We start from the raw sequence: 288,358 nt of genomic DNA, 5'->3' as shown, positions 1-288,358 counted from the left end.
CACAAGACCTTGGGAATTTTATCCAAGTATCCATCCTTAGGTCCTCAGGATGCAGTAGAAGAGGTTGCGATAGGGTTTAGGGTTTAGGAATAGCCAAGAGAAAAATAGAAACTAAGATGGCTTAATAGCTCAAGACCATAAGAAACTTTTTATTATTGAAGATTCTAGGCACCTTAAGATTGGTTCATAGTGGAAAAGCTTGAAAATTTGTTCTCACTTCATGAGTTTAAGTAACTCAGATGGGTTTATAATGGAAAATCTTAGACAACTATTCTTTATTAAAGATTTTACCCACCTCACATGTGTTTATAATGAAGAGCTTAAAAAATTGTTCTTTATCCAAGATTTTAAGCACCTTTACTCAAAAAGAACATGCTATCTGATTCCTTTCAATGCCTTTCACTTGTATAGACACAAAGCACATATCCTTCAAGCTTTGTTTTCTACTTTGATAATAGAGCCATATCAAATTGCTGATAAAGGTGATTATCAAATGTTGTAATGTCTTCATTGTTTACTTAAAGCATCTCTTTTATCCAAGCTTTTCTTAGGTTACGTGATGTATATTTAAAGTAACCTGCCTTTAGTTTCATTCTTGCATAGTGAGGCCATTTTTTTATGCTAGACTTTATATTATAAATAGCTTTGTTTTACTATTTGATATATGATTATAGATTATAATATTCTATATTGAACTCTTATTCTTGTATTAGAAGAATTATTACATTAGTATGACAAGATGGAAGGTAGATGTCTAACTGATTACTTGTTTCCAAGATAAACTTGAAGGTGTTCATCTTACATTATTAAGGTCTTTCTTTAGAGTAAAATCATTCCTTACACCTGACTCAAGCAAAAGTATAGTTTTTTTCTTCTCCCTTTTCCTTTGCTCATGCTCAAATTCTTTATGTTTTTCTTTCTCGGCACAAAGTATCTTTTCGTAGATTCTTTTTCAAGACAAAATTCAGTAAAAATTCTTATAGTTAAAAGGAATCATTAAGGATAATGATTTATCTTTTAATTATTTTCCCTAATTTTGAATGTTTATGAAAAAGTTCACTTTAGGTTTAATCTCAACCAAATTAAACCTTTAAACCTCCATTTCATAGAACTCTCACTCAATTGATTGTTATTTCAAATGTATTATTTGTATCATTAACTAAGATGTTAATTTTCATTCATACTCTATACTATGATTAAAGCAATAAGTGTTATTGTCAAGTTTAGAAGGCATAATCACCTGTACAAAATTAATATGGTCAGTGTGCCAGTATTGGCTGTAGACAACAATTGGAGCAAGGTCTCCATAAAATTCCTCTACTCATCCACCAATGTTTCGACTATGATTGGTAGGGTGAGTCCAATGTACGATATATTTTCATTAACCAAAGTTGCCCATGTTTACATTTTGATCTATTGAAATCATCTACAATGATGTTTTATTTGTAGCTAAATGGGCCCTTAGTTTCATGGAATAATCAGATCAATGAAGAGACTGAATAGTTAAGAGACTTTGGGTATCGATTTGTTTACATTTGCCCCTTGGAATTCGGTCTAAACTATTCCAAAATTAATTAGATTCTTTGAATTGATGAAAGTATTTATTCTTATGATCAACATCATATAGATGCTTATGTTGGAGACTTGATTCTCTAAATTGATGAAAGTATTTCTTCTTATGATCAATGTCATATAGATGGTTACATTAGAAACTTGGTGCTTAATAGCATAATTTTACTTTGAGTTTGACATTACATTACCACTTCAACACATAATCTTTGGGATTGTCTTATCACACTGATGGTATATGAACCTTGGTTATTGTTGCAAAAAAGGAACTAGTACTCTATATCATAAGTCTTTGGACACACTCGATAGCTCCTAGTAAACATATCAATTTCAATCAACTATAGAAATAGTCCACACATGCTTAGAAGAGAAATAGTTCATTAATTAGTGTGTAGTTTATAAGTAATCAACATAGATATATGGATAGGAAAAGGCAATGAATGAGAGAAATAAGAATGTTAAATGATTACTAAAGATCATAATGATGTAGTAAACAAAATTCAATGGCCTTTCACAATTTATACACTTAGTGTATATATATATCTTTATATACAAGTAGAGACCAAAACTTGATGCTCTCATAGGACTAGGCTATGGAAAGTAGGGGTTTCCCCTACAGTAACAAAGAACAAGCTCTCTCTCTCTCTCTCTCTCTCTCTCTCTCTCTCTCTCTCTCTCTCTCTCTCTCTCTCTCTCTCTCTCTCTCTCTCTCTCTCTCTCTCTCACACACACACACACACACACAAACACACACAAAGAGAGAGAGAGAGAGAGAGAGAGAGAGTTAATTAGTTAGTTAGTTTCCAGCATCATGATGGATATATCTGGTTTCTTTCATCAAACAGTGGATGTTTAATATAGCCATCGATAATTTACAGGTACGAATTAGTATAATAAAAGTGATGAATAAATATTGGAGAATATTATGATGAATAAAAAAATTGCAGTCACCTCTCTCATCAAATAATTTTCCTTGTCTAAGTGTGCAAGCATGCACACTACACACACATGATGACACAATTTTGTGAGAGATGAATGTAGTTTGTTTTATGCATCATCATGATCTTTAATGTTCAATCAAATTTTTATTACATTCACAAATGTCTTAATGCTTTTTTATTGTTGATAACTACATTCTTATAACCAACCATTGTTTGGTAAACTACTACATTTTCAAAAACATATTTAGGCAATAGGCATAGACTTTCTTGATAGAAGACTTTGCACATTACAACGTTCTCATGTATTGATGAAAATTTCTTTCCTTAGGCACATGTTGTAGGTTACATTGGTTATTAGTTTTATGTATTATACATATTTATGGATAATTTTTGGTAGTTTATATTATATATTTAATAATCAGTTATCAATTGTTGATAGTCTACACATCTTATAAACCACTCATTATTTGAGCCATTTCTCTTGCTGAAGCATTCTAAGGAAATAATGACAGACTTTCTTGAGGCAAGACTTTGCATATTATAAAATTTTCTTTCGATCTTTTATATTTGATCCTACGGATTGATGACTTTTCTCTTCTTAGGTACATTAGATAGGTTTAATTGACTATTATGTTTATATGCACTTTTATGGTAGTTTTGTGAACTTCAGCAACATAACAGGCATCTATAAAAGAAAAGTGAGGTTTTCAAGTCACTGATAAGAGAGATTCATGACATTGGCTACAATATCAAGAAGTATTGATGGCATCATTCTTAGAGTGAAAACTAACACTAAAATAGAAAAGTGTATTTGAACCCTAATTGAATTTGAACACAAAAAAATGCAACAAAAATTATAAGAAGCCTAGGGCTACAGCAGGGTTTGGTATCATCTCTTGAATTTTTTACTGCTAATTGTGAAAGGTTTTATATTGTTGAATATTATTTCTATATTTTATCAATCAAATATATAACTTTAAATCAATCTCAAAGTAATGTGCTCATCATTGTTTCTGATGTTCATCAATTTTGTGTATGTGATGATCCACTTTTTTATCCAAATGATGGCTTGATATAATGGCCAGTCTGAAGTTTTTTATCATTGTTTCTAATATTTAATCTCATTTCTTATGTGATGTTCTTGTTAAGATCATCCTCTTTTATTGAGTCTATATGCACATGCAATCTTTATTTCTTACCAATGGTGGATTACTTCCACCCTCCTTGGTTGCTGTAAGGCTCTTGCAGTCCTCAGTATGCTACTAAAATAAGTTTTGATAACTAAGTCCAAATATTCATGTTACTTTGAGTTTCAATTTAAATTTTTCAAAAATTTCCAAGAATTAATGAAAGCTTCTAAAGCCAATTTGTTTATGGTCATTTAAACTCATTCTATTTTATTTTAATATTAGGATTAAATAGAATTTATAGAAGCAAAAAGTACAATTTGACTTTGTTTTTCTTTGTTTGTTTTGAAGTGTAACTTAAATTTCTTGGAAGTGTTCCACAACATAGATCTCCTTGAACAAAATTATCTAGGCTACGCAATTGGTAACTTCTTTTCTTTCTATGGAAAATTGTAATTTACAAAATTTAAGACCTTTATAAATACTGTAATGAAGCTTTTAATGATATGATTTCTCATTAGATAAGTGGATTATTGGAGCAAAAGGACCAAAATATTGTGCGTTTTCATTTGGATGGCTTTGAAGATTAAATGTTATTTTAAAAGTAATAACCTTATTTCTTGACAAGAGTATGTATATAACCATTAAAAATATCTAGAACTATATTTTGGATTAGAACTAAAATTAATATTCACATCTTCTTCTATTTCAAAATTTTGAATCTATAATATATGATTTTGATATCCTTCACAATCAATGAATACCATAAATTTTTCTTCAACTCAATCTAAACTATTACTATAATTTCATTCTACTTCTTTTTACATCAACTTATCGTGGAAATTATAATCAAATATTGATGGTATTCTTTTTATATAAATTGGATAAGTTGCATTGGTGGAAGTTAAATAATCAACAACTCTTTTATTTTCAAAATAGAGTTCAAGCTTCATTGCATCAAAGTCTACTTAAATAATAGGAGCTAAGAAACTGAAGATAGTACCTATGCCTTTCAAAGTCAAGTTGCACTATAAAATTTGACATATAATACCAAATTGAGCATATTGATATTTTGACTAGTAACTATAATTCTTTGTATCAAAATGTGTCACAGAGCTAGTAAGCATTCTATTTCTTTTAGAAAGTGAAATTCTCTTACCATAAGCAACAAGACATCACCTTTGAATTGATTTCTCTAATGAATGGTATTTAGAACCTTCTTGCTAAATTCAACCAAATCTAAATTAAGTTTTTTGGGTATTCTACTATCTTCATTACTTTTGAAGAACAAATATTAGTGTTATTCAAGGTTAAGTGAGCTTTATTTGTCTCCAAGTTTGTAAAATTATCATCCATGTGAAGTATGTGAAAAATACTTTATTTCTGATGGATGCTTCCCTATAATGTTTGGATTTTTAGGTTCTCTAAGCCATATCAAAGTGGTTGTTTGATGTTACAAGTGATTTTAGATCTCATATATTACTTAAAGCTCTAAATGTTCCATACAGTCCTTTGGTTCTGACTGTTCCAACCTAGTGACCTTCAAAATGACTTAAAAACCATGAGCTTACAAAGAAACTACACTCTATTTGTATCCTTATCACTCCAAATCATCAACAGAGTCATGATCAGTCTCATCTATGAAGTGTATTAAAAGCTAAGGATTTGGAGTGACTCGTATACAATTCATTTTTTGTCATTTATTATATGGTTTGAACAAGTGTGGAAAAAAATCAGATTTTTATTATGAATTTTCTATTCACCAATCTATGTTAAACTAATCAGCAAAGATTTGGTCCTCTGAGTTGCAGCAATTTTGAGAAAAAAACCTAACTTTTAATCACCATATCTTAAATGAATTTTCACGTTCAGGTGATCTGAGTTTGAACAATTATTCTCAATACAAGTTGGTGTTGAGTTTCCTTTTTATTGTTTTGTAGATCTGTTTCTATTTATCTAATGTGCAATTGTGGAGAACTTTTTAGATTATCGACTTTTGTGTTTCTGAGGTTTTCTTACAAGTAAGAAACGTTACTTGATTAACAAGTTCACAATGTCTTTTAGACTCCTATGGAGCAGATGTTAGACATCCACACCCTAGAGAAGATTCTAGTCCATCAATAGTGATAGTAGGTTTTCAATATAGATCATTGTTTGTTGTTGTACTGGTTCACACAATTCATATGAGAAATGCTTATCTTAATATTTTGGAATTTGGTGCAAATGTCAGGTGGTTGAATCCCAAGACTAGCCTAAAGTCACAAAGAATTAACTTGGGGAAAACTTTCACAACTTCACACACCATGGATTAGGGACATGTTTTGAATTACTAAATGACGATGAGGAGAAAACCCTCTAGAGCACAATTTCTACCTTGATCATTAGGAAATTTGAATGATTATTTCACTTTGATTCTTTGTAGGGAGCTATTGATTTCATTTCATAGAGCAACAAGACAAAAGCCTCTGCGAATCATATTGTATAGGTAATTTATTTCATTTTGATTGGTTTTTATGGTGAGATTTAGTTCTGCATTTCTTATGTCTCCTTACTAACAGCTTTGGTATTTATTCAGAGATGGTGTAAGTGAAGGACTGTTTTACCAAGTTCTACTTTATGAACTGGATGCTATTCGCAAGGTCAGTTTCCTAATACTCACTATAGTACTTGCTATTCAATTGAGATAGACACGACTCATTAGTTTGTTTGTATTCTCTTTGTATTTTGTTAAAGAAGACAGTTGAATGCTATATAAACTAAAAATTTTGTGGTTTCAATAGGCCTGTGCATCTCTTGAGCCAAATTACTAGCCCTAGTGATATTTGTTGTTGTTCAAAAGCGGCACCATACTAGACTATTTGCAAACAACCATGCAGATCAGCATTCTAAAAATAGACGTGGGAACATCTTGCCAAGTCTTCAGTACATAATAAAGAAACTGAATTTCATAAATTTTTTTTTTGATAGTTGATTTGTTTAAATATTTCCCATAAAAAAATTCTCATCTTTTTTCTACACAGGAGCTTACAGTTTTGAAGAATTTGATAGCAAAGAATTTGAAGAAGATATTGTAGCAAAGGTATATTTGGTGTTCTTTTTTAAGTGAAAATGTGACTGAAAATTTTTTGTATTGTCATATTTCACATGCAGAAAGGTCAAATTATAAATAGAGGTGAAACTGTATGGATTTAAGTTTCTTCTTCATTATTTATAATGCTCTCGATTCCTCCTTTGTAGTTGTAAAAATACTTGTTTATTTTCACCTTTCCAAATACCCTTTACCAGGTTCTTCAAGATTCCAAAATATCTTGGGCTGACCCCACTCCAGCATGTCCTAACTCCTACTTGGTCCACAAATCATCCTTCTTCCACCAACGAGTCATTCCATTCAAGAAAGACCATGTCTGACGATATCAATGCACAAAAAAATAGGGAGACAATTGCTAGACTGTGGTCTAACTTAAAAAGAAAAGGTGATGGAAAATGTTATTGTCCTTGCAAAATGTGTAAGGGCTTAAAGAGTCGAAGATATCTAATCACAACAGCTGAGCAACATTGTTGGCAACATGGTCACATTGAAGGGGGAAATGAATATCACCCATTGGTATGTATTTTAATAGTTTATTAATTACACAAGACATGATTTGATGATGACATCATGGTCATGGTTAATATAAGGTCATCATTTTCATATAGGTCAACATCCCTGAGTTTCATGTTATGGACCATGACAATTTGAAAAATGTGGATTTCCAAACAAGGGAACATGGAGGTGTGAATATTGAAATAGAAGGTAATGATACCATGGAAGAAGACTAGGATGATGAAGATCATGATGATCAAAATGATAAAAATGATCAAGATGATCATGATGATCAAGATGATGATGATGATGATGATGATGGTTTTGATGTAGAGCTTGATGTACCTTTACTTGAGAAGGCACACTAGTCCCTATATGAAGGCTCCAAAATAACTCTTCTTGTTGTTGTATTTTTGTTGGTGAACTTGAAGGTTATGAATGGTTTATCCAACATAGCAATGACACGTATGTTAAGGTATGCCATCTTCTTTCATTATTTTACTCATAGTTCCCTTACAATTAGCATTGGGTTTGTGTACCAATTAATATTCTTTAAATTAACAAATTATATTTTTGGTCGTAGGTTGATAGGTGAGTGTTTGTTACCACCATCAAACATTCTACCTTGCTCGTACCGAGAATTATCTGCCATCATGAAAGATATTGGAATGGAGTATCAAACAATACATGCATGTTCGAATGATCATATTATATATCATAAACAACATGAATTTGAAACACAATTCCCTACTTGTCATATCAGTAGATATCAATTAGATCAATTAACAAAAAAGGTGCCTTGCAAGGTTCTTCAGCATATTCCCATTATTCCACATCTACAACGATTATTTAGGTGCAATAGCTTGGCACAATTTATGGATTACCATGCACACAATAGAAGTCAAGATTACATTATGAAAATTCCTATAGATGGTTTGACATTTAAGGAAATAGAGGAAAAATGGCCACACTTTAAAGAAGAACCTCGTAATCTCAAGCTTTCATTGGCAGCAGACGGTGTCAATCGTTTTGGAGAGATGTGATCTACTTACTCAGTGTGGCCTATTTTTGTTATCAACAATAACATACCTCCTTGGTTTTTCATAAAGAGAGAGCACATAATGTTGACACTAATTATTCCAGGTATTTTTTGATTTAGTGGCCATCTAAATTAATTTATTATTACTAATCCATCAAATGGTCATAATAATTATGTAATGTTTTTGTTCATTCAACTAGGTAAGTACCAAGTTAAAGATATAAATTTATATATTGAACCCCTTATCGACGAGTTGGTGGTGTTATGGAATGGAGTTACTATGTATGATATCTATAGACCAATAGGACAAAGACAATTTCAATTTCATGCAATGCTTGTATAGACAATACACGATGCCCCTAAGCTAACACATTTTTCTGGTATGTTCTCTTCTTGACACCTCTTTTTTGGTATGTCAAAGTTAACACATTTAATCCAATTATACATGATCTTGTAGGTCTTTAGACAAAGGAAAAATTTTCATGTCCAATTTGTGGTCCAAAGATGAAATCTCATCATTCAAAAAATTTAAGAAAGCAAGTGTTCGATGAGAATAGACACTTTCTGCACAAAAATCATAAGTATCGAATTATCGAAAACATCTTTTCAATGGTCTAGAAGAGACCATCAAAGCCACAAAGAATGACACCTCACCTATGGAAGTTGGCATACAATAAAATAAATCATCAAGGTAATGTCATTCCATTTGATGGTTTTTGTTTCAAATTTATATTTCAATATTGTGTTTTGTTTACTGATGATGTGATTGATGCTTGTGAAGGTTGTCAAGGCATCAATGACCAACTTCCAAAAGGACTAAAATTTATCCTATGCAATTTACTAGGTTGTCGTACTATGAGCAACTCTTAATTGTGAATTTGTTTGATCCTACGCATATTGGAAAGAATGTAATAGAGACATTATGGAAAATCTTGGATGGAAGGCATGACAAAGATCAAATTGTCAAAACTTGTAGTGACATTGAAGAATCCAACCATGCAATGAAAATGGCATTCGATCAAATAAAAATGGAGACCAGATTGATACAAGTACCCTTAGTTGGTTATTGTCAGAGCAACAGAGCAATGCTATAAAAGAAGTCATAAAAAAAAAGATTTCCCACTGGATTTGCTGCGAACATAAATAATCTCATATCAAATAAAAGTGAATTTGGGCCAGGGTTGAAAACACACAATTGGCATACATTTATTAAGGTAATTCATGTTATTTTGTATTCACTATATATTTATATACTGCATGTAGTTTCAATTGCATTCTTTTATAAAATATTGACAAAGATCATTTTACAAATATTGCAGTATGTTCTACCTCTATCTCTCCCACACCACTTTGCCAACAATGTCAAACAGGTTATATATGATCTTGAAAAATACAAGAGGTGGTTTTCATCTAAAGAAATCAATAAAGAAGATATAAAATATTGAAAGAGAAAAATTCATCTTCTGATGTGTGAAATGAAATAGTTTCTACCTCCAATTTTTTTCAATGCACAAGAACACTACCTCATACATTAAGTTGAGGAGACTGAATTATGTGTACCTGTACCAACCGGGTCAATGTGGATGGTTGAGAGGCACTTGAATTTTTTGAAAGGCTTGGTTTGATAGAGAGCACATCCTGAGGGTTATATGGTGGAGGGATATATGGTATACCAGAGCATGGTGTACATTAGTGAATATCTTCCTAAGTTTGCAGCAAAGATCCATATAGATCATATTTGGGATCCCAACTCAATTAACAAATGTGAAGGGGAGTACTTGATGGGCAAAGGTAGATCAAGGAAACTAAGAGGTAAATCTAAGATGTTATTGTAGTTAATTAATTCTTATAAATCTTCAATATAAGTTATTTTTAATTGTTGTATTTTTTTGAAACAAGTGGTCGAGAGTGGGATGCAATACATTTGTATATTGCAAACAATCTTGGTTGGATGACACAGTGGATTGAATAATGTCAACAAAATGGTTGCTCATTAACATGGGAATGTGTTGCTTCATTGGTTACAGAAGCTCATCGTAATAGAGATTCCAATGTTATGCCGATGGTAGTTGATCTAGTAAAGGGTTTAAGAAGTGGAGAGGTACGTAGAAATTTATTAATGATCATAACTCAATGTATATTTCGTATCAACTCATGATGAAAATAATTTACTCACACTTCAAAAATTGTAGGTCAAGCACCACAAAGCTATGTACTATCATGGCCACAAATTTTGCATAAAAAGGTTGGATGACACAAAGAAAACTTGTGATTCTAGGATAACTGTAGTTTTCGAGGTCACCAATATATCATCTAGAAATGACATACATCCTCAAAAATCTCAAAATCAATACTATGGCATCTTGGATGATATAATTGAGTGTGAATTTAACACCTTCAAAGTAGTTCTATTCGTCGTCAAATGGTACAAGTTACGACTAAATCAAAATGATCCAGATAGAACGATTATTCAACATGATAATGGATTTACAATGATCAATACAAGGTCATTTGAGCCAGTTGGAGATGAGCCCTATGTTCTTCCAAGACAATGCGAGAAAGTGTTTTACTTAGAGGTTCCACATAAACAAACTTGGTCATTTGTTGTTAGACATGATCCAAGAGGAAGGTTGATAAATTATAATGTTATGGAAGAAGAAGATATTGAAGATGATGAAGATCAAGATGATGGTGATGACAATGATGGTGATGACGATGATGGTGATGGTGATGATGATGATGATGGTGGTGATGATGATGATGATGGAAATGGTGATGATGGTGATGATGATGGTGATGATTATGGCGATGATGATGGTGATGATGGCGATGATGATGATGATGATGGTGATGAAGAAGAAGAAGAAGAAGATAATCAATGACTACAAACATCGTCACACCTTCTATTGACAATCTTGCATTCTATATATAAGGTAAATTTGTTCATGTTTATGATGTTGTATATTGTTCATGATGTCTTCTAAGTTATTTGTAACATACACGTATCATGTAATTTTTAGCTAACTTAAGATAAATGATTAACATATGCAAGAAATTTGATTACATATTTATTGTGTTCATTTCTAATGATTACAACATATGTTATTTATAGTTACCAATGTTTATGTTGTGTCTGATTATAAATCTTTTTGCAAATAGTCAATTGACTATAGGTACATTGTCACCCCTTCTATTGATGATCTTGCATTCCATATATAAGGAAAATTTGTTCATGTTTGTGATGTTGCCTATTGTTCATGTTGTCTTCTAAGTTATTTGTAGCAAAAGTGTATCATATAATTTTTAGCTAACTTAAGGTAAATGATTAACATATTCAAGAAATTTGATTACATATTTATTGTGTTCATTTCTAATGATTACAACATATGTTATTTATAATTACCAATGTTTATATTGTGTCTAATTGTCACCCTTTTTGCAAACAATCAATTGACTACAAGTACATCATCACCCCTTCTGTTGACGATCTTGCATTCTATATATAAGGTAAATTTGTTCATGTTTACGCGTATCATGTAATTTTTAGCTAACTTAAGATAAATGATTAACATATGCAAGATATTTCTGGTGGCTATTTCTGATAATGCAAGAGAAACAGGTATGAATCTGTTGAACAATGCCCGCAATAGCATGATCGACAACTTCAGATCAATTAAATGGCTTTTCCATGAGCTTGAGGATGTCAGAGATAGGGTTTCCCAAATGGAAAAAATCAAGAGCAAGACAGGTGCTAAAAGCCAAGGCGACCAGAACAGCTGGGAGACTCTGATGGAGAGGAGAGTAAAAAATATTGAGAACTACAATCACAACCTGGCTAGTCAAATGATCTCCCTCCTCGCTTCGATCAACGACAACATCCTCTCTCTCATGGATAATCTCAAAGACAGGAACCAGATGGAGGAAGATGATAAACAGAACAGAGACAAAGATAGGCTGGATGTGGATAAAGCCAAGGACAGCACTATGGAGCAGGATTTGACGAACGCCCAAGATCATAAGGTAGAAGAGCAACAAGAGTGTGCCGAAGCTGCCCAGACCATGCTCGAGATGGAGAAGTAGTCTGCTGGGTTTGGTCTCTGTCCTTTGGTTTTTGTTTCTCCTGGCTTTGGCTTTTTGTCTGGTCTCTATTTTTCTGGTTGGTTCTCTGGCCTTTTTAGTGGGTAGCTATTTCAGGCTGGGCCTTTGGGCTTATTTTCAGCCGTAAGGATTATGATTTGGCTGGGCATTTTTTTGCTTATTTTCAGCCTTTCTTGTTGTTAAACTTATGGGTTTCAGGACCCCTTAAAACCTGTTTACCTTATCAAAAACATATGCAGGATATTTGACCCATTTGGCATGGATTGTGCATAGTGACATGGATCAACAGGTATAAGTCAATAAATAGACATAATTTTCTTATATCCTTCTTGTTTATCATTGAGCACGTATGTTATAAATAGACATATTATATAATCATATAATGTATATATAGACAAAGAAGGTTTGTATAGAAATATAATTGTATAATCACTTTCAACTTACTACATTTTATATTTGTCACTTTCACTTTCCATTTGATGGATTGCAGGACCCACCAAATAGGTACTTGTTAGATCTATCTACATCGAATGAGGGAAATGAGGAAATGGTAGATGAAAGCTCTACATGTAGTACAGCTAAAATAGGGAGATCAACTAGAGGTCAAAAGCATAGAAAAAATTTGATAAACGTATACAATTTTTCTTTGCTAATGGGGGGTCATGTTCTTATGATGATGAGACCAAAGGAGACATCAAGGTGCCCTTTCGGTACACACACATTGAGAAAGAATGGGTGCCCAATGAGCTACCTCCAATTAACACAAATTTTTGTGTTAATGAGAGGATATATCATATTACTCTATCCTCATTACATGGTTTGAGCCTATTTTCCATGGATGGGATAAATGTTAGAGTAATTAATTATTTATACTTATTAATTAAATCACTTTAATTTAATTTAATAAGTTGCATATTACTCTAGTTTTCTTAAGCTATCTTGTAGGTGCATATAATTAATATTTTATTAATTATATTGTGCAACCTAGCTTTTTTGGGCTTTAGGGCTTTCGTTCACCTTTAAGGTTGAACTCTTGTAATTCTTTTTTCAAGCATTCATTCAATCAATTTGGGAATACAATTTTTCTCTCATCTTGTTGAGTTCTTCCAAGCTCTACTTTTTCCTTCTTTTTTGGTTTCTCTTCAATAGGTTATTTGCATGCAGGTGATGTTGGCAATATGTGAAGTTGCTTTTCACAACTTCTACATGGTATTAGAGCCTCCCTACTACTTCTCTGTTGAATGATTTTTGAAGCCGCGATTCCGATTTAGAAACCTCAACTTTTTTGAGATTTTTTTCTTCAATTAGGAGGAAGAGCAATTTTCAGACCACTTTGTGCCTAAACAGATGCTTCCATTGGATTTAGAAGGCCATTTACAATCAGAATCCATATAAAATTTATCTTTTTTGGCTTCCCTAGCGTCAGGCAAAAATTTGTTGCCCCCCACGAGGCCGTACGGATGAGATTTTGCATTTACTGCAAAAAAAATTATTAAAAAAAATCAACTTTTGGGCACTCTACTAGTTCATCGCCCAGTGGCCACCATAATGCCACCACGGCCCTACCTGTGCATAGCTCGTGAGTGGCCATAGCTGGTCACGCCACTACAACAGAACCATGGCCCGACTGAACCCACCCACCGCCCTTTCTAGCAGCGCTACCGGCATTTTCCACCTCTACGACCACCGCCACTAGCATCCGCCGCCCTCCTACGACCCCGTCTCCTATTTGCCTACGTAGAAACTTTAGCAGTCTATGGTATAGTTAGCACCTGACAATGTGCAGCACATTTTGTGTGACATGTGGCTGCCACGTGGCATGGGTGCCACATTGGCATCTGCCACGTGGACCCCACCACATCACCAGCACATGTTAGCCCTTTGCCATGTGTCATCCATGTGGCATGATACGTGGCCTTCTTTTTTGCTGCAATGGCCCCTAGGCCATCAAATTTAAGCTACGGTTTTGATTACATCAGCATGACATCATCCTACATCATCAACCCTGGTGGCACTCTCCAAGTCCTTTTTGACCTACTCACAATTTTTTGGCCATATCTTGAGCATACAGAGGTCTTTTTTTGATCCGAAAGAAGCACCGAAAAGCTGGTTCTGAGACAAAGATAGTGGTGTAGGAGGTTTTTGGTTTTGATGCAATTTAGCTTCTTATTTTTTTAGTTGAAGTCCAAAGTTCTATTTTTAACTCCGACGAGCGTTTCTTGTGCATCCCATCTCCATTTTTTGAAAATGTGATATTTTTGGAAAGTTGGTTTTGTCTACTTTTTAGAAATGATATAATTTCTTTGAGATTTTGCCCCATGCTCTTTCTATCATATTTTTGGCATTTTTACTCTATGATGGATATCCTGGGTATTTCAGGTTCGGGGATCATTTTCTTGGCATGGGATCTCTTCTTTTGGGCTGTACTATCTTTTGTATCAGCTTTTTTCCTATTTTGATCATTGTTGATATTGATTGTAAGCATCTTTATGCAAATGCACTGAGATAAAGTGTCACTCTTGCATTTCGATATCTTTTTCATCATTGTGGTTTGTTGTACTCGCACTATTTTATAAAGTGCCATGGGGGGGGGGATAGTTGTTTTCCAATTTTGTGCCCTCTTCCTCTTTTTACCTCATGTAGTGTCAGTGGCATGTGCCTTTATAGGTGTCTATACCTCACTCTCAATGTGTTTGGTTCCTGTGTTGTAGGAAATTTTTGGCCCATCTTTTTAGTTGCCTATCACCTCACCCCATCTGCATTAAGGGAGGGTTATATTGTTGGTTCTAATGCTTCCTTGGTTCGATGGTTCGTTGGAGTGAGTTATGTATTCAATATTTGATTCTATATACTAGGTGATTGCAGTGGCTAGCTACCTATGCATTTCAGTGAGATGGATCACCTACCATATAGACACTCTCAATTTGTGCCTTCTATTTTCGTGGAAGATCTTCAGATCAATAGTTTCTTTCTGACAGAGTTTGTAGCTTCTTCTGCTTCAGTGGTTTTATTCATGATCTTCTCTTTGTTCCTATCTTCTGGAACATTCTTTGCTATCTCTTTTTGGAGAGGAGTTTTTCCCATTGGGTTTTCTCCTTTGTCTCTGGTTTATAGAGATTTCCTTGTTGTGATTGGGTACCTGATCAGGCCTTGTTTCCATGACCCAATTTCTCTGCTTTCTTAGTTGTGCTAGGTTAGCTTACCTCTTGAGTTTCACTTAAGGGGGGGTGTTAGAGTAATTAATTGTTTATACTTATTAATTAAATCACTTTGATTTAATTATATAAGTTGCATATTACTCTAGTTTTCTTAAGCTATCTTGTAGGTGCATATAATTAATATTTTATTAATTATATTGTGCAACCTAGCTTTTTTAGGCTTTAGAGCTTTCGTTCACCTGTAATGCCCTGCCTGGAGATCCTTGGAAACAAGGATGAAATACAAGAAAAGAATTTTTTTTTTTTTACAAGTATGAATGCACATGACAACATCATACAGGGATCACAATGATCGCAATGGAAGACTTCGCCACAATCCTTGCAACCAACAAATCTCCAAACGCCACTACCAAACTGACACACATAAACAAAGCCAACAACAACAACGCACTTGATGAGGGCACAAGAAACAACCACTCATCAACAAAACACCAAGCTAGGGTAAAATGTAGGAACTTGAAATTTGGCTAAGCCTGAAATCCTGAAGCCCTGAAAATTGGCTAAGTCTGGATTTCTGAAGCCCTGAAATTTCTTAGAATCCATAGCTTATCTCTAAGAGGTCTGAAACCTATCTCAAAAGATTTTTCGCATATATTAAAATATATCTGAAATTAAATATACATCAACTTATACTCAAACGATATATTTTAAACCCCAAGAGACAACAACAAAACACGAAAAATTGCATTGAACGAAAACCACCAGAATACAAAATGCAACAACATAGGGTCAAAGAATGCCCAAAAGGGTATCCAAAATCACTCTCAAAATGATCGGATCATGAAGAAAAGTACCCGTTGATGGCACGCGCGGGTTTTTCACAAAATTTGTGCGACACTTTTTACTAAGGGAGGGCGATACTTCTCCTTAAGGTGTGCGACACTCTTCCAGTGTCGTACGACATTTCTCAAGAAGGCATGCGACACTTTTTAGCATTGTACGACATTTCTCAAGAAGGCGTGCAACACTCTTCTAGTGTCGTATGACATTTTTCAAGAAGGCGTGCGATACTTTATAGTGTTGTACGACATAGTTTGCATGGGCGTGCGATACTTTTTAAAGTTTTGCACCATGCTGAACAAATGTCACCCATAGAAAACAAAAACACTCCCAGAAGCAAAAAGAACCAAAATGTAGCAAAGAACCTCCACACTAGGGAGTACCGGATCCATGCGAATCGAGGAATGAACACTCGAGTGCAAGAACAACACAAAAATAAGAACATCTATCCATCTCAACTATAATAGCAAAGAACACACTAAAATAAACATCGCAATGAACTGAACAACCAAACTAAGTGGACAGTTCCTCCCAACCGTTAATAGCATCATAAGACCATCGTGGGTCCTAGCCATCCCCCGCGCGTAACATCCTAAGCCACTGACCAAATCGTCAGTATTGTCGTAATAGGGACATCACTACTAAAACATGCACAATAAAAGCATAAGAAAATCTAACATGCTAGTGATAACACATAAGATAATCCTACAGTAGATAACATCACCTATCACATGCTAAACAACAGTAAGCAACAGATATACTACTAAAGCAAATCACATCATCTAATCATATGCTAAAAATCATAATAAGGGAATGTGCCAAATAAAATAACATCATCTAAACATGATATACAAGCATCCCAATGAAAGCATAAATCACAAGAAAGCATACTCCGAAACTCAAAGTACCAAGTAAAGACATCCAGCAACGGTCGCACTAGGACAAAAGATCATCTCTGTACACTAATCCCTAGCAGTGGTAAAGGTAGCTATGCCTCCCAACCATGTGGAACTTGTAGGTCCACACCCACCGTGCTGATGGAGATAATGATCCAACCAAAAACACACAAAAGAACATCTATGGCTAACACTCACGCCAGATAGTATGATGGCTGCAACCAAGAACCTAAGACAATGCAAGGAGTACAAGTCCTGGTCAAACACTCAAAAGGCTTCTAAGTAGGGGTTGACATCCTAGAGAGTCGCTTGGCATCAAAAAGCCCAAGCTCGGATCATGTATCCTCAAACTTGAACGGGTGCTCACACATTGTGTTCTCGAACTTAATCAGGTGCTCACACATTTTACGTATCTTAAGTTTTATTAACAATTACACATTTTATTTAGTTATCACTTGCTTAAAAATTCTTATCCTTTGTCAACCTCTGACACCATGAACGTCGAGCTGTGAGATAGAAGCCCCCTCCAGATGCTACCCTACCCTACCCATGCTCATCCTACAACAAGTGCCCGTGGACATGCATACTCCCATCCTAACTCCAATGATCATAACTTTCGGCAAATTCATGGAAGATCGAGCCTCGCAAGTCACCCAACAAATGTACGCACACGTACTCGTGTGTGGCACACCACCATCACGAAGATCATAACACAAGGATAGGAATGAGAACACAATGCAAAGAAAACACCCAACTCAAAGCAACATGGGAAGGATGGATTCTACACGAATCCCAAAGCCAATAAAATCATACATCATGAAATCATTGAAGCGGCCTCAATCCAAGAGTATGGATTCTACACAAATCCCAATGATGTAACAAGACCAAACATCATGAACTCACTCAACTGACCTCAATCCGAGAGTATGGATTCTACACAAATCCTAGCGTTCATGAAACAAAAGTAAAGGTCCAAAAGAAACTATAACAGGTAACAAATCACTCAACCGAACACAAAGTCGAGAGTACAGGTGCAACATGCATCCCAATGCAAAAAAAGGTGCAATAGTGGTTTGACTGATATCCAAACGGATCATCCAGGTCCACGACCCACATTGTGCCAAGAAAACTTGAGAAAATAGGATGACATGCAAAATGAGATAAAAACTCCAAAAATTAGAAAAACTTCAAAATTAAAACCTATTTTGCCTTTGGGTACAAAAATCCCAAAAATCCAAAAATAAATGGAATCGAATACCGTATGCAAAAATGGCCAGCATAATGGTGTAAAATTTTGAACCCTCATCCCAAAAAATAGGGAAATTTTTATACCCACCCAACCGGGTAGAACTAGCATACAGAAATGGAGGAGAACACTAGTTCTCAGCCTCCAAACAAACAGCTACCAAAAACATAAGCAAAAACAAAGCAGAAACAATAAAACAAGAAAGCCCTACCTCACAACCAAAAGGGCAAAACAAGAATCTGAACCATAAAATAAATATCTCGCAGAAGTAGCTAAAAATCATGGCAATCCAAGGTTTCCCCAAGCTGGATCCAACGAGCCCAACCTCACGACAATTCCACACTCGTAGCTCCCACAATGAACAAAACAATAAATCTTCATGAAGAGGATTTTAGGTTTTACTCTCCAACTTTCCAATTTCAAAGTGAGAAGTGAGGAATTAAATTCCTCTTTGGATACTTATTCACTTTTCGGGTGAATAATCGATTAGGGCATTTAACCAGCCAATCTAGTTAAACCTCGAATCGACCCAAACGAAAAAAGGCTATTCCTATAAATAGTAATTCATCTATGGAAAAGCTGCCAAAAATTAAAATAAATCAATTAAAAAGCCTGAAAACTTAAAAACACATAAATCTCCTTAATAACTTTCGCGACAATGCAAACCTCTAAATGCACAGACACGCTTACTGGTCTAATCACATAATGCAAATGAGTTCGGATTTAATAATCACCAAAAGGTTTAATTTAAACATTTTAATAAAGGATACATCGACCATATAAGGATGACATTGGTAAAATATGAATGGCTAAATCACTAACTCCATGTGCCACTGTCAGGGATATAAATCCTGCACACTAGACAACACGATCAAGTGCAATTGCATATAATAACATAGCTGAAGCAATAAATGCATTAAATCACCTAATTTAACCATTTAATTAATTATATTAAATTAATCTATTTACATCACTCACATTCGCATAAAGCATAAAAATGTAGGAATGAAGTAAATAACCATAGCATTAAATCCATCACATAACATAATCAGAGGTATGTCCAAATACCAAATAACCAGATATCATCATAAAACACACTGTCATCTCAAAATGGCATCATCATGCAATATGATTAACTGAACAACATAGTAGTCTAATATCTATGATACTAGAATCAAAGAGTAACATTTGACCCTCAGGTCATCTCAAATGTATAACATCACATAAGAACAGATAACTCTCAGATCAAAATAAAATAAGGTAAATGTTTGCATCACATAACCAAATAATCCAACAAGAACAATCCATTCTAATTACTTAAGCATTTAATAATGATTGATTACTCTGCATTAAAAAGGCATTTAAAATACATAAGAAAACACAGTCATAAACATGACTAACCACTGCTACAGGAACCTAGTCCAGTGTAGCATGGTAAAAGAACATAGTGCAATCTTTGCACACATCTCAGGGTAATCACAGAACAACCTCATGATACCACATCGATCTTGGTAACTACTGGCACAAATGTCAGTGAACCAAAAAATCACATCATAATCTCAAAGATCAGTCAAAAGCATAAACAAAGCAACTGATACAGAAACATAAACCCAAACACCTCAACGATGTAGACCACTCAGGGTCACAATCATGATCCCATCACAACAAAAGATCATCAAGGTTGCATCCATCAGGACGACTTACAAAATTCAAATGGGAGAGGCACTACATCACCTTTAAGGTTGAACTCTTGCAATTATTTTTTCAAGCATCCATTCAATCAATCTAGGAATACGGTTTTTCTCTCATCTTGTTGAGTTCTTCCAAGCTCTGCTTTTTCCTTCTTTTTCAATTTCTCTTCAATAGGTTATTTTCATGCAGGTGATCTTGGCAATCTGTGAAGTTGGTTTTCACAACTTCTATAAGTATGTTACAACAAAGTTGTCGAATTGTTTAAGTCTATCGGTCCATGTTACTATTAAAATGGTTGGATGCTGATTGTTTGATATAAAAAAAAGTATGTGTAGGTATGGGGTATCAGCTAATTATATACAACAAAAGAAAATGATCAAAGTAAAATATTTTCTATGTACATTGATGGGAGACCAAAAGTAATAGGTAATATTACATGTTTTATAAATAGTATACGACCTTCTTCAACTAGTAAGCAACCCAATTGCATATTTGAGGTGCGTGAGGGGAATGAAATTTTTATTTGTGTAATAAAATCAATAAGTGCAAGGGAAGAACTGCTAATCGATTACCATTTAAATCACATAGATACAACAAAGTTACTATCATGAGGGCTATAAGTACTATTTACCATTTTTTTAATAAGTTTTTTTTTTTTATGTCTATTGCTTTCAGTTAGGTTAATTTTTTATGTTTAATCTTTGTGACAGGATGATATGGATCCAACAGATGATAGAGGTCACTAGGATGCTACTCCCACCCCTTCTTCAGTGAGGGTAAACCTTTTTGAAATTGTACAAATTAGATAGTTGAAAAATTTTATATTATTGCGTTATTTTGTTTATGGTTTTTGAGTTTTTATGATAGTTTTAGTGATATTACTCTCACAATTTGATGTTCAGGATAAGGGTAAAGCAACAATAGTAAGTACCAAGCCACTAGCTATGCCTTCTGATGAGGCAAATATGGAATCCTAGGAGATTATGAAGAGGCTATCAGATTGAGAATGCAAGCTCATCATTATGAAGTAAGCTCCAATGAATCTTTAGTTATAAAAAAAGTTCAATAAAGATTTATATTTTATAATCTTTTATGTTGTGAAGTAAAATATGTAATATATGCAAAAATACTTTATTGATGCAATTTTTTTAAAGAGTTGTAAGAAACTTTAACTACTAAATTCTTGTTATATAGGATTTTTTTGGCAACTCATCCACAACTTGGTTGAGGACAATGCGATGAGGCCGGTAGTAGCGGAGCTCCGACTGCCATTGGTAAAATAATCTTTTAGTTGACAAGTTAGAAGGAATTTTTTTATTTAGAACATTCAAAAATTCTTAACTCTTACTTTTATTATTTTAGAATGTCTTTGCTAACAATGTATTGTTCAAGTCATCCAGTGTAGGAGACTCCTACGAGGTTGACGAACACCTATACGAGATTGCCGACTGCAATGTCAGCAACAAGGGGACGTCTAGCTAGTAAATCCTTGTTTTTCTATATTTGGTTTTGTGTTAATTATGAGTTGATAATATGTACTTTAATCTTGGGTGCATCACATAGTGTTTTTTTTTTTTTGTAGGAGATGCACCATCTGGTACGTTGCCAAATGCTGATCATAGTGCATGTATTGGTGATAATTCACCATCATTTCCTGGAGCTACCTGTGTTTCTAGCATAGGAGCTATGCAGACATCATTTTTTATTGAAAATGATGAATCAATGCCTTTGAAATGTCCTAAGATTCCAGGTACTTTAAATAATTATTTTTTATATTGTAATAAGGATTTTCTTGCAAGAAATAAACATGAGAGGAAGTGGTGAATGCAAGGGCTTTTGATGTGGAGTGATACCTCATGACCTTCTTTAGTATGTCATATTGTGCAAGTTGTTTAATTATTCTAGAATTTCTTTTTATTAGACATTTGGTAGGATCATCTGAATTATCAATGACCTTTTGTCTATACCAATAATTCTCTAGTTTAGTAATTCAGTACATTGCAATTTCATGCTTTCAGTAGAAGATACTAACCAATTTTTCTACAGAGAACCAAAAGTGGGAGTCTTCTTTCATATTCAATGTTCAGTTTTCAATGATTTCCCACATCATTTCTATTGCATGTTAGAGTTTTAGAGTGCTCACTTTCAGCTTCATTGTCTATTTTAGCAATATTTGTTTTCCATAATATCCTAGGTATGATTAGTGATAACATCAATTAAGAATGACAAAAAATGAAGGTCATGGCAAGTTATATGTATTATGAACTATATATTTTTTCAAGGTATACTGATTAATATAGTCACAGTACATTTTTTAGTTTCAGAACATCAGCAACAAAACCCTGGTAGAGTTTGATTGGTTTTAGACATTTTTTTAATTTTTTCCAAACTTCTTTTTTGGTCAATTTTGGTCAAGTTGATCCTCCAACCTTGAAATTGATCACTAAAAAGATGAAATGTATCTCATTTTATGTATTTGTTATTCACTATGACAAGTATTCTTTGCATGATTCATTTTAATGGTTCTTACTATTAATTATCCCACGACATTTTTTGCAAGAAACGATACATTTTATAGGAGGCTTTATGACCTCACACTACAAAGATTTGAGCCCACCATACATAAAAGGTGGAACATCATAACTAAACTAATTTTATCCCACTATTTTTTTTCATATCATTAATTGGTGCAACATTTTTCCTTTCATTCGGGTCTTTTCTTATACTAGCTATATCTAACAATTTTGTGTTTTTTCTTAAAAGGTGGAACTACCAAGATCAAAAATTAAAAGATGAGCTCATCAAAGATATAGAGCATGAGTTTTGTAGTAATATTTTTTATCATAAGAAATTGTTACAAAAAGCTTCCAGACATCTTGAGGTTGTGAGGGACACATATAGAAAAAGTCTCATCCTAAACCCGAAGTATGAGCATCCTCCCTTTGTTTTAGTGAGGGACTGGAATGAGTTCATTTTGTATGCAAAGGAGAAAGGAAAACGTCCAAAAGAAAGTACACCAACAAATCCAAAAAGGTATGCAATAGTATTAACTACTAGTACATTAATGAGCAAATTTAGAGTTCAACTTCAGTATCAACAATTTCAACTAGCTCAATTTAATCTATCTATTGATGAAAGGTATGTAATTCATATGCTGACACAATTGCCTTCACCCTATTATGAATGCTTTCTAAAATTTGGGCATCTAATAAACTGTGGTGGTTGATTGCATATAGAATGCATGTATACAACTATATATATCTCAATCTAGGCATAAATCCTACATAAGATATAAATAGTGCACTTATAACTTCACATATACCTATATTATGTCTTGAAAATATAGTAATGCTCAACTACATGTACCATAGTTGTATGTGTTAGCAGTATAGGTGATAAATGATATTCAGTCAGTGTACTGACAAGTACAAGTTTTTTGAAAAACTTTGCAAGAATTTTAATAATGGTCACTCTCCTAAAAGTAATAAGCATCACGTTCAATACCAAAAACACAAGTTAATGACAATTGAGCACTCTCCTAACAGTATGGTGTAGTTAAGTTATAGGATGCTAAATTGGTATTGTAGTTGTAGGTGTCTACGATGTATTTTGTTTGGCTACATTAGTACCTGATATCTACTAAGATGCATACTATCTGATTGATGGTCTACCAATCATAGAGTTATGTGCAACAAAGATAAATAATGGGTGAGAGTTAATATCAAATTTGTGAAGTTTCCACTATCCTTATGATTTCAAGATTTTTTTCCCTTTTGTATTAGACCATCTAGATTTTTTGTTGCCTATGTTTTGGATCAAATTCTATGATTCATCATCAGGGTAGATGGCAAGAGAAGAACTAACATTGTTTTTAATCCATATGGTGGCAAAAATGCTATAAGAAAATAATTGAATATGATTTTGGCATGAATGTTTTTGTTCACTTTTTGTGATCTATTAGATTCATTATCAAGATGAGAAATGATATATAGATGATAGTTGTTAATTTTCTATTTATATGTTTGTTTTGTTTAGTTTATGTTCACATAAACCATACTATAAAAACCCTTTGATGAATTTTCCTTAATTCAATCAAAATATGTTTTACTCCCCAACCTCTTAGCCCAATTATTTCCTAGACAAATGTACCACATACACATCTGCATGTGGCACTAGCATCTCGTGAAAAATCTACAACTGGGTTGAATGCTAAAAAATTCCACTTTCAAGTGTTTTGGCAGTGTAACACCTCTATCAACCCTCCCAGGCATCACAGATGAATCCAGACCCACTATATTGATGGTAAAACCTCTATTTTTCTGCTATTCAATCATTGATTGATACTCTCTGAAGCTTCTTCACAACTTCTCTATCATTTATCTACATTGTTTCTCCTCTCCCACATGCAGTAGCATATCAGAATTCTTATTGCCACATTGAGATTATTGTTGAAGTTTTGAGATTTCCCTTTCTTTCTTGCAACATTTCTATGAAGGCAACTCTATCCTTGGACACTTGGTCTTCCTCTTCTAAAGGATTAGTAATTTGCACATTTGAAGCTTTCTTAGGTGATAATAGCTTGCCTTTTATTTGGTATCTCCATCTATCTTCATTGTCCATGGAGGTGGGAAAACCAAAGTGGTAATTTGATTATGGAAAGATCCTATTCAATCATCACAATACAAATAGAAACCTCCAAGACTTCCTAAATTAAACCACAATTTTATAATTAATTGAAATCCAACGACTGTGTTTCTAAGTGTATTGTAGGATTTGAGCTCTCAAAAGATACTTGTCCTTTTTAGTGGTTCACTTCCCACAATCTATAAGTCATGCAATTGCAAGAGATTGGATTAGTTTTTGTTTATTTGTTTATTATATATTGTTCAAAAAATTATCCCCTATACATCATGAACTCCATGGATAAATAGCATGATTACACATGTCAATTAAAGGTATGATACTATAATTTCTTCCCTTTTTTCATATTTTTTGTGGAACATGCTACTTTATGCTAAAACCTTCATACCAATATATAATAATCCACTAATTAGTACTAATATTTATATCTATATCATCTAACATATTTCAAACTTTTTATAGGTTGCAGGACACATCAAAGGCAACAAAAGCGAGGCTGGAAAAGGTTGGGCGGCACAGACTTGGCTCTAGGGGATATTCAAAAATCAAAGCACGTATTGTGAGTAGCAATAAATGAATTGCAAATCAAAATTATTTATAAAGTGAAAATAATTTTTTTAATTAATAAAAAAATGCAAGGCACTGATTTTAACTTGGAGGCCACCGAAGAACACAAAAAAATTGCCTTCAAGCAAGGCTATGCAACGGTGGCTAAATGCCTACGGTAAGCTTCCATTGCCCCAACCAAACAGTCTCCTGCATCATGTGCACACATAAATATGCCAAAAAATATATTAGAAATTGAATACTTGAGCAAAAATTTATTTGATAATAATGTGCATGACATTGTAATGCAGCCTGTTAATCGTGACATAGATCATACGCAACATCATGAAGCCCCTGATGTGCATCGTACTATCGATGGAGGTGCTCATTTTTTATTTAAAACTAATTATGTAATTATTAATACAATTTAACATCTTTAATTCAACTTGGTGTAACCTTTTTGTGTTGAGGATATAAAATCATGTCGTGTTGAATGAGTGCTGGAGGATGTTTAGACTGATCAGCAGGTAGATCATGTCGCACATTCACGTAAAGAAAATCTATGTTTTTTCTTTTAAATTAATTTTTTGATTTATAGTTCTTTTACTTAAATAAAAATTCATAATTCACTAATCTAAAATGGTGCAAATTTAACTCATGAAGTAAATTTTATTGCAGCAGACCCCCTTTGGTGCAGTGACCTCATGATGTTCATGAACAGATGAGAAGGAGACATGTGTTAGAACCAGTAGAGGAGGGGGATGATGAGGACATTGATATTCCTCTTAGAAATTTTATGAAAAAAAGAAACAGCAAAAAAGAAAAAAAGATATGATTATTCATGAATGACTTACTCTTGAATATTGTTAATGAATATTGTGTTAATGAATATTGTTAATGAATATTATTCATTAATGTTGGGTGTTAATGAATATTGTGTTAATGAATTATTCATGAATGACTTACTCTTGAATGTTGTGTGTTAATGAATTTTGTGTTAATGAATTATTCATGAATGTTGTGTGTTTATGAATTTTATGTGTTAATGAATGTTATCATGTGATTATAATGATTGAATGTTATATTTCAAAAATGGATGAATTGAATGTTATTAAATGTTAATGGGGAATTTAGAGTGATGTTGGGGGGGGGGGGGGGGGGGGGAGGGTGGGGCCAAATGAGCTTCCACCTTCACGTGGTTGGCCCTATTAAGTAGAGAATATTTAACTATTCTCGAAACCAAGTGAAGCTCAAACTTTAAAGATAAGCTTATAGTTAATAGTGACAACCAATTAGCAAGTCGAAATGAAGTTCTTTGTTATAGGTACCTTTTTAGTTTTTAAAGCACGATGTCATTTTTTAATATTGTATAGTTTTTTTTCTTAAGTTAAAGTATTCTTTAACTATAACATAATTTATGACCATTTTAGTAACTATTCTAACATCGCTTTATGACAAATCATGTTTTGGAAAAGATGGCTATAAGTGGTGTTGTCTATTCCTTGGAGATTGGATTGCATAGTTCTATATCTCAACATCATTTGCATGTGGTAGAAATGCATACTTACAACCATTTCATTCTACATTTAAAAACATTGATGATAATATTGCTTGTTTTAATTTATACTTTTGTCTATAGTCATTATAAACGTTGCAACCTTAGTCAGCTTTTATAGGCTATGAAGAACATAGTTGAATACTACAATAATATTGTGGTTAGGAAATGATAGTGATTCTTCTAAGCCAAAAGATGAGACAACTATGTTTCATCTTAAGATGGCAGCGAAGCTAGTCATGTATGATTCCTTTCATTAATGTTGATTTGGATGTTTGACTAGTTCTAAATATGTTGCTATAGTGCCTATTCAACCTTGTCTGTGTATACTAATTTTTTGTAGTGTAAAGTATATAATCAACATCTTTTTGTAGCTCAAATGTTTAGACAGGTTGGGAAATACTCTATCCACGTGCATATTCCATACCAGACTACCTTTGCTTATCTTTGGTAACCTTAGTTTCTTGGGCTTTTTGCTCTAGTCATGATCCTTCAAACTGTTTGGTTATAAAAATATCTTGTGCCAAGATAAGTATTGAAAATTTGAAGGTAGTTTGACAATAACTCAAAGCCATTTTTTTTGAATGGGATTAGTTGATTTTGATTTTAACTAAATAAATAACCATCTCTAGCATTTTTGGTCTAAAGCATGCTAATGATTGTTTCTTTTCTGTCCTATATGTTCAGTTTAGAAATGCTTGTTGATTATGATGGTGAACTTCCTGATAAGCCGCATAACTTGGAACCACGTCTGATAGAGCATATTAGCAATGAGATAATGGATCAGGATCCCAATGTTCGGTGGGATGATATTGGTAAATTTAATATGGCTGAATGAATTGTTGATAATATTATTCATGTTTATTTCTATGTACCCATTAACATTAATATTTATTTTTCCAAAATTATACTGAAGCTGGACTAGAGCATGCCAAAAAGTGTGTGATGGAAATGGTCATATGGCCTCTATTGTGACCTGACATCTTTCAAGGCTATCACTCTCCAGGCAAAGGGCTCCTCTTATTTGGCCCTCCTATAAGTCAGTCTGATTTATTCTATGTTCTTTATATATTGGAAATTCACTTTTGTTTACAATAAAGTACATTTAATTTTCTCTTAGGGTATTGGTAAAATGATGATTGGATAAGCTATGGCAGGAGAAGCCAAAGCTACTTTCTTTTATATTTATGCTAGTTCATTGACGAGTAAGTGGCTCAGTTCCTAATAAAATCATGCTTTCAAGTTCTTTTATTGTTTTGATTCTTGAATGCAGAAAGCCTTGTATAATTATTTTTCTAGGGAAGCACTTGTGCTTAACGAAATTCTTACATAATAAAGATAACATCAAAAAATATAACAAATGGTTTCTGTTTGTGAGAAATTAAACACATATAAGGATTGCATGTGTAGGTGCAATTTCTAAAGCATATACCATGGCAAGAGTTAATGACCAACAAATTTCAATAACAAAAAAAACATTTTCCTATGATTGATTGTTGGAATTAAATATTGATTTAAGGGAAGAGCGCAAATTGAAAGAGGGTATTGGGCATTTTTTATCATTTACTTTTCTATTTTAGGTGACAATAAAATACTGTTAGATTAGGATATTGAGCATCTACTATCATCATATTAGAACATGGCAAATGGTGTGAAATTGCACTTTCCTTAGTCATGGTTGCATACCTACTGCACTCTTTCGTTTGAAAAAAGAATAGAAATACCATATCTAGTAGCTTCTCTATGTTGTATTCATTTATTGGTAATGATTCAATGTCATACCATTTGATGGTAGCTTCTAGATTTTCATTTAGTTGTAAGGTGCGTCTTATCTTTTCAAGTTTGTATACTCCATTTGGTAGTTTGGTATTAATTGATGATGTTTGGGATCTTCTACCTTCACTATAGTCTTCATCATCATCCAACTTGTTGTTTGGTATTTTCCATGTTATCCTCTATTTCCATGGTCTTCAGTATGGTTGTGTATTTTATCTATCTAGTTCAAAGACTCTATGCGCCTAAGGTGGAAGCCATTTAGAACTAACAGTTAGAGAGATCGTGTTTCCCCTCGTAAAACTAGAAAATGTTACAAGTTTAAGGTCAAGAAGGAAGAAGTCATAACATTTTGAGTAGCAAACTATGCTTAAAGATACATATTTAGTTGATTCTTTGTTGAAGTTTCTTATTTCAATTCAATTGATTTTGGTTGTCAACCAAATTCCTAACTCCAATGTATATTGTATTTCAGTGCTACATTTTCATAGGGATCTAAGTAAAATGATAGTTGACTATTATTTATATTTGAGAATTTGTGTTGTGCCTTACTATGATATTACTTAAAACTTATATCATTCAGATATATAATGGTTTCACAATTTATTATTATTTTATATTTTCTTGTTGTATCTATTGGCACATTATATCAACATTACTTATTGTCATAATTATTGTAATATCCAACAATAACTTCATGAAAGAAGGATTTAGCATACTAATTTTTTTTGTTAGCTAGCATTTGTTAGAGAAAATAAACATATGGTCATATACATGGATATACTATTTTCATAACTTAGGCAAGAACCTACAACACAAGGATAAAATTGTGAGCCTCTTATGATTTTGGGTTCATATCTACTAGAATTTAATAAATAATAATAATAGTAATTAATAAAAACATATAATAATAATTAAACTTAGCTTCGACCTCTTATCAATCAAAAAATAAACATCAAAATTTACTGATATCTTGTACTTACTATTTACATCTTTCACTACTATAACTAGATCAGCCATTTTTAGTTATCAGACTCTTTTATCTAGTTAAGTTGTGAGTAATCTATCTTGCAAATGATTCTAAAAACCAAAACATGCATTTCTCAACTTCAGTTACCAAATTTGTGCTCTCATTTCTCTACAAATAGCTATCAAGATATCTAGAAAGTTAATGATGCTCACGTTGATAGTGAGGGATTATGCTTCTATGCTCTTCATTAATCTACAAGCTTTCTTATAATACAAGAAACCATAAAATGGTTTTTTTTTTTTTCAGTTTTATCAATGCATGTTCTTCATCATTGGGTTAGGTAATCTATCCACATATTTCCCCTATGTGATACTATGATTACCACATGTAATTATTATTTGCTAGAAATTGTCCTGAAAAATATTATCCAGAAAAATGGATCGAGAAGATTTCATGCATTTCTCATGGAAACTTTGGTTATTATGTGTAAAATTAGCCTCATTCTTTTAACAATTATTTTCATGTTATCCATAGAAATTTTTTTATCATTTAAGTTTCTTGTTCTTGCAAGATGACCTACGAGATGCAGTGTTATTGGTGTTTGCAAATAAGTAGGATATTTCCAATGCAATGAATGTTGAGAGATCATGATAAGCTTGGGTTACATTCTCTTAGGCAGAAAAACTTGTGAGTATTACATTCTTTATAATTTTCAGTATTAAAAATTGTAGATACTAATCATCTATTATGCTACACTATTTCCACTTTGCATATATTTTATCATCACTCTAGTAAATGAGAAAAAAATTGGAATGTAAGTGTTGCTTGTGAAATATCTTGTATCATTTCCTAAGGTATGTACAAAACATCTGTGATAGTTTATTAGAAATAAATCCTTTTATTTTAGTTATTATGGCTTTTGTTTTATTTTGCAGATTTGAAAGATTACAGTGGAATAGGGTTCAAGAATTTTGTATTACAAAAATGTCTTATTTCTTTATTGATACAGATAGATTGAGGAGGTAAAAATTTAGTTTTGATGCATACTCATATGTAGGATGCAAAATTATTTTGATGTCACATTATGTGTGTTCTCTTTCACATTTTACTATCAATTTTCTATCCAATTTAATAACCCAAAACTACTGAGAAAAACTGTGAAGGTCACAATTGCTATTAAAATCTTGTACTACCTTTTTATGTTTATTGCTTACCTATCTACAACTCCACAATTGATATTGACAGTCTCTTGCCCTCACCGCGCAAGTAAACTACTTTAGTTTTATTGATGTAGCTAAACTACAAGTGCCTTTTGTGTTCTTGACAAATCGTAAGCTTTCAACTTTGTGAAGCCATTACGGATGCAAATGAACAAGTGGTGAGGTGTCAATTTTAAGGCAATTTTTTGTTTCTATAACATATAGTTCAATTGCTAGAAATATTTCATCTAGATTGTTAATTGATACATTGTTAACTTTTCATGTCATTTTCTACTTTGGTTGGGTAGTTCTCCTTGCATTCGTAGCAATCTTTAGCCTAATGAAAATTTGGTATTACATCCAGGGCGATAACATAGTTGACTTAAAACTTTTCATTAAAGAAAACATCAAGGGATAATATTTTAATTGTGGATATTTGTAAATTATGTTGGTTTTAGACATAGTTATAGTTATAGTTAGATATGTGCTCTTATGATGATGTGATTGGGACTATAGGTTTTTTTTTCATGTTTATCTGTTTGAAAAATAGATGAAATTATTGGCTTTCATTCCTGATAAATAATTCATTCCTAATTGTATTCTTCCCTATAGGAACCAAAATTTAGACACGCTGTGCTAATTATTGCAAAGGCTTTGCTCTCATAAGAGCTTTCTAAATTGCACAAAATTTGAGTTGTAAAGCATAATTGGTCGATAGAGACTCAGGATATCATGCAAATTTCTTCCTCCTCCCCATTATTTTTTATGAAATAAATCATGTGACAAATGAAACAATGGTGTGGAGGTAGAAATGTGCACGATACACTAACTCTCATGCACCAAGCAATTATTCTTTAGAATCAAGTTTTGTGCAGTTTAGAAGGCTCCTATGAGAGCAAAGCTTTTGCAATAATTGGCATAGCTCATCAAAATTTATAGATATCTTGGTCTCAATTTTGACACAAATGCATAGAAAGGTAAGGTGTTTTGGTTGCAATTTTGACACCAAACTGGTCACCTTTGATGTCACTTGTATGGCACCAGCATAGAAAAGTACGAGGTTTTGGTTGCAATTCAGATGCCAAATTGGTGAAGGTTTACATCAAAATTTTGACCAGCGGTGCCCATAAATGAGAAAATAACAATTTAGGTTGGACTAGGGAAATCGAAAAAATTCACATTGGTAAGTCCACCTTTATGAAGTCAAAATGTTGATGCAAAATATGTGGCAAAAAACTAACCAAAAAAGATCGATAGTAAGCTTGGTCACCTTATCAACCTAGTCTTGTCAAAATTTTGACCTTTTCACGTCAAAATTTAGGCCTAAATTTACTAGTGCTACATTGGATATACCATTCATAACCTTTAAGTTCACCAAAAACACTATAGCCGAGAGTAGATTTGTTTGGGAGCCTTCGTATAAGGGCTTGTGTGCCTTCTCAAGTAAAGGCATATCAAGACCATCTTCATCATCATTATTAGATTCCCTAGTACCATCATTGTGAGCCTCTTCATCACTTGCCCCAATACCATTTTCTTCAATCATGTCCTCTGGCACATTATCATCTTCTTCCATGGAAGTGTTATCCTTAGCTTGGATATTCACACCTCCATGTTCCTCTAGTAGGAAATCCACATTCAGCAATGGATGAAAATCGTGGGCCCCTTCAACATGACCATGTTTCCTGCAATGACTCTGGGCTGTTGTGATTAGAATTCTTCAATTCTTTAAGCCCTTACACTTTTTGCAAGGACAATAACATTTATCATGTTTTCTTTCGAACTGAGCCCTCGATGCAGCCATTGTCTCATTATTTTGTTCTGGGTTCATATTGTCAGGCGTGGTATTTCTTCATAGGAAAATATATCTGAAAATAAATTGGACATGTTGTAGTTAATGTTTATATCTGCACATGTGGAAATTATTGATTAATGTTTTCAAATGTAACTAAAATGATCCTATAATTTCTAGAAGGCCTGGATGTTTGCAAAATGTGGAGTTATAGACAATGTATCTTAATTATTTGCAAAATGTCTCATAGAGATGTCACAAGGTGAAAGTTACTTAGGTGTTATTGGGAGCATGCCTTGAATAATCTTGATAGCAATGACTAATGTGATTAATGCATCAACTAATGAAGATGACTAAAAGATTGAAACATATTATATAGTAATGTTTTCCTTGAGGAAATATTATTCTAAAAATCAAATAGGGAAACACTTCAAGACCTTAGAAGTGGCAATATGATGAATTTACCATGGTTGTTGAAGGGGAGCTTATAGTGAAGGATTCAAAAAGTTGTACAACCAATAAAGGGCATGTATTCAAATAGAAATTCAAAAACTAGTCCCATACAAGGATCCTCACTAAAAATACACAAGCCAAATCAAAAGAAAAGTCTTGGCATACTCCAAACAAGAACAAAGGCTAGCATCAAAATTTCAATCTAGGTAGCAATCCTATAGTAGAATTAATAAATAGACCTCTCTTCTATTCTCATGAATGACATCAAAATTAGTGCTTCTGATTTAGGTTCAATAACTCTACCAAAAGCTTCTGGGGTTGGGTTCATCCACACACAAACATTTAAAATCACAAATTTATTCAAATTTGCAGCAAATATTAAGTTCAAAATATCACATAAGAACTAATTAAAATCAAAATACCACACAACATCTTAAAATTAACTAAACTACCATAAATATTTAAAATATTGTAATGCAAATCAATTAAATGTCATGAAAAATGTCCCAATGAGCTCTACAATGTCAATTTAAAGACTCTCCAATAGTCAAAGGGAAATGTTCTAACTTCATTATTAAAATTAAAAATAATAATTTCAATAAGCACCCAAAAAGCCTCAACATCACATGTCTTCAAAAATCTCATCATCATCATCATCAATACTATGTTATGTTCTTTATTGGATTTTTCCTTCTTTCTATTGGATTTTTCCTTTTTCATCTATATCCTTGGTTAAAGCTAAACCCAAAGAATTGGTTCCTTTATAGAAAATTTTTAGTTATTTGTTTATACAATTCCTATTTGAGTCTCACCTCTTAGTCAAGTCTGACCCCCTTACTCGTGATCACCTAGTGAAGCATAACACTTCCTCTCTATCCAAAAACAATGTAGCTGCTAAAGCATAAGAGTAGAAGTATCTGCCAACATCTGATAACCATTTCATTACCTAATATAAGTGAGTGGAGAAAATTTTATTACCAAATAAAAAGGTATGAATGAATGCAGGAATCCAATCTCTAAAAAGGCTTAGTTCCATCATTATTTTATTATTTCTTTTATGGCTAAATCAAATCAAGATCAATATGAATCCTGAAATGAAGAGAATGTTAGATTAGGAGAATTAAATAGGAAAAATTATTTGGGGAATACAGAAGGAGTCGTTTCAACTTTCAAACATTGAGATATCTCAGAAAAAATCTACTACAATTTTGGAAATGTCTATTATACCCTAGGGCCTAAAATCAATTTTTCGAGCTTCATCCTTTTAGATTTACAACAAACACTAGGATTGAGGTATAAGACCAAGGTTGAGGTATAATACTTTCCAATAAAGTATAACACTTGAAGTGAAGACCTAGAGAAAGAATACTAAACTATTCTGTCTGAAATAATCTTCATGTATGAAGATAGCTACGAAGGAATTAAATCAATATAAAGAGGTATAATCCAATGGATATGGATCCCCTTGGGAAAGGTCCAAATATCCATGCTCTAGTAATTTTAAAGCCTCATATATACAAAACTAACTCTAGCTAATTAGGTTATTTGTTACTTCTGTAGATAATTGAATAACCCTGTAATCAAGCCCCAAATTTTATCTCTAGTAAAAAAATTTTAAGATCCTAATCTTTATAGAAATAACCCTAACCCCTTTTAAATCTAAATCTCTTTTCACCAACAAATTTTAGAATCCTAGTTTCAACCAAACAAACTCAGAGGTAGAGTAGATATAGATTAATAATCACAACATTTATAATAAACTCACATTCAACAAATGGGAACTTACTTGTTAAGTGCAATAAACAGATTACTGAGAACAAATGTTCCCATCACAAGAAACCATCCAATAATGACCAACCTTCCATAAATAGTAAATCTTATCAAGGTGGAAAAAAATAAAAATAAACTAAAAAACCTACTTTTCATGAAGCATATTAAAATTTTGAAGAAACCAAAATAAGGCTTACCCACATATAATATGCTTGAAGCCAAGAATAGTCAATACTGTCTATCAATCACCCTCAAAAGCATCAATATAGATATGATATATTTTACCTATAGCAGAATAGAGGAATCACTAACAAAAATAGTAGAGTCTAGAACCACTAAAGCTGGAACATTTTGTTTTAATGTTTGTAGGAGATGATGCACATAGAGAGAGAGGGGGGGGGACAGAGGTACATGCAGAAACCAAGGTGGGAGATTAAGAATTCGATAGACCAAATATTAATCTGTGCAGCCCTTATGCAAAGTGTGATGTATGTGTGTCTTCTCATTTATATGTTTGCAAAAGAAATTTGAAGGCCTTCTGAAATACCTGAAAGGGTAAGTAGTGTGTGGATTACCTGAGTAGCAAATGCATGAAGTGGTAGAGTATTGAAGCTACAAATAAATTGCCCTACAAAGTTGTTGATCAAAAAAATAGATGTAAGCTACGTCCAAAGGACCCTAAGAAAATCTTAGAAATTAGTGATAAAATAATCAATTTCATACCCCAAAATCAAACGTACATAGACAAGCATGTGATTCTTAAGATAACAAGAATTATATCCAAATTGCCACTACATTGATTAAAGACATTAAAAATAAAAAGTGATTACAAAGATATCTTAAAATAATTTTACAATAGATAATGTAGAAAACTTTCTGGTAATATATAATAAAAAACTAGGAGCTCCTATAGATATGTGTATTCTAATCCATACCCAAAACCAAAAGAATGTAGCCAGCTCAAATGCATTTTGCAAAATCACACACCAAAGAGAACATATTGTTATCCCAACCCAATTCAATTCCATAGGGACTAAGAGTAAACACAAAAGCAATCTATAGTATTTTATACCTGGAAAAGTATGAAATGGATCAAAGAAAGAAGCAACTCTGGCTTGTTAAACCAAAACAATTCATCTTGTGGCTTCATCTTTGAACCAGATAAACATCCACTTCCAGTTACATTCTCTAGTGCAAGTGTTGCAATAACATGTTGTAGCTTTGTCCCCACAACAAGAATAAGCTACAATAGACACATAATATGTGGGAAAAGAATTAATTCTGTCAAGAAGAAATATTTAAAACCTACTTCCTTGTACTTATTAAAGATATGTTGTATTTGATATGCAACAAAGTTTCTCATTTAATGGTACCATTCCAGCTATTGATATTTAGATTTAAATTTTCAATTAGTATATTCTTCATTAGAGATATAACAATCAAATTAAAACACTTTTTCAAGTTGAAATTTATTAGTGAATTTGTCCTTGTTACTTCAAAATAGTATGGATTTGAAAGAGTATGCAGTAGATCTTATTACTAACTCATTATTAATCTTCACTTTTTTGTACGCGAGGAAAGATTGGCTCAACTTGGATTTATTTATACTCAACATTATAACTCCAGTCCCACATATGTGTGTCCTCATTCTAGTAGTTCGAAAGGAGATATTTAATCCTACTAATTTAAGAACTAATAGGATGGTACATTTTCATCATTTCTATTACCCTCAACTTGTGCTAGCTATCATTTTGTTTTTAAGAACTCACCATTTTTCCAATTCTTATACATGAGCAATAAACCACTAAAACACAATGCAAGAAAGATCTGAGGATCTTCCTACTGTGAAAACTCTAGAGGATTACCACTAATAGTATATTTGAAATACACATGCAAACATAGTCGCACCCCTTTTCTTCTGAAGGAGGAAGAAAAAAGTAAATGTCCTTAAGGTCTAATCACCCAAAAGATTTTCATAATCATCTTGCACCATTTTCAGTCCAACATTTCTTGTTATTTTGGAAAACAGAAAGAAAAATGAACCAAAATTTAAAAGTTCATCACACTGAATGCTAGTTCACATTATTGAGAATCCTTAGTGGACCTTACAAATCAAAATTATAGGCCATTGGAAAGATTTAACTTTTGAGTCCTTTACTACAAATTTTGTCAATGGGTATCTGTGTTATAATACAACATTAAAACATTATCAACCAAGTTCATACCATTACAGTTTTGGAACAGAGATATAGCTAGGCCATATATTATATCAGTTATGATACTTATAAGGAACTATTATAAATACAACAGGTTCTCGAATTGATTTCACAACTTGGTGGGAAACCAAAACCTTCTTTCAAGTAATGAAAATAGTCTATTTTTATGTACTAAGAACCATTGGTTAAATTCAAGTAGAGATAGTATTTTCTTCTTGATATAGAATTAATGAAATGTTTTAAGTCTAATTCAATAGATGCATTGATCAACATTTTCTTTGCCAAGTTTGGTGACTATACCCTAGTATTTTTTCTTTTCAATTTAAAAATATAATAAAATATGAGAAATTGTTTAAGTGCATTGGAAATTATAATACAACATTAAAGCATTATCAACGAAGTCCATACCATTATAGTTTTGGAATAGAGATATAGCTAGCCATATATTACATCAGTTATGATACTTATAAGGAACTACGATAAATACAATGGATTCTCAAATTGATTTCACAACTTGGTGGGAAACCAAAACCTTCTTTCAAGTAATGAAAATAGTCTATTTTTATGTAGTAAGCACCATTGATTAAATTCAAGCAGTCATAGTATTTTCTTCTTGATATAACATTAATGAAATGTTTTAAGTCTACTTCAATAGATATATTTATCTCACATGAATTCACTTGTAGACTGCATATCATAACCAACAACATGTTTACTTAGGAATTAGATAAGGAGAGAAATCATTAGTGAAAATAAGAAATAAATTTAATCTCCTTTTATCCTCTCTTCCTTTGCTATTATGAAGATAATTTTAAGACATACGAAGATAAGTCTTTCTAGTTCCTTTCTCATCCTTACATAAAATGAATGGAGGGTGGGAGATAGAGGGGAAAAAAGGCGGGCATAGATGGATAGACAACACATTGAATTTTGGGATCCAATATAATTGAAGCAACTACAATTTATGAAATCAAAGCATTGCTATAGTTCAATAGATGGAAGAACTACACTGAACAACTAGATTAATCAAATGCATGAGCTATCCTTTTGTGAAATTTATTATTGAAGGATGAGAAAGGATTATCTTGATCCTTTCTCATTACTTAGTAATTATGATGTCTATCTTTGCCATAAGTCGATTATTTGGAGTAGGATGATTATTATTTTTAAATCTTGCTCTTTGATAGTTGGAATTGGTCATAGAAATACATGGCTTAGCTCCATTTTCCTTTGTGTTTGCTTTCCATATCAAATTTTTTCCATTATTTATGCCATGTCATTCCATTCACCATAAAGATAGAAACATTTTTATTTTCTCCATATCTTGATCCCTTCCTTGCTGTGGCATTGACATTAACTTGTCATAAATTTTCAACCTTGGATCTCCTCCAATATGTTGAACATAATTTTTTTATTAAAATTCATTACAAGTTCTAGTTCTAAGGTGGACATGTAAAGAGGTTGGCCTATTGCCAGTGCCACAATCCTCAGCTTTAACACCTATATTTATATTGGAGGTGGGAAATGGCAGTGTTGGGTCTCGCACAACTTTACACAACTCCATTTCTGACAAGGATGAAAAATAAGTAGATGGTGGAACTGAAGGGACACAAGATGGAAATATAAAAGAATCACAAAAGTAATAATGTAAGGTGTTGCATTTGAATTAGGCTAAGAGAAAATTGTTAATGTAATACAAGATTACAATCAAAGAAATAAAGGTTCAGCTACTGCAGCTTTGATTTAACTATATTGACTAAACTTCGATGTCAAGTATATATTTTTGATGTTTCCTATAGTTTTTTAACCTTAATGAACACTCTTTTTACTGATATATTTTTCCTCAAGTGAGATTTATGAAAATTCTACCATCATTGAATGCATAGTCTTGTTTATAGTTTCCTTAATCAGTGCAATCAACTTCAAGATAGTTCTTTGGTAGTTTCTCCAAAATGTGGATAGTCTCAAACCATTTTTAGTAGTAACTAACATCACAATATTTCATTTTTCAGGCCAAACATATGTTTCAAATTCTTGTAATTAAATACCAACCACAATGTAAAGGTGAAGTCAACAACCCAAGGCATAATGAGCATAACTAAAGTAATTGAAAGTTAGACTAGGTAGTCCATCATTCAAATTAGTTGAGTCCAATCTACTCTAGATGCATGTGGTCCAAGTGTTTGTATGTAGGTAAATGACATTTGAAGTAGTAATAAATCAACTGAGCTATCTTTCACAAGATAAGAAGCCAGAAGATTGGAACATAAGAATGAAAATAGAATCAATTGCTAAAAAGGAGTTGAACCCTACACTACACAGCCAACTCATAGATCATAAAGCAAGGTATAAAATTCCAGTAGTTAGCTGGATGAAAACTTTCATCTAAAAGAAATAGATATTAAAATAGTCAAACATGGACATTAGAGAAAGATCATTATTTCTCCATGTTTGAAAGAACTTCCAAACAATTTATGATGAGGCAAATCATTAATGACTTCAGGGCAACAGGGACAAAAATTTTTCTTCTTTAAAAAAATCATCTAGGAATGATCGAAAGACAATTGACCCTGTTCTATATACTTGGATCAAAACAAAGAGAAACACAAGTTTAATATGTCAATTTCAGGGCAAAATTTCCAAATAAAAATTATCTTTAAAAAATCATGATACTGGATTATTTTCATCAACACCAACACAGATCAATACTAATTCTGAATTTAGAAAACATGGATAGAAAATAATGTAAAATACAACTTCTTCTGTTTTATAAGAAGCTAAAACCAAGATTAATTATTTTTATTAGTGTATGTTGTGATTAATTATTATTATTTCTTATTAAATTCATTAGAGTCAAACCTAGACCATTTATTGTTGTATTGCCTATATAAAACACAACTTTAATATATATAGAAGATACATAATTATATTGGGACATATAATCTACAAGAAGAATTTGGTAATTTGAATAAATCATTGCTTTACTAGCTTGCACTTATCTCTCTCTCAAGTCTGTATATATTAAAAACATCATTAATCAATCAATGATAGAAATGAAACTGCATCCTTACAAGTATCCAAAAAAAAGCTTGAATTAAAGAACTGTCGATTACTAGGAAACATCTCAGTATTGACTTCAATTATTCTACAAAAAAATCAATGCCCATGGAGAATATGTTTCAAATATTTAGGATAACATCCAATTTTGTAGTCAAAGTGCGGTAGGATTGATATAAAATCAGATGAAACTATATTGATATGGATGTAAGGAAATAAATGGCTTTACAACTATAACGGTCTATTTTCTTGACTTGGTTTTCCAATCTGTACCCATTTATGAACATCTATTTACTCGATTTTCCTGACTGTCATAGTTGTTTTCAACAGGGCTATCATACACCGACATTCATATTTTTATAATAGGAAGAAACATTAAGGATTCAAGTATATTGTTTGATTGTAGAAACTCAAAAACTATGTAGGAGCTCAATCTACTTGAAGCTTGCCAAAAAATGGTAATCAGCACTAAAAGTCCATTTTTTATATATTTATATATAGGCACCTAAAAGTTCTATTTATATATAGGTACCTAAAAGTTCTAAATTACTAGTATTATGTAGTAAAATGGAATGAAGGCTAATTTTTTTTTGGTATAATTAAATATAGGCACCTAAATGTTTCGAATTACTATAGTATTATGTAGTAAAATGGAATCAAATTCATCAGATAAAGTATTTAATGTCAATATGTAATTCAGGATAGAATGGGTTGTATTATGTAGTAAAATGGAATGAAATTCATTTGTTCAAGTAGCAGAAGCTTGAGTTTGTTCAATGGAAGGATGCAATAAGATAGACTTATCATTGTAGAATTTTTGGAATGAAAAAGATAAGACTTTGTTTTATATCTTTTTCTTTATTTCATTCTAATGTTGGATCATGTAGTTTCATGTAGTTTAATTTGAAATATTGATAGTAAAAAACAATCTAATCTAAAAGCTAATTGCTATAATTGTAATGAATTGTAGAAATCTGATATCTCCAATGAAAAAGATAGCTTGAAAAATGGGGTCTTCTACTTCATAAGCTACTTTTGCTTTGTGATCATTAAAAAGAGAGGCTATTGTGTCATAGACTATTTCTGATTTTCATAATTGCTTTATTAGAGCAAGACTGAGGACTGTTGTTTTATAGACCATCTTTAAAATATTAAAAAAAATTATAGTATTTTAGAGGGCATCTTTGATGCTATAGACTATTTTTGTTCTTGTGAATGTTAATTTTCCTTCCTACTCTGTTATAACATGTCAGTGTAATCAACAAGCAAGAAAAAATAGTATTCTAATATAACATAAATAAGAAAAAGGAGAAAAATCTAGTATAACATAAGAAAGCAAAGTAGAAAAAATAATATAGTACTATAACATAAGTGAGCCAAAGTAGTATTTAGAGATATCTTGTATGCCCATATGAATTAGATGCTAATACTAAACAACATAGTTTGTTTGTCCAATGATGCTAAAAAAGAAGAAGAGGTATGTTGTTTTACATGAATTTTTTAATTCTACAAACTATGTTAACCTTGGAAATATCAAAATTCTTCTAAAACATATCAGTGTAATGAACAAATTACAAACAAGAGAATGAGGTGCTAAATTGAGTTTCAGCTCTACAGTATACTGAATTGAAAAATCAAGATACTAGATTATTTTCATCAATGCCAACACAGATCAATAGTAATTTTGAATTTAAATCAATCTTGGAGAAACACTATTCCTAGCCCATTTTCATCAACAAAAAACATAGATCCATAGAAAATCTGAATTTCTTGAACTGAGTGGCATCAAAAGACATTAGAATGAACCGAGGCATGTGTTATGATCAGAAATTTAAACTTGTAGCAAGTTTACTAGAAAGTCATAGCTATATTTCCATAAGACTACTGAACTAACTATGTACATGTAGACTGCAAACTGTAAGAGAAACAAAACACTAGTACATATCCATTGACTTAGATTGGGTGGTCATAAAATCTAATTTTACTCGTAATTCCAGTAACCTAACCTGCCATATAGTGGTTAGCTAGTATCCTAGAAATTTTGACATAAATTCATAATTAGGTGGAACAAAAACCTAAGCTTTCCTAATGCCATCAAATTCAACACATTCTATCAATATTCACAAAATTTCACATTACTTATACCATAAAAATTATTGAAAAGAAATCAGTAATACGATTGATGAAATTGAAAACAAAAGCTAGAGCGGCATAAATAAGAGCAACCAAAACTCTCAATTCAGTAAAATTAAGCAACCCATATATCTTTCTAGTCTAAAAGAAACTCAGTCGAAATAGTGGATACCTTTGTTATTTGTGAGCTTTAACATATTAGTTAGTCTGCAATGTTTTCTTCTCATCCCTCCCATGGTTCCACTAAATTCTAAAGGTATGGAAAGATGAGCTCAATTTTTATGTCCCTATCCAAGGGTTACAAGTAAGAATTGTGCTAAAAACACTACACATTATGTGTTAGGGTTACAAGTATGCAGAAGGCGTGGCACAAAAACAAAAACACAGGATATTGGCAGCTACAATAAGCACACTATATAGTCATCTTTTACTTTGCAAGCTCTACCTAAAATACTTATGAATGGTTATAACAATTTTATAAATCTAAAACCCTCAAAATAAAATAAACCCTAAAATGGGGTTAAACATGGGATGCCTAAAAATTACCAAAAGACCTTGACCCTAATCCAAACCCTTCATCAAATCTCCATTTACAAAATAGCATTTGTCCTCCTCACTAGGCATTCACCAAGCACTCATCCTAAGTATTTTCTCGTGTGTCCCTTCTAGCTCATACAAATAGCCCAAGAAATCTAAAATACCAACCATGCGCCATGAGAGCAGTCATGTTACAAGACTACCATAGAGACTATCACTCACACAAGATGAATGAAACAAGATGTGAATCCTTGTGGTGACGAGTCTTCAACCACTCTCAACACTTGACAATAGGCATCCATGAACCATGGGTCTAAGAGAAACAATCATATAATTGAGTGCACACATATTCACAATAATTAGGTCTTTATTCAACACGGGGTTGAGGACATAGTAAACCATAAGAATACATTTACTCAAATTAAGAGAGAGATCGAGTACATTAATTAGGTCGTGTAAACATTATATGGAAATTACTAGATAATATATGAAAAATCAACTCTAATATAAAGATCTTTTGTAAACATTATAAATATCAAATAAATATCTCGTATTTTTCTTTTAACAAGTTTTTATTAAATATTATTATTATTTTTGTATACTTTTGTATTTTTAACTCTTTTAAAAAAATCCTACAAACACAATAGTATATAACTTTATTATTAAATTTAAATTTAAATTCTTAAATTAGAAATACTTTTGTAATTATTTATTATTATTTAATAATTTTGTTTCTATGTATAATGATTTATGATTATTGACAATAAAAAAAAAAAATTAACAAGGCTTTTCAAAAAAAATAAAAATTATTAGGACAATATATAAATAATTGTAATTTTTCAGATAAGAATTTATCAAAATTTAATACATAAGTATTTGTACTATTTTTTAGTCATATTTAAATAATAGGAAATGATTTTCTACTTGAAGTCTATTGTATTGATATAAATTGTTTGTTAATTGCTAAGCATGATAGTACACATATATTTATTTTTATAATATTACTCATTCATGTCAGAGAGTATTAGGAGTGAAACTTTGAAATAAGGGCTCCTATAAGACTACCAATTCTAAAATTTTCACATATATCATATGGAAAAGTTAACTATAGATACATTGGTCAATCAATTTAACAAGTTTTTATTAAATATTATTAATTTATAAGTAAATAGCTAAACTTTATAAATATTTAAATTGTGAAAAATTAGTTATAGCTGATTAGTGCAAGTTTATTCTAATTATGTGCATTAGAACAACATACCAACCTAATATAGGAGTGGTAAAAATTGTAATCTAAGATCAAATACCAACCACAAAATATGTTACAAAGAAGAAGTTTTTTTTAATGACATATAACAACAAACCAATTCTAAAATTTTCAAAGATACCATTCATTTTGTCTTTTGATATGAATTTCAAAATGCATGTAAAAAATAATGTGAAAAAAAAAAATTGTAAAAAATAATGTGAAGAAAGTTAACAAGGTCAATCAATTGTAAATTATTAATATACCTATGTGCTAAGATAAACCTTCTAAGAATTATCTTCAACATAATAATGTATTAAGCCACAATGATGTGCATGTATGTCTATCTACAAAGGTCAAAAAAATGCTTTAAAATTCATATTTAAAAAATTGAAATGAGATATGCAATGAAAAATATGTTTTTTTTTTACATCTTTGCCCGTGTTGGTCAAAATTTCAACCAACACTAAGTTTTGGTCAAAATTTTGACCAACAAGGGCAAAGATGTAAAAAAATAAAAAACATATTTTTCATTGCATATTCTGACCAATTTGACCCCATTTTAATAATGGTCAAAATTTTTGGTCTAAAAATGGGGTCAAATGTGTTAGATTGTGGTGACTGATCAAGAAAGTAGTGTACATACTCCATAATTTTTTGGGAAAAAAAAAATTGGTACTATACATAGATTCGCCATTCACAGATTCACCACTAAAGTTATGGTTAATTTATGGCCTACATGTTATAACCCTAAAGTGGTTTAATACGTGTATAGAAGGGCTTAGGGTTAGGGATTGTTTTAATGTTGTGATGTGAAATTGCTTCTTGTGGCAGTATTGAGCTATAAGGGATTACGGATTGTAATCAAGTTGTAATCACTGGATTGTAATAATATTGGACTTGCATTTTGGTGGACATAGCCCAGGGATTGGGTGAACCACGTTAAATCTTGGTGCCTTGTGTTCATTTTTGTGTGATCTATTATTTTCTGTTATTGGTTATATTTGCATGTAGTTTTTATTTCTGTTCATGGTTTTATCCTAACAAGTGGTATCAGAGCCTAGTTGTTTTTCAATTATTCTTTGCAGGAAGGTCTCAAGATTAAGTGTGAGTCTCATGGTTGAGTGGGAGTGATGGCAAATAAGGGTAAGATGAGGGTTGATAGGTTTAATGGGTAGAACTTCCAATTATGGAAGATGCAAATGGAAGGTTATCTTTATCAGAAGGATTTATGGAAGCCATTAGAAGGCAAAGCCAAGAATTAGGGATCTATGTCAGATGTTGAATGGGATCTTTTGGATAGAAAGGCACTTGGAAGCATTCGGTTATGCTTGGCACCATTGATGGCATTTAATATTACAAAAGAAAAGACAACAGAAGAGTTGATGAAAACCCTAGCGACATTGTATGAAAAGCCCTCCACTTTAAACAAGGTATTTCTCATGAAGCATTTATTTAATATGAAAATGGCAGAAGGTGATCTATTGCAGATCATTTAAATGAGTTTAATACTATCACTAGTCAATTATCTTTTGTGGATATCAATTTTGATGAAGAAATTAGGGCTCTCTTGATTTTGTGTTCTTTGCTTGAAAGCTGGAATGGCTTGGTAATGGCTGTGAGTAATTTTGATCTTGGATCTAATACCCTAAAATATGATGATGTGATCAGTGTTGTTTTGAGTGAGGAAACTCATAGAAAATCCTCAGGTGGATCTACATCAGGAAGTGCTTTGAATGCACAAAGCAGGGGAAAATGATTGAGAGAGGAACTCCAGAAATTATGGGAAATCAAGAGGAAAGTCAAAGGGGAAGAGGTCTCAATCGAGATGACCAAATGACTGTTGGTACTATGGGAAACCAGGTCATAAAAAGAAAGATTGCTAGAATCGAAAGAAAAATGAAGGAGATAAATTAGATGGAGACAAGGAGGCAAATGTGGTAAGTAACAAATCCGAACAGGATGCTTTTCTTTTGTCTTTAGAAAGTGTTGATGATTCATGGGTTTTAGATTCTAGTGCTTCATTTCATGCTACAACTCATAGAGGTTATTTCATTGATTATGTCCAAGGAGATTTTGGGCTTGTTTATTTGGGGGATAATGAACCCTGTCAGATTGTTGGAAAGGGAAAAATGAAGATTAAGTTGCAGAATGGGAATCATTGGCTACTACATGAGGTAAGACATGTTCCAAGGCTGAGTAGGAATCTAATTTAAGCAGGGCAACTCGATGATGAGGGTTGTGTAGTTACTTTTAATGATAAAAATTGGAAGGTTTCAAAAGGTTCCCTTGTAGTAGAAAAAAGTCTGAAAGTAGGCACCTTATATCTTTGTATAGGTCATATTTTTCCTTCTACTTTGATTGTTTCAAAGAAAAATGAATGTTCAGGAACAATTGTTGCAGTTGAGCAGGGAGAACAAATAACTGGTGTAGATTCTGATATAGCGTTGTGGCACAAAAAACTTGGGCACATGAGTTAGCAAGGTATGAAAGTACTTCATTCAAAGAAAGTTTTACCACGTCTAAAATATGTTAATATGGATTTCTATGAAAGTTGTGTGTATGGAAAACAAAAGAGAGTGAGTTTTGTAAAGACTGGGAACAAAAAGGAGAAACTAGAGCTTGTGCATACAGATGTATGGAGACCAGCTCAGGTATCTCTCCTTGGTGGCTCTCATTATTATGTTACATTTATTGATGATGCAACTAGAAAAGTATGGATTTATTTCCTTAGACGGAAATTTGATGTATTTCAAACTTTTAAGAAATGGAAATGCTTGGTTGAAAATGAGACTGGTAAGAAATTAAAATGTCTTAGATCTGATAATGGTGGTGAGTATTGCAGTCATGAATTTGAAGATTATTGCTCTACTAATGGTATTCATAGACAAAAAATTATTCCAAGGACTCCACAAGAAAATGGAGTGGCTAAACGCATGAATAGGACTATAATGGAGCGTGCAAGGAGCATGAGGTTGCATGCTAGGTTGCCCTTACACATGTGGGTGGAGGCTATCAATACTACTATATATTTGATTAATAGAGGTCCCTCTACTCCTTTGGGCTATGGTATTCTAAAGGAGGCATGGACTAGTAAGAAGGTGAGTGATTCTTTTCTCAAGACCTTCGGTTGTGAAGCTTTTGCTCATATAGACTCTGAAAATAGAACCAAGCTAGAAGCTAAATCAAAGAAATGTATCTTTGTTGGATATGGCATTAATGAATTTGGTTATAGGCTTTTGGATTTTGAAAATCATAAAATTGTTAGAACCTGGGATGTCATATTCAATGAGAAATTTTTTTACAAAGATCTGTTGCAGCAACATGAGAAGAAAGAAGATGATTATGTAGTACTGGATGATACTCCAAAAGCTAATGTTCTAGCCATTCCTCATCATGTGCAACAACCACAACAAAAAACACCACACACACAAGTGAATGTTAGATGGTCAACAAGGCAAATTAGACCTCCACAAATATTTTCTCCCTCTTTGTATTCTATTCTTACTTACTGATGCTGGTGAACCTGAAAGTTATGATGAAGTTGTGTAGGTGGATACTAAGATATTCAGTGGGAGTCTGCAATGAAAGATGAAATGGACTCTTTGCTGAAGAATAAGACATGGGATTTATGCAAGTTGCCTGAAGGTAAAAAGGCTTTATAGAATAAGTGAGTTTACAAGTTGAAAGAAGAGGAAGGAGGTAAGAAAAGATTTAAGGCTAGGTTAGTTGTAAAAAGGATTTGCATAGAAAAAGGGAATAGATTTTGATGAGATATTTTCTCATGTTGTTAAAATGACTTCTATCCGTACTATTTTACTTCTTATGGCTACTGAAGATTTTCTTTTAGAGCAGCTAGATGTTAAAATAGCCTTCCTTCATGGTGATTTGGATGAAGAAATATATATTGCTCGACCACAGGGATTTGAGGTCAAAGGTAAGGAGAACTTAGTGTGCAAATTGAAGAAAAGTTTATATGGCTTGAAGCAAGCACCTCAAAAATGGTATTTGAAATTTGACAGGTTAATGCATGAGCATGGCTATAATAGGTGTCATTCAAATTACTGTGTTTATTTTAAGAGTTTTGATGATGATAGCTACATTATTTTATGTTTATATGTTGATGATATGCTTGTAGCTAGGTCTAACATGGATCATATTAAGGGGTTGAAATGCCACTTAACACATCCATTTGCTATGAAGGATTTGGGGGCAGAAAAACAAATCCTTGGTATGAAGATTTGTAGAGATAGGAAGAACAAAACATTGATGCTATCTCAAGCTGATTATGTTGAGAAGGTGTTGCAACATTTCCCTATGGAGAATGCTAAAGCTATCAGCACACCTTTACCTAGTCATTTGAAATTGACTAAGGAGATGTGTCCTAAGACACAAGAATAGGAGGATAAGATGTCCAAGGTACCCTATGCTTCAGTTGTAGGAAGCTTGATGTATGCTATGGTATGCACTAGGCTAGATATTTCCCATGCAGTGGGAGTCGTTAGCAAGTATATGAGTAATCCAGGATTTGAGCATTGGAATGTTGTCAAGTGAATTCTCAGATATTTGAGAGGAACATCCAATAAGTGTTTAAACTTTGGGGGCTCTACTACTGATTTATAGGGCTATGTTGACTCAGATTTGGCAAGGGATATTGATACCAGGCAGAGTACTACAGGTTATGTCTTTACTATTGGTAGGGCAGCCGTGAGCTGGGTTTCTAGGTTATAGAAGATTAATGCTCTATCCACTACAGAGGTAGAGTATGTTGCTGCTACAGAGGCAGCCAAGGAGATGATATGGCTTTAGTTCTTCTTGGAAGAATTGGGACATCCTCAGAAGGATAATTATTTGTTCACAGATAGTCAGAGTGCCATTCATCTTGCAAAGAATTTAGCTATGCATTCTAAGACCAAACACATACAGTTGCAGTACCATTTCATTTGATTAGTTTTGGAGGATGGAAAATTAAAGCTAGAGAAGATACATATAAATGACAATCCAGTAGATATGTTGACCAAGGTTGTAATAAGGGAGAAGTTGAACTCCTCTTTAGCTTTGGTTGGTCTTCTAGATTGAACATGAATAAAAGAATAGTAGAGTCCAGGGTGGTTTGATCTAGTGGGAGCCCCATGTGGTAGTGGTATATCTATAGGATCAATCTCCAAGTGGGAGATTTTTGTTTAGTATGGAGCTTGATTAGTCCCCAAGTGGGAGATTGTTAGATTGTGGTGACTAATCAGGAAAGTACTATACATACTCCATAATTTTGTGGGGTTCGAGGCATCACCCCAAAAAAAAAATTTGGTACTATTCATAGATTCACCATTCATAGATTTTCCACTAAAGTTATGGTTAATTTATGGCCGACATGTTATAACCCTAAAGTGGTTTAATACTTGTAGAAAAGGGCTTAGGGTTAGGGATTGTTTTAATGTTGTGATGTGAAATTGCTTCTTGCGACGATATTGAGCTATAAGGGATTATAGATTGTAATCAGGTTGTAATCACTAGATTGTAATAATATTGGACTTGTATTTTGGTGGACATAGCCCAGGGATCGGGTGAACCATGTTAAATCTTGGTGCCTTGTGTTCATTTCTGTGTGATCTATTATTTTCTATTATTGGTTATATTTGCATGTAGTTTTTATTTCTATCCCTGGTTTTATCCTAACAAAATGTACTAGTGTCCATATCCACTTCAAAATTGTGCTCAAGCTTCAAGTGCTCCTATTAAAAATGTTGTTCCTATCAAAGCTACTCATGAACCTATTGATGGCTTTGACTATGTTGCTAACTCTAAAGATGTTGATATCCCTTTTCACAATCCATTTGCATATCCAAAGTCTATCCTTTGTCCTTATCCATCAAAGCTAAAGCCTTCAAACCTTCCATCTATATTGGGACCTTATGTTCCTTCATCTCCTACATTTTCCACTCCTAGCTCTCCCATCATACCTCAAGATGAACAAAGACACTCATCCTTGATGACTTTTCACCCATCTATCCATCTAAACCAATCATATTAGCCTTATTCATCCACAAATCCCAAGTCCTTTGGAAGTGAGAATAAACATAAGAATCCATTGAAAAATGAATATCACTATGTCACATCTAAATGACATGTGAAGGCTAAGAAGGAAAATGCACAAAAGAGACCGCAAAGGTCCACTATTAAGGGAGCTAAATCAAAGAAAATATGGGTTCCTAAATCCATCATTGAAGAAATACACTCTCAAGCATCCAAAGAAAAAGAAATCTAAAGCTATATGGATTCCCAAGTCTCTTTTGAAATACTTGAATATTAAAAATACTTCAAAATTGACATTCAAGCTTCCAAAGGCTTCCACTCCATTTTCTTTTAAACATCTTCCTCAAAAGCTTCCAAAGGCTTCCATTCTGTCTTCTTCTCAAATTCTCCTACTACCCCATACATCTAAACCTCAAGCTATTTCATTCATGATTCCTCCATCATTCCAACACCCTTCAAGGTGTGTGTTAATGTTGATCTTGTCCAATACTTCAGCTACCCTCATGGAATCCTCTAAAGCTTACACTTACTTTCAATACATAAACTCTTATCCTCCATATAATTTTTCTACTACCATCTCTCTTTCTTCATCCTATGAACATCTTTGAGCATACCTTATCCATGGTCTTGGTTTATCATGACTTATTCTTCCTATAGGAGCACTATCTAAATTGACAAAACTTGAGCTCTGTCTAAAAATTCAAAAAGATAAAAGATAAAAATTCAAAAAAAATAAAAAAATGAAATGTGCCTTGGTGAAACCACTTCTTGTGGCACCCTGGTAGCAAAATTAAAGAGAAATAAATTATTCCTATTGCGAAAACCACTTTTTGTGGCACCTTGGATAAGTACCATGATGAAAAATTGGTAAATAGGCATAATGCATAATTCTTCCATCATCCATCTATCCCCTCTTCTCTCTTTGATCTTGACAATGTTGAGATATCTTTTCATAGTGGCTATCTTATCCACAAGATTTTCTATTGTGCTTTCTCATTCACTCATAGCCTCCATCTTGAGCTTTATTCTTATTGCTCTATCCCATCACTATCCTATCTAGTTGACCCCTTGGTCTTGATCACAATAATTAAAACATGGTACTCATCGGTCCCTTGACCTAGCTACTCTTTTAGACTACACACTTCATGCTATCTCACTTATTGGATTCCATTACTAATCCCATATGCTATCTTAGTTATTGGCTTCCATTACTTATCCTATATTTTATCTTCTTATTGCTTCCATTTCTATCCAAAACCTTATTCAGTTGGCTATCTTTCCATAGCCTGGGTACTCTTGAGGAGTCAATCCTTGAGGATCACTTTCACTCACTTCATATTCCTTGCCTATCCATCTCTATCTATCCACTAGCTTCATACTCCATATTATACACCTTGTTAGACATTGGGAGAAAACGATGTGATCTTGCTTGAGAACTAGTAATCTCTAAGTCATTCTAAAAATCTTTAAAATTAGAAAATAACCTAAAAAAATTGATCATTTTAGTGAAAACGTATCATAGGAACTTTGATGTATCACCAAAAAAATACAAAAATACAAAAATATAAAAAAAATTGAAAAAAAGTCCTGGAAAAAAAAATTGTCAAGTGGTGAAAACTTGGAAATAGGCACTGCTTGAGACTCTTGCACCTATTTCTATCAGTCTCAATCATTCACTCTGCAACACATTTTCCTAACTTAGAATTTTGCTTTGTCCTCATGTTGGGGGCACATTTGCTTAGCCTATTGAGGTTTTTATTATGCATTAGGGTTTCTTTGGCAACTCACAAAATAATGTTTCTCAACACTACTCCCCCAACTTGACATCAAGTGTTTCTCAACACTTTTTAGATATTTTACCTATGATCTCCGTTGTCGCGATATTTCTCACTACCAGACTCAAGCATTAAAGAAATGACCAAGTGACTCACACACAAGAACTTAAACACTTAAATGACTAAGCTATGTTGATCTTTATCTACTTTGTATGTTGTCTATGATAAAAAAAAAAATTCTGTATGCTCCCTCCCTAAGAGTCTTTCAATAATGTCATTGACTAGAAGACTGGGGGCACGAGGCATGTTTTCTTGATTTCTACTTGTGGGTATACTTTATTTGTCTATAGTGTTTAAAGCATTCATGCTTGTTCTACTTGACACTTTGACTTATAAATGTATCATCCTTCACTATTTTTACAAGACTACACTCAGGAGTTATCCTGGTGCTTATGCCTTGATACAAGTGTAATCTTGCTATACTAAACTTAGGAAATCTAATTGTATTATTCATCTTGACTTACATGTCTTTGATGCATAGGTTAGATTCCCATATTTCTATCCGACATAGATCATATTCATATCCTCATAGTTTTACTAGTGATGATTGTATGATCTTCCAATGTCCCTAATAAGGCTCGATGATAAAAACTAGGACCTACTTATGTAACCCTTGTAATTGCACCTTTTTCATACTAGCTTGCATTCTAGGGTTCATCCTAGCTTAGCTTTGTATTTTGCATGTTGAGAGAGCTCTCTTCTTTATCTTTCATGGACTTGTCAACTAACTGTGTTCATCCTTCTCTTGCCTCTTCTTTATCTTATCTTATCTCTTCTTTCCTATTTCTGTCTTCTTATTTTATCTTACCATCTCATCTATGCTTTTGACACATCTTTTCTAATCTTGACATTCTTGATCCATTTTTGGGATTGAAATCCTAATTCGAGTTCATCTTGCTAGTCAAGATTTCTTCCTTCTTCTATGTAGTTGGCTAACATATTGAGTCTTAATCTTTGAATCTTGTTGGGGCAATCATCATTTCTTCATTTCTTCATTATTTATACTCTCTTCCACTCTTTGCTTTCATTTATATTTCATCTCATTTCATCCTTCTTCTTTCTTTGACCTAATTATTATGCTTTATCTTTCTTGGTCAAAGTTAGTCAAATTGGGGCATATCTTCATTGCTTAGTGGTCACTCTTTGGTCTTAATCTCTTATCTATCATCATGAATTTTTCTTTGTTCTAAACTAATCAAATCTAGCTTATTTATGCATCTCCTCTATCTCATTTTGATTTTAATCCCAAGGGGGCATGAATATTCTATCATTTTTGCAAATTACTTTCTGCTAAAACTATTTATTTTCTCTTGCTCTATCTTATTTTCTTGGTGTTAGTACTCTTCTTGAGTTCTAATATCTACTCCATCCTTGTGTTCAATACTACCGCTATCAGACTATGCATTCAAGATTTTTTATCTCTCTTTGCTTTGTTCTTCATAATTAGATCTCTCTATCATCTTGGCTTCTTCATTCTTTGACGTCATGTGTTCCCAGATCGATCACACATTAGTCAAAGAGGGCCAAATGTAATCACCCAAAAATGGTCATTTGTACTATGAGTTCTCTTTCTAGCATTTAAACTTAATTTATCCATTGGTTATCTTTGATCAAATCTCCAAAAATAAATTTATTTGATTTTAACCTATGAAGAGACCACTTTATCCCAAGTTCATATTTAATTAAAAGAACATGTCCCCCTTTTTAATTAAATGAAATTCCCCATTCATCTCTTATCCTAAGTGTGCACACATAAAGCATTATTCCTATTTTAGAAATAAAAGAAAAGGCATTTTTGTCTACGCATGAATGCACAATTTTCTATGTGAGAGGAATCTTCTATTTTAAAAATAATTTTAATTATCCTCCACACATTTCAAACCCTCTTAAAAGTCAACCATTAATTATGATTGGTTGAGATGCTTGTACACCTGGATCACTCCCACTTTCAAACTCCACCATTAACTCCATTCATCTTGCCTCTTAATCTCTATCTTCTATTTTTCTTTAAAAGGGTGGGCTCTCTCCTCATTTAAAAAGTCTTAGGCTCTCATTCTATTGGTATGATGTAGGTTTTCTTGTTAATTTCAGAAACTTGGAGCATTCTGGCATTCTTACATTTTAGCTTAGCTATCATTCTTCTTACATTATGGCATACTTTTTATCTTAGTTTCATTTGTGCTTTAGCTTAGTTCTCTTTTTTATCTTGCATTTCATTTAGAATAGCTTGCATTTGCATTGCATTTTATTCTAGATTCTTGGATATTGGCACTCTTGCCTCTACTCTTTGAATCTCTTGTTCTACAGTGCACCTTGCAAGGGTTGCATAGTTTGGTTCATTTGAGAGCCACCATATCATAGCCTTTGCATGTCATAAATAGAGAGCTATAAGCCAGATCTTGATACTCCCTCTTCCATGGGTTCTCTCAAGAATAATGGTTTATAGAAGTGTGACACTTTTATGCACACACTTCTTACCTTTGTACTTTTTTTTCTTCTTTTCATCTTTGTCTTCTTGGTTTGGATACCTTGTAGCAATGTGACCAAGCTTTTCACAAGAAAAACATATTAAAGGGATTTTACCTTTATACTTTTGTTTTCCTTTGGGATACCTTCTTGCATGCAATGCTTCAATAGCTTCAAGATCATTGTCTTGCTCTTCACTTTGCTCTTCACTTTGAAATTCTTTTTAGCTTTCTTCTTGAGTGACAACTTGCTTAAAATGCTAACTCGAGATTGCTAGAACTAGGAGTATAATTATCATAGTTATCTAGCTCAAATGATGTCAATCTTCCAACTCGAGCATCCAAATTTATCTTCTTATTTGGATCACATCTCGTCTCTTGAATAGTAGACATCCTAATTGCATAGATAGGAAGAAGGGTTCTGAGTACCTTTCTTACCACTGTCACATCTTTAATTATTCCTCCAAGGCTTTGATTACACTAACATTGGCCTTAATTCTCTCAATATAATTTGCAATGTTTTCATCCTCTCTCATCTTTGTATGATCAAACTAACCTCTCAAGCTTTCTGCTTTAGCTCTTTTCACATTATCATCACCTCCATAGATATCCTTCAGTTTGGTCCACATGTCATGAGAAGTATCACATCCTTTGACCTCATCAAATTCAACATATTTAAGAGATAATGCAATGTCAATCATCATAATATTATGATTTTTCTTTTTAGCAATCTCCTGCATAGTCAATTTTCTAGTAGGAGCCTCAAAGTTATCTCTGTTCAACTTGGGAAACTCTCTTCTATAAGATATTGTGATCTTTAGCTTAGGTCATTGAAACCTTTATTGCAAGCACCAAAATCTCTAATGCCAATTTTTGGAAATATAAGAGGAGTAACTAAGAGGGGAGGGGTGAATCATTTACCACTAAAATAAATCTTAGATCCCTTAGATGTCAGCATAGAACATAAACACTATTTAAAATATTGTTGCTCGATAAACACACAGGCACTCAGTTAATATTGATAATATGTCGTAACTCGGTAACCACTAAAATAGAAAATTTAACTCAAAAAATTCTTAACATGAAAATATTAAGATATTTTTTGTGATTAAGCTTGATTATGTTAGTTGCATACACATGAAATAAATAGCATGAAAACAAGTGACACCAAGATTTAACATGGAAACCCAATTTGGGAAAAACCACCAACTACAACTAGTTACTAATTTTCAATCTTCTTAAGTGAGCCTTGTTAGGAACCAACCTTATTAAATGTTAAAAAATACACTATTAAAGGATTTAATAACCCTATTAGGAGTGGCCTTGTTAGAGGTCTTTAGACACTTCAATCTAGAAATGTCACCTTGTTAGAGGATTTACAAATAGTTGTTAAGCCAACTTTGTTAAGAGAGTTAGATCACTGCTACAATGGTTAGAGAGTAAAAATGAGATGACCTAATTTCTAATGCAACTAATTTTTTGATTATAGATCTCAATTTTGGCTCAAATACTTGATCATTTTTGATTGAATGTATCTCTGTAGCTCCTCAAGGATATTCTGCTTATCCTTCTAATTAACTTCCTCTAAGCATCTTTTATTCTTCCATGCACTTTTTTTTTCAATCCTCTACTTGAACTTATACTTATATCATACACATTGTCAAGTCATCTTGAATACAACTTAGAAAAATTTATATTCATCTCCTTAATCGGCTAGAACCAAAAAAACAAATCCATTGAACTCAATATTCCAAAACAAGAAAATCCTTCATTAGTCGACCCTACTTGGTTAGCATTGGTTCCATCCAACTTTCCTTTGTTACCCGAGTGAGCTCAATTAAGACTCAACTTCTACAAAATTTTCTTTGACACCCAAGTGAATTGATAGTCACTACCTTCTAAACTTGGTAAACATTGGAATTCTCAGCACACATAGGAAACTATCTTCATCACCTGAGTGGACTTGGCATATATTGTCAAGTAAAGATATGAAATTTTTTGTAACATCAAAGAAAATCCATAATTAACTGGTTGTTTTCAATAAGGATTTGAATCTATAAGAATTTATATCGATAGAATATCAAAAATGGTTGCAGGAATTCAGTCTCATGGTGGAACCAAGGAAGATGATGAAGTCATATGGAAGATCTTGAAAAGTTTGACACCACCATTCAATCCTATAGCTCAAATGATATAGCTAGTAATGCCCTACACTAAGGATTTCACAAAGAAAACATTGCCTAGAAGATTAGAATCAGTAGAAGTAGATCTGAGATAGTTTGGAGAACTTGCAAGAATCGAAATAGCTTTCAATGCCCTAAAAATTTGACCTAATTTGACCAGGAGTGCAAGCACACATAGAGATTTTGCTAGTAGTAGCAGAGTTGATGAAGACAATGATATTGAGGAAGGAATATCCCCTCTTGTGAGAAGAGAAAAGGATGGTAATAAAATCTTTAAATGTTGGACTTGTAATGAATTTGGTCATTATGCATCTAAATGTCCTAAAAGAGAGAAAATGTATAAAAGAAATTTTAACCATAGAAGAGATATAGATAGAAATTGTTTGTATGAAAATGAAGATGAAGAATCTAATGAGAAAGGTCAAAGTGAAAGTGATGATGAATTAGGATTTGTGGCTATTAAGGAAGATGATCTTGATAGAGAAATTAGAGAAGAAAGAGCTCTAGTTACCCAAGTGGAAAAGAAGTCTAATTAGAAAATTTAAAGTGATTGTTCACATCACATGACTAGTGACATGAATAACTTTGTTAAGTTCAAGAATCATGATTTAGGTATTATTAGAGATGGTAACAATGTAGCCTATCATATAACAGGAACTGGATCCATTACACTTGATGGTAAAATTAACACTGATGATGTCTATTTTATTGATGGATTGAAGCATAACTTATTGAGTGTTGGAGAATTGGTGGACAAGGGTTATCTATTGCAGTTCACTAAGAAAACCTGAACTATCAAAGGCAGAGATGGTAAGATGATTGGAATTGGCAATATATCTAAAGGTAATGTATTTCAATTGAACCCTATTGAGATGACATGTTTGGTAGCTAAAGTGGATAACATTTGGTTGTGGCATAGAAGATTCTATCACATAAACTTTGATAAAATTGTGCAGGTTAGTAGCACTTTTGCAGTTAGAGACTTGCCTAGGATTGTTAAGCCTATTAATGTTATTTGTAAGGGATGTATTTTGGCTAAGTAGAAGAAATTATCATTCCCTGGCAAGAAGTTCACTACCACAGAGAAGCTGGAGATCATTCACATAGATCTGAGTGGTCCTTCCAGAATAGGAGGATTCTATGGTGAAATGTATTTTATGATTTTTGTTGATGATTTCACTAGAATGATGTGGGTAGCATTTCTTAAAAAGAAATTTAAAGCTTTTGAGAAGCTTAAGATATTTAAGAATAGAGTTGAGAATGAATTTGATGTTAAGATAAAATGTTTGAGATCTAGTAGAGGAGGGGAATTCACCTCTATTGAGTTTAACATATTATGTGAAGAGAATGGAATCAAAAGGTACCTATCTGCACCTAGAACACCAGAGAAAAATGGGATTGTTGAAAGAAGGAATAAGTTTGTGGTAGAATTAGTAAGAGCAATGTTTTTTGAGAATGATGTTTCTAAGATATTCTAGAGAGAAGTAGTTAATATAGCAATAGATACTCTGAATTGAGTATAGATCAAAAAAGGTATGGACAAGACACCTTATGAACTATGTTTGGACATTCGCCATTAATTAAGTATTTCAAAAATTTTGAGAGAAAATTTTGCATTAAGCGAGATGATGGCATTGGTAAGTTTGATCCAAGAAGTGATGAAGGTATGTTTCTCTACTATTCATTAAAAAGAATGACTTATAGATGTTTCAACTATAGAACTAAGACAATAGTTGAATGCAAAAATGTAAGGATTGATGAAAATTTTGGAACCAAAGCGAAGATGGTAGATTATAATTTAGATGAAGAAGAAGATAATTCTAGAATCGTTAGACAAAATGTTGAAGTTTTCTTTAACACTAATAACGACTTATAGAATGATGTGCTAATTGTTGAGCATAGAGGAGAATAGAGTTTTGAACCTAGAGAAGAGATAAGAGTTGAGAAAATTGGAAGTAATCTGACAAAGAATCACCCTCCTGTGTAGATAATTGGAAGTAAAGATAAAGGTGTGATGACAAGGAACAGATTAAATGAGGAGATATGTTTGATATCTCAAGTTGAGTCTCAAAGAACATGTGAAGCAATTAAAGGTGATCATTGAATTCAAGCAATGAAGGAAGAATTGGATTAGATAGCGAAGAATGATACATGGGAGTTAGGAACAAAATGGGTATTCATAAATAAGATGAATGATCAAGGAGAAGTTATGAGGAGCTTATGTAGTGAACAAGAAGTTCAAGGTTTATTAGATGGATGTTAAATCAACCTTTCTGAATGGACAACTTGAAGAAGAGGTATTTATTGAGAAGCCCAAAGGTTTTCCTTTATCAAAAGAAAAAGACATGGTATTCAAATTAAAGAAAGCCCTTTCTGGTCTAAAGTGTTAGAATTCTTTAGAATAACTGAGAGGGGGGGGGGGGGGTGAATCAGTTATCCAAGGTCCAAATGCCCTAATAAAACTTTTTCACAAATTATAGTGAATCCATAAACTTTTCATCCATCGAAGCTTAAATCAATCATCCTTAGCAAATTATAGTAAATCAACATGCAGAGATAAAACATGCAAGATCAACACATGACTCAATGATTTATGTGGAAACCCAATTTGGGAAAAACCACCAGTAACATGCTACTTGATTTTCACTCTTCTAAAGTGATGCCCTGTTAAAAGCCTGCCCTATTAAAGGCTTACAACACATTGTTAAATGTGACCTTGTTAGAGGATTTCACCATATTGTTAGGAATGGGCCTAATCAAAGGACTTTAGAACATTCACTTGGAATGTCACCCTGTTAAAGGATTTACAACATGACTATTAAATCAACCTAAGTCCATAGGATTTAAACTAACTTTTACAATTGCTAGAAAGTAACAATAATGGCTTTTTGATCTGATACAACTTACAACATATCTTGCAGATTTCAAATCACACTTCAACTCAATCCTTTGCTTGGATTTTATCACTTCAACTCTGATAGCTTGTCATCTCAAGCTTCATCTCCTTGAGTCTTCTTACTCATCATACCAATGCAATCATATCTGTGGTCATCTGTTGAAGCAGAGTAACTATGCTTTCTTACTCCTTAGCACCTCATTCAGCACTTTATACTTTCATGCTTGACCTCTCCTCTCTCTTTTCTTTGTGACCTTGTTATTCCTTAAATAGAAATCTGGATTGTCTTTGTCGCTTGATTCTCCCTCTCCAACTTTAGGGTTTCAAATGGATTAGGTAGGATACAATGTATCTACCCCATATCTTTCTCTTATCTAGAAACTTTGTCTAGAGTCTAGTTGTATTCTCCAAAAATGTTCTACATGGTGTTCTTTGCCACCAGCTCATCACTCTTATCTTCTATTTAATTCACAAAATTCAAGATAACAACCTTGTCGGCTTAGATCAGATGAATCTTCAATCTTTGAAATAATGCAACAACTCGGCATCATTGGTTTACTGATGCTCGGCATCTCTGTGTTACTCAACACTTGTATTTGCTCGGCACTTTTATCTACTCGACACTTGTTTCTTCTTGGTACTTGTTTCTACTTGGCACTTGTATCTACTCGGCACTTGCTTCTACTCAGCACTTGTATTTTCTTGGCACTTGTATCTGCTCGACACTTATTTAAGTTCACTCAGCACTTACTAAAGTCAAACTTTCTCGGCTTCAACTAGGAGTCTATTCGGCACTTACTAGCTTGCTCAGCTCTCTCTCTCTAATGAACTTAGTTAGGCTTTAAAAATGACTTAGCTAAAACCTTGCATCTTTGATATGTTTCAGTGTGCCCATTTTTTGTGTCTTAGAGTATGTCATCAATACACTTTTTCATCAATGGCTTAGCTAATCTTTGTACTTCATTACAACATCATAACTTCAACCTTTCTCTAGGTGTTCTGGTTACATCTTATTGATTGACTCCTCCTTGTCAATCAACCATTTGATAGTGTTTGGATCACTAAAGCAATTGTCATTCCTGCAAGTAGCAAGTTTGACATCAATGAAAAAATAATGATTAAGAACATTCTTTACCAGTTCCATTACTTCCATTACTTTTTATATATGATCATTTCCAACAATCTCCCTCATGATCTTTTCAATCATTTCCAACAATCTCCCTCATGATCTTTTCAATAATTTCCAACAATCTCCCCCATGATCTTTTCAATCATTTCCAACAATGAAGTAGGCACTAAGAAACTTAATGTGAGGTTGGAAAATTACTTGACAAAGCTTGGATTCGCTAAAGGTATGGCAGGAAGTAACTTGTATCTGAAAGAAGTTGAAAATGTTTTATTGATTATTATATATTTGTTGATGACATCATTTTTGGAGGTAATGATGAAGCTAGTGATAAAAATTTTGAAGAGATGATAAATGAATTTGAAATGAGCATGATAGGAGAAATGAATTTTTTCCTAGGATTATAGATTGTACAGAATAATGATGGTATATTCATTTCACAAACTAAGTACCTGAAAGATTTGTTGAAAAGGTTTGGATTAGAAAGTTGTAAACCTATTGGTACACCCATGATAATTGGTCACAAGTTATCCATAAAAGATGAGACACCTACAGTTGAGCAAAAGAAGTATAGATCTATGATTGGAGATTTACATTATTTAACTCACACCAAACCAGATATAGAAAATGTAGTTGAGATCATAGCTAGATTTCAAGCTGATCCTAAGGAAAATCATTTTGTAGTAGTAAAGAAAATATTTAGATATTTGAAAGGGACATCTGATTATGGAATTTGGTATGATAGAGTGATTTCACTCTATGTACATATATTGACGTGGATTGGGCAAGCAGCATGGATGATAGAAAGAGCACTAGTGGTGGAGCATTCTTTCATGGAAGAAGATTGGTTTCTTGGCTAAGCAAGAAGCAAGATTGTATTTCATAGAGTATTGTTGAGGCAGAGTATGTTGTAGTAGCAAATAACTATAATCAAGTTATGTGGATGAAGAAAATGCTAAAGTATATCAAAATTGAGATTGAAGAACCTATTATCATTTATTGTGATAACACAAGTACAGTGAGTATGTCTAATAATCCTATATTGTATTCTAAGACTAAGCATATATCTATTAAGTATCATGTGCTAAGAGAAAAAGTAGCAAAAAACTAGATCATATTGGAGTATATAAGTACTAACAATTAGATAGTAGATATCTTTACGACACCTTTTCCTAAAGATACATTTGAGTACTTGAGAGGTATGCTTGGGGTTATGCCCCTTCCTACCTCTAATTAGATGATGTAGAGAGTGCATGAGTCCAATGGTACATGCATTATTGTTTGATTGGACTAAATGTTGATGCTTCCCATATGGGGGAGTATCTGTGATGGACTGTCATTAAGGACTCTTGGTATTTGGTATTGAACAATGTCTTTGGACACTTAAGCTGATTGAAGATTTTATGTAGCATATTACCAATTGGTATGTAACAATTGATAATATTGAGATTGAGTTCTTTGACATTGATGTCAATGGGGGAGAATATACATGAAAAACATCTCTTAAGGCATAGGGGAGAGTATGTATGTGAGGACTCCTAAGTTATGGGGACTAATATCTCTTTAGAGAGATTTAGAAAGATTCATGTAAGGAAGCAAGAATGTGAACCTGGTATATTTTGAATTTCTTAGTGTGAAGTAAACAATTGATGTCTAAGAAGAAGGAGTATGTGCCTATGTGCATCTATTGTATTTGAGATTCTTTTTAGCATGTGGACAAATAATGTTGGTCAGTAGTAGTAGTAGAGTATTACTAGGTGTTCTTGGAACTTAGATGTTTTTCATCTATGTTGCCATCAGTGCCAAAGGGGGAGATTGTTAGCATGAATGCTAATGATACTAATTTGGGGAGTATCCTGAGTATTGGAGAGCACTGATATGTTGCATCCATGACTTTTTTTTGTCATTTATGTCAACATAACTTGGTTCTTGTAAAGACTGGCTAAGTAGCATACATAGATCTTGATGGTATAGATAATGGTTTTATTGTCTATTGATGCATAGTTATGGACTTGTTTGGCACAGTGTCCTAATGACATGGTCAAGTATGCAACATCTAAGTTGAAGACATACAAAAGATGTACTTGATTTATAGAGTAGTTAAGAGATAGAGTATTGGGAAAGAAGTTTGTGATGTTTGTTGGCTATCTTACATCTGAGATGTAATAAAGAGATGTGTGGTCAGGAATTAAATGAGGAAATTCAACTAATGATGTCATCGATCATACAAGCCTCAGTATCACACATGTGAAGTTTTGTGTAGACTGTGAGCTAGCATTGCTATTGTAATTGTTAATTAATTATCTTATTTTAATTAATTGGGAGAGCCTCAAGGCTAACTCAAGGAATTATTATGAAGATATAGTATAAGGGAAAGATTTTTTCCTTGATTGTAAGAGCATGATGTGTATTGAGATCATTGTTGAAGTGTGAAGTGAGAATAGAAGCAAAGTGCTTACTGAATGTGTGTAAGCAATCCAAGGGATTCTTGGATGCAAGATTCAAGATCTAGTTACAAGATCTAAAGGAGCATAAGTTTGATTGACAAGATAGAGATAGAGGAACTAACTACATTTTAGTTCTATTATTCTACAAAAATAATATAGAGATAATTTGGAAAATAGGTTCATAGGTCTTTCCCTTCAAGCTGTTTGGTCTATGGGTACAGCTGTCTTCCACAACTCAAAATAGGGTTGGCACAACTCCTAATAGGATTGGAATCTCCTAACAGGGACTCATATGTACTAGATGTTGTAATAGACTCCTAATAGGGTCTATCCTCTAACAAGGAATATTTATATTAGTACATCATCTTGTGGGTACCATCCCCACCAGGGTTTTCCCTCTGATCAAGGGTTTTCCTAATTAACATATCTAGTATTATCATGTATGAGTATCTTGTTGTGACTTTATTTTATATTACTCATATGGTTAAGATTGCTTAAGTTTGGTAAGTATGATATTAGTTGTATAACTGATTCAACCCCCCCCCCCCCCCTCCCCCCGCCCCCCAATTATATCAATGGACTGTATATTCTAACAGGGGGCTCTTACGGATTGAGTTGCTCACACATGTGAGAAACCACTTAGGGCTAAAGAAAGGATTAAAAGGGTGATTAGGCTTAATAAAGTGAGTTTATATAGTGGTTCGGTTTAGAAGGATGAGAGTGATGGGTGGTAGGCTAGGTTTTAGGTAGGATTAAGATTAGATTTAATAAGATTCAATTTAATCATAGGATTAGATAATTTAATAAAGTGGATGGATTTAAATAAACTAAGATTTATTTGAAAGGGGATTTATGGAGCACTATGCATTAAATAAATTTAATACATTAGAGGAAAGTATTTTAATAAAATTTAGATACCTTACAGAAGTGAACCTATTTAATTAAATAAGTAGAAGAATATGAAAAATATAATTAATTAATACCTAATAAATTATAGTGTCAAGGGGAATATTAATAGATTAATATAGTGTTTTGGGATGATTTTAAGCATCTACATTTTACCCTTCTTTGATATAGTGTTGGAATGACATTACATCAAAGAAAAGAAAATATATTTTTTCCTAGAGAGGAGAGGAGTCCTCGAAGTTGTGTCATAATGATGACAAGGGAGGAGGGTGCCCCTCACAAAAAATAGGGCAAAAATATAAAGTTTGTTTGATTTTTTAGAAAAAGACCCGAGAAGATAAATGAAGGAAAAAAGGCACAAATGGACACTTTGCACAACTCGGGGGATAGACAAGGGTGGATACGGCAAAGAAATGGGGATGGGGGTGATAAAAAGGGTTAGGAAAAAAAGGGACCCTAGGATCTATATAAGCTCTCAATGGGCTCTTTGAAGGATCATTTGCACACCTAGAGAGCAAAGAACCAGAGTGAAGGATGGACCTAATTGAGATATTACAACTTGGAGAGTGTGTCCAAGTGCATTAGAGGTCAAATGATATGGGAATATTGGTATGTTAACTATCCCACCTTGTCAATTATTTTCTTTCCCTATCAAATTAGCCTTTTTTGGGGCAAGAACTAAGAAAAAATGGGGTCTAGGTGGAGATGACAATTCTTCACTCTATCATCTTTGAAAACAAAAAATCAAAGAATTTGTCTTTGCAAAGTCAACAAGAATCAACCTATCATTTTCAAAAAAGATAGGAGAGGGATAAAAATGGACCACAGATGACAATCTCTATGTCATTTTCTCTGAAGATGCCAAAATGGTTATCCTCTGCACAGATTTTAGCATCTATGAAGCCACTAGAGATGCCCTTGTCAGCATCTCAATTTTTCGGCATCTTTCTATATCCACATCTTTGTGGATTGGCATCTTTTCCAATCTATACTTATCAACAATAAACATAAGCAGCGATTATCAATTTTTGATAGGACAAGATGCCCCATACTTGGATGATAAAAGGAAATTATGGTGAGAAACTAATTATGTGTTGACTATTGTATGTCTGTGTTGTAGGAGTCAATAGTGATTTTTTTATTGTGGGAGCATTAACCAGTGACCATGATCTTAGGTGAGAGACTGATAGAGGCAAGGTGGGGATATGTGTAGCTTTGTGGGCTCAAGCATGTCCACTAGTGGCTAGACTTAAGGGTGCACTCAACATAGCTATCAACATTGGTGGAGTAGTGGCACACACTGAATTCTAGATTCCATTTTCTAATAGGAGAGGCAATGATGACATTTCTAGATTTTTTGAGGATACTGTGGGTCATTATCTAGGGGAAATACCCAAAGTATATATTGGAGGGTGAAGATCCTTATTTGTGAGAGTGCTTCAAGTGATAGAGACACCAATTGCCCATTTAGCGGGCTTGGCTTACATGAACAAAGGCAATAGACTAAGGGCTATCTTAGCTAGCCCTCTACTTGAAATCCTTGATATGGAGGATGGTATCGAACCATATTGAATAAGGTTTTCCCATTGGATGGGTGCGAGTTATGAGTACTCTATTACAGGAGGACAGAGTGGTCTTTTGTTGGGGGCATACCATCTTAGCCCACTTATACTATGACCTACACATGTGTGCCTACAAGACATGGAGGACCATAGACCTTGGACTAACATTACTGATGATATGGTCATGTGGACATATAGGATTTACATAGCCTATTACTTAGTGAGAGACGCAACAACCCAAGGAGCCCTAAATATGTCAATATAGGCCACCCATCTAGTATACCTTAACCAAGTCTATAGGTGGAGAGGATGATTAAAAGGATCAGCTCTACCTATACTATGTGTAGTTAGACTATTATATGATAAGTTGGATGGTGCACATTTGATGTGATACATGCTTTCTAAGGTGTAAACATAGTTCAGACACATCCATGATGTAGTACTAGATAATTCATGTATCTAGTGGTATTCTAGGAGGTGGGGGAACTGTATGGATAGTGTACTACCATCTGATTTGATAGAGCTTCATGGTAGGGCATGTGACTAGTACCATGGCTCTGGGTGCAAGATCGAGGAGATGTAGAGATGATGCTTGCATATACATAGTGGTAGACATCTCAGCGTATGATATTAATGGTGCTAGGGGCACTGCCATCAGAAGAGTAGGCACGATGTAGGGGGATGTGCTATAGTGGGAGATAGAGGAGGGGAGGGGCAGGTTCCATAGGTATAGGGGCCATAGGGACTAATGAATGTATAAGGGCCACAAGTGTCAGGGATGATGAATTTGTTAGCGAGGAGGTTAGGTGCCAGTAGTGCCATCACCAGTGCAAGGAGTACAACAAGGTCCACAAGTATAGAGATAGGGACCATAGACAACACCTATGCCACATGTACCACAAGGGCTAGCACTAGTGTAGTAGGTTGATGATGATATTATTAGGGATGAGTGGGATAGCCTCAAGATAGAGATTTCTCAACTGCAAGGAGTGATAGCCACGGAGAGGGCCAAGGCTACCAATGCTTAGACAAAGATTACCAGATTGAAATTTGAGCTATAGGCTAAGTGGATGAGAGAAGATAGTGTGCATGAGACCCTATAGTGATTGTAGGTGAGGATAGATGTTGGAGAGTTCAATGATGTTATTATGCATGCTAATGTGGAGGAGCTTACAAAGCTAGATGCCCTTCACTAGGAGGTAGCCGCCCTCTAAATTGGTAGAGAGACTCTATAGAAGTGAGGAGATAATTATCGTGGATAGTGAGGTATTTACATGTAGGTGACACATGATAGTGGTATGGTGATAGTTATGCAAGAGGTCATGTCTGCACACCATTGTGAGGCATAGGCTTTGTGAGAGGCAAGCTACTATCAAGCACTATACTACATTGATGTGTTGTCAAACCAATGACATCTTGACTTTTAGGAGGCATCCAACTCTTGGGCCATAGTGGGCCATTAGATATTAGAGAAGTCAATTAGACATTCGAGTCCTTCATGAGGAGGTCACACATGAGGATAAAGGACCTCATTGCCAGGAAATTGATCCCTAGAGTGATTGATTTTGACACGGTGATAGACATATATGTATGTGCAGATGCAACAATGTTTTGATGATGTATCTTGCATGATGTACACTATATGATACTTTTGCATATGGATTTTTCATGGACACTCATTTTATTGATATATATGATGACATGATTCAATGATACTACATGTGTATGTTTGATGGTGTTTTATTGATGTTTATGCATATGATGGTTACAAAGTTTATATATGATGCATAAAATGATTTTATGATGATGCTACTAACATTGTGATGCAAGATTTGTGTGATGTGATGTAGTTCTTTCTATGATGCATATAGGTTGTCTAATGTGTGTATGATGTAGGTCCTATATGATGGTGATGTATGAGATGTATGCATTTTTATGTTATATGTATGGGATGATCATATGAGTTGCTTTGATATAAATGGATGTATTGTGATATGTATTTAGAAATATAATGAATATTATTATGAAACCTAAAGAATCAATGTAATGAATGAATAAGGTAACTTAATGATTAATAATAGATGAGATGTATAATATAGGTGTAATGAATGAAACATGTAAAATGAATGTAATCTAAGTGAAAATGTCAGTAACATACCAAGTCATACTAATCATGAATGATAGAAAGAATGTAAAATGAAGGATGAAAATGTTTAAACTTGAAAATGCAATGTACCCAATGAGACCTAAAGGATGGAATTGTGTCAAATTGTAGCTCAGAGTTATGCATCAAATGTTATAGTAGCGCAAATGTCAAGTTTCCTTTGCATGGACTAAATGCTCAACATAATAGAGAATTTAGGACAATGGATGTAGTTTTAATATTCATGATGGAACAAATGATTTATACATACTAGAGAGGTCTAGAAATTCCCAAATTATTTTTAGGGATCTTGGTGGAAAGTGTGCAAACCTAATGCCCCCAGTGACTAGTACATAATCATAACTCAAAAATTAACATAAATGTACTAAAGAATCATAAATAGATCATACTTCACATGACACATGTAGTTAATTTGAGCCATTCAAGTGATACCAAGATATCGATGATGAAGGCAAACCTAGGAAGGCAACCAATAACACACAAAAATGAGATCAACAAAAAATAGACCGCATGACCAAGTAGTCATTCAGTCCATATTTCCTACCATAAACATTATTTTGATATTGAACTTTGTTATGTTGTTGTAGGAAGGAGTCATCCTTTGAGTCATTGTTTGTCTAAGTCTTTGTCATGGGGGTTCATTGGCAATGGTTGTGGAAAGAACAAGTTTCTCCAATTACTTTAGTCTCAATGGTGACTTTGTTTAGGTTCTGTTACAATCATTGTTGTGGGAAAAAGCTTAGGATAATGTGAGTAGAGAAGATTCTTATTGGGGTAAATGTGATAGGAAAGTTCCTCACAAACTAGAGGTCTTGTCAAAAATGAAAGTGGGCATATGCCTCCCAAATAAGAAGTCTTTTATTGGATGCATGAAAAGCGTAAGCTAAATAGGACTCTTGTACAAATATGTCACAAAATGGAGGAAACATGGTGAAATGGGGTGAGTCTCATAGATGGATCTAGTTGCTACACATGGCACCTGAGATAGGTTTTCACCATGGTACTTGTCCAAAATGATTGAATTACCAAGTTTTCACTATGGACAGATTATTTCTTTCTATTTATTTTTTGATATATCTCTCACTAATACATTTGGAGTGAAATTGCGATGGAAATTTGTGATGGCGGGAAAATGTTATGTGTTTTTGGTTTTTTTTTTTCAATTATAACCTGACAACATCGCAATTGCAACGCTAACGGGCGAAAATGTCATAATTGCAACGCTAACAGGATATAAGAAAAAAAAAGCGAAAAACATTGCTCATTTGAAATTTTTCATGTTCAAAATTGACACAGCTCTGCACGTGGCAAAAGGGCCAAGGTAACATTCGAAGGACTCTTGCCATTGTTATTTTTCTTTTTTAAGTTTGATCTGCTCAAGCAAATGTTATAGAAATAACTTACCTCCTTAGCATACCTTATTATGTTCTTTGTCACTTACTATTTAGGGTTGGTGTTAATCTTCCCCCTTCTTTCACTGCATGGGTACGGAGGGCATGATTGACTGTTCAAATGATAATTTGCTTAAGGTTGTGATGGTTGTACTTCCCTAGCTTCACATATCATCACCTCTGATTTCCACTTTCGCTGCACTTGGTATTACCCTCTATTTCCAACCTTTATCCAATCATCTGTTGCTTGTATGTTGGCTTGTGCTTGCACCTAACATCTTGCTAGAAACATGAAATCTTCTGCCATCAATTTGTAGACTTTGACCTCCAAGATGGTCAGTTTATCATTTTAGGAGAGAATTCTATTCATTTTATATGGCTCATTTATTAATGTTGGTCCTTCCCTATAACTCTGTTCACGTAGCTGTCTCCTCTCCCATACTATTGGCAACTTGTACTGGAAGTTATGTCAATATACAAGGGATCAACTCATATCCTATTGGCGTATATTTACATTAAGTGAAACAATATAAAATATTATGATGCATTAGAATGAACTTTTGGTGATGCTTCCTCCATTCTTTTCCATATCTTTTTGCCTTTTTCTCTACCATGTTTGCTACAATTTATAACATGTGACAATAATATGTTGCAATATCTATGACAGTAACAAACTTATATCCTCCCAAGTTAGCTTTTTGGAAGGTTTGCACTTGTCGAATAAAATGTATGTCCTCTTATGGTGTTCTAATTCTTCAATACACATTAGCATGGTAGTTTTAACCATTATCAATATTGGAATCTCTGCATTAGCGTTGAGGCAAGTCATATGATGGCTTATATTTCTTGTCATTTCTTATTTTTCTTATTGCTTATTGGCCTCACTATTAAGCAAGATCTTTGGCTTTTCTTAGAAGAGCCCATGTTTTCATCTTCTCTCTAATTCAATTCCTAGGTTACACACTAATTTTCAAAATTGTCTGAGTCTCGATAATGTCTTTTTGCACTAGACAACTAACCAATCTATTTGTCGTTATATGTGCAGTCTAGATAACTAGTACTCAAAGTAGATATCAAATTCATCAAATATTGTCAGGCTAGCCTCTAAATTATTTTTTGCTTTAGAAGTAAACCCTCTTGAGGTTTGTAAAGTGCAAGATTTATTAATAATTGTGTGGGTATAGTATAAGTTGACAGAAATATAAGCCTTTATAGTGGATACAACTTTAGAAGAGGAATCTCAAATGAGCTCAGCAGTTTCAGTATCCATTAACAAATTGGGCCGTGTATGTAGGCTGACCAAATGAGGGGGTGCAGGACTTGATCCAAGTTTTCTTCTTGCTATGATATCTGTGGCAAAACATGTTGGACATCATTTGATTACATTAGTAGACTCAAAGATTGTTGCTGCCGAAGCTCGTATGGCTGATGATCAATTATAATTTTTAATATCCTAGTGATATGTGATAGTTTTGTACTGTTATCATTAATATTTAAGAATGTTGAGTCTCCTGGTGAGATCTACAATAGCTAATTGTCCCATTGGAGGTCATACCATTCTTGTCACAGTTCTTGATTGAATCAAGTACGCAATTACCATTTCAATATTATTAGGTTTGTGAAGTCCTTTTGTGATTTTTATCAAAAGTGTGATTGTCTCATTGAAGAAGATATAATCCGTAGAGGTTATTTCTTCTATCCCAATCAATATACCCACAGGATGGAAGGATCATGCTCTGATACCATTTGTAATGAACCTTTTTGACGGTCCATCATTTTTTTTGACTTTCTTTTTATCTGATCTTCCCATCCTTAGTATGTGTAACCCAATTCCTTGTTGTTTGTTCCCTGTATGTTCTTTGTATGGTCATTCCCTATATGTTCTCTGTAACCATGCTACCACAAAAAGCCCATGGAAAAAAACATGTGGTTCAACAATACACAGTAATCAGTTATAATTATGTCAGCCCACTACAAGAAACATTCATTATATTCCACTACAAGTGTAGGAAATGCCCTTATCTAAGGTGTTGTCACTACTAACACAGACCTTGCTCTCAATATAGAAAAGGAAATGTTAGAAGAGGGTATGAACTTGATCTATTTTCTGGTGTATATTCATAATGCCATTGCCTATTTAAGACAGGGATTCCAAATATACAACTACTACCATACAGAAGTGATGTTTATATATGATACTTTTTCATTGAATGCATGGGTGAAAGATGGGTGGTGGGTTAAATTAAAATGGTACAAATGAAGCAAAAATGGACTAAGGATATCTTGAGCCATTGAACAAGTGTGTATGGACCCACTTTCGACTCCTAGGCTTCATATGTAAAGGTTGAGATCTTTGGCTATCTCTGAAACCCCCACACCAAAATAATAATAATGTAGAAGACCAAAATCAATTATATAAAATGACTGACAAAATTTTAGTTTGATCTACTCAAGAAAATGTGCCCCTCTATTAGTAATGAAAATATCATATGATGAAAACAAGAATGATAGAACTACCAACGCTCTCGACATACAAGTCAGGATCTGAAAGACTCCTCTGAAAGCCATGTGCATCCAAGTAACTGTGAGTCTTGGTGTACCATGCTTTGACAACCTACTTAAGGCCAAAAAGAGTCTTCACTAGTATGTGTAACCGGTGCTCTTTGCATAATCGGTACTCTTTGCATACAAATTTGAAATATTGAGGCTGGTTCATGAATACTTCTTCCTCCAAATCACCATTGAGCTGCAATATCATTTGATAAAGAGTGTTCTTGAGGAGGGCAAGTTGCAAGTTAATAACTGATACTAAGGTGAATCCAGCTGATGCATTGACAAAGATATTACCAAGGGAGAAGTTGAAATTTTGTAGGGTTTATCTTGGCAATGTCAAACTCTAAAAATAGGCCTTTAGTGGGGGAATATCTCCAAAGGTTTGCAGCAATGGTTATGTTTGAAGTGGTAGATTGTTGGATAATGAAACCCAAGAGTCGCCAATTTCCTCCACTTGTTAGAGACTTCACATTCTTCGTTTGAAAGTGTAATATATGTGTGTATATGTGGATAATGTTTGATTCATTTATCATTATAATGCTAAAGCTTGTTGCTTTAATTAAAGTAGAGATATTAATAAGAGATTTCCCCTTCTATAAAATTGGATGTAGCCATCTCAGTGAACCACCATAAATCTCGTGTTTCGTGTCTTGATCTTGTTTGTGCTTTTAGATCTAATTCTGGTATTTGTTTATTTGCACTTTGTTATCAATAGATATGGCATTGCTCAAAGGAAGTGGTACAGATAGATATTTCTCTGATCCTGAACATCAGTAGAGCTATTCTTCTTGGTAAGAAAGGTTTTAGAAAAAGAGCTTGCATGATTTTTTCAATAAATCGCCAACCAATTATATGTCATTTTTTTCAGATGTTAAAAATTAACCCATAAAAAATTGCCTGCATCTAGTTCTACGAAAAAACTCATTCCATTGAGGCATTTTTTTCAAACATATTTCATGCATCCTGAGTCTCACTAGAAAACTATCCAAATCTTTAGATTCCTCAATGATTCTTGAAAACTTATCGATTTGGAGCTAGTTTTTACTTTTTACTATCTCAAAAATTCTAGTAAACTTTTCCATGCTTGCAACCATTGAATTTTCAATAAACAATATTTCATCTAGGCATGCTGCCAAGCACATGGCGTGCATTTTGCGTTCTTGCTAAGAAAGATAAACATCTTTTTGATTCCTAGGATACTGATTGTTGGAAAAATATATTAAAAAATCAAAATGAATGATTTGACAAATTTTATACCTATAATCATAGAATTCCAAGAAACTACATTCTATTGAGGCATATTGTGCTAAAGCCATTACCCGAAGGTCTAAGGAATCGGAGCTATAATTAAGTTCTGATACCACTTGTTAGAGGGTTTTCATTGCACCAAAAAAACCAATCTATCAATGCCTGATAGAGCAACTCAACTTAGAGTACACAAGAGGCAATTAAGCCCTTGTAATAAATCCTAAGAGAAGTGCTGAACATTTTACTAACAATTTAGTTACAATAGTATCAAGCAAATGATTTTGTAAATGAATAGCAAACTAAGTGGTCTTGATCTTGGTAGAAGCTCTATGACTAAATACAACTCATATAAGTGACCTCTTGGAATGTTCTTGGAATATCCTAATACTTAATCCCTAAAAACATTATGATGAGTGATTTATATACAATTTAAGTTTATAAAACATCATATAATTTATACAAGCTATGAAAAGAAGTTCCTACTTCAGAAATGTGCCTTATTAACAATTTCAAATAGAAACATAGAAATGGGAATAAAAAAACTATAAGGTAATCATAAAGATCAATGATTCTAAAGAAGTTGGTTTGGCACATAAGATTCATGTTCATTGAAGATTCATGTTCATTGCATTGAAATGTCTTCATTTATGACTTGATGTTCCTTGTTGATTCATCCACGTAAAGTGTATTCAGGGATTTGTTGCTGATACTCTGATACTAACTATTGTTTCACAAGAGATTTTAAGAAACAACAGTATTCCTTCATAAATGATGGACATTCATTTAGAGCCCAAACTCTGGAATCTTAATATTTATTACAGGATCACAGGATCAATGTGTGAAAAATTTCATTTGAGAGGATTAAAGAAAATATTTTTTCTTACTTTGGAAGTATACTTTAATCTTTTAGAATTCACTCTTTAATTGATGGCATCAGTGATGCTACACAACATTTATTCTTAATTGAACAGCTTGAAAATATTTATAAAACATATTATTCATATTAAAATAGATATTTATAACCGTATTGGATGCTTAAGTTTTTAAGGTTGTTAAAGATTTGTTAACAAAATAAAAATTTGAGAGTAGCTAGCTTTTTTGCAGCTAGACTTATGAGATGCTTCAAGTTATTTTTTAGCTTGGTTGTCAAAGATGGTACTTTGATCGAATTATAGTGAACCATTTTCATATGAATATGAATTTACAAATTACAAGTTTCACATAAGGAATTAGATATTCTTGGTTCGCTTATCCTTTTTGCTTTGGTTTTGATCTTTCATATTTCTAATCTAAAATATATATTTTTGCAGTTGGAAGCTATGCCAACTTGTAGTTTGGCATAGAGATTCCTAAAACCTATCTAATCTTGAAAAATAGTCTCTATAAACAATTCCCTAAAAAACCTTTATTAGCTTACTTGAATCAAGTAGTACATGCAGACTAGACCATATTAATCATGCATGGAAAATCATCTTGTTGTGTGCCCAAGGATGAAACTATAAGGCGTCTAGAATTAGCAGTGTGTAGTTCTTTCTACCAAGATTCCCTAGCTTCCAGCTGCTCGTGTATCAAATCCTTTCATGGAAGTCTTCTCCACCCCCGAGGTTTGAATTGGAGTCTTGATAAGTAAAAGTTTGACCCCTGGGATTGACCAACTAAAAATAAAATAGGATAAATCTAGGGAATCTCCGCCAAATATAGATATTACAAAAAAAAAAAATTACTTTTTATTTTCTTTTCCCTTGCATAGGGACTAACACTATCCACAAGGACTACCTTGGGAATATTGGTAGTAAAATAGTCCCAAAATATAGAAAAGGAAAAAGTTTAGGATTTCATATTGTAGGTGTCATTTTTAATATATCCACAATTCTCAGAACTTGTAATTGGCTTTCAAAAATGTCACCACCTCTTGCCATAGCACAAAATAAATGAATGTCTCAGAATTAGTTTCCAAGTTAAGTTAATCTGAGATGGTGTAAGAACTACCATGCCCAAGTTATATTTATGTAATTGGACTACAATGCTTCTGGAATAAAATTGTATCAGAGCTTTTGTATCAAATGATAAGTAGGAGATACTTGTGTTCCAATTATCAATTGTATAAGAGCTTTTGTACAATAGATTTTGTATCAATTTATCAAAATATACTTGGTGTTCCATCAGTAATGAGGACTGTGATTGAAATGTTGATTCTGCAAGCATTCTAATTCACTATAATGCATTGTAGATATATTATCCTTCGTTAATTGGGCAAACCCCAAATGTGTGTAATGTGTGGCTTTAGTGTTAATACGTGTATCTATATAGTTGTTCAAACCAGATTCAATTTCTGTAGGAATAGTATAAATGTGCTTAACGAGCATATATATCATCAATTGCATGCCATTCATCATTTTCTATTCTTAAATATTAAAATTGATAAAGGAATAATTTAATCAGCAAAGCATTCATACTTTTTTAACTGAAAATAGTTAACATGAAGGTACTATATGTGAAGTATCAACAACGCTAGTTTTTAAAACCTTTAATTCCAATACTCGCACAAACCCTGGAGAGAGATTTTCAATGACAGGCTTTTATGAAAGATCTAATTCTAATCTAACAAATTTATTAAGTATGAACAACCCTATTTTTTAAAACCTTTTACTCCAATCCCCACTCAAACCTTGGAGGGAGTGGATTTCAATTAAGGGCTTTCATGAGAGGCCTAATTCCAATCTATCAAATTAAAAATTGCAAAATATAGTGAATTCAAAAGAAAAAGTTGTCATAGATAGTGGATTGCCTAGAGAGATTGGGCTCCCTTACTTTGTGAAAAAAACATATGAGGAAGACATCCTGAGACTCAAAAGCCTCTATTTTAATCCGTATGCAGAATAGAACAACGCGACAAGATTGGGTTGGTCAAGACCCATCAGATCAATCAATCTATAGGACCCATCACCCTCTCAAAGGTATACCGCTAAAGAATTTTACCCACTCGATGAAATAAGGATTCTCATAACAGGGAATAAGAAAGTTCAAAATATTTGTAAAAATTTTTCTAAAACAAAGAATGAAAAAGCCAATATCTAAAAGTCCAATTGATAGCACAAAAGGGAGAAAATGATATGATTCTCCAATGACTTGATTCATTGATGATCAACAATAATGAGTAATCGATACAATACATGTAGATGTGCCTAAATATAACTAGGAGTAATGCAAGTGATGAACATAAGTTATAACAACTAAGCACATGTCCACCAAAGGTGGATTATCCTCCATTGTGGGTGAAAGTATGTGCAACAATGAGAGGATAAGAACACAAAGATGGATCACACAAAGAGAGGTGTGAGACAACAAGTGCTCAAATAAAGTGCAAACTCTTAGATGTTTACAGGACAACTAGTATGAAAATGCATTATTCTAAATATACTAAAATAAAGACAAATTAGTAATATCTAATTACACTAGAACTATCCTCTATCGAGACTTAAAATTATGAAGATAGACAAAGAAAACATTTTAGGAGTGATACAACAAGTCTTACCAACAGACATAATAAAATGCAACCTGCAGCTCTAAGGAATATCGAGTACCACCAGTACAAATGCTGAAACTTTGGTGCATCAATTAGAAGTAATGGCAAACCAGAAACTACAAAATATATTATTTTGAGTCAAATAAGCCATTCTTTGGACTCCTAACCAGGATTTAGAGGCAGCTGCTCGCTACTTGCAGCAGATTGAGTTATCAAGAATGAAAACCACAATACAATGTGATTCAAAGGAAAAAATTCTATGGGAGAAAGGAAAACTAGGAGGATGCAGAGAACTGATGTATATCACAAATGTCACAAATACAGCCAATGCAACACTGCATGCAATCCAGCCTGAGCCAAAAAAAAGTGAGTGCAATCACTCCAAGAAGTGCACAGCTGATATGAGATACACAGATGTTGTACTTCTGCAAATAAAATTCAAAACCTTTTTAATTTAACATGCTCTTACAATTTTTTTTTGTAGTTTCTTAAGATGCTACAACAAAAATGGGTTTCAAGAGTTTTCAATCCTACCCGTGCAGCTGGTGTTGCTGGAGTACTAAACAAAATAGCAAAGACAGCACCAAAAGGTACAATAGTTAATTGCAGCCCTTTAAGTGCAATCATCTTGTCCACATATCCCATAATAGACATTGCCACAAATTCCCCTAAATAAAAAATAAGTGAATAAGCTAAACTGATCAAACCACAAACCACCGAGAAATATTCATATTGGTTGCAAATATATGTTGGATTACACTGATTAAATTAATACTATTTACACTGACCTGATAAGTTAGGAATCTATTAAGTGCCTAAAAAAATCTTTGAATGTGCAAGATGTTGATTGGAGCAAGGTTTTAAACAAGACATGATTATCAGATTACTACAATCCATTTCTAACATCAAATTTTGTTGTTGGATTCAATTGTATATGTTTCTTTTGGGATAAAGAACATAAACAATGGATCCAGAAACAAAATTTGATATCATGTAAAACAATAAATATAAAAAAGTTGATTCTCTTTGTAACATTTTTGGCTTTCATTTTAATTTCATCTTTTCTTCAATTGTGACAGGCAAGCTAGAGAGAAGTGTTATATTGAAGGCCATATCATGTGCAGGATTTAAAGAAACTACCGAACCTCTAATTTGTTTGACTAGAGGTAGATTCCTAATTCTTTGCCTTAGAACACTATCATCTTCAAAATCCTATATGAAATCTATATGACCATTTCATTTATTCAATATGCCCTATGGATGTCCCTATCTAACTATATATCTTTTAATTGCATATAATAACTAATTTATGCTCTTTTTCATGACTATGTTTGACTCATATAATTGTGATCTCTCTAGCACTATGATGTTGTTTAATATGTCTTGCTGAAGCTTGTAAATTTTGTTCCTTTTGCCATGTCATGTAATATGTCTTGCCTTGTAGCTTATATGTTTTAAAATTTCTGTTAGGCCTTGTAGCTTGTATAATTTGATTGATAGAGAGCTTCTACAGCTAAGCAAGAAGGCCATTTGCATGAGTTATAGCCTCGCGCTCGGGTATGAAAATTGTATATTTTTTAATTTAATGTATATTTTAACTAGAATTTTAGCTTATATGTTTTGAAATTTCTTTTAGTGGCTTAATGTTGTAAGGTCTCTTGAAGTAAGACCTTCAGGCAATTGGTCAAAGTTTTACAAATAATCTTATCCACAAATTTGCCTAGAGCAATTGACTGAATGTTATAAAAGGTGATTGGGTTAAATGTCTTAGGAATAAATTCAAAGAAAGCATTTTTGAAATATTAAAGTATTTAGCTAGGTCTAAGAAGGTTTGTGTACTTTTGACAATTTTTCTTAGTTTATGAAATTTGCAGACCAAAGTTTTCATAGCCTGATTTTTTCCTCCTACGAAGAACAATCATGTCAGATAATATAAGTGAAGAACAAAATAGGGAGACAATCGATAGATTGTGGTCTAACTTGAAAAGAAAAGGTGATGGAAAATTTTATTGTCCTTGCAAAATTTGTAAGGGCTTAAACCATAGAAGACTACTAATCAAAATAGTTAAGAGACATTGTAGGGAGAATGGTCACATTGAAGGGGGGCATGACTATCATCCACTGGTAAGTTGTTCATTATATCATTTTAACAATTTATACACATATGAAATCACTTGATGATTAGTTTATGATCATGGTTTATTTATGTTAATCAATTTTACATAGCTTAATCTCCCCAGGGAAGTACATGATATGAACCACAACAATCCAAAGAATATGGTTTTCGAAGTGGAGGAACATGGAGGTGTGAATATCCAAGGTGAAGATAATGATCCCATGGAAGATGACGATCATGCACTAGAAAACACAATTGAAGATGATGGTATAAATACATTGATCCATGACACATTTAGTCCAAGTGTATCTGATCATGATGATGATGATAGCCTCAATGTACCTCTACTTGAGAAGGCATATGAGCCCCTATACAAAGACTCCCAAACAACTCTTCTCTCTGTTGTATTGTTTTTGTTGAACTTGAAGGTTATGAATGGTTTATCCAACATAACAATGTCACGTATGTTAAGGTATGTCATATATGTCTTTATAGTTAACAAAGGGTGAATAATGTACCACTAATATTGTTTATATTAACAACTTATATTGTTTTTTGTAGATTGATAGGTGAGTTTTTGTTACCACCATCAAATATTCTACCTCACTCATATCGAGAATTATCTACTATTATGAAAGATATTAGAATGGAGTATCAAGCAATACATGCTTGTCCCAATTATCATATTATATATTATAAAGAACATGAATTTGCAACACAATTTCGTATATGTCATACGAGTAGATATCAAACGTATCGACTAACAAAAAAGGTGCCTCAAAAGGTTCTTTGTTACATCCCCATTATTCCACGGATGCGACAATTATTTAGGTGTAGTAGCTTGGCTCAATTTATGGATTATCATGCACACAATAGAAGTAGAGATGACATTGTTCGAATCCCTATGGATGGTTCGACATTTATGCACATAGAGGAAAAGTGGCAACACTTCAAAGAAGAACCTCGTAATCTCAAGCTTTCATTAGCAGCGAACAGTGTCAATCCATTTGGAGAGATGAGATCTATTTACTTGGTGTGGCCTATTTTTGTTATCAACAATAACATTCCTCTGTCGATGTCAATAAAGAGGGAGCACATTATGTTGGAAATGATTGTTCCAGGTATCTTATCATTTGATAGTTATTAATTTACATCTACTTACAAATCTTGCAGTAAAATAGTCACAATAATTATGTAATGTTACTGTTCATTCAAGTAGGTAAATATCAAGTTAAAGATATGAATGTATATATTGAGCCTCTTATCGACGAGTTGATGGAGTTATGGAATGGTGTCACTATGTATGACGTGTCTAAACCAATAAGACAAAGACAATTTCAATTCCATGCAATACTTGCATGGACAATACATGATGCCCCACGGCTAACACATTTTTGTGGTATGTTATGGTGAATTCAATTTGCGCATGATAATTCTAATTATAAAAATCAACATATTTAATAATCCAATTATATCATTATCTTGTAGGTCTTCAAACAAAGGGAAAATTTGCATGTCCAGTTTGTGGTCCAAAGATGAAATCTTGTCATTCAAAAAGTTTAGGAAAGAAAGTGTTTGATAAGTGTAGACACCTCCTCCACAGGAATCATAAGTATCGAAGTACAAAAAAAAATCTTTTCAATGGGAAAGAAGAGACTACATCAAAGCCATGAAGAATTACACCTCACCTATGGAAGTTGGAATATAATAGAATTAATCGTCAAGGTAATGTCGTTCCAGCTAATGGTTTATGTTTGTAATTTATATATTTCTATCTTGATTTTTGTTTACTAATTGTGTAATTGATGATCGTGAAGGTCGTCAAGGCAGTACTGACAACCTTCCAAAGGGACTAAAAATTTATCCCAGACAATATAGCAGGTTTCCCTACTACAAGCACTTTCAAATTGTGCATTTTTTTGATACTATGCATATTGGAAAGAATATAACAGAGACATTGTGGAAAATATTGGATGGAAGCCGTGACAAAGAAAAAATTGTCAAAATTTGTAATGACATTCATAAATCCAATCATGCATTGAAGAATTTCATTCACTCAAATAGCAACAGAGATCAGATTAATATAAGTTCCCTTCATTGGTTATTAACGGAGCAGCAAAGTGATGCCATAAAAGAAGTCATACAAAAAATTTGATTTCCCACAGGATTTGCTATGAACATAAACAATCTCATATCAAAACAAAGTGAATTTGGGCCAGGGCTCAAAATGCATGATTGGCATACTTTCATCAACGTAAGTTATGTTCTTTTGTATTTACAATAAATTCATAAACTACATGTACTATTTGTTATGTTATGTTAGAAAACAATGAAATTATTGGTTTATAATTACTGCAATACGTGCTTCCTCTATTTCTCCTAGAGCCCTTCAACAATAACATCAAACAAGTGATATACAATCTTGGAAAATACATGAGGTAAGTAGTAATATCTATTCAATTTGTTGTATATATTTATTATATTCATGATTTATTTTTCTTTCTATGTAATCTATTGTATATTATTTTGTAAAGTCTCGTATCTATTTTTTTTGTGACTTGAATCTCTTAATGTAGGTGGTTGTCATCTAAAGAAATCCATAAAGAAGATATAAACTATTGGAAGAGAATAATTCCTCATTTACTGTGTGAAATGCAAAAGTGTCTACCTCCAACTTTTTTCAATGCACAGGAACACTGCCTCATACACCTAGTTAAGGAGATTGAATTGTGTGGACCTATACACACTAGGTCAATGTGGATGGTTGAGAGGCACTTGAAATATTTGAAGGCTTTGGTTTGACAAAGAGCACATCCTGAGGCTTCTATGGTAGAGGGATATATGGTATACCAAACTATGGTGTACATTACTAAATATCTTCCTAAGTTTGCATCAAATATCCATGTAGATCGCATCTGGGATCTTGAGCCTTTTAAAAAATTAGAAGGGGAGTACTTGATGGGGAAAGGTACATTGAGGAAAGTGAGAGGTAATAAATTATAAGATGTTATTGTAATAAATTATTTCTTAATCTTCAAAATAAATTGGTTGTAAGTTGTCTATTTTTTTTTTGTACAGGTGCTCGAGAGTGGGATGCACTACATTTGTATATTGCAAACAATCTGGATTGGATGACAGTATGGATTGAATGATGTCAACATTCTGATCGGACATTAACATGGGAAGGTGTATCTTCATTGGTTAAAGAAGCTCATTGTAATGGATATTTCAATGTTGTGCAAAGGGAAATAGATTTAGCACATGGTTTAAGAGATTTCTAGGTACGTACAAATTTATTAATCACCTACATGTTTATCAACTCATGATAAAATAATTTTGACATGTTTCACATATTATTGTAGGTTAAACACCACAAGGCTATGTTCTATAATGGTTAGAAATTTTGTGTCAAAGTGTTGGATGACACGAAGAAAACTTGTGATTCAGGAATAACTGTAGTCTTTCAAGTGACTAATATTTCATCTAGAAATGACTTACATCCTCGAGAGTCTAAAAATTGATACTATGGCATTTTGGATGATATATTTGACTATGACTTTAGTTCCTTCAAATTAGTACTCTTCGTTGTCAAATAGTACAGGCTACGACTTAATCCAAATGATCCTGATAGAACAGTTATTGAACATGATAAAGGATTTACAATGGTTAATACAAGGTTGTTTGAGTCAGTTGGGGATGAGCCCTATGTTCTTCCAAGCCAATGTGAGCAGGTATTTTACTCAAAGGTTCCACATAAATCAGGTTGGTCATTTTTTGTTAGACATGAACTGAGAGGAAGGCCAATAAAGTATAATGCGATGGAAGAAGAAGATACCAAAGAAGTAGAAGATGATGTAGATGCTGCTACTAATGATGATGATGAAGGTGATGTTGATGTTGATGATGACAACGATGATGATGACAATGATGATGATGATGGCAAAGATGATGATGATGATGATGACAAGGAGGAGGAGGAGGATGATGATGATGATGATGATGACGACGAGGATGATGATGATGAAATTTAGAGGTATGCCATCAATCCTTAATCTATTTAATATTGATTTCTTAGTAGAAATATATTTGTCTTATATGGTTACATAGTTTATTCATTATCTATTTAAAAGATACAAGTTTCAACTAGAAATAGAATGCTACTAATCTAAATTAACTATTAATCTAAATTAATTAAATAAAACTATTTAAAACACCTATTAATGTGTGAATGTATTGAGCCTTATTGTCTTTCAGGTCAAAAGCATTTGTAAGTGTTTAGTTTAGAAAAGGGAATTCATTAAATATCTATAAAAGGGAGTTGTACCTAGAATAAAATTCATAGGGAAAACATAATAAAAGTGCTTAGCCCTTCGCTACGCCTACTTCCCTAGTAGGCTTATAATGTGAGCCTGATTTAAGTGTTATATTGTGTACCTTTTAATGTTTTTAATTTTTATGTGATGCTTATGATGGATGTGATTATGATTATGATGTGATTATGCTCATGATAATTGAATTACATTTGCAAGAAACTGAACCCCTTTCAGGAGCATCCCGCATAGTCTCATGGATCAACAGGTATAAATCAATACTCCTTATAGATAGTCTATTTAATACACCTATCAATAGTAAGATTGATTTCTTCTAAGATCTCTCCCATTTTCAAGTACCAGTGAATAGGTATTTGTCAAAAGTGTCTTCCTTGAGTGAGATAAATATAGGAATAGAAGAGGAAAGTGAGACATGCAGTTTATCTAGAATAGGGAGATTAACTAGAGGTCAAAGGACTAGAAGGAAATTCAATAAATGCATGAAATTTTTCCTTGCTCAAGGGGGTTCATGTTCTTATGATGATGAGATGGAAGGCAACATCGTGGTGCCCTTGAGGTACCAACATCTACAGAAACATTGGGTACCCAACGAACTTCCTCCAATAAACACTGATTTTTGTGTTAACGAGAGGATATATCACATAGCACCATCATCATTATATGGTTTGGGCCTATTTTCTATGGATGGCTTTAAGGTGTCTTACAACAAAGTTTTTGAATTGATGGAGTATGTTGGACCATGTTACGATTACAAAAGTTGGATGCATATTGTTCAATATAAAAAAAGTATGCGTAGGTATGCCCTCTCGAAAAATTATAAACAACATCTAGACAATAATCAAAGTAAAAGTGTGGCTATATACATTGATGGAAGGCCAAAAGCAATAGGGAATATTGCAGGTTTTATAAATAGTACACGACCTGGGTTAACTATAAAGCAACCCAATTGCATATTTGAGGCGTGCAAGGGAAATCGTGTATTCATCTGTGCAATAAAATCAATACATGTGGGGGAAGAGCTTCTTATTGATTACAATTTGAACCGCATAGATACAAAAGAGGCTACTATCATGAGGGTGGTACATACTATAAAACCAACTTCTAATCAATGACTCCAATAGACCATTTAGTCAATAAATTTTTGGCTAACATTTTTATACTTGATCTTTGACACAGGGGCACAATATGGAGTAACTTCCCAGAGGGGATGCTGGCAATGTTCTCGACTCATCTACACATGAGCAGGTAAAACTCATTGTCATTGTGCAAACTAGATAGAAGAAAAATGTTATTTTTTTAATGTTGTTTTCTTCATTGTTTTGGAGTAATTTTGATAATACTAATACTATTGTTGTCACAGAGGGCCAGTGGTCAGAAGGAGGGAAAGGAACCTGCAGTGCCTCAACAGCTCGCCCCTGAGGAGGACCCTTTTTATATTGATTTAGCAGAGACCGATGACCCGATCGGTTTGATTAAAAAGTTGCTAAAGAAAATTGGTAAATAAATTATACGTTTGGAAACCATTAAGCCTACTACTCAAGAAATAAAAGATAGGGCATCTAAATTTTTGCAAACCCCTGAAACCTTAAGTAAGTATCAATGAAATTTTTAATTATAACAAGAGCTCAATAATCATTTTTATGTTATGCTCTTTTATGGCATTAATTAATATATGGATGCTTTGTCTTTAAAGAGTTTTTTACGTGATTTCGAGCCCCATTACCATGATGAGGGTGCTACAGGTAGTTCAGGTAGATCACATGTTCCATTCCCCACTTGTGTTTTCCACTGAATATATATAGGAATTATCATAATCGTGGACAATACATGCTCGAACAATCCTTTTTTTTAATGCTCTAAAAATCTTGTCCATGCTAATCCCCACGTTCTATATTTATGCATGCTCTAACAATTTTATTCTTTAGCTTCAAATCCTATGACAATGCCGCCTCCATCCAGGATAACCACAAATCTCTTTTTGACTACTAAGTCGACAATATGCAGCTTACAGGCATCGACTGTTGCACCATCTACTAGTACACAAATCCCTCTTTTTCTCTCTTTTCTTATGTGTTTAAGTGTTATGTGTTTACGATGTAGATTGTAATGACCCCCCTTTGGTAGTCACTCAACGTTTAAACTTTTTCACAATTTTTTACAACTATTTATTTGATACGCCTTTGGTTTTTATAATTCATGTGAACGATTAACCAGACTCACATGTCTACTATCTTTGAACTCAAACATTACTTTTTTCATGTATTTTTAACATCTTCTTGCATCAATCATCACCTTCTTTTGACTGTTACAATTGCCGACTCATGTTTAATTGTTATTTCAATGAGTACACCAAGCCAGCACAAATTATACTTGTTCACTGTAGCCTGAATAGATTTACACTAACCACTAATGTTGTCATGTCTTTTAAAAACTTCGTTATGGCTTAATACATATCTAGTGGACATGCATGGCCTTTTCTGTAGATAGCAGTGAATGTGAATGTGCTTCCTATATGCCAATTCTTCCACACACGAGTTCCAACAAATGTTTGCTTCTACTTAACCTATGCTTGTTCTTCCATATCGATGAGGAATGGAGCTATTAGCTTGCATAAAAGGGTATGGGCACACATTCTTGTGTAGTATTCTCAATGCTGACACATAGATGTATAGCCTCATATCCTTGTGATGCCTCAGGAAGCTCATGCGTTTCATCAGATTGTAGCAACTATAAATTTTCCTATATGTTCCTTCCTTTAGATGTCTTAACATTGATCACTATCTCCATTGGAAGCCACATGATGAATTGTTATATTTTGCTTCTTCATGTCTATTCATTTGACTATCTTTTGCTAATCTCTTGTATTTTGTTATGTTTTGAGGTCCAATTCCTTTCTACTTAAGCCTATATCCCTTATGTCATGACCTGGGATACCTTTTGTGACTATAGAGTGGTCAATTCTTTCATAATTAAAATAGTGTGCATACTAAGCTGCAACATCTTCGCTACAATTAATCGATAAATACATGCATTATGGCTCCTATTTGATAAAGTATTGCCTAGTCCTGTCATGTTGAAAATGGAGTATATTCTCGAGGTACAACATTGTATAAATGCAACAGATCGACCAGCTTGGACGATGAAGCCATTATTTGAGTTGTATTGCTATAAATATCTCTGTCCATGTTCTTACCATGTTTATGTTTACAAATTTTTCAAAAAATTTGGCCTCAAATTCCCCATGATCTTAATATGATTAGTTGTCCTTTACACTCTCCAGTTGAACTCTATTTAACACCTAGATGACCAAGCCATGTTTTTGTTTGTGATATTTCATAAGACCATCTGCCATATATATCTACATGGCAAGCCCTTAATTTGGAGAAATGATGATCAAAAGTATGCCATTGCAAGGTGTAAAACATTTATGGTATAACAATTCTACAACTAGCATTAAAAAGCACTTTCTTGAGCTAGTTTTTCCACATTGTCAGAGAATTCCTTTTCAAGAATCCATAGTGACATTTTAGATTTGGTTCTATTCCTTATTTTGTCTATAGGGAACATTACACTAATGCACCTGGGACTATACAGAATTATAGCTAGTTGGAGAGAAAATAAATGTTAAAATTCAGGATCATTGATTAGATGTTCAACCATATCCACTGAAATTTGATTTCTAAGCAATTCTCTTCTCAGTTGAAGCTTTTCCAATTATCTTGCAGCAAAAGCTTGATATGCTTCCATAACGGAAACTTCAACTTTCCCCTTCTACTTGAAGGCAAGCGACCTGATAGATGAGTCACGAGATTGCATACATCCTTGAGTAGTATCTTATTGCCTAGATAACAAAAATGTATCATGACTAGCCTTTAAACCATCTTCACATTAAAAACATTTTTTTCCATACGGCTCAGTTGAAGGCTGAAATGATACTTCAGCATGACAATTAGATTCCACAAGATGGCTCTCAATTTTTTGTATATGAGGCTCCTGTTGTTCTTGTTCAAGCAAAGAATGTGATTGTTGGACTTTGAAACTGAAGGCTTTCTCTTCCTAGATAAACCTCACTTAGACAGCATGCACTTGATGTTTTTTTTTTAAATCTCTTTTAACATTTTAGAATATAGTTTGTATGCATTCTCCCCAACTTTAACTTCTTTTGGCATTATGCCAAACAACTAATGCCTGAGTTGATGCTGCAATTCAACTTGTGATATTCAAATCCATTGAAAATCAATGTTCTCTATGTAAAATTTATGAGAATCCTCATCAAAACTAACGGATGATTTTCTGCAAGGCTACTTTATGACATTCTTGGAGTAGACCACAACTAGAACAGCATAATAGCTAGAGGTTAAAGATAATTCTTGCAATTTTATGCGCTATCAAAGTTCAAAAAAAAATTTTTTTTACAACTTTTTAACATCAATTATCATTTGTTCTTTTATACTTCATGACAAAGACTTATGAAACTTATGAAACTTTTTGCAATAGGAGCTACAGCATTATTTTCTGGATGTTCCTATGTTCCTAGTACAGGAACGATGAAGGATGCCATATTGATCGTCAGCAACGATGAAGGCATTCCATTAAAAGTAGCCAAAGTTCCAAGTACTTTAAAGTTATTATTCTATAGTGATATTATAGTAATTTAGTTTTTTATCACTCTTCATCGACTAATGATCCCATGATTGTTTTGTAGGGAATGATGTTTTTTGGAGAAAACTTGGTGATGAGTGTTTACGAATATTCGAGCCCAACCTACATACCTGGTGGAACATCATATCCTAACTAAAATCCCAAACTACTATTTTGATTTCATATCATTTCTAGAATAGTTTTCCTTTTCATCCATTTCTTGAACTATATTAAAGGTAGCTTCACTTCATTTATGAGTCTAACATATTTTTTTTTACTTAAAAGGTGGAATAACCAAGACAAACCGTTGAAGGATGATCTTATAGAGAGCATGACCCAACTCTTTGGACCTCATGCATTTGAGAGAAACAAGCTCCTTGAAAAAGCTGGTTTATGTTTGAAGTATATTAGGGACCAGTATAGAAAAAAATTACGGGATAACCCCAGGTACGAGCATCCACCCAATGTTCCTGAGGTTGAGTGGCAAGCTCTGATTTTGGATGGAAAGTATAAAGCTGACAAGAAAACTAATATTACACCAGTAGAGAGTACAGCAAGGTATGTGATACTATTGAGAATTTAATTATGTACTAATTAACTTCTATATTTATATTATCTAACATATTTCAAACTTTTCATAGATTTCCTGACACATCAAAGGCAACAAAGGCGAGACTGGAAAAGCACGGGACACACAAGCTCAGCTCTGGAGGTTTTTTGAAACTTCAAACATGAGTTGTAAGTATTAGTAAATGAAAAATTGTATCAAATTTTTTATATATTGTGATGGGAAATGCTAGGATAGACTAGCTTGTCTATGCTCCTGATCCTCAACTTTTGAAACTTTTGTATTTCCTTTTGATATTTTAACTACCCTCCATTGGTTGATGAAACAATGCAACTAAAATTCACCATACCACCCAAAAATGCAGGGCTTAGAGTTCAAGAGATGCCTCACAGAAGAGGATAAGAGAATTGGCTTCCAACAAGGCTATAGAGCCATGGTTGAACGGCTACGAGCTGAAATCAGTGTGGAAGGTTCTAATAATGATGCATCTAAGCCACAAGTAAATAAGCTAAATGAAATTTATTTCAAATTGAGTACTTTACCAATTATTCTATTTGATGTTAAGTTCCAATATAAAGTGAGTATATCTGTTTTAAGCAAGCAATGATAACAATGTGTAGGATGTTGGAATGTAGCCTGACAATCCTTCTACACAATATGTGAATGCTGAAGGTTCGCATGATGTGCATCCCAGTGGTGGAGGTATACATTTTCTATTAAAAAATTTATATGTAATTGCAACTAGTGTTTGGATTAACGTAACATTTTGTATAGCAGCTATAGAGAATCGAGGGGTCGATGTTCATGAGCATGTTGACGTTGAGTCTAGACAAAATGATGTGGTTAGATCAAGTAAAGAGCGCCACAGTTATGTTATTTAAAATAATTAAATACTTGTCACAATTATAATAAATTGTTTTTAATTTAACTCTTTTATTTGATATTGTAGAGGACCCCACTTTGCAACAGCATAGGAATTTGAGATCATCAAGAATAGAGAAAATAACAACTGATGAGGGGGGAATTGATGATGAAACTGATGCTCCTCTTAGAGCTTACATAGAAAAAAGAAATAGAAAGAAAAAAAAAAGAAATAATTGTCATCTACATACCTTAATTGATAATGACTGAATTTTATGTCTCAATGAATTTAATTATGTGCTAATGAATGTTCATGAATTATGTGTTAATGCAAAATATTGATGAATGTTGCATGTTTACAAATCTAATGTGTTAATGAATGTTATCATGTGATATTGATTGAATGTTACATTTTATTAATGGTTGAAAGAATGAATGAATGTTAGATGTTAACGGGGAATGTAGAGTGATGTTAGGGGGAGGGGGGTGGGGCCAAATGAGCTTCCACCTTTACGTGGTTGGCCCTGTTTAGTAGAGAATATTACACTATTCTCAAAACAAAGTGAAGCTCAATAAAATACTAAATATTTCTCTATTTTGTCCTATGTTTAGCCTATTGTCCTATGCATCTAAGGCTTCATGCTTTGAACTGTCATGAAGTTCTAAAGTTGTAGCTTTTTTATTGCATCATTGGATCTCAGCACTGTCTTGGGACTGTGTTATCACCAATGATATGATTATCATAATTAACTAGGGAATAATGTATTATCGATGCCAAATGTATTAGTGAATGGGAAAAGTTGACTAATGAATTGCTGAATAATATAAACTTCTGATTAGGCCATGAAAAAATCATAGCCAAATTCATTCAAGCAAAGCTTAAAGATCTCCAAACATTAGAACCATGTCAAGTGAATTAAGCATATCTAAAAGGTGATCTAGTAAATGTATCTGGGCAAAATCTGCTAAATTTATGCTCACGTTGGCTACATTACCCTCTTCTTTAGGCAGGTCTTTTCTCTTGCACCTCAGCATGAAAAGGACCATTCTTGTTATTTGTTTATTTAACTATTGTTTTTTCATCAACTAGGATGTGGTAGGCTTGCAGGTACTGGGTTCACAATGAAAGCATGGAAAATTTCATGAACTTTCTATGTCTATTAAATCACTGTTAATATTAGTAATTTTGTCAATGTAGAATACACATTTTGTCTATTGTTATGTTCAGTCTAGATGATATGCATATGATATAGAGCAGATCTTAATGTTTTGATTTGCAACTAAACGAGAGTGTTGGTTGGAAGGAAAAGAATATGGAGATTAAGAAGAATGTTCTAATTTTGTTTGTAGTATTGTGCAGCTTTTGCATTTGTGGTTCCACAAAATGAGGTCATCATTTTCTTGTATTATTCTTCATTGAATTGTTGATCAGTCATGATTTTCTTCTATTAGTCTTGGTTAAATTGTTAATTAGTATCAGTGAGTGCCAAAGTAATTTGGATAATGAATTGCACAACATAGACTTAATGCTTGGAAGTTATAATTGTGTTTTATATATGAACAATGCTTGCATTAAATTTCTTTTGAGATAATCAATGTTCAAATTTTATAAGAGATTTTAGGAAGTTCATGTCTGAAGATCAAATACCATATATTATTAAGGATATGAGTTCTCTACAGTCCGTTATAATTGAAAGCAATCTTGTAGGTTAAACTGATTTAATGGATCTCAATGACCTATTGTAGGTTAAACTAATTTTATGGGCGTTTCTAATCACACTCAATAATGTATTACAAAAAGAAAAAGGATCCAAAAGTTTAATCAAAAAATTTGTTTTCAATGTGTGTGCATAGTTTTCTTCTGATTTCCTCTTACTAGTGTTATATGATGTTCTAAAATTTCCTAAAGAGGAACATCTCTATCTAACTTGGTTATTCTTGTTGTGGGTGTGATCTCAATGTGGACATCCAAGTTTTTCTAGAGTTACGTGCATACTAAGAATCCTTAATGTGGAAGGATTTGAACTGATATTACCTATAAATAGAATTATTTTCAGTGGTACGTAAGGGAACAGTCTCTTCATGATCTACCAGTCTAAAAATTGATTTCTTTTTTCTTAAGGCAATGTTGGTGTGCTCAATACCATCTCTTGATGCTTTGATGTTTTTATATTCATTTTATTAGTTTTAACTGCCTAATGTTAAAAACCACTACTTCAAACCTACTCATCAACTTGGCTCTAAGTGCATGATCAACCTACTTTCTTCCATCTTTCGTTGGTGAGAAATGTTTTCTATTACTCCACCTAGTGTTTCATGTTGCTTCTATACTGTCCTTGATAACCAACTTACACCACAGCTTATGGGAGCATTTCTCACAATCTTCATTCTAGATTAAAAACTATCACATATATTCAATGATTTATTTCTTCCTAGTTAACAAATTAATGGGTATTATATCTTTTTATACACACCCATTAGCCCTAAGCACTGATTTGTGTATGTAATATAACCAATGACAATGCCACACCATGGTAGATTCATAAGGGAGGCAACAAAATCTCCCACAATAGCGACATATGACTACATAATTGTGGGAGGAGGAATAGCAGGATGTCCACTAGCATCAACACTTTCATAGAACTTCACAGTATTGCTTTTGGAAAGAGGAGGGAGCCTATATGGGAATAACAACATTACGAGACTAGAGAATTTCTCAAAAATTTGGTGGGAAATTCCCCAACATCGCCCTCCCAACAATTCATGTCAGAGGACGGTGTATACAATCACAGAGCATGTGTGTTAGGAGGAGGAATTCATTAGTCAACTTTGCCCATTCACTAATACATTTTATTTCATCCTTGGATCTCAGCACTGTCTTGGGACTGTGTTATCACCAATGATACAATTATCATAATTATCATAAGGTGCTAAAGAAAATTGGCAGAGAAATTATACATACTCAGTGTCTCACCTCATTGTAACTGAGCCTAAATTGGAGAGTTCAATCTTCAGAAAAAATCGCAAACCTTACTTTGATTTCCACTTTTTTGTATCATGGATTGTTTAAGCAATATACAAATCTAGTCCTAATGTCATCATTGTTTTTTCTTGTGAAGGTATATGGGCAGGTATGAAAACTATGCGCTATTTTGATGGGAAAACTTATGAATGGGTGGGAATAAGCCGACAGCGTAGTATTATGGGTAAGGTAAGTATTATCTTCATGCTCAATTTTCCTTATCCAAATAGAAAACTATACTATTTTTTAAAATTTCCAATCTAATTATATAGCTCTGGAAATAATGTATTCATAAGGCAGAATGTTTACGTATCTCATCTTTTAGAATTGTCAATTGTATCTCTCAAATCTTAGGAGATTAGTTTTATGTGATGATAAAAATCTTAATTGAATTGAATCCAGAAACCAATCACTATGATTATAATAAATAGTAGAAATTTAATATCTGATTCTCTATGATCATAACTAAGAAGGATATATATGATATAGATTTCATATATATTTTCTTTACAATGCTGTTTAGATGAAATTGGGAGGGTCAGGAGAAGACATCATATGTAGTGGTTAAAGTTGAATCATTATAGCTGTTTTGGATTGGATGACTTAAACATCACACATTAAGGCTTGATTTTTAGGCTTAAAATATTAAATAATCAAAGTCTACTTATTTTTTAAGCTTTTTTTTTCTCTTGATGTCTGATGTTTAAGAATGGTCGTTCTAAATTATATAAAATTTTATAAGAAAGAATAGCATGACGCAATTTTGATTTGGTTGATGGCAGTCTTATGTGATTTCCATGGGAGAACATTATAAAGGAAGTGTGAGGGCTCATCTGGCTGTAGAGTCTCATTATGAAGTCATGTCATCTGTTTTGGGAAGGTAATAGATATAAACTTCAGAGCCCTATTAGTCAGATATATTTTGTATAAAACTAAAAATAATCCTTTGGACCCATCGCTTTACAAGAGTCCATTAGATTCTAGATGGATCAAGGGGAATATGTGAATTTCTAATATTCTTCTTCTTGATTATATAATAGATCAAATTATGCACTGTAATTTGAGTCCTTTATAAAAAAACAATTCTATGCTTATGTAATACTAACAGTTCATTTTTCAGATTCATTTACATAAATCAGATGTTACATTTTTTTAAAGATTATTTTACCCATCATTTAGATAATCCTCAGAATTTATATTGTTTGATTCAATTCTAAAATCTCAATTTTTTATTTAGTGATTATAAACTTAAACAATAATATTTATAAAATACAATCATAAACATATTTTTTCTTGATAAATTTTTGAAATACTTTTTTTTTCTTGTTCATATTATAACGGTCTATTGATATGTAGATTTTTGTTCCTGAATTTGATTGTATATTTTTTTTTTGGATCAGCATTCTGTCATCTTGATGATAGATTGCAATCAAATCAAAAGACAAAATCTACCATTCAAACTAATCAATCGTTTCTTTCATTTTTTTATCCTTCCAACCATCCATTGTTGAGTTCAATCCCTCTTTATTGTAACTTAATTGAGAATGTGAAATTTTTAGAAACCTTCCCAAATCCATACTTTAGCCTTATCAAGGAAAAATGATATTTTTTCTATTCCTCTATTTCTATGGATGGCAGTTATTCATTTTTTTCTCATAAATTCTCCATTTTTTCAACCGTTTTGTCTAATTTTTTCAGCAAGGATGCAACCAAGGATTCAATCTTCTATTCATACTCTAAAACTATTAATGGGTTTGCTACTAAACTCCAGGAAGATCATGCTCTTGCCATTTCAAGTAAATTCTTACACATATGATTTTTGCTTCTCATTATGTATTGGCAAACCATATGTTTAAGATCCCTAACATAATGGTTCTGCTTCAGAGCTCCCAGGAGTAATATCTGTGGTTCCTAACAATCTGTGAAAGTTGTAGACTACTTATTCGTGGGCTTTCTTGGGCCTAGAAAATGCCAATCAACAAATCCTTCCACAATCACTCTGGAACAAAACAAAATTTAGACAAGATGTCATTATTGCTAACTTGAATTCAGGTAGAAGCTCATCAGAAGCCCTATCGTTAGACTATATATATAGGGGATTATGTCATATATAATGCAATATAGCTAATCTTGTTTTTTTCCTCATGTCAGGTGTGTGGCCTGAATCTGCAAGCTTCAGCGACAAGGTTTATGGCCCCATTCCTTCACGGTGGAGAGGAATCTACCAAAATAACATCAGATTCACTTGCAATAGGTATACTCTTATACCCATCACAAAATCCAATCCGGTATTCTAAGTTTTCAAAACATTTTTGAGCAATCCAGATGTCAATTTAGAGTAATCAGTTAGAAGATGCTTTATATTTATTTTCAAAGTTTTCGACAGATAAGTGTGTGCGGGATGTTCTAATTGTTAAGAAGAACTAGGGATCTTTAGTAATTAGATAGAGTGAATAAGGATCTGAGCTTTCAAATAATCATTGGGTTATTGCGCTTGTATATACCCTCGATATAACTAATCCCTAAAAGAGATTTCCAAGTATTAGAGGAAGAATGTCCCTTTTTAATGGATTTTTTGATGAATTTCCCTTCTTAATATCTTCCTATTCATTCTGATGATGGATCACGAAGTGTGATCTGAAATGTTGATACTAAAAATAAATATAATCAAATTCAAAAATCTATGATAACAATTATGATTAGATTGTGGAAATTTGATATCTCTGGTGGATTTGTAGAATCAAAAACCTATGTCTTACAATTATTTTTTCTCCACCAAGAAGTTGATTGGAGCAAGGTACTTTCACAAGGGATTTGAGGCTGAAACTGGGCCTCTTGAAGGAGGGGAAGAACTTTTGGCTCGAGACATGAATGGACATGGATCGCATACCTTGTCCATAGCTGGTGGGAATTTTGTTGAAAAATAAAATGTTTTTGGATATGCCAAGGGTGTTGCAAAGGGAGGGGCTCCTACTGCCAGAGTTGCAGCCTACAAGGTTTGTTGGAAGTCTAACAGTAGCAACACAGAAGTTGGATGCTATGATGCAAATATTCTTGCAGCATTTGATCAAGGGATATATGATGGAGTAGACATATTCTCTATTTCTCTTGGAGGTGTTTAGGGTGCATTACTACACCTTTTTGATGCAGTTTCCATTGGAGCACTCTATCCTGTCCAAAAGGGAAGGGTTGTGGTTTGTTCTGTAGGAAACAATGGCCCAAGTCTAGGCAGTGTGTCAAATGTTGCTCCTTGGATTTTAACCATTAGAGAAAGTACTATTGATAGACAATTCATCTCATTTGCTTTCTTGGGAAACCAAAAGCATTATAAGGTGATCACTGAAAAACTATTTTATAAACATATCATTTTCATGAGCTTTTTTGTTTTGAAATTCCTTTAGGGTATCATATTTAAATCTATCTTTTAAGATGGTTATAAATTGAAGGGCATTTTGTTGCAGAAGAAGAGAGATGATCTATAGAGAGCACTAACGTTTAGTCCAAAGGGAAAGGTTAATATTAAGTTATTTGCATCACACAAACATGCAAGCACACTCTAATTAGTAGCCATTCCTGGCCTAGAAAAAAACCAGAATCTAATTACCAAAATTGTAAAGGTCATCTAAAAGAAGCCAACAAATTTATTTATTTTTTAATTACTTTGTATCCATCACAATTATGATGTCAACCACAACCATTGCAATGGGCTTGTTGTAGTGGTGACACTCACTACCGTCGCAATTGCAAGGGTTTCTATCATAATTGCGATGCTAGCCACTAGCATTATGACAGGCTTGTTGTAGCAGTGACGCCCAATAGCCGTCGCAATTTCCAGGACATGCATCACAATTGCAACACTAGCCACAAGCATTATGATGGGGTTGGAGTCACAATAAAGGGGTTTCATAGTGATGGATATGCTTCATAATTGTGATGTCATATGCTAGATGTCGTAATCTACGATAAAAAATAATGACGTCTATTACTGTCGCAGTGGTGACACATGGCTATTGTAATTGTGACACCTAGCCATCGCAAATTGATGCGAAATGTATTAGTTTCTTTTGATTAATTTTTAGAGGACTGAGGTGCCTATTTACCAAGTTTTTAATACAACAATGATTCTTTTAGGAACTTTTTTCTATTTTTAGTCTTTTCTTTGGGAACATTTTGTAAATGTTTTTGGATTTTCTAATTTTCTAACTTTTTAGGATTTTTTGCATAACTTAGCGACACTATATAGGAACTGTGGAACTCAAGCATAGAACCACTTAAGGTGCTAAATAGTTATAAGCTTGAGGAGTGGATCTCCCTTTCAAGTGGCAATCTGATATGCCCCATAACCATACTTGGTTATGATGATAAATGTACCTATCCAATTGGATTTGAAATTTCCTTTCTTTTCTTAGTTCTAGAGATTTCACATATTATGCTACAACACTAGATCACCAACCTCAAATTCCTAAGGTTTGACCTTTTGTGAAACTAGAGTTGCAAGAATTTTTTATACATGTGGAGGTGGTTTAAAGTAGTGAGGCATCTCTTATCAAGGAGTTGCAGCTCTTGCAAGTGAGAAACTTGGTATTCTTTTTTGGACATCAAATTCTTGAGAGATATTCTAGGGGAAGGGAGCTCAATTTCAATGGGTAATATAGCATTAGGTGCATAAACAAGGGAGAATGGAGTAGCTCCTATGGGAGTATGGATGGAGGTGTGATAGGCCCAAAGGGAAAGATTAATTTGCAAGTGCTAGTCATGGCCAGCAACATCAATGGTTTTCTTGAGGATTTTCATAATAGTTTTATTAGTTTCCTCAAGTTGACCATTTGCTTTGGGGGTATTATTTGGTGGAGAAATATTGGGTGATCCCAAATTTCCTACATAATGTCACAATCTCCTAATTTTTGAAAGTAGACTCATTGTCAGTCATGGTGTCTTGGGGAATGCTGGAGTGACAGAGGATGAAGTTCAAGATGAACTTCAAAACCTATTTTTTGGTAGTGTAGGTTAAAGGGATAGCCTTGACCCAGTTTTTGAAGTATTTAATGGCAAAAATAATATATTTGTGGCCATTTGTAGAATTTGGATATATTTGACCGATAAGATTGAAACCCGAGTGGGAAAAGGGTCATGGTGTGATGGTGCATTGAAGGTCTTGGGTAGGAGCATGGATCAAATCTCCATGTTGTTGACAAGGAACATATCATTTTACAAAATGATAGGCATCAACTTCCAGAGTAGGCCAATAATAACATGTTCTGAGTAGCTTCTTTGCTAATGTAGGTCCATTGGAATGGGCCCCACAAATTCCTTGGTGAAACTCTTCTAACATCGTTCTAGATTCTTCTAAATTGAGACATCAAAGGAGGGTGCCTTCAAAGTGTTTTCAGAAAAGTGGATAATCTATGATATTGTAGCAAGAAGTATGATAAATTAAGGTTTTACTTTGGTTTGTGGAAAGGGCTATGGGGATTATTTTGTGATGAAGGTAGGAAAAAAATTTAGAGTAACATGGAGACTCGTGATCGATAATCTCACACACCAACTCTGATTCAAATTTCTCGTAAGCAGGAAGGAAAAGATTCTTAACAAGAAATTCACACTTGGGACTGTATTTGGGCATGGTGATCATGGAGGCTATGGAAGCCTTGGCATCTTTTGCTTTTTTATTTGACCTCAGTATCTATTGGAAGACTATCTCAATGAAAGATTGTTTAATACCTTCTACTATTCAGCGATATGGTAGAAACTTTTTTCTTTTTTATTTGACGTCAGTATCTGTTGGAAGACTATCTTAGTGAAACATTGTTTAATACCTTCTACTATTCAATGATATGGTAGCAAATTTTCATCCTTTGTTTGATATTCATCTATAACTTGTCTAATGACCAATTGGGAGTCCCCAAGGACAAGTAGAATCTTGATATTCTAGTAGATAGCTTTACATAGTCCTTGATATTTGGCTATGTTGTTTGTGCAAGGGAATGAAATTTCTTAATAATTGGGGATGAGGTCTCCTTGCAATGTAACAAAAAAGATACCTACCCCCAATCCTTTATGTGTGAAAGAGCCATTGAAATAGAGCTTCCAGCACATACTAAGGGTGATAGTCATAATCATGTCATCTAGAAAATCTACTATGATGGGATGGTCTCCTTGAAGAGGAGCATCCAGAAGTTGGTCAGAAATGGATTGTCCTTTTATAGCCTTGTAGTCTACATAGACAATGTTGAACTCACTCAAAATCAAGACCCATTTTGTAGCCTAGCTAGTGAGGGAAGCTTTTGATAGAAAATATATGAGAGGATCTATCTTACCAATGAATTGTGTAGTATGATTAAGCATGTAATGGCATAGTTTTTGTGTGCAAAAAACTACAACCAAGCTTGCTCTCTCAATATCAGTGTAGTTCAACTCATAACCAACTAGTTCTCGATTGAGATAGCAAATAGCTTGCTCATTTCTATTGTCATATAGTTGTGTTAAAAGAGCACCCAATGAAATTATAGTAACAAAGATTTAAAAATGATAATGGTCAACTTGCAATTGGAGGAGTTAGCATTGGTGGATTAGCCAGGTATACATTGACTTGTTCAAATACTTTCTAACATAGGGAATCCCATTGAAACTTGGTGTCTTTTCTAAGAAACTATTGTAGTGGATGGACTTAATCTACTGACTATGACATGAACCATTTGATGAACTTTAACAAACCTTGAAAGCTATGGATTTGTTTCAATGTAGTAGGTGGAGGCATTTCCATTATTGCTTTTACTTTTGCAGGGTCTACTTCAATGCCTCTTCTTAATACTATGTAACCTAACAACTTTCTTGATTAACCACCAAAATAACACTTCTTAGGGTTAAGCAAACTTTTTATTTCTCCAACCTTTCAAATATTGTGGTAAGAACAACAATGTGTGAATCATGTGTCTCAAATTTTCCTAGGATGTCATCAACATAGTCCTCCATTATCATATGTAGAAGATTGTGGTCATTGTGCGTTGATAGGTGGTGCCTATATGCCTAAAATGTAAGCACACTTCTATGAGTCATTATATCCAAGATTTCTCAAAAATGAGGTCTCAAATGGTAGCTCATAGCTCTCTATTCATGGAGTGCAAGGGTTTGTAATGGAGGCCCTCAATTTGACCTAGTTTATGCCCATGCAATTACACCATGAAACTAGAGATTCAAGGATCAAAATATGCATGCAAATGAAAATGCAAACTAATCTAAATGATAACAATGCAAGAAAGGAAATCTAATCTATGAAAGGAAATAATAATGCAATATTAATCTATGAAAATAAATATGACTCTAAGATAATATGAAAATGCAAGGATGAAACCTCATGATGGAAGCCATGGATGCAAGAGAGAATAAGACAAGAAGATAGAAGTTCTCCATAAAAAGCTTTAGTATTCAACCTCCTTCAAAAATTGCTCTCCAAACCTGTAACATAACAATAGCATAATAATGGATGTCTAATTGTGAATCAATCGTGGATATCCATAATGAGGAGAGGGCTCTCCCTTATAAAGGAAAATATGGAGGTGAGAGGTTTCACACAACCAATATGTGATAATAGAGTTTGACCCATGTGAGACAAAATTCAACCAATGAGAAAAGAGGAGTGTTTGAGAAGAAAGTGGAAAGAGGAAAAAAAAGAATCACACTTAGAGATATGTGCATTTAAGTGTAGAGAATAATTTTTAAAATTATTTTTTATTTATTTTATTTCCTTTTTCAAGTGGGTTTAATTTTTATTTATTCAATTTTCTTTTTCATCACAAAGAGATATTTAAGTGGGAATTTTATTTAATTAAAAGGGAGCAAGTTCCTTTAATTAAATAGGAAATATTTAATTAAATTAAATGAGGGGTTCTTCTCTTAATTGATTAAATGTGGATGAATTTAATTAAAAGAGAGGTTTTTCTTTAATTAAATGGGGACTTATTTTATTTAATTAAAAGGGATATTTTCTTTTAATTAAACAAGACTTAGGATAAAATCATCAACTTTAGAAAAATAAATAATCAAATTTGATCAAGGAAATTGATTTGAATTGATTTGATAAAATATTGCAAATTATTGATTCAAGAAATTGATAAATTGAATAATGGGGGCCCATAGTCTAGGTGACCATTTTAGGGTGCATACATTTGCCCCTCATTGACTAATGTGTGGTTGAATCGGGAACACATGTAGTCAAAGAAAGAAATTGAAGTGTGAGATTGATTCAAAATCACAAAACAACCCAGATGTGTGGTCAATTTGGAAACACATCAAGATAAAGAATACAAATAAATTTTGACTTGAAAAAGTCGAGGATAAAATTGATAAAATTGAATCAAGGATTGGAGTTGATAGGTACTGCCCCCTCGTGATCAAAATCAAAATGAGATAGAGGAGAAACAACAAATAGAAAAATAGAATCAATTCCACATTCCTTTGTCTGATTCCCAACAAGATTGGGGCTGACTCTCCAAACCAATTTAGATCAATTAGTCTATTTAATTCCTTTTACAAGATTATTTCAAAGGTCCTTACTTCTAGGCTACTCCTTGTGCTTCCTTCTCTTATTGTTCTTCAAAAAAATGGCTTTATCCCAGGTAGACAAATTCTTAATTCAGTTATTGTGGCCCATGAAAATATTCACTCTCTGTCTTGTTCTAATAATCAAGGGTTTATTATGAAAGTTGACATTGCAAAAGTATATGATAGAGTTGAATGGGTTTTCCCTGCTAAAATTTTGCAAGCCTTTGGTTTTGATCATAAGGTTGTTGGAGCTATTTATCAATTGATCTCTACTTCATCCACAGCTCTCTTGGTCAATGGTAGTTCTTCTCATTTTTTTAATCCTTCTAGAGGTCTGAGATAGGGCAACCTCTTATTCCCCATACTCTTTGTTATTATGGCTAATTTTCTAGGGAGATATATAGACTTGGTTCAAAAAGGATTTATTAAAGGTCTTTAGCCTTCCTCTCATCCCCTTTCTTGTTCTCATGGTCAATTTGTAGATGATACCCTTTTTATGGGTAAATTTGAAGTTATTAAAGAAAGGAACCTCAAGCAAGCCCTTAATTTATACTCCTTAGCCTTGGGTCAACTGATTAATTGGAATAAAAGTGTTGTGTTTTTTATTAATACTCCCATCCTCAAACAAAACAAAATTCCCAAAAATTTTGGGTGCTCTATAGGATCTTTTCCCTCTATTTACCTGGGTCTTCCTCTAGTCTGAAGGTTCCTAATTCCTTTTGGGAAGATCTCATTATGAAGTTTAACAATAAGTTGGTGAGTTGGAAAGGAAATCTTTTGAGTCAAGCAAGTAAAATTAATCTCCTTAAAGCATGTCTTCAAAGTATTCCTACTTATTCTTTGAATCCTTTTAGAATCCCAGTCAAATTTGCAGATACTATTGATAAAATTTAGAGGAATTTCTTATGGACTGGCACTGAGGAAAAGAAGAGAATGGACCTTATTGCATGGGATCAAATTTGTAAACCTATCAGAGATGGTGGATTTGGGATCAGGTCTATAAGAAGTATGAACAGAGCTCTCTTGGAAAGACAAGGTTGTAGAACTTATCATGATTATAAGGAATGGAGCACTATATGGAAACATAAATACCTTTTCAATGCTAATTCTTTAGCTGATTTCCTTTCAACTCCAGATGTTCTTTCTCCATCTGCTATATGGGGAACTATTAAGGGAACAAAGAACATTCTTGGTAAGGGTTGTTCATGTAAAGTTGGAAATGGGCAAAAAGTGAGATTTTGGGAAGATGTTTGGTTGCTAGATCATCCTCTGATTGATGACTTTCAAGATACTACTCAAGTAGATAGATGTAAGCAAATGTTTGGTACTTTAGTGGGACATTATTGGCATAATAATACTTGGGTGAACTTGATTGATGTTGACCAAAGTTTTGATATTATACAACTAAGTCTGAATGCTTTTTCTCTATATCCTAACCATGAGGATGAGATGATATGAAATGTTGATCCTAGTGGTCAATTTAAAGTCTCTTCTTTGTTTACTTCAAAAGAGAAAGGTATCCAACCTTTATGGTCTCAAGCCTGGATAAAGGGTCTTATTCCTAAAATAAACATCTTCTATTGGATTCTACTTCAAAACAAAATCCTCACTTAGGATAATCTACAAAAAAGAGGTATTAATGTAGTGAAAAGATGCATACTATGTAAAGATGGATTTGAAGACATAAATCACTTGTTCTTAAATTGTTCTTACAGTCAAAAAGTGTGGAATGTTGCTCTCACCTATTGGAACATAACTTGGGTCCATCAAAATAATGTTGAACTTTTTTTTTTTAAGTTGGAGGTGTCCTTCAAAGGATCTCGATGTGGATTTTCTATGGAAAATTACTCTTCCCCATCTTTGGTGTGGTATCTAGAAAGAGAGAAATAACAAAATCTTTACAAACAAAGAATTGCCAAGATGGGTGCTTGGACAAAATATTGTTAGAGCCATAAAGGAAAATTTCAAGTCTTAGAGAAAAAGTAATAAAACTTTCCAAATTGATAATCCGATGCGATCGCAAGGTTCTCATCTGGAAAAAGATAACTGAAGGCTGACTACTAGATGGATGGCTCCTTCTATTGGCTAGATCAAAGGAAACTTTGATGGTGCTGCTAAGGGTAATCCGGGTAGAGTAGGGTGTGGAAGAGTCTTAAGAGATCATATAGGTAATATAATTGATGTGATTGTTATCCCCATAGGTCATTCTAATAGCCACATAGCAGAAGCTACTGGCACTCTATATACTATAAGGCTAGCAGCTAAAACTAGTTATCTTTACCTCTAGTTGGAAGGTGATTCATTAAACATTATAAATATGCTCAATAATAAAAACTCAATCACTTGGTCAATTGAGGCAAGTGTGATGGAGATTAAAACTTTATTAAATAAATTTGAAAGAGTGATTATAACCCACACTTACCATGAAGGCAATGGGGTGGCAGACTAGGTTGCCAACTATGCAGTCCAAATGGGGTATAAGATGATGTGGAACAGTGACCTTAGCAAAAACATGGATTTTAAAGCCCTCATTAATTATGATGCTACTCACGCGATGATGGGAAAGATATGCCAAGATTAGCAAATTAATGATTTTTGGAAATGGGCATATGGTTGTGAGAATTCCTTCCCTGAGGAAGTACATTTATGAGACTGCAATCCTAATGATAAATTTCCAAATTTTTTTATGAAAATCTTGAATTATTTTATTAGGGTTTTGATTATATTATTCATATTTACAGTTTAACACTGACAAAATTTTCTTAATCTCCATTATTTTTTCCCTAACCCTAGACCATATAAGTAAGCAGGTTTCATTTTCTTGAAATACATGGTGTTCTCTAATGTTACAATGGAGGGTTAGCGGAATATTGTAGGTAAGTGTGAAAACCTCTTGCAATCTCACGATTAATATTCTATCATAGTATCATAGGTATGATTTTGATCTCTCCCAATCTTATGACATCATTTATGTCATAAGATTGCATCATGTTATGTGTTGTTCATTAGAAGCTATTTTCCAATGTTATGATAAAATTTTGTTCGTGGCATCAGGAATAGTGAGCGAGGGTGGTTATAACCCTATGATAAAGGCTTCATCATCAAATAATAAAGCAAAAGATGCGACCTGAAGATCTTACGATATTTATCACATGATCAAGGGGTTTTGATTGTAAGGGTTAAGATCTCATGACATAAGGTTTATTGTGGGATCGTATGAAGGATCAAGGCATGTTGAGATGGCATGACATCCTGTTATCATAGGATTGTAATGGTCATAAAAGTAAACATGTCATAGGTTGTTAGGATAGATGTCAGTTTCTTGTTTGAGTAGAGCCAGCGTACATGTGCCAGATCTATTCATTGTCAGCATTTGTGGGACCAAAAATTTTAAGATGGATAGTGGCTTACAGTCTCTGATCTTATGATAGCTCTTTTATCATAAGATCTTAGGGCTTTGAGATGGGGTTTTCTGATGCTGCGACTAGGGTTTGTAATAAGGTCACACTAAAGGAATAATAAGCTAGCAATGTAACAATGTAATGTTTTCAAGCTAACCGTAACATCATAGAAGGAAACATGTTCGGTTGTGATGCTACAAAGTGGGAACCTCAATTGTGATCGTATGATCATACGGCACAAGAAGGTAACTTACAATACTTCGCAACCACTTGTCGTGAGATCGTAGAACAAGATGGAGTAAGTTCCTGATGCTGCGACAATGAAGGGTTTCGTATGATCATAAAGGGTTTTGCCACTTTTTCTAATTGCTTGATATAAGTTTTTAAAAGGATGTTGTGGAATCGAAGAACCATTAATACAATGCTATGATGTTATGAAAGGTCTTTTCGGTCACCTTGTCATAATATCATAGAATCTAATCTTTGCAACAAACATAATGATGAGAAAAGAAATATGGGCTTCTCAGCCAATCAATTTCAAATGCAGTACAAAAAGTGCATATCTAGAAATTAATGGTGATGCTTCTTGAAGTTGACAGAATGGATTGAGATCATTTCTCAAGCATGTCAAAATTAATGCAACTCAAATGTTAGTCTGACCATATCAACTTATAAGATCTTCCATTCTCATTGTCACTATTCATCATTTGCAAAAATAGATTTTGAATTCATCTTGTGTTCTTGATTATTATTTCTAAGGCTTGTGAGAGACAGAATATTTACAATTGCAGATATTTTAGTTATGAATTCATAAGATGTTAGACTAGGAAGTAGAAGAAATCCTAGCCTCTAAAATGGTAGTATCAGAGACATCAACCTCGAAGGGAGGTAAAACCAGACAAAAGAAGCCCAACCGATTTTCAAAGGAATGGATAAAGTTGTTTCGAGGATCAACAAATGCAAATTTTGTTGATGACCATGTTTTCTTTGACCCATATGCTAATTGCAATGATGCTAGGTGCCCTGATGCCACTGGTTCTGAGCTTTTCTACTTTTTCTATTGTAATAGGGAGAAGAAGGTTCCTGTTTGTAACCCGTGGAAAAAGAACCTTGCCAAACTGATTTTCCCAAAGGTTTTCATAGATGTGGACTTGATGAAAGCCTTGTTTCCATGCTACAATCCTACCACCAAGTCTTTTCATAGGAAGGATGGAACTATTTTGTGCACCTTGGATAGAGAATCTTTCATTAAAGCTTTTAGATTAACTAGAGTAATGGGCCAGCCTCTAGATTTGAAGGACTTACAGAGGAGATTTGAGGCAAATCCCAATGCTTTCACTAGAGCTTCATTGCTACAACATATTCTTGGTGAGTTGAAGAAGCTGGGTGATTACCCAAAGAAGATACAAAAGAAGATGCCCATGGACAAATTCAAAAGCTATTTTTTCAAGACAATATATGGTGTCCACAAGGTTGTAGGAAAGGATGGGTCTGATGAGGTCTAGGGGGTTGAATACATAATTGCTAGGGATGTACAGGATGCCTACCATGCCTATGAATATGACTATGTAAGTCATATATTAGATATAATGAAGGATGATATTGCCAAGGAAAGGTCTAGAGAAATGAGGGAATTCACTTTCCCATATTACTCTCTGTTGATGCACTTGATTCTCTACAAGAATGTGGGATACATCAACTCTAATTTTATTGATCAAACCTCTAATCTAAATGGAGACTTGCTAGTGCAGCTATGGACATGGGTATGAGATAGCACTTCTCACTTTTCTGACTTTGTATCCTTTTTCAATAATTTTAGTGTTGTTATAATGAAGATGTTAGACCTAGGGTACTTTAGGGCCCCTAAAGTTTTGAAATATCTTTTGAGACCATCCCTACTACCTGAAGGAAAAAGATTAGGTCATAATTGTGAGGATATTTTCTTGTTTCCTACATTTTCTTTAATGAGAGTCCATGGTTGTCCCCAACCACCCCATATTTTACCAAAATGTATTTCTCCTAGATTAGGGATAATTGAATTTATTTGGCAATTGTTCATGGTTAACAGAGAGTATCTAGGCCCCAAGGTGCATAGGGGAACCTTTTTGTGTAGATGTTTTAAAATTGGTTATTTTACTATTGGCAAAGAAGCCCTAGATTTTGTTCATTCCTTCCTGCACCACTATAATTTGTGCACATGCCCATATAGAATGTATGAATCGGAGGGATGGATGAGGGAACCATTGAAAGAGATGAGAAATTATGTATTGCCCAATCCCAAGGAGCTACTCCATGAAGACATCATCCCAAACATAGTAGCAAAAGGGGAGGTAGCTGACAAGCTTGTAAAGCTCTATGATGTTCTGAGGGTAGAAAAGGAATTAAAGAGAATTGATCCCCAATTCCATACTTTTTATATGGATATCCCTTACCCCCAGAGAATCAGGAAGATGGTCATGGACCATGTAGAGATAATGGCTAAAATGCCAAAGGGTCCAATGGGGGAGGAAGAAAAAGTGTGCCTAGACAACCCTGAACCTGATGTGGCCCTTGAGGTGGAAGAAGAAGATGCACCCAGGAATCTTGGATGGAAAAGGGGCATAAAAGGTAGAAAATTGTGCAGATTCCCCCCCAAGTCAAGTAGAGAACTTTACAAATTTTTCCAAGGAATAGTCAGTATTTTTCTGACATGAGGCAACATTATTTCCAAACCAAGGTTGATGCAATAGAAAATAGTTTGACAGACCTGGAGCTGGCAGTAGCAAGACTAGATGATAGGATCTTCCAAGCTTAGCAATTCTTGGAGGATGATGAGTTCATCAAGTCCAATGAATTCAAAAGTTTCTTATAAGAGATTAAACAAAGTGAAATTTTTTTGAAGATGAAACCAGATGAATCTAATGAATAGAGATTAGAATTGATTGAGAAGCTACAAGCCTATGACCTTGAAAGTGAATTAATGACTTTACAAGAGGCCAAGATCTAGTGCAAAGGAGTGGTATGTTGTTGGTACCTAGATGGGACTTGCAGCAAGCATTTATGCTTGATCAGATCAATAGGCAGGAAAGTGCCATTTCGTATGAGGCAATTGGTGCAGATGGATTGAAGAGAGGGATTGGTTTCAACATTGATACTAAATCCCTAGCAATCTGGAGCATGGCTCCTACTTCCTACAAGCCAAAATTGATGGATGTACAGAGCACAGAGTAGGGCAACATGATATTTTGGAATCTGTAGGGCACCTCTGGCATAGAAATATCCAAGGCACTAAAACATTTTTCATTCATGAATGAAGCCAAGGTAGAGTAAATGGAGGATAGATTGTCCCAAGCTATACATGACTACATTGATGTTAGAAAGCTCTATGAAAATGAGCTCAGAAGTAGTCATGTATAAAAAGAAAGAATTGCTGAGTTGGAAGTTAAGGTCTAGGTACTTGAGGATGAAATAGCATCCCACAGAGAGCAGTTGATATAAGTAGAATAGAGAGTGCCTCCAGCTCAAGAGGAGGGACAAGGGACTTCAGTGCCAGCTAAAGATACTATTGAAGCTTTGGTGCAAACTAAGGATATAGCAGAAGATGAGTCCTCACAACCAAGGAGAATGAGCACTAACACTTAGTCAGTTTAACAGGGAGGACATGTAAGGATTGGGATCCTTAAAGCTATGATGAGCCATAGGGTTAATATTTTGAAGAACATATCACAACAGGCTCATAATTCATTTGTTGCTTTACAAAGTGCTGAGCAATTTTGCAATGAGACACTCTCATGGTTAACACCTACTTTTGGCCTATGGGGGCCCTACATTCAATTTTTAGATAGATTAATTGTATTGATGGCTAAAAAGCCAAATTTTCCAGATAAATATTTCACTATAAAAGAAAGCTTGGAGATGGTAAAAGAATTAAGTGGCTTCTTTACTGGTAAATTACAAATTATACAAGGTAAATTAAAAGTTTTATCTAATGGAGTAGAACCTTGTATACCATCAATACTTAATGCTACCAATGTTGTAAGGGATTGGCAAGAGTGGTAAACCTCTTTTGATGATATTTTGACCCAGGAGACTACAGTGGCAGTTTTTGAAGATACCTCTGATTCACCTTTCCATCTTTTGGTTAATTTTCTTTTTAAGGCAGAGATAAATTTGAATAAATTTACTGTTGAATCTAAGGCAATTATGGATGCTAGGTGGAGCAAGGCCATTCAAGATTTACAAGAGGTAAAGAACACTGACTAGCCCACCAAAAGAGAGATTTATGTCTGAGAAGCAGTGGGTGAAATAAAGGCCCTACCGACAAGAGGTAGCTAGGAAATTTTGTATATATTAGCAAAAAAGTACAAGGGGAAGAAAAAGATCAAGGTTTCAACATTAATGTTTTTCTGCCTCCTCAGCTACTTGCCTTTTTATCGATATTTTGGAAGATTGATATTTTGTATTTATTGTGTTCATCTTCCAAAAGTTTTTCTTTCCATTAGAATTTTGACATGTGTTCTCCTCTTATCTGTAGCTTGTTGTAATCCTATTTATGAATTCCCAAGATGAGAAGTAGAGGTCGGTTGTATACATAATTTATATATGTGTCATGTATTATTGTGTAGTCTGTCCACTTTTTGTTTTGTAATGATCTAAATGAGTTTACATGTATGCATACTTGAATATAGAAGGAATATTTGGGACCAATGGCTTTATCTTTGTGTCATACAATGTGTTCTATTAGTAGTATTAAGGTTTAAATTGAAGGGTTTTATCCCTAAACATCATTATGTTTGTAGTTTTATCTCTTTACCATATATCTGTAGATCTGGGACTGAATAGACAAGTTTCTCTTCAGTTTAATGAAATCCAAAAGGTTGTATGTCTTTTATTGGTTGCTACTAATTCAAGAACTAGGTAAATTAATTTCCATAATTGATAAGGTTTAGGGTTTATGGAATGGATGAAAATCAGAATGAAACTAAAAGTTTAATGTTGACACTTTCAATCACAAGTTGATTAAAAAGGTGTAAAACTACTAATGTTTGACTCTATATCCCATTGGATAAGACATTAGTCCATTCTAAAGTTCAATAGTACATTGCTGGTTCACTTTTATGTAACAATCACAACAAAAAATCAACTTATTTTCATGCATTGAAGAAATAGAAATGTCGGACATGGCTTGTTTGTTGTGCTTTCTTTAAGTTGTAATTGGCTATTATAATTGGAAGTTTGTTAGCAAATTGCATAAGAGTATTGACCATTTCTGCTATAGAGGGTAGTCTTGCAGAGAAAAGTAACAAATTAATTAGATAAAACCCTTAGGTTTTCCTACCTTGGCTTAGTAGACCCTAAAGTGAAGTGAGTCCTATTGACTTTGTTAATGTTTGGTCCAGAACTAAGATTTAGCCTTGTTGAATATAGGATTTATCTCATCCTTAGGCTTGTCCCTAGTCTTTGTTTCTTGGTATCAAGTTTGAATCCACTTGATATGTTCTTTACAAGAAAGAACTCCAACACTTGGCAATGCACGTATCTTGCATAAAGTGGGTTTTATTTTTTTTAATGAACAATCTCTGTATGTTTAACCCATCTTCTTTCTGCCTACTACTAAATTCGGTTTGGTATAGCATTTTGAATTCTCTGGAAATGGTAGGAGAGCCAGGAAAACAAGAACCCCCAAATTGCAAAACATGGAAGGACAAAGAGGATGTTTGGAAGATTCTACAAAAGGGGAAGGTGACTAATTTCTTGGAGCATCTTCATGGGTTTAAAACCCATGTTACCACAGCCTTCTTCAAAAATTGGATAGAGGACAAGGTTTCTTTGTATGGTGTCACTGTGCAATTGATAGAGAATTTCATAGTAGAGATTATGGGTTTACCCATGGAAGGCATTAAGTTTAGCAAACAAACAAGCATCTCAAATTCAACGTTCAAGAAATTTTCCAAAATGGAAGTAAAGGAGAAAAATTTGGAGAAAAATGGGGATTTCTATGAACTAGACCAGATCAAGACCATATGGCAAGATGTGCTTTCGTGTACTTGTGAGTATTTTTGTTAGGCTAAACCACAGACAGAAATAAAAACTACATGCAAATATAACCAATAACAGAAAATAATAGATCACACAAAAATTAACACAAGACACTGAGATTTAACATGGTTCACCCAATCCCTAGGCTACGTCCACCAAATAGCAAGTCCAATCTTATTACAATCCAGTGATTACAACTTAATTACAATCTGTAATCCCTTACAGCTCAACACCACCGCAACAACCAATTTTGCATCACACTGTCAAACAATCCCTAACCCTAAGCCCTTTTATACAAGTATTAAACCACTTTAGGACTATAACATGTCGGCCATAAATTAGTCATAACTTTAGTGGCAAATCTATGAATGGTGAATCTATGAATAGTACCAAAAAAAATTATGGAGTATGTATAGTACTTTCCTGATCAGTCACCACAATCTAACAATTTTATCCTAGATGGTAGAAATAAATGAGTGCAAAAGATTCATTTTGTCTTCCTTAATCATTTTAGGCATAAGGATAGACTTTCCTTTCCTTTCTATTTGAGATTCTCTCTTCTTCAAAGTTTGCAAACTCATAGGAAAAAAGAGTCGCATCCTATATTGCATGAAGGGTTGATTCTTCTCATTGAAGGTCACTATAAAAATATGGCATGTTGGTGTTTGAAAACATTATTGGTTTTTCAATTATCCCCATGAGAATATGACATATCTAGGGGCAGCTAACTCCCATTTTCAACATATCATTTTAGACACAAGACCAACTATAAGGCTTGACCCTTTTTCTACTTGTTAGCTAGGGTTCTAAAACCCTAAGTATTTTCTTTTTCTTCTTCCATTCAAGGAAAAGAAAAGCTTTTTAAATTAATAATTTATTAATTATTTTGCTCTATATAATATTTAATTCTTAAAAGAATTAAATATTAATATATTAAAATGCAAAATAATTAAATTTCAAATTAATTTAAAAAGAACATTAGCCTCTCACATAATTAATTCTTTTAGAATTAATTATCATAATGTGCATAAATTTTTTGTGAAATTAAAGTGGGAGATATAAAAAAAGAATGTAAATAATTAATTTTTTAATGAATTAATTATCATAGTAATGTACTCGAGAGAAGAGAAGAGAAGTTCGGTAAGAAGTTAGGGCAGTTGCCAAAACTTCTTGGCAAAATTTTATTTAATGGGAGAAAACTAATGTAATAGAGGTTCTTTTCTTTTTCGGGGGTAGAAGTTCTACAGTTGCTACTACAGGGAGAAGAATATTTTCTATTTTGTAGAGGGAAATGTAGAGAGTTGATTTCTTTTGTTCACTGTATTTGATGGTAACAAAAGGGATGAAATAACAATACTATTATTTTGTTATGTGTTAGAAATGGAAAGGAATGTTTGTATGTCAGATCTTAAGGTCTGAATATTTATTTTCTGATGGAAAAAGATCCTGTGGTCTTTTCTATCCTATTTCAAATATAGTCCTATGTTGTTGTCTTTTGCAAAAATGATATGTTTGATTCTCTCTATTCTCTTCTAGTATTGTGAAAGACTTGGTGAATAGTCCTATGGTTGTTTGCTGGTTTTTCCCTCATAATCAGCTTATTAATTTGATAATTGCATTTATTCCATATTCATGGATGAATGTCAAAAAATCCTTCATGTCTTCAGGTTAAAGACATAATCAATTTATCGCATTCATTGTATATCTTTTATGAGGGAGCTATACCTCTCAATTCAGAGAAATATTATCAATAGAATGATAATCTATCCAATTGTTAGTTTGTTTTGTTCTTCTTTTGAAACCTATTGAGTCATTGTTTGCATTTCTATCTAAAGGAAAAAACTGTTTACTAACAGTTTTTGGTGACTCTACTGGAGAAAGAAAGCAAGTTCCAGTGCTTTTCTTTTCTTGGAAATCTAAAGGTTACCTCCCCGAGGATGGAGGTTGGTGACTCTAATTGATTGTGGTGAAAGAATTTTGGTGTTATGGCTTTGGTTGTAGCCCAACCATGGGGGGCTCAGATTGGGCCATTTTCTTTATCTCAATACTCAGCCTTACCTAAGAATTCATTAGAATATCTCCCAAAGTTTTTTGGTGATGCAAATCAAGACCCTGATGATCACATTAAAGCAATTATAGTTGCCTATGAGATTCTTGGTGTATAGGAGGAGAATGTCTTTGTTAGATTATTTGCTGGAAGCCTCATTGGAAATGCAACAAATTGGTTTTAGAATTTTTCGGACGGTTGCATCACCTATTGGAATGATCTTGAGGTGAAATTTCTTCAGAGGTTTATGGCTGCACTTAATGTACTAAATTGTTATTTAATTTCTTTCAAATCAAGTTGGAAGAAGGGGAAGTCATGAGAGATTTTATTGATATATTCAATAGAATTGTTGGTAAGATACCCCTAACCAGCCAGCCAACTGAAAATAATCAGTTGTGTGTTTTCATTGCTGCCATGCAAATAGAAATTAAATTCTTGCTTCTTCGTTTAAAAGTGCAAAAATTGCAAGATGCACAAAGGGAGGCTATTAGTATAGATGATGATATGATTCTAAGTGGAATGAAGTGTAAAGACATTGCACAGGAAGGAGTTTATCTCTGTGAAAAAAAAAATTATCTAGAGGTAAAGCCTAAACAAAAAAGGCTCATTCTCAAAGCAATTAAATAAGAAGCTCCTATTTATCAAAGTCTAACAGTTTTCAATGATAAAGATCTCCAAATCCCTCCAGTGAGTGAAAGTACTTCCTGTAGTGTAGTTGGAACGTACCATCTACATGTTGAGTCTGAGGATGAATATGTCTCCCAATCATCTAACTCAATGATTAACCTAGATGTACCTCCTAATGAACAAGGGTTGCAAGGTGGAAGATCAAATGAAAACCTGTCAGAGGATTTTTCAAATGCAGAGTTTGATTCTTTTATATTTGGGACTATTATTGATATTTCATCAAATGATGTTATTCAAGAGGGTATGAAAGATCAAAATACACAAGGAAAAATTGAAGCTGATTATGAATTGTTTTTGTTTGATCACATTGAAATGAATGAAGAGTCTTTTCAGCCCAAGACATTCAAAGATATTGAGAAAAATGAGGTGGAAGTTAAAGGAAATACTTTTAGCCCTAGACAAATTCCATGCACGCAACTCGAATTAGAAGTGTTTAGGTTTGATTGTGAAGAAGGGTTAATGGATTTTGGTCCTATGCTAGAATCTTTTTGTTTTGAGATAGACTTCATAGATAGATTCTTGGAACCTGAATCTTTGAAGGAGGAAGTTGTAGATTTAAATGAGAACTATGTGGGTTATCACTTCAATAATTTCAGGAAAGACTATCACCATAGAGACTTCATTTTATTTTCCAAGAATCTCATGGAAGATGTCAAGAGTGCTGATATGAAACAACTTGCACAAGAAGACATGGAGGTGTCACAATTGATGAGCTATAATGTTGGTTGGCTTCTTAGTTTTAATCTGTTGTTCGGAAAGTTTATAGCTATGGATTTTTTCTTTTCAATGTTTGTTCTCCAATTTTCAAGAATAGGCTCACTTGCACACCAACCATTGTTTCACACTGCCACATACTTCTCTCAACCAGTTAATGGATTTCCATGAGTAGCCAGGTACTTTCTTCTGAGTATAGGTTGCTTACCCTACTCTTTGTCCATAAAGTTTTTGTTGTGGCTAGGTGTGGTTTTTTGTGTTTGCTTTTGTGGTGTTGGTAGTTTTTGTGCTTTTAGTGTTCCCTTGCTCTTTTCCTCTCTGCAAGAAGCTCATGGCTATTTTCATGAATGGAGTGGATATGTTTTTCAAACTACATGAGCTCTAGACATTTCTATTCTTACACCTCAAGAAATTAGGGTTTATTGAAAGATAAATGATGATGAGTTGACATAATGAAATAATACTCATCTTTGTCATCAAAGAAATATGTGGGCAAATATTTGATGCCAGACTCTAGTTAAAGTAAAATATCTTTGGAAAAAGGAATGAAAGTATATGACAGTGGTTCAAAGTAAAAATCTAGAGCAACTATGCCTTCTTCGTCTTTATCAGGTATTCGTAAATGCAGCCTATATAGAGTTAACAATATTTGGAAGTGGTGATGATTTAATGTTAATAAGTTATAGATCACAATCATGAAGAGGGATGAAAATAAAATTTTCACTATTTTAACCAGCTTGACTCTATTATATATGGTGGCATGATAAAGATGGAATCCCTAAAGTAATAAGTGAAAAATAAAAAGAACAAGAAAATGCTTCATGACATATTAGGGTATCAGAGAACTTTGCTGACATCAGTATGCAGAGACATCAAATATATGTTATCAATATTGCTATGATAAAGGAGTTCATGTAACTCTCAAAATTTTCTAGGCGACATCATGAAGGTGATACTCAAACTCAACACAAAGAGCAAGCATGTCTTGTTGTTTGAGAACAGAGCTTTGTACAGATGTTGACAAGGTATCAGGGACTAGAGGCCAGATTTAGCTGTCACTGTCTTGGACACAATGTAGAGGTTTTGCACAAGAAGTTTTGGAATGTACATTCAAAATTTATTCAATTGATGTATCCAATGAAATTCCTGTAGCGAAGGAGATTATTATAGAAAGGCTGGTAATTAAAAAGACTAATCTTGCAATAGTAGTTAGAGCGGACTTAAAAGTTATGGAACGTGATGCACTTCAGATATGTGATGGAAGACCACTTGTTTTTGCATAGGTAAAGCATGGACTTGGAGTCCAAGAGATACTTGATCACGTACTTCAAGCTCCAAAAGAAGTTACACAATAGACTTGAATGCTTCGCAGTTCTTATCCAACTATGTGCCCAGAATAAAGTCTAAGCCTCAATTCCATGGAAATACCGCAATGGTGGATGCAACGAGTTGTTCAACCATGTACCCAATTCACCCTTGCATAAGTATGGTTATTTGTAGAACATATTAATATTGTTGAGAGAACAATATTAAGTGAATCAATGATATGAAATATGTGAGGAGATTGGCTGGCTGTGACAGATATGGTAGCGAACAATATGTGCTTGGTTGTGTTCACTTCCACGTCCTCGAAGGATTTTTAAGTCTCATGCTTAAAATTAACTAACCCTAATTAGGGTGGTGATGTGACAGTGACCTCTTTGATTCTTGTGATAGTTTTTTCTAGATTTGATTCTATGAATACCACCAATGATGCGGGTCATAATAGAGGCATTATTTTTTTATTATAATGATCCATTTGCCAGTCTTGAACACTACTACCAAGTTGGGAGTCAATTTAAAGAATGCTTCCATGTGAAATCTACACTAGGGATAGAAAGACTAACTGATTCATTGGAGTTATGGATGACCATGGCTGTTGGCAAGCCAATATATGGCTTAAGAATCATATAAGTCAAGTAAATCTTGGTCAATATTTTATCACCAAGGCTACAGCAAGGTCTTCGGACAAAGCTATACTAGTCACACATGATCTAGCACAGAGGAGGCTAAATTATCTAGAAACAGATTATGACATGAGGATAATAGAAGAGTGGAGAAAGGTTTTTAATGTTGATGTGAGGAGATTTATAGAGGAGCTATTGGAACAATCAAGCAGCTAGTCAGAAGGTTGCATTGAAATGTTAAATGCAGAAGCTGAAGGACTGATCAGCCATATGGAGCTCGATAAGGATGCCTTAGATTGCATGGAAAGCATGGCCATGATTAATTCATCCAATCCTCTACTGGAAAGACTTGTGAAGATCGGAAAGGAAGCTTTGTAGAGGCATGAGGAAGCTTATATGGTTGCAATGGAAGCATGAAAGGAAGCATCTACTATGGAGACCATTGTGAGGATTGTAAGGGAACTTCCTAAACTCTGTTCCTCTACAAAACTTGAAGACCCCGAGGCTTCTCTAGAAAGACTTATTAATTTACTCCAGGAAGTATCTCAGCTTGTTGTTAATATGGACACATCCAAATGTTTTAATCATGTAATGTTTGAAACCAATCTACATGAAGGTCGTGATCACTAAATATCCAATAAAAGAGCTCCAACATATATGATCATGTAACCATCGGTTTCAACCAAATTGCACAAGTATGAAATGTTTAATCGCATCGGCAAGCTCAAAGTTATGCCTCTACACATGTCAATCAGAAGATTTGGTCTTTGGTAGTTAGTTGACAATGTGGAATGAATAGTGTAAGCTCTTGTAGCTACATGGCAAACAAGTATGTTCTTGTTGTGGCAAAAAATGTTATGATAGGTAATTGTGTGGTTGGGCACTCAACTAGACCAAAAGAGAGTCACTCAGTGAAAATTTGTCCATCTGAAGTTGAAGTTGAAGGAACTTTGTGGCCACTTCAATTTCTAGCTAATGAGGAGATGCCAGATGTCGAAAGGATAACCCCAATGCACAAGGCAGCACACCAACTCAAAGAATCAATCATGCAGTCAGAAGATTGTGACAATAATGGATATCAATCAAATTGCCCTAATATTTATAGTGGAATGATCACTCTACACCCAATGGATAGGCACTGGATTGTAGCATTTGAAGCGAGAGCCAAAGATTCAAGAGTTCTCTGCATCTCGGCACAGAATGCAGCCCCCAGAAAGAGCCAATGTTAGCTAGGGTTCTAAAACCCTAAGTATTTTCTTTTTCTATTTCCATTCAAGGAAAAGGAAAGATTTTTAAATTAATAATTTATTAATTATTTTGCTCTATATAATATTTAATTCTTAAAAGAATTAAATATTAATATATTTAAATGCAAAATAATTAAATTTCAAATTAATTTAAAAAGAACATTAACCTCTCACATAATTAATTTTTTTAGAATTAATTATCATAATGTGCATAAATTTTTTGTGAAATCAAAGCGGGAGATATAACAAAAGAATGTAAATAATTAATTCTTTAATGAATTAATTATCATAGTAATTTACCCGAGAGAAGAGAAGAGAAGTTTGGTAAGAAGTTAGGGTAGTTTCCAAAACTTCTTGGCAAAATTTTATTTAATGGGAGAAAACTAATGCAATAGGGGTTCTTTTCTTTTTCGGGGGTAGAAGTTCTACAGCTGCTGCTACAGGGAGAAGAATATTTTCTATTTTGTAGAGGGAAATGTAGAGAGTTGATTTCTTTTGTTCTCTGTATTTGATGGTAACAGAAGGGATGAAATAACACTATTGTTATTTTGTTATGTGTTAGAAATGGAAAGGAATGTTTGTATGTCAGATCATAAGGTCTGAATATTTATTTTTTGATGGAAAAAGATCCTATGGTCTTTTCTATCCTATTTCAAATACAGTCCTATGTTGTTGTCTTTTGCAAAAATGATATGTTTGATTCTCTCTATTCTCTTCTAGTATTGTGAAAGACTTGGTGAATAGTCCTATGGCTGTTTGCTGGTTTTTCCCTCATAATCAGCTTATTAATTTGATAATCGCATTTATTCCATATTCATGGATGAATGTCAAAAAACCCTTCGTGTCTTCAGGTTAAAGACATAATGAATTTATCGCATTCATTGTATATCTTTTATGAGGGAGTTGTACCTCTCAATTCAGAGGAAGATTATCAATAGAATGATAATCTATCCAATTGTTAGTTTGTTTTGTTCTTCTTTTAAAACATATTGATTCATTTTTTGCATTTCTATCTAAAGGACAAAATTGTTCACTAACACTACTTCAGGCTCTGTAAAACCTAGGCGGGTAGACATCAGATTCAAATGATACCGTATAAGTGCAAAAACATATCCCTGAATCTATTAAGCAGATGAAAACCCTTATATCTCCTAATGACTTATGAAAAGACACAGATCTACAATAGCTAAATGCAAAGCTATGAATCTCATAAGTTGAGTGAGGGTTAAACATTTAGTTCCTTCAACATGAAAGGGAAAGAATATTTTATTAGTGATGTTGATTTTCATTAAATCCTCAAATATGCAGTAGTAAGACCTAGTGATCCTTTAAACTAATCAGTGTCTTAACCATTGGGCAAATCTTTGAGTCAAAAACATACATATAAATATCTAAGACTTATGTGTATCTTCAGATATCTAATCTATCTATTCAACGTGTAAATAGACATCTATGTTCAGTTTAAATCTCATTCTTACCTTATATCCTTTTCAATAAATTTGTAACCCTATTGATTTCTATGAAGCATTTACACAATTCCTTGAATTATCAGCAACAATGAAACAACATACAACCTTAAGGGACTACAACTATGACCTAGGCTCTTTGTTCAAAGGTCATAAAACATTACAACTCACTGAGAATGGAGAAAGATTCAAATGAAACTCAATTATCTGCTACTTTTTGTATTATTTCCTTGAAATTATACAATCATATGCATGAAATGAAAAACATGAAACAACCTAACAGATTTGAACTATCTGTATATTCCTTCCTACTACTATTCATACAAGAGAGAATATGCTGAAGAATGAAGGTGGAATCACAGTCTTGGATCCAAAGAAGTGGTCTCAAAGAATGATTGAAAATTTCCTACCAACATTTGTCTCACAATCGAAAATTGGAACCCTTACAATGGATGAAAGATAGAAACATATAGACCAAGATGAAATCCCGGATCTAATCAGAAGATGACATGTGTCCATTTGGAATTCCATCCCTAGCATATGCCAAACCTCTTTCATCTCTCTACCCATTTGATCTAATTTTGTTTCATCATTATCCTATAATTGATTTGAAAATATCTTCTGTTGAAAATGATGAAAACTTGTTGACTCATCAGAATCTGAAAACTAACTGAAATGCTTGGTAGAATTGAGGTTTTACTGAGTGAATCTAATTAGAATTCGACCTTAACTACATTTTCACTTCCTTTTAGCCACATTCAAGTCATTACTTGACTAGAAAACACAATTGAACTTTGATACCTGAATGTGGTTTCCTATTAGGAATCTGAGAGAAAACCTCAAATAACATGAACACACTACTTCCTGTGCAAAAACTAATTGAATAATTAAAAAGTTCATTCTTTCTCGATTTTGGTGATATATAACATTGCATACTTTGCTAACCAGAAACCCTCTGAAAGCTAGTTTGAAAAATGTCCCTTTGCCAGAAGACTCAACTAAGTCTGCAACTCTAATTTTTAAAATTGAGCAAATTTAAAAATCTTTAAAGTATATACTTTAGAAAATACCTCTTTTGAATTTAAAAAACTCACGTACAAACCCTCTTTGAAAAAACAAATAAAAATGACATTTTAAAATCATTTTACTTGTTTCCCCTATGCCTCCATTCGGGTCAAACCTTCATTGACCAATTGCCACATGGCATTTGTTGATTGGTCAACCTATGCATCATCTACCACATGTCATCTCACAATTTTCCTTCTTGTTGCATCTGCCATGTCATCACATACGGGACCCACTGACACATGTCAACCACCTACAAGCCTGCATTTTTTAACATTCCAGCAACTTCAGAAAGCAGGCTTGTGCCAACCGTTAGATTGTGACATGTGTCACGATCTAAGTACTTCCCTCTTAAACCTACTCCTAATTGCCACCTTGGAATGCACCTCGAGCCAATTGCCACATGGCGCTTGGGTGCATTCTCGCATTGCTTGTCTTTCGTGCACTTTGTTTTTGCGGGGAAACGCCCTCCAAACGATCGAGACATGTGGCACGATTTGGGCGATTCCTTCCACATCAGCATCTTTGCACATTCATCTAAAAATTTTCATTTGTTTCCTCTGGCCGACATCATCTTTGGGGACCCCACCTTAATACAAGCTTGGCTTCCAAAAGCCTCTTTCTTTAAGTTGTTATGTAAAGTGTTTTCTTTTTATTTAAACACAAAAATGTCCCCTCATTTTATCGATGTGGGATAATCGATTTTGAAAATTTTCTCACTTCTGTGTGGACTTCCTTACATTTTGGCTATGTGGACTACTTGACATGGGCTTCCTCCCTTTTTACTGGTGGATTCTTGACTGGGCTTCCTCTTTCAAGTGCGTGTGACTTCTCTTAATTTTGCATTGATCTTAGAAAATGCCTTCTTCCAAATGGGTCGAGCTCCTTTTATCAATGTGTAGATCTTTGAAGCCATCCCTTGCCTTTTGAATGTGCATGGGATCTCTTTCTTACTATGTCTATCGCTCATTTTGTATGATATAGATGCCTTGCTTTGGCGTGGGTGCTTGTGGCTTATGGCCTCTCTTTTCAAGGTGACTCCCAGTTTTTAGCACAGGTTGCCTCCTTTCAATGCATTAGTTGACTCCAGGAAGCTCACCTATTCTTTGGCGTGATATCTCAGACATATCTTGAGTGCTGCAACTTATTTCCAACTGTCGTGGCTTCATTTTATTTGAATGGCATGATGATTTGCTATTGCATGGAGGTAGGAGTTTCTCTGAGGTTTTTCTTTGAATGTTGCAAGTTCTTTAAACATTGGGTGTGGCCTTCCCAATTTGGCATGAAGTGTCTTAGTCTTTTTCTTGCTACCTCTATTCCCTGCCGCCTCCTTTTAGCTTGGCACTTCCTTAATGAAGTGCGGCTCCTTTGTTTTGAAATGGCTTCCTTAGCATAGTCAGCCAACCATGTCATAATATCCCGTGCAATTTTAAACATTTGTCCCAATGCAAATAGAGTTGTTTTAGTAGCATAGCATGAAGCACTATATAGAGCTCTATCATTAGCAATGAAGCCTCTTTCTTTTAGCCTCCTTTGTATTTGATCGCGAGCTTCGACACATGTCACTCCATAAACTAAAGTCATAACAATTTGCTTAACTAATTTCCTGTCAACTTGCCCAAGTAATAGCCTGGCATTTGTTGCATCATGGTTTGTCAAAGGATCTTCCAGTGCATCATTTCTCATGATTTCATCCACCCTATTAGCTATACCTGTATAGACATCTGCAGGCCTATCACTATAAATAAGGTTAACTGCTGTTGCTCTTTTCACAACAAGGCCTTAGATTTTGCAAAAGTAATTTCCATGTCTTTATACTCTCATAAAAAGGCCCACAAAATACTCTCATGATGTCTATCACCAATATACTTGTAAAACCATCCTTGAGAGATTTTGAATTCTTGTGGTTATCCTCATTTTGATTATGCATCAAATCTCTGCTGTGAACTTGCCCCACAGAACACTCAAAGTCCTGTCACTATTTGCACAAAGAGCACAATACTAATATAAGTAATCAATTGCCCCAGAGTAATTACCGCATTCAAACTAAAACCTGGCACGTTGACTTGGCTTTAAAACATATTGTTCCTACAAATGTCCTAAGTCTGATGAATTTAGTCGGGCCCCAATGTGGGTCTGGCTAAAAAAAAATTTATTTTCAGACAACTAGAACCTCAAATTGATCTATCAACATCTCGAAATATTTAGAATCAAATTCGACCACTGAAAACACTTTTAAAACTCATTTGACATCATTATGCAAACTGTTACTTTTGTGCTAAGAGATCTATTGATTGACCTTAAATACTGACCCGAACAACTGACCAAGCTCTAAAAATTGTGGCATTGATTCTTTGTTCCGCACACTTCTACCCTGTCGAATCTCGTCCTATGAAAAATTTGAGGTCAAAAGATATTCTTTGTCGAAGTTGCCTTCTCAGAATCACCTGCATGAAAACATGTCAGAAAGCAATAAACTGGGTTTAGAATTGGCCTTGAAAATTGGGCAAATGGGCACATGGGGAAATGAAAATTGGGGCATTGGTTCTCTTTCATGAGGAGAGTATAAATCTAGGATTTGGGCTCATGATGAACAACAGGACGCGTTTGGTGAACAATCAAAGTGTACTTGGATTTTGTAGATTGAAACAATGACTAGAAAAGCATTTTTTGCAAACGGAATGGACCTGGAAAAGTGTGCAAATGGATTCATCAAGACTTGAAAATTGACACACTTGGAGTATTTTTAGTGTAAAACATATTGGTACAATCCATTTTACTTGACCAATCACAAATCGAGAGTTATAATGTCACGAACAAGGCTGCTAATCAATCTGCAAATACTAACACCAGTAAAAAGATAGAAATTGTGTATGGAATCGCATTTGAAAACTGATCAAACGGATTCGTCATGAGTTGAAACTTGAAACATAAAAAGTCTCTAAAATCTAAAATACAACCCAAAAGGAATTTTAGCATTTTGATCAACTGTTCAAAAGTTATAACTCGTCAAACAGGGCTTCCCAGAATTATGTCCAAAAGCATGAAAATAGTAACTAACCAACTTTGAGGGGTTTGAAACCTAGTCAAACGAACTTGAAAGAAATTGAAATCTGAAACATAAGTTCTTGGATATGTAAATTACACTCTCTCAAAGCGATGAATCACAAAACTTTTTTGGGTGTGAGATATTCAATTGCAAACATGGCTTCCTATTGTTGTTTGACACTTAGGGCAAAAATGCAGATTTGAGACTAGCTCAAAACGAGACTTCACAAAATGGCTCGAAATCTCATTTTTTCTTCATAGAACACTTAGACAGGTTGAATGGAAGGTGTTAGAAGCATTGAACATCTCTTAGGCCTCAACTTGACAACCGGGTACATGTACATCAAAAAGTGTTTATAGGGCTCAATTTTCAAATTGTGACTAAAAATGGACCATGCAATTTTCAATCCCAACATGGCCATTATTTCTTTTCCTTCGGTAGATAAAAAGAAGGGTTCTACCACTGATACCTACTCTAGGAAGAGTAAGGGTAAGGAAATTGTTCAAGGTAAGAGGAGGAGTCTAAAACATGAATCCAAGCAATCTCCTCAGCATAATGTGGAAGAGGCCACTGAATCTGAGAGCTCAAAAAATAAGGAGGAAAAAAACCTAGAGGAAAAATAAAACACAAATGAGGGAGATTTTAGCTCCAATTTTGAAGGCTACCTGGATAGCAAGGAAAAAAGTGAGAAGCAGGATGAGGAAGAGAATAGTGAGGAGAATATAGATATGGGTAATGTTGGTGTGAGGTAAACCAAAGTGACCATTCGAAAGAAGTAAGGGATGATAAAGAAGAGATGGAGTAGGCTAAGGAAGACCCCATAAATATGAGGGAGGAGGAACATATTGAAAAGGTGGTGTCTCCAACCAAAGTAAATGTGGAGGAGGATAAAAATGGCTCACCTCATAGAGATTTTATGCTCTCCTTTTTGCACATTGCAAAATTAAAAGTTGATACCATGTTGAAAGCTAACTCATGGTCATTTAACAAGTTAATGAGTCTCAAAAAGAAAGTGAAAAATATGCAGCAAAGTTAGGATATGGAAAGAGTTAAGCTTAGTCAAATGGAAATCCAGGTCAGAAACATACCAGTCAAACTCAAAGACTATGAACAAAACCTTTGGCTGCTTATCAAGGAAAGTGGTCATAAAATGGAACAGGTTACATCCAGTATCTGCACTACTACTGCAAGTCTTGGAAAGTGTACCAATGAAGAAATTATGGTGCTAGGGATTCCTAGTAAGAGAACTAGGCAGAGTTCCAGGAAGAGAACTGCAGAGGCTGCTGGTCGATCGCCTACTGATTCCATTCAAGATACTGTAGACATTGGTAAAGAAGTGTTTAAAATTATTAAAGAGCTACAATAGTAGCTTTTACAAGTCTTTGGTCTCTAGTTTTTTTTTATTCCTGGTCTTATTTACTGGTCTTGATAAATGGTTTCTTTTTTTTGGTTACAATTTTTGATTTTTAATCAGTTGTTTAAACTAGGTTCCAGGTCCTTCTAAAACCTGGAGTTGTTTTTTGGATTTTTTCTATGGTTTCAAGTCCCTGTAAAACTTGATTCTGATACTATTAAAATAGTAGGTTTCAAGTCCTTGTAAAACTTGGTTGTGCTTCATGTTTTATCTTTTCTTCTTTTATTAAAGGGTTTTGGGGTCCCTTCAAAACCTATTTTTAACGTAATCTAAAACAGCAAATAGATAAATTTGATCAAATTGAACAAAAGATAAAGTTCTTGATGTAAGATGAAAGATATAAGAATCAGAGAACCAAGGTAGATGATCAAGCATGAAATATTATGCCACAAAGGTGAATTAGAAGAAAAGAAGTGGGGTAAAAGAAAATGGAAGATAGAAGTTTGGAAGAGATGAAAAGAAATAGAAAGAAGAAAAGAAAAAATTTCATAAGAAATTGAATGCTCCAAAATCAACCAACTATTTAAGATAGAAATTTTGATTAAGATCAAGAAAGAAGATAATGAAATGAAGATCAAAACATGACCACAGTTGATTAAAATTCCACAATAAAGATGAAGGAAGAACCCTCTCAAACTCATAATACAACCTCGAAATGCAAACTAACATGAAGTCTAATAATGCAAGCTACATGAAAATGAAAAGGTGTACTTGCAAAAGAGCAACTATAACATAGGATTTTGTGTTCATCATTCATTAGAGAATGTAAAAGAGCTTATTTTTGTCATTAGGCCATTATTAATAGACATCAAAAAATCACACAATCATCACTAGTTACAAGCGCAACCATGAAGATATGAATGTGATTTATATCGGATTGGAATGTGGAAAGATTCTAACATAAGCATCAAAGACATAAAGGTCAAGATGACTACGATGTTAGCTTACCTAATTTAATGTAGCAAAACCATGTTCACATCAAGGCATGGATGCCAAGATGATCGGAAGAATGGTTGTACAAAAATTCAAGGATGATGCCTCAAATCCCCTAATTGTTTCAAGGCGACAACAAGAGACACTCTAGAGTTTCAAGACCACACCCACAAGTAGAAAACAAATAAAAACATGCCCCATGCCCCAAGTCCTCTAGCTATGCATCCCAGAGAGATTTATCAAACAAGGACACTCAACGAAAATCAATAATAGTCAGCACACAAAGAAAAGATCATGACATAAGTCAAGCATTAAGTGTTTGTGTTTAAAAAAAAATTAAGTGTGTTAACTGATACTAAGTTCCCAGGATAAGGATCAAATGCTTGCAAGTAGGTAAGATTGCATAATGAAACTAGATAAGACCAAACTGATAAGTGTTGAAAAACACTTGATGTTAGGGGTCATATTGAAAAATAGGATTGGGAAGGTGTTGAAAAATATCGGTTGTGAGGTGTCCTAAAGACTAACACAGCCAAGAGACCAAAGCTGGCACAGTTATGCCCCCTAGACAAAGACCAATTCCAAACCAAGGCATCAAGGACAAGGCATGATGTAGAAAGGCCAAATGTCAAGGACATGCGCTAAGAAATGGGGGTGTAAAGGCCTCAAGTAGAGCCCATTTCCAGGTTTTCACCACTTGGATTTTATTTATTTTTTAAATTTTTTTCAGGACTTTTTATATATATAAAAATTTGTATTTTTGCTACCAAGGCGCCTATTTCAAGGTTTTCACCAAGGCACTTTTTTTCTTTTTTTTTTTGAATTTTTGAATTTTTTGAATTTATTTTTTTGTATTTTTGGAATACATTAAAAAAAAAAATTGGAGATAAATCAAAGCACTTATTACTAAGATGATAATTTTTCAGGACATTTTCCAATTTTTAGAATTTTCACAATATATCATTTTTTTTGGACTTTTGAAATATATCATTTTTTTGTATTTTTTCAGGATCCGTAAATATTTACAAATTATATACAATGGCCCCAGAAAAAAACAAAGACCAAACTCTCAATCAAGATCACATCGTCCAGTCCCAATGTCTAGCAAGGTGGAGGACAAGAGTGATTAGCAAGTTGGTGGAAGAAATGAAAGACAAGAGAATGAAGGAGAATAAAGGGAAGAAATCCTTAAAGGAAAACTCCTGAGCAGTACCCAAGCTAGGGAAAATTTATCATGCAAAGCACATTTGGACAAGAAATGAAAGCCAGCATAGGATAATTCATGAAAGCATAATGTAAAAGTGGGAAAGATGCAATCCAAAGGAGTAGACATGTCAAGAGGCTTCATAGCATCATACTTTACTCTTCTTTTATTAGATCAAGACCAAAGGGGTAAATGGGAAAAGGACAATGAAAGACAAGAATGAATGGAGGAAAATAGATATGAAGGCTAAACATGAAAGGAATGAAAACAAGATCATCATAAGATAGCTCACAAGATAGCCAAATGTTTGTGTATAGATCAACATTGTCAAGATCAAAGAGAGAAAACAGAATGGATGAAAGATGTAGAAGAACTACACATGATGCCTGATTGTCAATTTTTCATCATGGTACTTATCCAAGGTGCCACAAGGGAGTGGTTTTCACCATTGGAAAAATTGATTTATCTTTACTTTTGCTACCAAGGTGCCTGATTACCAAGTTTTCACCAAGGCACATTTTAAAATTTTTGGAAGAAGTCAAGCTTTTTGGATAATTCTCCTTGAAATTTTAAAGCATGACATGCAAAGGAGTCGAAATGGTATGCTCAAAGATGCTGATAGGGAAAGGAAGATGGAAGACAAAAATGAAGGGTATGGCTTTATGCAAAGCAAGTGAGATTGGAAAATGGAAATAAAGGAAAGATCAACATCAACACACACCTTGAAGGGTGGCAAGAGAATGGAGAAAATGTGAATGAAGGAATATGTGAAGGAATATGGTGAGTGGATAGAAGAGGTTACGATTTAGGCACATGAAATGGAAGAATGCTTTTGGAAGAAGATGAAGTGGAATTCTTTGAAAGCTTGAAAGTCAACTTCAATTGTTGTTCAACATTAGACTCTCTCAAGAGAGACTTTGGAATCCATATAGCCATAGGTCTCTTTTAATTTCTTTTTGATGATTTACAAATAATTTCTTCAATAATGGGTTTTGGAACCCATACTTCTCTTATATTGATTCTTGAATTACTTATTTTTCTTGTATCAAACATTCAATATACTTCCAAAATACTTGGGACTTGTGGAAGAAGGATGATATGACTAGTTTAGGTGAGTGGGTGGATGAAAAGGATTCAAGGATATGCATCTACATTGATCTTGAGGAACGATAGGAGAGGGAGGGACATAAGGACCCAATATGGATGATGAATTAGGAGAGTTGGGAGGGGAAAGTGAAGGGACATAAGGACCCAAGATGGAAGGAAGACATGAATCATTTATTATTGGTGGGGGAGGTCCAAGGATGGATGTGGAAGATGCAAAAGGGTAATCAATAAGTTCATCAACATCTATATGACAATCAAGGACATCAACAAATTTAGAGTGAGCATTAGGATTTTCAATAGGATCATGAACATCTTGAAAAGGAGCAACTTATTTGATAGGAATACTGGAAGCTTGAGAATACTTAGGAAGAATAGAAAGTGGAAGGGAACATGGAGTGGTAGAACAAGAAGATGGAAGACTTTGATCTTGATAAGGATCTTTCAATAGCATAAGTGTAGAGTTTTTCTCTTGATTTTCAATAGGCTCAACATTGGAAGTAACAACATTATTTTTAATAACCTTAATGGAAGTATCATCTTTGTAAGGCACAACTATATTAAGGTCATTTTGATTGTCAATAAGCTCAGCAGTGTAAGTAGTAGCTTGATCTTGCTTAGGAGAAGATTTAAGACATGGTGGAATGAATAATGAAGGGAAAAGACGATCAAAAGAACCATGAAATGGATTAGAGATATCATGAAAACAATTGGATGACATGGAGGGTTCTTGATCTTGATCTTTCTTTATATTCTTTTCTTTATCATTTTTAGAGTCCCCCATGCATAAAGCCACTCCTAAGGAGAAGGAAGCATGTTGAAATTCTATGGAAGACTTTGGAATAGATGACAAAGGACTAGCTAAAGTAGGCATTATAGCACATGAAGGCTTAGCCTCTTTAGGTTTAGCATAATCAAAAGTATTTGTAGACATATTAAGGTTAGCTTGAATTTCTTTAAGAGGTGGCCTTTGAGTATAACTATAGGAAACCACATGAAAAGCATTATGATCTTTGTTGGATGAAGGATTGGTAGAATATTTGAGAGACACAAAATCTTTAGGAGATGTATGGATAGTGGAGGAAGTAGAAGATGGAAGGGGAGATGGAAGGGGAGCATTAGAAGATAAAGGTTCAACATTAACATGATCTAGGTCAAGATTGTAATCTTCATTTTCAGCATGAGGGTTCTTAGAAGAGGAACTCTTATGGCATTGATGTTTGATTTCAGCAGGAAAAAATGCTTTGTCTTCCTCAAAAAATGAAAATTTATCATTTAGGTATTGTTCACAAAATTTATCAATGTTGTTTTCAAGATTTGAGTCATATGGATTACCATCAATATATATCTGTGACTCATCCCCTTTAAGCACAAGCATAGGACTAGGAGGACATTTAGGAATCATAGGAATATAATAGTCATCATCATCATAATTATTGTCACTATAGGAATTATAGATAGGCATATCACAATACATTTCATGTTTTTCATTATGGTATATCTCAATAAGAGGAATAAGTCTCTTGATAGAAGTAGAAGAAGAATGATATCGTGAAGAAGAGGTAGGTGAAGACCTACACAAATGATATTTAGAAGAATCATGGTAATACTTGGAATATGAAGAATGTGAATGATATTTAAAAGAATCGTGATAAAACTTAGAAGATGAAGAATCTGAATGATATTTAGAAGAATCATGATAGGGCTTAGAAGGTGAAGAATCTGAATGATATTTATAAGAATCATGATAAGACATAGAAGATGAAGAATCTAAATGATATTTAGAAGAATCATGATAAGACTTAGAAGATGAAGAATGTGAATGACATTTAGAAGAATCATGATAAGACTTAAAGGATGAAGAATATGAATGATATTTACAAGAATCATGATAAGACTTAGATGATGAAGAATCTGAACAATATTTATAAGAATCATGATAAGACATAGAAGATGAAGAATCTGAATGATATTTAGAAGAATCATGATAAGAATTCAAAGATAAGGAATATTTGGAAGAGGGATAATTTGATATGATATTGGGTATGATCCTATGAAGAACATCTGATTTCTTCCCTTTTTCCATCATTTTTGTCACAAGGTTGGCATCCATATATCTATTGGAGTAACAACGCTTTTCAAATTCAATAAGGTACAATTTTCAAATTCAATAAGGAGGTTTAGTTCATCTATGCTCAAATGATGGTCCCTAAGAAGATATTCAAGATCCATGGTTCAAGAAGAATAAGAATTAAGAATGGAAGAAGAGAAAGGATGAATATAAGAAGATAGACTATATGATAATAGGAGGAAAATAATCAAGAAGACATGAAGAGGATGAAGAATGGAAATGAGAGACTAGAAAGACATGCAAGATGAAGACGAAGAGTCATTTTATGAAATTTGATACCATTTGAGTTCATTTGAATGTTGAGCAACATGTAATAGCACTTTTAACCAATATGAAAGAAAAGGTACTAGTTGATAGAATAACTCTAAGAAATGTTGGTACCAAACTATGGTAGTAAAAGCACTCACTTGTCCAAAAGAGAAATGATAAGATAAAATATTTCAATAGGCATAAACCAACACTACCTCAGAGGTGCCCACAAATTTGGGTGAATAGCCTAGCACATATGGACTAGGAGGATGATTTACTCAAATTCTCATAACTTCAACTTGAATTTTGATGGAAGTGGATGGACAAGAGATTAGTAAGACTCCAAGTGTAATATCAAAGAATCCAAAGTATATCTTTCTCAACAAGGACGGTCTCTAACACACCAACACCAAATAAGGTCACTTGTGAAATCAAAGATCTAACAAAGGAGATCTCAATTTCACTTAGATCTGACATAGTAGGTCTTTTCTTGAACTTATGGTACCCCTCTCAAAAAAAATTTCATTTCTTCTTCTCTTTCTAAAACAATTAAAAATTGCTGGTATTGTTGATTACTTCTACGCAACGCCTAAGCAGTTGATACCAGGTCTGAGATTATGTCTTCTTGAGTATCTTCAAATTGAAGGTTAGGTTGTAATACAAGGAAGACCTCATTATGTGGAAGAACCATTTTTATACATTGTTTTTCCAAAACCCAAGTTATTTTTCAAAGGGACTCTCCCTAGTAGATTCACCAAAAATTTGTTAGTGAACAGATTGTCCTTTCAATCGATTTACCGAATTTACTCTATGCCCAAAATTATGAAAAGTATAAAATGCTCAAAATAGTTGAGAAAGTCTCATATTGTTTAACTTCCTCTCTTCATTTCTAATTGTACAACTCCCTTATTAGATATACAATGAATTTAAAGTTATCTTTACACTTTTACCTGAAAGTGTGTAAGGATCTCTTGACTACTCTTAGGTAGTGAGGTAAATATCAATACAACTTTCTCAAAGAAGAATCCATTCAAATTTTCTCATACAAAAAACCTACTTCAAAGAATGAATTATACCACAAACTAACATAAATCATTCAAACATCAAAACTGAAATAAACTTACAAAGTGAACAGCAATCAAGATTCTGAATCATCAAATCAACATTCACAAAGTAATAATGATTAAACACTCTGAACACCAAGTTCCAAAGTAGAATCTGAGGCGATTTATATATGTAAATTATACCTTCTCATGCACACAATCATTTGAAAGCTAAAAATCCATATATTATCCTCGATCATTCCTATATACTATCTACTTTAACAGAGTTTTTTTTTACTACTATCTATCTTCTAACTATCTATGTTATCCTTAAACCAGTTCAATGCCCCAGCATTTATAGTTTTTCCAAATCTAAAAGGTCTCCATCAAAACCCAGCCATTTCAGATGATACAAGAAATAGTTACAAATGGAAAGCAGATATTTAAAAGAAGCACCAAAAGGGAACTAAAGCAATGGTTTAGTTCAGGCATCTTTGCTAGTTTTCTCCTCCTCACCAATGGTCTAACGTACCAGCTTCAAGCTTTGGAACATGCTCATAAACTCTTGTGTCACTTAGAAGTGAGAGGTCTTTAGGCTCAGCAACCAAGCCCTATGTGCATCTTTCTACCACTTGTATTCCTTTACTTTCAAAATCTAACGTGGCATCAAGTTCTTATTGAGATGCAATATTATTTTCAATACTTGCCAATGCAGTGAAGTCATCAACACTTGATGATTCTCTACCCTTGATTTGTTCCATAGATTAATAGAAGCTCTTGATTAGCACCTCATTTTCCATGTTCCCTTCATCAAATAGCAAGATTCTTGTGGGGTTCACAATCTTCATATCCTTTAAGAGCTTCTCGTGCATCTTTGTAATCCTACTTTCAATGCCTTGCACTTCCCTAATTGTCTCCTTGTAGAGAACTTCTTTCCAGCCCATATTATTCTTTAGAATGAAAAACATACAAGGATCCACATTTTTCATGGGATTCTCATTGAGAACTTGAGGACTCTGAACCATTCAACTTTGGTTACCTAAAAAATAATTGCTTGGCATCGACCTAGTTCTGTTTCCCAAATTGGAATCAAGGTCTGAATTTCTCCCAAAAATGTCTCTCCCTTAGCATAAACACTAGTAAACTTAGAGATGAACTTACTACCTTCCTTTATTATGATCTCTACCCAGCTCCTCATGGCATCGGGTAATAGCTTTCCTCTCTACATTTGCTTCATCAATTGTTGACTTCCTACCAAATTGGGATCAAATGCCTGCAGAACCTAAACGATTGGTAAAGCTCTAAGGTTCATTAAGGAATCAATGTATATAGCCATTTTTGCTACCATGCCCTTTTTTTTCCTTCTTTTATTTACTATCCTTTTCAGATTGTGTAACTTCCTACCAAATTGGGATCAAATGCCTGTGGAACCTGAACAATTGTTAAAGCTCTAAGGTTCATTAAGGAATCAATGTATATAGCCATTTTTGCTACCATGCCCTTTAATTCCTTCTTTTATTTACTATCATCAGCAAAAAAATTTAAAGAAATGGTTGCCAATATTTCTATTAATGGTTCCCAATTCAATCGAGGTAACCTTAAATCCTTCATCATCAATATCCCTATACTCCTTCTTCTACTTGTAGGTAGCTATTTTGGTAGTAATTTTCCTTGTTACCAAGTCCTTAGTGAGGTGGGCATCTATTTTCAGCTTCTTTGCCTTCGAACCTCTAGCTCCATATTTGGTGATGATGTCTTTCACTGGTGTAGACATCGGTTGCAAACTTCTTTTCTTGTTGATTGTGTTAGTTAGCCAAGAAGGAACAGTAGCGTTCACAGACACCACCTAGGCATCTCTAGTAGGAGTTAGGAATCAAGGTTGATCCATCTTGGGAACTTAAATGAATTGAACATTACCATCTGCACCATTAGAGAAATTGAGGCCACTGCCTGAATCCTGCTCCTGAGTAGGCATTCTCTCTTTCTAAACTTTATGTTGCTTCAAGGGTTTAAACTTGGATTAAGATCTTGTTCTTGGAGCCATATTTTGCAAGTGAGAAGGTAACTTCTTCTATTTATTTTGAACCAATATATTACCTGCAACAGAAGAAAGTGGGATGTCAGATGGAAGTGATTCAGGGAAAGAAATCACCTCTACAGAAGGTTCATTGATGATTTTTGTGTTATTTCTCTATAACCAGTCATATGTGAATGTCAGTATGAGCCTAGCCCTTAGATTGATATCATCCTCTTCATCCTTATTCCAGTCAACTACCAAGGACTTCAGTTCACTAGACTCCTCCCAACCAGGTTCAACTATATCTAAGCCATCATCAACTACTCCCTTTGTTTTGAACATCAACTTGAAGGAGTCAATTTTTTGCAAGGTTAGTCTTGAATGATCCTTCCTCAAAACTTTTCCTTTGTCCCTGCAATCCCGCCAAAGGTCTTCCAACTATGGAGTGGCTGATGGGTTGACTTCAAGGCCAAGGATTTGGGCCGCATACCCTTTACAATCGAAGTTCCTCCTGCTATGGTAGAAGCCAAGGTTGAACCCAAGTAAATTACTTTTGATGATGGAAGTGTTATCCATGTTATTACAAACCAATGAGCCCAACTTAATAGGGAAGATGGTTTCCCAATCTTCTTACAGTAGATTATCCTTTACAACAGAGAAGAGTTGTCTGCATATTTCAGCCAAAACAAAACAATCTAAGGCATACTGAGGCAACTTTGTAGGTTCATCCTCAAACCTGCCAATTCTCAAATACGTGAACCTAGAGAACTCTATAAAGTAGCTTCCATATTGCTGAATTAACCTTTGAGCTTTAGAGGATAGTCTAGGCATGGGCACTTCCTTCAAAGATATATAAACCTTTTCCATTAGCAAGTCATGAACCTTCCTAAAATCTTCTAAGACCATATCTTTCTATAGTAGGGGGTAATACTAAAAAAATTTCATTTCTACACTCCATATTCCATGGGGAAGAGGGGTAAGATCACAGGTACATGCAATGCAGTAAGTTAAATAGGAAGCCATATGAAAATCCTCTTAGAATTCCTTAGCTCATCTAAGTTGAGACCTCATTGAACTAGCAATAATCTCTGCCCAATCCATCCATAGTTCACCCTACAAAATGATTTTAGTTTCAGTCCATTTCCAAGAACCTTCGTCGTACATGGTTTCAATCCATTTCCTAGCCATGGTATTGCCGAATTGATTTGGAGTTTCTTGGTACTCAGCCTGGGCTTGAACAGGGGAGAATGTAGCAAAGGCATTTTTTGGTAAATGCAATATAGAGACAATAGTGTCTCTTGAGATGTTGAGTATCACGTTGCCATTTTTACTTACAATATTCTTCCCTTTAACATCATAGTGATCAATACAGATTTATAGAAGTTCAGGACTCACAAAAGCTGAGGGGAAAGCAGCAGCCTCAACTAACCCACTAGTTAAGACTTCCATACATCCATTCACTTCATTAACATATTCAAGAAAAAAAATTTGTAAATTCTCCAACTTCACCTCATGCAAATTCATATCACAGATGACTGGTTTTCTACATTCTAGGCTTCAGACATTATCGAAGAAATGCAACACTGACTTCATTCTCAACCAAACAAAAAAGATTCAAATAGATAAAGCTTGGAAAATATAGAGATTTGTAGAAAAAAAAACAAGGATTACTAAATTCTCACCTGTATTCCATTGAGAAATCAACAATTTTCTCTATCTCTCTTAATAGCTCCTTCTCTGCACTTACAATTCTGTGCATGATAATTAAAAAGAAAACTGAACAAGTTTTTCTTAAAAGAAAGTGCTTACGTGTGAAAGTACAGGATGATTATTAGGCATTAATAACACATCACCTCTTGTTAACCTTCACACGTTTGAAAGCCTTATTGCATGAATTTCTATTTAATGATTTCTTTTTCAGATGTATTGATAATGATTAGCTTAATGCCACATCCAATCACTTTTCCAACTGAAGATTTTCCACTTTCTCAATAATGATGATTTCCTTCCTTGGAAATAGAAATGTCCTTTTTATCATTATCCTCTGACAAGATCATTAATTCGCTGATAGGATGAAAGTGTGTCATACTTCAAGATTTGAAATGGCCAAATATTTATGTCATTGAACAACATTGAACTAATTTGAACCAAGGTTTGAAGTGGTTTAAAGTAATTCAAAAGAAAGCTCCATCAAAATGATGTACATCACCTGCTAAAAAGATCATTAGTATAAAACCTTTGGTTGAACTGCATTGAATAGTTTGAAGTGGTTCAAAGTGGTTCAAGGGAAGGGATTGTGACCATGAGCATTAGTTACTTCAACCATTCACTTTGAGAGACGGTGAATTCAAGGCCTACAAGGAAAGAACTTCAATAATCGAATGGGCAAAAATTTGAAGGAAAAAACTTCTGAAAATGGCAAATCTACATGCAACTAACAGGGGCTCTAACTGGGCACTGTGTATGTGGAATACATAGAGAACTCAGAAAATAAGAAGCACAATAGAAATAAACTAACACAAAAGGAAACGACAAGAAAGGAAAACACAACACAACAAAAAGGCTATGTATAGAAAAGGGGACTTCTAAACTCAGAACTTGATCAACTTCAAGTCCTACCCATTATAAGTAAAGGGCAAAACCATTCCATCTGAGTACTTCAAAAGAAAGGTGTTTGGACCTACCACTGCTGAAATAATGAATGGGACTTTCCAAAGAGACTCAAATTTTCCATGTGCCCCCTTCATTTCCCTACTCTTATCCTAGAGAAGTACTTCATAATTTTTGAGAAAACTACGTGGTCTAGCCCTCTTATCAAAAATTTGTTTCACCCTCATTTGATGCTCGGTAATGTGATCAACCAGCATGTTCCTTTCATCTTCTAGCTTATGAAGGTACATTATTCTCTTCTCCAATGAATCCTTAAAGAATTAATCTTCAATAACTAATTATAGTTTTGAAGTAGATAATTCTAGAGGCAATGATACCTGGGCTCCAATTCCATATACCAGTTCAAATAGAGCCATACCAATAGCTCTTTTAGGTTTAATTCGATATGCCCACAATGCTTTATAAAGTTTTCTATGCCAGTCTTGAGAATTATCAAACATCAACTTTTTAATCATGGCCACCAAGTTTTTATTGTTGGACTTTTCCTATCCATTCCATTGTGGAAAATAATCTAATGAATGTGCCAATGATATGCCATGCTCATAATAAAACAGAGAAATTTCCTTAGATGAAAAGTAAGTGGCATTGTCTGAGACTATCTTCTAAGGTATGCCAAATCTAACAAAAATATGCTCCATCAAGAAATCACATACCACCGAGAGTTAGCTTTTTTTGTTGGAACTACCTCCACCCATTTAGTGAAATAATCTATTGCTGTTAATATGTATGTATGTCCAACACTAGATGGAGGACTTAAGGGTCTAATGAATTCAATACCCCATTATTGAAATGGCTCATCAATAACAACAGGCCTGAGAGGTAGTGCTGCTAATTGAGGATGTCTAGTAAAAAGCTAGCATTTCTCACAGTTCTTCACAAATTTATAAGCATCTTTGAACATGCTTGGCCAATAGAAACAATTCTTGACAATTTTAAAGGCAGTAATCATGGATGAGAAGTGCCCTCCACAAGCCTCTAAATGATATGCTTTTAACAATTTTTCTTGTTTTTCTACGTCTACACATCTTAAAAAGGTTCCATCAATTCCTCTTTTATATAGAACACCATTTGAAATTACATACTTCGCAGCATTTAATCTGAGGTTTCACCTTTCCTTATGGCTCCTGTTTGATGGAGACTCGTTGTATGTCAGAAAATATGCAATATCTAAGAACCAAGGATTTATAAGGCTGACCAATAAGATAATAGGGTTTTCATCAAGTTCATCAAGGGATGCATCCTTGTTCTCAACCATCATTTTACACAAACCATGCCCTCTCACCAAAGAGGTAGGTTTAATAGTCAAGTCATATTCTTGAACTTTAGCTACCCACATTGCTCTTTTATTCAATCCTACTTCTTATTGAGTTAATATACTTTTGACTGCTATTTCAGGCACATACACAACAGAATGGGAATGCAATATATAATATTTGAACTGTTTCAATGCCTTCACTACAAAAAATGTATGTTTTTCTATTGGATTATATTTTAACTCATGTTTCTTTAATGGAATGCTCATAAAGGTGATTGGAGCCTCATTACCTTCATCATCCTACTGAGGTAAAATACTGGATAGAGAGTGTTCAGAAGCATAGCAATAGATAATGAAATCCTTTTTAAAATTTGGGCTTACCGACATTGGGGCATTTTTAATGGTTGTTTTAATATCTTCGAAAGCCTTTTTACCTTCTTCTTTCCACCTAAAAGGATGTTTTTCACTCAGCATATCTAGCATGTATCTCACCTTTTCAGAGAATTTAGGGACAAAGCTCCTCAAGAAATTTATTTGACCAAAGAAGGATTTCAAATCACTTCTATTGGTGGGTAGACTCATCTTATGTATCATTTTCACCCTCTCTGGATCAATTTTTATACCATCTTTAGAGATGATGTGCCCAAGAAATCTTCCCTTTTCCACAAAGAACACAGACTTTTTAAGATTCAAGGATATTATGTGTTGTTTTCATCTACTTAGCACCTTTTCCAAGTCCCTCAAGTGATGCTTTCTTCTTTTAGAATAGACAGTCAAATCAGCAAGATATATCACAATTATCTTGTCTCGTAGATCCTTGAAAGATGAGTTCATTTCTCTTTGAAAGGTTGCTCCAGCATTAATCGAACCAAATGGCATTCAGCTATAAGCAAAGGTGCCCCAAGGAGTAATAAAGGCAGTTCTGTGCTGATCTTCTGGTGCAACACTAATTTGATTGTATCCTGAATAACCATGGAGCATAAACATTACTTTAGAGCCAGCTATTGTCTGCAAGATGTGGTCCATAGTGGGAAGCGCATAGTTATCTTTAAGACTTGCCTGGTTTAAGTTCCTAAAATCAACACAAATCCTTATTTCCCCATTCTTCTTCCTCATAGGAATGATGTTGTCCACCCACATTGAATGGTGTATGTGATATATTATATGAGCTTTCAATATCTTCTCCACTTCTCTAAAAATGGCCTCAATAACCCTAGGATTGTAATTCTTGAGCTTTTGTCTGAAAGGAGTTGCCTCTGCTTTTAGTGGTATGTGATGTACAAATTCACCATTCCTAAAATTATTCAGATCCTCATAACCCCAGGCAAAGACATCTTGATATTAAATGAAAAGTTTAGACAATCTCTCCTTTTCTCTTGCAGAACAGGTATTTCCTATAGAAATCAATTTAGGATTTTCCTCAATTCTGATGTTGATTTTGTCATGTTCTTCTATTTTTTCTTTAGAATTAGCATCTCTCTTTAGGGCACTATCATCTTTTCTACTGAACAAATGCTCCAAAGAAACCAACCCTTTAGGAATCTGATTTCCTTTGAGTTGAATAATCTCTCCAGATTCAGTTGATTCTTCTCCAATGGATTTACCATCATGTTCAGATCCTTCAAAGAAGGCTTCAGCAAAATTTCCAACACATTCTATGAATTCTTTCAATTGTGCATCATCATTAAAGACCTGCTAACGATTAACATTGTCCAAAACCCTAGGTCTATAGATCATCTCAATCCTATAAGTATCATTTTTGAATTCTGGATGAGGCAATAATAATAATGCCGAAATAGTTAAAGAATCATGTTTGGTGTTTTGGGAGCGAGGAATGAATTCAATAGAAAATGCTTCAAATGATTCAATTTCATCCCGAACTAAATTTCTATAATGCTTCAACCTATCATTTTTAATAGAAAATTTCTTTCTTACATGTTTTACAATAAGCTCAGCATCACCTCTTACTCTCAACTACTTCACTCCCTTCACCTTGGCTTCCTACAGCGCAAGAAGCAAGGCTTCATACTTGGTAGTATTATTAGTATTATGGAAATCCAATTTAAAGGAGAAAGGGTAAATGTCTCTTGAGGGTGAAATGAGGACAACACCAGTACCTAAACCTAAATTTGAACAACTTCCATCAAATTCAAGAGTCCAGAGGACTTCATAGCTTATTACTTCATCCTTTTTACATTGCTCTTTAGGCAGTATTACATAATTCCAAAATTGACATTCTTCAAACAATATTTGCGCTTTGGGGTTAGCTAAAAGTACCACTGTATACTTGTTCTTTGGTTCAGGTTCCAACTTTATTTGCTTCTTTCCCACCAGGATGTATGCTTCAAACTAGTCCAGTTTGATCTCTCTGCCCATATCTTTACAAAAACTCCTACTAAGTAGCATTTCGTAACTGGCTGGTATATCAGCCACAAGAATCATGAGCTTCACTCTTTTCTTAGGGAAATCATAGAGTATAGCCTATACATTCTTCACTTGACCAACTAAAGGCACTTGTTTTCCATCCATAAAATAGCAACAACTGAGAGTTTTGGTAAGCTCCAGGCCAAGAGCTTGTGCAATGACTTTAGGCATGATGTTATTTGATGCCCTAGAATCAATAATATAATTGCTAAGTTTCTGACCATTTAGCAACAGTGAAATATACAAAGGATTAGGCTTCTTCTCTTCTACCTCCTTTTCAACAAAATTAATGAATACTTCACCATAAGGAACATCTATTCTGCCTCTTTTAGAAATAAAAATAGGTTCATTCCAAGCCTTGGAACTTTTAGATACACCTCTTGCAAATTGTGCATTATTGATAGAACTTTCTCTCACATATTTAACCAATTTATCTAATTCTTTAGGATTTAGATTTAAGTAGTTAGCTAGATAAATAGATATGGAAGCAACAATATCAAAAGCTGAAGTACTAGCCATTGTTTCTATTTTGGACAAAATCCTTGGTTCAATAGTTTTTTCTAAATCAGTGTGTATATGTTCTTTACCTTTGGAAGTGGGCACATTCAAACCAGTTCCCAGATAAGGGTTTTGACTTCTCTATCCTCTAGTCATCACTGTGAAAGCAGGGTCTTGGAGAATTTTGAACATAGTACCTCCTCTTTCTGAATCAGATTCATATTCAAGAAAATAAGCACCCAAACTTTCATTTTCCACATTTCTACTTTTAGGCATTTGCTCTACTGTAAGAGCATTCCTTACTAATTGAATACAATTGAGCCATTCAGGACAATCACATTCATCATGATCAGAAGTCATATGGAATGAACACATTGTCTCCTTAAGGGCTTTTTCAATTTTCAATCTTGTTGGAGGAGGGGTCAATGTGGGGTTCTTATCAAAATTTTGGGGTTGTTGTTGTCTATGGATATCTTGGTAACGAGTTTGGTAGGAGCCATGGATTTTGTTTTTTTTCCTCTTCATCATTGTTACATCGTTCATTAGCTTTTGTAAGACAAGATCATTAGAGTTTGAAGATGAAGGTATTCCCAAATTTTGAGCCTCTTGCTTCCATTTACCCGCATTAATAAATGCATCCTCTAACTGAATTACTACTCTTTGGGCCGTGGCCAAATCAGCGCATGCATCTTTTATAAGATAGAAACTTATGTCTGGATGAACAACATTAATAAAGAATGATTTATGGTTCTCTGCATTAGGCCTAGATGTAGTGGGAATTATTTGAATGAGCGTATTAAATTTAGCTACAAATTCCCTCATAGGTTCATGCATTTCTTTCTTCATCTAACTAAGTTGGAAAACTAGAGAACTTTTGTTTTTAGAGGCTTTGAATCTATCCTCAAAAGCATTTTTCATATCATCCCAACTAGTGATGGAATAATGAGGAAGATGATCAAACCAATCTACGGTAGCATCAGTTAATGTCCGCACAAATAATCTTACAGCAACTTCTTGTGTGGGGACACTTATAATAGCACAGGCTGAATGAAAGGCACTTAAGTGGTCCTCCATTGAAACCTTGCCATCTTCACTAAATTTGGGTAAAACTTCAATGGCTTATTTGAGTAATGGTGCAGGGTTTGCACCTAAGTTCAATGGCCCTATGTTTTTTCCCCATGGTTGATTTACGGCCATGTTTGGTGGTACAACTTGCAAAGGTTAAATAGTTATAACAGCTGGGATAAGAGTATTCAAGGGAAATAGAGATTCCACTAAAGGTGAAAGAGGAGATTGTTTTGGTGGTGAGCTAGGTCTACTTTTGGATTTAATACTCTTCTTCTTAGGATTGTTTAAATCTGGCAAGAACTTTGGATTTTTCAATGGCTCAAAGTTTTCATCGAGAATCCCCTTTTCTCTTTCCCTCTTGTGTATCTATGCATAGCCACTTCTAATTTTGGTTACAAGTTCAAGGTCTTGCAAAAGCCTGAGAAAGTCTATTTACAATTTCTTTTTCTCAAACTTCTAGTACCCCTCTCAACAATTCCACCCTTTCTTCTTCTCTTTCTAAAACAATTAACACTTGTTGGTATTGCTGATTACTTCTACGCAATGCTCAACCAGTTTATACCAGGTCTGAGATTATGCCTTCTTGAGTATCTTCAAACTGAAGGTTAGGTTGTAATATAGGGAAGACCTTGTTATGTTGAAGAACTATTTTTATACATTTTTTTTCCAAAACCCAGGTTCTTTTTCAAAGGGACTCTCCCCAGTAGAGTCACCAAAAATCTGTTAGTGAACAAATTGTCCTTTCAATCAATTTACCAAATTTACTCTATGCCCAAAATTATGAAAAGTACAAAATGCTCACAACAGTTGAGAAAGTCTCATATTGTTTTACTTCCTCTCTGAATTTCTAAAGGTACAGCTCCCTTATTAGATATATAATGAATTTAAAGTTATCTTTACACTTTTACCTAAAAGTGTGTAAGGATCTCTTGACTACTCTTGGGTAGTGAGGTAAATATCAATACAACTTTCTCAAAGAAGCATCCATTCAAATTTTCTCATAAAGAAAACCTACTCCAAAAAATTAATTATACCACAAACTGACATAAATCATTCAAACATCAGAACTGAAATAAACTTACAAAGTGAACAGAAATCAAGATCCCAAATCATCAAATCAACATTCACAAAGTAACAATGATTCAACACTCTGAACACCAAGTTCCAAATTAGAATTTGAGGCAATTTATATATGTAAATTAAACCTTCCCATGCACATAGTCATTTGAAAGCCAAAAATGCATATATTATCCTTGATCATTGCTATATACTATCTACTTTAACAGATTTTTTTTTTACTACAATCTATCTTCTAACTATCTATGCTAACCTTAAACCAGTTCAATGCCCCAACATTTATAGTTTTTCCAAATCTAAAAGGCCTCCATCAAAACCCACTCATTTCAAATGATACAAGAAATAGTTACAAAATGGAAAGCAGTTATTTAAAAGAAGAACAAAAATGTAACTAAAGCAATGGTTTAGTTCAGGCATCTTCGCCAGTTTTCTCCTCCTCACCAACGGTTTGACGTACCAACTTCTAGCTTTGAAATGTGCTCATAAACTCTTCTGTCACTTGGGAGTGAGGGTTCTTTAGGCTTAGCAATCAAGTGCTACATGCATCTTGCTACCACTTGTATTCCTTTACTTTCAAACTCTAACATGGCATCAAGTTCTTATTGAGACACAACATTGATTCAATACTTGCTAATGCAGTGAAATCATCGGCACTTGGTGATTCGCTACCCTTGATTTATTCCATAGCTTCATTGAAGCTCTTGATTGGCAACTCAGCATCCATGTTTCCTTCATCGAATAGCAATATTCCTATGGGGTTCACAATCTTCATATCCTTTAAGAGCTCCTCGTGCATCTCTATAATCTTGCTTTCAATGCCTTTCACTTCCTTGATCGTCTCCTTGTAGAAAACTTCTTTTTAGCCCATATTGTTCTTCAGAATGATCAAAATACAAGGATCCACATTTTTCATGGGATTCTTGTTTAAGAACTTGAGGATCCTAAACCATTCAACTTCGGTTACCTGAAAAAAAATTGCTTGCAATTGACCTAGTTCTGTTTCCCAAACTAGAATCAAGGTTTGAATTTTTCCCAGCAATGTCTCTCCCTCAATGTAAACACTAGTAAACTCAAAGATGAACTTACTACCTTCCTTTATTATGATGTCTACCCAACTCCTCATGGCATTGGCTAGTAGCTTTCCTCTCTGCATTTGCTTCATCAATTGTTGACTTCCTACTAAATTGGGATCAAATGGCTACAGAACCTGACCAATTGGTAAAGCTCCAAGGTTCATTAAGGAATTAATGTATGCAGCCATTTTGGCTACCGTGCCCTTTAATTCCTTCTTTTCTTTACTATCCTTTTCAGATTGTGTAAGCATATGGTCAACAAAAAATTTAAAGAAATGGTTACTGGTATTTCTATTAATGGTTCCTAGTTCAACTGAGGTAACCTTAAATACTTCATCATCAATATCCCCATACTCTTTCTTTTTTTTGTAGGTAGCTATTTTAGTAGTAATTTTCCCTATTACTAGGTCACTAGTGAGCTAGGCATCTACTTTTAGCTTCTTTTCCTTCGAACATCTAGCTGCATATTTGGTGATGATGTCTTTCACTGGTGTAGACACTGGTTGTAAAATTCTTTTCTTGTTGATTGTGTTAGTTAGCCAAGAAGGAACAACAGGGTTCGCAGACACCACCTGGGCATCTTTGGTAGGAGTTAAGAATCTAGGTTGATCTATCTTGGGAACTTCAATGAATTGAACATTACCATCTGCATCATCAGAGAAATTGAGACTACCACCTGAATCCTATCCCTGAATAGACATTCTCTCTTTCTAAACTTTATGCTACTTTAGGGCTTAAGACTTGGATTCAGACCTTGTTCTTGAATTCATAGTTTGTAAGTGAGGAGGTGACTTCTTCTATTTATTCTGAACCAATATATTACCTACAACAGGAGAAAGTGGGATGTCAGATGGAAGTGATTCAGGGAAAGAAATCACCTCTGTAGAAGGTTCATTGATGATTTTTGTGTTCTTTCTCTATAACCAGTCATCTATAAATGTTAGTATGAGCCTAGCCCTTAGATTGATATCATCGTATTCATCCTTATTCCAGTCGACTACCAGGGACTTTAGTTCACTAGACTCCTCCCAACTAGGTTCAACTATATCTGAGCCATCATCAACTATTCCCTCTATTTTGAACTTCAACTTGAAGGAGTCAATTTTTTTCAATGTTAGTCTTGAATGGTCCTTCCTCAGAACTTCTCCTTCATCCCTACAATCTTACCAAAGGTCTTCGAACCATGGAGTGGCTAATGGGTTGACTTCAAGACCAAGGATTTGGGCTACATACCCTTTACTGTCAAAGTTCCTCCTGCTATGGTAGAAGCCAAGGTTGAACCCAAGTAAATTACTTCTAATGATGGAAGCACTATCCATGTTATTACAAACCAATGAGCCCAACTTAATACGGAAGGTTGTTTACCAATCTTCTTGTGGTAGATTATCCTTTACAACAAAGAAGAGTTGTCTACATATTTCAGCCAAAAAAAAAAAAAAAAATCTAAGGCATACTAAGGCAACTACGTAGATTCATGCTCAAACCCGCCAATTCTCAAATACGTGAACTTGGGGAACTGTATAAAGTAGCTTCCATATTGCTGAATTAACCTTTGAGCTTTAGAGGATAGTCTAGGCATGGGCACTTCCTTGAGAGATATATAAACCTTTTCCATTAGCAAGTCATGAACCTTCTTGAAATCTTCTAAGACCCTATCCTTTTGTAGCAGGGGGCAATACTAAAAAACTATCATTTCTGCACTCCATATTCCATGGGGAAGATAGGTAAGATCATAGGTACAAGAAATGTAGTAAGTTAAATAGGAAGCCATTTAAAAATCCTCTCGAAATTCCTTAGCACGCCTGAGTTGAGACCTCATTGAACTGGCAATAATCTTTTCCTAATCCATCCATAGTTCACCCTTCAAAATGATTTCTACATACCTATACATCCATTCTTCAAAAAGGAGTACATCCACTGAACCTTTTGCCCTATGCAATAACACCACTAGATCATGAATATGGGGCTTTAGGTTATCTTTAGTTATGACATTAGGTAGCCTAGAACTTCTATTGTACATGGTTTCAGTCCATTTTCTAGCCATGGTATTGCAAAAATAATATGGGGTCTCCTTGTACTCAGCTTGGGCTTGAACAGGGGAGAATGCAGCAAAGGCATTTTCTGGAAAATGCAATACAAAGGCAATAGTGTCTCTTGAGATGGTGAGTATCACATTTCCATTTTTACTTACAATACTCTTCCCTTTAACATCATAGTGATCAATACAGATTTGTAGAAGTTCAGGACTCACAAAAGCTAAGGGGAAAGTAGTAGCCTCAACTAACCCACTAGTTAAGACTTCCATACATCCATTCACTTCATTATCATATTCAAGAAAATTTTCTTGTAAATTCTCCAACTTCACCCCATGCAAATTCGTATCACAGATGACTAGTTTTCTACATTCTAGGCTTGAGACATTAGCAAAGAAATGTAACATTGACTTCATTCTCAACAAAACAACAAGGCTTTGAATAGATAAAGCTTGGAAAATATAGAGATTTGCAGAACAAAACAAGGATTGCTAAATTCTCACCTATATTCTGCTAAGAAATCAACAATTTTCTCTATCTCCCTTAACAACTCCTTCTCCAAACTTACAATTCTTTGCATGATAATTAAAAAGGAAACTAAACGAGTTTTTCTTAAAAGAAAGTTCTTACGTGCAAAAGTACAGGATGATTATTAGGCATTAATGACACATCACCTCTTTTTAACCTTCACACATTTGAAAGCTGTGTTGCATGAATTTCTATTTAATGATTTCTTTTTCAGATGTATTAATAATGATTAGCTTAATGCGACATCCAATCACTTTTATGGCTGAAGATTTTCCACTTTCTCAATAATGATGATCTCCTTCCTACGAAATAGAAATTTCCTTTTTATCATTATCCTCTAACAAGATCATTAGTTCTCTTGTGGGATGATAGCACGTCGTACTTCAGGATTTGAAATGTCCAAATATCTCTATGTTTGAACAACTTTGAACTACTTCAAACCAAGGTTTGAAGTGGTTCAAAATAATTCAAAAGAAAGCTTCATCGAAATGATGTACATCAGCTGCCAAAAAGATTGTTAGTATAAAACCTTTGGTTGAACTACTTTGAACTACTTCAAACTAAGGTTTGAAGTGGTTCAAAGTGGTTCAAGGGAAGGGACCATGACCGCAGGCATTAGTTACTTCAACCATTCACTTCAAGAGAAGGTGAATTCAGGAGCTACAAGCAAAGGACTTCAATAATCGAATGGGCAAACATTTGAAGGAAAAACCTTTGGAAAATGGCGACTCTACATGCAAATAACACATTCATATATTTGAAAATTAAAATATTAAGGCACACAAAAATACTTTAGTTATATGAGCTATATCTTAAGTCCCAAGGTTAATTCATGTTTAATAATTCTACAGGGCTACAACCTTCCCCACTATTAGATCTTCCTAGATCTACAGTTGTTTCCTTATCACCTTGTGGAGTTACAAAGGATTTATGGGAGGTGAAAAAGTGAGAAATGGACACATAGCAAGGTGGACCATGTTCCTCAATTCTAAAAAAGTGTATTATACATCTTCCCAACCATTGATCTTCCCAAGATCAACAGTCCTCATTATATCATTATAGAAAGCTATGTGTTTTAATTCATCCAAAATAGTGATATTGTGATGCATCTATCTGGTGAAGTCACTCCCTTTGTGAGCCACAAAAGTAAAAAAGTTGTTAGACAAGTTGGCATATGAACGGAATCTAATTGTTTTGAATCCTCGCATGGTCAATGATTGGTTGTATGCTCCTAGGCCATCAGATGAAAGTAGATTTACAGTCATCGATATGTCACTATGTAGACATGCAAGGATGTTATTCTATGCAACATGGTGAGATCTTGATGTATGTTCCTAGTGGGCATTTTTTATTCAGATCGTAGAGGTGAAAGGTCAAGGTTACAAATATATGACTAGGTTCCCATATTATTATCCTACTATCCAACATAAGATCATGAAGCTAATCCTTAAAGTCATCAATGTTACGATATATAGCTATCGTAAAATCATAACTATGTATGGTCACAGGAAATGTTAAGGAGGGTTGCGATCTTATGGTACATGGTTGTTGTAAGATCATAGGTGTAGCTGAGAGGGTCTTTCAAAGGCATGAGGGGAAGGCTTTGTTGTAACATCATGGTGATTGTAGTATTGTAAGAAGACTTCAAGGACAGCTCGATTTTATGATAAACTAACTATCATAAGATCATAGGGATTATTAAGAGTGTCCCCGACCATAAGATACATTGATGATCATAGGATTATAAGGCTTAGGTTAACCTAATAAATGTGTCACTTGTGTGAGTTGGAAAAGAAAAGGGTCTCTGACCAGTAAAATTGCAAGCAAGGTACAAGGTGAGCATTGAATATAATTGACTTTCTGATACATCCAACTTGGCATGCTGGTAGCAAAGACGAAATATCTCTTTAATGGAAAATCAAATTTTTTATCATCTGCAGATTTCTTTAAGCATCCCCATGCCTAGGAAATGCAAAAGGAACATGTACTCATCCCCTGATTATCCATCTACCCAACTATGCATTGATTGGTGTCATTTCCATCACTTGAGGATTTTCTCTAGTCATGGTTTTCATGATTTTCATGGCTCTACAAGTGTACCAAATCAAATCTATTGTTTGGATCATCTTGATTGTCCTCTAGGCATTTAATGATAGTGTTTGTGGAGTAACTTCAGTTAGAAATATCTCAGTTATGCTTGAACTATAAAAGTAAGGTTGTAATTCATTCTTACGGTTGACTTTTCTCTATTTTCTCTGGCATTTCTCTGGCATGCTACTGTAAATTCCCTTTTTCCTTTGAAGTGTATGGCATTATGCCTTATCTCCTTTAGCCATTGATGTATTGTGCAAGACCTATTTGCCTCTAATTAGTGTATTATTGATATCTTCAATTTGCATGACTGTATCTCTTTGACCTATGAATGATATATAAGTGGATCTCATCTTCCTTATGTCATTTGTTTGGATTTTCTAATTTTCATATGATTTTTAGATTTAAAAAAGTCTGGATGTGTATATCTTTTGGTGTCATGATGGTTCAAAATTGCATGTATGGGAAAATATTAGTTTGAACACTCCATTTTGGTGCATCACCCCTTAGATTAGAATAGGTAGATTTTTTTTCTTGCATCTTCTTTTCCATTTTCCTCTCCAAGTGTAGTTAGGTGCACCTTGATAGTAAAGGAAGTCGGCCTTCTCCAGAGACTCAACCTCATAGTTCAAGTCCCATAGCTTGGAGGTTGTTTCCATGTTTCATAAGGTTGTCCTTACGTAAAAACTTTGGACAAGGGTGAAAACTTTTGTGACAACAGTACATTGAATAACTCCTCCTCTTCAATCTCATAATCAAGTTCAACCATATAGTAGTCATCAGTAAAGGACACATTTGGTTTAAGGGAGCCCAAACCTTGTCCTTTCGAATAGCTAGTAGCCTCAAGGGTTTTTTGATTCCATCTTCTTTAGATCCAAGGCATGTGTCATGATATACCATGTTCTTAATGATCGGAGGGGCTTTGACACACTTATCTTTTTGGAATTCCATACGATCATCTTTACTACCATAATAAAGCCAATCCAAGATATTAGACTCCATGTGCTCATCACTAAGAGAACCCCAATCTTCAAAGGTTGTTTTATTAACATGCATAGTGTCCTTATATATAGAGGGAAGTATTTGGGAAGGTTTACTAAAGGATCATGAAGAGAGTTATAGTAGTCCAATGAACAAGGAATTCTCAAACTTATACTCTCCCATTCCTTGATCGGAATAGGTAACCTTCTTCACTATAGTGTTAACCTTGACATCTCCAACCTTCTCTTTTCCTTTACTGGAATTGGAATCAATATTAAGTGTCTCTATAATTTTTGTAGAAGGTATTTCAGTTATGGTGAGAGATTTAGGTATGACCTTAGAAAACTCATTGATTGGATAAAATTTTATTGAGGCATCTTCCAAACTTTTACAAAGATAAAATCGAAAAGGATCTTCTAGAATTGTGACCTCTCTTACCTGGTGGGGAAATTTCAAGCACTAATGATAAGTAGATGGGACCGATTCCAATGTATGTATCCAAGGTCTACTAAGCAAGATGTTATATGGTAGGTCCAAGTCTAGGACATGACATTCACTATTGATTATAGTAGGTCTAACATGTAGTGCTAACATGATAACCCCTTTTGGTTTGCTTTCTCTCTCATTGTATTCTTTAATGGTTATCATTTTGTTGATGTCCAATAGGTCTTATGAAAGTCCCAAGAAATTGATCATCTTTAATGTACATAGGTTTTCAACCATATCCATTATCTATAAGGACTCATTTTATTTTGTGTCCCTATATAAGTACTTCAATATGGAGTGACAAATTATGGTGGTGGTCAGGACCTTAGAAATCTATGTTTGTGAAGATAATTATTGTTGTGCAGCAAGATTTTTTATCATGTCAGTGAATTGGGATGCACTGATGTTTTTAGGTACACAAGACTCCAAAAGAGTAGTCTCAATGATCTTTTTTTGATGGTGAGGTGGTTAGAAACTTTATAATGGATAATTGTACAGTAATCTTCCCTGACTGAGATAATACATCATAGTGAGAAGCGGGTCTTTGTGAAGTGGATGGCATAGCAGGTGCATGTGGAACTGATCGATTTATGGGATTGGAAGTGGAAGCTTGCAAAGAAATTACTCCTCATCAACTAGTTGCACCACAGTTAGTTGTTTACAATGTGAGAGTGTTTACATGGGTGTCTACTTCCTCAATTTATCCACACATAGAGTCAAAGCCATATATATCATTTGTTTCTATTTTTCTAAACAAGGAGTCAAAGCCTGATATGTGGTTAGTATAATAGTAATAATGGAGTGCATTATATGTGGAAGCTTGGTTGATATTGTTTGTGTTGTTTTTTCCATTATTATTATCATTGTTGTGGTTAAAGAATGCCATTTGAAATATCTTTAGTTTAGCATTTTAAGAGGTGCTCCTCCCTCAATCTCAATTTCCCCATCATCAAAAAGGTTTTGAATAAAGATTTTGAGCTTGATACACTTTTTAGTGTCATGTCCTTTGATGTGATGATAATTTTAGTATTCATTGTCTCTATACCACTTGGGGTTTGGTTGATTTTCATCAAAAGGTCTTATATTGGGATAGACCATCAAATTGTGCTCCATTAGTTTCTAGAATATGGCATCTAAGGGTTCAGAAAAGCTAGAGAAACTTATGTTTTGGTCATAGTCACAATTCTAGTTTTTATTAGTATTATTGTAGTTATAAGGAAAGAATTGTGCTTGATTGCAAGGTGGTTGGTTGTTCAAATTGTTGTTGTGATTCTGATTCTGAGTGTCATGGTATGGATTTTTGTTTTTTTTATGATGATAGTTACTATTGTTATTATTTCCACCTTGAAGATTTTGCACACTCTTGACATTAGTGACACCATCATGAGTAATGCCTTTGTTTTTGGACTAGAATTTAGGCTTTCCATGGTGGTTGGATTCACTAGTTGATGATGAAGAGCTATAATGTATAATGGAGCCCTTTTCTAAGAGTCCATTTTCAATGTTATTTCCTTTCTTTACTAATATTGCAAAGTCTTTAGGACTAGCCATCTTCATTTGGAAAGACATCTCCATAATCAAGTTTTTTATGAATGTGTCTGCAAGGTGCGAGTCTTCAATTTTGTAGGGCATGCAATTTTCAAGGTGTCACCACCTTTATAGAAAATGAGAAAATGTTTCACCATTTCTTTGTTTTGTGTTGCACAAATCACTTAGGGAGGCATGATGTTCAATATTGTATGAGTATTGTGCTAAAAAATTTCCTACCGTGTCATTAAAGGAGGTGATAGACCCTCTTGGTAAGTTCATTAACCATTCAAGTGTAGGGCCTCTAAGACTTTGTTTGAAAAGCCTCTTAAGGTAATCCTCACTGTAAGAAACTTCTTGACATAAGACAAAAAAAAGTCTTTGAGATGTGTGACAAGACATGTTTCTCCTATGTATTTGTTAAATTTAGGGATCTCAAAGTTGGTAGAAATTGTATCATGTTGATAGATCTATCAAATGGAAATGTTCAAATTTCCTCAAAAGATAATCTTTTATCCTTTTGTTGCTCATACTGTGGACAAAATTGTGGAGTTCATCTAATTGTTGGGCAAGATCATGGTTTGGTTGAATCTATGATGGTTGTGGATTCATCTTGAATCCACATCCAAAGTTGTATGAGTTGCCATTAGATTGTAAGGTGGTGGTGGATTATGAGGTGGTGGAGGTGGTGATGCTCCACCCTGACCAATGTATTGGTATGCAGATCTCAAAATTGACATAGATGTTTTCAACATATCTGTTGGCATGTGTAGATAAGAGGAATAGGTTGGTTGTGTCATGACTGCCATTTGTTGGATAGGTACTTGTCCAATGTTTAAGCATCCTATAGTTGGACCCGTCAAAGTTGACTGTAGAATTTTGGTATGTGTAGTTTTGTTGGGCATAAAACTAAGGATCTGTTGAATGGGTTTTACACTTAAATGGAAAGTAGCTTACTCTACAGCTAATGTACGTGTAGAATTATTTCCCACTATAGACTCCTTTCCCTTTCTAGATTTTTGTCCTGTGGTGGGGTTTGGTAAGACTAAAGCATGTCTTTGGTGATTTATCTAAACAAATTACTCTCATCAAATTTCATAGGGACATTAACACCATCCTTGATAAGGAAGATCTCAATTTTTTTTTCCCTAATAGATTTTTCCAACATTTCCAAGTTGTATGGGTCTACAAGAAATGTTTGAACATCATTAGGAATGTTATCATTCTAAGCAAGGTCTTCATCTTAGTAGACTTTTTCCAATTTATGTGGGTCACTACCTATAGTGGTGTTTCAAAAGGGATTCTCAGGTTTATGTATGGGTGTTGAGCTAAGCATGGAAAATTTTATACTAGGGGGAAATATCTTCCCCAATTAGGTTGATTGAGAAGGGAAAGGATTCTCCATCTCTTGTTGTCTTATTAATTCCAATAAATGAGACATGGGATTAAACGTGAATCTATCAAATTGTGTTTGCACCATACAATTATGACCAAAATGATGGGTCAAATTTTGTGGAAGTAAAAGAAAATGTGAGAGAGAAATTGAACCCATATGAAAAGAGGGAAAATGCTTCAAGGGTTGTGTGATTCTTTATGCTGTTGAAGATGACTAGAGCATAAGACAACCTAAGTGTGAACAAGAGACCTTGCAAGTTCTACAAACCAAGTGTGATTTAGGATATTATTATCATCATCCTACTAACAAATGATCCTTAAGAAATATGGCACACCAAATAGAGGAATCAATATTCAGAGATGGACTTGTGATCCCAAATGAGTGAGTGCAACGATGATAAATGTTTTCTTGTGGATAAAGGCTTGGTGTTGTGATCTTGAAAGTCTTGCTACCTAGAATTGGATTTGAAAACTATCGTCTCTTGATGATTGATTTTGAATAGAGTGTCATGAATTAAATGTTCTTGGACTTAAGTATTAAGGTTTAAATGATAATTCTCTCTACAGGAAAGTTTGTTGATGGAAGACTAGAAGTTTTAAAAGTAGATGGGATGGGAATACATTGATGTAGAAAATGAGGGTGATATGGTCACTATGTGGGTACCTAATATTTTCTCTCTAGAAATAGAGGTCTTGGGTTTATTCCTAGAAAAGTGGACCATTCTCAAAGTTTGACATTGTATAAAATTATGTCATAACAATCTTGTCTATCTTCTTCCTTTTTGATGTCTTTGATGGCGTATCGAAATTGTTTATCACTATGTGCTAGGTTTTTTCTTTCTTTGTAGGAAAATGGTTCAAATAACTTGACCTTCTTATGTTTGACTTTTTGAAACATGGAAGGAAAAAAATAAACCTCAATTGTAGGACTACGCACAAAAATTTCACAAAAATGTTGTGAAGGTAAGAAAAGAAAAGACCCAATGAACCTTGAATGTTGGACCAAGTACAAGGACTTATACAAAAATTTGTAGGTAAAGAGGACCTACTTATAAACCACTTTGTTCACTAAATGTGTAGCTTACCATTTCACTCATTTGGAACTATTTGATGTTTCTATTGGTTTTAGATTTTGAACAGTCAAGCATGCTAAACACATCAATAATCCTATTAAGGCTTCAACTAGGATGTACAAATATCAACTAAGGTTGTCCTCAATATGTGCAATGTATGTGAGGCATGTACACTAAGAAAGTGCACTTCTCTAAACCCTTATATCAAAGGTATTACATATATTCGAATGCTTGAATGGCTACTTAGAGCTCCTATCATTGGAGTAAAAAGGTGTGTGCATAAACATATAAAGATCTCTCAATTGAGCCTTAGATATGCAACCCTTGCTAGTAAACCATGCAACTAGAGATTATTTGGACAAGAGAAAGAGTGCTAATGTGAAAGAGCTCTCAAACATGCAATGCAAGAAACGAACTATGCTAGAATGGAATGCAAGAATGCAAATAAGTTAAGCAAAAATAAGATTATTACAACCATTTTAATTAATATAAGTGATCTAAACTAATGAAAAGGAAAGCTAAACTATTGAAAAATCTAAACTGGGATGAGAATACAAGAATGAGATAAGAAGAAGAAATTTCTCCACAAGTGCTCCAAGAAAACCTTTCAAGAAACCTACAGCATAACAATAGCTCAAAATTAGGATCCTTAGAGAGAAAGAGATAGCTCTTTTAAAGTTGTATGAATAGTTGAGATCAAGATCAAGAAGTGAAGGATCAAGGGTGGGGATTGAATTTTGGAATGATCCATGTGCAAGATCAAGTCAACCAATGAGAGAGAGTTGACTTTTCATGTGAGACAATGTCTTTTCTTTTAATTTGTAAATAGAAAAAAATAACTTTATGTGTGCACCTAGAGTGGGTTAGAAGAATGGGGTATTTTATTTAATTAAAAGGGGACATATTATTTTAATCATATATGGACTTTGGATATTATAGTCAAACTACAGGTTAGAATCAAATTAATTAATTTTTACCAATTTGGCCTAGATAAATCATTATATAAATTAGCCAAAATGTTGAGAAGGGGGCTAATATTCTAGATGAATATTTTGAGGTTATTAAATTTTCCCCTCTTTGACTTATGTGTGATAAATTTGGGAACACATTACATCAAAGAATAAAGAAACCAAGTAGGAAGAAATAGATAGAGAGATCTAATTCCAAAGAACAAAATGCAGAGCAAGATAGGAAGTCTTGAATGTATAGCCTGATAGCGATAGTAATGAACACTAGGAGAGAGATGATATCAAGACTCAAGAAGAATACTAACACCAAGCAAAGTAGATAGATTGAGAAAAAATGAAAAGTTCAAGCATGTGCTCCTAAGAAATAGGTTGCTAGAGCAAGCAAGCAATGATAGAATATTATGGCCCCCTAGGGATCAAAATCTAAATGAGGTAAAGGGAATGTAGAAAAGAAAAAGATATGATTAAATAAAGATAGAGAAAGGTCCATGATAATAGATATGTCTTTAAAACCCAAGGATGACCATTAAGAAGTGATAGAATACCCTAGTTTGACTAGAATTGACCAAGAAGGATAAGGTATTAAAATTAGGTCAAATCAAGTAGAAATATGGTTTAGACGAGAAAGATGTGAATTAAAGTAAATTGAGGTCTAGAAATGATAAAAATGTGAAGAAATGAAGATGCCCCAGTGAATATTTGAAGATTAGACCTCAAAATGTCAGCCAACTACATAGGAGACATAATTTTAAAATGTGATTTTGACTGTCAAGATGAACTTAGATTTCAATTTCCATCCTAAAAATGAATCTAGGATGTCAAAATTAAGTCAAAATAGGGTTAAAAGAGTATATAGATTTTATGATAGGATAGCAAAGAGATGAGTGAAAGCCAAGAGAATATGACAATATATGATCAAGAAAAAGAAAAAGAAGATGAACACATTTAGCTTACATGTCCATGAAAGGTGAAGAGAGAGCTCTCTCTATATGAAAAATAAAAGACTAAGATAGAATGAGCCTATAATTAAAACTATTATGCAAAATAGTTTACTTGCAAGGGACGCAAAACATTTAGACTCTAATTTCATCATTAAGCATTATTAGGGACATCAAAAGATTATACAATGCTCACTAGTATAACTATGAGGATATGAATGTGATCTATACCAGATAGGTATGTGGTAATCCAACCTAAGAATCAAAGACATGTAGGTCAAGATGACTAATGTAGTTAGATTCCCTAAGTTTAGGATAGCAAGATTACACCTGTATCAAGGCATAAGTGTTAGGATAACACTCGAGTGTGATCTCGCAAAAAAAAAAAGACAAGGATAATATATTGTAGGCCTAAAGTGTAAACTAGGACAAGCACAAAGGCTCTCAACACCTTAGACTAACGAAGTACACCCACAAAAAGAAAACAAGTAAAACATACCCCATGCCCCCAGTCTTCTATTCCATGACATCCTCAAAATACTATTAGGGAGGAAACATTTAGCAAAGAAATCATCATAGACATCACATAAAGAAGATAAAGTTCATCATCTCTCAGCAAGTTTAATGTTTAAGTGCGTGTGTGTATGTCACATGGCCATGTTTTTAGGACTCACATCTAATAGTGAGAAATATCATAGCATCCTAGACTCTAGGTAAGGTATCTAAGAAGTGTTGAAAAACACTTGATGTCAAGGGGGGAAGTGTTGAGAAACACTATTTTAAATGAGTTTCCAAAGAAACCCTAACACATAAGAAGACCTTGATAAGCACAATATATGTTCTTGCAATTGTAAAATAGATGCTAAAGTGGTCATAGCATCTACAACCTTGTTTTCTACCCTAGGAATTTGTTGGAATGTTACAAATGTGAAATAGTTCTATAGGGCATCAATCAATTTCTTGTAAGGTACAATCTTCTCATCTTTAGTTTAATAGTCATTATTAACTTGATTAATAAAAAGTTGAGAGTCTCCATAGATGTGCAGTTCTATGATCCTCCATTCTAAAGCCATTTTAATCCCATTGGTTAAAGCCTCATACTCTTTTATTTTGTTGGTGCATGAAACTAGAGTTTGTAGGACTTTGGGATTGTATAACCATGAGGGGTGACAAACAAAATTTCTGCACTAGCTCTTTTCTAGGTGTGAGAACTATTGAAGAACATTATCCACATCATTTTAGTGACATACATGATAGAAGCATCAGGAAATTCAATCTGCATGGGAAGATTGTCTTGTAGTGGAAAATCAATAAGTTTATATGCTATAGATTTTTCCTTAATGGTTTTGTGTTCAATGTACTAAATGTCAAATTCTAAGAGAATCATCATCCATTTAACAAGTCATCCAGTAAGCACAACTTTACTCAGTAAGTATTTGAGAGTATCAATTTTTGCAATAAGATGCACCGTGTGGGAAAGCATGTAGTGTCTAAGTTTTTGGAAGGAAAATACCATCACGAGACAAGCCATTTAATATTGTTGTAATTTACTTCATAAGCCACCAAAGTGCAACTAATGTAGTATATAGCACGTTCCTTTCCATTATCATCACTTTGTGCTAGTAATGCTCCTAAGGAAGAATCTATAGCTAATATGTATAAAAAATAAAGGTTATCCTGGTATAGGTGGCATCAATATAAGAGGTTTGGCTAAGTATCCTTTGATTTGATCTAAGCTATTTTGAAATTCTTTGTTCCAAATAAATGTGGATCCTTTGTGCAAGATTTTATTCAATGATTGTGCTCTATCAGCTAACTATGATATGAACCTCTTAATAGATTGAAGATGTCCTTTTAGACTTCTTAATTGACTAAAAATCTTAGGAGGATGCATTTACATAATGGCTTGCACCTTTTCTGGATCAACTTCTATGCCTTTTGTGGATATGATGTAGCCTAGAAAATTTCCTAATGTGACACCAAAAGTGCACTTCTTGGGATTTAACCTAAGTTTAAATAGTTCCATGGGTCCAATATCAAATTCAAGTCATCAAGGTCTGTATCTCTTTTCTTGGATTTAGCTAAGGTGTCAACAACATAATCTTTCATATTATTATGCATCATGTCGTGGAAGATATTAGTCATGACTCTTTGCTAAGTGGATCATGTATTATTTAACCCAAAGGGCATGACATTACAACATAAACTACCCCATGCACATGTTAAAGTTGTTTTCTCTTGATCTCCAAGGGTAATTTTGATTTGATTGTATCCAAAGAAGTCATCCATTAATGAGTACATTTTGTAACTCATCATCATGTCCACTATCATGTCTATGTTAGGAAGTGAAAATTATCCTTAGGGATGCTTTGTTCAAGTCTCTGAAATATGTGCATACACCAATGGACTTATTGTGTTTGGATGTAGGTACAATGTCAGAGATCCACTCTTCATGGTCAATAGCTTGGATTAAGTTTGCACTTAAAAGCTTTTCTAATTCTTCTTTAAGCAAGAGAGAAACATGTGGGTGCATCTTTCTCAATTTTTTCTTGCTAGGTTTAATACCAAGAGAAATAGATAAGTGATGCATGATAAGATATGTCTCAAGGCCAGGTATATCTAAATAGTTCCATGCAAATTTTGCCCTCTTTTCTTGGAAGAACTTAGTGAAATTCTTTTTTTCTTTAATTGATAGCGATTAAGTAGAATGAATGATCTTAGGAGACTCTTATGTACCAAGATTAATAGGTTGTATAGGATAGCTCATAAAATTAACAAGTACCTCATCCTTAGGTGCCTCCAAGAGGTTTTCACCCTTGGATATGTCTTTATCTTTACTATTTTGAGGATCATACATTGCCACAAAGTGGATTTCACCATTAGAATGCTTATTTTTCATTTTTCTTTTTATTGTTTAACTAAGGTACTTGATATATATTTCTATTATGTTCATCATTGGTTCACTAATGGAAGATATCACAGATTCAATGGCATTTAGGTAGCAAGTGATCTCATAGTCATTCTAAAAAGATGGTAATTTCAGTCTTTGGTATTGAATAAACTAGTCTATGAGATCAAGATGTATCAATGATAGGGAAGTTGAGGCTTGGAGATTTTCTATGTGGAAGTAATTGTCTCCGGTGACCTAAGAAGTCAAGCCTATAGGGAAAGCTTCAAAGGAATCCAAATTAGGAAGAGACCTAGAGGGACCAACATGATCTACTAAAGCAAATTGCGAGCCAAACTCATCAAACCCTAGACTATACTAGTTGACTCCTAACTCACAAGATGCCTCTGAGAGATTTCCCATTCATATTCACCAGAATCTATAATTTGGTTATGTGCTAGTAAGTGAGCAATATTTTCTCTTATTCTTCCTCTGTTAGGATCTTCATTATCGGATACATCAAGTTTGTGTTGTCTAGAGGTGGAAGCCTCAGAAATATCATGGGCATCGATTGGATATTATCCCTAAGGGAGGGAAGTAGGAGGCATAAAGTCCTCTTCTTGTGTAGTGGGAGTAGCAACAACTGAATCATCGTCCTCTAATTCACTAACCATTAAGGCCCTTCTATCGAACCATGGTAATTCAAACTCCAACCTAAAAGCTAGTCCAACACTAGCTATTTTTTTATGTCCCTTAGTAGGACATAATGGTTCTACAAGAGCTTTATTATCACCGCTTAGGGACCCTTGGCCATGATAGCCCATATTTTTTAGGAATTTGTAGCCTTTCCCATAGAACTTGAGAGAAATGGGAGTAGTGATCATAACTTCCTCAGCATTTTATTCTTCCCTTTAAATCCAACCTCTTATAGCTTGATCTTCTTTTTCTACTTCTAATGGAATAGAGGATTGGACAAAGGTCCCAGAGATGGTCATATTAGAAGTTGAGGGCTTTAACTTCTTAGAAGGTTTCTTGTAAGATCTAGGAGAAATTGATAAAGCAACAATAGAATCAAGAGTGTATTCTCCCATACCAAGGCTCATCATTTTAAAATTTTCTTCACACATCTTGAGCGATGATTTGAGCTCATAAGAAGAGTGATTATGGGGGACTAGCATTTTAGAATCATTGAGCCTGTCGATGGACATTGGATTGTCCCTTGGTATAATGATCTTGGTACCATTGAATGGGAACTTTATACACTAATGATGTTGATGGCACAATTTGCATGTCATGGATCCATGGTCTTCCATGCAATATATTATATGCCAGTGGGATGTCTAAGATTTGAAAAACCACATCTTTTTCCATAGGACCCACTTGGATAGGTAGCACAATTAGGCCTTTAGAGGGTTTTTTAACCTCATCATATGCTTTGATGGTGATTTTCCATTTAGGGTCAATAAAAAATTAACACATGCCTAGTTTTTGGATGACATTGAAGGAGATAATATTTAACCCAACACCATTGTCTATCAAGACTTGATGGATGCAAGTACGAAAAATTTGGACTTTGATGTGGAGGGCTAAGTTACGGGGATGACTAAGTAACTTTTTCATCTTCTTTAGAGAATGTGAGATAGTGAGGTGAGGAAATATGAGTAACCATACCTTGGAATCACTTAGCAACAAAATCCATAGGACATTGGCAGTGTGTAAAGCATTTTTAAAAATCTCCATGTGTAAAGGAGATAATTATATCGACTCAAAGATGGATATTTGTGTAGGGGTTCATTGTAACTAACTAATAAGATCATAACTAGATATAGCTAGAGTAGCCACTTGTTTGGATGATGAGGTGTTCTTAGGATCATTTTCAACTTTGAAGACAACCTTGGATTGCCCCCTAGTGATAGCATTGAGTGTCTCACCATGTGAAGAGGATGGTTCCACCACCTTAAGAACTACCTTAGGCCTAGTGTCTTAAAGGTTTATTTGAGCATTACATGTTCTTAAGACTACCTTAGGTTTTTCATCACAAGTGTCATAGTTGAGTTCCTTGTCAAATTTAGAACCCATCATGCAGATATGTTCAATAAGTTCTAGCATGTTTATGACATTGTCTATGTTAGTGTAAGTGTAATGGATCTTTTCATCATGATTTTTATTATTAGCATGAGACAATTCCCCTTTTTCATTTTCAAGTAATGATTATTTGAAGGCTTTGTGATAAGAATTTTTAACTAGGTCATTTGTTAGAAACTTGCCTCCATCAATGAGGTCTTGAATAGCATCCTTGAGCTTGAAATATTTTTTAGTGGTGTGTCCCTTTCTCCTATGATAGTTACACAAATGGTCATCTCTCCACCAATTAGGTTTGACAAGTGGGTTATATGGTCAAGAGTTATCTAGTAGCATGATTAGCTTGTTCAAGTAAGGTTTTGAGGACCACCTCATAGGATTCTACCATTGGTGTATAGATACATTTTGTTTTAGAAAATTTCTTGGTTTTGTCAAATATTTGAGACTTTTAAGTCTCTTGTTATTTTGTAGCATAGATGGAATTAGATAGGTTGAAGGTTGATTCCTTGGTCTTAGGAGTGTCTACTACTCCATCATTGATGACATACTTATTCTTGTTCTATGGTTTACTCTTGTCCTTGTCATTTCAATTGACATTTTTGTCTTTGTTTAGTACAATATCACCTTTCTTAATGATGACATCTTCAATTAGGCAAGCACTTTCAATCATGTCATTGAAGGATGTGAACAATTATTTCTAAGATTAAAGTATAGTTCAGCTACAAGTGTGTTGATAAAGATGTCAATCTTCTCAGTTTCAGGAATCTATCAAGGGTACCTTGAGTATAAAGATTTCCAATGTTGGAGGTATGTAGCACAAGGCTTACCTTATTTCTGTTTAATGTTCCACAAGTCTATCATAGTGATAGGATGTTGAATAGTGTATGAGAATTGTTGAATGAATTGTCATATAAGTTTTTCAAATGACTTGAGGGGAGGTGACAATTTTATGATATGACCACAAATACGGTAAAGTAAACTTGGGCGAGTGTGTTTTTCATTTTGATTTTATGATATCATGCAAACATTTTTTTGGAAGCATTGAAGTAAAGGAATAATGGACCTTGATTTTGGTCATGACTTAGATTTTGGATTCAATTTTGAAATGCATTGATTTCATGATGCTATTTGGAATATTCTTTTAGTGTCTAAAAATGTAGAGACCATTGAGGATGATGAAACACAAGGGGGAGGGTATGTTACGTCCCAATTTTAAATGCTCCTCTATAGTGTTCATTAAAATTTCAAAATTCATCGAGAATGATGAATCACAAGGGGGAGGGTATGTCACATTCAAAAATTTGGCACCATTTGAAATGTTCATATAACTATTGAGGCTTCATGTGAATTTTGTTGATAGATAAAACTAGTTACAATCATGTGAAGTGTTAAGATGGTTAATCATTATAATTTTATATGAATATTGGCATACTAGCTAATTGTTATGACGATATGTTAATGCTATTTGGAAAGTTGGTTATTCATCATGAATCCATGGGAAGTGAAAAGGTGGCTAGTTGTTGTGATTATTTATGATTAATGAATTGTTATGGTAATTATTATTATGTTAAGGAATATGAATTAATTATGGAGAATTTCCTTGTAGGGAACATGTCAAAGGGGTGGAAGTATTTTCATAAAAGAATTGGGTATAGGAGCACTAACATCACTGGGAATATAGGTATGAGCCTTGAATCACCATGGCTAAGGATAAACGAGTAGGTAAGCAAGAGTGTACAATGGACAATACCATGAGCTACATGGATAACATATAAAACATTTAAATATTTACATAATCAAAATTTGTACATTTGATAATTTATGTTGGCATCCTCATCATTTCATTATATATAAATTCACATAAGTATAAAGGTATGATGCCGCCATGGTATTAAATCATCCAAGCTCATCTCTATTAATACACGTATGTATATATATATATATATATATATACATTAGAAGGATATGAAGATAAAATAAATTCTTTCGATTATGAACGTACATAGATATGTGTATCCTAATAGGTATGACCTTGGATGCAATAATAGTATGATGAAATTATTAGAAAATTATATAATTATAAATTCTTTTTTTAATAAGGAGTCCTTCAAATTCTATTTTTAAATTATAAGTCCTTGTGAGGGACGATGAGTACACTTGGTGGTATTTCTTTCTTTTGGAATTGTTGAACCAAGAAGTTGATGTTCTTTTTTATAACTGTCATCTTGAGTCGTGGCTTTAGTTCAAGCCTTCTCTTGTATAGACATATGTTTTTTACTACATTTTTCAGCTTAACATCGATATTGCTCTCCTTCACTTTTTCATTCTTTTCTATGTTCTTACTCCTTCTATATAGCCTTGATATTGAAAGTCAAACCAAGCTTGTTGTTTCTTTTGATGAGGGACTCTATATCAAACATTTTTTTTGGCAAAAATAATCATTGAGAATTAGCCAATCAAGATTAACCAAATTCATTCCATCATTGATCAGGTTATGTGGATAACTTCTATTCTTTTATCTGGTATATATTGCACCCAAAATCTAGATATAAGTGGCTTTTAAGGATTACCAATGTTATTTTCTCAATGCATGACTATGAAGTAAAAAATGAATAATGAATAGTTCATTTGATCAAGCTTACCATGTAATTTGACCTGTTCGAGTCTGAAATAGAATGAATATGCAATGCATATGTTCTCATTCTTGAATTAGCTTGTCCTTTATTTCTACCATATAATCTTCTTATTTTTATGAGAGAGAAGTCCTTGAGTCACAAAGATAGCTTCATGCTAGTAATAACTTATCATCTTTACATCAGTTGAATTTCAACAAATGAATTATTAACGGAAGAACTTCATTAATGAATAGACACCAAGGACTCACCCTGGTTGGATGGCCAAGGAAGAGGGTGAAGTGGTAAAAGAAGTTCTACAAAAAACAAGGAACAGAAATTAGGTTTGTCATGATAACTTATTCGCTCAAACTTAAAGAACTTTCTAATAAGCTCATGTTTGTCCAATATGTACCACGTTGCCAAGTTGAGTGATGGAATTAAGAACTAGAATGCTCAGTGGTTGGACAAGGTGTTCCATGTCTATTCTAGGTAGTGAGGGATTTTCTCAAATGAGATTTGTGGGAATATTTTAATGGTCCATGGTTGGGAGGTTAAGCCCCTGACAATGTTTCCCCTCTCCAAAAGATGCAAAGCCATGCGCTAGACAAAGATGAGTTATGCATATAAACATTTTTTGGTAACATGTATTTTACTTTTATGATATTTTTGCAAGTAGAAGATATGATGGATTGATTTAAATCATTGAATTAGTTAATTCCTTTGATGAAAGCAATTTTTCTTGTCAATCTAATCAGTAACCCGTTAGATTGGTTGATCTTCCAACTGAATAAGAAGTATATCTATATACAAGAGATAGTTTTATCTAATGGATTGTTATTTTTTTCTTTCATTTATGAGAATTATTAAAATTAATGTATCTTCTAACCGTATATCATTTCCATAGTTAGCAATAGAAAGAAAGCAAATAATGCAGTAGTACTTGATGCCCTAAACAATTAGTGGTATTTGATGCCCTAAATGCTACAGTGATATTTGATGCCCTAATTGATATAATGATATCTGATACCCCAAATGATAGAATGGTATTTGATGCCCTTAATGATATAAGTGTAGTTGATCATCTCATCATTTTGATAAAGTAGTATAGCTATTTATTCCTAAGCAATATTCATGGGCTAACCTAGGTCTCATAGAAGCATCACTAGATAGATTTCGGTTTGAATTTGATGGTATGTAGATTTTAAATTCCATGTTAAATTCATTGATGGTATCTTCAATTTTTAGTTATGAATTTTTTGTTTAATTGATTTTAACCATTAATCTCATTACATGAACATAACTGATATAACTATCTTCCTATGAATATGAAGTAATATTTGTAATTCTTTGATATGTTATTTTTTAGTTAAGACCTAGGAAAAGTGGTTGTTACAATAATTCCACACATTTGGGAGGAAATAGTAACTCAAATCTCCACCTTCACTTCCCAAAGGTATAAAGTTCTATGCGGATTATCCAAGAGTGACAAGATTATACTTCCAAGAGAGGTGTCTTTGGATTCACCTCCCTATTTATACTCTGCCATAACAAAGGAGTTGAGGTTGTCCCAAGGATTGATGAGATCCCCAAGTGGACCTCCTAAAAATTAAAAACAAAACCACTTATTTTTGTGCACTCAAGATCACTCGAAGGTGCGAGAGGAGAGAATATGTAAGTGACCTCAAGGTTTAAAAGACACTTGTTCCTTCTCAATTGAACCTTTAGGTTTTCTATCTACTCTTGAAGACACTCGTGTTTAAGCATGCAAAGTTCTTTCCAACTTGACAACGTCATTGTCGTGCCCAAAATGGAGCAAAAACACACACAAAAATTATTTATTTTTGTTCAATAATCCACTATGTTAATACATGCTACATTTAATAGGTTATGGAAATTTGACAATGGATTAAAAGTGAGTTTTTTTTACATTTCATTAAGATGCAGAGTTGACATCTCAACGTATTGTACGGGCTCCAAACACTCAAGTCAAGGTGCTACTAGAACACCTTTTTTTGGGTTAACCAAATTGGTTGACTAAACCCTAATTGAGTTATGATATCATGTTTTGAGGATGTTAGGGTTTCCTTATTTCTTCATTTGAATTTGGATTCAATTTGTTTAGGTTTGAGTTAGGTCAAGTCCAAGTAATTCATCTTCTGACAACATCTCAAAATTTTACCCTTACAGGGTACATTCAATTTCAAACCCTAACTATTGACTAATTCACCTTACTTTGACCATGCCATCAAGAAAATTATTAAGTTCATAAATTTTCATAAGTTCTATTAGGTTGTCAAGTTATTTCATATTCATTTGATGTGTCGGCTCAATCTCCTAGATCAACTAGTTTTGGATCTTTAATAAGAAAATAAATTACCTTAATAGTTAACTTTCATTATTAAAATGAACCTTTATACTAATTAAAATCATTAAATATTCATTATTAGGTTATCCACAATGTTCGTTTTATCCTTAGATCATATTCCTGACCTCTATCGGGTTATCAACCTAATTCTGTATTTAAAGGTTACTCTATCATCACATACTAATACTTAGTTCTAGATATTATCATAACCTAATTAGAACTAATTAAAACATTAAATATTTATCATTAAACTAATCACAACATTAAGTCATCTTCTAACATACCCCAAACGTCTTATCAAGTTATCATGTCAACTCTTATCCTATAAGACTTTTGAACATTTACACCCTTAAGGATAAAGTTACAAGATCATGCCTTAAATAATTAATTATCATTTTTTGATAAATATTTTATCTAGAAATATTGAAATCTCAAGTGATTAATTAATAATTCAACAGTGTACAACTTAAATCCACAATATCATTGACATTCTTTATTACTATCCCATTTTAACACTACACCAAAAGGCATTATTGCCAATGACCCTTCATGGAAACCTTATTCAAATATCAAATTATAATTTTTAACATACAAGTTCATATTTCTAGTATTATCATCTACTCATTTAATAAATATATGACTCACAAAATACTTTTTTTTAATCCAAGAATTAACATCTATTTAAAAATATTATGACAACCAAACTAACACTAAATTTGTTAATCTCAGATTAGTTTTGACATATGAGTGACAATATATTTAAGTCATTTACTTAATTCATACCAAACAAGTAATACATGGCGAGCAGAAGGTGCCAGATAGTATATGTTGAACAAGAGATATGCAGTAAGTCTTGAGTAACTAGTAAGTATCGAGTCACTCAAGTACATGTTGGGTGATGCGATGTGCTCCCCTGCCCACAGTACCAAGCAAATAGTAAGTGTCAATTCATTGAGATGTCGAGTGATCAATGGATGCCAAGTCATTTAGAGGCTAAGTTACAGCATTGAAGTTGTAGTTGATGTTGAGCATCGGGGACTTCAAGTGTTGAGTAATATAATTTTGACATAGTTGTTTGTAATGGCACAAACTACTATGCCAATTATTTTGGAGCTGACTTAAGGATTGTTTTGCGATCTTAAATGATAAGGATGAATCTTAATTAATAATCCCTATGTAGTACATGCAGCTAATGAGAAAAAGGGAAGGATTAAGTGGCATAATGGGAGAATCACAATCATTGATTCATACCTAACCTTAAGTTGTGTAGTACTTCTTAAGGAGGAAAAACCCTAAACTTTTTTAAAAATTAGAAGGAGAAGAGAGAGAAGTTTTCATGTTAAATAGATCATTCATGGTGACTAAGGTATGGTGAATTGAGATACATTGTAGAATCAATTGAAGGACAATAGAGGAAAAGAGTTAGAGGACAGAAGAGATACATTTGATCAGAAAGGATCAAGTAAACATCAGGAAAGAGGTGATATAATATCTAGTAGTAGAGTGCTAACTGCAGGATCATTGTTGATACATTCTAACAAGTGAATCAGTTAAATCTCTTAATAGAGTAGTCTTAACAAGCTGTTGTATTTGGAAATATAAGATAAGCTAGGTTATTGAGAGGGGAGGGGTGAATCAGTAACCAATAAAACTTAATCTTAATTCACCAATTAATCCTTCATATGTATTCTTATCTAGTTTCATGCATGAAAAATTGAAAGCATTAAAATATTCATAACATTTTGACACACAATATGGTAACCCAAAAACCTTCCAAATAGAAAGTAAAATTGGGGTGGGGATGATACCCACAAGCTATAGTACTACAGTATAAAATTTTCCTGTTAAGACTTATAATGATCACTTCTAATGATTTTCCCTATTAGGAGCAATAAGGACTACTAGGTCCACCTTGCAAAAGGATTTACAAACATACAATGAAGTATGCCCTTGGTAAAGAGATTTGCAAAATATTGTTAAGTCTACCTTGTGAAAGCATTTAACTATTCCACCTGTTAGGGTGAACTAGTGGCTGATCTCTAATCTGCAACTTGATTTTTTGAATGAGATTCCTTTGGAGTGTAATGATCACCTTGTTATGATAGATAAATCTTTGTTGCTCCTTATACTACTTTTAGCCTCCTTACTTTACACTTTTTCTCTTATATATTTATGTATTCATACATTACATACATTGGATGTGATACAATATATTACACATATACCAATCCATTTTACAATTTATCAAAGTCAGCTGTAATACAAGTTTCACCAAAATACACACAGTCAGCACATTTGTAGGTACTTGGGTTCTGAAGACAAACTCTGTAAGGTTATGACACTCAAAAACCATTGTCAATGCTCGGCACCATCATGCACTTGGTAGACATAGAAGCTTAGCTCATACTAATCACTTCCAAATAGTCTAAACTTGGTCTGCACTGGTGACTCAATGAATATTGTGAAACTTAGCATATAAACTGAATCACTTGGTTAACACTACATATCTTGATCAACACTAGATTCACATTACTGAAGCTGTAAACTTCGTAATCACTAGAAAACTTAGTTTACACTAGTAATCATCAACTTGGTAGATACTGCTCAATGCGAACTAAATATTTTCCTGGAACTCGGCAGCAGTTGTAGAACTCAGCATAGCTTGAATTACATGATTAATACTATAGACTATAAGATAAGCTCGGTAGTTGTTAACCATGTGATTAAGTGTCTATGTCACTAATAAACAAACTTGACTGCAATGTCAACAATATTCCCCTTTGGCATTAGTGACAAAAACACTTATCAATCAAAATTGAATTCAAAAGTTTAAAAAAAATTAGTCTCCATCTTGTGTCTTCAACTTGGTAATATACTTTTTTTTTTAGATTTTTCAAAATTTATTTTCTAAGAGATGTTTATCTGAATATATATACATGTATATGTATAATATTATGATGCTCCCCCATACATGCATAGTCAACATACTTTACATAGTATACATCTTCTCATCTTCTACCCTTTTATTGCATCATCACATATTCTCCCCTTTTGACATATTCTCCCCCTTTTTGACATAAATGCCAATGTTGTATGCTATATAGTTATTCAAAAATGTGACAAGAAGTTAGAATGTACCTTTAAAATTGGTGACATTGTCTTGTCCCAATTTTCTTTCAAAACCTTGCTTGCATGCAATGCAATGTGAACTTCTACTGATAATTCCATCATGTGATCAGCTATGGAGAAGTTGTTATCATGGATGAGAGTTTTGGCATGTGCAATGTGTTTTTGCAATGCATCCATATTTGAAAGAATCATGCCTTATATATGTACAAGTGTGGCCCTTATCCTAACTTCTTTCCTTAGTAATTTTTCTTGCATATTAGTCAGAAATCTAATCTTTATGTAATGAACAGAACTATAGCTCAGATCAAGTGACAGCTAGTGTGCACTTGCCTTCATATCTTCATCTATCTTGGAGATTTTATCTTTGATTTCCTATGTAAAGATAGATGTATCACATAATTTACCAAATAGAGAAGTGACATTGTTGGCAGAGGTTTCTAATGAGTTAAGAATAGTAGACAAGTCTACTTGGTATATAGTGCAATCTTCTATGTAACTAGCTCCAATACTTTATTTTCAAATTTCTTCTCTACTCTTTGCAAAAATTTCTCTTGTCCATTTAGATCTTCATTAAATTTATGAACCACTTATACTAATTGAGCCAAAATAGGTTGATAAGTATCAACCTCAGCATTGAGTGCATCTACAAGAATGTTCTTTGCATGTTTTAGCACTTGATGCTCTCTATTTCTCTCCTCTCTAAGCCTTTGTTGCTTAGTTTTCTTTTGCAAAAGCTCTCATACTATATTCATTTGATCAAGATTCATAGTAGAGATATCTCAATTTAGAATAACTATATCCTCATCAAGATCAATATCTTCTTCCTTGTCTTTTCCTTTGTTAGAAACTTTAGTACTCAGTTGAGGCTTGCTCTCAACTATATTTGTACTAACTATTTGCATACTAGGAATAGTAACAATGGTGGAAATGGAAGAAATAGCAAAAAAAGTAGATATTTCATTGATTGTAGAAATACCTTGCTACTAAGTAGCCAAAATTGATGAAGGAGGTAGCACTGACTACTCGATAGATGAAGTGGTGGTTACTTCAGTCAATGAAGTACTAAGCTAAACAAGTGCAGGGATTGGTTGAGTGCTTGGATTTACAATGTTTTTCACAACCAACTTAGAAGTAGATTTCTCTGAGTTTGATGGAATTAAAGCTTTGGTTAGAGAGTGAGGAAATGAGGCCATAATAATTGCAGTAATCTTTTTAGGGTCTCTTTCCTCAATGCTTTGAATCTCAGGGAGATTTTCCTTGGTGGCTTACTATTCTTGCTCCTCGTCATCTTTATCATCATCATTTGTTTCTTCTTTATCATAATTTTCCTCTTCTTCCTTTTCATCTTCATCATCATCTTTATCACTAACATGAACAACAAAATCACTCTTCTAATAAAGATTGTACATGTTTTTCCATGTATTAGTGGCATTCCTGACCACATGTTCAATGTCATTGATTAGTATCAAGCAAGTGTTAAATTTCAAGGTAAGATTTTCTTCATTTGGCTTCATGGACTCTTTCACTTCTTTGTCATTAAAGCTTGGCATGAGTTGCCTCAGAGTCTACTCATATATTTCCTTTGTAGTTTTCTAGGCATGTTACCATCTTGGTTTGATTCTTTCCATCAGTTCTTTGGGAATCTGTTGTGCAAGTTGGTCAGGTGAATATTTCCATTTGCCTAGCTTAGACATAATCAAATCTTCAACTTGCTTCTTCTCCTCTACATTTCTAGTCTCATACCTTAATGATTTAAAATTTTCCACGCTAGCTCTAGAATCAATCTCTTTAATTTCTCTTGAAATCTAGGCAAAGGTTGCTTGAAAATAATATCCTCTTCTTCTTCACCTAATTTCAATTTCTTTCTAAATTTTCTTCTTGTAAATATTGTAGTAGATGACTTGGTAGATTTTTTTATGACAACCTTACCTTTCTACTTGATGGGATCTTCTTCTAATTTTTGTTTCTTTTTCCTCATCTTTTACATCATCTTCATTATCTCCTTTACCTTCTATCAATAGGAGAGTAGAACTAGTTTTTCTTACTTTTTCTATCCTTTTCTTTCCTTTGCTGACAGCCCAAGGAAGTTTTATCTCTAGTTCAATTATGTCTTTGGCTTCATCATATGTACCAAAATATGTGGCCTTGGGATCCATAGGTTCATCTAACAATGCCTCAATAATGTCCCTAGTATCGTCAATATTAACCTCTTAGTCTAGAATCTTGACCCATACCACTCTAGGTTTGACTACTTGTATGTACACTTTGTCACAATCTATCATAAAAAAAAATCATCCTTTTAATCTTCTACAACTTTCTTTGGAATTCTAAATCTGTTATCCATCTTATCCTTGAATGAATCAAAATAATTGTCCATGATACTAACATAATTTTCACCCATCTCTACTATATACTCATTGATTATATATATTACAGATACATCTTTTCTCCATACAATTGTACCTTTTGAAGGGAAAAAATTTTGTGCAAAGAAGAATAAATAGGTTAAAAGTGAACCAAACCTACATGGGTTATTCTTCCAAGTTCTGATGCTTTCCATATTTTTGTTGAATTGGTTCAACATCAACTCAGCAAGGTTAAAGGACATGTTCTTCACCACTTTGAAAGCAAGATCCATTACCTCACATGATATGTTGTTGAGACAATTGGAGCTATATATTTTGTGTGCAATTACATGGATTCCAAACTTCAGCTCTATGTTAGCTACACAACTAATTTGCATACCTCTTCCATCCTATTCAACAAGAGTTTTTTTTTCTAGTTATACCCCGACTTAGGGTTTTGGTGGTCTTTTCATTGGTCAACATCGGGATCCTTATGATCTGATGAATCATTTTCTTTGTTATGAGAATAGGCTGCTCTAACCATGACTACTTGTTGTGTACATAGCTAAGGATAAACTTTTTCCATTTTATCTGAAATTCTTGAGACATGTCTCTAATGTGGGTTAAACTCTCAATTTCCAAGTGTTGATGCTCAGGTTTTATCATACCATTCAACACCATTCACATACAACGTTCCTTGGGTGGAATTTGCGACTAAGCTCTGGTAGGATCAAGAGTTTCCACAATTGCCAGACTCACTTGAAGTATGGTGCTTTTCACTAAAATCCTCAAACCAAAATTAAGGACCACTTCTTGGTTTTGTTGCTAGAGGATGCCATTACTCGGTAGGGTTTACAAAAACATAGAAAATTTTAACAAAAAATGGCACAGATTGCTTGGATGCATAGAAATCACTCTTCACATATAGCTTTTGAAAATTCACAGTAACAAATGAATTTGATTTCACCCTTTTTAACAAATTTCACTTCCCAATTGCCATAAATGCTTAGTACGTTCACTTGCTTGATGACACATTGTCTTCAACTCAAGTTGAATTAATTGGTTGGTAGATCCATTCATGACTTGGTGTCCACACAATGACTTAGTTACTTCCAACCTTGCTCGACAAGGTCTGACAGCCTAACCTAGCTTGGTAAGGTCTAGAATTTCCTTAGACACTCAGTGATCCCTTTGACTCTTGAATGTTGATATGGATCTTTCATTTTTGCTGACTAGAACTGATGTAAGATGTCTACTTCAGAATCCTAGTTCCAATTATCCTTGTGTGAGATCAAGTAGAAGTGTTTGAGTCACCCAATTCCTAAGTGACATGTGCTTTATTTCTTAAACTTGTATTCTCAAAAGATTTTGGAATCCACTATTGTCTCATCTACTTTCTAATGTTATCAATCTTAGCTTTCTTTTCATCTTCAATTCTTTTAGTGTTCATAAAATTCTTGGCAAAATGTCCAAGCTCTATACAAATGAAACATATTCTAGTGGACTCTCTTGTCCTCATGTGATGTTTTACACAATTTATTCCAATGTGTCCAAAATCTCCACAGTAATGACATCTACACCATGTATTGTAGTCCCAACCAAATATAGCATTTACAATCTATTATGTTGGATTCAATATCTTAGTTTTTCATTTAGAAGATTTGTGCCCATGCTTCTTGCATTTGTGACATTTGCCTTCAAATTTAGGTTTCTCTTTGCATTCATTAGCTCTATGACCATGCTTATTGCAATTGTAGCATTTTCCATTGAATTTAGATTTACCATTATTCCAACATTTGTTTGATGTATGACCTAGCTTACCATAATGATTTCAAGTAGGTCTTTGATTCTTTTGAGCTCCTTGCTTGGATTATTCACCTTCTTTTGTATATCTAATTCTTTCTTTTCCTTTCTATTTGTATTAGATTTGCTCATTTAATTGATCCATGTCTACTTGAGATTTCATCATCCTCTCATTGGTTTGCTTTTCATTGTTTAGATCATTCTGCAATCTTTCATTCTCTGAACTTAGATTCATGATTTCTTTATTTTCATTAGCAAGTTTCTTAATGAAGTATTCCTATTGAAGGGATAGATGTCAAACTTTATTATTCTTTTCTTCTAACTCATCTTTTATCTTTTTTTTCTCTTCCATGATTTCACACAATCTTACTGATTGAATTTCTTATTCTCTTTTTAGCTTCCTTACTTCTTGAATTATACCATTCTTTTCTAATAGTTCTCTGATTGCTTTATTAGCTTCATCTAAATTACTTACTAAATGGATATATTCAATTCTTTATTCAATATATAGTTCATCATTCATCTCTATTGCAAGATCTTTTTTTTAGGGATTGAGAGAGTTGCTCCTTTGCTTTCTTAAGTTTCCCAATGGCCAATTCCAAGTCTAGTTTTTCATTGTCAATAACCTTATCAATTCTAAATACCTCCATTGCCTCTGATCTTTGCTTAAGCTATTAAACTTCTTCTTTGAGAACCATAAAGCTCTGATACCAATTGTTGGAAATATAATATAGGCTAGGTTACTGAGATGGGAGGGGTGAATCAATAACCAATAAAACTTAATATTAATTCACCAATTAATTCTTCATATGTATTTTGATCTAGTTACAAGCATGAAAAAATGAAAGCATTAAAACATTCATAACACTTTGACACACAATATGGTAACCCAAAAACCTTCCAAATAGAAAGTAAAACTAGGGTGGGGATGATACCCACAAGCTTTAGTACTACAGTATAAATTTGGCCTATTAAGGCTTATAATGATCACTTATGATGATCTGCCTTGTTAGGAACAATAAAGACTACTAGGTCCACCTTGCAAAAGGATTTGCAAAAATACAATGAAGTATGCACTCAATAAAGAGATTCACAAAAGACTATTAAGTCTACCTTGTGAAAGGATTTAATTATTCCAACTGTTAAGATGAACCAGTGGTTGATCTCTAATTTGCAACTTAATTTGTTGAATGAGATTCCTTTGGAGTGTAATGATCACCTTGCTATCATAGATAAATCTTTGATACTCTTTATACTTCTTATAGCCTCCTTACTTTGCACTTATTCTCTTATATATTTCTATATTCATACATTACATACATTGAATGTGATACAATATATTACATATATACAAATCCATTTTACAATTCATCAAAGTTAACTACAATACAAGTTTCACCAAAATACACAAAGATGACCCATTTATAGGTACTCATGTTCTAAAGACAAACTCGATGAGGTTATGACACCCGGCAACCATTGTCAACACTTAGCATTGGCATGCACTCAATAGACGTAGAAGATTGGATCATACTAATCACTTCCAAGTAGTCTGAATGTAGTCTGCATTGGTGACTTGGTGAACACTACAAAACTTAGTATATAAACTAAATCACTTGGTTAACACTGCATAGCTTAGTTAGCGCTAGATTCACATTACTGAAGCTATGAACTCGGTAATCACTAGAAAACTCAATTTACATTGATAATCATCAACGTGGTAGATACTACTCGATGAAAACTAAATATTTTCCTAGAACTCAATAGTAACTATAGAACTTGGTATAGCTTGAATTACATGGTTAATATTGTGGAGTACAAGATAAGCTTGGTAGGTGTTAACCATCTGATTAAGTGTGTGTATTAATAATAAACAAAATTGACTATAATGTCAATTGTTGTAAATCCTTTAATAGGTGCTTACTTCATTGTCAGTTAAAGTCCTTTTACCAAGCATGCTTCTAACAAGGTGTTGAAATGCTTTAACAGGGTAAGATCTAACAATCTTGTAAGCCTTTAGCAGGGAAAACCTTTCACAAGATAGATCATGTTTCATAATCAAACATGATAACCTTCATTGGATACAGTTTACTACTACAATAGTGGAGGTTTGTGGGTGCATCCCCACCCCAAATTTACCTTCTCATTGGAGGGTTTCCAGGTAACCAAATATCTTGTGTCATACATGTGTTGAATGTTTATTTACTTTTAAGTTATGGATGTATATACTTAATTTGGTATTTTTGTTTAGATGCATAGATTGTGAGATAGATGTATGGTGAATGATTTTAAAGTTGAAGTTTTAAGTGTTGATTCACCACACACCCCCCACCCCCCTCATTCTCAAAGTTTACTTTTTCCATTGTATTTCTAACAATTGGTATCAGAGCCTTGTTCTCTAGAAAGTAAAGCTTTGTAGCTTTGAGGAAAGATCTTGGAGATGGAAGTCTACAAGTTAGGAAAGACTATTGAGAACCAAAAGATTGAAATATACCCTTCCCTACATCAATCGAATGAAGTAAGAGATGAGTTAAAATGATTATTAAAAAGAAGGAAAGATATAGCTATTGAACATAATGACACACATTACCAAGAGATTGACACTACTAGATTATTTGTGGATGGAAACACAAGTAAATTTGATGCAGCAATTGTAGATCTGATGGAAAAGAATGGAGCCTTAACTGAAGAGGTCATAAATTTCAAGATAGAACAAGAACTCCAATCAATATTACTATTTGAGGTGACCAAGCAAAAAAATAAAGTTGAGGAAGACAAAGTCATGATTGAAGATGACAATAAGATACTAAGCAATAAACTGGAAGAGAAGACATCTGAAGTACAAAGGATTTCTCACATGTAATTGGAAACATTGAATCAAATGATGATTGCAAATCATGAATTAAATGGAAAGATATTGAGATCACAACACTAAATTTGTAGAATGAACAACTAAGAAATTATCTAAAAAGAGAAAAAAAAAATTGCTGAAAGTTTCAATAAACCTAGTGAAGCCATCAAGTACTTTGAGAAATTGATGAGATCTCCTCAATCCAATAGTGATACTACTGGATTGGATTATACTAGTATTGAAGAAGGGAATCACTAAAAGTGGTGAACAAAGGAATGTCGATGGTAAGAACTCAAAGCCTACTTGTCATAATTGTGGTAAGATAGGTCATACTGCCAATATTTGCAGGAGCAAGATTGCAAATCAGAATCCTAAGCAAAATTTCATGGGTCACTACCACAAATGCAAGAAACAAGGACATCAGGCACATGAATGTAGAACCAAGACCATAAGCACACAAATATTTGAAGGATACTACTATAACTATCGTAAGTATGGACATAGAGCATATGAATGTAGATCCAAGCCCAAATGGTCATCAAACATGCAAACAAAGGTAAAGCACAATGGAAACTCTTATAATTGGGATTATAATACTACGTATAGTTGTCACTATTATCAAGAGTATGGATATGTTCCTAAGAACTGCATAAGAACACATTTGAGAAGTGACTACAAAAGATGGTTGAGTCAAACTACATGTTTTAGTTTCTTTAAGACTGGTCACATAAGCAAGAATTGTCCAACGATGTCAAGAGCACCAAGTAGTGAGTTCTAAAAAGGAAAAGGAAAGGTAGCTATTGAGAATGCCAAAGATGAGATGAATAAGACATGGAAGAGAAAAGAAGATTGCAACACATCAAGTTTAGATGGCATAACTTCACCCAATGGGTCAGGTGATCACAACACCTCTAATTAAGAACTCAAGAGGTATGTGTGGGACTAATATTTAAAAGATATATTATACATCAATTCCAAGGGTTTAGTTCTAAAAATATTATATTTGGAATCTGGAAGAAATCTTTAAGTTTTGTCAATTTTCATGTTACTGTCAAGCATGAAAATTTTCACTTAAGCTACCAAGTGAATTGTAGTTAATGTCAAGCTATCATAAGTGATAGTATTGATCGAGATTGTAGTGGTTTCTAAGCTTAAAGAAAACTACATGGAAGTCGAGTGACTTGAAATTTCTATTCAAGTCGAGCTTACAGTTGTGTAAGCATTGAGCATTAATTGCAAAGTTTTAAGGTATTTATGATCAATTCTTGACTCATTTGACATCATTTGAATCTGGAGAGAGCACAAAGAAATAAAGGAAAACTGAAGAGATTATTCCAAGCATTTTTAGAGTGATTTCAACCATTGTTCAACACCATTCATCATATTTATGAAGGTATTTATCATGTGCCGAGCTATGATGTTTGAATTTGTGCAAACCCTAGGTACTTAATATGATGTCTAGTTCTTTTGCTACTAAGGTCAAAGAGGGAAAGGAATTTTTAAATTTTCAATTAATCAGCAATGAGATTAGAAAACTGAATTTCAAGGTAATTCCTAACATTTCTTATAAACAAGACCTGTCTGGTGCATTATCCATGATACCACCACAAGTCTTAATGATTCAAGATGTGAGATTTTGTTACACATGCAAGGTGGGCAGCATTGGTGACATGGAATTCAAAGACCTATATGGAAAACTATGTGAAAATGTAATACTAAAAGAAGAATTTAATATTTTACAAAGAAAAGGGTTAACTCATGCCCTAGATTTCCCCAACGTTTTTAAGACAGAGTGGATAAAGATTGTTTTGAGCAGAATTCATGACAATTGTGTATGGTTAGAAGATGGACCTATCAAGATTACTAAGAAGATCATGTAGAGGGTAACAAGGTATCCAACCCGAGATAGACCCAAAACCATGAGAAGTGGTGCAAAAGAGGTTATTAAGAAAGGTAGTGTGGAACAAGAGAGGAATGACAATTGATACCATCACAACTCCCTTTATTGCTTTTGCAAGTTGGATTATTTCACACAAATTCTTTCAATCAAGTAGGTTGAATAGTGTACCAATTATTGATTTTGATGTAGGCTACAAGATAGTGAAGAGGATCATTCTTATGACCTTGTTGAGCTACAGTTGCAACAATTATCAGAAAACTTGGGAGCCATAAGGAAAACCAAGAGTGCACAATGCAAGTTTGGATCAATACTTGTATGTATATTTTTCTATGTATAAAACACATTTCCTTCCTTTGGTAAAGTTGGATGGAAGACAAATAGATCTATTGTAGTACAAAAAGCTGAATTCATAGAGAAAATGGGAGAGAATTTTGAGTCTATTATGACTAGTTACTTTGAGGACTTTAAGAAGTCAATGAAACAAAGACATAGGATTCTAGTATCATAGTTGAGAAATATTTTAATGATGTTTTCTTTTTAGTTGATATTGATTTCATATATGTACAAGCTATAGTTCCAAGGGTAAGATGGTTAAGACTGTAGGATATGAGATTAATGTGGATGAGGCATTTGTAGCAATTACAACTTTTCTTGTAGAAGTAGATAATAAGGCTAATGCCTTTGGTAATTATGATGTTGCAAAATCAAAGATAACTATGGAATTGAAGACAACATCAATAATAAGAAAGAAGAAAAAAATAATTATGAAGCTTAAAGAAAAATTTTACAAAGGAGAAGAGGAAGATGAAGAAGAGGAAGACAATGAAGATGATGAAGAAGAAGATGTCCCTACTCAAGCACCATTAGCCCTAACCCAAGGTTGAGGAGAAGATCAAGGTGAAGGGAAAGTTGAGTTTGAAGAAGGTACTAGGGAGAAGAAGCCAGTGAAGCACCTATAGCCACAAAGAAGAAGAAGAGGAAAGCTAAAGCTCCAACAGTCAACAAACCAAAGAAGGTTGTAAAACCTAAGCTTACAGTTCTAGCTACCAAAACCAGCACAAGAGCTACTACTAAGAAATTTGAAGAAGTGGAAAAGACAAAAGAAAATATGGCCAGGAAAGCTATACAAGATAATGATTCTGAGAAGAGACAAAGGTGAAAGTGCATTGCTCTAGCCAAATCAGATGAGGAGAAGATAGAATTCGATGATAATAGCTAATTCAAAGTGGTAAGTCACAGTCCTTCTGATTTGGATAATCTATGTGAAAATATAAAGAATAATTCAAATTTAAGTGGATTTTCACATATTGAATGTGATAAACTTAGAAAGATAGAAATGGATGTGGTAGAAGAGTCAGTATATGCCATGATGGCAACATTTAAGATGACTCCAATTGAGGTTGCCAACTCTCTACCAAAGAACTTATGTGATAGAGTTGAGCAAAGATGGAAATTTAATCTCACAACAAAGAGAAACATAACAAAAACTATACTTTCAAGAGTGATGCCAGATTTAGACAAATGTGAGATAATAAAGGCCATTAAGAAGTACGTAGGAAGATTTTCTCCAAATTACCAAGAATTCAATATTTTGAAGAATAAAATTGAAGATGTTTAGTAGAGTACCCAAATATGGAAGGTAATTTATGGGTTGACAACACCTAAGGCAATTGAGTAGATACCTATTCAAGTAGGTGATGAAAAAGGTGAACAAGAAGTAACTAAGGTTACTAAAGTTGATATTGGGAAAGATGCACATGTGTGAGGCACTAAGACAAATGCAGATACACAGACAATAGTTGAAGAAGAGAATTAGCCAGAATAGAGTATACTAGATATACAGTTTTTGAGTGCTAGTCCACAACATGTGACAAAAGTAGACACTAAAATTATACAGATCAAGGATGTTTTTGACAATCTACCTCAAAATATCAATCTAGTAATAGAGGACATGAAGAAGACATTGCTAGAAACCACCACCCTAGCACAACTATGTAGTCATCCTATATTGGTGAGTGTAGATGAACTTAAGAAGGTAGAGAAGACATCTACAGAGGTGGAAGAACAATACATATCAAAAACCCCTCAATTTACTATAATACAACCTACATTACCAATTGTAGTGTATCAAAGAAAAGAGACATCCATGAAAAACATCAACAAATTGGTGCACACTATGTCAGTACTAGAAGTTGCTACAAAAGCACAGGTTAGAACACAAGTTCAAACAACTCAGGTAGATACTCCTATACTATAGCACAAGTTCAAGGTGTAATTGAAATTAAAAGGAAAGAAGAGGAGAGGACTAAAGAGTCATACTTGACTACAAAGCTTGAGGAGCAATTAGCAATACAAACATTGGTTACTTTGCCAGCAACTACTACTCCTCCACTTCACGGTTGAGTGTAGAAGCTACACCACTACAGTCATCAAGGCCTAGTTCTAGTACATCCAAGGTAGATGAGGTTACATCATTTGGTGACGTCAACTTGGATGAAGTGATTTTTTTACCAAAGTTTGACCTTGCAACAATCACTATTGAATAAATGAGCATACTACAAGATGCACTTGCAAGGAAAAAGCATCAAGAATTTCTCAGAAGGGAGAATAGGAAGAAGCAAGCATTGCAAGACATCAAGGACATATTTCTCGATGCATTCAGCCTATAGCACCTAAAGAAGACAATCCTATCATGGAGCAATTGGTAAACATTGTAGAACATATCAATGATGCAAACCTAGATTGCAATGTAAAATTACTTGAATGGTCTAAAAGAAAATTTCAAGGAAAAGTCAATGAAAAGATATCAAGTACTATTGGACTTAGTAAAGTTGAGTCAGCAACCAAGATTGAAAGTGTAAAGAAATTCTGAGAGAATATTTTCTCACTTTACACCAAGTTGTGTGATACAACTCTATTCACACAAGAAGTGTAATGCTATATTGCAAATATAGATGGAGATATCAAGCTAACAACTACTACTCTACTAAAATCTCCAGCTCAAAGTCAGAAGCACTTCAGGAATTTGATGAATTTCCAAGGTCAATTGGCAACTCTGCATGTTGAAGATGTAAATATTCACATTGCACTAATCAACATCCAATCTATGTTGACCCCTCACATGGAAATACTTCACAAGGAGCTATCCTTTGTAGACACACTAATGCAAAAAGATCCCCATCTTTCTACACGTGAATGCTTAGTTCATCTTATTATCAAGTTAGCCATCGAAATCAAATCATTAGAGGTAGCTTGTGATAAATGGGATGCACCTCTAAAGTTAATACTTGAGATCCATAAATCTTTCTTAGACAAACACACTATATGTGTATAACCCTTTAACAAAACTATCGAAAAAGGGGAGAAATAAGTAAAGGGGAGCACTAAGTTTTGAGAGTGACAATGACTCCAAGGAAAGAATAGATACAATTTTGGGGGACACAAACCAAAGGGGAGTCAAAGACAAAAATAGAGTATAGCATAGTTCAACATATGCATATTTACTTAGTAGGAGGTATGACTATTAAGTCAAGTTTTTGCAAAATTTTGAAATTTTGTACATATGTCGAATAGAGATAGTGAATATCTAAGTTATGCTCATGAGTTCAGATTATTCATGCATGACTAAGTGTTTTTTTCACTCATGTCAAAGGGGGATATTATTAATCTCATATTGGTTTTGACATATGAGTGACAATATACTTAAGTCATTTACTTAGTTCATCTCGAACAAGTAATACATGTTGAGCATAAGTTTCCAAATAGTATATGTCAAGCGAGAGATATACAGTAAATGTCAAGTAATTAGTAAGTGTAGAGTCACTCAAGTGTCAAGAAGATACTAAGTGCTGAGTCATTTAGATGCCAAGTGATCAATGGATGTCGAGTCATTCAGAGGCTGAGTTATAGCATTGAAGTTGCAAGTGATGTCGAACATCAAGGACTTCAAGTGTTGAGTAATATAGTTTTGACATGATTATTTGTAATGGCACAAACTACTATGTAAACCATTTTGGAGCTGACTTAAGGGTTTTTTTTGTGATCTTTAATGATAATGATGAATCTTTATTGAGAATCCTTATGTAGTACATGCAGCCAATCAAAAAAGGGGAAGGATTAAGCAGCATAATGGGTGAATCAAAATCCCTAGCCCTAAGTCACCTAGGTCTTCTTAAGGAGGAAAAACCCTAAACTTTTTATGAATGTAGAAGGAGAAAATAGAGAATTTGCATGCACAAACAAATCATTCATGGCGACTAAAGTATCATGAATTGAGATACATTGCAAAATCAATTAAAGGAGAATAGGGGAAAAGAGTTAGAGGAGAGAAGAGTTACATCTGATCAGAAAGGATCAATTACACATTAGGTAAGAAGTGATTTGTTATATAGTAGTAGAGTGCTAACCACAAGATCATTGTTGATACATTCTAATAGGTGAATCAATTAAGTCTCTTAATAGAGTAGTCTTAATAGGCTATTGTAAATCCTTTAACAAGGTGCTTACTTCATTGTAAGTTAAATTCCTTTTACCAGGCACACTTCTTACAAGGTAAGATCTAACAATCTTGTAAGCCTTTAATAAGGTAGACCTTTCATAGGGTAGATCATGTTTCATGATCAAACATTGTAATCTTCATTGGATACACTTTATTATTGTAGTAGTGGAGATTTTTGGGTGTCATCTCCACCCCAGTTTTATCTTCTCATTGGAGAGTTTTTGGGTAACCAAATATCTTGTGTCATACATGTGTTGAATGTTTATTTACTTTCAAGTTATGGATGTATATGCTTAATATGGTATTTCAGTTTACATGCATATATTATAAGATGCATGTGTGGTGAATGATCTTAATGTTGAAGTTTTAAGTGTTGATTCACACCCCTCCCCTTAGAGTTTACTGTTCCCATTGTATTTCCAAAAAAATTAATTCTATAGCACCCTTTTTATTAAACTAAACATGGTATTCTAAAACATACTTTTAAAAAAATTATAATCACCTACTTTTTAAACCAATATACTCTATTTACAACTAAACTTAAATAAAATAAAATAAAACTATATTAATCATAACGAAACATACCTCTATTCCTGAACCATAGTTTCTTATCTCTAACTATCCAAACATAACCCATAGATATTATACTCTTCAAATATTAAACAAGGAACCCCCTCTCTATTTATATAACTTACTAAACCTACTTATTAATCCACTATAGTTTAAAACATGCCAAACCTTAATTTTATAAATACTAATATCTACTTCACAAACCCTTAACATTCCCTAAACTTACCTACTTTATCCCTAACCCACTCCACTTGGCCACTTGCCATGACTCACTACCTAATGCAACATTGGCGGCTTCCCAAGTGGATTGCATGTCCCAAGATAGAAATATGTTTCCCAAGATAGATCTCCCCTACATGGTACACATGGACTGATTGCATGGGGAAGTGGAGGTTTATTTTGGAAGGAGAAGGTTTGGATTTTATATCTAATTCAATTTCAAGCTGAATACCTTTATTTTCCCAAGGCCTATGTGCCAACAAGAGGCCTTTGCACATGGGGTGACATCACCAAGTCTTCATCAAGGACTGGGAGGATGGATAGCCTAATGGGAGGGCAGCTCCAAATTGAATTGTACTCATTTGTTTTTTTTCTTTCCAACTATTTATTATGTTTGACTTTACTCCTCCCTTGTGCAGGTGTGTGTGTGAGCCTTAAGGAGAAGTGTGACAAGGGTGAGGGGTGGACATGGGTCGTACACTCCCTTCTTTATGAAATTTGAAATAAAAATATATACTTTTACTTATATATTATCTTATATATATTTGGATGGTGACCCTTAAAAAGGGTCAATAGGAAGTTACAGCATAAAGTTTATTATGTCGAGGATATAAGTTTGCCTTAGGATTTTACGAATAAATAAATAAATTTCAAAGTAAGGATTGTTATAAATTTTGAACATTTATTATTTTTCCCGTACAAAAGACAACATCTTGTAGGTGGATGTTTTGACAAGTTGAGAATAATTGACAAGAAAATTTGCATGGGTTTTCCAATAATCTTTTTGGCTACTTCTTCACGTGGGAAACATTAAATGAGTGCATTTTATAGGTCTAAGGGGATGCTTAATAGTTATAGTGTGTATTCTAGGGTTGAGTTTAATATTCTTATTGCATTTCCACAAAAATACATTAGGTGTTTTTTTATATGCAAAATATATAGGATGTAGTTATATTTCAACATTAAATATTCTTAGGAGTTTCATGACACATTATTATTAATGAATTGTAAATTCCTTCTATTACATGATATTCATAGCATGAACTTGATTTATTTTGTTTAAATTTAATGATTCTAAGGCACTATGAAGTTTTCAATATGAAATTATACAAAATTCAATACATTCAAGGATACAATAAAGTTTGCAACTCATGAAAACCCTAACAATCACATGTTCCATTTTATGCAATAATCCATATTTACATTTCCAGTTTAATGTGTTTCAACAATTGATCCATTACATATGAAAATCATCAAATTACATACTTTCTAAACTTCAAATTTTACAATGTGGAAGAAGGGAGATATCAAAATGGAGAAGTCTCCACAACAATGAACTCAAGAACACCATGACAATTCTGCATCCAATTTTTCTCCATATAAAGGTACTATCCACGCAATCTACAAATTTACATAAAGATAACCATCTATAGCTCGCCTCCCAACCAAGGCCTCAATGTGAAGCCCCACCCCAAGCTTAGGAGAATCCAAATTGACCGAGTGACAATCAGATACAATCACATTGACAAACTCAACAAATAAATCCCATCCAAGGTCTACACAATAGGTATGATATTGAACCAAGACTAGGGAGAAGGTGGATTTTCCTAGGTAGGAGATGTCAATCATGAAGACAAATCGTATGCCTTTTCCAAGGCCAACAAATCACAATGAACTTCCATTCTTTCTCTCCTTATTTCCCAAAATAAAATCAGTTTGTATTGATGGCAAGGGCCCATAACACCTTACTTTTTCCCTCTCCTTATCATGACAAGAGACTTTGTACTAACTTGGAGTCCAACTAAAGCCCTTCTCTTGTACATGGCCACTTCTACCCTATTTGAGGGTGAGTAATGCCAACACACCCTTCACAGATTTCCCAACAAAACCAAAAGGAAAAACATGAAATTAAAGCAAATAGAAAACCCACAAATACTCATCCCTCACATGTTACAACACAGACACAAAATATACACATTTAAGAGATCTACATAAGCAAGCAATGAAAAATGCATGAAGAATGTGGCCATAAAGAATCCTACCTTCACAAAGGTTATGGCAATGGAGTTTTGAGATGAGCTAAATCCTACTTCCTCTTCAATTCCAAGCTTGACTTTCTTCAAAAGTAGAGAATGGATGAACAACATTCAACTCTCAAAATGGCCATTAAATAGGCTTCTAAACTCCCCTACCTAAAATGACAATAACTCCATACTTGACTTAAGCCTTCTAAGGTATTCCCACATGTTCCTACCATCATGAAAACCTTTTAAGAGAAGTGTAAACTTGACTAACCTCATGGAGATGTTTAGTTTTTGCACTAAAGGGAAAATGGGATATCTAGGGGGTCATAAAAGTCAACAAAAGGCTCTAAAAGGGTGGAAAAGGTTCCCAATTCATTCACATACCCTTTGGGCACTTGGATTACATTAAATTTGGCCTTTACGATCATTTTAGGACCTATATAATTGGTTTGAAATATTTGATCTTTTAAAACCCTAGGAATGTAATCTTTCCAGTAAACCCTAATTAGGTTAATTATTCTAGGTTACTTACTATTAGTTCATGTTTTTCAGAGTCACCATTTTTATTCTTTATCTTTGGTTCACTCTTGTTTTCAAGCATTTTTAGTTTGAACCATTGGCTCTATCAAGAGTTAAATGCAAAATGAGGTATAACGACATTCTCATCCTTATCCAAGCTCATTCTTTCAGTTCATTCTTTCTTCAAGCTAATTGTTGACCAAGTCCTTCTTTTAGAAAACCTTGACCAGGAGTGATTTATCCCAAAACACCATCTTATCAAAATTTGAAAGTTACTTGGTATTAGATGTAAGTTTCCTCGTACTCCTTGAACCCTTTGTACCCCTTGTACCAAGTTTGAAGAGAACTAAACCACCTTGAACTCTTTGTACCAAATGAACTAGTTCACAAGTTCAACACTCCATTTATTTCTCAAAATAATATTCCTTGGTGGGCCCAATTAACATGTCGCATATGCAGATGGTTTGGAAGACATCTAATAACTGGATGCCTTGTCACGTATGACTTGATCGTTGGTGATGTCATAACCTAAAGGTAAGTACAAGAAATTAATGGTTGAAGTAAGGTCATCATCAATGATCACATTAGAACCCTAATTTAAGAATGTGGAAATAAAGATTTGGCACATGTAAAGAGGAGTAATTATTTGAAGTACTAGTCTCTTGACTTAATGTTAGTACCTAATTTGTCTTGTCACCTTTCCTTCGTGGCATGCTAAAATTATTTTTGTCCTTCACATAATTAATGATCATTTCCTCTTTTTTTAGATGCATCTAAAGAAGGTTTCTCTTTTAAAAAGAGGGCATTAAATTTATTTTCTTGTCCAAAATAATCAATCACAAACCTTCTTCAATATTTGTAACGGTCGTCGCTCTTCAAGTAATCCTTCTATTTTCTAGTTGTTTTTCTCCCGCCTATTGAGAGAAGCATATTTGTGGTTGTTTCTTTTCTTTCAAATTCAGTAAAGCTCCTAAATCATGAAGTCTACACTGCACCTGCTTGGGAATACTCATAATTTATAATGTAGATTACCTATAGTAGTTGATACAGACTTGTTAGGAGTTGATTTGGGAGGTGTTGTAGAAAGATTTTGTGAAAGACTTGTCAAACCTTTTTCCACTAAAGTATTGGACACTAACCTCCTCATGGCCTCCACTTTCCCACCAGCTTATCCTTGCCTAGAACTAATTCAAGAGTGCATTCATATGTATAATGTGTCTAAAGGGAATATATTAAAGAAGGATGGAAGTGTTTTGATGAATGTCAATAGGGAGACTATATCCAGATTATTCCACCTTGAAGAGCGGCAATTTGCTGACCTTACTCCTACCTTGTCTACAGGTGGATTTTTTGAAAAATAAAATGTTTATAGGAACACCATAGCAAAGAGTTGGACTAAGTCTTTCTATAAAGCTGGTTCTAGGTTACCCAAAACCTTGAAGAAAAGCCAAATGACCTCTCAAGTCCAAGATATAATAGTTCTATTGCATATAATTTGTGGATTTCCTAATGTCTCTATTTTTGAAGAGTGGATGTACTTTTATACTCAAATTTTGTTAAAGGGCTCACAAATTATAGACTACATGAAATTAATAGATAGCTCTATCAGAGGTCAGTTGAAGGGCACTCTAAATTTGAAAAAGGACTTTTTCATGTTATCTTATTTGATGTACATATTAGCTACCACTCAGGATTTATAGTGTTTTCCACATGAACCGTGAACTGAGAACATTACTATATATAATTATTGCCCCTCATTGCACAAAGATAAAGTCTTGGAAGATTTTAGAAAGGTCCATGACGTCTTTTTTGGAAAGTTGTGTTTTGATATGACAAGCCCCTTGCACCAAAAATTATTCCTTGAGTCTCAAAAGCTCATTCAATCTTTTGGTAGCCTATACATCCAATTCCCAAGGTTTACTAATCTAAAAGTAGGAGGTTTTGATGAAGAACCTATATGCCTTCCCAAATTTTTCATTGATTGCTTTGTCCTAGCAGAGGTAGCTTGGCAATTAGTTGTTATAATAAACAAATTCTCAATTGAAGAGGCTTGTGATATTATTTTCTCCTGTAATCTAGGAAAATTGACATGCAGAAGCATGGAGGATGCAACGTGTATAATTTTTGACTTGGTTAAATTCGGTTTTCGCTACTATCAAGATAGACCAGATTTTGACAGAAAAATAATTATTCATAGCCTATTTGACACTCGTAAAAAGATTATAATGTCCCTAATGTGGAGGATTTTTGGGAAAATTATACATATGAGTTGGAGGTGAAAAGAAGAGGATTGTCCAAGTTCACCATTACACAAATCCATCTTTTTCAATTGAATTGGGTGTAGATATTATAGACATAGAGGAAGACAGAACAAATATCCTAGCTCCCCAAAAAATTGAACCAGTAAATTATAACACAGTTGTTATAGATTGGAATTCTAAAGAAGAAGATAATATTCTTAAAAGAATAGAAAATGTGATTGAAAAGATAAAGTCCTGGTTGAGAATGAAAAAGGACACACATATTAATGATCAGATTGACCCTATTTCTAATGTTGGTCTTACAATTGTAGGTAGCAGAAGGTCATCAAGTATCTTTGAGAACAAGATCCATAATCCCCTTCTTGTGCAGAAATCTCGCTCTAACAAGAAAACTATAATGCCAATACTAGTAAAGCTCCACCAAGTGATTCAAGTAGATGGAAAACCAAATAAAGACCTAGGCAGTGAGCTCATTGGTAATAGCTAGAGAGTCCACATGACTATGGGTTCATCCCCTCTGAGGATTTAAGTTATAGACAGTGCTAAAAAAGGTACTAAATTACAATAGGATGCTATGTTAGGATAAATCATGGACAGAAATAAAAACTACATGCAAATATAACCAATAACAAAAAATAATAGATCACACAGAAATGAACAGAAGGCACCAAGATTTAACGTGGTTCACCCAATCCTTGGGCTACGTCCACCAAACAGCAAGTCCGATCTTATTACAATCCAGTGATTACAACCTAATTACAATCTATAATCCCTTATAGCTCAATACCACCGCAAGAACCAATTTTGCATCACAACATAATGAAAAATACCCAACTCTAAACCCTTTTATACAAGTATTAAACAACTTTAGGATTATAACATGTCGGCCATAATTAGCCATAACTTTAGTGGCGAATCTATGAATGGCGAATAGTATCAAAATGATTGGCGAATAGTACCCAAAAAAAATTTTGGGCCGATGCCCCGAACCCCTCTAATTATGAAGTATGTACAGTACTTTCTTGATCAGTCACCACAATCTAACATGCTACCACTCCTAATTGGCTTGTGGCTTCAATAAATAGGAAGTAGAGTCTAGTTCTGGTTTCTTTCCCTGTTGATGACATTTTGAGAAAATATACCAACAAGGCCCCCAAGCCTAAGAGGACTAAATGCACAGCCAAGATAACCTTTGATAGTGCAATAGGGAGAAGTATATAAGAGGTAGCCACTTGTGATCAAAAAGAGGACCTGAGCAACTTTAAAATTACACACACAAATTTGGGGGTGATGAACCATGAAACCAAAGAACACTAGGTAGAGAATCTACCAAGCAAATTGTGCTATAGTCACAAAAAGATAGGATTGAAAACAAGAAGCTGCAAGCTAAGAACAATACAATGGCTACGTATATAAATGCATTAAAAGGTTAAATTTTAGTTCTTGACAATCAATCACAACTTATCTTTGATTCTAGTGCTCCTAAAAATCAGCAACTGTTAAAGGATTTAAAGAAAGGGAAAATGATGACATCTCAATATTCAATTAGATCAGCATGGTAACAAACCATGTTGCTAAACTCATGCAAAATTTGCATTTTTTCTCTTATTGGAATCACACTTGATGAATCCTATGTTCATTCTAGGACTTGGAAAGGAGAAATCAAAAAACTTCCAACCATGGTGATCCAACTGGTAGAAGTGGAAGATTTTGGACCCAAAAAATTCCTCAAGGAGAACCCATTACAACATGTGGATGCAGGATTGATTCAAGTGTTGAGGAAGAATATAACTTGGAGGATATCAAATTACACTTCTATGATCTCTAGGATGTAATCATGTGAAAAATAATTAAAGACATTGCTTGAGCATGTAAGCAAAGACTTTCAATCAATCAGCTCAGCTTTTTCTAGCCCTCTTAAAAATGGAGGTTTTGATGTGGAGATAATGAAGAATGCATGAAGTCTGTAAAGGATAAAATTGATCTCACATCATTTGACTTCTCCAAGGTGGCCAAAAGAAAAGTAATGTTAGGAATGTGCACTCTGTGACTCCCTAGTTACTTGGATACTGTGGACAAGATGAAACTAGACAAGATGAAACTGGACAAAGACATCTGGAAGAACCATCTGCAAAGCTCAAGAGCCTGAATACAACTGCCATGACTTAATTCATGAATGCATTTAGGACGTGGAAGTTAGCACATCGATAGGTTGATTTTGAATATGAGGAGGAAGAAGAACCACTTGACCAATTGGCAGATGATTAGTGCTTTCTTTTAAAATGCTTTCAAGACTTTTAGTTTATGTTTTTAAAAGTTAAACTCTAGGTCTACATACCCTTGCGTTGGCTTTCATAACTACTTTTAACTATCTAAGAATCAAGTTTTCAAGGAGATTCTCGAATATCTCTCTATTTAAGTTTGAAACTCAGTAGTGTTAGGGGTTGGCATTTTTTTATGGTTATCATACTGTGACCATTTTTATCTAAGTTTATAGCTATGCAAATTTTTAGGTTTCCAATATTGTATCTTAATAGTATTATTCTTTTGAAAAGGAAAATGTTTGAATGTTTGAAGATGTTATGTGTTGGATTTTTTCTTTATTGATTTAGTATTTAATCATTGAAATTCCTTTGATGCTTGATATTTCTCTTTGTGTTGGATGAGTATCAATTTTTTATTATTTTTCAAGAATTAGTTGATAGAGAAATTGTGTGTTCTCTCCTTTGTATGTATTTTTATTTATTTAATTGTTGTTTATCAAATTATCCCCCTATCTAAGAATAGACGAGAAGCCTTAATACTTTCTGGTTAAAAATAATTCTCATTTGTAAGGAAATTTTGATTGAAGATCTAATAAGGAAGCTGAACCTTACCAAAATTTAGAGAGGAATTGAAGAAGTTGCAATTCCTAAATTGTTGGGAATTTGTATTTGTCTTGTGGCTTTGGGCATAGAAGTTTTCATTCATTTATTTTTATTTAAAGAAAAATATGTTCATCGACACTTACTAATTAGTCCTAGATTAATAGGGTACTCTGATAACAATAATTTGACATGTTGCACACATATGCATATAACAAGTGTCAAGGGACACCATAAGATTTACTTTTACATATATTCAACATGTCACAATTTACAAAATGATACACACATAATTAGATTACGATACAAATAAAATACTTGACAACAAGGTTTGAATAACTTTATTAGATTCAATCTTAGTCCTATAGCTTGTACATAGGGTCAATTATAAATTCTCTAATAAATTCCATGGTTAATTATCCTGCACACTCAATTCAAATATCAATAGTTCAATAATATCACATTCATAGGTTTAAACAAAATTACATAATCACATTGATCAACATATTAAAACTTTCATTTAAATAACAATTTTCTCATTTTTACACACATATTTGATCATCACTGATCTCATAATTGAATCATCATAACATATTCATCAATTTGAATTAAATTACTCAAATAATCATCGTAATGCATATGTATACCCCAAACATCATAACATCATCAATAAGGCATACTAAACTATCTAAATGCATATAACCTAATCATCAAGGTACCATAATTAACATCGTCATCATATGGTGAAACACCTCATATCATCATTAGTGTAAATTAATGTTTAAATAGTTGAGATAATGTGGTAAGTCTTGAATCATGGAGTATTAAAACATGAACGTATCAACCGGTCTCAATTTCCATTAAGATAACTAAACCATAAAACATTAATTCATATTCAACATCATAATCATTATACGTGAGATAGTCATAGTTTTTCTTGATGCCCTCTACATGTCTTCTAGAAAGAACAAAAACATTTCTGCATATCATTGCCTTGTCATGCTCATATACTCATTCAAATCTCTTATAAAGATTTAATAGAGAAATTCATATTTAATTATGTACATATGATTGAGGGGTCTTGCAGTCGTCAATATAAGAAATTGACTGGCAACATAAGAAATCGATCGTTGATTAATATAATAAAATTGATAGGGATAAGAACGAGTTCCTTTAAGTCATTCAAGATTGAGTGTATTAATTTTAAGCACCAAGTCCAAATTTTTCATAGAAATCTTCTTTGTCCCTTAGACATTCAACATTTGATGAGAATGTTTTAAGCCTAAATTGACATATTTCATTGCATTCTTCTTTGATCTTTAGGCATTCATGTGTGTGTTTTAGTATCTAAGAATCCATTCCAATGAAAAGCTTGTCAATTCCCTTAAGGCATTCAAGATTTATTTGAAACATTCATTCTAATGGAAGGTGTACAAATTCTCTTAAGGCATTCAAGATTGAGTGAGTAATATTACTCTTAGGTGCATTCAAGAGTTTGTTTAGATTTGTGAGATTATTTGAAACATTCATTCAAAGGACAAGTGATTAAATCATGCAAGTTCATTCCATTCCCTAATTCTAAAGTCCTCCAAATTCTGTTTCTTGCAATAAAATATGATTAGTAATATTTGTATATGAAGTAAATAATGAGATGAATATTAAGAATCCTTCAAATATCAATAAATCTATCAAATATCAAAGATGGACAAATATAGTCGCAGCCAACAAACTAAAGAGGTGACTAAATGCAAATGATAGCAGAAAAACAAATTGGTTAAACCTAATATGTACCCTTGTGGATTGCAGACAACAAACAAGACTTGGAGATGCTAAAACACACAAATGCCATAATATGAAAATGTCAAAATTTGCAGATGGTTAATTATGTAGAATTTGAAAAGTCACAGATGCCAAAGACCAAATCAATTGAAAGCATGTGACTAATTCAGGGGCCATCAGAATGAAGATGCTAAAATACATAGATGATAGAATAGAGACATATGAACTTGAAGACAATGAAACAATTTTTTTTAGGTTCATGTGTTATATTTGTCAATGGTGCAGATGCCAAAATACAGAGACATCAAAACAAGAAGATGATGAAATGACTTCATAGATGACACTATCTTGGAACAAAGATGATAGTACATAGTTTTTCCAAAAACCACCAGGTTTTGGTGAAATTTTTAATGAGAAAAAGTGAAATGGGTCCCACTGGGTGTGCTAAAATGTATACGTAAAAAACCTAATCTATTGGGAGCATGCGTAAGCAATAAATGTTAGTAGCATGTGCATATATCAAGATTGAAGTCAAAATGACTACTAACTACTTGAATTTTACAACTAATGCAAGAAATGATAAGAGTCCCACACAACCTCATAGTAGCTCAACTAGGGCACCCAAAGAAACCTTGTAGGTGTGCTCAAGATTGTGGGATGTGGATGTGCTCTCCCCAAATACAACTATTGAATCCCAAGATTTGATAAATGACCAATGATATGAAACTATACCAAATGAATGGAGAACGCTTCAAGCAATGACTATGGAAGCAACCATGCTTGAAAGTTTTGAAGGATGTGAAAGTGGATGCAAACAAGTAAATCTATTGATGCAATGCTAAATGAAAATGCAAGAACAATGCAAGAAATCAAACAACTACCAAATAGTTAGCAATAATATCTAAAAATCTTTAAACTTAAACTATCATGATAACAATGTAATGGAGGAGATGAAAAATACTTGAGACAAGGGCTTTATTTATAGGCTTAAGGTGATGCAAAGCCTCACCTTGGAAAACTTAGGAGGAAATAGATCACTCAACTAAGTCTGCATCAAGGGGATTATGTACCTTCAGGATCAATCATTCCACTTAACTTAGATTGATATCTATCTGACTCTCTTACTACCAACTAATAGGTAGACATGCGATAGGATCCCTTTGACCTCCTGTAGCAACAATAGCTTTCCTACATAGTCTTAATGTAAACTGACCGGATTCTTCTTTATTGAAATGGAAATACATGGCCAACATTAATTAACTTTGAATGTAAAATTGGGAACCAAACCGAATGCAAAATGACTATCAACCAATATTAATCCATGTTCGGATCTAAACCACCTTTCTACATGCATGGGTTTAGAGCTTGATAATAGACTTATTGTCAATCATGAAATTCTCGCTCACTTACAACATCTGCAAATTCTATATGCAGATCAATTTTTCCCTCTATTACATATCAATTATGTGATTTCAACACATCGGTGAATGCATGAAGATATTCACATAATCAAGAGCTTCCATTCCATACAAATATAGACTAAACCAACCGAAATAGTAAAACAAATGGAAAAAAACACATAATACACAACCCACTATGAGCCCATAAAATAGATCACAAAGAGTCTAAAAGACTACCATCTATTATCATGACCCTCAAAACTACACTAGTTACATACAGCAACTCAGAAAACCAAATTTCCTATTCTAAACTTAAAACATAAAACTTATTTTGGATTCCAAACTAACCAAATAGATCATTATTATACAACTAGATCATTGACATACTCTTAGAATTTTGAAATATCAAATTTAGGGAAGAAATAAGAAAAAAAAACACTTTCCAATCGAAAAACCCATAAAATCAGAAAACTTGAAGAAAACTTTCAATTCTCTTCTATTGTACTTGATCCTCATTCAGTTACATAATTTTCCTTTTTAATACTTTCCCCTCTAAGATTTTGAAGATGAAATATCAACACAAAACAAGAAAATGAAAAATTGTTTTCAGATCATGAAGGAATTGGTCAGAAGTCAAAATCTACCACCAACTTTTTCCAATTGTTTGAAACTTCATGTAGCCATTGATTACATAGTTGGCCTCATTATTTCAAACACTCTCAAACATACTCAAAAAGAAAACTGACTCAAAAATAAAATGAAATTAACTTTTTCCTAAGTGGTTCTAATTGAAGAGCTTATAGAATCACTATTTCATTTATGCCACTACAACATAGGACTTTATTACAAACATCAAAATTTAAAACACACTAAAACATCACATCAACTTCCTTCATAGTTTCTCCACTTCCTATAGCATCATATTTGTTATTTCTTGTTGTGGTTTCCCAACGCATACCCCATTCCACCTAGAAATGGGGACCCCCTACTTTATTTTTAGCTTTTTGGATCCCTAGTCTAGGGTTAGAGTTTTTTTAGGGTTTTTCCTAGTGTCTTTACCTAATTCGAGTCTATGCCTGAAAACCAAGATGCCAAAAATCTTGTTTTGAAGGGAGAAAATCAAGTTGACAATTTTAAAGGTGCACCTCATCAAGTGTGTTAGTGCACCAGTTCCCTAAGGAAAGAACTTCTTTCTTGGAAGTGCATAGTAGCACACCTATACAGTTGCACACCTCGAAGAGGTGTGCTAAAGCCCAATTCTATAAAACCAAGGACTCTACCCCTCTCCTTACCTTATTCTCTCCTCTAGGCACCATCGACCGTACCTCTACAGCTCCTAAGGTGTGCCACTATGCCACTCCATGCCCAATTCACCTGGACACATAACACCAAACATTAAATAACCTAAGGTTAAGGTGTGCACCTAGTGCACCTCTGAGGTTGGCAAGGTGTGCAGCTTTTCCATTAAACTAAATTTACAAAACCTTAAAACTTAACTAACAAACTAAAAGGGTTTCACCTAGTATGAGGTGTGCAAGTGTGCACATGCTCACCTTTACTAAGGTGGAAGCATTCCCAAGGATGGTAAAGGGTGCACACTTTGTAGACCCAACGAGGTGTGCACCTTTATTTTTTGAAAGCTTTGTTAAGAGAAAAGTGCACCTCTAAGGTGCGTAAAGTGTGTTCTTTCTTATTTTCCAAAGGTTTTTAAGAGGAGTTTTGGTGTTTTTAGTCAGCTTTGAGGATTAGGGTTTTTGGGTTGTGTTTTTGTCAACATCAAGGTTTATGTTAGTTTTTTCCACCTTTGGGCTAATAGATCTTGATGTTTTGTAAATTCAATGGCTTCTTCATCATCCTCCCTCACTGCAAAGATGGTCCCAAAACTAGTAGTTTTCAAGTTTCATGATGTTCCAACAAAGTCACATTTTCAAGATGAATATTCAGAGATCTGAGACACTGAGCTCTCAGCCATATCAACTAGAATGTGTTCCTAGTTTATGAAACAACCCTACTGAGAGGTCTCCAATGATATCTGCTCTTATCATATCAGGGCTAGTCAATGTAGCATCACACTCGGTATCAGTGCAATCTTCATAATTGATCATGACACTGGCAAAAAAATATGTCTCAGAAGAATGGGTCATGAAGAGCATAACTAAAGAGATCATACTAGATCTAAGACCTAAGAACATAGAAAAGGTATTCCATCTTCCAAGAGTAGATCAATATATCATATTAATATATCATCAGGCAGAAAGATGGTATAGAGAACATGGAGAGGAAGCATCAGAAATCATCCAATCCTCATACCTCATCTAGAAGACTCCTCTTGGATGCACAACACACAAAGTGGATATGACAAGGAGCTATATGAAAGATGATATCAGATATTCTATAGTACTTTTGAGTAGAGTTATGGGGTTACCGACATCAAGACACTTGAACATATGGATGGTGCATTTCATTGAGACCATCAGAATAGTGAAGATGCCAATTGATTGGGCTTTGATTCTCAGTGAAAACTTGGATGAGCAATTGGTTTCAGTAAAGAACAATCATAAGTTCTATATGACATCCTATTTTCTGCACTTATTAGTTGCAAGAGAAAAAAACTATCCAAGATTGTTCAAAAGGGGCAACATGCAAGATGTAAACACATGGCATTATATAGTATTCCCCCAGTTGGTGAAGAAAAAGTTTTCAAAGCACAGTAAGGAATATTGAATAGTGAATGATGTCTTTATTTTCACAAGCATCTGATTCATTGAAGGAGATTATGCAAAAATGATATTTGATGAGGTAGCGGCAAAGATTATAGAAATTAGCATCTATTACATCCAATTTAAGACATTCACTTATTTAAGGGTAGCAAGTACAACTGTCAATCCAAAGAAGCTCCCGAGGTATCCATGTGACAAACTTATATTTTTGGAGATTGCATGACAACACTTGTCTGCATATCAGAGAGTAAGGAAGTAACACAAGAAAACCTAGGTATGGCCTATTACTATAGGACCATTTAGTGTGGTCTAGAAATAGGATATTCCAACTTCTAAGTCTGAGTTGGATTAGTATCCCTTGGACGAATATAACTCTCCTCGTCCCTTCTTTGATAACATTGGTAAAGTGTAGTATTTAGCAGGAAAGCAATTCCAATATGAAGATGCCATTGAGGACCATTGGATGAACATAGTGGATGACTATGAAATCTAAATAAGGGATTATTGTAGGATGACTCTCTATCTAGTAGGTAGTGCATTATAGATAAAGGTCCCTTTAAAGATAGTGTAACAAGACACTGAAGATGTCCTAGATCCCTTATACAACAGAGATAAGATATATGATCAACCTATCATGAATGCAGAGATTGATCAAGAGGAAAATGTTGATATTAATCATAAGGCAAGGCACATCATCCAATTGACCAAGGATTGGATCAAAAGAACTTTCAAGCTAGATCCAATTCCTCAAACTGTAGTTTTCCAATCTATAGCCCACCCAACCAAAGGTAAAGGAGCAAAGGTAATAGTGCCTACTTTCACAGCTCAGTCCCTAGTGAGGCTATAAAAAGTGCACCAACTTGACAGAGAATTTGGATACTAGAGGGCTTAGAAGGGTAGAGGCAAGAGGAAAAGAACTTCTCCCCAAAAAGTCAAGTCAAAAGAAGGAATAACTCAAGCACCAGAACAACATGGGGCAGAGAATGTACAAGGAACAGAGAATATAGAAGTCATGCAAGTTTAGGATAATCCTCAAGTGCCACTACCAGAACAAGGGCAAGGAACTAAAATAGAAATACAAGAAGTGTCTCCACCTGAACAAGAGGTATAAGCCTCCCCATTGGATCCTAAGAGAAGAAAGATCAAAACTCCAATTAAAAGGAGACAAAAGGTAATAAGAAAGGTTTTTTGTTTTCCATCAGTCCTAGAAGTTATTCCAAAAGAAGAAGAAGAGGATGATGAAGATGAAGAAGATAACCTTCCCTTGAGTCAAAGGACTCATCTTGCTAGGGCTATGGAGTTAGAATGGAGAAGAATCTCCATTATTACACCACCCTCCATTCTCACACAACCTGTTTAGTCTACAACCTCTAAGGACAAGTTGCAACAATGGATTGATGAGCAGGAAGATGAAGGGGTTGATGTCTTTCAGATGTTAGATTTTTATTTCATGTCAGTAGGTACTAAGTTGGTAGGTGGTAAGATTAGAGATACTCTAACAAATCAACCTGCACAAGAGGATTGGAGTCAATAGCCACCTTAGTCACCTAGACCTTTAATTTCTCCACCATCACCAAGTCTAGTTTCATTTTGTATGGATAAAGGTTTAGCTACTCCTCTTCCTCTGGGTAGCGAAGAACAAGTGCAACCTAAACAAGAAGATGAGCCACAAAAAATACCTACCAATGAAGTGTTGAAGGAAGGAAAAATAGGTGAGCAACCTCAGTAGACTTCCCAAGAAACAAAGGTGATAACTATGGACTCAATAGATACAAAGATTTCTGAAGTGGATCTCTCACAAAAGGAGAAGACTCCAAAGAGGAGTGATAAGAGAAAATGCCTAGCAAAAAAAAATCCTTCTTCAAAAGGTAAATCTCCAATGGAACATGCTCTAAGATGGTTGAGGAAAGAGGTGATGATTAGAAAAAAAGGATATAAATATTTCACTAAGAAAGAGGGAATGAAAGAATTAATTGAAGCTCTCAAGAAGCCTAAGCCACCTATAGAAGATGTGCAAACACTAGCCTTTATCATGAGTTATTAGAATCAGGACTTGTTTGCACATGTTTCTATCCCTCCTCTACATACAAATATTGAGGACTTGACTCCAAAATATTATCAAATCAAGGAGGTCATGCTTGGGAAACCCACCATGGATACTGTCAAATTAATGGTGACAACGAGAATCAAAGAAGTGTTTAGGCAATTAGAGCAGGATGAGATAGAATTGATAACACTTCAAAGAATAATGAGATCCTAAAGGGATATCTAAATGAAGTAGTTGGTCCATTAAATCCTAAAAATCCTAAGGAGACTCTAAATGTAGCACTTGAGAAGAGGGATAAGGAGAATGTGCAGTTAGATCCATTTTTGAATGTGTAGTTAGATCCATTTTTGAAGGCTTGTCAGCAATGGCAAGAAAGTTTTGAAGAGAAAGGTGTACAGATCATACAAAGAAATCTTAAACTACTACATCATATGTAAAATGATGCAAATAATTTGGTTACTAATTTGAACTAGGATTTTGGATTAATGGATGAAGTGAATACCCAGGGTAAGGATTTGCAAGCATTACAGTCAATAAAAGGTCAAAGGTATCGAATGCCAATGGATGTATACACAGCAGAAGAGTTAGATAAAATAGATGATTGGATATAAAAGATTGTGGATGGAAATAAAGTAATGGAAATATTACATGCAGTTATTCCTAAGCTTAAGGATCAAACCCAAGAGCAAATTTTGGAGGCAGAGAAATATTATAGTGTTGCATATTTAGACATTTTTGAAGATGATTCAAGGGATAAATTGATGACTGTAGAAGTAGTTGTTGAACAATTTTGGAAGAATTTTGAAGAATCTTTCACTATTGATGATATTAGATAGGAATTTAGGAACGAAGAGGCATTATTAGATTTGGATGTAAAATTGGGTGATTTTTAGAGACTCGCATTGAGAAGGGAAACTATAGGCAAAAAGTGATGAAAAAAATGAAGCTTTAGATTTTCTAGATGCAACCCAAGTCACCAAGATTATAGATAAATTCAAGAGAAAATACCCAAACATAGCTCTAGTATAAAGGGAAAAAAAACCCATAAGCTAGAATTTCAGTTTTGACACTTGGTAAAATTTTGCATTTTTTGCACTTGCTTCCAAGTTGCACTAGTTTCCAAGGTGCACAGGTACACTAGGTGCATTGCTTCCAAAGTGTGCTTCTCTGAAGGTGCACCAAAATTTTTTGAAGAAGTCAGAGGTTCACTGACAGTTAACTAACAGTTCCAAATTTAGAGCTTTCTATGCATCAAAAACGCATTTTGATGGCAGTTTAACTCCTACAAACACCTAGTGAAGATGGAGCTTCTATTTTTGGCATCTCCAAAGACTCCCACGTCATCTAATGGATTTCTTCTTCTTCTTTTTCTCATGCTTTCTTTGTTTTAATACATGTAAAGGCTCATGCATCCATTAAATGATATAAATATGGATGGAGTCCTACTTAGCACCAGTTAGAGAGTTAGTTTGTACATAATAGATTTGTTTTATTAGTTTAGAAGCATATGTTTGCATAAAGAGATCTCTCAATCTCAACACAAATTGAGGAGAAGATTTCTTATAAATTCAGGAATGTAAAATGCATTCCAGGCCATTATTTTGATGCAATAATATATGCTTTTGGTGCTCTCATTTAGAGTGTAGTTATTCTTGCTTTAGTGTGTTATATTTTGTGAATGTATGTTCATGGAATGTAATGGAGCCAATAGTTTTATTGTGTTATTTTGATTGTGCAATTTTTAGTTTTGGTGTTAGCCATGTGTTTATGAATTCTACTTATGTACTTACTTGAAGAAGAGATCACCATATTGTTTCTGCATAGCTTTTTGTCTCACATGAGCACACTTTCTGTGGCCTTGTGATTTGAAGGAAGTGTTTCTCCTATTTTCATTGGTTACCTACTGATCTTTTCAAAGGCTTAACTCGCAGACATTTTGTTTCCATGGCTTATTTCTGTTACGGATTTACTTTTCAATTCTTTTTCTTAAACTTCTTGTTACCTTATCTTCATTATTTTATTTTGTAACACCTGGTTAATTTAGGAATTCATATAGTTGCATTGTTAGATTGCATTCATTAAAAAATAGAAAATACAAAAATGTATTTCTTTTTGTGTGGTTTTTCTTTTGATATAGCAAGTAGATTCAAATCTTATCTGAAATTGGTCAAAACCAAAAATGACCTCCCTATGTACAAATTCATTTATCTTCAACTGAGCTGATTCCAAGGTCACAAGATCACGTGAAACCTTGGAGTTGATCCCAAATTAGATTTTCAAGAGAGGAGTTCAAAAGGATTCCTATCATTAAGCATCGTGCAAAATGATAGCTCAACATGTCTTCCTATAGCACAATTCTAAAGTATTATTTCATCCTTGTTTGTTCTTATAAAATATTTCACCATGTCAGTTCCTATAGCATAATCTATCTGGTCTGCTCTTGTAGCATACTCCCCTGTGGAATCAATCTCAAGTCCACTTGAGATGAGGTTATGTAGTGATGCACCATGTTGTTGATTTGTTTCTTATCCATCCAAACTACTTCTGTTGCAAGTTTGTTCTTCCATTTGACTAAATATTGAGTATATTGTCTCCTTCAAGTCTTCTTTATCTTTGTATCAAGTATCTTCTCCAATTGAGGTGGTGTTGGTTTTGGTATTTGTTGCAAATCTGATGTTACTAAATCCTCATGTGCTAGTTGTATTTCTAAACCTTTGCATGGCATGATATCACAAACATTAAATATGGGTGAGATGCTAATTTCTAGAGGTAACTAAATCTTATAGACATTGTTTCCATCTTTTGCTAAGATTTGACAAGGACCAACCTTATTAGGTAATAATTTAGTATGTTTGGTTTGAGGTACTCTCTCTTTCTTCAAATATGCCCACACTAAATCACCAATGTTGAACTATACTTTTTTTATCAGCAAGTTCTTTGAATTTCTAATTTGAATTTTGTAGAGACAACTTGACTTGATCTTGGACCTCCTTAATAGCTTCAAAAACTTCTTCACCATGTGAACTACTAGGAAAGGTGTTTGGAAGTTCTCAAAGCTCAAGAATTTCTCTTGGGTGTGTACCATACACATCTAAAATGGATATTTTCTTGTACTTCTATTTACTGTGTCATTAGATGTAAATTTAGCTTCAGCAAGTATAGAAGCTTATTTTTCTCCATGTTATCTTGTAAGGCATCTTAACAAGTTCCCCAAAGATCTATTGGCAACTGTCGTTTGGTTGTCAGTTTTTGGATGATATGAAGATGAGAAAGATAGGTTTGTGCCAAGTTTCTTCCAAAGGGTCCTCCAAAAATGACATACAAATATGCCATCTCTACCTAATACAATATTTAATGGTAATCTATGAATTTGAACTATCTCTTTGAAGAAGAGATTTTCTATGTATGAAGCATCTTTAGTAGATTTGCATGGTAGAAAATGTGTCATTTTACTAACCCTGTCTACAACAACAAAAACACTATCATACCCCTTTTGATTTTTCGGTAATCCCATAACAAAATCTATATTGATGCTTTTCCCTAGTCTTAAAGGAATGGGTAGGGGATGATATAATCCAACATTAGTACTTTTCACTTTTCTTTTTTGACAGATGGTTCATTCTTCTACAAATTCTCTCTCATCTTTCTGTAATTTTGGCCAAAAGTAATGTCTATGAACCATCTCTAAAGTCTTATATAGTCCAAAGTGACTAGATAATGCTCCACTATGTTTCTCTTATATGATGTCATCTCTCATTGAGCATTTTGATATACAAAGTTGTCTTCCTTTGAATAGTAACCCTTCTTGGATCATAAAATCCACATACTCATGATTGTACTTATCATCTAGATTAGTACATACTTGATAAATCTCTTTGAAATCAGCATCATCATCATACATATCTTTCAAATTTGAGACTCTTGTAGTTTCCAACTAAATTTGTGATGTAGTCAAAACTCTTCTACTTAAAGAATTATCAACCTTATTTGTAACTCTCTTTTTGTGCTTCATAGAAAAATTAAAATCTTACAGCATCTCCACCCATTTTATATGTCTATGATTTAGTTTCTCTTGACTGTTTATGAAACTAAGGGCCTAGTTATCTGTGTATACAATGAATTCTTTGGGTAGCAAATAGTGTCTCCATTTCTTAAGGGATTGGACAAGGGCATCTATTTCCAAATCATATGAAGAATATTTCTATTTGGCTCCATTAATTTTTTCACTAAAGAAGAATATAGGTCTACTCTCTTGACTAAGTACACCTCCTATTACTACATTGCTTGCATCACATTCTATTTGAAAGACTTTACTAAAATCAGGAAACATGAGGATTGGTTGTTGAGATACTTTCTTCTTGATGAGTTCAATGGCTTCATTAGCTTATGTTGTCCAAACAAATTTACATTTATGTCCTTTTATAGTATTCAGAATTGGTGCACAAATCCAGTTGAAATTCCTAACAAAATTTTTGTAGAAATTGGCTAAACCATGAAAGCTTCTAACTATTGCAATAGTCTTACGAATTGGCCAAGAAATAATTGCACTTACCTTATCTTGATCCATCTTGAGTGTTCCTTTTGAGATTATAAATCCAAGGTATGTTAGCTCTTCTTGCATGAAACTACATTTCTTCAAATTAATCATCAACTTTTCTTCTTGTAGCCACCTTAACACCAAGTCTAGATGTTTCAAATGCTCCTCCTTTGTGTTTCTAAAAACTAAAATATCATCTAAATATACTATGACAAAATTTTCTATAAAATCTTTTAGAACTTCATTAATGAGTCTCATAAATGTACTAGGAGCGTTAGAGAATCCAAATGACATTACCTTCCACTCATATAATCCTTCATTTGTTTTGAATGTTGTTTTCCATTCATCTCTTGGACTAATTCTTATTTGATGGTATCCACTTTTTAAATCAATTTTTGAAAAGTGTCTTGCTTTACCCGAACAATCAAGTAAATCTTTTATCCTAGGCATTGGAAATTTATACCTTATGGTGATTTTTTTGAGTGCTCTCAAATTTGTGCAAAGCCTCCATTTTCCCTTTTTTTTAGGTGCTAGGACTACAAGTATTGTACATGGGCTTAGACTCTTTCCAATCAAATCAACTTCAAGTAATTCTTCAATTTGCCTTGTCATTTCTTCATTTTGTTGTGGTGTTATCTTGTATGCAGCCTTTTTGGGTAATGTTGAACCTAGTATGAGATCAATACAATGACTGATTTCTCACATAGGTGGGAGACTTCTTGGTATTCCATCATATGTGATTTCATTGTACTTGTCCAAAATTGGTTTAACTTCTTCCACTACCTTTTGTGTCTTCTTTTCTATCACTTCCACCTTCAAGTTTAAATTTTCCATTTCTGAATTTGCTTTCTCAATCTGATTTTTAACATTCTCCTATAATTTATCCTTTAGTACAGGAATCAATGCAAAGAGTGGACATTGCTTTCCTTTAACTTCCTTTAGAAATTCTTTCTTACGCATTATCATGATCTTAGCTTATGTAGCTTTTGCTTCTTCTTGACTTGGTTCGGTTAGAGTTATTAGTTCAATGACATTTCCATTCTTTGTAATGATGTATGTGTTCTTTACTCCATCATATTGTGCCTTGAGATCATACTACCATGGCCTAGCAAAAAGTAAGTGACATGCATCAATATTAACAATATCAAACAAAAATTTGTCCTTGTATGCTCTAATCTAAAATTCCCAAGCTTGTTCTTCCACTATTGCTTGTTATCGTTTATTCCACTAAGACACTTTATAAGGATACAGATGAGGTGTTCTTGGTAATTTTAACTTCTCCATTATTTGAAGAGCTACAAAATTTTCTATGGAACTAGAGCCTACCAATACTTTGCAAACTTTTCCTCTGGACTTACAAGTAGTTTTGAAAATAGATTTCATTTGTGGTGGTTCTACTTTTATAGGCATCTTCAGAAGTATTCCTCTCATCACAAGGGCTTCTCCTCTCTCTTGATAACCATGAGTTTCTAAATCATTCTATGAATGAGCCTCTTGTGCAAGGTATATTCTCCTTTCTCCATGAGTACTAGAGGTTGCCTTTGTTGGCAATTTATGTGCCATGTGACCTTCTTGGTTACAATTATAACATCTTATTGATCCATTCATTCTTTCTAGTGATCTTCCTCTAAAATTTTGTCTTCTACCTATGAAACTTCCTCTAAAATTATCAAACTTGGTTACTTCATTATGTGTCTCTAGTTGTGGCTCAAAATTTGGGTTTCTTCCTCTACTCTTGTTGTTATTCTCTTATATTTTCTTAATATTCTCTTACACTTTCAAAGCTAGTTGGTAATATTTAGCTACTATGTTAGGACTCAATAACTACAACTCCTCTTGTATGTTCATTCTTAGACCATTTAGGTATCTTGCTACCTTGACACTCTCAAGTTTTGCAAATTTTTATCTTAAGACTCAATTTTTGGAATTCCTCTATATAAGTGAAAATATCCATATCTCTTTGTTTGAGATTTTGCCTCTTTTGGTGTAACTGTACTTCATAATCTTTAGCAAGATAAGTCTCTTTCACTATAGACACCATCTTCTTCCATGAACAATTTTTATTCTTGTCTTCCTTTACTCTTTCTTCTTGTAGAAAATTTCACCATGTAAGGATTTCTCGCTTCATCCTAGACTTAACCAACTTGACTTGTTGTGATTTTGAAATCTTCTCACATTAAAAGTAATTCACTAAAGCTTCATTCCATTCCAAAATTGCTTCAGTATCCATCTTTCTTGTAAATATAGTTTATTCAATGGATTTTCCTCCCAAAGCCTTAAAATATTTAATGAATGGCCTCTTAGTTTCAGATACCTCATCCTCTTCATGATTTGGCACTTCTTCCTTCTCTTCTTCTTCTTTCATTTCTTTCTTCTCAACCACAATTTTCATTTGTTCCAACTTATTTGCTAATCCTGCTAACATCTCCTTCACCTCTCTATTCTCTTTTTGATATTTCTCTTCTTGATCCACAAAATTTTTAGCTAATTCTAGATTGGTCACCATCTTGCTTGATCCTACTGAGGACTCTTGATTAGGTATATACAACATATAACTTCACACAATCTAAGGACTCATTGCTCTAATATCAAAAATAATGTACAGCCTCACCTTGGAAAACTAAGGAGGAAATAAATCACTCAACTAAGTTTGCATCAAGGGGTTTATGCACCTTCAAGATCATTTATTCTACTTAACTCAGATTGATATCTATCTAACTCACTTAGTAGCAACTAATAGTTATACATGTGACAGGAGCCTTCAACCTCCTGTAGCAACATTAGCTTTCTTACATAGTCTTAGTGTAAACCCACTGGATTCTTCTTTATTGAAATGGAAATACACAGCCAACATTAATCAACTTTGAATGTAAAAATGGGAACCAAAATGAATGCAAATTTCCTATCAACCAATATTAATCCTTGTTCAAATTTATACCACCTTTCTGCATGTGTGGATTTAGAGCTCGATAATAGACTAACTATCGATCATGAAATTCTTTGTCACTTACAACATCTATAAATTCCATATGAAAATAAATTTTTCCCTCTATTACATATCAATTATGTGATTTCAACATATTAGTGAATACATGAAGATATTCACTGTGATCAAGAGCTTCCTTTACACATGGACATAGACTAAACCAACCAAAATAGTAAAACAAATGAAAATAAAAATATATAATACACAACCCACTAAAATCCTAGAAAATAGATTGTAGAGAGTCTAAAAGACTCCCATCTACTATCATGACCCTCAAAATTACACTAGTTACATACAACAACTTAAAAAAATCAAATTTCCTATAACAAATTTCAACTAGAAAACTTATTTTGGATTCCAAACTAATCGAATAGATTGTTATTTTATAACTAGATCATCGACATACTCTCAAAATTCTAGGGTATCAAATTTAGGGAAGAAACAAAAAAAAACCTTTCCAATCGAAAACCCATAAAAATTAAAAAACTTAAAAAAACTTTAGATTCTCTTATGTTGTACTCGATCCTCATTCAGTTACATAATCCACCTTTTTAATACTTTCCCCTCTAATATTTTGAAAATGAAACTTCAACACAAAACAAGAAAATAAAAAACTATTTTTAGATCATGAAGGGATTGGTTAGAAGTCAGAATCTGCCACCAACTTTTTATAGTTGTTTGAAACTTCCTGTAGCCATTGATTACATAGCTGGCCTCATTATTTCAAACACTCTCAAACACACTCAAAAAGAAAAATAGCTCAAAACTAAAATGAAATTAACATTGTCCTAAGTGGATATAATTAGAGAGCTTATAGAATTTCTATTCCATTTATGCCACCACACCATAGGACTTTATTACAGACATCAAAATTTAAAACACACTAAAACATGACATCAACTTCCTTCATAGTTTCTTCACTTCCTATAGCATCATCTTTGTTATTTCTTCTTGTCACACAATTCTAAATTATTGTTTAATCCTTGTTTTTTCTTGTAGCATATTTCACCATGCTAGTTCCTGTAGCATAATCTGTCTAGTCTACTCCTGTAGCATAAGTGAGACCTTAATCAGGAGGTGGCATCTATGTGGCATCCACATAAGTGCCATAAGGGAGACACATGGGCTAAAGGACAATCCATTCAAAAGTCAAAAAGAGCCTTTATGATTTGAGTGGCTCAAGGTTTGCTCACACATGTGTGAGCAACTTTGGGGAAAGTAGTGGGGGACAAGGATGTAAGAGTCCTTTTTGGAGAATTGAATGAGAGGGGGGCTCCTACGGATTGAGTTATTCACACATGTGTGAGAAACCACTTAGGGCTAAAAAAGGGATTTAAAGGGTGATTTAGCTTAATAAATTGGGTTTATCTAGTGGGTAGGTTTAGAAGGATGAGAATGATGGGTGGTAGGATAGGTTTTAGGTAGGATTAAGATTAGATTAAATAAGATTTAATTTAATCATAGCATTAGATAATTTAATAAAGTGGAGGGATTTAAATAAATTAAGATTTATTTAAAAGAGGATTTATGGAGCACTATGCTTTAAATAAATTCAATACATTAGAGGGATGTATTTAAATTAAATTTAAATACCTTATGAAAGTAAACCTATTTAATTAAAAAAATTTAATTAAATAAGTAGAAGAATATGAGTACAACTATAATTAATTAATACATAAGCAATTATAGTGTCAAGGAAAATATTAATAAATTAATATAGTGTTTTGGGATGATTTTAACCATGTATACTATCATTTTCAAACACTTAGTCATTTCTAAGGTAGAGTTGATCTGTCATCACTGCGATTGAGCCACCCAATGAAGGCTGAAAGATGTAACACTTGTTTGCATTTCAATTTGCAATGAGCAATTCTTATGTTACAGAGCACCCCAGTATGGACTGAGTGACATTTTATGTTGATTAAGATAGAAGATTTTGAGTGAAGCAAAGTCAGTTCATGATGAGTGAGACAATTATTTCCAAGCATAAAGAAACTAAGGGACAACAAGAATATCAATTGTGAACGAGCGTCAGGGTATTCAAGTGTTGGGTAAACCAGTTTTGACATATGTGTTTGTGAAGGCACAAACACTTATGTAAACCATTTTGGCCAAATTCTATATGAGATTTAAATATTGTAGAGATAGCTAAGGAGGTGATTACATTATTTTTCAAAGCACTTTAATCCATAGGAAGGCAAACTAACCAATCAGAAAATTAAAAGGACTAAGAGAAAAGAGAGAGAGACCTGGATTGTTAAACATGATGTAGAACCTTCTCTAGTTATTTTTAAGAAGGGTCTAAACCCTAAATCAGTATAAGAGTGTATATACAAGAGGAGAGGCAAAGTGATAGTAAAGGAAGGTTGTGTTTGATAATTAGAAGTAGAGATCATACATAACCTAGTAGTGAAGGGCATAATAGAGTATATAATATAAGGAGGTCAAATCAAATCAAGAAAGAGAAGATCTATAAACTAGCATCAGAGAGCTAATTGAAGGATCAAGTACTAAGGCATTCCAACAAGTGAATCAAAGTAAATCTCTTAACAGAGTGGTTTTAACCCACCTATTTATATCTCCTAATAGAGTGCTTACTTAGTTGTAAGTTTTCAATCATTTAATTAAGGTAGACTAAATAAGTCTTGTAAGCTCTTAGAAGGGAAAATCCCTGATAGGGTGGATCACCAAAAGTGATCAATTATTATAGCCTTAATAGGCACACTTTATTGTTGCAGTAGTGAAGATTTTTGGGTGTCATCCCCACCCTAGTTTTACCTTCACCGTGAAGGGTTTATGGGTAACCAAATCTTGTGTGTTGTGCATTTACATTTACTTTATGTTCATAGATGTGATAAATAGTTAGATCTATTTTCAGCATTATATTTTATGGTTATATGATTCATGATCTAAGATATGAGATGGATTAGAGGTGAATACATTTGATTTGTTATTTGTTTCAAAAAGTGAAAAGTTTTTGTAGACCCTGATTCACCCGCCTTCTTAGTATCTTATCTTCCCAATAAGACTTCCAACATTTGGGTGATGCAATATTACCAACAACCCAAGGATGTTGCTTCATCACTTATAAACTATGGTATGGTCATGTGTCTAAAACTTTACACTAAGAGAGATAAAGACATGGGGAAATTTGATCTTAGAAGTGATGAAGAAATATTTCTTGGTTATTATAACAAAATAAAAGCCTATTGATGATATCATCAAAGATTAAAGAAACTTGTTGAGAATGCTAATCTAAAACTTGATGAAAGATTCTAGATACATGAGAGGTTGTGTAGCAATGATTTAGATGATGCTAAATATAACTAGTTTTAAATTAAAGAGGAAAAAAATTAGTATTAGAATACAGATCAAGAAGGTTTAGTTGAAGAGATTAATAATGTAATTGAGGTTGATTAATTTATGCTCTGAAGAATTTAAGGTACGTAAAGCTTAACCATACTAAAGATTATATTACTAGTGATAAAAATCAAGGAATTATGACTAGAGGAAAGATTACTAGATTTTAAAAAATATATTTTTAAATTTGAGCCTAAAAGTGTTAGTAAAGTTTTCAAAGATGATACCTAGCTTATATCTATGAAAAAAGAGTTAAATCAAATTAAAATCATGATATGGAGCATAGTTCCCAAACCTAAAGTTAGAAATTTCATTGGAACTAAGTGGTTTTAAAAAAAAAAAAAAACATAATGAAAATGGTGAAGTGGTTAGAAAACAAGCTATATTATTTTGTAAAGGATGTTTACATATGAAAGGTATAGATTGTGATGAGATACTTTCACTAGTTTCTAGAATTGAAGATGTTAGATTATATCTTTCTTATGTTACTTTTGATGATTAGAAGGATATGATTTACCAAATAAATAAATATTTATATGGATTAAAGTAAGCCCCTAGAGCCTAATATGTAAGATTGGAAAAGAATTTTTAAATATTGGATTCAATAAAGGTACTACAGATAGTAACTTATACTACAAAGTTAATTGTAAAAACATTTTGATTATTGAACTCTTTGAGGATGATATGATTGTTTATAAAAATGATGAGACAAGTTTATATTTTTCTAATGAGATGTAGAACGAATTTGAGATGCACATGATAGGTGAGATGAATTTCTTTAGTGGTTTTCAAATTACTCAAACTATGACCAAGATTTTCATATCAAAGAGAAAATATGTACAATAACTATTGAAGAAATTTAGTATGGAAGATTTAGATCCAATTAGAATATTGATGGTTACAGGTTGTTTATTAACAAAGGATAATGACTATAAGAGTACTAAATGAACCTAATATAGATCTATACTAGGAGGTTTATGATATATAACTCACACAAGACCTAAAATATATAATAAGATTTAACTTAAAGATTTAAAAAGTGGGAGAAGAGATAAAGTAACCAATAATAAGCCTAAAGAATAGGGAAGGGGATTCTATTGTTATCACTCATATGGAACAAATCCAAGATTGAGAAGAAGTTGAGCTGTAGGTGATAAACATTGTGGCTTTAAAAGAAACTAAGAAAGTCCTTACCAATCACTCTTATAAGGATGCTCAACCATGCAATAGTTTCAAAGGGTCTATTGTGAATCTTCTAGGCTCTTCAACATTTGTGGATATGGTAAAATTCACCTATCCTTCACATATGAATGAGGATGATATGGTAGAATTTGAAAGAAAAGTGATGGCATAGATACTTCAACAAAAGAAGACGGTGAACCCTTCTCAAAGTTGTGTGAAGACAAAAAATGGGCACTAGGGATCAATCTTTGTCTGCTCCATCTAGACTTGTCACTACCAAAAGTAAATATAAGGTGGATGTTGTAGAAGGAAAAAAAAAATAGACAAGAAGTCAACCAATCATATCAAGGAGGAAGAGGTGGAGGAATTTTTGTAGATGGAACTCAACTCACCATCCTAGAGGCACTTTCTCAAAAGCAAATAAGGAATTTCATATCATGGAATATTTGTGGTCTGAATAGACCACACAAGAAAAATAATATTTGGAAATTGATTAGTGATCATAGACTTGATTAGTTTTTATTTAGAAAACTAATATTTTTAGAGAGAAAGTCAAAAATTTGAGTGTCTTCAAAAGAAATCGTGTTGTTGGTAGAAGCCCAAAAATGGCTTCTAGAGGAGTGGCCATTTTTTGGAATTGTACTACACTCAAGGGTGAGATAGTTTTAGGAGATGGTAATATTTTTCTTATGAGATTTGTTAATATTAAGGACAACATTTCCTAGTTGATTACTAATGTGAGGAAAACGTATTGGAATAAGTTAAACGATATCAAAGCTAGAGTTAACCAAAACAATTAGATTTTAATGAGGAATTTTAATACTCCTCTTAAGGAGGAAGAGAAGGTTGGAGGCTCTTATACACAACTTAAAATCATATTAGATCTTATGAATTTCATTAATCAACATGCCTTGTTTTATTTGGACCTACAAGGCATGACATTGTAGACACTAAAAAATGGTTCACATCTATTATTTAATCACATTTTTGTACTAACACGTCACATTTTCTCATTTCACTAATTAAAAGATTTTGGCCAATTTGATTATCATTTGAGCATATTTTGACAATATCCTGCATAATTCACACCCCCCTTTAAAACCAACTATAGATCATTTCATAATCAAGTACGATTCTATCTGAACTTTTTGGAATCGACTCTAAATCATTTCAACATCATTAGAATCTCATTCAATCAACTCTAAACCATTTCAATATCATTAGAATCATTTCTAATGAACCCAAAATTATCTCTAATCAATCCAAAATCATCCCAAATCAACCCTAATAAATCTAAAATGTGGTAAGCATCCCTAATCAATCATTATTTATCCAACCCTAGGCATTGTCGTGTCCCTCGGTGTCTTGTCAATCTAAAACCTATCAAATCTGACCTTAGCACTGTTATATCTCTCAGTGTTAGGTAAACATATCATTATGCACAACTAATCTAATCTATAAAACAACTAATCTAATCTAATAATGCACACCTAATGAAGGATTACAAAACAAAGTAAGCTAAACATGTTATTTTTACCCTTACTTACCAGCTGCAATGTGCCTCCATTGTCCTCTTAAACATTGAGTTCTTGGATTTGTGAGCTCTCAGACTTGAATCAACTTCTTCCTTCATGATGCTTCAAGGTGTTAGAGAATTATGAATTTTAAAGCAATTCTATGAGCCAAAAATTCTCTATGAACTAGATGAAATGATGAATGATGATGAATGAACTAAGAACCTAACAGAGCAATGATATGATTATGAAAATTCTATGGATTTCTTGATTCCTAAAAGGATATAATAACACCTATTACTTGAATACTAATGGTGTTATTTAGATTGTGTGATGAAATGAGGGTTCCTTTTATAGAATTTGGAGGACCCTAGCTTAGGTGGCAACATTCAATGATAGAGACAAAAGCTAGGACAAGTGAACAGATGAGATTGGCTATATTAAAGAGGTCGAGAGAAAGAAGGACTTAATTAGAATGTGAGAGATAAACTAGGGAAGATGTTCTTCTTACATGGACATGAAGATGTTTAGTAGGAGAAGGAGATACACATGGCGCATATCTAACCAAGACCCTTGAGAAGACCCTAGCCTCAAGGAGGACTCCTAGGATTTTTTGAAAATGGTGTAGATCCTAAAAATAAATTCACAATTAAAGCCTATTATGAGAAAGAAAGGTCATTTAATGGATCTCTTGTTTTATCTATCAAAGTTGGTCTTGTAGTCAAAGATGTACCTTGTCAAGTTCTTAATATGTAACTAGCATATAGCATTCACTTGGGACATCCTTGGATTCACTCTCTGCAAGCAGTACCCTCAACATTTTATCAATGTTTGAAGTTTCCTCGCAATGGACATGAGATAATAATCAAAGGGGATCCAAATCTTTTTCAATATTGTAATATAGTGAAACCATCAATAGAATCTATAGTGCCACACAATTAATTTATATCAACACCTACGAGTCATGATCCTAGCAATGTAGCCTCTACCACTAAGACATCCAACATAAAGGTTGAAGTCAAAGAACTGAGTATGGGAGAATATACCTTGGGGAAAACTCTTTGTGTCATGGAATTATCCCCTATCTCCTAGATCTTATGGAAGATCGTTGATTACAAAATAATAGTTGGAACCTCCTCCTACTATTATTGTTGGAACTTTTATAAGTGGGTGCACTTTCATTGATGAAGCAAACAACAAAAATGTTGAGTAATTTCTCTACATGGAGAAGAAAAATGAGATTATCAACTATGAAAGCATTTCTCTTGAAAATTATGGCAAAAGGTGTGTTATCTTAGCAAAAAAAAGAGACAAAGGAATTGGACCTATCACTTTGCAAAAAGAATGTATCTTTCAACCCATTTTTAAGAATCTTATTTATCAAAGAGATATCATGAGATTGAGATATAGACCAAATCTAATGAGTGAATCCAAAGGGAAACAAAAGGTTACACTTGAATTTTTCAATCAAAACAGAGATAAAGAAGATGATAGTGATGATGATGAGGATGATTTCAATGTTTATGAATTGGATGAGCTATCTATTCCCACTAAAGAAAAGAATATACATGTTTTAAAGACTTATAGTAACTCATACCATGAGAGGGAAAGTTCACAGTTGGAATCATTAGAGTTAATCTCATACTATACTAATTGTAACAATCATGAGGAAAGAGAGATTTATCATGAACGAGCTATTTCAGATGAGAGTACGGAAATAAACCTTGTCAACATTCCTACATATTAATAATTTCTCCATCAATACCATTACTTCCTTCAAACATGACCCAAATGATCCATTGCCTCTTTTACATCCTGAGCTTATAGATTGGGATCCACCTCCTATTCCTAAACTTGATATTTTCCATAATGATGATACAATTATAGACTATCTTGGGATCAGAGATCATAAGATAGGGTTTTTGATTGTGCTTAATGACATGGCTTACTTTGGTGAGAAAGCCAATCCTTTCAATCGTAAAAATGTAAAAATAACCAATAGAACTAATGGTGAAAACCACTTTGTGGCAATATTAGATTCAAAAATAGTAAAAATAAAATATGTACATGAGGGTGAAAACCTCTTTGAAGCACCTAAGGATGAAATGATTGACACTCATCCTAATTATTTATATCAAGAGAAATCGACAATCCCCATCAATGTTGGAACAGAGGAATCTCAGTGCATTCTGAAGGTAGTTGCATCTTTATTAGAATCATAAGAGAAGAATTTCTACAATTTTTAGATCTAAAAAAATCAACTTTACATGGTCATATTTTGATAAACCTGGTTTGGATCCTATTGGGACTCAAAATTGAAGCCCTAATTTTGAGTACCATCCCAAAAATCAAGCACTATATGTGTTTTTTGATGCATGTGTACCCAGCTGTCTGTTCGAGGCCTAAGAGGTGTTTAATGTTTCTAACACCTTGCATTCAATATATCCAATCATCCCATGAAGATAAATTTTCATTTTAAGTCATTTTGTGAAGTCCCATTTTGAGCAATGTCCAAATCTACATTTTTTGCCAAAGTTTCAAATAGCGATGGGAGGTTGTGTTTGCACTTGAATATCTCGCACCCAGTAATGTTTCATAACTTTTTTCTTTGGAAGTGTTTAGTATCCATACCAAAGGACCTATTTTTTAGATTTCAAGTTTTTTTTATATGTTTTGACTTGGTTTTAAATCCCTCAAAGTTGGTCATTTATTGTTGTCATGTTGATGATTCAGAATTCTAGAAGGCCATGTTTGACTTATTATAACCTTGACCCAGTTGACAAAAATGAGAAAAATCCTTTTGCATTACATTCTAAAGGTTAGAGATTTGCTATGTTTCAATTTTGAGCTTATAAAAAATATGTTTGATCAGTTTTCAAATGCAATTCCAAAAGCAATTTGCAAAGTCTTAGTAGTATCAAAAATGTAGATTGGTCAGTACCCCTGTTCGTGATGTCATATCTCTAAATCCATGATAGGTGAGATAAAATGAATTGTACCATTGTGTTCTACTCTAAAAACTCATTAGGTGTACCAATTTTCAAATCTTGATGAATTTGTCTGCACACTTTCCTAGGTCCATTCCAATCGCAAAAAATCACTTTTCTCCCAGTGTTTCCAATCTACGAATTGGAGTAGCCCACTTTGACTGCTCGCCAAATTCACCCAATTATTTTTCATGAGCCCTACTCATAGATTTATATTTTCCTCATGATATTGAACCAATTCCCCAATCTTTGTACCCCCAAGTATCCGTTTATTCAGTTTTTTGAAGCCAAATTCAAGCATGATTTATTGTTTTCTAACATGTTTGCTTGCATGCAATTCTGAGAGGGCAACTTCAACAATCAATATCTTTTGACTAAGAATTCTTCATCAGATGAGATTTAACATTGTGCAAGAATGTGGAACAAAGAATCAGTTTGTCCATTTTCAGAGCCTTGTTAGGGGTTTGGGTCAGTTTTTAAAGCCATTCAAAGGACCTCTCGGCATGAAATTGACAATTGGCAATTAAATGGTGAAATGAATTTAATGGATATTTTACTGATGCAGTAAGGGTTAAATTTGATTATAATCAATTCTAGAGGCTCAATGAATCGTTTTGAGGTGTCAGGTGTTTGAATTCAAAAAAAAAATTAGCTAGATCCACTCTAGGGCCCGACTGATTCCAAATTGATGAAGTACTTTATGAATTTGGAGATGTCAAGAAGATGTTACAATGATTCCAATAATTACAATGATTCATTGCATACAATATTGATACAGATTCGATGGAGATCTTGAAAGAAAATTCTAAAGTACTATTGATACTTTTCAAATTCAAACGCATGAAAGGCTATGAGAAATTGATGAGCTTCAACAATTGATTCAGTTTTGTTTTTTCTAGGGAAGGTTTTTTCCAATGATCAGAAGATATTGCTTTCTTTGGGGGTGATGTTATATATTTCCTGATCTTTGTCCATACAAATCCAAGTCAATTGTGTAAAGCAAAAGCCTTGCAAAGTTTAAAAAGGGGAATTGTTATGTACTAAGGTCAAGAATGAGTGATGCCACCCAAGCATATAGATGTTGGTGCATAATTATAAGTAGCTACAGGAGCCCCAGTATGCTAATTATAATCAAGATCTAAAAGGTTTTGTTCTTATTTTTCTTTAAAAGTTCCTTTCAATGGGTCCACATAGGAGGAAGGAGATTTTTTAAAACTTTGAGCCGCCCACAATCCACAACCAGCAACAGAGCATATGTGAGATGGGGACAGTATACACGTGGCAGCCACACTTAAATGGGAGGTTGTAGTAAGAAGGACTAAATGAGGAGTTTTAAAGGTAGCAAGGTCTTATTTCCATGGCAATAGAATTGCCCCGTGCATCAAATAAGTTTGAAAACATAGAAAATTCTATAGGACCATGACGAGTATCAATCATTGTTGAATAATGAGATGTAAACAAAACCATCATATGGAATTTATTTTATTTCCAAACATAACAATTCATTTGGTCAGTGACAGCGTTGCTTGTTTTCAAATAAGCTATGTGTTGCAAAGGAGGAAGCAAGTAAATTATCGAATGTAGCACATATGGGAAGATAGTGTTGTGTGACTATCTACAGGACTCTGATCCTTGGGACAAGGCAAATGCAGTCGAGCGAATGGGTGGTGTAGGAATGATTGTTGCAAATATAGAGCAAATCATAGCAGAACAGCGGATCACCAACCAGTTGAATGAAGAGTGGCATGGTCTACCCTTTATCAGTGTCATTTTTTGAGTTGGAAAAAGAAAAAAATCATACATCAAAAATGTGTCCCATAGTGCCATGGCAGTAATGAACATCATAGACTTGACTATTATTGGAGATGAAATATGTGCCCCCATGGTCGCTGTGTTTTCTTCAAGGGAGCCGAGTAAAGGGTCTCCATTTGTTTTGAAGCCTAATTTGATTACTCCAAGAGTCAACATTTTAGTAGTAGTGCTAGCTAGTTATGAGTGATATAGTCAGTGCAGCAGGGGTGACTTATGGCATAGAGATCCAAAACATAGAAAAAATTGAGAGCATGGGCAAAAAATAGTCATAACGTAATATCCCACATGCATTGTGATGTGGTTCTTCCAAATGTTTAAATATAACAATACACACATTGCATGGTGTATATTAAGACAGTGCCTTTTGAAGGCAACTGCTCGCGTGTAGGACCCGGCCAATTGACCACAAAGTAAATTTTGACCAAATACGCTGACAAAGAAAATGATGTGGAATCTGAGGAATCAAATCATGATCATGGCACAGATTTTGAGCAAGTAGTGATGTGGCGGGTCCAAGATTGGAAGCATAGGATTGTGACACATGGTAGATTGGATAGTGCTCACCATGTCACCAAGGTGAAGTTGCAAGGAAGATAACCATGCGACATGGTGATTGGTGATGTCAACAGAACAGTGGACCCACCGACCAACGAGTAGTTGACATGTGGTAGTAAGTTGGTGCTAGCTGGTAGTGAGTTGAACGAGTGAGAAATTGACATATGGTAGAGGTTTTAGACATGGCATACTTCCTAAGATGTTGATGTGGTGGAAAGTGACACGTGTCACGTGGTCGTTATGTCACGATGACGTGGAAAAATGTTGACTGGGATAACGAGATAGCAATCAATGATGTGGCAGTGACATGGTGCAATGACGTGGCACAATGACATGACAGAATAGATAACTAATGAGATGATGCCATGTGGTGCCCAAGTGGAAAATGTTAGGTGACTATGCAAAAATTTGACCAATCAAGTGATGACATGTGTCAGAAGGCCGATCAAACAAGTTTGACCCAGAATGAAAATTGGAGGGAAAATTCAATAGGCATAAAATAATAATTTATTATTATTCTACTTTTCTGAGCATGCAGGGCCTTTTTAAATAAATTTGAATTATATTATATAGTTCAAACTTTGGAAAATGATCAAATATTTACAAAAAAATGTAGTTCCAAAGCCTAGGAGGAGCCTGTTTTTCATTTTTAGATCTTGGGAGTTTTTGGTAAGTCCATATAGGAGTATTATATATAGCTAGAATTGGGAGGAAATGAACTTTCCATTTCTAGAGTTTTTTTTTGCACAGGAGGTCACTGGTTCAAATTATGCAAGGATTTGTCTCAAGTTCCCAATTTCCATTTTCATTCAATTGGGGCAATCCAGATTTGATTCCCAGTGAAATGGTGAGCTAAATGAATGTAAAACGTAGTAAAATACAGTTGTGGGTAAGTTATGTCACCTTCAAGTTAGTTGAATCAAGGTTTTATCAACATTTCATGATGCTTTTTAGATTTAGTAATAGAAGGTTTTTCATCATTAAAGAAGAGATATTTCAGGTTTGTTACAAAACAATGATGAAAACCAAATCAAATTTTGTGGGTACAAAGATGAGAGAGGTTTTACAATAGCAAAAGATGGAGATTCAAGTGGACATATGTCATTTTGAGATTAGATCCAAGATTCCATTCTTCCTCTATATCTTTCTCTTTCTCATCCATTTTAAGGGTTGGCAATTTTCAGTGTGAGACCACATTGTTGGTTCCAGAATTGTGATTCCACCATATTCTTTAGTAAATATTTCGTATGAACAACAATAGTGAAGATAATATAGCTAGTTCTTATCTGTTAGGCATTTATATGTTTTAATTTCATGCATCTGAATGTATAGTTTCAAAAAAAATGAATGCAAATGAGCAAGAATCTCTTTAGTTTCATTCTGATTTTTGTCTCCTATCTCTGTAATCTATAATCTTATGTGGTTTAAGGGCAAAGAACTAAGACCCATTTGCATCCCCTTAAGGTTGTATGTTTGATATATTTTTTTGTTGGAACAAAGGACCAATTAAATGCTTGATGTGTTTGATAGGGTTGTTGGTTATTTGAGAGGATACTTCATAAGAATGAGATCTTTATGAACATCGTTGTCTGATTCACAAAGTGATAAGATAGATCTGATATATGGGTGTATAAAATATGTCACTGATATCACAGATGTATGTGTTTAATTCATGGAATGGCCCAATAGATAAGGCATTGATCAACTATAGGATCACCTTTTTCTTATTGTTGCATATTTGGGGTTTTTTTGAAATCAACATCATTGATCAAATATCTTTCCCTTTAATGTTGAAGAACTGAAAAGGATGCCCTCACTTAGCTTAGCAATTTCTTTATCCATGTTATTGGCTATTCCATGTCTGAGATCTCTACAATACTATCAAAAGATATAAGGGTTTCATCTATTGTTAATAGGTTTAGATTATATGTTTATTTGCACTGGTACCATATATTAGATCCTCAAGGTACACCCACCTAGGTTTTGCAGAGCCTGAAGAAGAAGAAGTGTCTAGCCTTATAGTTGGCCCAAGAATTGCAGTCAAATGCATCCATCATATAAATTTTCTAGCCTTAGATGTATTGGTCTAGTTTCTTGGTTATTTTTAAATCTGTTAAATCAAGAGCCAACAGATCCAAATCTTATAGTGCACCATTTATCTATATCTCCAAGGATCACTAGTGAAACAAAAACTTAGAAAGATGCATCCACATATTGCACTCCTAGTCAAAGCACAAATAAAGAAATTATTGGATGCAACTTTATCATAGCAATTGATTATGCAGAGTGGATATCAAATATTAGTCATGTTTCAAAACCAAAAAAGTCTATTATACTATGTACATATTTCATAGAGTTTAACAAGGTTTGTTCAAAAGATGATTTTCCCTTTCCCAACATTGACATTATTGTAGATCTTACAGATGACATGAGATTTTGGCTTTAATGGACATATTCTCTAGTTATAACCAAATAAAGTTTGCACCAAAAGACCAGGAAAAGAATGTGTTTACATGTCCCTAGGGAACTTGTTGCTAGAATGTAATGCCTTTTGGACTTAAAAATGCAGGTGCTAACTATCAAAGGGTTATGACTACAATTTTCCATAACAAGATGCATACCATCATGGAATATTATATTCATGAAATTCTAGGAAAATAGAAAAACAAGAAAAGATCATTTGAAAGTATTAAATAAGATATTTATTATAATGGAGAAATACAAGGTCAGATTGAATCCCAAGAAATGTGCTTTTGGTGTTACATCTGGAAAATTGTTGGGATACATAGTTTTTACAAAAGGGATAGAAGTGAACCTAAAAAAGTTAAATCAATTGTAGAGATGCCACCACCAAAAAATATAAATTAGTTGAGATCATTACAAGGATAGTTTCGAACCATCAGAAGGATTTTTCATAATTGGCTGATAAAAATCATCCTTTCATCCATCTATTATAGAAGAATCTACCATTTCAATAGGATCTTGTTTGTGAAGAATATTTTGACAAGATAAAATAATACTTAACAAATCTACTAACATTCATGTCACCTATACTTGGAAAACCACTCTTGTTATACATATGAGTGACTAAAAATTCTTTGGGAGCCTTATTGGCACAACAAGATCATGAAGAAAAAGAGAAGGATATTTATTATATCAATCACAATATAGTGGGATGTGAGCTTAATTATTCATCAATTGAGTGAGCATGCCTTGCAGTAGTTTTTTCCTCACAAAAATTATCACACTACATTTTATCTCATACAGTCAAGTTAATTGCAAATATCAATCCCCTAACATAATTACTTAATAAATTAGCATTAACAAGTAGATTGGCAAAGTGGATTACGGTGATAAGTGAATTTAGCATAGATTATGTGTTGACAATTGGCTAATGAAGATATCTAATTTTTTTCATTTATGGCAATACATGATGTACATGTTTGTAGAGAACCTTAGAAATAAAGACACTTAGCTTTTGGTACTCTGAAAATTGTCACTTTTAAAATTGTCCAAGTATGAAATTGGTTTATAGCAGTGTATTGTTTTGTATATAACTTGTTATTGACGTCATATTATGACTAGCAAAGTTAGATAGAGATATTATACATGTTGCTTATGATGTGCATAACCTTGGACATTAGTACAGATTGTACCAAAAAGAGATATTCACATTTTACCAGTGAATAGAATAGCAGAATTAAAGGAAATAAATTATTTTGTTCACAAAATAATTACTTGACCAATTAAGGCTGACATACTAGATGTTTACTCTAAGTTGGAAAAGTATGTTATGGTCTTAGCCAACCTAATAGAAATTTGTGAAAAGGAATGGTATTTATGTAAAGGACATATTGTGAATTCAAGTGTGTATTGAGTGAGCAATTGTATTGTGATAAGTGATATGCAAAATTTTTGTAAAGTGATAAATGTGAAGTTTTGAGAACCTATTTTTTTGATCCAAGATCTAGCTGAGGTCAGAGATCGGTCAAGAAAGAAGTTAAAGCACCTAAAGACTAATTACTTGTTTGGGCAGTGAGCTCTTTTTGTAATTGGAACTGCATGTTGAGGAGTGGGTTCATCTTGCATCTACTGTACTACAACTCCTAATAGGGTTGGAATCTCCTAATAGGGATTCAAAGTCTCCTAACAGGGACTCTCTATACTGAATTTTCTCATTGACTCCTAATAGGGTCCATCCTCTAACAAGGAACATATATTTTAGTATATTACCTAGTGGGTATCATATTCACCAGGCTTTTCCCATGGCCAGGATTTCCCTAATTAACAAAATATGGTGTTATGAGTTATGTTTGTGCATGGTTTTAGATTAAGGTAAAAATAGGTTTTGAAGGGACCCAAAACCCTTAACAAAAAACAAAAGATGTTCAAATAAGCACAACTAGGTTTTACAAGGACCTAAAACCTGTAGTATGAAAGTTACAAAATCGGGTTTTACAGGAACCTAAAACCACAAAAAAAAGGTCCAAAAAATGAAACTAGGTTTTACAAGGACCTGGAACCTAGAGTTTAAACAAAAGGAAGAAAAACTAGTTAAGAAACCCAAACCAGAGACCAATTACCAGAACCACCACCAGCAGCTATTGCAACTCCTTGATCATTTTCACCACCTCCTTGCCCACCTCTACAGTGCTTTGGATAATGTTAGCAGTAGACAACCCAGATCCCCGAGTTGCCTCAGTCACCTTCTTCCTTGAACTCTGTCTTGTTCTTTTTCTTGGCCTGCTAGGAGACATGATTTCCTCATTATTTCTCTTACCTAAGCTAGCAGCAGTTGTAAAAATGCTTGTAGTGACTTGTTCCATCTTGTTAACACTCTCTCTGATCAAAAGATGGAGCTCATGTTCATATTCCTTTAACTTCTCTAGGATATTACCAACCTGAACTTCCAGCTAGATGATCTTAGCTTGGTTAGTTTCCTGGTCCTGCTGCATCTTTCCCATTCTTTTTTTTAGAGTCATTAGCTCATTGTACATCCAAGAATCACCTTGGAGAGAGGAGTTTTCCTTGAGCTTAGCAGTGTGAAGGAAAGAAAGTGTAGCACCCTTACTAGTTGAGTCATCCTTCTCCTTCCCTATATCTTCCTCCATAAGCATAGCACCCTTACTAGTTAAGTCATCCTTCTCCTTCCCCATATCTTCCTCCAAATTTTCCTCCCTATCTTTTTGGGGTTGCTCACTCTAGTTTTTATCCTCTTCTCCAATATTTTCTGACCCTATATTTTTTTCATAACTTTCCTTAGCTTCGTCCTTTCCAGGCTCACCTTTGTTTCCAAGGTCACCCTCCAAGTTTGAACTAAAGTCCCCCATATCCATATTCTCCTCATTCTCCATATTCATTTCAGCATTTTTATCTAAATTTTTAGACTCAGTAATTTCCTCAGCATTTTTCTAAGGTGTGTCCTACTTCTAACTCTTCTTTTTCACACTTACCCCTTCATCTCCCTTACTCTTCCTTGAATGGGTTTCACTAATAGAACCTCTCTTTTTCTCAAAGGATGGGGTAGATACAATGGCTTTACTCTTATAGTAATTTTCAATTGAGAGGATTAGCCCTTCATGTAAAAGTGAACGAGATTCCTTTTTCCTATGGGCTTGAAGGCTTTGAAGCAAGGAGTACCTCAGATAAAATAGAAAAGAGATCATATTCTTATACTAAAAATAATTCAGGAAAACAAAATGAAATTTATGAACTCTTTTTGCCCTACCATCTAGAATGAAGTACTCATGGATGCAAGAGAGGATGTCCCGCCAAATAAATTTTATTTGACTAAGCTCATAAAAGTCACCATTTTTCTCCATTTTTTTTCCTCCTCTTCTATCTTCAAAAATTTCTTGAATGCAACATTAGAAATATTGGTTTCCTTGCTGAACTTTATGCCCTCCTTAGGAAGCCCCATGACTTCGGCAATAAAATCTTCAGTCAAGTGAACCATAACACCATGCATGGAAACCGTGTCTTCGAACCAATTTTTAAAGAAGGTTTTTGTGATATGTGGTTTGTAGCCATGAAGGCACTCCAGGTAAGTAGTAACATTACCCTTCCCAAGAATTTGCCAAATAGAGGCTTTGGCCTTCAATGCTTTACAGTTTTTTGGTTCCTATTTTCTCGATTCCCCACCCATATCCAAAAATTGTGTTTCTCTGTGAAATGCCAAAGTAGAGCAGACTAGGAGATGTAAAGATTTGAGAAAAGCCAAGGTGCTCATTAAAACAACCAAGGCACTCATTAAAACACTTATGTGCCAAACAGAGGTAATAATCACTTTTAGGTACTTTCTAGGGAATATAACACTGTCCTCCGTAATCCCACCTCTACTCATCATTAAATTGTCAATCTTAGAAAATATTGTCATCCATCATGTGAGTTTTTTCATAATTTAATAGTGCTTTCAAATCCACACTAGTGCTTAGGTCATCATGCCAACTCATCCTACTTTCCCGTTGGACAGCCTGGTTTGCAATCCAATCAGCCACATCATTTTCTTCATGGTAGGAGTGAGAGAAAATGACTTTGTCAAATCTATCCATTAAGGTTCTAGTTTCTGTTACACTAGCTTCAATGGACCATGTAATCAGGCTTTTACCATTAAGCATATTTATGATATTCAAGGAAACTCCTTCCATCCAAAGGTACCAATAACCAGTTTCCACTACCAAGCTCATCATATAAAGAGTTGTAGTAGCCTCAGATTTATGACTAGTAGAGGTACCAATAGGTATGGCAATAGCATCTATAATATTACAAGTGTGATCCCTCAATAAAGGAGTCTTCCATTTAGTATTCAGTTGTTGATCTTCTTTCTTCATTTTAGAACCTTTAGTTTGCATTGGATTGTTAATTTGGAAATCTTCATTGCACTTTCTTTAGGAATTGAAGTTTTCCTCTATAGTTCTAACAATGTTTTGGCCAAGCACCCACTCAACCATTTCTTTGTTTCTAAAGATTTTATTATATCTTTCTTTCTAGATTCCCCACCAGAGATGGGAAAGAGTAATTTTCCATAGGAAACCAAAATCATTATCCTTAGATGGGCAATTCCAACTTTGAAAATAGTATTCAATGTTGTTATGATGGACCCAAGCAATATTCCAGAAGTTGAGGATAGTACTCCATACTTTTTGACTATAACTACAAATTAAGAACAAGTGATCTCTATCTTCATAACCTTCTTTACATAGGTTGCACTAACTAACCACATTGATGCCTCTCTTTTGTAGATCATCCTAAGTAAGAATTTTATTTTGAAGCAATATCCAGTAAAAGATATTTATTTTTGGAGTAAGACCTTTTATCCAAGATCTAGTCCACAAAGGTTGAACACTGTTCTCCTTAGATTTGAACATAGATGAAACTTTGAAATAGCCACTTACATTAGCACTCCATATCATTTTATCTTCCTTATGGGGATACAAACAAAAGGCATTCAGCATAATCTAGATATTATGAAAATCTTGGTCAATATCAACAAGGCTAACCCAACTATTATTAAACTAGTAATGTCCCACAAGAGTGCCATACAATTGCTTACATTTATCAATCTAGGTCGTATCCTCAATCAAAGGATGCTCCAAGATCCAAGCATCTTCCCAAAATATGACCTTCTGCCCATTTCAAACTTTCCAAGAGCATCCTTTACTTAATATGTTCTTAGCTCCCTACACAACCCCCCATATGGTAGAAGACGAGAGAACATTAGGATATGAAAGAAAGTCAAATAAAGATGGAGCATTAAAAAGGTATTTATGTTTCCATATAGTGCTTCACTCCTTGTCATCATGATACACTCTCCATCCCTGCTTAGTAAGAAGAGCTTTAGTCATACTTTACACTGACTTGATTCCCAGACCACCTTCCCTGATAGGCTTACAAATTTGATCCCAAGCTATCAGAGCCATTCTCCTCCTTTCCTCAGTGCCAAACCAGAGAAAAATCCTTTGGATTTTGTCAATAGTATCTACAAATTTTGCTCGAATTCTGAAGAGACTCAAAGCATAAGTAGGGATACTTTGGAGGCAAGCTTTAAGGAGAGTGATTTTGACAGCTTGACTTAGAAGCTTACACTTCCAGCCAACAAGTTTCTTATTAAACTTCTTAATGAGATCATCCCAAAATGAATCTAGAGCTTTAGGCTCCAAAGGGAGACCCACGTAAATACAAGGAAAAGAACCTATTGAGAATCCAAGAATTTAGCAATGTTGTTCTATCTTAAAGCAAGAGTATTAACAAAAAACAAAGAGCTCAAGAAAAAGAGTAGAGACTGATGGCTTTTTTAAGATTTTTGGCTTCCTTGACTTTAGCTTTCCCCATGAAAATAGTGTCATCAAAAAATTGTCCATGGGAGTAGGCAAGAGGCTAAGAAGAAGCTTGTAGACCTTTAATATCCCATTGTAAAACCAATTTCCCAATTTACCTCCCCAAACAATCAGCCATAGTAGTGAAGAGAATAGGGGATAAAGGGTCTCCCTATCTCAATCCCCTAGAAGGGCTAAAGAATTTAGAGGAACATCCATTCACCAATACAACAATCAAGGTTGTAGAAATCAACTGTAGAATTACCCTCACTATACTATTACTAAAGTCAAATGCCAATAAAATCTTTTCAAGAAAAGCCCATTCCACTCTGTCATAAGCTTTTGCAATATCAATTTTCTTAATAAAACCCTGATTATTGGAACAAGATAAAGAGTGGATATTTTCATGCACAATAATAATAGAGTTAAGAATTTGTCTACCTAGGACAAAACCATTTTTTTGTTCAACAATAAGAGATGGTAGCACCAAAAGCAACCTAGAAGTGAGGACTTTTGAGATAATCTTATAGAAGGAGTTACACAAACTTATAGGCCTGAATTGGTCCAGAGAATCAGCCCCAACCTTTTTAGGTATAAAGTAGAGGAAGGTGGAATTGATCTCCTTCAGTATACATTTTTCCCAAAAAATTCTTTAACAGCATCGCACACATCTTTTCCAACTAGTTTCCATTATTTTTGGAAAAAGAACATAGGAAAACCATCCAGTCCTAGAGACTTATCCCCTCCTAAGGAACAAACTACCTTAAAAATATCCTCTTCCTTAGGAATAGCACCTAAGATTTTATTTTGCTATTCAGTAATCAGAGATGGAATAACCTTTAAAAGTTCTTCTTGGTGAATAGGATCAATATTAGAGTCACATGTCATTAGAGACAAAAAAAGGAGACCATCTCTTCTGAGATTTCCTTATCCTTTGTAATCTTCATATTATCTTTCTTAAGATTTGAGATATGAGTTTTAGCTCTATGTTTTAGAGTAGAAAGGTGAAAATACCTAGTATTTTTATCTCCTTCATTCAGCCAGACCAATCTAGATCTTTGCCTCCAATAAATTTCCTCTTTAATAACAATGTCATGATACTCCACCAATTTTTCAATTTCTTCTCTGACAAGATCAAGAGTGTATCCTTCCTTCTATATCCTATCTTAGATATTATGTAGTTATTCTTTGATATTTGATTTACTCTCAAAAATATTACCAAAACATCTTTTATTCCATATTTTAACCTCCTTTTTTACATTTTTTAGTTTAGAAGCCACCCTAAAAAGAGCAGTTCCATCAAAATCTATATTCCACCATTCAGCCAATTTACTCTCAAATTGTGAATGTTGTATCCACATTTTTTCAAACCTAAAAGGAAAGTTTTTTTTGATATTAACCTTATCAACAGTAAAGATCAAAGGAAAATTGTCCAACCCAATTTTTTGTAATGCCTCTAACTTGTATACAAAATCTTTAGTCTAGTTAGGATAAATAAGAGCTCTATCCAATCGAGCCTGAATACAATCATCACCTATCTTTTATTACTCCAGGTAAACACTATACTCTAAAGATTGATATCCATTAAACCCTCTTTATTAATGAAATCCATAAAATCTAGTCTCCCATCCAGCTGACTCACATTACCCCCCTTTTTTCATGTTCATAAAGAGGAACATTAAAATCCCCCATGAAGATCCATCTACCATAGTAATCTTTACTCTTTATATTAGGCAGAGTTTCCCATACCTTTTTTCTAGAATTCTTAATATTAGGTGCATACATATTGACAATATATCATTCATTATTCTAGTCAATGCTAGTAATTTTCACCACCATGAAATGTTTTCTAGATTTCAAAATAGTTCCTGAGAAATACGATTTTTTCCATAACATCATAGTACCTCCTGAAGCTCCTTCTAAACTACTTGCCTTTATATAGTAATCATTAAAAGACTTAATCTTTTCAACTCTCTCCTTCTCCATTTTCATTTCTTGAAGCAATAAAATATCCAACTTATACTCGCTAACAAAATTTTGAACAACATCTAATTTATAGCTGTTGTTCAATCCCCTAATATTCCAAGTGATAATTTTCATGTTTATTTTTTAGGGGCAAAATCCAAAATAGTTGTCTATCTTCCATCAGCAATATTCTGTAAACTTTCAATCTCTCTGGTTTTCCTAGAAGATTTCCTTCTAGGTTTCTCCAGAGTTCCAACATTCTATTTCACCTTGGATTGCTACTCCAGTTTATTACTTTGAGTCTCTACTCCTTTAGGAGTTGTATTACTTTTCTTTTTAGTCTTTTTCCTTTGACACTATTTATGTTTTAGATCATTCCCTTCTGAGGTCCTCTCCTCAACTCCATATTTATTTTGAAAGGGAACTATTTCTTTGCACAAAGGAGTCTCAAGATGCTAAGAAACAACATTCTAGATTTTAATAGACTAGAAATCAACATTCTAGGTTTCTTCTGAAACTAGAGATCTACTCCTATTCTCCAAAATTTCTCCCTCCCCTATTTCCTCCATTTCTACTAGATCTTCCCATTTTATATCATTCTTCTGGTAGATGACTAATTGTTTCATCATGTCAACCATATTCTCTTTATTTTGCTTAGGTAAGGCAGGATCTAACAACAATCCAGTGTCTTAGTTTTCACCACTCGAGTTATCCTTCAAGGTAGAATTTGATATCATGCCAGTTTCCTAATTTTCAAGATTCATTTTATCCTTCAAACCTTTTTCAGAAGTAGCTTTAGGTTTCCAAACTTTCTTCTAAGTCTTATCTTCTTTCTTATTATCCTCCTTATCAGTCCTAGGATAGGTCTTGCTTTTGTTAGGGCAACTTTTCACCCAATGGCCCTATTTTTTACAGGTAGAACAAGTATTTGGAAGATCTTCATATATAATTTCTTGTGTCCTTTTTCCAAGTTTTGAAATTAGTTCTAGCTTTTCAAGAAGGTTACTCAAGTTTGCCACTTTTACATATAATATTGCACTCTAAAGTTTAGACTTCGAAGCCATAGCATTATCCACTGCAATTAGTTCCCCAAAGGATACAGCTATTCCCTTAAAAATATCCTCATGCCAAAATTCCAAAGGAAGCCAGGAATTCTAACCCAAATCAGGGTAGTTAAGAAGAAGGCATCAGAGAAGTCCATGTTTGGTTCCCATTTTTTATAGTGAGAGTGCTTTTTCCAAAAAACCATGGCCCTCCATAGAGGACCATGTTCATATCTTCCTTGCAGTTGAAAATGAATGAAAAGAAACCATTCATCATAGAAGCAATATCAACTTGACCACGAATAACCCATTTCTATTTTATCATAATTTTCAAAGTATCTATATCTGGTCTAGCCCCCATAAATTTACCAACAAGAGTAAATTCATAGAAGAGATAGAGAAATCAACAATTGGGTCCAGAACAAAGATTTGAAACTCACCTTTCTCCCAGCAAGATTTTGATGTGACTAGAGGGAAAGATGATTTTCCTCCATCTTTCCTACCAAACAGAGAAGACCATGCCCTTTGACCTCCTAACCATTTTGGTGGGTTCTCTACTTTCCTTCCTTTGGTCTCCTCCATATTCTCCAAAGGAATCTTTTCCTGTTCAAATTCCTATCTGGGCACATGATTTGTAGGTAAAGGATCCAAAGGGATTTTCCCAACCCCACATCTAGTGGAACTGGAACTTGTAAACACTACAAAGTTTGCCAGAGTTTCTACATTTCGATCTCGTGTCCCACTAGGATTATTATCTCCTACATGATTTCCCCCTTCCAATTTCCCACCTAACAGAGTGCCAGCTAATTCAAAAATTCTTAGAGCACCATCCATGTGTTCTTTTAGGTGGGTTGGAAGCATATGTTTGTGCATGGTTAGCATTAATTGTTTACTTTCTTATGTATGGTTCAAAGTAATAAATAATATTCAGTTGGCAACTAAAGTTTGTAAATTACTAATTCGCCCACCCCCCCGCCCTCAATAATTCCTATTTCTAACAATTGCTATCAGAGCACAATAACTCAAAAGAGGCTTAACAACTTGAGTAAGATCCCTATGGATATGGAATAGTTGATGAACCTTGAAGAGGCACTTAAACAAATTGATCTCCTTACTGAAGAAAGAGATAAGTTGAAAGATAGATATGAAGACTCCAAAGTATATATTGGACAACTGAAGGATGAGATTGAGCATCTCAAATCCAATCTTGAATCTACTAAATCTAAAACTAGTGATGATGATTATTCAAAGCTGAAGATAGAGTGCAAGATCTTGAAGCGTGAATTGAAGATTACCAATCTTAAGTTGACTTTAAAGAATGATCCTAGAAAAGTTGAATCTAATTTGAAGACTAAAAATACAGATCTTAGAGTGAGTCTAGCAAAGAATGCATCTTAATTTGAAACATTGAAAGAAGATTGTGAATAACTTCATAAGTACAACACTATTGGGAAAGGTGAACTAACTCAATGCAAGCAACAACTTAAAAAGCTTTATTTTAGTAGAGAAAAGCTTCATGGTATGGGTCATAAAGAAATTGATTGTAGGAAACCTAAATATGATAATGATAGAAGGTATAGTAGAACATCTAGAAATACTAATCCTATAGATAGAAGAAGATCTAATGAAAGGACATTGAGAGAAGGAAGACCTTATGAAGAAAGAAGATGGATCATGTGTTCTAAGTGTAACAAATTTGAACACAACCCAAAATTATCATGCACTTGTTGGTCAATAGAATCCTAGAAGCAAAACTCCAATATGTTAGTTATGCAACAACTTTGGACATATAGCAAAGTATTGTAGAATGGATAGAAACTTTGGAGATAGAAGGAACAATTGAAGAAACTTCAAAAATAGAAGGAACAATGGAAGAAATGTCAGGAATGATACATCGGGAATGATAGAAGGAACCATGAAAGGAACTCTAGAACTAAGAAAGATAATGAGGAACAAAGGAATGTAGTCAATAAAATTTGAGAAGAACTCAATGATGCATTCATAAAAGGATTAGACATCTCAAAAGAGAATTTAGAAGATGGTGAGATAGGAAGATTGAAGTCAATAATTGAGTTTGATTCAACTAAGTTGAATTAAGCTTGTTCATAGCACCAAATTTTGAAACTTCATTTAGAGATTGAACTATGGGTAGCAAAGTTAGGAAAATGTGTATCAATATAAGTTTAGACTATAGCAAAGCTCACTTGCAATTTAGAGCTTATTAGAACTTGTTATGAAGGAATTAAGAGCTATTGTTATTATAGAGAAAGTTAATTCTATAGCAAAAGATGAAAAATATATTTTTACAGAGAACTTTGTGGAGCAAAGATTCTTGGCGAATTGTCATGATGCAAGGAAGCTATGATAAATATCAAATATCATTTGAAGATCAAACAATGATTTCAAGAAGATATTTGATTTCAAAATATAATTGATAGCTTTTTTGTGTTTGCAAAGTACACAATTAATGCAAGTTCCAATTGAATGAATAAAATGGAGTATAGACTTGATTACCACTCCATTGCAATTACATTAGAAGCATAGAGCACTCAAAAGTGACTTGACAAGGCAATTTTGAACTAAATCCTATTTTTAGACAGAGGTATTTTGTCATTTCTCCACAGAATTTATTTGATAAAGTTTATATTTGATCAAATCATGGATATATCACTAGTTCATAATATTGAGAATGAGGAGAGACCAAAATTGAAGGTTTTTTCTATGAAACCTATAGAACGAAACCCTCATTTAGCATTATCTATTACTCTTAACAATGTAGTGTATTTGGAAGACACAGGAAATTATCTAAATAGCAAGTTTGAAACTATTGGGAGTGAGTATATGAACAAAGATATGGAAATTGTCTTTAACCATGATATGATTGTAAAGCCTGGATTTGAACATTTGAAAGAACTAGACCTATTCAATTATCACTTCTATTGAGAATTAGACAACAAAGAATGGACTCAAATCATACTAAGTAGAATTCCTAATGGAAAATTGTGGATGGAAGACAATGTAGTTGACATTTCAGCAGACCTTATTAATGAGTTAACTAGTCTTAACAAACAAGGAAGTGTACCTATAGGTGAGAAACTAATTAAGAAAAATGTTGAGACCTACACAAAGGCAGTTTATAATGGGAAGGCCATGGTGACCAGCACCATTAAACAAGATAATGTAAGATTTCTAATAAAAATCATTGCCTATTATATTTGTGTAAGTTCTAAGACTGATGAACTATCAGTAGGATTCATCTATGCATCTTATAATATTTGTATTGAGAAAGAACAAGTTAATCTAAGTGAAATTCTGAGAGTGCAACTTCTTGAAAACTTAGAGAAAATCAAGAGGACCAAGAATGGTGTGTTTAGATTTTAGTCATTGATCAATCATATATTTTTTCATGTACTTAAGAGATTTCCATACTTATTAGTCAATAAGATTAGGAGTAGTGAGAGATGTACCATGGAGAAGATTACATATGTATGTAGAAGACATCCAACAGACAAAATCTTGGATAGTGAAAATTTGATCATGAAAACATTTTAGAATGGGATGAGACAAAGATTCAGAATTGTGCCTGCAATTGTAGAAAGATTCAAAAATGATATATGTGTTATGGTTAATATAGATTTAACTCATATTCAGGCACTAGAACCTTGGGAAACATTCCTTGATCCCTTAGGTAAAGAGTTAAGTGATGATGTAGAGATTGGATATATTGATCTATTGTTGAACTTCGAGAAGGACCAAGCTAAGTATAGATTTGGGACATATGAAGAGATTACCCAATCAGCTCATCAAGCATCCTTAGAGAAATTATCTCACAAGAAGATTGAGCAAACAACGAAGAAAGCTCTAACTGAGGCTGGTATGATAGAAAGTGAGTCACAGGCAGTTAGACAGACAATGAAATAAAGAATAATATATGTGAAACTATTATTAGTGTCTATTGTAGAAACATCTTCAAAATAGAGCATTCAATATGCTATAGTATCGGTTGAATAGCCATGTGAATCGAAGAGAAAATCTGAGAGTTTAGTAGAAGTTGTGACAACTAAAACTAAAAGAGTTAAGCAACAGTCTACTAGACTAGGAAAAAGACAAAAGTCATTGTTGACAATTATGGAATCCAGCGAAGAACAAGAACAAGAAGTAAAATAGGCAGAAAAAGTTATTGTTTCTAAATAGACAATAGGAAAAGAAAGGCAACCTTGGAAGCCAAAGACTGAGAAGATCAACTCAGTCATTACAAATGAAGGGAACTTTGTTCAGATAAAAAAAAATTTATGATTTATTTAATGATATTGAGAAAGCTCAGATTGATATCTCTACTATGAGATATATGATTGCTAACAATTTGAAACTGAAGGATATTGAAGGCACAATAGATCAAAAAGTCTATGACCAACTTATAGAGAAGAAAGCATTAGCTTGGGAAGAGGATATAGAACTTTGGAAGTCTGTGATAAAGATAATATGCAAAACAAATGATCAGGAAGAAGTCAGGAAATTATTGAACAATTTGGCATACTACTTGAGGAACAAGGTGAGACCATTTCTATTTATGTTGGGCGAGAAGGATATAATAAGGAATGAAACAGTTGTAGCTATTAGTCAGATGATGACAGAGTCAAAGGCATCACCTAAACCAGCACCTCAAACTTTGATAATGTCAATAAGTGGTGACACTATGTAGATTGACCAAACCAATGTTACTATCAGCATTGATGACACAAACCCTTTTGAAAGTTTTAGTCAACCTATATCTCAGGTTGGAGACATTCAAGATCAATTGAAACAAATTGAAGAAGAAAAGAGCCTATTAGAGGTAGAAAAGAATAAGATCAAAGAAGCCAAGCATAAATTTCATGAAGAAGAAATGAAAAGGAGAGTAAAGGAAGAAAAAAAGAAAAGACTAGAGGACGAAGAAAAGAAAAAGAGGAAGAAGAGAGAAGAAAAAAGGAGGTAGCAGAGAAGAAGCAAAGGGAAGATGAAACTGAACCATCTAGTTCATCTACTCCACTTTAACTTGCTAGCCTAACAAGTGATGATGATGATCAAACTAATTTTATCTCATTCTAGCAAAACTAATTGAGAAGAATAGAAAATTAAAGAGCTTACAAAGAACCTTAATGTAGGTAACTGATAGATTACATAGTACTCTGGTAGTCAAGCATACAGAGGCAGATCCTAAATAGAGGGCACAAGTAGTGTTAAAATATTTTGATGAAGAATTTACAAAAAAATTTAATGTTGCAGAGTCAAAGGCCCAGATTTCACATGATGCTAATCTATTTAGCACCATTTGTCAGAATATCAAGAATGAATTGCTAAGTATTGATACTAGTATCAAGGAACTTTGGAGATGTCAACAAGATGGAAAGGTATTGTACATTAAGTGTACTTTATCTCATAAGTTGACCAAGGATTTTGATAGCAAGATTGAAGGAAAGTTGAGTGAGCTAGAAGCCCTATCAAGCCATATACAAGCAACCTTCCAACAAAGTTGATGACTTTGAAGGACAAGTGGCCAGTGTTCACAATGATATTAGGAAAATGGAACTTAAGAAAGAACAAATTTTGAAGATCGTAATTCAAAGAGTATATTTCTCTAAAGATATCTACTATTGAGAGACAGTTGGAGGAGTGTGTCAAAGCCAAGGACACCTATTCAAACTTCTTATACTCTGATCTCAATGCAGTTAAGATTGCATCATATGCCTTATGTGCAATTCTCACTTCTACTAAAACAACCAAGGATACATGGGTAAAAGTTTTTAAAAATCTCAAGGCAAGTTTTGATGATTGCATGAAGATATTATCAATTTAAGGTAGATGAATAGAGTTTTTGATAGCAAATGAACAGTTTTTGACATTCTGACCTTTGTCATTGATGTCAAAGGGGGAGAAGATTCATAAGAAAATTGTAAGTAAGGTAAGTTATAAAATTATATCGAAAGGTGGAGCATATGTAAGATGGATAGGTTGTAAAAGATGATTGATGGATTGATACTATAATGTTTTGGACAAGTTTTTGATACTTAGCCAATTTTCCCCATTTTGTTGCCATCAATACCAAAGGGGGAGATTGTTGACAATTAGCTAATGAAGATATGTAATTGTTGTCGTTTATGGTAACACATGATGTAAATGCTTGTAGAGAACCTCAGAAATAAAGATACTTAGCTTTTGGTACTCAAAAAATTGTCTAAGTAAAAAAATTGGTTTACAGCAATGTATTGTTTTGTATGTGACTTGTTACTGACGTCATATTATGACTAGAAAATTTAGATAGAGATATTATACATGTTTATTATGATGTATACAACCTCAAACATTAGTACAGACTGTATGAAAAAAAGATATTCACATTTTACTAGTGAACAAAACAACAAAATTAAAGGAATTATTTTGTTTACAAAATAATTACTTGACCAATTAGGGCTGACATCCTAGATGTTTACTCTAAGTTGGAAAATTATATTGTGGTCTTAACCAACCTAACAAAAATTTGTGAAAAGGCATGGTATTTATGCAAAGGACATCTTGCAAATTCAAGTGTGTATTGAGTGAGCAATTGTATTGTGATAAGTGATATGCGAACTTTCTATGAAGTGATATATGCAAAGTTTTGAGAACCTATTTTTGTGATCAAAGATCTAGCTAAGGTTAGATATCATTCAAGAAAGAAATTACAACACCTATATACCTAAAGACTAGTTACTTGTTTGGGCAGTGAGCTCTTCTTGTAATTGGAAGTGCATGTTTGGGCAGTGGGCTCATCTTGCATCTATTGTACTACAACTCCTAACAAGGTTAGAATCTCCTAATAGGGATTCAAAGTCTTCTAACAGGGACTCTCTATACTGAGTTTTCTCATTGACTCCTAACAGGGTCCATCCTCTAATAAGGAATATATATATCAGTATATTATCTAGTGGGCATCATTCCCACTGGGGTTTTTCCTTGGCCGAGGTTTCCCTAGTTAACAAAATATGGTGTTATGAGTTATCTTTGTGCATGGTTATTGTTACTATTAAGCATTACTTGTTTACTTTCTTATGTATGGTTCAAAGTAATAAATAATATTAAGTTGGCGACTAAAGTTTTTAAATTACTCATTCACCACCCCCCCCCCCCCCCCAGTAATTCTTATTTCTAACAGAGTGTGGACTGCAAGGCCATAAAAGGACAAGTTATCATGAAATAATTAGCAAATATCAAATGAACATCCTATACATGTTAAATTCCTAGATGTAAAAATCATGACATTATCTATACAAACCTAAAAATTATACTTTGATGGATCGTACACCCAAAATGATTCTGGAGTAGGAGTATTATTTGTTACACCTTATTGGATACACAATACCCAAGTCCTACAAGTTGTTATTCCCCTACATGAATAACATGGAAGAATATGAAGAATTGATGATAGGAGTTAAAATGTTAGTACAAAGGAGAATAATTGAGTTGAATGTTTATGGAGACTCTCAGTTGATAATTAATCAAGTGAATGATGAGTATCAAAACAAAGATGATAAGTTATTACCATATAAATATATGGTGGATGACTTCAAACAATATTTTAGAATAATCACATTTGAGTAGGTTTCGTGACAAGATAACAAAGTTGAAGATGCTATGGGGATAATTACTTTATTGCTTGATATGGAAAATACACAAGCCCATTTTGAGTTCTTAGTGGAACCTCTCTCTATCTTATCCTTCCTATGATGATCCTAATTTGAGAATTATATGTCATCTAGTGAGTCAATATTCCCCAATTGATGGAAAAATATATTCCTACTTGAAAGATAATGTCTGGCCACCTAACCTAGCCTAAAACCAAAAATGAAATTTCCTCTAACAAACATCTTGTTACACATTAGTTGTTGACACCCTGTATCGATGAGGTTTTGATGCTACTCTCTTACGTTGTCTTGAACATGATGATTCTCAAACTAATTTGTGATAAGTACATGAGGGTATATGTGGGACACACTCAAGTGGTCCTTCTTTGGCTAAGAATCTTATGTGTATGGTTTATTACTAACCTCCAATGGAGTTTGATTCCTTTTAGTATGCTAGAAAATCTAAAATGTGCCAGATACATGGGAATCTTATTCATGCACTAGCTCGGGAACTCCATTAATTTACAAAAATATGTCTATTCAATTAGTAGGGACTCGAATTCATTGGAAAAAATTATCCATCATCTTCCAATGACCATAGATACATAATCACTGCAACTGAATATTTTACAAAATGGGTTGAGGCCATTCCACTCATAACCACTATAGGCAATAAAATATCCATGTTTATCCTTAACTATATCATATGTCGATATGGTATTTTGACTTCTATTGTCACAAGTCATGGTAAAAAAAATCAAATTGAGGGTATTAAAGAACTATGTAACAAGTTTCATATCACACATCATTCCTCCACCAATTATTTTCCATAGGTAAATGGACAAGCTAAGGAGTCTAATAAAACCATTGTAAAGATTCTTAAAAAGATTATCAATGACACTAAACATTATTGACATGTTCACCTTAGTCTAGTACTATAGGCTTACCGTACATCTATTTGCACCCCTACCAGAGCTACTCCATATTCCCTCATTTTTGGTTCATAAGTTGTACTTTCCCTCAAGGTTGAGTTACCCTCTCTTAGAGTGACATTAAGAGATCTTATTCCAAATGATGAGTACAAAGTATCATGATTGCAAGAACTATAATTTCTAAATGAGAGGAGACAGAAAGGCTTTGACCATTTAAAAGCTTATCAATAGTGAATATCCTAATAGTACAACAACAAATTAAAACCTAGACAATTTTAAGTGGGTGACCTAGTCTTAAGGGAAAATCCAAAGAATCAACTAGATAAAGAAAAGAAAGGCAAATTTGAAGCAAATTGGCTAGGTCCTTTTATATTTATTGTTGTATACAGATCCAGGGATATTAGATATCAACTTTTGAGGTGATATGTTTGATGAAGCTATTAATAGAATGCACCTTAAGAAGTTCTATGTCTAAAAATCCAAGTGATACGGTTGAAAAATACAAAAAAAAATGAAAATGTGAAGAAAAAAAGTACAATAAAAGAAAGTGGTGAAAACCTAGCAATAGGCATCATTTGTGACAATTTATCTCTTCCATCTATTAGGATTCTTATAAATTCTCCATCTCATTGTATATATCCATAATAAACTTTCTCATCATCCATCACGTAGTCTGTACATATCCATAATAAATTGGCTACCTATGTGATCTAACATGTATATATCCATAATAAAGTTTCATCATAGCTTGGTCTAGATTAGATTCTTCATCCGTCTCTTTTTCCATCAATAATAAGTCAATATAATACATATCTAGGGGTATGTCCTCAACCTTGTTTTGGAAGTGGATGTTTGACAAGTCATGACTCAAAAGGAGACAACTGGAATTACATATTAACACTCTTTAGATAAAAAACAATGATCAAACTATACTTCAACAAAGAAATCAAATTTTGACTCACAACTTGAGATAATTAATCAAAATGTTACCTACATCAAAAATTCAACTTATCCAAAATCCTAAACAATCACACAAAACCATAACAAGATATTTAGCAAGAGATTTCTACATCTAGTGATAGTTTTTGATTGATTATTAGAGCACATCCATTCATCAATTTGATTTCATTCTTATCAGGTTTCTATGATATTCCAGGATGTCTCATTGATATGAGTTAATCACTCATATATATCATGTGACTGGAATAGCTAGGATGGAACATGATATTTTTCTTTATTTTATGTTTGTGGGGTATTTTCTATTGTAATCAATTGGACTTATGTTTTGGGGGTGCATGTGCATAAGTACCTTCATATATCTAATTAACATTATATGGTGATAACTTAGATTATCATAGTATTGCTTGGATTATGATGTGTCACATGTACCTCAACTCCAAATATTTGTTCCTAAGATGAATTAGAAAACATTCCTTGTCTGTTGATCTCACAAGTGAAACGCAAGTCATCTCAGTTTAATTATACCTAGATGCTTGTCAAGCTTTCAATATTAAAATCCATGTAAGAATCACTCTAGTCATCCTAGTTTAAGTATACCATGATGCTTGTGTTCTCTTACAACAAGAAAGATCTCAATGATGATGCAAAAATCATGTTACCTTAGATCAAGATACTACAAAAGGAAAGGAGATTATGAATGTTAGTGTTGCATTTACATATTGATTCACTTCTACTTCCCATACATATTTATCTCATTTGTATGTGAGGTTAATTATATAGATTATGGGTCCATTATTCTAAGTCTTCTATTTCTTCCATCAGGTATTTTAGAGTGTGATATAGTTGTTATTATTATTATTGAAGCTATTGCATATAAATAAAACCAATTTCATTCCAATTAGTATATCATGATTACAAGGTCCATTTATGTCTCAACATTGTTCATATCCATTTTATCATAGGCCATCATCATAATTAATTTTACTTGCATTTATTTAAATATTTTTCATTTTAAAGCATCATTTAGAAATCATACAAATCATATCATAATACTTTTATTTCCATTTATTCATTTAACCCAAAATTTAGTGTTTCAATTAGTGCTATACATATAAAAATTTGTTTATAAATCATTTTTAACTCATCCATATCATACAAAATACATCCATACATAGTAAAAATAAATTAAATAATTTATCATTTAGAATCTATCATGTACCATTTAGCAACAATGCATATAAATAGATCATCTGTAATATGTTCCATAAAACATCCATAACAGAAAGATAGAAACATAAAATCATATCACATAAGTGCATAACATCATAGGAGAATATCAACACATGTATATCACTACATATAGTCATATCATACATCTTTCATATGTCAATATCAATTGTCAATAACTATCATAAAGAGTCCATATCATTCTCAAAACAAAGATGTTGAATATCAATCATATAATGTCAATGCATGATCAAAAACAACATATAGTCCAAATGTCCAATAGTTGATGATATCACATGATAATATTAACATGTATCAAAATACATAATTCCATCAAATTACAAGGTGTATGTCCAATGTGTATACAAAATGGCTAACTAGCACTACCACCTGACTCTATATGTCTCTGTCTACAAAGTGGGATAGATGCTCTTACAATCTGATCCTTGTCAGTGTCTCTACCTACACCTATCTATCTTCCCATCTTAGTCCTAGGTGGTCTCAAGGACACATACCCACTCTTTCTATGTGTTCTTGTTGAAGGTCTTCCTACATAGAAGCTATGTCTAAAACTCCAAATCTGCTGGTCCTCCAAAATGACTTGCTGATATGCCTCCCTCAAGTATGTAGTCTCCTCACTAGCTCTCAACATCAATTTCATTCTCTCTATGTTTTAAGCCAAATTTGGATTTGTCTCCATCTACTCTAGTAGAGTCTCAAACATCTCTAATCTCTTAAGTGCCCTATCTTGCTTCTAGAGCACCTCTTCCAACTATGTCTCCAACTACTCTATCCTTTGCTCTAACTCTAGAACCCTCATAGCATCTCTCTGTCTATATCTAAATAATCCTCTATTGTTCACTCTAAATCTTTCTCATCCTCCTCTCCAATATCCATTTCATGTAGAAATCCTTGTGCTAGATCCTCTTTTATAGCTCTCTCTTGTATGCGTGGAATGTGGCCTCTGTTTAACACACACGCTTCAACATGGTCTTTGTATGCAGATTCATCTTGGAATGAACATGAGGTTGTTCACCCAAGAGGAGTCCTACAAGATGACCTATTTCCTTCTATCTAGGTGGATTTTACCTTCTTATGCTCTCAGATTTGAGGTACAGGCAATCAGACCATGCTAGAATGAAGGTTTTAAAGAAGATTAATCTATATGCACATGCAAGTAATCTAAATGATTATGCAATTAATTTAAGAACATATAAATAGAATTAACTAAATGAATGCATATTAATTCTAAATGATATTAATCTAAGAAAATGAGAGCTTTATGAAAATATTGAACTTAAATGGGTATGCAATTCAACAGAGATTCGACAGCAATTCAATTCAACCTTCTTAATGAGGAATTGGGGGTTGCTTAAATAGAATTCCTAAAATCCTTTAACAGTTGAGATCAACTCAGATTGACAGTCAGGATATAAGCACAGTTTTATTCATAGTGGAAGATTCCAAATTTAGATGGATTTAATTGCCTTAGATCCTGAGTCCAAGAAATAGTTAACTCAGATAGACTTCAATGTGAGAGCAAGTGATTTGGATCACTTCTAATTTGATCAGTAGTTAACTAGGACATTCCATTTTGAATTGAAGAGTATAATTATGAAAGATATAAAATTAAATAAAATGAGATATGACCTCATAAATACCTTTTCCATTTAATTAAATAATTTAATTCAATTAATTAGAATAGGCATATTCATTAAATTAAATAAATTTAATTCCTTAGTACATTAGCCTTAGGTGATATTTTAATTTAATTAAAGTATAAATACTTTAAATTAAAATAAATTTTAATCAATAGGTTTAATGTGACTAATATGAGTCAATACTATAGGACTTAAATAAAGTGTATGATTAATGCAGATTAGGGTTTTCTGCATTTGACAATTAAGTCAAGTAGCGAGTAGCAGAATAAGAATTGCCTAGTGACATAGGACTTACATCTCTACCTCCTCTCTTTGTCCTGATGCTCTAGGAATCTATAATGGAACTTGTATTTATACTGGAATAGGAGGAACTATTCTTGGTCCTCTATCTCAAGTTATACCTCTATCATGTGTCTAAGCTCTCCTCTAACCTCCCCCATCCCCTCCACCATCACCACTATCATTGTCATCTCCATCACCTCTACCTAGAAGTGTCCTCGACCATCATCTCTCCCACCACATCTCCTCCTTTTTCCTCTCTTGTCTCCTTTATCTACTAGAGTTGGCTCATCTAGAGAAGATATCCTAAGAATTAGATACTTTTGTAGTTATCTCTCATACTCTCTAGTCATCCTAGGATCCATAATGTCCATCCTCATAGTCCATGCCAGAAATGGCATATGTTGGAACTCCTATCTAGCCACCTCATATGAGTGCATAGGACCCCAATCTCTCCTCGCTGAATGAGTCTAGACAAACTCTTCCACACCCTAGGACATCCCCTCTAGGCATCCAAACTACCTCAACACACTCCCTATTAATTGTATCTCCAGAATATATCCAACCAATCAACCATCTGGTGTCAAAATAATATACCGAATCCATCTCATCATCCTAGTCCTCATAGTTTAAGTAATGTCTCCATATCACTAAATCTAAAGTGTCTAGCACATATCTCAAGTGATCCAACCTTCCTAGCTGAGGCACGAACTAAATCATAGAATACAACTGAACATATGGAACCTCATGTGAATCAAATGTGTAACAACTATATGCTCCTATACACAGACATATAATAATGTGACACTTGTTGACAAAGAATCTCCACTGTAGTACACTACCTAGTGTATATCATGATACAAGTGTGCTAAAATACACACTCCCCAAGAAAATTGTGTCCCCTCTTCCTTCATCCTTTGTAGTGTTCAACCCCATCCTACCAAGAATCCTCTTGAGCTCCTATCTAGACATATATATATCATATTATCATACCTTCCAACACCATAGGAAGTGGCTCAATAGCCTCTACCATAAAATCTCAACTAATCTCATAGTCATCCAAGTTCTCATCACCAAAAACATCTATGCACTCTGCTAATCCACCATGCTGATCATATTGGAGTAGCTCACCATTGATATGTAGTCAAAGGATATGATATGCATCCTCTAATATTACACTCATCTCTCTAGTGGAGAGATGAAATGTGTTAGTCTTAGAGTGCCATCTCCCTGTGAGCATTGTCTACAAACCAAGATTGGCCCTAATCATAGGCCCATATAAATCATGATGTAATCCACAAGATACAAACAGAATGTGATCACTCTAGTCGAAAGGGATCTTAATGACTATGTGTTGGGAACTCACTCCCTTGATATAAGATTATCTAAATTATCCTCCTACAAAAATCAATAAAGCATGAAATTAGACATTCTGGACATATATGATCTAGAATTTTGATCTAACTATTTTATCAAACAAGTAGTAAAATCACATGTTTATCACATGATTACCAATAAATCTATCATTTGTATGAGCCTAATAGGGTATCTAAAAAAGTACATTATGATGATTCCTATATAAGTCACATAATTTATCCTTAATTAGGAAATTCAATCATAATTCTACACTATCAGTCAACCAAAATCATCAAAAACTTGGGGTTTCTCAACCATTTCATATTGAAATTTTATCATTAAGAACATTACAACTCTATCTAATAGATGCAAAAGATCCCTAAACAAACATGCCTATTCAATATATGTGCAACTTTTTTCTACACATACGCTCAAACCCTAAATATATGTGCATTATTAACCAATGTAAAACTCTACTAAATGAATGCATAGCTATATTATTCCAATGTGTCAAAACTTTGCATGCACCATTTTAAACTAGCTATGTGCAACCTTTATCAATGGATGTATAACTGCACATGCATCTAACACTGTTGCACATGTATACAATATACCTATACATTCATGTGCCATAACTACAAATCTATTCATGTTAGCCAAAATAAATAAATAAAATCTACCTATCCTACAATCCTATCAAAGTCCAATGAACATGTACTAAATCTATCTAAATTGCATGCAAAAACTATCAAATGACTTAGACAGATTGATGACTTGACAGCTCCCCATAGTTAGTTGGCCATTGCTATCTCCTAACATGCTCGAATCAGTGGTTTTCTATCTAGAATGTCATCTTCACTTTGTTATCTCTACTCCAATCCACAAATGACAAGTGCGAAAATGATGACTTATTCGCCCCTTTCTTGTCCTTCTATACCTGTGGGGTCCTCTTGTTGGAACAATTGATTTATTGTGTATTGTATTTGATGTTATACAAAATGTCATATCATCACCAGTTAGTGTATGTCAAGCTTACTCAGGCATTGAAGATAGTTTTCTGTATCTATCGAGTATTCCAAAGTTTGCCTAGTTCAAAAGACAATATCTACCAAGTTCACTCGTGTGTCAAAGGAAAGTTTGCAAAAATTGAGTGTTAACCAAGCTCACTTGTTTAATGAAGGAAATATTGGATGGAACTAGTATTAACTAAGCTCACTTGTTTACCAAAAAAACTTTGTAAATATGCAGTGTTAACCGAGTTCACTTGGTTAACATAGGAAAATTGTTTTTGAATTAGTGTCTATCGAGAAGGGTTGGCTGACAAAGGATTTTCTTATTTTGGCATATTGAGTTCAATTGATTTGTTTGTTGGTTCTAGCCAGCTGAGAAGATGAATATTGATTATTCTAAGTTATACTCTAGCCAACTTGATAATAGGAAAGATATAAATATAAGGTCAAGATGAGAATTAGAAAGTGTGTGAGTGCATGGAAGATAATTGAAGATTCAATGATGCTAAGAGGAAGCGAATTAGAAGGATAAGAAAAATATCCTTGTGAAGATGAAAAGATACATTTATCAAGAAGGATCAAGTATACAAGCTAGAATTGAGATCTGTAATCAGCAATTCAGTTGCATCCAAAATTATGTCATCTCATTGTTACTCTCTAACCATTGTAGCATTGATCTAAATCTCTTGACTGAGTTGGGTTAATAGCTATTTGTAAATCCTCTAACAAGGTGGAATTTCTATTGAATTGTCCAAAGACCTCTAACAAGGCCACTCTTAATAGGGTAATTAAATCCTCTAATAGGGTCACATCTAATAGTTTGTTTTGTAACCTTTAACAGGGTTGGCTCCTTATAGGGCTCACTTCAAAAGAGTGAAAATTAGTAACTAATTGCAATTGGTGGTTTTCTCCAAATTAGGTTTTCACATTAAATATTGGTGTCAAATGTATTCATGTTATTTCTCTAATGTTTTTGCACCTAAGTTAAAGTAATTAGTAATCACAGATAATATCTCAAGATTTGCATGTTAAGTATTTGTTGAGCATTTTTAGTGTTTACTTAGTTACAACATTTTCTATGTGTTTGTTGAGCATCAGTAGAGTTTAGTTTTTAGAGGTTATTTTGTACCAACATCTAAGGGATCTAGTAAATACTTTTGTGGTAACTAATTCAGCCCTCTCCTCTAAGTTACTCCTCTTATATTTCCAACAATTGGTATCAGAGTATTTGGTGCTTACACAGAAGGTTGCAAGGACCTAAGCTAAAGTTCAAGATGTCTTACGGAAGAGAGATTCCCAAGTTAAACTAAGACAACTTTTTAGCATGGTAAGAACTTATGAGGTTACATCTAGTAACTATCAGTGATTCATGTTTTAAGTATCTTGATATTGAATACAAGACTCCTACTGGAACATTATCAGTTGAAGATATTGCTGAAAAGAAAAATCATAACATCATGATGATTAACATTGCATATGCCCTTAATTATGCTAAATTTGGTGAAGTTAAAGACTGTACTATAGCTTATGATATGTGGAATAAATTGAAAGACATATATGGAGGAGATGATAATGTAAGAAGAGATAAAGTAGATAGTCTCAGAGGAAATTTTGATTAGATGAAGATGAGAGAAGTTGAAAACATTGCAAAATATGTGGAAAGAATCAAAGCAAGTGTGAGCACAATCAAAGCATCTGGAGGAGACATTGAGGACAAAAAAGTTGTGAGCAAGGTACTCTGAACCCTTTTGCCTATCTATACAATTAGAGTATCTAATATTGAAGAGATGAGATGTGATCCAAATAGCAATATAACTTTGGATGCTCTAGTTGGAAGATTGACAACTTTTGAGTTGGATAACTATGATAACTATATTCCTAGTTCCAAAGGTATTGAGTCTACATTCAAAGCCAAACTCTCACTCAAGAAAAAAGAGTAAGAAATCAAAGGTCAATCAATTAGGAAGTGAAGAAGAAGAAGAAGAAATTTTTGATAGTGATCTTTGAAGTTGTTGAAGCCCTACTTGCAAAAAAAAATTCCAAAGGCATAGGAAAGTACAAAAGTAACATTCCTCTAATCTACTTTTCTTGTGAAGAAGTTAGTCACATTGTTGCAAGATGCCCAAATAGAGAAAATAAGGATGAAAAGAAAAGTAATAATTACAAAGGCAAGAAGGAATTCAAAAACTACAAGGATTACAAGGGAAAAAGTTAAGAAATCTTGTTTTATGGCTAAACATTCTGATAACAGTGAAAACAAAATGGTGCATATTGTTGTAAAAGATGAATCTAATGATGAAAGAGATAAAATGGCATTTATCTCTCATGTTAGCAAAAATGACACATGGATTATTGATAGTGGTTGCTCACATCATATGAATGGAGACAAAAAAAAAATTGAGCACATGACATATTATGATGGTGGTAGTGTGAGATTTGGAAACAATGAACCTTGTTGCATAAAAGGAAAATGATGTATCTCATTGACCAATGAACTTATATGTGATAATGCTTTACTAGGTTGAAGGACTAAAGCACAATCTACTGAGTGTGGCATAGTTGAATAACATTGGATTCAAGGTAGAATTTATGAATGGGAAGGCCAAACTACTAGATGGAAAAGAAAATCTGGTTGGATCTAGCAAACAAACAAAAGGTAACCTATTCTATCTAGATCTTAGTGAAAGTTCATGTTTTATTGCTCAACTAGAAGAAAGTTGGTTATGGCACAAAATATTATGTCATGTAAACTTTGATAATCTGGTTAAGATAAGAAAAAATAGAAGAGTAAGAGGTATTCCTAGATTGAGGAAACCTGATATTGATCTATGCAAAAACCATTAAATTGGTAAGATGGGAAAGACTAGCTTCAAGAGCAAGAACTATCATTCTGAAAAAAGCTTAGAGCTTGTGCATATAGACTTATGTGGACCTATTGGAATAGAGAGTTATAATGGAAATAAGTTTTTCATTTTTTTTGTTGATGATTATTCTAGAATGATGATTGTGATGTATCTAAAAGAAAAATCAGAAGCTTTTAAAAAATTCAGGTGGTATCTAACAAGAGTAGAAAAGAAATTAGAAAGAAGTTGAAATGTTTAAGATCATAAATAGGTGGTGAATTCATCTCAAATGAATTCAATGAATTCTGCATTGAAAAGGGAATTAAAAGGCAAGTATCAACCCCTGGTACACCTCAGTAGAATGGTATAGTTGAAAGAAGGAACATATCCATCATGGATTTCCCAAGAACATTGATGATAGAAAAGAATGTTATAATCAAATACTAGAAGGAAGCAATTAGCACTGGAATACATACGTTGAACAGAGTACAACTAAAGAAAGACTCAAATCAAACTCCTTGTGAACTATGGTATGGCTACAAACCTAATGTAAGTTACTTGAAAGTATTTGGCAGCAAATGTTATATCTTGAAATAATCTAGGAAAGGTAAATTTGATGTCAAAGGTGATGAAGGCATATTCCTAAGATACTCCTACAAAATTAAAGCTTACAAATGTTTGAATTTGTCTACTCATAAATCATAGAAAGTGCACATGTGAAAATTGATGAGTTTGCAGAAAAGAATGAAGAGGAAAGCAACAAAGAACTTTAGGATTACAAAAAAAATTACTATGAACCTGATACCCTACCAAATCTATCTAGTAGATAAGAGGCTTCACCTCCCAAGTCCCCAAAATCTCTAACAACTATCGAGTTGCAAACAATGCAACCCATGTCATAATTTGAAGGACTCGAGTTGCAATCAGAAGCTATCGAGCTATTACTAGAGCAAACTAAGTCAAATGGACCTAAGTCACAAACAGTGGGACCTAAGCTTAATACTGAAGTTCATGAAGAAATCAATAAAAAAACCTCCAAATCCAAAGAAACTATGCTAGCAAAATATGTCAGAAGGCATTATGCACTTAACTAGATCATCATAGACAAATTAGATGGAACAATGACAAGAAACAAATTGAAAGGTACATGTTTGCTTGTTGAATTTGAACCTAGAAATGTTAAAGATGCTTTGGAAAATGAAAGTTGGATTGAAGCAATTAATGAGGAAATAGAAAAAATAGAGAAGAATATGACCTGAACTTTTGTTCCTAGACCCAAGGATAAAAATGTAATTGGCACAAAGTTGGTATTCAAAAATATGCTAAATGAAGATGGAAAAGTTTCCAGAAACAAAGCAAGGTTGGTATGTAAAGGCTATTCTCAAGAAGAAGGTATTAATTTTGGTGAAACTTTTGCTTTTGTTGCAAGATTAAGTGTTAGAACTTTACTAGCCTATGCAACTCATAGAGGATTTAAAGTTTATCAAATGGATGCAAAATTTTCATTCTTGAATGGAATTCTTGATGAGGAAGTCTACATTAAACAACCTGAAGGTTTTATAGATCCTAGAAAAAGAGACAGGGTCTACAAATTACACAAGGCATTATATGGTCTCAAGCAAGCTCCCAGAGCTTGGTATGAAAGAATTCATAACTACTTGGTACAGATTGGTTTTCAAAAAACAAATGATAATAGTATTCTGTATATCAAATAAGGACTAGACAAAAGGCTTGCGTTGGTGGAGGTTTTCATGGATAACACTCTATTCATAGGAAATGATGACTTGTGCAAGGCATTTTTAGAAGAAATGAGTAAGGAATTTGAAATTTCTATGTTTGGAGAGATAAAATTCTTTGTTGGATTGCAGATCCAGCAGAAGAAATACGGTATCTAAATTACTCAATCTAAATATATCAAGGAAATATTAAAGAAATTTGGAATAGAAAATTCAACACCAGTTGGAACCCCTATGTCTACTGAACATAAACTTTCCAAAAATGATGATTCAAAAGAGGTAGATTAGACCACATACAGATCAATTATTGGAAAATTATAGTATGTGGTGCATACAAGTCCTGATATTGCATTAGCAATTGGTATGGTGGAAAGATTCGCCACAAATCCCAAAGAAAATCACATGATGGCAATCAAAAGAATCATGAGATATCTAAAAGGTACTAAAGAATATGGTTTATGGTACAAAATAGAAGGCAATTTCAATTTAAAAGTATTTATAGATGTTGACTGGGCAAGGAGTATTGATGATAGGAAAAGCACTAGTGGTGGAGCATTCTTTCTTGGTAAAAGACTAGTTTCTTGGACAAGCAAGAAATAAAATTGTATCTGTCAGCCCACAGTAGAGGCAGAATATGTGGCAACAGCAGTTAATTGTTCTAATATTGTTTGGTTCAAACAATTGTTGACAAGTATGAAGATAGAGATCAAAGATCCAGTAGTTATATATTGCGATAACACTAGTGCAATCAATACATCAAAGAATCTAGTAGTGCATACCAAAACAAAACACATTGCTATAAAATATCATTTCTTGAGAGAATTTCTACAAGATAAAGAAGTAAGATTGTATTGCGGTTTCATGATGCACACCCCATTTCATCTAGAAATGGGGACCCTCTAGTATATTTTTTTAGCTTTTCAGATCTTAGTCTCGGTTCAAAAACCCAAAGTCCAGATTTCATCGTCAGAAGAGATAAGTCTTTTTGCAAAGCAAAAAGGCACACCAATGTACCTATCAAGGTGTGCTAATGCGCCAAAACACATACAACATGTGAACATGACACTACACACTAGTGCTTGCACACCACACCACTACTGCACACATTCCACCATGCGCATGCTACCACGTTGCCGAGCATCACACACCACACTTATGTGTTTCACTGTGCATGCCCTATGTGCGCACTCACGCCATGCTCGCACACTTTACCGCTGCACATACTCCCGTGCTCGTGTCCATCACACACTACTGCGTTGCGCCCATGCATATGCATTGCGCGTGCATCTTATACCCCTTGTGTCATGCACACATGACTAATCCATGCCATGTGTGCACCACACCACGACTCTACTATTGTGTGAGCCCTAAACGCGCACCATCACATGCCACACTCGCGCATTTTACCATGCACACCTGCACCGCGCTTGCACACTTCACCGCCGCACATACTCCCTCACCACAATGCACTTTTCCATGCACGACACATGCTACGTGTACATCCTACTGCACTCCCTTTAAAAAACCCTTTTTATGTCTAAGTCAATATAGGGTGTGCTACTACACACCCCATATTGTAAAGTTTGCTATTGATAAAAGACACACCTACCAAGTGTGCCAGGTGTGCTTTTTTTGCTTATCAAAGGCTAAAATGACATTTTTGTGAATTTTGCAATGTTTTTTACATTCACATTATTTTTGTCATGTTAGGGCTTAATAATTAAGCATTTTCAACTCTTTGGACTAATGTTTGCTTCTTTTGTAGGTAAAAAGGACATCCTCAACTTGTCGAGGTCATAACTTTTAACCTAGAGCTCGGAATTCAAAATCGTTTACATCGTTGGAAAGAAGAACTAGAAATCTAATTTCAGTCCTTAAAATAAAGAGCCTTTGGTTGCCCAATTTTAGGGATCGATGAAAGTTTTGGCTCAAAATTTTGAGCAGAAGACCTCTGAAAAAGCCAGTTAAGAGGACCTAGAAAAACTTATGAAAAAATATGGAAAAGTTTCAACCATTTGATCAATTTGGATAATCTAGTCTCTGACCAAGGAAGGATCAGGTAGTTAGAGAGAACATAAAAATAAAAGATACAGAGGTTGGACACATAAAGCAGAATAGGTTCCTCATCTTATACAGCTATTAATGACAAGATTCAATGCAAGTGCCTTGGGATTTTAGATTGAAGAAGCAAGAGTTCAAGTTTATGAAAGTGATTCTCTATAAAGAGGGTATAAATCATCAAAATGGGGCAAAGTATATACACAAAAAGTGATCTAAAACCCCATTTGAGAATAATCCAAAAACTATTTCCAAAATTGAGAACTTTGATTTTTTGGCAATTTGAGCTATCGAGGTGTGCAGGTGTGCAGATCTGCATTTTCATAAGTGTTCCAGAAGTTTTTGAAGAGGTGCGTAGGTCCACAAGTGCATTTTTTTCTAGAGGTGCATCGACAGTTAACTGCTAGTTCAAAAAATAGAGCTTTCCATGCATCAGAAATGCATTCTGACAACATTTTAACTCCGACAGACGCCCAGTGAAGGATTAGCTTCTGATTTTGACACTTCCAAACATTTTCACATCAACTGAAGGCTTTCTTATTTTTTTCTCTCATAAATTCATTTTTTTTTGACATGTAAAGGCTCATGCATCCAATTAATGAATATAAAATGGATGGGGTCCTATTAAGCACCAATTAGATTGTTAGTTTGTATATAATTAGTTCGTTTTATTAAATTAAAAGCATATTATTGCATGAAGATATCTCTCACTCTCAACACAAATTGAGGAGATTATTTCTTATAAATACTCCATTGTAATATGTAATTGGGGCCAGCATTATTATGAAATAAAATTATGCTTTTGGTGCTAGCATTTGGAGTGCAGTCATTCTTGCCTGAATGTGTCATTGTTTTGTGAATTTTGTTCATGAGATTGTGATTGAGCCAAAGGTTTATTGCATTGTTTCTAGTTGTGTGGTCTTTTAGTTCTGGTGTTTGCTATAGATTTATGAATTTTGCTGATGTAATGAGCTCGAGAAGAAATCGTGAAATTGTGCTTGCATAACTCTTTGTCTCACATGAGCACACTTTCCATGGCCTTGCAATTTGATGAAGAGTGAAACATCATTCAGTTATTGAAATTTTTCATTGATGATTGCATCAATGGAATCTAGGAAGCATTTCTCATGTTTTCATTGGTTACCTTTTGATCTCTTTGAAAGCTTAACTTGCAGTGTGTTGTTTTCTGTAGCTTATGTCCGTTAGGATTTCAATTTCACATTATTTGCTTTGAATTTCAAGTTATTTTCTTTCAAGTTCTGTTATTTTCTTTGTTAACCCCTTGTTAGAATAGGAACTCATATTAGTTGCATTGTTAGATTGTATTCATAAAAAACATAAAATACAAAAATATAGTTTTCTTTTAGTGTTATTTTTACAACAGTGTGAAAATTCTACATTCCATCCAAAATCAAAATGAACCAGCAAAGGCCTCCTCATGAACATTCACATTTATCTTCAATTGGGTGGGTTCTAGTAGGTCGCAAGATCACCCAGAACCTTGGAAGAAGTTTACAAAATCAGCTTTTCAAGAGAGGAGTTCACAAGAATTCCTGTCGTTTAGTGTCATGTAAAATGACAGCTCAACAGATTGGAATATGTGAATATAAAAGAACAAATTGCAAACATATTCACCAATCCATTACCTAAGGATGCATTTATGTATCTAAGAGGTAACCTAGGGGTCATTCCCCTATTTGAAGCTCGCTAAATGAATTTTAGTGATGCATCAACCAGAGCATGTTGAAGATCAATCAATTGGTGTAGTATTGACAAGTGCATATTAGAAACAAATCAATACTTGAGGTACATTGATATTCTCTAATTATTGTCTTTGGCATGAGATGTCAAAGAGGGAGAAGTTTTTTGTCATATCTCATAGAAATTTTGTAAAGAAATATACAAAAGGAGAATGAACTTGGTCTAACATCAAAGATAGACAAAAAGTCTTATGGCAGAGGGAGAAACTAAAGATAGAAAGAATTCACATTGATAGAGGGAGTTCTCATGGATGAGAATCAGAATGAAACTGAGGATAATTCCTTCCTTTATTCTTGCTTTAAAAATTTCATTACATTATGACATGTGTTCCCATCAGTGTCAAAGAGGGAGATTGTTGGAACAATTGATTAATTGTGTATTGTCTTTGATATTACACAAAATGTCATATCATCACCAGTCAGTGTATGCCAAGCTTACTCAGGCATTGAAGATAGTTTTCTGTGTCTAGTAAGCATTCCAGAGTTTGCCTAGTTTAGAAGATAGTATATACCAATTTTTCTTGGGCGTCAAAGGAAAGTTTGCAAAAATTGAGTGTTAGCTAAGCTCACTCAATTACCAAAGAAACTTTTCAAATATGTAGTGTTAACCGAGTTCACTTGGTTAACACAAGAAAATCATTTCTGAGTTAATGTCTACTGAGAAGGGTTGGCTAGAAAAGTATTTTCTTGTTTTGGCATATTGGGTTCAATTGATTTGTTTATTGGTTCTAGCTAACTGGGAAGATGAAGATTGATTATTCTAAGTTATATTCTAGCTAACTTGACAATATGAAAGATATAAATATAAGTTCAAGTTGAGAATTAGAAAGTGTGTAAGTGCATTAAAAAATAATTGAAGATTCAATGATGATAAGAGGAAGCAAATTAGAAGGATAAGCATAATATCCTTGTGAAGCTAAAAAGATACATTCGATCAAGAAGGATCAAGTATACAAGTTAGAATTGAGATCTGTAATCAACAATCCAGTTGCATCCAGAATCAGGTCATCTCATTATTACTCTCTAACCATTGTAGCAATGATCTAAATCTCTTGACTAAGTTTTCCTAACAACTATTTTCAAATCCTCTAACAATGTAACATTTCTATTGAATTATCCAAATATCTCTAACAAGGCCACTCCTAACAGGGTGATTAAATCCTCTAATAGGGTCACACCTAACAGTGTGTTTCGTAACCTTTAATAGGGTTGGCTCCTAACAGAGCTTACTTCAAAAGAGTGAAAATTAGTAACTAGTTGCAATTGGTGGTTTTTCCCAAATTGGGTTTCCACGTTAAATCTTGGTGCCAAATGTGTTCATGTTATTTCTCTTTTGTGTTTACACCTAAGTTAAAGTAATTAATCATCATAGATAATATCTTAATATTTGCATGTTAAGTATTTTTCGAGCATTTTCAATGTTTACCGAGTTATAGCTTTTCTGTGTGTTTGTTGAGCATCAACATGGTTTAGTTTCCAGAGGTTATTTTGTACTAACATCTAAGGGATCTAGGAAATATTTTGTGGTAACTGATTCACCCCTCCCTTCTTAGTCACTTCTCTTATCTTTCCAACACCTTTATTCTTGGGAGTGTTCTTACCCTACCTCAAATTGCTTCATTTTTCACTATTTTCACCATTTCTCTATAAAACATTATTGAAAGATTGCTCAAATAAACTTAATTTTCCAAAAAAAAAAAAAATTGATCAATCTTTTGAGGGAGCATCCCATTGAGTTTGTGTACTGCAAGGTCCTTGGGCAAGGGAAACAGGGTCAAGTGCTAGTTGTCTTTGAAATAATGTGTTGTCTACACATTATTTCAAAGAGCGGCAAAAATTGTGTCAAGTTTGTCTCATCCAAAGTGTTGGGGTAGGGGCAACAGGGTTAAGTGCCAGTTGTCTTTGATGAAATTTAATGTCTGCATATTATTTCAAAGAGGGACACAATGTATACACTTAAAAATTATCAAGTAAATTAATTAAATATTTTAATATTTAATCAATGCCTTTCTTCTAATAATCTAAATAAATTATTCAATTAAGTTAATTCAATTTTATCAAATAATTAACTAAACATCTATTAGATTTAATAAATAGTTTTATTTATTAAGATAATTCACCTAGGTTATTTTCCTAAGTCCACTAAATAGTCATATTAAGTGATTTATTAAAACTACTTAATTACACACTCACCCAAGTGACTAAGTCTCCTAGCCCACCTATCTAGTCCATATCACATGACACATCATCTTTGCACAACTAATTAATTTTAATTAATTATCAATTAAATCTATTTACCCTTACCCTTGTGTCCTATTTTTATGGGGTCAAAAATGGATAGGTGTTCTCAAAGAATGAGTCATAGGAACAGGGCTCACTTCAAAAGAGTGAAAATTAGCAACTAGTTGCAATTGGTGGTTTTTCCCAAATTGGGTTTCCACGTTAAATCTCGATACCAAATGTGTTCATGTTATTTCTCTTATGTGTTTGCACCTAAGTTAAAGTAATTAATAATCATAGATAATATCTTAATATTTGCATGTTAAGTATTTTTCAAGCATTTTCAGTGTTTACCGAGTTATAGCATTTTCTATGTGTTTGCCAAGCATCAACAGAGTTTAGTTTTCAGAGGTTATTTTGTACTAACATCTAAGGGATCTAGGAAATATTTTGTGGTAACTGATTCACCCTCCCTTCTTAGTTACTTCTCTTATCTTTCCAACACCTTTATTCTTGGGAGTGTTCTTACCCTACCTCAAATTGCTTCATTTTTCACTATTTTCACCATTTCTCTATAAAACATTATCGAAAGATTGCTCAAATAAACTTAATTTTCCAAAAAAAAAAAAATTGATCAATTTTTTGAGGGAGCATCCCATTGAGTTTGTGTAGTCCAAGGTCCTTGGGCAAGGGCAATAGGGTCAAGTGCTAGTTGTCTTTGAAATAATGTGTTATCTACACATTATTTCAAAGAGCAGCAAAAATTGCATCAAGTTTGTCTCATCCAAAGTGTTGGGGTAGGGGCAATAGGGTCAAGTGCCAGTTGTCTTTGATGCAATTTAATGTCTGCATATTATTTCAAAGAGGGACACAATGTATACACTTAAAAATTATCAAGTAAATTAATTAAATATTTTAATATTTAATCAATGCCTTTCTTCCAATAATCTAAATAAATTATTCAATTAAGTTAATTCAATTTTATCAAATAATTAACTAAACATCTATTAGATTTAATAAATAATTTTATTTATTAAACTAATTCACCTAGGTTGTTTTCATTATCCTAAGTCCACTAAATAGTCATATTAAGTGATTTATTAAAACTACTTAATTACACACTCATCCAAGTGATTAAGTCTCCTAGCCCACCTATCTAGTCCATGTCACATGACACATCATCTTTGCACAACTAATTAATTTTAATTAATTATCAATTAACTCTATTTACCCTTACCCTTGTGTCCTATTTTTATGGGGTCAGAAATGGGTAGGTGTTCTCAAAGAATGAATCATAGGAACAATTGTCCACATGTGACTTGGTCTTTGGGACACATGTCTCCAGGTGAAAAATTTCTCCCCATCTTCCCTATCTAATAGGAGTTAGTCAATCTACCTCATAGGGTCAAAGATGACTCATGAGAAACTTGTCCAAGAGTCCTCCTTAAGTCTAGGGTCTTCTCAAGGGTCTTGGTGAGATATGTGCCATGTGTCTCTCCTTCTCCTATTAAACATCTTCATGTCCATGAGAGAAGAACATCTTCCCTAGTTTTTCTATCACATTATAACTAATTCCTTCTTTCTCTCAACCTTTTTAATGGAGTCAATCTCATCCATCCACTTTTCCTAGGTTTTTTTTCTCTATCGTCAAATGTCACCACCTAAGCTAGGATCCTCCCAAACTGTTTTAAAGGAACCCTCATTCCCTCACATAAGATAATTAGCACTCTTGGAATTCAAGCAATGGGTTTTCTACTATCCTTTTATTAATCAACTAATCATCAAACAATCCATATCATTTTCATAACCATATCATAGCTCCATTAGGTTCTTATTTCATTCATCACCATTTATCATTCCATCTAGTTCATAGAGCATTCTAGGTTCATAGAATTGAACTACAATTCATAATTATCCAACACTTTGAATCATCTTGAAGGAAAAAGTTAATTCAAGTTTGAGAGCTCACAAATCTAATAACTCAAAGTTTAGGAGGACAATGGAGGCATGTTGCAACTCGTAAGGGTAAAAGTCATATTTTTAGCTTACTTTGTTTTGTAATCCTTCATTGGGTATGCATAATTAGATTATATTAGTTGTTTTATAATCTTTTATGTATTGTCACATAATGTTTCATACACATAGAATCATCCCTTAGGAGGTAATGTGAAGAGATTGGTGAAATCACAAATAGGGAAGGAGCAACTGACATCCCTTCTTGATAGACTTTGTTAGCTGAAAAAATTATGTGCTCAACCTATTAGTTTCAACTACTACCCATTCTCTATTTAGTAAAGTGGAGACCATATTTCAAAAATAAGGTGGGAGACTAAGTGCCACCAACATCATAAGAATGAAACCCCTCTCAATTCTATTATAAGCTTTTTCATAATCTATAAGCAGCATTCCTCCTCTCTGACCAGAAGTTTTTGCCCAGTCAAGAGTTTCCCAACAAGAGATAAGGTTTTCAAGTATGTATCTTCCTTTGAAAAAATTTGTGTGTATAGATTGATGATTTTAGGGAGCAAGTGATGTAGGAGCATCCTTGGTCAGTTAGTAATCCTATATCATTCATTAGTTATGTTTCCCTATTTTGTTCTTATCATCTAATCTGGGAGATCTTGTTCATGGTTGAGTTGGTGATAAAATTAATGGGTGTTATTATATCTTTGTGTTTTATAGGATACTTGGTCCATTCCTCTATGGCCATAACTCATTTGGTTTAGTCAAGTTTAGTTTTTGATTGATTTCTTTGTAGGTAGTTTATTCTTGGTTCTTGGTGAACATTTCATAGAGAAACTTTGGTGGTGATCATTTGTTTGGGTACTTTGTGATTTGTGATCATAAATTCTTAATGGGGACCTATTTGAGGTGTTTAAACATGTTCTTCATTTTCTAGGATGACTTAGAAGATCTAGTGTGTGGTCAAGGATCATTAGATCTAATTGGGTGTGATCATGGATCTTGGTTGGTGGGTTGTATGTGGACTTAAATCTAAGATAGTGTGGTTTTATATGAGTTATGGGATGAATTATGCTATTTATTTTGGACCTATCTAAATAAAGTTCATGTTTCGATTAATTCTTCATTTAAGCTAACCTATTGATCTAATTTGTAAAAATTTCTTGTAATTGGAGTGGGGAGATAGAATTGAGCTAGGAGAATCCTAAGAAGTGAAAATTCAAAGGTGATGATAAAAATGAGATCTAATTTGTATAATTTTGTATTTGATGCAAATGGGAAGGCCTTACAACCTAATATATTGCTTTCAATTAAAAGAGATTTAATGAATAAAATGGTTGATGTTCGAATCATATCATTTATGTTTCATTGTGTGATTCTTGTAATAAGGTGTGGACTATCTATTAGGTAGATTCTCCATCTTGGTTCTACATCAAATGGTATTAGAGAAAAAGATTGATTCTCATGGTTTTCAATCCATTATTTAGTACTTGTGACCATTTGGCTAGTTGTTTTTAAGGTGGAAGATTGCATATCTAGCTCGCAATAACTAGATGTGTGCAAAAAGTGACTGAAAGTAAACCTATTGCAGAGGGTTGTTTCTTTTGGTTTCTTCCTTGGTCAATAGATCCCTAATTTGAGAAATTGAACTTGAGAATGAGAAGATTCCTCCTAGAAGGATAGATACCAATATGACTGAGAAGATGAAGGGAGATCTTAAAGATGAAATTAGAACTGAATTGGAAGGCATGAGGAGTAAAATCACAAATGTTATTGTTGTTTTACAAAGAAACCCTAGAATAGAGGATGGCTATAAAGAATTTTTTGAGGACTATGGAGTTGAAGTTGAAAGAGTTGATGGTGTTGAAAGATTTGATAAGCTGGAAAGATATTTGGCTAGGTTAAGCACCATTTATAGGATGGCAGTATCTAATTTCTCAAGTACATTGAATTTAGAGGACCTAATTAATTAGATAGGTGAGCTTGAGGACTAATTTGAGCTTGAAGACATTAGGAACCCTCTTAGGGTGATATTGGAAAAAAATAAATTGAAGGGACATGCTTCATTATGGTGGAATTTATTTTAGAGAGATAAAGAATAAGAAGGTGAAATGAGGATCACTAGATGAAGGTTAATGGTTACCAAATTTAAGACAAAGTTCATACATGTTGACTATGAACTTGAGTTATTCATGAAATTATAGAACTTGAAGTAGAAATTCATGAGTGTGAAGGACTCCAATGAGAAACTTTACAAGCTTACAATTAGGTTTGGTCACAGAGAGATCTCCCAGGAAAAGTTGGCAAGGTACATTAATGGTTTGAAGTTTAACATTAAAGATGGTATTAGGATGTTGAAAATAGATATAGTTTAAGATGTTTATCATTATGTCCTTGAGGTAGAAGATAATTAGAAAAGGAAAAATCAAAGTAATCTTAGAGGATAGGACAACAAAGAGACTGATATGAAGGACAAGCAGGTAGTTGAAGAAGGACCTAAACTAGATGCACCTAAGAGAAGGATAGGTGGTGGTAAATTTAGAGGTTCTTATTTCAAATGTGGTTATAATGGACTTAGGGATTTTGAATGCAAGAAATTTCTTGTGTTGCAAGAGGAGATAGTTGTTAATGTTTTTGCACTAGAGGATGGTGAAGTTCTCATGGTTTTTAGGTCATTGTTTAACAAAGTTAAACCTTATCAAAGGAGGAACTTATTCAAGGCCTTATGCAAGTTAAGAGATACATGTTTCAAGTTGATTATAGATGGTAGAAGTACAAATGACCTATTTTATGAAGATATAGTGAAGAATATTGGATTGAAAAGGTTGAGGCATCCATGTATTTATACAATAAGTTGGCTACAAGATGAGCATTCTTTAGAGGTGAGAGAGTAGTGCCTAGTTAATTTCAACACTGGGCCTTATGTAGATCAAGTGTTGTGCGATATTTTGAACATGAGTACTTGTCATGTGTTGCTTTCAAGACCTTGGCAATATGATTGTAAGGTTTTACATGATTGTGTAAGAAATGTATTCATCATTGAGAAGGATGGAAGTAATTTTTCCTTGACTCCTTTTTAATAAACAAAGACAAGTATGAAGAGCTTGAGCATTGGTAGGAAGGTTGAGTTGCAAATGGATTAGAGGGCCATAGGTCACAAGGAACAACATATCTATAGTAGTAGAAAGCCAAAAATTCATGAGATGTGGCATGGGAATTGTAATCACCCATTTTTTCTCTAGTAAAGTATAAGCCTTCAATTTGAAATAATTTAATTTAATTTAATACTAGACCTTATTATTCATTAAATCAATTCTCCATAATTTAATCATCACTAAATTATTAATCTTCTCATTGAATAATCATTAATTTGGTTATATTCTAAAGTTTCATCACCTAATCCTAAGCTTATTCAATCAAAAAAGATAAATCCCCTATTCTAAAGTGCACATTAATAGTAATTTATAATAATAAAACAAAACAAAAAATACTCAACTCTAACTACATAATTTTGGGAAACTTATACAACAATGAGCATGTGGATAACCAAATATCATATCTCTATCATTGCTCACTATTGTATCTCAACTATTTGTTCATTTATCACTTCTATAAAAGGGGGTTTTTACCACATTTCAAAGGATTCCAGCTTTGGGCTATTATTATGTTGCTAGTTTGCATAGTGACTTTTTGAGCATTTTAAAATGTTTTTAACATTTAGCTTGTTCTTAATTTCTTGTATGTTACATTAAACAACATAATTTAACTAGGATGGATGAAATATCTTATCTTTGCTAGTTCAATCTTGCATTTTTCTTAGCATTCACTATTTTCATTTACATGCATTCATTAAATCCACAAGGTTCTTGCAAATCCATTGCATGCAACCTCTTTGAATCTTTCATTTTACAATGCACCTTGTAACCATCTCATTTCTCTATCTGAGATCACATTCCACATAAAAATAGGCTTTTTCATGTTGTGATTAGGAAGTTGTAGATCAATTTTGAAGGGTTTAGATCAATTAACCTCTTGAATGTGATGATTTACAAAACTTTCAAAATTTAGTGATACATTTCTAGCACCATTGTTTGGGAAGTTGGAACAAGTTTCTAGTTTTGTGATCATGGATTTTTTATTTTCTATCTTGACACATAGGTACTAACGATCATGTGATAAAAAATGGTGTTACATGCAATAAAAAATTTCCATAGTTTATTGTACTGCTTCTATAGTATATCATTCCATTTATAGAATTTTATCATATTCCTCATAGACTTGTATCACATCTGTTGTTAGAATGATTAGAATAACTGAGAGGGCTGAATCAATTATATTCAGATCTAGATGTACCAATTTAACTTTTAACAACTTCAAACAATCTCATTAAATAGCACAGTCCATATTGCATATCATCAACAACATAACATTATGTTCATTACTTAACTCTATGTTTCAATATATGTGTCGACTAACCGTAAATTAAATATCTATAAAAATAACATGCATAAAGTAAAATTCACACAAGTAAATGGCACCAAGATTTGATTTGGAAACCCAATTTGAGAAAAACCACCAAGTAACATGCAACCACTTTTTCACTCTTCTGAAGTGAGCTTGGTTAAAAGTCGAGCCTATTAAAGGTTACAAAACACATTGTTAGTTGTGGCCCTATTAAAGGATTTAATCATCATGTTAGGAGTGGCCTTGTTAAAGGACTTTGGATCATTCCATTAGAATGTCACCTTGATTAAATAATTTACAAAATGACTATTAGGTCAACCTTGATTAAAGGATTTTAGCTTCCATAATAGTTAGAATGTAATAATAGGTTTGATCTATAAAACACAACTCAATTGCAAATTCAGATCTTCATTCACTGATTTGTTGGTTTATTGACTAACCTACATTATCATCTTCATCGTTGATCTACTTGGCATCCCTTAATCAATCACACTCCACTAACCTCTTAAATTCTCCTCTGCTACTATGTTCTTCATGGGTTCTCCTTAAGATTGCCAATCAACAATGAACCAACCTCTAAAAACATCTCTTATGCCTCCTTAAAAAGGTAATTTTGTTCTTTTTCCACTTAAACATCACCGTAAATCTTAGGGTTAGGTTAGATTCATCGAATCCTTCTATCATTTTGTTCTCCTTCTCTTTTCTAGAAAATTCTCATCAAATCTTTGCCTTTGTTTAGTTAATAAAATTTCATCGTGCATTAAATATGCCAATTCATCAATCTTTATCATCCATGTGCTTTGGCTAATCCAAAAATTCAACAATGTTGGCCACAAACTTGATTCTTTTACAAACTATAACTTTTTTGTCACTCGAAAAACACTAAGTTCTTTTGCTTGGTCATTATTTTGTAGCTTGACATACAGTATTATATCTTGATCAGCTTCTACTAGTTTGCTCAACCATTACTATGCTCAATTGCTACTAAAACTTTCTCGTCCATAACTATCACTTAGCTCATATTGTTTGTTCAGCTTCTTCCTAAGTTCCTTAATCTTTTGTTTCATCTGCTTCATTGACCAACCAACACTAGTACTCGATCAAGCTTAAATTTTTACTCAAGTACTTGGTGTACCATCTTAAAATTGATGCATTTTCCTTTTAAGACCTTTTAACTCCCTCCTCTTCATGATTCCCTCTTTGTACCATGGATATGCTCTTGCTCACTCTTCTTTTCCTCCTTTTTCTCTTTTATCTTCCATCTTTCCACCTTATCTTTCTAGTATCATCATTGGCTCTCTATGGCACCCAAGACCTATCCTCCTAGACTAGGTTGACCTAGGTTGACCTAGTCCCTGATAGTTCCACATCTCAGGGCCCAAAATTCCTCAAGGTTTTAATTAGTTTATGACTCTTATCTAGTCAATACTTGGAAATCCCCCTCTTTCCCTCACACACACATATTTGAATGGCTTAGTGCCTTGTAAAGTGGAGGCCTATAACATCTTATTAAAGTGCTTCCATTTTACCATTGAACACTTGGCATCTCACTCATACATCAATTCACTTGACTTCTTTACTTCATATAATGATTAAACAACACATTATCTTGTCAATGACCAATTTATCAAGTGTCCATTATAATTCCATGATACTTAACTTCTTTCTTCTCAACAACTTGACTAGCTCACCTTTTTATCTGTGCTTTTCAAATCCTCTTCATCAACCAAATAATATGACACTCTATACTATTATTAAATATGTCCCCAATAGGTTTGACATCAAAAGAAAACATAGCAATTGTTCCAATTGTAGTTTCCAAAAATCTCCCTCTTTGGCATTGATGGAAACACCTCTAGTTACCATGTAATCCAAAATCTTTATTATATCTTCTTCTAAACTTGTACTATGAGCTTCCTTCATGTGTGTGTGTTCTATCTTTCTTAGTTCTATTTTGATTCTCATCCAATGCAATCTTTGGATGATCCCTCTATCATCAATTATATATATCTTCTTTTAATTTAGCTTCTCCCTCAGATCTTTGGATGATAACACCTCTAGCAACATATGTCTCCCTCATTCTACATCAATCACTTCATATAGATAGGAATGGTAACTACATAACTTCTTCCTCTTTAACAATAATGCCAAATACATCAACCATTCACATACATCTCCTCTTTTCTCTAGCATACATAACATCTTCATGTCAATGCTCTAACTGATATAGAAATATCACTTCCACTTGTTTACCTTGACTCCTTATAGTCTCATTTGCTCCATGCTTCAGTCCATCTTTTTACAATCTTTAGGAAAATCCTAAAGTGTGACCTCCTGAATCAATCTATAAGATACTCTGATTATAACAATTGATGCAATAGTGTATCTCTTCTCAGTTTTCTTCTAGTAGGGTAATGACCCCTAACTTACCTCTTAGATACTCAAAATCATCCTTAGGTACTAAATTTGTGAATATGTTAGTTATTCGTTCCTTTATAGACACATATTCCAATCTCACTTCTTTATCTTGTACTAGCTCTCTTAAGTAATGATACTTGATCTCAATATGTTTAGTCTTTGTCTACAACATCATAGGGTTCTTTGATATATTTATAGCACTTGAGTTATCACAATATATGACAAAAATTTTAGTAATTTCTTCCTTCATACCTTTCAACAATTTCTTGATTCACACAATATTTGAACAATTGACTATTGCAGCAACATACTTAGCCTCTACTGTGGATTGAGAAATATAGTTTTGATTCTTTCTTTTTTTATGAAATTAGTCTCTTTCCTAGGAAGAAAGCACCTCCACTTTTACTCTTTCTATCATCAACATTTCCAGCCCAATCTACATCAGTGATACCCTTCAACTCAAACTTACAATTTTTCTTGTATCATAATCCAATGTCTTCTATTCTTTTTAGATATCTCAGTATCCTTTTCATAGCAATAATATGATTTTCTCTAGGATTAATAGAAAATCTAGCAATAATACTAAATACTAATGCAATATCAAGTCTCCTATGTACGACATATTTCATTTTTCTAGTTATTGACCTATATAGTGTTCTCTTCACCTCAACATAATCATCATTCTTTGAAAATTTATGACCAATAACCATAGGTGGTCCAACTAGTCTTGAGTCTTCCATTCCAAAAGTCTTCAATATCTCCTTGATATACTTAGATTCTGTGATGTATATACCTTATTTCATTTGATAGACTTGCAATCTAACAAAGAACTTGATCTCTCCAAACATTGACATCTCAAATTCCTTATTCATTTCATTGGAAAATGACTCTCACATTGAATCATTTCCTCCAAATATGATATCATCAACCAAAATTTTAGCTAACAATATCATACTTTCATATTCAATTTTTAAGTACAGATTGCTATTGTCATTAGTTCTTGCAAAACTAATTTTCACCAATTAATTATGTAACGTTTCATACTATGCTTTAGGGGATTGCTTTAAACTATATAATGCTTTGTGTAGCTTACATGCCATGTTACTCTTGCTAGAATCAACAAATCCTTCAGGTCGTTCAATGTAGACTTCTTCCTCTAAGATTTCATTCAGAAATGTGAATTTTACATCCATTGACATACTTCAAATCCTTTGTAAGAAGAAAATGTAAGAAAATTTCTCACTCTTTCCAACCTTGAAACTGGGGCAAAATTCTTACCATAGTCAACTCCTTGTTCTTGTGCATATCCCTTTCAATCTAGTCTTTCCTTGTTCCTTGTGACTTCACCTTTATCATTTATCTTGTTTGTAAAAACCCAATAGTTCCAATCACATTCTTATCCTTTGGCCTTGGTATCTATTAGCCCTTATTTTGTGCTCCATTATTTCAAAATAGTTCTGTAATATTTTTCAATTTTTAATGGTCTTATCCTTTGTCTAAGGCGGGGAGTTTAAAATAAACCCTAAGTGCAAATGTGAATGTTTAAGAAAAACCCTTGTATAATATTTTAAATCCTCAATAGGGTTATTTCTTTTCTAGGTTTTATTTTTTTTAGGACTTTGTTTTCATTTTTCTACTTGTGGTTACACCCTAGTTAGGTCACATTCATGTTTGACTCAAGTGACGAGTTGTTCCCAATCACTCTTGATCTAGCTGAAGATATGTAGCTCTCACTTTATGAAGGTGTTGTCTCATTAACAAATGCGGTATTGGGAGTTTTTGACACCTGTCTAGTGGGGCCAAAGGAATGCAATAATCTATCATTTTAATCTCAGCCCTTAGATCCTACTAAGATCAACGCTCGTTGATTTTTTGTTTAAGAAAGTTGTACATGATTTAACAAATGTGACATAGTGAAATTTTGATGCATGGACACTATGGGCCCATAAAAGACTCCCTAAAATGCTTCGTCGTCATTTTCCAGTTGTCATGTCATGATTGGTTCTCAACTTTAGAAAAGCCTTTATTTTTGGTAATTTCCTGACCATGGATCAAATTATAGATCAAGGGTTGTTGCATGCAAGCAAAATGGAAGTGTTCAACATTTAAGAAATGTGAGAATGTGAGGTATTACCACATGTCATTGTGGGCCCCCAAAAGGATGGAGTAGTATGTGACATTTTTAACCATTGATCAATGATCCTTGCATTGTTGTGAAATCAAGATGCAAGGTTATTAATGTTAGATTAATTAGATATTTCCTAACTAACTCTAGTTTTCTTAAGCTAAACCTTAGGCATATAATCTATTAATTATTATTATGCAACCTGGGTCAGACATTTTTAGGGTTTTGATCTACTTTATAAGGATGATCTCTCTTTGTAATTATTCATTCATTATTGATAATAGCAATTTATCTTTTTGATCATCAAGAATGTCTCATCTATGGATCTGGCAATTCCAACCTTGGTAGCTTTTTGCTTCTCTCTTCTATGATAGGTGATTGCATTCAGGTGATTCTTAGGAGCTATGGGGTAATTTTTTGGCTGTAACTTGCTCATCGAGACTCTGTTTTTCGAAAACAAGATATCACCGAAAAGTTGGTCCTGAGCCTGTCGTGATGATATAGTTTATTTAGAATTTTGATGTTTCTTGGTGGCCTATTTTGTCTTTCAAAGTTAAAAGTTCTATTTTTCACCCTGGGAGACATATTTTGAGACATTCTACTTTCCATATTTTGCTCCAAGCACATCCCATTCAATTTTTTTTGGCTTTTTTGCATTCTGGTGGATATCTTGGTTGTTTTAGGTCTGGGGATTGATTTTGTTTCTTCAAATAATTTTTCATGGGCTGTACTATCTCTTGTATTAATCTTATGTCTCTTTTGATCTTTGTTGACATCCTTTTGTAGTATTATTTGCAATGCACTGAGATAAAGTACCATTCTATTGCATTCTAGGATCTTGCACATCTTTGGGTTTTGTTGTACTTGAACTACATTATAAAGTACCTTGGGGGGTTTCATTTTGGCCATATTCACCATCTTTCTTTGTTAAGTGAGTTTTCTTTCCACGACATTAGCCTCATGATGTGTCAATGACACTTGCCATTATAGGTGTTTGTACTTCTTTTGCACTCCCAATGTTCTTGGTTCTTCTTTCTGCAGGAGATATTGCATTCAGTTTCAATGTTCATGTCTTACCTCTTAGCATTATAGGGGGGTTATGCTGATTCTATTGCTTTCTTGGTTTAATGGAGTGAGTTATGTATTTAGTATTTGATCCTATGTACTACGCGATTACAGTGGTTGGATACCTATGCATTTCAATGAGATGGATAATTTACCATATAGACATTCTTTCATTCCTTTTTTTTAGAGCACATGAAGATATATTCATCTTTGATTGATCAACACTTTAGATTGTCTCCTCTACTTGGTCATGTTCTATACAGTGGAGGTTCTTTAGATCAGTAGTTTGGCAGTGCTTGTAGCTTCATGCTTCGATGGTGTTCTTCGTGATCATCTTTTGTTCCTATCTTTTGGGAAATTCCCTAGTTTGGAGGCTTCTTCAGTCCTTCACTAGTTTCTTTTCATCATGTTTTCCATCTCTTTTCAGAGTAGGGTTTTTCCCATGTGGTTTTTTCTATTTCTCTTCTTTTTATAGATTTGGTTGTTCTTGGGTACCTCATTAGGCCTTGTTTTCGGGACCTAATTCTACTTTCAGTAGTAGTTTCTAGGTTTTTAGCTACTCCCTAAGTTTATCTTAAGGGGGGTGTTAGAGAAATTAGACTTTTTCTAATTAACTCTAGTTTGCTTAAACTAAACTTTAGGCATATGATAATTAATTCTTTTATTAATTATTATTATACAACCTAGGTCAGACCTTTTTAGGGTTTTTATCTCCTTTATAAGGACAATTTCTCTTTGTAATTATTCATTCATTATTGATAATAGTAATTTATCTTTTTGCTCATCATGAATGTCTCATCTATGGATCTAGCAATTCCAGGCTCCATAGCTTTTTGCTTCTCTCTTCTATGATAGGTGTTTGCATGGAGGTGATTCTTAGGAGCTATGGGGTTGATCTTTCATCAACTTCAACATTTAAAATGTGTGAAAAAACAAGCTTTCAACACGTATGCTAGTGGGACGATTTTCATTGAGCAGGTCTAAAGAGAAAGCACTTTTCTCATTTGTAGGTTAAGTTGAAGATCTATGGTGATCACAAAGTTGCACAAGAAACATGAAGGATAATTAACCAAATTGAAGAAGCAACGAAGTGACACCTATCTTAGTAGGGCCCATTTCCTAAAGAAAATATTAAGAAACCATGGTTATTTTCTGATCGTCCAATGCAAAGTTGATCAAGGGTTGTCGTGATCTCCCAAAATGGAAGTGCAAGATGTTTAACGAAAGTGACAAAGCAAGAAAATGACACGTTTCCTACCAAGTAAAATAAAAATGCAATATCAAGTTTAAATCTTAGTCATTGGATTTCTTTTAGATCAATGACCAATTTTCAAATTCCTTGCATCACATGCACAATTCAACTATTGAAACATTAATGGTGAATCAAGACAACCTCATGCGAGTGAATTTAGCATAAAGTTTATAGTTTATTTTTCAATCTAGTACAACACAAAATAGAATTAGAGCGGAGTGAATAGAGCCTTGATTTCTAAGCCTTCATATTGTGAATTATTATGAAAAACATTTTCTTTCTGTAAATAGAGGTTTGCGAGTAAGTGCCTAGACATTTGATATAAAAAAGTTTTTCTATTTAAATTTTTTGAATTGATAAGATGCCTCCATGAAGGGACTTTTGTGGAAAAATAGACTATCAACACAGGAATGTGCATGATGATTTCCTTGAACAATTGCCCATTCCACAAATGAAACTACAAAGGGAAGAGAATTGATCCCAAAAAGCCCTAGACTAAATATTAATGAGGGTTTCTATGACAAAGGCAATTGGTTGAGGGATGCGAAAACATCAATGGGGAGTTTGGAGTTATTCAAGAAATGGTTTTCCTAAAGAAACCATGATACACCACTAAACAATGTTTGGTAATTTGACATTGGAAAGCTAGTTGTGTTAGGTGTCTTCATCGATGATGATCTTCTAATAATGTTGGTGAAGAAATATGACCCTATGTTGCGAGTCATGAAGAACCATGCTAGAGAAAATTTGTTGAAGGTGATAGTTGAGGTAATCAAAGAGCTTTTCATGTTAAAACCTAACCTTGATCTTCATGAGAAGATTGATTTTGATGATTTACAGACTAGGTATGATGCACAAACGATATACCTTCAAGGTGGACCACTGCAAGATCATTTTGTTAAGATAAGCCATCTAAATTTGGTAACACCATCCACCCCAGAGCCACTATTGAAGAAATATTTCAACCCTAGGGCACGGGCTCTCTATATTTTCCTCTATAATATTTTTGGCATGGATGAATAGGAGCACATCCTAGGGCCCTTAGTTTTTATGATGGCTCAAATTCTACAATATGGAATGAGCTCTATTTTTAATTTTTCTTCCCATTTGGCTAAAGAAATATATAATTGGTTAATTGGCATAAGCAACGATAGGGTTGACAAAACTTTTGGTTGGTATTCACTATTGATGTATATGTGTCTATTTAAGGGTGTTTTCGTCTTTGTAAAAGACATGAAACTAGAATGAGAAAGGGATAGAGAGAAGCTATCAATCTAGCTCTGGACTATAGATATGACTTGGGAAGTCATAGATGTTAATTTTGTCCATTTTGATAGATATTTTGCATTTAAGATGAGGATGTTGTTAAGTCAAGACAACCTTTGAACTCCTAAACCCTTACTAGAGCTTATTAGGTTTGAGGACGATCCTAAGGGTTTGAAGGTGAGCCACAATTGGGGAGATGTCATCCCATATATAGTCTCTAATATGTTTAGAGTATATGGTTTCCAAGGGAAACCCTATGTTCTATCTTATCAAGTATCCTTGAAGATAGGAGATGCCAAGATTTTATGGAAAATTGGACGACTCGAAGAGAGAGAGCTAGCAGGAAGGTCTAGACGGACAAATTTTCCAAATTTCATAGTTTTCCATCATTTTGTGATAACCAAAGGGGATGGAGATTCTTGGGTAAGTTCCTAGATAGATACTAGATGGCCCAATCTCACTCTAGGTTTATAGATCTAGAGGGATTTTTTAAATGTATATTTTACATTCTTGAGGATATAATTAGAAATAATTTCTCTTTACAAGAATGGGAAGTAAAGAAAGAAAAATAGAGAGTTTATAGTAGAGTTATGGAATTTTGTAATGCTTTAGATAGAAAAAATGATCCTTTGGGTGACATCAAGTTTTGGGGAGATAAGGTAAATAAATTGATGTAATATTTTGTTGGGATCATGCAAACCTTGAATAAAAAGAAAAAGGAATTAATAAAGGCATATCCAAACCAAGCCAAGGAGGTGGAAAGAAGAATGGTGAATAGAGTTGTCATCAGTCCAAGACAATACACCTTCCAAAGGAAGGCTAGATATGTGGTTTCTAGGAATGTGGGGGCACATCTTGTGCCAATCTATCAAAGGTAGCATTTAGAGAGCATGCCTTCAGAGTCAACAGCTAAAAGGAAAAAGTTAGAAGAGGGGTCTCCATCAAGGATATAAGAATACTCTCCCTCTTAGACCCCCATACATTTTGATGATGAGGACTCCTTGAGGGAGCAATTGAAATAAATGGGAGGCCAAGATGATGTTTTACTAAAAACATCAGAGATAGAGGAGGGTATGCTTAAAGAACCCCCAATGCCACTCTTAGCCCTCAGTATTGAGGATTTCAAAGGAAAAGAGATAGACCCTTTTGTAGAGAAAGCTACTAGAAAATTTATGACTAATGATGATTTTGTAAAATCTAGGGCATTTATTCATATTTTGTGGAGAAGCAATATTTCTAATTTGAAGGAAAAATGCAAAAAGGTAAAGGCAAAGTAACCTAGCAAACAAGACTTTGAAATAGAAGAAGAGATAAAAGCTAAGTTGATGCAAGCTTTTAGTCAGATAACCCCTGAGGGGCGAAGACAACTGTTGAAAGACTCAGGTGTTCTTATACTACCATAATGGGACATTGTTAATACAATGGTTTTTTATGTTATCAGAAGAGAATAGGGGACCAAATTTAACATAGAAGAGGAGGTCAAGGAGGCCCATAAATGGGTAAAATATAGTGATGATCATAAGGTCCTATTGATGTGGTCCATTTAAAAAAGGGATAAATCTAGACTCCAGCAAGCTTTAGATGCAGAACATACAAGAAGTCTAGTAGTATACAGAGTAGGAGAGGTGGATAGTGAGAAAACTACTCTCATGAATAAAGAGGTGGCTTAATTTGGTGTGGTGGTGGCCAGGAACAATAAAGATAAATTCCTTGAGCTCAACACTAAGTTTGAAAAAGGGTTAGAAGACTATGTTGAGAGGGGAAGGAAAATAAATGAAATGGAGAAAATTATTTCAAATTTGTAGAAGCAACAAGGAAAGAGAAAAGTAGGAGGAAGAACCCAGCCAACTTATGATTGCAACTTCCCCTACTCCGCCTATTGGAATATTCAAAATGGGAAGAGTACTTCTAAGGGGGGGGTGAATCAAAAGTAACACACTTTTAACTTTTTCAAATCCTTTAAAACAAAAAACTGAATCTAAGTTACATGCATGTAAACATATTAAATGAACATGGAATAAACACATGCATCAACACACATAACATCGGATTTGGTAGTCCAAAAACCCTCCAAGAATAAGAAGGTAAAACTAGGGTGGGATGATACTAACAAAAATTATTGCAGCAATAAATGTTTAACCACTTCTGATGGTCTGTCTAGTGAAAGGCCTACCCTGTTAAAGGCTTTACATTGTGTCAATAGTGACCTAGTTAAAGGATTTACAAACACTTTACATGAAGTGTCACCCTGTTAAAAGATTTAGTCACTTTTTCAAAGGATCTACAAAATAGTTGTTAAGCCAACCTATCAATATAGGGTTTTCACTATCTAATACAATGGCTAGAGAGTATTAGAAATCTTTGACCTAATTGCTTACAATCTTCAATTGCTGATTTCAAGCACTTGATCTGCTCACTTTGATATGATCCTTCCTTGATTTGATATCTACTCATATCCCTTGCTTTTTTCTAATCAACTAGATGTGTAATTGTTGCTTAATTCACTAAGTCTGTGATGCCTCTACTATTTGCTGTGTTCTACAATTTTCTATCTACTTAGCAACTTCCTTGACTTTTCTTCTACAACTTAAAATCGTGGGATCTAAGTCTTCTTATAAAGAGTTTGTAGACTTTAGGGTTAGGTATGGATCTATGATCCATATTGAATCTTTGAATTCTCACTCATTCCTTGCATTTTTCTCATTGGTTGCATGCCTTCTCTCCATTTTTTTGATTGGTTGCATGCTGATTACATAGGAAATATAAAAGATTCATCCTTATCCTTGTTATCCTTTGAAATCCTTCTATGTAAGCTCCAAAAATGGTTTACATCTGAGTTTGTGAGGGCACAAACTCATATATTGATTCTATGTTACTCGACACATACTAGACTATTGGTGCTTAGCACATATTTGATCCTAGTTTTCTCGGCACCTATTGTATTATGTCTTGCTCGGTATCAACTGTGACTTGGCATCTATATATCACTCAGAATATGTATGATGCTTAGTAGCTAAAGTCACTCAGCACCTATTGTGGCTCGACATACATAGTGTACTCAGCTTCAATTTAGAAAGTGGTTAAGTGTGTTGACACTCAAATGTCAAAACCATTCTACGACCAACAATCTCCCCCTTTGACATGAGTGTCAAAAACACTTAACTAAACATTACTAATCTATCCTTATGAGTACCCTATTCAATCTGTTCTACATATGTACAAAATTTCAAAATTTGTTCAAAAATACCTCATAACTCCCTTGAGCTGATTGTGTTGTTTCATTCTTGTAACCCAAAATTCTATGCTAAATGTGCCTGAAGCTCTTTGTATTTACCCTATACCTATGTGTTGAGTTTTTTTTGTCTATTCTGTCTATACTGGCTAATTTTGTTCATATCTCTCACATTATGACTTATCTCCCCCTTAGTCATATCTTCCTTATTACTAACTCTCCCCCTATCTCCTTTATTATTTCTCCCCCTTTTTGACACTTATGTCAAAGGGTTCTAAGGAGTAATACCATATTTAGTCAAAAATGTGTTGTTTACCTCCATTATCATTTTCAGGGTTGCATCCCAATTTTCCATGGCAATATCTAGTGACTTGTGTTGGATGGCACTCTCTATAGCAAGATGTAGAAGACCATATAATGTAGAAAGATTAGGATCTTTCTTTGAGACAGTTTTAGCATAGACTTGCTCTTTGTGGAGGACCTCCAAATGTGGGGTTAAGGAGGATTGAATCTACATCAATTTGGCCTTTATATTGGCCTCTTCACTTGTTAATGCAACTAACTCTCTTTGAGTGTGAAGTGATTGGGCAAAATGCTTCTCACTTTAAGCTGGATCTCTTGGTAATTGCATGTTAGAAAACTTTAGATTTCTCTCCAAGCTCATTATTCTCTGGCCTATCTCTTGTGTGAAGTTGGAAAAATCAAACAGCTTTTTGCACAGTGAGAAAATGTTCTCAAGTACAGTTTTGACCTTGTCAATTTTCTTGGCCAATTCTACTTGTTCAAGTGTTATACCACTAGATATTTTCTCATTTACCCTCCCTTGAAACTTCCTTTCAGACCATTCCATAAGTTTAACACCTGTATATCGGTCTTCACTAGTCACCTGGTCAACTATATTAGATAATTATTCCATTATGGGCTTTGACTCATCTGGTGACTGCAAGCTGAAGGAATCCATAAAGATGTCCTTAATCTCATGTAGTGCTTGCTTATGTTTATACTCTTTTCTGAGTATTTCTTGTCTTTGCCTCCTATTTAATGCATTTTGCATTTCTATACTCTGCTCCATTGTGATAGTCTTTGAGTCATAAGAAGGAATGATTATCTCTTCATCTAACTCAAGGTCTCCATAGTGAAGTACCCTAGACACCTTTGTTGAATTTGAGCCTGGTGTGGAGATTTGCAAAGGTATGGCTTCAGTACTTGACTTTTGAGGAGTCTTTGTGGGAGTGCCTATTTTTGGTAGTTCTATCAATGTCTGAATGGTGGCTTGCTCCTCTTCTTTTGATGTTTCCTCCTTCTCATCATACTTCCCTTCTTCTGCACTTGGCTTTTGAATGGTGTCACGTGTTGCTATTGCAATTGTCAGAGGTCGTGGAAGCATTAAAATTTTAGTGCTAGTAGTTGTATAGGTAAAAGGTGGTTCTTGTGGTCTCACCTTGTCTCTTTTTGGTTTTGATACTGCCTTTTGTAGCTCATCTACACTCACCAATACAAGGTTTGTGCATAACTATGCCTGTAGAGTGGATTGGTGAAGGATGTTGGAGAGATCCTCTGCAATTAGGGGATTGATGTTCTAAGCTAAATTGTCAGGAACATCCTTGATAGTTATTGTATCTACAGGTATGATGGTTACATGAGGAGGGCTAGGAGATGGCATTTGTGTGTCTTGCACACTTTGTTCCTCTTCTTGTTGTTGTTCAGCTATTGCCATGTCTTCTCCTTCATGTATTTCTTCCTCCTCACCTTTTTCCTTATCTTCTTCCTCTTTCTTCTCTTGTTTTTCATCTTCTTTTGTTGTTGCTTCCTTCTCCTTCTCTTTCTCTTGCTTCTCTTCCTCTCCTTTCTTTTCTTCTATTTTCTTTTCCTTGGCATTGGCCTCTGCCTTGTTTGCTTCTTCATCCTTTTCATCAATTATCTGGTAGATTGTCTTCCACAATTTTGGGGATTTATTTACCACATCCTCAATCTTGTTTTGTAGGATGTTGAAGGCTCTATATTTGGGTGCAAATTTTTCACCATGTTTCTTATTAGCCTTTGTTATTTGACCTCTTGTCAAGTCAAGTTTCACTTGTGCTAAGGTAGATTCTCTAATCTCCTTTTCCATTTTTAGACAATAATGCCATTTATTTTCAATTATCTCATATAGCTCTCTAGGCATGGTATTATCTAGCTCTAGAGGTGTATTCTTAAATTCAACCATCATGGCATATACTGATTCCTCTATTTTATCTTGCTCTTCTCTACTTAGCTTGTTGAAATCAAGATTTATCAAATCATTCAAATCTACATTCTTAATATTCTCACAAATCTTATCTATGGCAGATTTGGGAGGATGGCTTACCACTATGAATTGGTTGATATCCTCTGATTCTATTCTCTCCTCATCATCAGTGTTTGACTATGCCACGTACCTTCTTCTTTTCCTTTGCATTTCATCAATCTATTCAATGGCCTTTTTCTTCTCTTTTACTTGCTCCTTGGCCTTTTGTGTAGATGCCCTTGCGCTAGCTCTTGTTGCTAGTGTTGGCTTGGCTTGTGCAGGCTTGGTCACCTTCTTGGGTTTGGGCTAAGTGAGACTGAGTTTTTTCCTTTCTCTTCTTTGACTCGGCTTCTTCCTCTTCTATACATTCCTCCTTGTCATCTCCTGAGCCTTGGGTCAACTCCATTGGGCCTTGCCCTTGTTCTTCTTCTTCTTCTTCACTCTCTCCTTCTTCTTCTTCAGCATCTACTTCTCCTTCAATATCTGCACCAAAGCTCTTCTTTATCTTCCTCACTAATTTTTCTTTCTTTTTTATTATAGAGGTTGTCTTCAATTCTGTTTCAACTTTGGATTTGGCAACATCATATGTGCCAAAATGAGGAGCCTCCTTATCAATTTCTTTTGCAAGCAATGTTGTGATTGTTGCTAAGGCTTCATCTACATCAAGTTCATAACCCAATGGCCTTAGCCATCTTACTCTTGGAATTTCTACCTAGATATAGGTATAGTCAATGTCAACCAAAAAGCATATTTCATTGATATGTTTTTCCACTAGGGAAATTGGTATTCTTACTCTTTGTTTCATGGATTTCTTGAAATACTCAAAATGGCTTATCATTTGGGCCTCAAAATTGTCACCCATTTGATCAATGAACTCATTGATTTGTGTAATTGTAGTTTTGTTTGGGTTCCAATTCACCTTTCTGATAGAAGGAAACTCTTCCATGACATAAAAGAATATGCACATAAGAACTGAACCAAACTTGCATTGAGCACCTTTTGATCTTCTTATTGCTCCCAGTTTTTCATTTATTTGTCGCAACATTAGTTCTGACAGATCATATGTGTGATCTCTCTTCACAAGCTTATAGGCTACATCTACAGCACTACATGGTACATTGTTTAATCTGTTCAACTGGTAGAACTTGTGGGAAATGATTCTCATAGCAAAGTCTAGAAGGGGCTCTATGATCGTGTCAATTGACATGCCTCTTTTATTTCAGTTAACCCCTGTGTTCTTTTCAATTACCTCTTTGGAGTCACTTTGCAAGGTCTTAGGCCATTCTAGGTTTGGGAAACCCGTAACCCTATGTACTATCCTCTTGGTAATCTTAATTGGTCATGTTTCCAACCACAAATATCAATTGTGAATTTTGCTAAGGACAATCTGTATCCATTCTATTTTGAAACCTATAGGGTAAACTAGGGCATTTGTTAAACCTTTTTTCTCGACTATCTAAAATTCATCCTTCAAAATTTTGTTTTCACATAGTTTTTCATAGGTTTGAAATATTTCAAGATCACCTACTACTCCTATTTTGCAATCATAACACTTTCTCGCATCTTGTACCATAACAAACTTTGGTGGAATAATGGACAGTGTGCCAGCAGGGTCATTTCTATAGGTGACTTCAAGGATTGGCCTAAACTTAGGTTGTTTTACCTCATTACTAACTAACTAGACCTCATGACTTTCCTTTCCTTTGGGGTTTCTTGAACTAGAGGTCATTATACCGAACTAGGGTTTTAATATAAAAACTTTAACATTGCATAGCTCGGCACTTGATAAATACCTTAGATCATCGAAATGTATGCTCAAGGTTGTTGTATGATCATTCCTACACTCCTTTTGTCTTTGCTCTATGTTTGAATGATGTGAAAATGAGCAAAATTTGACCTTATACCTTTCCAAACCTAGCATTAAATGCTTAGTATGAACAGTTGTACACTTAGTACTTGAAGGTTTCAACATAACTCAGCTTCCACTAGATTTTGTTTTACTTGACTTCAACTATCAACTCAGTCACTATTACCAACTCGACATCCATTGGAGCTTTTCTCAACATTTGAGGACAATTCGGCAATATTTGCAAAAACTTCAAATTTTGTCTTGTCATCTTTACTCATGCTGATTTCTTCTTTGCAGTACTTCTTTGTCTTGGGACTGATGTATGATATAACTTTGTATATCAGTCCAATACACCTATTCTTGCTTAGTTGGATGAGATGTGATCACTTGACCTCTTCAATGAAGTGATCTCTTCATTTGATGTGCTACACTCATCTTTCTTCTTCCAAATCTTGTTCATTTGCCCTCTTATTTGTTCAACATCAACCTTCTCTTTTCCTTTGTTTATTTTTGTCTTGGGTGCTTTTGATTTTGTTGGGCAATTCTTGCTGATATGACCAATTTTCAAGCAACTAAAATATGTGTCCTTATGCAATTTTCAGGAATGTGTCCATACTCCTGACAATAGTGACAGCTATACCTAGTGTTGTAATCCCAATTGTAGTGATGACCATGGTTGTTTCCTTTTGTAGGCTAATTAGGTGTCCACATAGGCTTTGATTTGCATTCAAATGCTCTATGTCCATACTTTTTGTAGTTGTAGTAGTGACCTTCAAATCTTGGTGTCCTCATGGACTTGGTTATGCATTCATGTGCTTGATGTCGTTGTTTTTTTGCACTTGTGGCAAAAGCTCATACTTTTTAGGCTTATCATGCTGATGATCATTCTTGCTTCTGCATATATTAGAAGCATGTCCCTTTTTACCATAGAAATGACAAGTAGGTTTAGTGCTCTTACCTTTATTACTCATTTCTTCTGCAATCTTGGATGATTCTCCTTGCTCAGTGCTGGTGTAACCAAGTCTTAAAGTATCATTACTAGCTCTTGGTGATTTCAGTAGTTGCTCAAAGTACTTGATAGCCTCATTGGGTTTGTTGAAGCTTTTTGCTATCTCCTTCTCTCTTTTCAATTCATTTTGTAGTTGATCATTTTGTATCTTCAATGTATTGATCTCAATGTCTTTCATATTCAACTCATGATGAGCATTCATCATCTGGCTTAAGTTGTCAAGCTGCATGTTTGAGATTCTTTCAAACTCAATTGTCTTCTTCTCCAGTCTATTTGTAACGTTTCTCTTGTCATCTTCTATCATGGCCTTGTCTTCAACAGCTTTCTTCTTTTGTTTAGTTACTTCACAAAGCATTATGGCTTGTGATTCTTGTTCAAGCTTGAGCATTCTAATTTCTTCAGCTTGTGCTCTATTTTTCTCCATCAATTCAGCTATTGCTGCATCAAATTCCTTGGAATCTCCATTGGCAAACACTTGTGTGGTATCAATCTTCTTGTAATGTATGTCATTTTCAACTATGGCTATATCCTTCCTTCTTTTCAAGGGCTTTCTCAATTCCTCTCTGGCTTCCTCCAATTTGTGTAGAGCGAGATGCACATCAATCACCTGATTGTCTATGATCTTCCCAAGTTTGAAGACTTCCATCTTCAAATCTTTTCTCTAAGCTGTTAGAATTCTCCTTGTGAGAACCTTTGCTCTGATACCAATTGTTGGAATATTCACTATGGGAAGAGTACTTCTGAGAGGGGGGAGGGGGTGAATCAAAAGTAACACACTTTTAACCTTTTCAAATCCATTAAAACAAAAAATTGAAACTAAGCTACATGCATTTAAACATATTAAATAAACATGGAATAAACACATGCATCAACACACATAACACTAGATTTGGTAACCCAGAAACCTTCCAGGAATAAGAAGGTAAAACTGGGGTGGGGATGATACCCACAAAAATTACTGCAGCAATAAATGTTTGACCACTTCTAATGGTCTGCCCTGTGAAAGGCCTGCCCTATTAAAGGCTTTACACTGTGTCAATAGTGACCTAGTTAAAGGATTTACAAACACTTTACATGAAGTGTCACCCTGTTAGAGGTTTAGTCATCTCTTCAAAGGATCTACAAAATAGTTGTTAAGCCAACCTATCAATATAGGGTTTTCACTATCTAATACAATGGCTAGAGAGTATTAGAAATCTTTGACCTGATTGCTTACAATCTTCAATTGCTGATTTTAGAAACTTGATCTACTCACTCTAATGTGATCCTTGCTTGATCTGATATCTATTCGTATCCCTTGATTTTTTCTAATCAACTAGATGTGTAATTGCTTCTCAATTCACTAAGTCTATGATGCCCCTGTTGTTTGCTATGTTCTGCAATTTTCTATCTACTTAGCAACTTCCTTAACTTTTCTTTAGCAACTTAAAATTGTGGGGTCTAAGTCTTCTTATAAAGACTTTGTAGACTTTAGGGTTAGGTATGGATCTATAATCCATATTGAATCTTTGAATTCCCGCTCATTCCTTGCATTTTTCTCATTGGTTGCATGCCTTCTCCATTTTTTTGATTGGTTGCATGCTGATTGCATAAGAAATATAAAAGATTTTTCCTTATCCTTGTTATCCTTTGAAATCCTTCTATGTTGGCTCCAAAAATGGTTTACATCTAAATTTGTGAGGGCACAAACTCATATGTTGATTCTGTGTTACTTGACACATATTGGACTACTAGTGCTCGGCATATATTTGATCCTAGTTTGCTCGGCACCTATTGTATTATGTCTTGCTCGGCATCAACTATGACTCAGAACCTATATATCACTCAACATATGTATGATGCTTGGCACCTGAAGTCACTCAGCACCTACTGTGGCTCGACATACATAGTGTACTCAGCTTCAATGTAGAAAGTGGTTAAGTGTGTTAACACTCAAATGTCAAAACCATTCTAAGACTAACACCACCACATCCCATTGGGCCTATTGTTGAAATCCTAGATACACCTTAGCATCAAGAAGTATATACTATAGATGAGCTAACTAAACAAAAAGCTAAGCTTAGGGTAGCATAGCTAGAGGTGCAAATTCAATATGAGGATAGGGTTAGAGATACAATTTTGTTTCTAGTTGATAGAATAATTGGCCTCTGTTCTATTTAGAAATGTCAAGGTTGATAGACATTTGGAAAATATTAGAGAATAGTGATGCTACCTTGAGACAAATTTTGAGCAATTAATGGATCATTATAGAAGATAATATCATTGCTCTATGATTCAATGTCATTGACAAAATTGATGACCAAATTGAGAAAACATATGATCAAGCAAGTGACCTACTCGATTTTGATTTAAAATGAGATGTATTATAGAGAAAGCTAAGAACATGTTTCTCTAAATATCTTAGTAGGAATTTTGATCTCTTTCCTCATGTGTTAAAGGGCCTGGGTAACATTAAATATAAAGAGGAATGGGAAAATGAATTGAAATAAATAATGAATATAAGGACGAATGGTGTTATTAACAAATAAAAATATATCTATTTTTCTAGAACTATTGAAGAAATGTTAATATCCATATATTCTTTAATTCTTTCCAACAATATTTTGAGGAAATAAAGAAATTGGGAAATAATATTTTGAAGAGAGAAGAAGAAATCTTAGTTTTAATTGGCCAGATGACATTGCTTTTGATAAGTGGATGGTAGAATATTCTTTAGCCTTGAAGCTTTTACAGGTGGCATCTAAGGATAAATCAATGGACAAATCCACAACCACTAAGGAAAAGGAAATGTTTGACAAGTTCATTTAGGTAACCATGGAAAAGCTAGATGAGATAATCCCACAACCAACAAAAGAAGTTAAAGACAAGACATCATAGGTGGTTGAGGAAAGAGACAGCCAATTACCTACTGCAGACACGAGAATCATATCTGAGTAGAGTACAAGAAGAAAAGGTGGCTCCATAATCTGAAGAAGAGAAAAAAGATAAAGACCATTCATCAGATACTATGAACAAACAAGAAATAGAAAGTAAAGAAGAGGCCCCACCACAATGCAATGGATGAAAGAGCTACTCTATTGTCGAGAAAAATGCCACGAATGTTTTTTTTTTCTCATGCAATGAAGACGATGACATTTTTTATTTTTGTGTAACCTTTTGTTTTGTTTTAAGGATAGTTGTCCTTCCCCTCTAAGTTTGAAGCTTGTTACAATTCATGCTATATAAGTGAGTTTCCAAGGCTAGAGGAGGGTCCAAGATTCATTTGGTTGAACATAGTTTTGTTCATTCTTGAGTCACTCCATGTACTGTATATGTTTTTTCAAAAGATAGAATGAAAAAAGCTAACAATTGTTGGTCTAATTGATTTTTCTCTAATAAGAGTTGGCATTGAATTATATATGTTTCAAAAAAAAGAGTAATACAAAGATGCAAAAATTTGGCTATAAATTTTAGATCGTCTCTTCCTTTGTCATCATTTAATTCTCTTAGATTTGATAGAAAATTTTAGTAAGTCTCAGTTGTAATTAACTTTGAATTATATTTCATTTTACATTCTACTTAGAATCTAAATGGGATATGTAAATGCTTGATGTAACTTCGAAGAATTTCTTGGTTTGTAAAGATGATTTTAATAAGGGTGAGATCTAGAACTGAATATTGATATTATTCTCACAAAGTATCAAGATAAGATCAAGTAGTAAATGTCAATCTCCTGTGAGATAATAGCCCAATAGATAAGGCATTGGTCATCAATTAAAATTGATCTAGTTTTAGATTAAGGTAAAAACATGTTTTTAAGGGGCTCGAAACCCTTTAACAAAAGCAAAAAGATAAGCATTAACAACCAACTAGGTTTTACAAGGACCTGAAAGCTAGAGAAAAGCAAAAGCACAAAAAACCAAGTTTTACAAGAACCTAAAACCATAAGTTTTTACCAAACAACCCCAGGTTTTACAAGGACCTGGACCCTAAAAGTTTTAAACAGAAAGCTACAAAAAATAAAAGCATAACCAGCGAAAACACCCAGATCTACAACCAACACATCGACAACCACAACCAACACCTACACCAGTTCCTTGATACTCTTCTCCACCTCCTTACCAGCTTCAGCAGCAGCCTAGATAATATTAATCATAGCAGAAATAGGAACCTTAGGAATATTAGCAGTATTTTTTCTCATACTTTGCCTCATTCTCTTGTTAGGCCCTCCTAGACTCCTCACCACAACACTGTTTGGGGACATGATCTCCTCATTGTTTTTCTTGCCCAAACTAGCCACAACAGCACACAAACTAGAAGTGACCTATCCATTCCCTACCTACTTTCCTTAATAATTTGATGAAGTTCTAGCTCATAATCCTTAAGTTTATTAGGTATTTTTTTGACATGTTTCTCTAGTTGGGCTCTCATAACATGTTCATGGTCCAGCTCTTTTTGAATGACTCTAAACTTTTTCTTGAGCACCATGGCTTCATTGTATAGCCACGAGTCCATTTGTAGAGAGGCTTCCACTTTAAGTTTGGTAGTATAAAGAAAGGAGAGTTTCACATGGTGGGTCTTATCCCTAGTATCTTCTTTAGTTCTAATTGTAGCGTCAATAGTAGTATTATTGACCTGGATGTCAATGTTAGCATCTTGCTTCTCTTTAGACTCCTCTTTCTTCTCCTTACTCGAGCTTTGCTCTTTCATAACAAGGTCATTACCCTCATTGTTTTTTTCTGTGTCAATGTCCATTTTCTCCTTGCTATATTTAGTAGGAGGAGAAGAAAGAACTTGATCTTTCCCCCCATCATCCTTTAAAGCTTTAAACCCAACATTTGATTCAATTTTTATATCTTTGCTCTCCTCCACTTGGTCCTTACTAGTAGACATACCCTTACTTCTTGAGTAACCTTCCAAATTTGAGCTAAGGTCTCCCATTTTTGTCTTCTTGTCCTCCTCAATAGAATTCTTATAATTTGTCACTTCCTCAACATTCTTCTTTTTCATCTCCCACTTATGACCCTTTTTAGTGCTCTTACTATCACTAGTGCCTTCCTCACTTTTAACCTTTTTCTTAGAGGGTTCATTACTAGACACTTTCCTTCTTTTTTTCCAAAATTAGAGAGGGTTTAACAACCTTATTTTTACAATACTTTTTAATAAGAAGGATTAAACCCTTGTGAAGCACAGGACGAGAATCCTTCTTCCTATGTGCTTGGAGGCTTTGTATCAGAGAGAACTTAAGGTAGAATGAGAAGGAAATTCTATTTTTGTACCTAAAATGATTTAGGAACACAAAATGGAACTTGTGGACTCCCTTAGCTCTACCATCAAGGATAAAATACTCATGGATACACGAAAGAACATCCCTCCAGATAACCTTAATCTGGTTCATATCATAAAAATCATCATTCTTCACCAGTCTTTTCTCCTTGTCATCAATTTTGCAAAATTTTTTGAAGGCCGCATTCGATATACTAGTTTCCTTGCTAAATTTAAGACCTTCCATTGGAAAACCCATAACCTCATCGATGAACTCCTTTGACAACCTCACAATAACCCCATGCAACGTTACCTTGTCCTCAATCCAATTTTTGAAGAAGGCCTCTATAATATATAGATCAATTTTTAAAATTGGTCTAGTTGGGAATGCCTATATGGTATAAACCTTTTATAAATTATTCCTTTTATGTTTTATTGTTGAAGATTGTAAAAGTGAGCATGTACTTGATTCATGGAGTTTTAGGGTTTGGTAGATAAGCCATTTATCATCTCTCTTACAATCCTAGAATTAGAAGAATTAAGGGAAATTTATCTTCTATAAGGGAATTCATGTTGAGATTCTAAAATTTGAAGAGATAAAGAGTAATTTCTTAGGTATACCCACTTGAATTTTGCAAATTTCAAAGTGGAGAAGACATCACAGAGTCTTGTCAATTGGTCCTTTTAATTTGTTCCTCAGAATACCCATTATGGTTTCTAGCTAACTCCTAGGTATTCTCAACCTCTAAAAGGTAGTTTAAATTATGTCAAATCAAAAGCCAACAAAATGGTGACTCTATTGAGGAATGCTTGCATTGGTCTATTTTAGTAGACAAACCTTGAGAATCGAAAAAGTTTATAATACATTAGGTAGAAAGTACATGATGTGGGTTTTGTCCAAATAATGCATTGTCTATGTGATAGAATTTTCATTTCCCAAAGTGCATTGTGACAAAAGTTTTTGTGTATTGTGTCAGATCTATGGTCAAACATTCTTTCCCATGATATTTTCTTGTCTTCTAGCCATATTAAAGTTTTTTCCCTTAGTGGGTAGTGACTCAGTCAAAGGTTTAGTAGATAGTGCTATATTTTAAGTGTGTAAGAAATGACAAATAGAAGGAAAAACGCAAGATCATACATGAAGGTCAATCCATAAGTCCCTCTATACACCAAACTACCTCAAGTTGGTAGGAAGAACCAGCCTAAGAAGAAAGGATATTTTGGCCATATATGGAAGCCCCAAGATAATGCCTCAGCCCATTCACAATATTAGCATGTGATAGAAAGATAATCTTCATCCCTAAATTTTGAATCTGAGAACACTTGGCTTCTAGGTGAAATTTTTACTATCCCATTACCAAAAGAAAGAATATACCAAGATAAAACTCTCTTCCATAGGAGGTACTACCTTTAGACCCAACATGTCTAAGGAGGTAAACCAATGATTGGGATATAAGAACACTTTGAATATTAGGAAAAATCTTGGGAAAGTCCCATATGTTGAAAGGGGTTTAGAAACAACTTCTACAGATCCTGGTGAGTTGTTATTTGAGATTGAAACATTAAGGAAGAAGGTTTTTAAGGAAGATTCCAAATGCATACATTTGGAGAAAGAAAAAGAAGTAATCACCATGAATTCCCTTATAGAGAGGGAAAGATTTCTCAGAAGAATGGAAGCATTAAAAGAGTAGAATAGGAAGTTAGAAGAGAAATCTTCTACTCTGCATTCAGACATATTTGGAGATGTGGGAGAAATAAGGTCAAAAATCCAAGTTCAAGAATGTCTTCTATGAGAGAGAGAAAAGGACCTGTCATTTCTCAAGTCCAACCCTACAAAGCCATTGAAGAAAATGTAATAGATCTTACTATTAAGAATCTTGATCAAGGAAAGAAAAAGGTAGTGACTATACAAATTAATGAGTCTCTTGCTCCTCCAAAAAATATTGTTATTTCCAATATTAATTTAGAATTGGAAAGAGCAAAAATGGAGATGGAATATCTTGCAAGAGAGCTGGAAAAGTTAAGAATGAGGTTGAAGCAGAAAAAAACAAGGAGGAAAATTCATTTTCTTAAATCCACTTCTGGTTTATCATCTTGGCAAAACCAGACTTTATAGGCTATACCTTCTATGCCAACTTGTGGATCTATGATCAATAGTCAAGGATTTCCCCAATAAATGTCAGCTTCTTCTTCCACTACTACTGCTCAGTTAGCTACAACACAACAAGGAAAATTTCCCATACAAACCCAAGGGCCTAGACCTAGCACTTCAAATGTCTTAGGATTTCACAAAAGGCCCATCTATATGGAAAGATCCAACCATGTATCCTTTATAGGTATCCTTGGTTTTCCTCATCTTATCTCCAATGACTTGAGAGATAAAGTCACAAAGTTCTTAGGAAACAATGTCATTACTAGTGAAGAACATTTCAAAAAATTCACTGACATGTTGAATGATTATGAAGTAGAACATGAAGATGTTGTCATAAAGTTATTTGTACATTCACTCATTGAAGATGCAAGAGACTAGTTTAGGAGACTTCCTGATGATAGCATTGATTCATGGGTTGATCTAGAGAATCTTTTCAAGGAGTAGTATGGGGATAATACTAATACAAGCTTCATGCTGAATGAGTTTAACAATATTAAAAAAAAAAAAAATGAATCTACATTTTATTTTAATGTGAGGTTCCAAAAAGGACTGTACAAGTTATTCCAAGTCATGAGACTAGGTGAGAATGTATGTTTCACTACTTATTTCAATGCTTTTGATAGTAAGATGGCTTATATTATGAGAGATAAAGATCCTAGGACATTGAGAGATGCTTTCAAGATAGCCATTAACATTGAAAATAATAGAAGAGCCTCTGGAAAACTTGGAAGGAGAGATGATCCTAAGTTGTTCAATCCTAAGGGAAATAGGAAAGAAGGTGATAAGCCTATTATAACCAAAAATCCAAAGGAATGCAAAATGGATTAGGTTTTGAATCTGCTTAAGAATTTGAATCCTTGAGTAAACCATGCAAATAAGCCTAATATTGGTCATGAAAAGCCATAGATAGGCAGACCAGATTGTAGAACTACCCCTACAACACATAGTGGAAAGATGGCAAGCCCATTGCTAATCCTATACAAGGCCCAAAGGATAAGAATACATTGGATCCATTACAGAGAAACTCTATAAACATGATGGAAGAGATGCCTTGGTGTATTATTTTTCAATCTCCTCATTCCCCTAATTATTGTGCAGTTGCTCTATCTTTCTCTACATCTCAATAGGTACCAGCTAATGAGGGGGAAGAAGAAAATATTCATAATGATGTTGCTTGCAACATGATTAATTCATGTGATAATTGTGAGGAATCTAACAATGAAGAGTTTTAAATTGATGTGAATGATCAATGAAACATGTACCAGCTATACCATCAGCAAAAAAATTCAGATGATGAAGATCATGTTGATAAGAAGACATGCAATATGATTTCAGATGTTGAAAATATGAATCTAGGAAAAACTTCCAAGGAAGAGATTAATAGAATAATTGTTGAGATGGCAGCTCAAAGTTCATAGTACCTATAATCTGAGGAATAGGATAGTAAATAATATTGTTGGGAAGGTATCAAGAATCTTCATTAAGGATATAACCCACAAGATTAATGATGTCAATAAAGTAGAAGATCAAATGGTTGTCAAGATTAAGGATAGTAAAGCTAAAAAATGGGAACCCAAGAAGAAGGTACAAACTCAAGATGTGGGAACAATCAAGATAAATATAGCAGAGAGGAAGTTAAATCTTGATGTTGTCAAGAAAATTAAGGATCCTCCTATCCAAGTATAAGCAACTAAAGGTAATTTATGCAAACCCCTTGTTTATGATCTTGTTGATATGATTTCTATGCTATCACAAATTACTGTCAAAGTTCCCTTTTCTAAAATGTTTAGGATAAAGGAACATGAAGCTAAAGCCCTTTCTTGGTTAGGGGAAACTAGGAATAGTATTATTATCAAAGGAGAGTCATCATTAGGGAAGGAGGTACAAGTTGTAGTAAAAGAAAAGGAAGATAAAGGAGTCATATCCGAAATACCCCAAATGTATTTGGATAGTTCATCTGCAACTTATATAGAGAATATTGACCCTTTTTTCCTTATCATGGTTATAAATGGAAAAACATTGAAGAATTGCATGATTGATTTAGGAGCTTCTAATAATGTCATGCATTTTAAAATCATGGAGGCTCTTGGTCTAAAAGTAGATACCAAACATGGTAGATGTAGAGCTATGGATGTAAGGAAAGTCCCTGTTATAGGCACCATCAATGCCTTACCATATAGGTTAGTTGTTTATCCTAATGTTGACTTAACCATGAGTGTCCTAGTAGTTGACATCCCTCCTTAGTATGGAATGTTACTCTCAAGAAAGTGGAGTATTGCAATGGTGGGAAGCTTACAATGTGACTTGGCTTTTGCTACATTTCACATAGATGTCAAATCCATCAAGGTTAATAGAGAACCAAGGGTTATTCATATGATTGAAGACAACATTGATATTGACTCTACATGTTTCTTAGATAAAAAGTAAATACTTTTGGGGCTGAAGTTAATATTCTAGAAACTAAAAAGATAGTCCCATTGATTTCACAAGAAGCAACAAGATGCATAGATTCACAGGATGTCTGGACAATGTACTTTGATGGGGCTAGTTCCAAATAAGGGTCAGGGGTTGAAGTATTATTTATATTATTAGAGAAGAACACATTCAGATACTCCTTTACCCTGAATTTCACTCTCACAAGAAATATAGTATAATATGAAGCACTTTTACTTGGATTAAAAGTAGCTACAAGTCATGGCACTAAAATGCTACATGCTATTGGTGACTCTGAATTAGTGGTGTCTCTGAATTAGTGGTGTCTCAAATGAAGGAGACATATGTATCCAAGAACAAGAGATTGAAATAATATAGAAATAGTGTATCGAATCAGATTGAAGCATTTGATGCTTTTGGAATCGCTTGGATGGATAGGAGTAATAATAAAATAACAGATCTGTTAGCCAATGTAGCCATCAAACCTAATGACATATATTTTGTTGGACCCTCTAAGATTCAAGTGTGGAATAGGACTTCAATTCTAGATAATATAAAGAATTGGTAGGTATTTGAAGATGACAAAGATATTCTAAATTTTCTTCTAAGTGAAGACAAATACCATGGTCAAGAGTTAGACTACAGTACACTGGTTGAAAGCATAGATGGAAAGGACATTATTTTTGGTGAAGAAATACTACAGTTGAAAACAAATAAAGTGCCCAAAGGGTTAGCAGTGTTGGAAAGTGTTTTTGAGAACCAAGATAGGGTTCACTTAGAAGTCAAAGACAAGAAAACACAAGAACTTGAAGAAATCAACCTTGGAACAAGTGAGTCTCCCAAAAAGGTATATATAGGTAAGACTCTCTCTCCTACTATAAGAAAATATTTAGTTGATCTATTAAGGAAGTTTAGACATGTTTTTGCATGGTCATATGATGATCTTAAGGCTTATAGGGAATACTTGTTCCAACATGTTATCCGATTAAAGGAGAATGCCAAACCTTTTAGACAAAAGTAGAGACCTATTAATCCCACACTAGCTCCAAAAATGCAAGAAGAGCTGATGAAGCTCAAAGATGGAGGAATTATTTAGCCTATCAGACACTCTACTCAGGTATCTAATTTAGTGCTAGTTAGGAAGAAGAATAGTGATATTAGGTTGCGTGTAGACTTTTGAAATCTCAATATTGCCTCCTTGAAAGACAATTATGGTATGCCCAACATGGAAGCTATGTTGTAGTAGGTTAATGTTGACATAAAGGTCAATTTGTCTATCAATGACTCAACACTTAGTCAATTGGTTACATTGCTATCGAGCTCTACAACTGTTATCGAGCTTATCATTTAGTTTACAGTGTTAACCAAGTGATTCAGTTGTTCTCGAACTAAGTAGTCAGAATACAATGTCTACCAAGCAGCTGAGTCAACTTATTATTTTTGCCAAGCTACATAGTATTTACCAAGCTTTAGAGACAAAGTTCAGTGCAAACCAAGCGTAGTAGTGGCTACTAAGCCAGTCAGTGGAAGTAAAGAAGATCATAGTTTTAACCAAGCTTTATAGTGTTAACCAAGTCCAATAGTGTCTACCAAGCTCATAGGGTTAACAAAGTGGACTAAGTCATGTAATGTCAACCGAGTGATCCAGTTGCTACCAAGTTTTTAGAGTTCACCAAGTTACACAGTGTTGACTAAGTTCAAGCTACTTGGAAGTGATTAGTATGGACTGAGCTTCAAGTTCAACCAAGTACCAAAGATTGCTGAGTATTGATAGTGTTTTTCGTGTATCAGAACATCACTGAGTTTGTCTTCAAAACTTGAGTTACAATAGTTGGGTTGACCTTGTGAATTATGATGAAATTGGCATTGTAGCTGACTCTAGTAAGCTATGAATTGGATTGGTATATATTAATACATTGTATCATATCCAAATAAGATAAGTGAAGAGTGTATGACGAGAAAAAGTGTGAATTGAAGAAGGCTACAATAAGTATAAGGGAAAACAAAGATTTATCTATCACAGTCAGGTAATCATTGTAATACAAGGAATCTCAACCAAAAAATTAGAGTTGTAGATCAAAGATTAGCCACTGGTTCATCCTAACAGGTGCATCAGTCAAATCCTTTAATAGGGTAGACTTAACAATCTTTTCTAAATCTCCTAACTGAGTGCATACTTTATTGTATGTTTGTAAATCCTTTGACACTCACTGTCCTTATTGCTCCTAATGGGGTAGATCACCAAAAGTGGTAAATTATAAGCCTTAACAGGTTAACTTTATACTACAGTACTAAATCTTGTGGGTATCGTCCCCACCCCAATTTTACTTTCTAATTGGAAGGTTTCTAGGTCACCATATCTTGTGTTAAATTGTTATGAATGTTTATTTGCTTCCATTATTTCATGTATGCAATTAGATCATAATATTATATAAAGGATTAATTGGTAAAGTAAGATAAAAATTTATTGGTTCTTGATTCACTGCTCCCCTC

Source organism: Cupressus sempervirens, chromosome 5, assembly GCF_028749045.1.
Source record: "Cupressus sempervirens isolate cs-2001-9-10 chromosome 5, ASM2874904v1, whole genome shotgun sequence".
In the NCBI taxonomy this organism is placed as follows: domain Eukaryota; kingdom Viridiplantae; phylum Streptophyta; class Pinopsida; order Cupressales; family Cupressaceae; genus Cupressus; species Cupressus sempervirens.
Note: the sequence above shows the minus strand (reverse complement) of the source record.